Source organism: Geotrypetes seraphini, chromosome 2 (genome assembly GCF_902459505.1).
Source record: "Geotrypetes seraphini chromosome 2, aGeoSer1.1, whole genome shotgun sequence".
Classification (NCBI taxonomy): Eukaryota; Metazoa; Chordata; class Amphibia; order Gymnophiona; family Dermophiidae; genus Geotrypetes; species Geotrypetes seraphini.
This window is the reverse complement of record NC_047085.1, coordinates 325,758,712-326,047,069: the sequence shown is the minus strand read 5'-3', so window position 1 is coordinate 326,047,069 and position 288,358 is coordinate 325,758,712. Positions and strand designations below refer to the sequence as shown.

Sequence of the window (288,358 nt, the reverse complement as noted above, 5' to 3'; positions counted from 1 at the left end):
GAGACCACTGGCATAAAGGCCTTTTGAAGCATTGCAAGGCAGAAAATAATGGCCTGTGTGGGCATTATTGGTACCTAGGGCCAGGAAGAGCAGAGGTAACCTTCTAGTGGGGAACCCTGTTACTGGTAGTTACAAAGCTCTGTGAGGGCTGGTAATCCTGGACCCCAGCAGGAAAACACTCAAGAGACTCCTCTTGATTACTAAGCATAATAAAATGCCACTAGAGGTCCCAGCGAGGGACAAGGTGTTTGGAATGCGATCAGCATTAGGGGCCTTGCAAGGTAGAAGGCTATCTAGGTGTGCCAGTAGAGGAGGATTGCTCTTTAGAGGACAGCAGTCCTCAGAGCACAAGGAAAGCTTCCAGAAGACTGCAGCAAGAAGAGGCCTAGCCAGCCTGGAAGTTTAGTTGCTACCTGTCCAAGAGAACTCCAGAGCAGGGGTGATCTGGAGACTGGGAGAGGGTGGACCAGCAAAGAGATGAGGGATTTAGGTATACAGTCATGCCCACATACTGTCTTAGCTAAGGAGCTGGAAGAAGCTTACAGCTATTACCTTGGCAAACAAAACTGAAAGGGTTTAAAAGGTGCAAAACACTAAGTTTCTGGTTCTAAAGATCTGGGTTATAGACTAATGCCATTTTTCTAAGTGCATAGGTATTGATTAAATTGGATAAGTACAAAGACTATTTGCATTTGTTTATGATAACTAAACATATGAGTAGGCCTATGTTTTGTGGATTATGAGGTGGCACCATCTGGCATGAACAGCAAATAGCAGGGCATAGCAGAGACTTTTCCGTGGACAGAAAGTGTGTGTATATAAGCAAACATGACTAAAAACCTTTAAACGATAGTTAACAAAAGACCAGGAAATTATATAGAGAGAGGGAATAAGAAAATAATAAATATATATAATTGTGTAAGTTGCTGGTTAAGCAGGACTTAGGAAAAAATTAAGTACATAAAAAATCTGTAGAGGTAAAGATTTAAAAGTATAAGAGTTCTTTCTCCTTCTCTTTGTTTAGACCAAACCAAGTTCCTACTTTTTTTCTGTGTTCTTTGTTTAAACTAGGAAGCTCAGAGATTGGTAACAGCAGTCTCTGGAGCCTCTGACCTTTGGTCTAGTTGTGAGGAAGATATGATTTCACATTCCTTAGCGGAAGAAGCCTGTATGTTAAAATCTCTTCTGTGTGCTTTAAAAATTATTGACTATCGGAAACATGAATGTATGAATGAAATTTGGGATCCCAAAAATGAAAGATGACCAATTGTATGAATGTATATGTGAATTTCAACTAAAAACTTATATTTTATAAGGATTAGACTCTGGAAAATCCAGATGAGAACATGTGGAGTTTGACCTTAGCTGACTTTTATCAAGTCCAGGGACTGTTGCCATGGAGACTATCTGTGAAATGTGTGTGAGGGAGGGGGAAAGGGGGGTTGAACTATAGGATTTCTCTTCTTATCTTTGAGGCCTGCTTGTTTTAAACATCTGGATCTCAGACTACCTTCTAATGTAAACACAGCAAGAAATGCAAGTAGCCCTTTGCAGGTGAAAAACTGTTAGTTTTCCAGAGAAAATCTTCAATGGTCAGAGAGAGTTTTTTTGATTATAGAATGACAATGATAAGATATATCCTTTCTTTCTAAAAACAAGTTTTGCATTTCTTTGGTAAATTGTCAGTTTAAGTGGTGCTAAGGAGTTCTTTTAAGAATATATATATCTCATATGATTTTATGTAATCCTAAATACACATTTAGAATATCTTAGAAATTATTGTAACAGAAATATATATTTAAGTTTTTCCTGTTCAGAACCTAAGGAATTTCTATGTCTAAAATAGTTCTGCCTTTTAAGAGAATGTGGTAGCTGAGCATTGGAAGACTGAAGTGACTTGTCACCAGTCACTGTAATAGTATATAAGCATACCCCAGCTTATGATCTAAACTAAACTAAAAGTTAGCTTTATATATCGGGTCATCAACCAGAGGAAGCTCGACTTGGTTAACAATAATTAAGAAAAATATACTAAAAATTGCAAAAAGATTAATTTTCAAAATGTTTAGCAAATAAAAAAGTTTTTAAAGATTTGCGGAAGAATTGGAAAGGACTAGGACATCTCAAAGTTAAAGGGAGTTCATTCCATAATTGAGAAAATTTAAAAGCCAAAGATCTGGGGGAGAAAAAAACATCTCTCTACAAGGACCACTTAGTCCTTGGGAAAGACTCCCCTCCCCCTTCTTACATAGAATGTTTATGGAGTTATGGTTTATGATAATGCATGTAAAGCATATCACTAATTGACATTTTAATTCTAATCTTAACCTCAAGTTTAATTTGATATAAACTGAATAAATATTATTTTTATGAAAATATATGTCTGTGTATGAGTTATTGGCATAAGGTATCCTATGTTGGGCTGCAATGCAATAAGTGTGCTCAATTAGGATTTGATTATCAGACAGAAAGCAAAGGGTAGGGTTAAATGATCATTTTTCTCAATGGAGGAGAGTAAATAGTGGAGTGCCGCAGCAATCTGTTCTGGGATTGGTACTATTTAACTTATTTATAAATGATCTGGAAATTGGAATGACAAGTGAGGTGCTTAAACTTGCAGATGACAATAAACTGGTCAAAGTTGTTAAAACACATGCAGACTGTGAAAAATTGCAGGCAGACCTTAGGAAACTGGAAGACTGGGCATCCAAATGGCAGATGAAATTTAATATGGAAAAATGCAAACTGATGCATATTGGGAAAAATAACCCAAATCATAGTTACCAGATGCTAGGGTCCACCTTGGGGGTTGGCACTCAAGAAAAGATCTGGGTGTCATTGTAGACAATATGATGAAACCTTCCACCCAATGTGCTGTAGCAGTGGCCAAAAAAGCAAACAAGATGCTAGGAATTATTAAAGGGATGATATACAAAACTAAGAATGTTATAATGCCTCTGTATTGCTCCATGCTATAACCTCAACTTGATTATTACATTCAGCTCTGGTTACCTTATCTCAAAAAAGATATAGTAGAACTAGAAAAGGTTCATAGAAGAGTGACCAAAATGATAATGGGGATAGAACTCTTGTATGAGGAAAGACTAAAGAGGTTAGGGCTCTTCAGCTTGGAAAAGAGATGGTTGAGGGGAGATATGATTGAAGTCTACAAAATCCTGAATGGTATAGAATGGTTGCAAGTTGATCGATTCTTTACTCCATCAACAATTACAAAGACTAGGGGACACTCGACGTTACAGGGAAATACTTTTAAAACCAAAAGGAGGAAATATTTTTTCACTCAAAGAATACTTAAGCTCTGGAACACATTGCCAGAGGATATGATAAGAGCAGTTAACATAGATGGTTTAAAAAAAGGTTTGGACAAGTTCCTGGATGAGAGGTCCATAGTCTGCTATTGAGATGGACATGGGGGAAGCCACTACTTGCTCTGGATTGGTAGCATGTAATGTTGCTATTATTTGGATTTTTGCCAGGTACTTGTGACCTGGATTGACCATTGGTCTGATCCAGTAAGATTATTTTTATGTTCTTATTAGCTAGATTTACTCATAGCAATCTTTTTTTTTTAAATTGTTCTGGGGAGAGAAGAGGTATATAAATTTATGTTAAAACTACTCACTAACACTTTCTCAGGTGGAGGCACCAAGTGCCAAATGAATAAAGGACTAATGGAGAGTGCCTTTGGAAGATTCCAGCAAGGTTGGGCCCCAGAACCAGTGATGCCTCAAGGGGGCATTACACATTTATCTTTATCACAGAAAAAGTGAGTGGAGTCAGAGGAGGGATTAGGTCAGGAAAGGCAAAAATGTATGTAGTTTTATATTTTTGAATCTATGCATGTTTTAAATGGAAAAAGTATCCACAAACAAAGCAGGTGCAAATCCATGCTTGTCTTTTCCCCCCAGCATGCATGTATTCTACCTTTTGAAGACAAACAAATCACACAAGTTAATGCACTCTTAAACTTTGCAGCAGCGTGGGTAGATTTGAAAATTGACCCATATTTTTTCAGCAGTGAAACTCGTGTTGCCATATCTTTGAATGTCTCTCATCAGACATACAAACCAGCTCCTTTGCAGCAAATGACACTTATGAATCTGCCAGCATCCATGAAACTTATTAGACTATACTTAACTGGAAGAAACAAAAAGATCCAGTTATGAGTGTCAGGAAAGCAGAGAGCAAGACTAGAAGTATCTGAATAAAAAATACTATTAATAAAATATAGTACTTCATCTATGAATACCATTCCTCACAGATAATTGTGACCTGCTGATTTTTTTAACTAGATGAATTTCTTTTTATAGAAACATATTGTTATTTCTATGTCAATTTATTTCTGAGGCATGTTCATGCATCATTAACTTTCACAGGTTGCAGAACAGCATGACATGAATTACATTTGTGTTTTCCTGACAATATTTTCAAAGGTATAAGTTATAAATCCAAAAGGTTAGAGGCCTAGAGTATAAACTAATTTCAGTTTTAGTGATGCCTTTCATTGAAAAAAAAAAAAACAACCCACACTGAACAATGTAACAAATCATTCATTAAATGATAATGAAATACAACATAAAGGATTCCTTTTATCAAACTGCGGTAGAACTTTTTTACCACAGGCTGGAAAGGTAAATGCTCTGAGCATCGGAGCATTTACCCTGTTGGCCTGCAGTAAAAAGTTCTAATGCTGTTTGATAAAAGGATCTCTAAATATATAAAAGAAAGCAAAAAAAAATTTTTTTTAATATGTACTGCATATATATGTACTAAGGGTGGACAAAGCCAAGGGGCTGGGTGATGTACATCCGAGGGTACAGAAAGAACTTAAGGAAGTTCTAGCAGCTCCACTGGCTGACCTTTTCAATGCTTCTCTACAGTTGGGAGTGGTACCGGAGGACTGGAGAAGAACAGATATGGTCCATCTCCACAAAAGTGGAAGTAAGGAAGAGGTAGGTAATCACAGGCTGGTAAGTGTGACTTCTGTGGTAAGCAAATTAATGGAAACACTTTTAAACAGAGAATAGTTCCATGCAGTTGTCTAATAAATACGTTGAGTGCATTCAGTATGGGCTTCAAATTGACCAACTGAGTCAGGAACTGGTTGAGTGGAAGGCAACAGAGGGTAGTGGTCAATGGAAATCGCTCTGAGGAAAGGGATGCCACCAGTGGCCAGGTTCAGTTCTTGGGCCTGTTCTTTTTAACATTTTTTGTAGGCAATATTGCTGAATGGCTTTCTGGTAAGATTTGCCTCTTTGCAGATGATACCAAATCTGCAATAGACACTCCTGATGGTGTAGATACCATAGGAAAGGATTTAATAAAGATTGAAGAATGGTCTGGAATTTGGCAGCTAAGATTTTTAATGCTAAAAAATGCAAGGTCATGCATTTGGGATGCAAAACCCGAGGTAATGGTACAGGTTTTTTTTTATTTTTTATTTATTTATCATTTTATATATATATATATATATATATAGATACATATACATTACTTGTATAAGAAATAAAGAGAGAACTTCTACAAATTTTAAAGGAGAAAATATATCAGGATAATATCCATTTCATATTTAAACAAAATTCACTCTTAAACAAAAAGCATTCTAGAGGAGAAACAATTCACATTTGTGAGAGATATTTATAAAGGAATAATCCATAATTGTAGAGTACATCTTCTTCTTACTTTACTTTGGGGATAATCCTACATTCCCTTCAGAGATATTTGATGTTGTTATTCCCTTTCCTTTGAGAAAAAATTGTAATTGTGAGGGCTCAAAAAATATATATGAATGTTGATCCAAGAGGATCTTACATTTGCAAAGATATCTCAACTGGTATTTGGCCCCCAGTTGTATTACAAACTGTTTCAATTCGAGGAACCTCTTCCGTCTAGTTTGAGTTGCTTTTGAGACATCTGGAAACATGCTGATCTTACTATCCAGAAAGGTCACTTCTTTCAGCCTGAAAAACAGTCTAAGAAGTGCCTCTTTGTCTTGTTGAAAGACAAACACCACCACAAGAGTAGAACGACAGATTACTTCATCCACTGAAGTTTCAAGGACTTCTGTTAAGTTCAAAGGATTAGGAAATTCAGAAGAAACTTCTGGACCTGAAGTTTTCTGTTTTGGTACTGGCAAATAATATATCCTATGTAGAGGAGGTAGTCCGGTCTCAGGATATTTAAATATTTCTTTTTAGAACTTATAGAACATTTCCTTAGGAGGTGTTGTTAACACCTTAGGAAAATTAAGAATTCTTAAATTCAACATTTTCATATAGTTTTCAAAGTTTTCCATTTTCCTAGTAAACAGTAATCTGTCCTGCAAAATAACAGACTGAGAAGCTTGTAAACTTTGAAATCTCTGATCCAAATTTTGAACTTTTCCTTCCTGATCCTTCAATTCCTCCTGTAATTTGTCCAATCTCCGTTCTTGAACAGTCACCTGAGGTAGGGTTCCTGCACATAATTTGTACAAAGAGTCTAACACCATCCAAATAGACTCTAAAGTGATTTCAGCAGGTCTTACCAGAGGAAGGACTAAAAAAGCATGTCCTTCACTCGCTGAAATCTCAGCCACCTCCTCCAATGAAGTTGTTCCTGCCGAGAGCACTTGAGGATTAGGCAAGCCCTCCAGCTCCATTGGCAACGCCATCCGTCCCTGTGGAACCGCCGCTATTCCCCAGTCTTGCGGTTGCAGAGGAGGTGGAGGTCCCGCGGGGCTGAGTGAGACTTCGCTCCCGAGAGCCAAAATCTCTCTCCGATTCGGCTCAGCTGGTGCGCCCTGTGGCGAAGATGTGAGGAAACGGGTTATTTCCTCCTGTCTCGTTGAAGCAGATCCCGGCTGCCGGGCTGAAGCAGCCGCTCTGCCTCATCTTTTTGGCATGTCGCCAGCGGAGTTAAACCCAAAACCAGGTAGGAAAGTTAAATTTCGTAGGAGAGCACAACTCAGTGTCCTCTCTACAACGCGGCCATCTTGTTTCGGTACAGGTTTTAGGAGATGAAGAACATTTGAACATGAAAGAGGAGCAGGACTTGGGTGTGATAGTATGTGATGATCTTAAGGTGTCCAAGCAGGTTGGAAAGGTGTCGGTGAAGGCTAGAAGGAGGCTAGGGTGCCTAGGAAGAGATATGGCCTGTAAGAAAAAGGAGGTATTAATGCCCCTGTATAGGACTCTGGTGAGATCTCATTTAGAATACTGTGTACAATTCTAGAAACTGCACCTTCAAAAGATATAAACACGATGGAGTTGTCTAGAGGAAGGCTACTAAAATGGTCAATGGTCTTTATCATAAGGTGTATGGGGATAAACTCAAAATCTCAATATGTATACTTTAGAACAGTGGTAGGGAACTCCGGTCCTCAAGAGCCATATTCCAGTCGGGTTTTCAGGATTTCCCCAATGAATATGCATTGAAAGCAGTGCATGCAAATAGATCTCATGCATAGTCATTGAGTAAATCCTGAAAACCCGACTGGAATACGGCTCTCGAGGACTAGAGTTCCCTACCACTGCTTTAGAAGAAAGTTGGGACAAGGGAGATATGATAGAGATGTTTAAATAGTTCAAAAAATACCAAAAATGTTACAAGCCAGCAGTGGGAATGTCATAGGAGAGACACATTAATTATCAATTGTGGAGAAAAACACTCATATCAGTATATATTTTGGCAGCAATCACCTCGTATTTCAAGCTGCACACTTGGTTGTCATAGGCATAAAAAACTCCTCACGTTTAAATGTCAAACTCACACTGGGGCAAAGCCAACCATTGTGCACAGGGAAAAAAAGGGAAGCTTTTACTTAGCTCCAAACTATGGGGTGCACCGACTTCCAGTGTAGTTGTTATAAACCATAAGCAGAGTAACACTCGTGGTCACCATCCAAGAGAGCTGGCATCCTACAAGAGCCTTGTTTTGGCGTTAACCAACTGCCTCAGAGATTTTCAACTGAAGCCTGCTGTGGTAAATGTACTGTATGAACCAACATGCTTGAAGGGACAGTTGTCCAGATTCCGTGCAAAAAGGGAATTGATTTACATGCCTTGTCCACATATGATAATATCATCTGCCTCTGTGGGTTGGCGTATATTGGGCATACAGCCAGGAAGTTTAAAACACGGCTGTTTGAACATCGGTCCAATGATGACTTTAAATGCAGTGTTCTGGATCATATTCCAGCCACAGACAGAAGGAGAGATATAAAACAGATCCTTTATCAGTATGAGCAGAGATTGATTTTTTTCTTGAACACTCTGTGACCGAATGGCTTGAATCAGCATGTAGAATGGAGTGCGTTTTTTTGAAACTGTCAGCTGTTGGTATGTCTGTGTCAGCTGTTGCCTGGACTCCCTGTTGAACAATATCTCTCTCCCTCCTCTCTATTCTTAGTCTAGCATCTCTCCCTCTCCCTCAAGGCCTGTATTTCTCTCAACAGATTGAACACTTCCTGTCTGGTGTGTCTTAACTGTAAAATGGTTGAGAGCCATTGCCTTAGAGCAGTGTCTCTCAAACTTTCTCGAGCCGGGGCACACTAACGGTAGTGACCACGACTTGAGGCACCCAGAAGTGTACGGACATCGATGTGATGACATCACACATTACATTACATTACATTAGTGATTTCTATTTCACCTGTACCTTGCGGTTCTAAGCGGATTACATTAGAAGAAAGCTGGACATTTCCAGGAGAATTACATAACAGTGAAGAAAGCAGGTTTCAGATACAAATAGAGGTTACATATTGAGGTTTCGGACGTTTTGAGACATTGAGGAGTCCTATCAAGCAGGTTACAATACTTTGAAAGAAAGCTGGAAACCGGTTATATATTGAGGATTTAGTTTGGAGACTTGACTAGAAGTTGCCAGAGGGGAGGTATATTCATGAGGAATATTTAGTTGGGATGGGAAAGGGGGAGATTAGGTTGATGGGATGTGTTTTTTGAATAGTAATGTTTTGATTTCTTTTCGAAACGCTTTGAAGTCAGTTGTTTTGGTCAGCAGCTTGGAGATGGCATATGTGTGCCATCATCACGTCGATGTCTGTACATGTGCAGAGGCCCTCCAGATGGGCCCTGAGATGGCAGTAGGGGTGCCAGCAGGGAAGAGGGCCGGAGAGGAGAGGCACTGGCACTAGCTGATTGCCTACAGCAGTGTTTTTCAACCACTTCAAACTAAGTACCCCCTAAGTCTAACAAATATCAATTGAATACTCCAACCACAGACCTTCCTAGGCCCACCCAAGCTCTGCCCCAGATCTCGTCCCCTTTACTAATTATAATGCAATTTTTTACATTTATTTTTCATATACACACAATATACACAACAGATATAAATTCTCAAAACTGACACATTTCAATCACTATATTGAAAATAAAATCATTTTACCTACCAGCGATCCTCTGAAGTCTGCTGTAATTAGCTTTAAAAGTGAGACTGGGAAGCCAGGGGGGAAGCCGGAGGACGCTAGAGAGAAGGGGGAAACATGCAGGCCTTCGGCGAATCAGGCAGCGCTGGCACTGTATCGCGTAGGGAAGTCAGCTGGCAGGTGCCTCTCTTCCTCCTCAGTGTGCCGTGGCATACTTGGAATCTCAGGAGGCATACTAGTGTGCCTTGACACACAGTTTGAGATACAGTGCCTTAGAGCATCCACAGCATATAGAAAGCAAAATATGCAGATCTTTCCAAACTTAGTTATTTTTTTGGGCCGCAAAAATCCAAACACATGGCTCTGCCCCATTCTACCTTCAACTCTGCCCCATTCTGTCCTACCCCACCCTCCCAAACCTCCTCTCTTCTTCCCCGAGAAGCTCCGGCCACATATCGCACAATAAGAGTGTACCTAGGAAAAGGCAGCATCTTAAACACTGCAGTGAGCACTAGAACACCAACACATACATTGTAAAACTAAACAAGTCAGATCCCGTCAATCAATTGATCCTGTAGTCATTGCCAACTGAAAACTATGTCCTTTTCATACACACAGAACAGAGATACATCCTTGCCCAATATGGAATAATCACAAACTAAAAATAGAAATATATAGACAAAAGTTAAACTGAACCGCCAAAAACCAGATTCTGCATACAATGCAACACCACAGCACCACAAAAACAGTGACGCATGTCCCCTACTACTGTGCAAAATATAAAGACAGTAGATGTAAATTTGAAAAAACTGATACATAACAATCACCACTTTACAAATTAACAAATAAAAATAAAACAAATAATGAGAAATAAGAAAACTCCATTTTATTGGACTAATCTATTTTTCAATTAGCTTTCAGTGGCCAAATCTTTCTTCAGAACAGTACAGTATACTGCTGTTATGGTATCCTGTCCTAAGGAAAGGAGTTTAGTCCAAATAAATTCCCTTATTTCCATTTCCTATTTATAAACTTTTATCAATACAGTTATAATACTACTTGATTCTAAGTAAAGCAACAAAAAAATCTTTCTACCTTTTGTCGTTTCTGCTTTAATCATCTTCTCTTTGCTCTCTTCTTTCTATACAGCGTTTGTCCTCTCTCCCTTCCATGCAACATTTGCCCTCTCTTTGCCCCTTCTACCCAGCTTCTGCCCTCTCTCTCTCTACCCCTTCCATCTACTTCCCACACTCTCTCTGCCCCTTCCATCTACTGTCCACCCTCTCTCTCTTCCATATGGCATCTTCCCTCTTTCTATGTCCCTTCAATAAACTGTATATCTGGGGGCCCTTCTCTCCTTTGCACATGATTCATTTAAGCTTCACCCCCTCTCCATTTTTCTGTCTCCACCCCCTCCCCTATGCTTTGGCATCTCTCTCTTTCTCTTCTCCTTTCCTTCCTTCCCACTCCACACCATGGTGTGGTATCTCTATCGCCTTCCCTTCCCTCATGCCATGGCAACTCTTCCTCCCCCTCCATGGTCTGGTATCTCCTTTCCTTTTTTCCTTTCTCTCTCTCCCATGGACTTGGCATCTCTGGTTCCTCTCCCTTGTCTTCCTTCTCCCTCCTTCCCTCTCTCTCCCCAATTGGGTGCTGCAGCAGCAGCATTTCTCTCCCCCCTTCCCTGTGCAGCAGCAGCATTTCTCCCCCCTTGCCTGTGCAGAATTTCTTCCCCCCTTGCCTGTGCAGCAGTAGCATTTCTCTCCCCCTTGCCTGTGCAGCATTTCTCCCCCCTTCCCTGTGCAGCAGCAGCAGCATGTCTCCCCCCTTCCCTGTGCAGTATTTCTACCCTCTCCCCTTCCCTATGCAACAGCAGCATTTCCCCCCCTTTCCTGTGCAGCATTTATATCCTTCCCCCTTCCCTGCCCAGCATTTCTACCCCCTGCCCAGCATGTCTGGCTGGTTCCCCTGCTGAAAGCCGCAGGCGTCTACACCTCACCGATCCGTGGCTGTGTCAGAAGCCTTCTCTCTGACGTCGTGATGTCTGAGAGAACGCTTCTGACACAGCTGCGGATCGCGCGAAGAGCGGACGCCTGTGGGCTTTAGCTGGGGAGCCGTCCAGAAGCTGAGCAATGCCGGTGAGCCTCCGCGGACACCCCTGTTTACTGCCGCTGCTGCTGGTTAAGGAAAGGCAGCAGTGGCAGAATAGGGAGGGTGGCCGGCTGTGCACCCCCTTGGGGCATGCATCCGGGGTGGATTGCCCCCCCGTCCCCCCTTGGTATGCCACTGAAACCAAAGGCTCGCAAAGAAAAAAAAGAAACAAAAGTAAAGTTTTAAAAAAGTAAAAAAAAAAAGGTCGCTGCTCTTAAGCATGTGCAGACCATCCACAGATGGTCTGTGCATGTGTCAGGATCACTAGAGAGCGATCCTGACAGTCGGATTGGGGTGTGATTCCAATCACCCTAATTTGCATGAGGGCGATTCGTGAATCAGCCCCCCAGACATGGATCGGATTGGATCCCTCATGGATTGGATCCAATCCATGCCCTTTGTGAATCTAGCCCTTAGTAGGGCTGAAAACATTTCAGCACCCTTTCGTTGACATGAAAATGCACATCAGTTACATATAGAACTTCCATTATGGAATTTGCACTTTGCGTGCATTATTCTAATGCTTAAAGTTGAGTGCAATTTCTCAGATTTACGGTACTCCTTAGTATGAAACTTTATTGCTCTGTATTAAACAGGCCACTTAGATGTCTTGCCAAATCTCTTTCTTTTCACCATCTCTTTGCATACTAGACTGGGGAATGCAGCTTTAAAAAAGTGTTCTTTTCTTTTTCTTTCATAATGGCCAATAGACACTTATGAGCTCTAAGCAAGATTTACATTCCAACTTATAATGTTAGAAACTCTTCTAGATTTTTGCAAGATTGGTAAGCTCCTGGGCTCGGACTACATGTTTTATTCATTAGGTCCACAAGTAATAAATGAAGAGCTGTGAATTTCATCTTTTCATTTTCAGAGGAACCTCATTTTTGTGAGCCTTATGTATCACCAAACAGATGGCCATTTGGAAACAATAATTTATTTTAGAGAAATCTTAAAATGAGTGATGCAGTTAGTGAAGGGCAATTCAAACCTTACCATCTGGCATGAATCCTATACAGATATGACTTAAGTACTGTGAAAAGTCTAATTAGTCAGTCCAATAGATCGGTTTGGCATTTTCCAAGGTGCAATATTCGTTTTTCCACTGGAAATAAGCCAGAATCATATGGGGCAGTTTAATAAGTGGGGCATCCTTTTAGGTACTTCGGTAATGCATAAAAGGAGCATATTCTATAATGACACCTGGACACCCATAAAATACTATAAAAGTCATTATAAAATACTAGCTTATCCTGGTATTGGCACACCTAACATTTAGATGCCCACAGATATATCAGCCATGGAGCTGGCATAGGTGTGGGTGGATAACCCCGTCTTTTACAAAGGTGCGCTAAGCTTTTTAGTGTGTGCTAGATATTAGTACATGCTAAACATGCGCTAAACACTATCCTATGGGCGCATTAGCGGTTAGCACACGCATTGATTTAGCACGCGCTAAATCCGCTCTAAAACGCTTAGCACGCCTTTGTAAATGTGGCAAAAGAGCATGAAACATAGTAAGTGAAGACAGAAAAAGACCTGAACGGTCCATCCAGTCTGCCCAATCATATTCATTATCAATTCATGATTAAATTGTCTTTCTTTGGCATTTCTAGGACATAGACCTTAGAAGACTTCCCAGCACTGTCCTTAGGTTCCAATTACTGTAATTACCATTGAAACCTCGGCCTTTCCAAACCATCTTGTCGTTTGCAGGACACAGACCATAAAAGTCTGCCTGGCACTATCCTCACTTTCCAAATTACTGGAAGTTTCCGTTGAAGCCCTCTCCAGCCCACCTTAAATCAAACTGCAATACACAGGCTACGGACTGTGCAAATCTGCCCCCCCAGTATCGGCCTTAGTTCTTTAAGACTTATAAAATTGTGTAAGTCGTGTGTTTAAGAAGAAGCCCCGCCCATGTCATGCCCACGTCTGCTCATATGTACGCTTCACTGAAGATATGTACTATGGTACTTTCATATGGCCTTTTAGAATAGCATTCAGGGTGCTTGTGTATGTAAGTGCTAACTTTACCTACATGTATGGATGCAAGTGCTTGGAAATGTAGGTGCCCTAAGAGTGATAGCCTCATATGTACACCCCTCTGCATAGTCAAATGATTCATCCAGATTGCGCACTAATTAAGAGTCAAGAGGCTTAAAACAGGGGTCTCTAGGCTTGTAGGGCCACAAAGTAGATGTGAGAAAGTTCTGGGGCCCTCTCAAAGATTTTAGACTTACACATGTAATTTTAAATACAAAATTTGATTCTATAAGGACATATTTAAAAATAAAAAAAAACAATCTCACAGAAAAAAGTAAAAAAATAAAATCTCAGACAAAAAAGAAGACTGCTGCCTGTGTCCCCCCTACGCAGAGATATACAACAAACAGCTATTAGCATAAAAAGGCCAAAAATGCCAGAGACAAAAAAAAGATTGCTGGCTGTGATCCCCCCCCCCACCCCAGTCTATACAATGAAAAGGCCAAATAAAAATGCCCCAAAAAATAAAAATAAGAGGTCGCCTTTGCTTACCCCCCAACCTCAGCTATAATGTTCAATTTCTCGGCCTTTAAGAAAAATTTACTAGGAGGAGGGGGTCTGCAAAGGACGCACAGCAGGAAGGCAGGCATGCACAGGAGGCATTGGCATTTCAAAGTGAGGAGGGGTACAGTGTTCAGCATGCCTCTTAAAATGCTTTCACTTCTGGCAGAGCATACCAGATGTGAAAGCAGATGAAGAAATTACAGATGGTCTGCGCATGCGTTGACAGTCAGATGGGGGCGTGATTCCCATCGCCCTCATTTGCATGAGGGCGATTCGTGAATCAGCCCCCCAGACACAGATCAGATTGGATCCCTCATGGATCGGATCCGATCCATGCCCTTTGTGAATGGGAGCCTCTGCCATGTATTTTCCTACTTGCATTTAAACGCTATCACGTAAGCGATATGTGCTGTTTTAGAATAGCTTTTAAGCACCATAATGTCACTTTCTTGGGCTCAGTTTACACTCACATGTATAAATGCTAGTATTCTAGACATTTATGCATCCATGGGACATGTAAAGATGGCGCCTGGGGAGAATGTGGTGCAGTGGTTAGAGCTACAGCCTCAGTACCCTGAGGTTGTGGGTACAAATTCCTCACTGCTCCTTGTGACCTTCAGCAAGTCACTAGATAGAGTTTGAGCCCACCAGGACAGATAGGAAAGTACCTGAATGTAAAACCACTTAGGATATAAGTGGTATATAAATAAATAAAATAAAAAATGCACAGAAATCAGTGGTGTGGAGCTATCTTGGAGCATAATTGCATTACTTTTAAGTGATAAGACTGTCCCCAGAGAAGACAGGTGCAACTCCATGTGGGTACCTTTTCATCAACAATTTTCAATTATTCATACGTACTTCCAGAAGTAGCAGCTAATGATTCCTTGTTTACTGGCTAAATAACAAAAAAACACATTCCTAAAAAAAAAAACCAACCACTGTATGGCTATCGTATTGAGGCTAAAAAGCTCTATTTCATGCTGTGGTTGTATACCTCAGACTGCGGAGCAATTTACCCAATTTCAGGGTTCTTTTGTGTAATAATTTACACGCTCCTGTTCAACTCATAGGTTTCCAACCACCCTTGTTTACTGTGCCAGCCTGCAAAAGCTTGTCAAAATCTATCTTAATCCATCTGTATTAGCCTGGAGAACATCCTCGGGAGCTAATTCCAAAGCTTGCTTGACAAAAAAAAAAATCTTTATATTTCTTTTAAATCTTCTCCCAGTCAGTTCTGTGTTGGGTCACCTAGTCCTGGTATTACATGATAGGGTAAACAATTCCTATAATTATCCACTTCACTTCAGTCATTGTCATGAACAGACATCTGAGGAGAAATATAATATTTCTCCTCAGATGTCTGTTCATGACACTGAAATATGATAGCAGATAAAGGCCAAATGGCCCACCTAGTCTGCCCATTTGCAATAACCATTATCTCTTCCTCTCTTCAAGAGTTCCCACGTGCCTATCTCAAGCCTTCTTGAATTCAGACACAGTCTCGGTCTCCACCACTCTTCTGGGAGACTGTTCCACGCATCTACCACCCTTTCTGTAAAAAAGTATTTCCTTAGATTACTCCTAAGCCTATCACCTCTTAACTTCATCCTATGCCCTCTCATTCCAGAGCTTCCTTTCAAATGAAAGAGACTTGACGCATGTGCATTTACATCACGTAGGTATTTAAATGTCTCTATCATATCTCCCCTCTCCCGACTTTCCTCCAAAGTATACAGATTGAGATCTTTAAGTCTGTCCCCATACACCTTATGATGAAGACCACACACCATTTTAGTAGCTTTCCTCAGGATTGACTGAAGAGCCTTAACCTATTCAGTCTTTTTTTCACATGGAAGCCATTCCATTTGCTTTATCATTTTGTTGTTTTCTAAAAATTTTCTATTTCTGCTACATCTTTTTTGAGATAGTGATTAGAATCCAAGATCCAAGATGGCCGCAAAAAAAACATGGATCCAAGATGGCCGCAGGGACGGTTAGCTGAGCGTCCTGGCTGAGACTTCCGGGCGATTAAAAGATTTACCTGCTCCTTTAACGAACCTTTCCTTTGTTTAAAATGCCAAAACGAAGGGGCCGAAGCGCCACTGCAGTCTCGCGGCGTCCAGACCCCATCAGAGTCGGCAGTATCGACGAACTTCTTCGCCGGATGCAGGCAGTATCCGTGGCGTCGTCGGCTCACCCGATGGAGGCACTTGGAGGCGAGCTGCAGGTGATCTCCCCGGGACTAGAGATCTCCCTTAGCCCCGACGCCAGAGCACCTCCCCCACTACCTCGGACAGCCAGCTTCCCACAAGAGGAGGAGTTACTGGAAGGCGGTGAGCTCCCCTCCTGTGAGGCTTCGAAAATCAGAGAGGGGAGCTTGGATTTAGAGCAGGACTCCCGTTTGGAGAGCCCTGTGGTGTCTGAGGATATTATCAACAACAGCGTTCAGGAGGGACACCTACAAGAGGCAAGGTCAGTTGAAGTGTGTAAAACTGTGCCTAAAAAATATACCACAATAGACAAGCCCCAAGAAATAACCCTAGAAGCAATTTGGGATCTAGTGGCAGATCTGGCTAATTCTATTAAGCCTCAACTGTGCCAAGTTGAACAAAAATTAAAAAACCATGATACATATATAACAAATATACAGACTGATATGCAAGAATTAAAAAATTCAAATACGGTCACCAAACAGCTAACAGATAATGCACCTGGGTAAGAGAAACCCGCGTAGAACTTATGTACTAAATGGTGAGACCTTGGTTAGGACCACGGCGTAACGCGACCTAGGGGTGATCATTAGTGAGGACATGAAGGTTGCCAATCAAGTGGAGAAGGCTTCCTCCAGGGCAAGACAAATGATGGGGTGTATCCGCAGAGGTTTTGTCAGCAGGAGACCTGAAGTTATGATGCCGTTGTACAAAGCCATGGTGAGGCCTCACTTGGAGTACTGTGTTCAGTTTTGGAGACCACACTACCGAAAGGACGTGCTGAGGATTGAGTCGGTTCAGCGAACGGCCACCAGGATGGTCTTGGGGCTCAAGGATCTCCCGTATGAAGAAAGATTTAAAAAATTGCGGCTGTACTCACTTGAGGAAAGAAGAGAACGGGGAGATATGATTGAAACATATAAGTACATCATGGGATGCATCGAGTCAGAAGATGATATCTTCTGGCTCATGGGACCCTCGACCACCAGAGGGCATCCGCTGAAAATCAGGGGAGGGAAGTTTCATGGCGACTCCAGGAAGTACTTCTTCACCGAAAGAGTAGTGGATCATTGGAACAGACTCCCACTCCAGGTGATAAAGGCCAGCAGCGTGACGGATTTTAAGAGAAAATGGGATACTCACGTGGGATCTTTAAGGGAGTAAATTCAGGGGAGGGGATACTTGGAATGGGCAGACTTGGTGGGCTATAGCCCTTTTCTGCTGCTTTTTTCTATGTTTCTATGTTTCTAAACATTAATGCGAGACAACACAAACTTGAGAAGGAAATTGGAAGCATTGGATAATATTTCTCGCAATAATAATCTTAGACTAATTAACTTTCCTAGAGTGGCAACAATACCTCCGCGAGATATGTTGAAACGATATATGGTAGAGATATTGGGAATATCAGAAGAACTGCTGCCACCGTTTACCCAGGTCTACTATTTGCCTATACGAAGGGAAGAAGGACAACATTCAAAATTACAGGAATTACCAATGGATCAAAAGTCATTAGACATTTCAAAAATTTTGGAACAGTCGGACAGGGAAACCGTGACACCAGCAACTTTACTTCTCACAGTTGCCTTGGCACCAGATAAACAATGGTTATTAAGACTTTTCTTTAAAAATAAATTAAAAGAATTCTTGGGACATAAAATACAAATGTTTCCTGACCTGGCACGAGAAACCCAAAAACGACGTCGAGAATTTCTGATCTTAAAACCAGGAGTTATTGCGCTTGGAGCTTCTTTCTTTCTAAGACACCCATGTAAATGTGTGATAATATATCAAAAGCAAAAATACGTTTTCTTTGACCCTACACAACTGACTACCTTCTTGTCGGCTGCGCGCCTGAATGCAGGGACATTATGAGAGCTCATTGAATTAATTTGGATATTTTTCAGCTGACTGGATTTCCTGAATTTCCTGGTTTTTCTTTTTTTTTTTTTTTCTTATATTAATGCTCGCTGTTATTACTTCTTGGATCCATGATTTGTGGACTTGAGCTGGAGTTAAGCTATTTTTCTTTTTGATAGTGTTAAATATAACAAAATTTTGTATTTTGTATTCTTTAGATAACTCTATCTTTCTGTACAAGTGGATACTTGATATTTTTTTATGGAAAATGTGATAAATAAATAATAAAAGGCTTCACCCTTTAAAAAAAAAAAAAAAAGAATTGTAAACAACGTTGTCACAGCATGGATTGATACAGAGACCTATTGATATTCTGTTTGATTCCATTCTGATGGCAGCTGCTCACTGAGCTGAAAATTCCAATGATTGTCCACAATTATGTCAAGGACCTTTTCCTGAGTGGCTCATAGCTTTATGTAGAGTGAACGCAGAGCGTGAGTAAGAACACAATAGACACAGGCAGGGTAATTTTCAAAGGTATGGGCAAAAGAGCTATTTAAAGACTGTCTACTCTTTCAGTTGATTTATACTGACCCTTCATTGTGGCTTATTGTTATATCTCACTGTTTACTATTTCCTGTGTACCAACTGCATTGAGTGTGTCTTTATTTCTAATTTTGAAACATGGTGCCAGAAGTTTCTGGACCTGCACTATTTCTCTGCCTAAGATGGACACAGTACCCAAAGCATGGTGGGTTATAGAAATGTGAGTGCACAGCAAGGCTTTCAGTGATATTGATCAGCATAACATTGCACATGCTCTTTTCACGCTTGACCCCCCATTGCTAGGGTTACCTGACGTCCGAATTTGGACAAGTTCCTGGAGGATAAGGCCATAGATATGGGTCGGTAGCATGGAATGCTGCTACTATTTGGATTTTTAGCTAACAAACACACGGATCATTTCCCAAAATATCCAACCCACAAAATTGTCAATCAAGAAGAAAAGGGGGTATGAAGGATAATTAATACAAAAATTATTTTAATAAATTTTTATTTGTATTTTTATTTAGTGCCTGACTTCTTGTTTGAAATGATCTATTATTGCTAATAACCCACACTTATCATATAAAACCTTATTTTAAGCATACACTTTTACCCTGAATGTATAAATAAATTCATCAAATTTAATTTAATTTAAGAGGCTGAAGTATCATAATGAATGCATTGTTCTCAGTAAAGAGATCTCTTATAACCTAGATGTTATTTCAAGTCTTCAGCCTGAATGCATATGGTGTAATCATTTACTTCAAATCTCCTATCTACCTCAAAATTTTTTTTTAATTTTTATATGTATATTTAATCAGTTAATTTAATTAAAAAACTATCAACTAACTGACTAAGGGTGCATAATTTAATTTCTTAACTTAAAATAACTTTATTAAGCATATCAAAATTTTTATTTAGTTTAGAACTTATCTAAAATTCAATTCAATTCATCAAAAATGTATTAAAGTGTATCAAAGAAAAAAGAACAGCAACACTTATCTTAGTGGCTTCCCAGCCAGAACCAACGTTGGTGGGTTATGAACTACCCAATGCTCAAACTATTTTAGAGCGTTTCAGCTATCAACTAGCCTTCATCGGGGGACAATGTAGTTGCTGTGCCACTATGCAGTTTTTCACAACAACAAGTTTGAGAAACTGCATAGTGGCACAGCAACTACATTGTCCCCCGATGAAGGCTAGTTGATAGCTGAAACGCTCTAAAATAAATTTGATGAATTTATTTATACATTCAGGGTAAAAGTGTATGCTTAAAATAAGGTTTTATTTGATAAGTGTGGGTTATTAGCAATAATAGATCGTTTCATAAACAAGAAGTCAGGCACTAAATAAAAAAAAAAAAATTATTAAAATAATTTTTGTATTAATTATCCTTCATACCCCCTGTTCTTCTTGATTGACTATTTGGATTTTTGCCAGGTACTTGTGACTTGGATTTTACTCCGTGAAGACGGGATACTGGGCCAGATGGACCATTGGTCTAACCCAGAAAGTCTATTATGTTCTTTTTTTAAAATTTTATTTTTATTAATTATATCTTTTTCACAAGCATAACAACTTGTTTAAGGAAATACAGAGCCATAATCCAACATGAAAATAAATCTAAGTACAAACCACAAACAGAAGGAAAAGAGGAATCAAAATTACTGAGAGATAAGTTACAGGAAACTATTTAGGAAAAGGCTTAATACGTCAAACCTCCCAGTTACTAATTATTTGAACCAGACACTCCATCTCTGATCAACTCCTTGAGGTCCAAAAAGGATCTTAGCTGATCGGGCGCATAAAATATATATTTTATACCCATATATTTAATAATACACTTGCAGGGGTAGGTTAACATAAAGGTAGCACCCAATTTCTTTGTCTCATCTCTTATCACAAGAAATAACTTGCGCCTTTCTTGGGTTAATTTTGTTACATCATGATGTAGCCAAATTTTTTTACCACAAAATTGTGAAACAGAGCTTTTGAAAAATAATCTCATTATAGAATTAAGATCTTGCTCAAATCTAAAACCAACAATCAGTGTAGCTCTCTCTTTAATATCAGAATACAAGCTTTCCAAAACTGGTGTTAAGTTCTGTAAATCAGTGTCAACAGGTAAACTATCTGACACAGGTAATCCAATTGCAGGTAATTCATTTGTACTATTCTTATGTACTTATGACATGTCCTCTTTTTAGAGAACTGTTCAGGTGTCCGGATGTCTTTTGAAAACCCGGCACTTTGTCCGGGTTTTGAAAAGCTGTTGAAATTGAGGTTGATGTCACATGTACATGCGCATGCAGGAGACGTCATCACATCGCATCTGAGCATGTGCAGATGCACACCAGAGACTCAGCCCAAAGAGATGAGGTTTCCATGGGGCTGGGGTTGGGGGGGGGGGCAGAACAGTGGTGGGGCCAGAGGTAGAATGGGGTGGGCTCAGGGGTGGGCCACGTGTCCTCTTTTTCCAGATGCAAAATCTGATAATCCTACCCATTGCCCTAGGTATATTACACAGATTTTGAGCCTGCTAGGACAGGCAAGGAAAAATGTTTGAGTATCTGAATAAATTCATGTAAACCATTCTAAGCTCCCCTGGGAGAACGGTATAGAAAATTGAAACTGCAAATAGTATTCCACCACCGGAGAGCATGAAGGTCTGTGGTGCCTTTAAGGGCTCCTTTTACGAAGGTGCGCTAGGGTTTTTAGCGCATGCACAAAATTACCGCGCGCTATAGTGCGCGGTAGCTGAAAATCTACCGCCTCCTAAAAAGGAGGTGGTAATGGCTAGTGCGCTCGGGAATTTAACGCGCACTATTGCGCGCGTTAAGGCCCTAGCGCACCTTTGTAAAAGGAGCCCTAAGTGGCAACGGGAACTTTTTCAGAGCAGATCTTGAAGTCTGTTCTCTAGCAACAAGCTTGTGTGAGAATCCAGATGAAGTGCAGGCAGCTACATTAAGAAGGGTGATGGGTGCTGAATGCCACGATATTTATAAGCACAATTTGAGCCTCACAAAGGAGCAGAAGTTATACTGGATGAATTAGAAGCCTATTTCTTCTTCTTCTTCTTTTTCTTTACCTTCATCTTTTTCCTCATTTTATTCTTTTTCTTTCTTCCTTCAATTTCTCTTTCCTCTTATCTTTTCTTTTATTATCTTTTCATGAACAGTCCTAGTACTTTAGATCTTTTAAAACGATTCAATTCTACATTGCACACTGTAACTGAATATTTGTTATACTAAATGTTTTGTTTTATTTTTTGATACCCTGTACTTGAACTGTTTCTTATATTTTTTCAAAAAACTCAATAAAAAATATTGAACTTGAGAAGCCTATTTCAAACTGATCAAAAATGTAATATATGAATGGTTCATGTTTGGCGGCTGTCAACAATAGGAGGATGACTCCACTGACAACTTTGTCACGCGTTTGATAAAGAGAGTGACATGTGAGTATGGGCCACTGAAAGATGAAGTTATTCAGCATAAAATAGCTCTTGGCATTGCTAATGAGTTCACACACTGCCATCTCTTAACAGAACATAACTTGATTTCGAATACAGCCATTGAAATGTATTGTACTGCAGAACTCAGACTTGCACCTGACCCTCTCTTTTACTAAGGTGCGCTATGCTTTTTAGCGCATGTTAAATATGTGCTAAATGCTAACGTGTGCATGTTAACCTATGGACGCATTAGCGTTTAGCGTGCACATAGATTTAGCGCACGCTAAAACGCTTAGCGTACCTTAGTAAAAGAGGACCTGAGAGCCAGATTCTCTAAGTTTGATACTACGGCAAAAAAGTACTGTGTTAGGAGTGATTTTTGTTTTAAGGGCAATTCTCAGCACAAAAGCATGCAAATTATATGCATGCTATGTGTGCGGAAAATCGTGAAAAAAAATGGGGGAGAAACTGTGCCTGGTGCTTGCTCAGAAGAGCAGTCACTAGTACAGTTCCTCCTCCTGCCTACCTGCAAAATACAACAACAAAACCCCCCCGCTCTCCCTTCCTGAACTGGCAAGCAGGGAGAGCATGGGCTGCTTTTTTTAAATTGGCACTGCTGTTGTGTGTGCACAACACACACACACAAGAGCTGCACCTATAACCCCCACCCCAATGTTGGAAGGCTCTTTCCCCCACAAACCTCCAACATCGGGGTCCTTTTTTTCCCCTGAAATATCAGCAGGAGGGATGCCCATTCTAGAACAGCACTGGCATGCAACAGACAAGTGTAAGCGAGTTGTGGATGGCTACAGCAATTGTAAAGCAAATTGTAAAGCAACCCATCTGTAACCAAATCCACAGCATATTAATACTGTGACAATGTACTTAAGTGTGTTAAAAAAAAAAAGAACACACTGTCAAGTAAATGGAAAATATATCAGCTCAAATAATTTTGCAAGCATGTTTCTTTCAACCAGGACACAAAACACAGCAAGTAAACTGCATAAGTTAGAAAAGAAATAAATAAATTACAGCATGTATCTAAAGGTAAATTGTGCCAAATGAATTTGATTGACTTGGTGACCAGAGAATTGGATCAAAGACGTACGCTAGATGTAATTTACTTAGATTTCAGTAAAGCTTTGACACAGTTCCTCTTAGGAGGATCTTAAACAAACTCCGTGGGCTGAAGTTAGGGCCCAAAGTGGTGAACTGGATTAGAAACTGGTTGACGGACAGACGCCAGAGCAGGGGTGCCCACACTTTTCTGGCTTGCGAGCTACTTTTAAAATGACCAAGTCAAAATGATCTACCAACAATAAAATTTAAAAAAAACACAAAGCACACTGTACGCAGAGAAAATGTTAATTATCATTTATATTCAGGTTTTTTCAAAGAGGTCAAGACAGATGACTTTAAAATATGCAATGTCACCTCAGTAGCAACTATTCAAAAATAGACAAATATACCTCCTCCCTTTTTACTAAACTGCGATAGCGGTTTTTAGCACAGGGAGCTGCGCTAAATGCCCCGCACTGCCCTTGACACTCATAGGCTCCTTGCACTAATATCCGCTATTGCGGTTTAGTACAAGGGGGCCATAGTGCAAAATATAGACCGCAGATATAAATTCTCAAAACGGACACATTTTGATCACTAAATTGAAAATAAAATAATTTTTCCTACCTTTGTTGTCTGGTGATTTCATGAGTCTCTGATTGCACTTTCTTCTTCTGACTGTGCATCCAATATTTCTTCTCTTCTTTCTGCCTCCTGCATGCTTCGTCTTCTCCAGATCTCATTCCATTCCCCAACCAACATCTCTGTCCTTCCGTGAGTCCAACTTTTTCTTCCTCTCTCTCCCTGCCCCTCCCCTTTCTTTCTTTCTATCTGTCTCCCTGCCCCTTTCTTTCTTTCTTTTTATCCGTCTGTCTTTCTGTCTCCCTGCCCCTTTCTTACTTTCTTTCTCTCTCTGTCTGTATTTCTGTGTCTCTGCCCCTTTCTTACTTTCTTTCTCTCTCTGTCTTTCTTTCTTTCTCCCTGCCCCCCTTTCTTTCTTTCTGCCTCCCTGTCTTTCTGTCTCCCCTTTCTTTCTCCCCAAGCCACTGCTGGGGCTGTCATCTGGGAACAGGCCCCCAAGCCACCGCAGATGCCTCTGTTGCCGAGTTCTTCATTTTCCGACACTGCAACAGGCCAGCAGCCTTTTCCCTAACGTCAATTCTGACGTTGGAGAGGAAGTTCCGGGCCAGCCAGGCAGTGATTGGCTGGCCCAGAACTTCCTCTCCGATGTTAGAATTGACATCAGGGAGAACGCTTCTGCAGGGAAAGCTTGGGGCGGCAGTGGGGGACATCGGGGAGAGGAAGGCTGATCGGCCCGGTAGATCGTGAAGGCAACACAAGTCTATCACAGAGCCCGGGATGGGCTCTGTGATCGACTCGCGTTGCCTTATAGATCTACCGGTCGATCGCAATTGACGTATTGGGCACCTCTGCGCCAGAGGGTAGTGGTAAATGGAATTCACTCAGAGGAGGGTCAAGTGAATAGTGGAATGCCTCAAGGCTCAGTGCTGGGACCGATTCTGTTCAGTATGTTTGTGAGTGACATTGCTGAAGGGTTAGAAGGTAAGGTTAACCTTTTTGCGGATGATACCAAGATTTGAAATAGAATTGACACCCCAGAGGGAGTGGAAAACATGAAAAAAGATCTGCAAAAGTTTGAAGAATGGTTTAGCGTCTGGCAATTAAAATTCAATGCAAAGAAGTGCAGAGTGATGCATTTGGATGTTAGAAATCTCACGGAACTGTATGTGCTGGGAGGTGAGAGGCTGATAAGCACAGATGGAGAGAGGGACCTTGGGGTGATTGTTTCTGAGGATCCAAAGGCATCTAAACAGTGGGTTAAGGCAGTGGCTGTAGCCATAAGGATGCTAGGCTGTATAGAAAAAGGAAACCAGCAGAAGGGAGGTGTTTATGCCCCTGTATAGGTCTTTGGTGAGGCTGCACTTGGAGTATTGTGTTCAGTTTTTGAGGTCATATCTGACGAAGGATATAAAAGAGACTTGAAGGTGTCCAGAGGAAGATGATGAAAATGATAAGAGGTTTCAACCAAAAGAAGTATGAGAAGAGACTGGAAGACATATATATGTATACTCTGGAGGAGAGGAGGGACAGGGGAGATATGATAAAGACGTTTAAATACTTGAAAGGCATTAATATAAAACCAAATCTTTTCCAGAGAAGAAAAAATGGTAAAACTAGAGGGCATAATTTGAGGTTACAGGGAGGAAGACTTAGGAGCAATGTTAGGAAATTCTTCTTCACGGATAGGGTGGTAGATGCCTGGAATGCCCTCCCGAGGGATGTGGTGGAGAGGAAAACGGTGATGGAATTTAAAAAAGCGTGGGTTAAAAATAGAAGATCTCTTATTAGAAAATGAAGGATGTAAAGTAAAGAACTAAGGCCGGTACTGGTTACATATATGGTGATTCGGTGTAGGATGGGCTGGGGTGGGCATCAATGTGAACACTACAATGGAACAGGAGGATGTTACTGGCCAGACTTTATGGTAGATGTCCTGCAAATAACGAGATGATTGGATAGGCTGAAGTGAGCTTGGAAGGCAACTTCAGCATTTGGAATGTAGGACAATACCAGACTTTACAATCTATGGTCCAGAAATATCAAAGAAGAGACAAGTTAATCTAATGAACCCTCCAGCCAATTTGCTTTTGGGGAGGCGGGGGGGGGGGGGTCAGTATGGCAGGAAGTGGGTATTCCTTCTGCCCTTTCACTGGTGTGAGGAGGCCATCAGCAGCAGGGGAGGGGGTGGGGGCACTGTTCCCTCTAAGCTGTGCGCTTGTGCACGCACACACAACTTTCCAAACCCGCGCACACAAATTAAAATAGCGTACACAAAAAAATAAATTTTTGCCTAAAATGATTTTCACTGCTAAAATGAAATGTTGCAGAAGACCAGCTGTTCCGATTTCCCATTTATCACATTTATTGAAGCTCTATAATATAAATTTTAAGTCATTCATGTGATTCCGTTATCTTTGGCAGTTGAACTTGACATGTCACATGCCCCATAGGATATGAAACACTTCCGATTCTTTGACTTCCTGAAGTTCCGCCATATTGTTTATTTCATGGGATCGTAGTGTGCAGCGTGGTACTGCGGTTGTATAACTGTATTCGTTTATTAAATTGCAACCAGATATAACCCTTAAAATGTCTAAACCACGAATAGTGAAAAGTGTAAAACACAGGAGACTTGCAACAGCTTTTAGGTCTGAATGTCTTGAAGAAATTGTTGAAACAGAGACACCGGAATCTCGAAATACAATGCGTGTTCGACTGTGTGAAATATTTACCTATGACCAAGATGATGGAGTTGTGTGTTGTTATTGTCAAGATGCCAAAGCAATGGAAAATTCTCTACTGGAAAAAATGGGATGATGTTTGGAAACTGGACTTTCTGAAATGCCATCTATCAAGTACATCTCATACCGACAGTATTAGGAAACTCAGAAGTAAAAATCCGAATTTAAGAGGGGGACTGGTTAACATGTTGCTTGAAAGCCCAACCAAAAAAAGAAAACAGGCAAATTAGTAATGAACGGAAGCATTCCAGTCCTGATGAATTGTCGACAGTGTTGTGCTGGCCATTAAGATGAATATCTCAATGCTTTCTGTTCAAGATATCAATGAGCACATGACGAAGTATGTTAGTATACCTGATAGCTGGAGAAGCAAAAACTATGCATTTGAATTTCTTGGAATTATCAATGGCATCGTGCAAGATGATCGTATGGCAGACATTAAATTAGCAACGTATCATACGTTAACTGTTGATGAAAGCACAGCCATTTCTGTCAACAAGTACTTAATACTCTAAGTATCGGCAAGTCAATTCAAATGAGTATAGGACATCATTTGGTGGGATGCTACAGTTGGAAACATGTGATGCTACATCAATAGTAACAGCAATTAGGGAATTCTATAGGAAACATGAACTTGACCTGAATAAAATGATTATGTTCACCTCTGATGGTGCCTCTGTTATGTTGGGCAAAATAGATGGTGTTGAAGCACAGCTGAGAAAAGACATTCCACATTTAATGTAGCAACATTGTGTTGCACATCAGGAAGATTTGGGACTCTCTGATTCATGGAAAGAAGTAAAATTGATGAAAGAAGTAGAAACTGTAATGTCGGTCTTCTACTAAACGATGCAAATTTCAAGAAATAGCAGATGTATATGAATGTGAATCAATTGCTTTCAGACCTCTGAATGAAGTGTGCTGGTTATCTAGACACTTTGCACTTAAAGCAATTATTCGAAATTACGATCCCCTGTTAAAATATTTTGAAGAAGACAAAAATAATGATCCTATTGCAAAGTACTGCTATAAGAAGCTGTACAGTGAACAATTTCATATTACACTTGAAGTTTTGAATGATGTCTTATCAGAACTGGCTTCCTTAACCATGGCATTTCAAAAACATGGTTTGACACCATTGGAAGCTTATCATCTTGCACAGGGTAAACTGAACAAACTTCAAATGCAATACTTAGGCGACAAGGTTAAGTGGAGTGATAAAGTCAACAGTCTTCTTGACAACAGGATGAGGTCTGGAGAAAAAGTTTCAGTGGATACTAATTCCATATTAACCTTCATCAACATCCTATGTTTGCATCTGGGTGAAAGATTTCCTGAAAATGAAGTTGAGGAATGGTCTGCTTTTGACTGTACAGCAATATCACAATGCGACTTTGACTTCGGAAATGGACATATCAGATCTCTTTGTTTAAAGTATAAACAATTTCTTCCGGAGGAAAGTGTTATTATTCAGCAATATGATGAGTTTAAATTCCTTGTTGCAGAAAAAATCAAAAGCAATCTGATAAACAGCTTTCCAGATATGACGAAATTTGCATTTCAGAATGATCAATTTGCAGATTTAGCAAAATTGATGGACATTGGTGCCACATTCTTAGCATCTAGTTCAGATTGTGAGCGTGGTTTTAGTCTAATGAACAATTTGAAGACTAAACAAAGGAATCGTTTACATTTAGAGCATTTGGAAATGATGATGCGTGTTAAGAGTCACCTTCAAGATGGAAGCTCAACAGATCTTGACAGAATTTTATCGGACTGGATAAATATGAAAGATGGCAGGGAAAAACTTTGAAAATTAAATTGCTGTTATTTTCTAAATTCTAAGTATAAAATACAATGATACCTTATATATAGGTAGCGCTCAATGAAACATTACAATGAAACATAATTTATGTTTATTGAAATGAGACTTTATGTTGCATAAAGTGTAACTAACATAAAGTGTAACTAAAATTACATTGTGTTTTCGTTAATTCAGACTAAACTCAAAGACCTGCCCATAAATGCCCATAACTGAACTCCGGGCCCTCTGGCAATTATTTTTATAGCGCACACAAATTTAGTTTTTCTTTAAAATGCGCACAGATGAAATTTTTTGCGCACACAGCCTATAAAAAATTAGAGGGAACATTGGGTGGGGGTGTTTTTGTTTTCCCTAATGGGGCAGATATTGTGCATGGATAACATGCACAGCATCTATGCCCATAAAAAAAAGGTTAGACACTCTTCTTTGGATCGCTAAAAGCGATCACTTTTTTTAATGTATTGGAAAGCTATGTTAGAGCATCAATCACTCTACTAGTTTACATGACATTTTAATATCAATTAGCTTATTTGCATGGTCAGATTGGGGAATGAGCGATTGTGCAGAAAACCAGGTAGAGTGCCATTTTCTGCATCGGGTCAGCAAATGCAATCATTGCTAAAGCTTTTAAAATAGCCTGACCAGAGCTTTGATGTCTGGGAAGAAGCAACAGATCAACCCCTTCTGAAGAATCCTACTTTCGATCCAACTGAATTCTTTCACCGTGGAACAGTCTCCAGTCTCTCTTCTAAAATTGTAGCAAACAGTGCTTTCCTACAACTATCAGATTTCTTAGAAAAAAAATCAATACCTTTCACCTTAGCAGTGGCGTACCTAGGGTATGTGGCACCCGGGGCCCATCATTTTTTGACACCCCCCCCCCCCCCCTCATGTAAAATTTTTTTTTTTTTTTTTTGCAATAACCATGAAATGGAATAAATGGTCAGAATAGAAACAGGCAGTGAAAATTTTCTTTTTTTTTTTTTTTTTTTTTCCAAAGTATTTTTATTGAGAATGGCAAAAGGTCCAGACAAGCAACCATGGTCTGTACAGAAACTTATACATTATCAAAAAGAACACAGAATGAGAGTAACAGCAACAACAAGCATGAACAAGCCTCTCCCAAGAGAAAATTGCCAATGAGAGGCATAGCAATACACAACAAAAGGCCAAAACTTGGGGCAAGCAAACAAATCCCACCCCAGAACCCACAAGAATAATAAGCCGGACTAGACCCTCAGCCATATTTTATAATGAAAAAAACCCCCACAAGCAACAACACCCAGACCGCTCACCAGACACACCAATCCGCACAACAAGCACCCAAGAAACACCCAGCCACCACCCAGACAAAACTACCAGACACACCTACCCCACCAAGCCCAGACCCAACCCCCCCTCCCCAGAGAGTGCAAGCGCAAAGTGGACCGTGAAAAGGGCAGCTGCAGAAGTGGAAAGCCCCAGATAAGTAGGTTAGCTAAAGAAAGCCCACAGATAGAAGAAATCAGGATAACAGAAGTTCCAACAAATGCTCCCACAGAAAATTTTCTTTTATTGAACCTCATTTATGTAACCATTATTCCAAACATAACATAACATAAATTATGTCTGAATTGTCATGACATCAGAAGTACATATGGAGTAGTTGCAGGTGATGCTTGGGACAGTTCTGATTATGTTAGTTTGGTTTTATGTGTTTTTTTTAATAGAAGGGTTTTTATTTCTTTTTTTAAGGTTTTGTAGTTTGTGGTCGAGGTCAATAGGTTGTAGAGTTGGGGGTCAAGTGTTGCAGCTCGAATGGCTAGGAGGTTGTCGAACAGTTTTTTTCTTTTGACGTTTTTGGTTGGAGGGTGTGTGAATGGTGCGTGAGTTCTCCTATGTCTGTTTGAAGTGGATTGAATTATTTAGCTGAAGAAATTAGTTACCCCCCCCATTCCACACACATTAATTCTCTTCCATTTTTGTTCCCATTATAAAAAAACACTGATAAGTTCCCAGGAAAAAAATACATTAAAATAAGAAGTGAAAACAAAGGCCCCTACAGATGAGAACATAACATAAGAATAGCCTAACTGGGTCACACCAATGGTCCATCATGCCCAGTAGCCCATTCTCATGGTAGCCAATAGTGCTGCCCGATTCAGAGAAAAATATTTCATTCGATCCGATTCACCCTGTTGAATCGATTTTTCGATTAGATTCACTGTTAATGACACCGCTTTTTAAGTTTAAACAAAGTATAACAATAAATTTCACAACAACAATAAATTTCACAAAGTACTTAAAAAAAAAAAAAATCACATTTTTCCATTAAAGCAGTTCTGGAGACATTTGCTTGAACAGTCTTTTTTCCCAGTCCATAAGCAAGCAATATGAAAAAGATTTCCTTAATTATCTACTCAAACATTTTTGCTATTTACTTTCATTGTACCTATACTATTATTCAGTAGAAAAAATGGACTTAACTGTGCAGGAAATGAATCTCCTCATACACCCACCATATAGTGCAAAAATGTGCAAAGGTCTGTTTTTTTTCTTTCGATCACTACATAGCCTAATGCCACACAAGCAGCGCTGTTACAAACATATTCTGAAGGTCAATGCTAAGGTTGACAAAGTTTCCTTCCTTGGACCAGAAGGAGATACTGACAAACCACTGGAAGAGATTCTAAAACAACTACCCAGAAATAACACCCAAAGACCCACTCAGTGTGTGAACCAGTTGAGTGGAGTGGACTAACTGGGGGTGGAAATGGGCCCAGAGTTTGCTCAGCAGAATTTCCCAGACTACCTCTTCCTCTCAACACACTGACATGCTACCACCACCACCAACACTAGGAACACCTCACCGGGTATGCCAGCAATGCTTATAAACTTTATAAAACACATTATCATATTTTCTTATAAAGCATATATTTTAACTGAACTCAGCCTTGCCATTCACAAAAATAGAAAAGTTCCCATTTCAAGCTGTCTCATGTACACTTTTCAAATCTAACATATTGTAATCACAAAACAGAAAATAAAATTATTTTTTCTACCTTTTGTTCTCTGATCAATATTCAAATCTTGTTGGTCCCAGGCTCTTGTTGTCTTGCTTGCCAGGGTCTCCTTTCTCCGTGCTAACCATCCGTCTGCCATCTCTGTTCTCCCCTTCCGTTTCCCTTCCCTCTCCCGGAGATCTGGCATCTTTCCTTTTTTTTGTCTCCATCCACAGATTCACCTTTTCTCAACTCCCCACCACCCCAGGATCCACCATCTCTCCCTTTCTGTTCCCAACTATCCTCCTATCCAGTATCTCTATCCCCCCTCCACACCATCCCCTGTTTCCAAGTTCTCTCCCTTTCTGTTCCTTCCCTCCCTAAATCCCATTATGCACCATCTCTCTCCCACTCCTCTGTTTTTAGACCCATTATTTCTAACCCCCAAAGTCTGGCATATGCATGTATCTTTGAACCCCCCCTTCCCTCTCTCCCTCTGTGTACTTTTACACCAGGACCCCCCTCCCCCGAAGGTCTGTCCCCCCTCCGAAGGGCTACACCCCACCCCTGAAGACCTGCACCCCCCGAAGGACTTTACCTCCCACCCGAAGGTCTGTCCCCCTCTGAAGGCCTAAACCCCACCCCTGAAGGACTGCACCCCCCCCGAAGGCCTGCACTCCCTTGAAGGTCTGCACCCCCCCGAAGGCCTGTCCCCCCCTTGAAGGCCTGTCCCACCCCCTTGTAGGCCTGTCCCCCCTTTAAGGCCTGCCTGCCTGCCTTTCCCCCCCTTGAAGGCCTGTCTCCCCCTTGAAGGCCTGCACCCCCCTTGAAGGCCTGCACCCCCCCTTGAAGGCCTGCCCCCCCCCTTGAAGGCCTGTCCCCCCCCTTGTAGGCCTGTCCCCCCCTTGTAGGCCTGTCCCCCCCCTTGTAGGCCTGTCCCCCCCTTGAAGGCCTGCCTGCCTTTCCCCCCTTGAAGGCCTGCACCCCCCTTGAAGGCCTGCACCCCCCCTTGAAGGCCTGCACCCCCCCTTGAAGGCCTGCCTGCCTTTCCCCCCTTGAAGGCCTGCACCCCCTTGAAGGTCTGCACCCCCCCAAAGGCCTACACCCCCCCCCGAAGGTCTGCACCCCCCTGAAGGCCTGCCTGCCCCCCTTGAAGGCCTGCACCCCTTGAATGTCTGCACCCCCCCCCCCCCGAAGGCCTGTCCCCCCTTGAAGGCCTGCCTGCCTGCCTGTCACCCCCTCCCCCTTGAAAGCCTGCTTGCCTGCCCGCCCGCCCCACCCTGAAGGCCTGATGCCCCGACCCACCCCGAAGGACCGCTCGCCCCCCTGGCCTCCCCGTACCACCTATGAACAGCCGCAGCAGGATCGCGAAGTCAGCGTCGGGTACCAGCCCTAAGGGGGTGTTCCCGGCCTTGCCGTTCAGTCCCCCGCCCCCCCCGAAGGACCGCTCGCCCCCCTGGCCTCCCCGCACCACCTATGAACAGCCGCAGCAGGATCGCGAAGTCAGCGTCAGCGATCCCTGCTGCTTCCTGCGCCACGGTCCCGCCCCTCCTCTGACGTCAGAGGAGGGGCGGGATCGCGTCGTAGGAAGCAGCGCAGGGATGCTGACGCTGACTTCGCGATCCTGCTGCGGCTGTTCATAGGTGGTGCGGGGAGGCCAGGGGGGCGAGCGGTCCTTCGGGGGTGGCGGGGGACTGAACGGCAAGGCCGGGAACACCCCCTTAGGGCTGGTACCCGGGGCGGCCCGCCCCCCCCCCGCCCCCCCCTAGGTACGCCACTGCACCTTAGACAATAGTATTGAATCAGCTTTTGTGGCCTTGATAAATGGGATTGTAATTTATCTCGACAAAGGCAGAAAGGATACTTTTGTTGTGGCAAATATGAATGTTGCATCTGATTATTTAGACCACAGGTATCAAAGTCAGTCCTCGAGGGCTGCAATCCAGTCGGGTTTTCAGGATTTCCCCAAAGAATATGCATGAGATCTATTAGCATACAATGAAAGCAGTGCGTGCAAATAGATCTCATGCATATTCATTGGGGAAATCCTGAAAACCCAACTGTATTGCGGCCCTCGAGGAGGGACTTTGACACCTCTGATTTAGACCATAATCTGCTTATCCAACAGTTGCAGTAATTAGGTGTTCAAGAGATAAGGTTGAATTTTAGAATGATACATTTTAAGTTAATTTTTGTGTACTTTATAGATGTCTAAAACTCCAAATAGATGATAAAAGTGGGATATCATTTTTTTTAAAAACAATAAGTAGATGGTTCGGTTTAAGATTGACAATCTGTTCTTATATAGTGCAGTGACAAAATTCTCTGTATAAGTCACTTCCCTAGCATGCGGCGTCTCTCAAGGATTCATTCTGGCCTTTATTATTTAATACTGTATATTCTTTGACCATTAGCTATGTTTATTGAGGGCACAAGTTCTGCAGATGACATAGAGCTTGTGATCTATACTGACTCCAGTTACCGTAGTTTAAAATACCCCCCAAAAAACTGTTTGGATGCTCTCACCTACTGGTTTCCTTCCAACAGGGGGAAATTCTATGATTGGCACTACGTGCAGTTCTATAAATAGCATTCATCCTTGGTACCAATTCCCACACCTGACTCTGGTTGCCAGATTTTTACTTGCTGAAACCCATTGCAAATCCTGGCGTACAAGTTGTGCACAGAGATCCATTATTCTACAACACTGTTCACAACTCTTTGGAACACCCCCTTTTGGATTGCACACTATGGAATTTATATGTCCAGTATTATAGAATGGCAAACAGCCAGTTGTGTGCACAAATCCTAATTAGTACCAGTTCATGTCAGTAATTGGTTATTAGCATCCAATTACTGCTTGTAACTGGGTGCTATACTATATATATATATATATATATATATATATATATATATAGAGAGAGAGAGAGAGAGAGAGAGAGAGAGAGAGAGAGAGAGAGAGAGAGAGAGAGAGAGAGAGAGAGAGAGAGAGAGAGAGAGCACAGGCTAAAACATAATCTTTAAAAGTGAGAAGCTCCCTATGCTTTAGTAACAAACATTTTTTTCCTACCATCATTTCTTCTATTAAGGGAATTTCAATTCCTCATAAAGATAAAATGAACCCTCTGGGGTTCATGGACTCTCACCTTGCCTTCAGAAGGCATATTTGTATCTTAATGAAGAAATCCTCTTTTCTCCATAAAATTTGTATCATATGTCTTTATTTTTTGTTAAAAATGGAGGGCCTTCAATGAACTACAGCAGAGGTAGGCAATTCCGATCCTCGAGAGCCGGAGCCAGATCAGGTTTTCAGGATATCCACAATTAATATGATTTGCATGCACTGCCTCCTTGAGATGCAAATCTAACTCATGCATATTTATTGTGGATATCCTGAAAACCTGACCTGACTCCGGCTCTCGAGGACTGGAATTGCATACGTTGTTCAATAACTACCATCACTATAGCATACGTTGTTCAATAACTACCATCACTAGCTTGAATATGGCAATATACATATTTTTCTTTGGCATCTCAAATGTCTCTTTACGGCACAAGTATAGAGTAACTCTGTCAAAATGATTTCTTCACCTTGGAAAGTTGATCATTTCACACTACTTTCAGCCACTCATCCCTGGCTCCCAATTAGTTGTAGGATCAAACTCAAGATTCTCATCCATGCCTTCAAGGTCTACCTCATTGGGTAGCCTAAATATTTGTTGGGCCTAATTCCCTATTCTCATTTCAGAAACTTGAGATTATCTATCTATTAGTTCTTCTATCACTGTCCAGAATCCATTTAGAATATGCTTAACCCTCTGTTTTTAATTATCAGGTCTTATTCATAAAGAATTCTATGCTACTTCATCAGAGATCTGAGCACAGTTTCTCAGCCTTGAAGTCTGGGTTAAAAACTTGCCACCCAACATTTAACTGCAACAGCCAACATTTAGATAACAATTAAAACAAAACTTTGGTGTTCAGGTACCTGGATACTGGCTGGTACTGAATATACAGTTTCAGTGAAGACCCGTAGTCAAACTGCTAATCTAGGTAAAGTTAGGATAGCATAAAAATAAGAGTTCCCATACTGAGTCAGACTAAAGGTTCACCTAGCACTGTATTCTGCATCTAAATAGCAGATGAAATTTAATGCACTTTAGGAAAAATAATGCAAATTTTAGCTACATAATGGTGGGTTCCACATTAGGAATCATAGAAAGGGTGGTAGATACATGGAACAGTATCCCAGAATAGGTGGTGGAGACAGAGACTGTCTGAATTCAAAAGGGCCTGGGATAGGCATGTGGGATATCTCGGAGAGAGAAAGAGATAATGGTTACTGCGGATGGTCAGACTAGATGGGCCTTTTGGCGGTTTTAGACCTTTGTTCAGTATTGAGACAGTAATTGCAGCTATCTTAGATAATCTGTGTCTCTTGTTCAGCAAGGCCTTAATGCCCTGATCATGCAATTTGATATGAGCTCTGCCTTTGACCTAATGGACCATGGGAAAATGCTACAATGTCTAGATGCTATTGGTATTAGGAAAGAGATATTGGACTGGTTTTGAGGCTTCCTTATGTCCCTTACCTATCAAGTACATTTCAATTATGATCTCTCCGATACCTGGAGCAATCCATCTGGCATACCGCAAGGGTCACCACAATCCCCATTGCTTTTCAATGTCTACATGTCCTCACTAGGTGTACAATTGACCCAGCCGGGGATAAAATTATTCAGTTACGCAGATGACTTCACGATCATCATCCCATTTGCTAACTCTCTCTCGGAAGTTACTCCCAAGGCATCAGAAGCACTAAATTTGATGGAGCAATGGATGACTGATTTCAAATTGAAACTTAATTCAGAAAAAAACAAAATTTTTTGTAGCTTTGCTACATCCGCTTGACACCAAAACACTACTATGCATCAATAAACTTAGTTATCCTATTCAGACTACTATGAAGGTTTTGGGTGTAACACTAGATCAGTGCCTAACCATGAAAGACCAAGTAGACTCCTTAATCAGAAAGGTTTTTTCACTCTCTGGAAACTTCGATCCATTAGAGCATATTTTGATATGCCAGCATTTAGAATTCTGGTACAATCGCTCATACTGAGTCAACTTGATTACTGTAACATCGCCTATTTAGCAATTTCCCAAGAGAATATTCGACAATTACAATTAATGCAAAATGTAGTGGTCAAACTGATTTTCAGGCTGAAGAAGTTTGATCATGTGACACCTTACTACTGACAACTGCATTGGTTACTGATGGAGGCACGTGTAAAGTTTAAGTTCGCCTGTCTCTGCTTTAAAGTACTATACGGTCTAACCCCTAAATACATAACTGACCTTTTCTCCTTCTCAGACAACAGACATAAGAGAAGTTCACATTTGAACTTCATTCCCTCCCCCAGTTAAAGGATGTAAACTCAAAAGACACCATCAACACCTTTTCTCATATCAAGCAGCATTATGTGGTAAAGATCTAGAACAATTGCTTACGCCTACTACTTATGGAGAATTTAGGAAACGCCTAAAAACATATCTGTTCCTGAAGTATCTAGACAGCTGACCCGTACAACTCTTTCTCTTCAATAACAGTTTCCTTGAGCTGTTAACCACTATCTTTCACTTCTGTTAAGTTCAATCAATTTGTACCATCTTTTAATCTTTGTAAACCGCATAGAACTTCACAGTCCTGCGGTATATAAACTGTTATTATTATTATTGTGTTTCTGTGTTTCAAGAAAAAAGATATAGGCACTGGGCACAATGGGCCTGATTCTATAAACTCCACCTAAATTAGTAGGCGCTGTTTTCAATGACACCTACCATCAGTGAACACTTTTTCCTCCTTTCCTATTTGGGCATTATGAATCCCCTGAGGCAGGTTCGCTTGATTGGTGAGCTTCAGGAGTTTTTCATCAGACTATCGCTGGAGTCCATTTGGATAGAATAAGATAAGCTTTTGTCCACTTTTTGAAGACATTTTTTGAAAATGTAATAGCTGTGGAGTTCATTGAGTAGTGTTTTAAAGGACTTTGTTTAGTGGTTTAAAGAGAATGAAAGAAGGGCAAAGAGTCAGATGATTAGAGACTGTTGACTTGAGATTGACTGTGCATTATAGACTTGATTTTTAAGTCTGATGCCTCTCTCTCTTTATTGCTTAATATTAAAAGTTTGAGTGAGGTTGTGACTTAAGTTTAATGTGGTCCTCAGTGGGTACTTGTAGTGGATTTACTTGTTTTTTTTTTAAATTCATTTGTTCCCCATTTTTCTTCTTTTTTTGTTCTGAGAATCCCACAAAGTAGCAAGATTCCATAACATTCACCCCCAGAGTTAAGCAGTAGTTTTCCCCAGGTCTTCCTTAACAATGATTTATCCACATTACCTTCAGGAATTTGTGCAAATATTTTTTAAACTCAGTTATGCTAACTGCTTTTACCACATTTTATCAGCAGCAAATTCTAGGGCTTAACTATATATTGAGTGAAAAAATATTTTATCCTATTTGTTTTAAAAGTATTACTATGTAACTTCATGCCATGCCCCCTAGCCTTGTGCTTTTTGAAAGAGTATTGGAAACTACAGAATATAAATGAAAGTATTAAATTAAGTATTAAATCAAATTAAACAATTGATTTGCATTTGCCCAGTCTATTCACCTCAAGATTTTTTCATCTCTATTATTTCCTCCCTCAGGTGATTCTTCTCTGAGTTGGAGATCTCTAACCTCTTTAGCCTTTCCTCATACAAGAGTGGTTCCATTTTTTAAATCATTTTGGTTGCCCTTTGTACCTTTTCAAATTCCACTACATCTTTTTTTTAAATTCTGCAATCAAAATTCCACACAGTACTCAACTTGCAGTCTTACCATGGAGTGATATGAAGGTATTACAGTATAATAGGCTTTGTTTTATTTCAATTCCTTTCCTAATGAAACCCCTCCCCACAATGGGGGTGGGTTCCTGAAAACTTGAAAATAAGTGTTTGTAAACTGTATTGAATCTGAAAAGTGAGTGAAGTTTCTGTCTGACATTTGGCTAAGCTGCAGTAGAAATGCAGCAATCCACAAAGGTCACATGCAGTAGTGAAGCGAGGGCGAGAGTCACCAAGAGCAGTGGCGCCCTTCCCCTGCCCTTGTCACCATCTCCCATCTCCAAATGCTCCTTCCCCATTCACGCGCCACTTCCCTTCCCCCATATCTCTGTAACATTCCTGGCACAAGCAGCAACCCCCATGCTGCTGTCGCGTTAGCATCGGCTCTTCCTCTGGTGTCACTTCCTAGGCACGGGTCCAGGAAGTGACATCAGAGGAAGAACTGATGCTGGCATGACAGCAGCTTGGGGTTTGCTTCTTATGCCAGGAATATTACAGAGGTACGGGGAAAGTGAAGTGGCGGGCATGTGCGAAAGTGTGTGGGGGGGGAATGAGCGAGGGGGGAGAGGAACTGCCCCCCATCCCCACCCCCCTCCTTACCGCTTAGATTTTAACTTTGTTTTTATATTTGTGGTATATCAAATAGCTTGAACTCAGTGTGTGCAGAAGGAAGAGGGTAACTCCATATGCAAATCATGCACTGAGGGATGAACACTCAAAACACTTGGGTGAAATGTTATACAATTTAAGAGATTATTTCATGAGTGGGAATAAAGGTTGTGGGCTCAAATGAATGTGGAGATTTGAACTGAGCAGAGCTGAGTCAGAATAGGGAAGTGGAAATCCACTCCTCATGAGTCCAAAGGAGGGAGAATATAGTGGGGAGGCACACCCAGGGAATTAGAAATTGGTTCTGAGAAGCTTAGAATCTATGAACTTGTACTGTATAGTAGTACTGCCTGATTCAGGGAAAATTTTTTTTTTAATTTGATTTGGCCAATTGAATTGATTTTTTGATCTGATTCACTTTTTTTGCCCAGTCAGGCGTTTTTTTTAAATCAAATGTTCTGGAGGGTTTATTTTGTAGTCTCTTCACCCACCCCACCCACCTTTGCCCTCTCCAACCTCACACCTGTGCTGTGGTGTAAACAAAATAAACAAAAAAGACTTTTTTTCTCTCAGGTCCAAGATCACGCTCGCTGTCTAACACCAGCTCTGGCAGGATACATTTCAAATCTGACATATTGTATCAGGATACATTTCAAATCTGACATATTGTAATCACAAAATAGAAAATAAAATTATTTTTTCTACCTTTTGTTGTCTGGTCATTTTATTATTCAAATCATGTTAGTCCCAGGCTCTGGTTTCTGTTTGTCTTCTGTTAACTCGTTTACCAGGGTCTCCTGCCCATTTGACGTTTTCTTCTTTCTCTGTGCTCACCATCCATCTTCCATCTCTGTGCCTTCCCTTCCACTGCTATAACCAAAATTTCCCACTGTCTACTATCTCTCTCTCTTTCCCTGCCTTATGCCCTGGGTCAAACCTCTCTATTCCCTTCCATACAGCATCCCTCTCTTCCTCCTCTCCATTATCATATGTAACATTTATTTCTCCCCCTATGCACCATCTCTCCCTGCCCTCAACCCTATGTCCAACATTTATCCCTCTCTCTTCTCCATATATGTCTCCCTCCCTTCCACCATATGCAGGATTTCTCCCTCACCCCTTTCTACCTCTTTGATGCATCTCTCCCTTCCTCTCCTTACCCCATGTCTAACAATTCTTCCTCTCTCCCCATGCACTGCAGCTTTTTATCCATCCTTTCCCCCTGTGTAGCAGCTTCCATCCCTCCCACCCATTCCCCTGTGCAGTAGCTTTCCATCCCTCCCATCCCCCTGTACAGCAGTTTTCCTTCCCTCCTATGCACCTGTGCAGTACCTCCCATCCGACTCCCTCCACCATGAGATCTGACATACAGATCTCCCAAAGCAGCAGCAGTTGTGGCAGTGGCGGGCAGGAAGAGGCAGTGTTCTGAACAGGCTGATCCTGGTCTGCCCCACCAGGGCTTTCTCTGTCATGTCATCAGTGACATCATCAGTGACATGGCAGAGGGAAGGCCTTGGCAGAGTAGCCCAGGAGCAGCTTTTTCCAAGCATTGCTTCTTCTTGCTGGCCACCATCACCACTGTTGCTTCTTTAGGAAGGGTACTAGGGGGATGGGTCAATGGGTGGGTGGGGAGGGAGGGAGGGGGAGAGAGAGAGAAATGTGGGAGATCCCTATCAGTTCAGCTAATCCTGGCAGAGGAATTCCCAATCAGCTAAGCCAGCACGACTCTCTGAAGCCACAGTTTGGGGGAGTCCTGCAGGCTCAGCTGATCTGGGATCTGCCTGATCAGCTGGTGGCAGGCTGTGGAGGGGATCCCCCAGCAAAGATAGGTGACAGAAATGTAGGCCAGAATTTTCTGGGCCTACAATTCTGGCACTTGTCCTTGTGAGAATCACACCTACGTGGGTACTTTAGGCGTAATTCTCTAAACAGTGCTGTCACGTGGTTGACATTAGATCAGTGACTGCCGACATGAGCGCCTGTTAAACAATCCGGGGCTTAGAGTTTATGTTAGGGTTTCAAAGAAACAGTGGCATTGGGGGGGGGAGTGGGGTGAACCTCCCTGGGCTCCGTCTTGATGGGGTTACTGACACCTCTCCACCCCGCCACACCATACCATACTCACTCTATCCCTCCTCCCTACCCCTACCTCTATAGATCTTCGCCAGTGTAAGCAACTTCTCCTGCCTGCTACTCGTGCTGGCCTGGTTCCCCTCTGAACATAAAAACAGCCTTACTGGGTCAGACCAATGGTCCATCAAGCCCAGGAACCCATTCTCATGGTGGCCGATCCAGGTCACTAGTACCTGACCAAAACCCAAGGAGTAGCAATATTCCATGCTACTGATCCAGGGCAAGCAGTGGCTTCCCCCATGTCTTTATCAATAACAGACTATGGACTTTTCCTCCAGGAACGTGTCCAAACCTTTCTTAAAATCAGCTATGCTATCCACTCTTACCACAACCTCTGGCAATGTGTTCCAGAGCTTAACTATTTTTTGACTGAAAAAAAAATTTCCTCCTATTGGTTTAAAAAGTATTTCCCTGTAACTTCATTGAGTGTCCCCTAGTCTTTGTAGTTTTTGACAGAGTGAAAAATCAATCCAATGGTACCCGTTCTACTCCACACAGGATTTTGTAGACTTCAATCATATCTCCCCTCAGCTGTCTCTTTTTCAAGCTGAAGAGCCCTAATCATTTTAGTCTTTCCTCATATAAGAGGAGTTCCATTCCCTTTATCATCTTGGTTGCTCTTCTTTGAACCTTTTCTAGTGCCACTATGGGCTCCTTTTATCAAGGTGCGCTAGCGGGGTTAGCGCGTCGGATATTTCATCGTGTGCTAACCCCCGCGGCAAGCCAAAAATCTAACGCCTCGTCAATGGAGGCATTAGCGACTAGCGTGGTAGGCGGTATTTCGCACGTTAAACCCCTACCGCACCTTGATAAAAGGAGCCCTATATTTTTCTTGAGATAAGGAGACCAGAATTGAATGCAATACTCCAGATGAGGTCGCACCATGGAGCGATACAGGGGCATTATAACATTCTTAGTCTTGCTAACCATCCCTTTTTTAATAATTCTTAGCATCCTGTTTGCTTTTTTGGCCACCACCGCACATTGGGCGGAAGGTTTCATTGTATTGTCTATGATGATACTCAGATCCTTTTCTTGGTGCTAATCCCCAAGGTGGACCTTAGTATTCGGTAACTGTGATTTGGGTTATTCTTCCTAATGTGCATCACTTTGAATTTGTCCACATTACATTTTATCTGTCATTTGGACGCCCAGTCTTCCAATTTCCTAAGGTCCACCTGCAATTTTTCACAATCCACATGCGTTTTTAACAACTTTGAAAAGTTTAGTGTCACAGGAAATTTAATCATCTTACTCATCGTTCCAGTTTTCTAGTTCAGACTCCTGCGGCACTCCACTGTTTACTCACCTCCATTGAGAAAAATGGCCATTTAAATCCTACCCTTTGATTTTCATCTGATAACCAATTCCTAATCCACAACTGAACTTTCGCAGGAGCTTTCTGAAAATCTAGATACACTATATCAACCAGCTCACCTTTATCCACATGTTTATTCATACCTTCAAAGAATTCAAGCAAATTTGTGAGGCAGGATCTCCTTCGACTTCACTGAACCCATGCTGACTCCGTCTCTTTAAATCATGTTTGTCTATGTATTCCACAATTTTATTTTTTATAATTGTTTCTACCATTTTGCCCGGCACTGAAGTGAGGCTTACCGGTCTATAATTTCCCGTATCTCCCCTGGAGCCCTTTTTAAAAAATCAGCGTAACATTGGCCACCATCCAATCTTCAGGTACTACAGACGATTTTAGTGACTGGTTACAGATCACTAACAGCAGGTCAGCAATTTCATGTTTGAGTTCATTTAGTACCCTGGGATGTATCACATCTTCAAGATTCACCCGGTCACTGGGCCAGGAAGTGACATCAGAGGGAAACCCAACGCTGATGTGAGCAGCATGCTGGAGAAGCCACTCGTGCTGGCAAAGATTTACAGAGGTACGTGGGGGGAAGGGAGAGTGCAAGTGTGGAGTAGGGGACAAGAAAGAGCGGGGCGGTACGGAAGGAACAGTGAAGGGCAAGGAGGGTGTGGGGAGAGAGGGGAGGGGGTACCACCGCCCTGGATGTCTCCTACCCTTACTATGCTACTGCATAAAAAATCTGGTTAGAGCAGTATTTTTCAACCTTTTTTGGGCAAAGGCACACTTGTTTCATGAAAAAAATCATGAGGCACACCACCATTAGAAAATGTTAAAAAATTTAACTCTGTGCCTATATTGACTATATATAAAGTAATTCTCTTGAATAGGAATCAAATAAACACAAAGAAAGTATTTTATAATTACTTTATTATGAAATATTAAGTAAACAGAATAGTGAAAAATTATAAAATACTTTATTCAGTGCGAAACCTGGGCCTGTTTGGCTGAACACAAAGCTGATATTCTGGCTGGAATTGAAGAAAGACGCACACGTAGCTCTTCGTCAACAGCCGTTCCCTTCACCGCCCCATCACCGTCACCGCCATCCCTTTCACTGCCCCTGCCATCCCATTCACCGCCCAGTCACCGTCCCCGCTGCATCCATATAAGCCTTAGTACTGTAATATTTAGCTTATTCCTTTCTTATAAATCAAAGTTCCTGCTGCTGAACTAGAGAAAGAGATGTTCAGCTGGCAGGGCTTTGTTTATAAATTTTTATCAACACAACTAATATACTATTTTATCCTAAAGCAAAAAATAAATAAATAAATATAATTTTTTTTTTCTACCTTTGTTGTCTGGTTTCTGCTTTCCACATCTTCTCATTCAATTCCTTCCATCCACTGTGTGTCTTCTCTCTACGTCTTCCATTTGCAGTTACTGTGCCTCTCCCTTCACCCCCCCCCAATTGGTCTAGCACCCATCTTCTTCCCTCCGCTCCCCCATAGTCTGGCATCTGTCTTCTTCCCACTCTGTCTTCCACATTTCCCTTCGGGGTCTGTTCCTCTCCACCCTCCTTCAATGTCTGTCCTATTCCTTTCCACCACCACCCTTCCCTCCCTCCTTTACCATCTGTTCCTTTCTACTACCCTTCAGCTCCTCTCACGTGGCTTATCTATCTACCTTCCTCCCTCTTATTTTCATGGCACGTTACAATGTAATTTGTGCAAGCCACTGGAGCATGCGAGCTCGGTCCCTGTCCCATCCCCACAAACCATCTCGCTTCTGTGCTCCTATTTTCTCCATTTCTAATATCTCCCCTATGTATCTGTCATTGCCCCCCCCTGTGTCCATATACCATCCCCATGGCATGTCCCCTTTATGTCTCTGTCCCTATGCCCCATGCACATAATTTCCCCTCTTTCTGTTACCTTCCTGTGTCCAGATTTCCCCTATCTTCCTTTTCCATACCAGTGTGTCTCTTCTTTTCAACCCCATCTAGCTTTTTTCCCTCTTTCTTCCCCCCCCCCCTGCTTCTAGCATCTGGCTCACCTGCCTGTCCTTCCCATTCTTTCCTGCTGTGGGTTTTTCTTTCCGTCTTCATCCCCTTGGCCCAGAATCCTTTTCCCTTTCACTCCCTCCTTCCAATTTGAGCCGGGAACACGAGCGATCGCACGGTCCCCGCAGCCACCACTCGCCTGCCCAATCGATCCTACTGTTTAGCCAGCTCTCTCCCTTCGCCTCACCTTAGTTTGTAGGTTTTGTTTTTCGGCGACATGCACGCTTTCCCAAAGAGCCGCGCGGCTGCTCAGTGTTCAATCTTCTGCTCTGCTGCAACTTCCTGTTTCCGGTTGCGTCAGAGCAGAAGATCGAAACTGAACAGCAGCGGGGACCGGGGGAGTCTCATGGGAGCACGTGCGGGACCCGGCCTGAGGCCTAATCAGTGTCTGCACCGTACGGCACACCAGGCAACATCTCGCGGCACACTAGTGTGCTGCGGATCAGCGGTTGAAAAACACTGGGTTAGAGTATAGTTTTTGTTTTTTTTTAAATTTAAGGTTACTGTTTAGAATTTACCATACCACAGCTAGAAACTAAAGAAAGCCTCTCTTTATTGTTTAATTCCCTCCGCCCAACCCCTCAGCTACTGCCCACTCCAAGGCTGATCTTTGATTTATAAGTTTTTCAGCTAATTAGGATAATATTACATATTGAGGCAATTTTCTTCTGTCTTTTTTACATGGAAGGAAGAAAAATAAACTATATCATCTCTACTAAAACTAGAAAAATATAAAGGAATGGTTAACAGCATTATAAAATTACAATTTAAACCCCCTTTTTTATAATAATGCTTGCTTGCTCTATAGATTTCTTTTTTTACCTCCATTTCAAAGGGAGATGTGATCTAATTAAACTCTTTGAAATCCAAGCACATCTGAGAGTTAGATCATACACAAAAAAAGCTAGCTGTTTCTTTTGACATACAGGACAGCTGTCTAGATGTAAAGAGTGATCCAAGATGAGGGACTGGTTCCATGTGTGAGATGTTTGCAGTTTGAATTGTTCATCAAAGAAGTGGAAGAACTAAGAGAAGAGGAGTTAAGGTTGAGAAGCATCCGTGACAGCAAGAAAAACATTGATAAAATGTTTAAACTCTCCAGCAGCATACACACACACTGTGTGTATGTGTGTGTATATCTATATATCTATATCTATATATATAATAATGGAAAAGTAGAAAGACCATCAACAACACAGAATAATTTTGTCCTATTTAAATTGGTATACTTTTATCACCAGATTCTGAAGCAGATGATCAAAAAAGGACTCTGGGATTAAGGAGATTTGCAATAAGGAAATATTGAAGCAATCCAATTCTTGGTTTTATATACCGATTCATCTCTCCAATAGGGCTCGACTCAGTTAAAAAATATTCACAGAACATGGAAAGAGTTAGATAAGACTTCAACCTCTATAATCATTAGTTTGAAGTAGAGGGATCAGTCAGAAATTTCTGAAATAGAAAGGTTTTCAGCACGTTATGAAAGGTTGATAGATGAGAAAGAATTCTAACTTCTAAAGGGAGCTCATTCTCAATTTTTGTGAACAAGAAAATAAAAGAGCTGTGAAAATTGCCCATAGTTTTGATTCCCATAACAGTGGGAAAGGCAAGTTTGTATTTCTGGATAGTCCTAAATTTAGAAGGGTCATGAGAATTAAAGGAGATAGGAACAAAGGGGGAAAAAGTCCCATACAATATTTTAAATATTACACTAGCACATTTAGATTGGATTCTCCAATGGACTGGGAGCCAATGAAGTGTTTTCACAGTCGTATTTACATTTACTACATATCAATTTGGCTGATATGTTTTGGATAAGCTGTAGCCTTTTCAAGTTACATATACTTAAGCAAACATAAAGGGAATTGACGCAATCTAATTGAGATAGAATAATAGCCTGGACCAAAACAATAAAGTGTTGTTGATAAAAGAAGTGACAAACTCGTCTAAGCATTTTGAGACAAAAGAAACATTTTTTGATACATTATTAATCTGAGAAGACAGAAAGAGTGTAGAATCCAAAAAAAGCCTAGGATTTTTGATGAAAATTCAATTTTCAGAGCTTTACCCAAGATTAATGATAGTGAAGATGGCAACAGTTCTATTTTAGAGCCAAACCACAGAAGTTTTGTTTTAATTTGCACTGTGGAGGCCCAGTCCTGGATTCTTAAGATGCATGAGTTAATATCCGCTGCTAAATTACTTAAAGTAGGGTCAACTTCAAGCAAGATGAATATGTCATCTACATAAGTAAAAATAGATTCTGTTGAAAATAGTTTCAAATGCTTTAATGTAGTCATATATATATTAAACAAAATGGGGGGCGATGGTGAACTTTGTGGTACTCCCAGAAACAGAAGTCCAGGTGAAAAATGATTTGCCCTCATTATGCACCTGATACGATCTTAGTGTCAAAAAGCCTTTAAACCAATTTAGTACATTTGATCAAGACCGATATTGGTCAACAGTTGAATTAGAATGTCATGATTAACAACATCAAAGGCTGTGGATAAATCAAATTGCAATAAAATTACAAATCATCCTTGAGTCAGAAGACTTTGTATTTTTGCTACCAGCGAGATCAATAATGTTTTGGTGCTAAAATTTAGATGAAATCCATGCTGAAATGGGAGCAAAATTGAGAATTCTTCCAAATATTCTGAAAGCTGTTTTGAAACAATAGATTCAATCAGTTTACTTAATATAGGTATATTCACTATGGGGCGATAATGAGCAGCGATGGTTGGATCTAAGTCTGAATTTTTCAGTAACGGAGTGAGTACAATAGGACCCATGTCCATTGAAAAATGGCCATTGTTAAGTAAATAGTTTATTAAAGCTGTTATCCATGAATCCGTATAAGAAGGAATACTGCAAAAAATGTAAGTTGGAAAAGGATAGAATAAATATTTTTTTAAACCAAATTTTACACAAAGCTTCGTTATTTTGCATTCAGCTGAATGCATAGTTGTGTTGAAGGCATCATCATGAATATTTTGACTTCCAGGACCATGAGATCATTTCCCAAGGGTTGGTATGCACAGATGTTGTCCATCTATCAAAATAGTGGAGATGTGTCTTTAGCAGCAGTCCTTAAATTAGAATCACTGGTGTGTGATAACCAAAGACACTAGGCAAGTATGAGCCCTCAGTTCAGTGAAACATTAAATAAATCAATAGAAATAGGGAAAAAAGGGGCAACATCTAGAATGCAGTGTATACTAATGCCCATAGTATGGGAAATAAGGTTCTGGATTCAGAGCCTGTGATGAAAGAGGATGACTTGGATATTTTTGTTGTTATGGAAATATGGTTCATGGAGAACTACGATTAGCATGTGGCTGTACCAAACTATAATCTGTTCAGGAAGGATAAGATAGGAAGAAAGAGAGGAGAAATGGCGATATATGTTAAAGATAATATTAAAGTACAGAATTGCAGGACTTAAAGGATAAATTAGAGGCATTATATGTTAATCTGGAAAAAGGAAATGAAAATTCTATTTACCGTATTTTTTGCTCCATAAGACGCACTTTTTCCACCCAAAAAGGGTGCGAATACCCCAATCCCCCCTTTACCTTATTTAGGCTGCCGCCACTGCTCGCCCCTTACCTGCCGCCGCTGCTGCTGGTTGCTCACTGCAGCCAAAAGTAGAAGAAGAGAAAGGCCAGGCGGGTGCAGCGATTCCACGCTGCTGGCCCAGAAGCCTTACTCCCGACATCAAGGTCCGAGCCAGCCAATGATGTCGGGAGTAAGGCTTCTGGGCCGGCAGCATGCAATCGCAGCACCCGCCTGGCCCTTCCTAGCAACTTCTTCTGTTCCTGGTGCTGCGCTGAGCCAGGAGTCCCACCCCACCCACCACTGCCGCTGCTGCTTCTTCATCGACGTCGGAGGTAAGGCTTCTGTGCCAGCGGTGCTCAATCGCTGCACCCACCTGGCCCTTCCCAGCAATTTTTCTTACTCCCATTCTCGGGCCGCTATCGGTGGTTTAGACAGGAGTTCCGTCCCGCCCCTCCACTACTGCTGCTTCATGGATGTGTTCTCACAGCGGCAGCAGCGGGAGGCAACTAAAACCAGCACTCAGGCGGGCGGGCAGGCTTGGGGGGGGGGGTGCGGAAGAGGACAGGCTGGAAGGCAGTGAAGGGAACATAGGAGGGAGGGAGGAAGGGACAATTGTGGGCCTGAATTTGGGGGGGGGGGAAATATGACCAAGGCAGTGAGGGGAACATAGGATGGAGGAAGGATGGGACAATTGGACCTGAGTTGGGGGGGGGAAGATGACAAATACAGTGAGGGGAACATAGGAAGGAGGGAGGGACAATTGTTGGGCCTGAGTTTGGGGGGGGGGGGGGAAGATGACCAAGGCAATGAGGGAAACATAGGAGGGAGAGAAGGAGAGAAGAAGGGACAATTGTTGGGCCTAAGGAAAGAAAAGAAATCACCAGACAACAAAGGTAGGAAAAATGATTTTATTTTCAATTTAGTGATCAAAATGTGTCAGTTTGGAGAATTTATTTATGCTGTCTATATTTTGCCCTATATTTGTCTATTTTTTTATAGTTGTTACTGAGGTGATATTGCATATTTTAAAAAGTCATCTGCTTTGACATCTATGCCCTGTCCCTGCTCTCCCTGTGCCCTGTCCCTGCCCTCCCTGTGCCCTGTCCCAACCTACCACTAGACCACCAGAGGGGGGACAGGGTGCAGAGCCTGGCAGGGAGGGGAGACAGGTTACAGAGCCTGGCAATGAGTGTGGGTTTGGGTGCCGAGTCTGGCAGGGAGAATTTGGTTCAGAATGTTTTTTTTCTTGTTTTCCTCCTCTAAATTTAAGGTGCGTTTTATAGTCAGATGCGACTTATGGAGCAAAATATACGGTACCTAGTGTGGCATACAGGCTTCCTTCATAGGTAGAAGAAGGGACAGATATTTACTGTAATTAAAAACATTCATTATATAGCCATGAAAGGGGTGGTGATTTATATATGATGACTGAGGTATCTCTTTTGCAGTCATCTAGAAGTAGGACAATCCTGGATTCTTTACAGGGAGAACTATTCAATCAATTCGTAATGGAATCATGCAGGATGGGTAGAGTTACCATATGGTTCCAGAAAAAGGAGGACGGAATGAGACATCCGACTTTTACTTCCACTGCTTTCAATGGAAGTAAAACCCAGATGTCTCAATCTGTTCTCCTTTTTCTGGAGCCTTATGGTAATCCTGAGGATGGGGCCATACTAAAATTAGTGCTTATGAATGGGGAGAGTATTTCTGATATTATAGTGGATGATCATCTGACATCCTGTGATCACTGGATGATATGGTTCAATATTAAGATAGGTGTGGAGAGGATTCATTCAAAAGTAAAGGATCTAGACTTTTACAAAGCCGCGGCAGTGATGCTGCCGTGGTAAATGCACCGAAGCCCTTTCAATTCCTATGGGCTGCGGTGCATTTATGGTGGCAGCATCACTACTGTGGCTTTGTAAAAGGGGCCCTAAATTTGTTGAGATGGGGGAATACCTCAAGGAATTGTTAGCTGTATGGGAACATCTGGAAGAAGTAGGAAAGCGGTGGACAAAACTGAAAGGAGCTATTTTAAGGATATCAAACCTTTTTGCAAGAATAAAAGAAGGCTGCTTTGGTTCTAAAAAGTAGTAGCTAAAAGATAAGGAAAAAGAGGATGACCTTTCTTAACTATATATGAAGAGATTTTAAGCTTTAAAATAAACCTAATAGTCAAAGGGGATCATCATGACTGAAAATTTAAAATGACTGAAGTGACTAAAAAAATTAATGGTGATTACTTTTTTTCAAATAAAGATTACAAAACTGGATGTTCTGATTAGCTCAGTGGTACCTAGCTGCTGACTAAAGGACTCTCTGAGTTATAAATCAGCATCAGTATAATTCCCATAGGCATTACTTCAATAGAACTGAACTCTTCCCAGGTAGAATGATTCAGGGTTGTTATGGGTTTTGATGGGCACTTTAAAAATCACACTTACAGCTGATTTACACCCAAGCTGGAAAACTGACAGTGAACTGGCAAGCACTGCTTAAGTGCCTCTTTTTTTCAGGGTTAGTATTCGTATGACAGCATTTTTCTGACCTTCATTTCCAGTTCATAGAACAAAAGCTACTGTTAGAATTTCAGCTTTGGCAAAGCAGCATAAGAAGTCCACCATGTCTGAAAAATCCTGTCCTTCCCCCCCCCCCCCACCCCTACCCATCTAAACCCTTGCTATAACATAGAGAATGACAAAGGGACAAAATTTTCCCTGTCCCAATTGGAATTCAATTTCCCCATCCCGTCCCTGCGAGTTTTATCGCTGTCCCTATCCCTGCTTCATTCCTGTAAGCTCTGCCTTAACTGCACAAACCTTGAACACTAAGGCCCAGATTCTGAAAACTTTAACGCCGTCGCTAAACTGTTTTCCGGTGCAGTTTAGCGGTGGATTATCATAATGGATTATCTCTGTCTTTAGCAAGGTTTCTAGAAGTCTCTGACACTGACATGCAAATGGTCTCTTCAACATTGAAATGAGCCCTCTAGTGGTTTCTTAAAAAATGCCGAGCCATTTTCAAAATTCAGTATTGGCTTTTGGCGAACAAAAATAAGCGATTAGTCCAGGGATGCCGGTCAGTGTCGGAGACTGCTAGAAAGCCCCTGTATTGTGATGCAGCCGAAGAGATGCCCATTTTCTCTGCTGCATCACGACACCCCTTTCCTGTAGCAGCGGTGAACACAACACCTAACCCCAGAACAGCGGCGATATCCCCCCTGCAGCAGGAGATATGCCTACATTCTCCCGCTGTCCTAAAATCCCCGCTGTGACCCGCCCTGCAGCAACCTGACTCTCCCCGCAGTGGGAGAGATGCCCACTCTTCCCCACTTTCAAGTGCCCCCCCCATCTCCGCTGCCTTTCCACCTACCTCAAAATAGATGACCCAGAGGGATCTGGATTCCCTCCTCCCAGCTGCCTGCATCATCTAAAATGGGCCTTCCTCTCCCCAGTGCATCTTGGGAGGGGCCTTAAACAACTTGGGCCAATCAGAACCTCATGCCTCTCTCCAGATGCCCCTCTCCTGGACACCTAAGGCCCTTCCTATGGGGTGTCCAGGTCAATCAGAGCCTTAGGCCCCTTCCCGGTGCATTTGGGGAGGAGCATGAGGTTCTGATTTGCCCAAGTTGTTTAAGGCCCCTCCCATAGGAGGGGTCTTATACAGCCTGGGCCAATCAGAGCCTCAGGCCCCTCCCCGGTGCATCCCAAGATGCACCAGGAAGGGGAAGGCCCATTTTAGATGATGCAGGCAGCTGGGAGGAGGGGGTCCACGTCCCTACAGGTCATCTATTTAGAGGTAAGGGGGAGGAGAGCGGTGGAGACAGGGGAGGGGGGGGTCACCTGAAAGCGGGGAGAGTAGGCATCTTTCCTACTGCAGGTGGGTGGGTCACGGCGGGGTAATTATGGTGGGGATTTTAGGGCAGTGGGAGAGTATGGGCATCTCTCCTGCTGCATGGGGTGGTTGCGGCGGGGATTTTAAGTCACTGGAAGAGTGTGAGCATCTCTCCCGATGCAGGGGGTGGCTGCGGCGGGGATTTTAGGGCAGTGGGAGAGTATGGGTATCTCTCCTGCTGCAGGAGTTGTGCATGGTTGGGATTTTAAGGCAGTGAGAGAGTGTGGGCATCTCTCCCGCTGTTGTGTTTTTGTTTTTACTTGACAGTGTTTTTTCTGCACATTTGCCCATCGCTGTCACCAGCGATGGGCACATGGAAATTTAGCGAATCTTCCCTGCTGTCCACCAACCTCATTTGCATGCATGATTTTTTGAGAATGTCTCAGTTTTTTAGATTCGCTATCAAATTGGCTGCGTTAGCAGACCGTCGCTTTTTAACGTGGGTTTTTGGGAATCCTGGCCTTAATGATTTTAAAGTGTTTGAGGCTTGTGCAGATGAGGACAGAACTTGCAGGAATGGGGCAGGGACAGGAAAAGAACTTGACGGAACGGGAAAACAAGTTCCCGCGGGATGGGGAAAAATTTGTCCCTGGGTCATTCTGTACTATAGAGTACAACTATGATAAGACTTCTATGCAAAGCAGTGACACACTAATTTCTTCCTTTTAAGGAGAATTCAAATCACTCTCATTTGTGACCTTTTTGAAATGAATACTGTCCATTCTGCCCAAGCTTTCTGTTAGTCAAATTCAAGATCAATCTAAAGACTTTCTTATTTCGAGATGCTTTTAATCAAACCTAAAAGCATCTTTTCTCTCTTCTTTCGGCCAGCAAGCTTCCATTATTTTAATGTTCCCCTCCCTTTTGTTCAATCCTCCCCCCCACTCTCTCCTTCTCATCTATACAATGTAACTTTTTCCCTTCCACACTTACTGCCCTCACATTCTAGTACGTCAAGTCTTTGTCATTTATGTTTAACTTTAGACATCTTTTTGCACATACTACTACACTTAATTCTTTTTTTAAATTTTATTGTTAACCGGCCAGACAATTGTTTGATGGTCGGGATATTAAAAACCAATAAACTTGGAAACTTGGAAACTAGAAGCTACTATAGTAAACATTTCTTTCATAAGGGCTAATTTTTCCCCATACTTAAGGAACAAAACAAAACCTTGGTAAATCTTGGCTTGATATCATAGGTTTTTCCTACAGAAATAAACCACAGGACATAACTTGCATTGCTCATGCAGTAAAAATATTGATAGAGACAGGTGGCACTTTATACACTAAACAGTTTATTGAGCTTTTGAGGGCCACAGCCTGCTTCGTCAGATAGCATATCATGTTTTTATTCCTGTTAATCTATGTTGATCTTTCCCCCAAACAATTGGGATGAGTTTCTTCAAAATGAAAACAATATCATGCAGCTCCAGTATTATAGTCAGCTACTTTGGCCCAGAGATAGCTAGGCATTATTAATTAAGTTTCAAGTTTATTTAAGATTTCATATACTGCCCAATCAGCCTTCTAGGCGGTGTACAATGTCATAAAAACATGTATTGACTAAAAAACATATTTAAGATAACAGCACATCATTAAAAACAATAATAGCTATTAAAAACATTTAAAAATAAAAACAAACAGTAACAAAAGGGAAAAGGGCTAGAACTACAATGAGCAAGTAGGGAAGAAAACAAAAGGAAGGGTGGCAAAAAATAAAATAAAACTATGTAGCCCTGAAAAGGACATTTAGGGGCTCCTTTTATCAAACCGCGCTAGCAGGGTTAACGTGCGCAACTTTTCATCACGCGTTAACCCCCACGCTGGCCAAAAACTACCGCCTGCTCAAAAGGAGGCGGCAGCGGCTAGCGCATCCGGCAGTTTAGCGGGCACTATTCCGCGCATTAAACCGCTAGCGCGGCTTAGGAAAAGGAGCCCTAGGTCTTGAAAGCGTCAAGGAAAAGAAATGTTTTTAACTTTCATCTTAAAATGGTGAAGAATTGATTCTTCCCGTAAATGGGCTGGAAGATTATTCCAAAGAGATGGAGCGCTGACAGAGAAAATGGTAGACCTCATTGTGTTGACATACTTCGGAGACGGGACAGATAGAAGATTTTTGGCAGACGATCTTAGAGTCTTAGATATGGGATACGAAGATTATTAATAAATTTGGGTTGGCTATTTGGTCTAGTTTTAAAAGTTAGTAATAGAATTTTGTAAGTGATTCTGCAACATGTTAAATGGGTAAAGGAGTCAGTGAGTGAACCAGTATAATGTTAAGGAGTCATTTTATTAAGCTGCAGGAAGTGCTAGCTCACGCTAACAGAATTCATGTGCACTACATGCTAAGAAACCTATTTTATACCTATGAGCTTCTTAGCATGTAGTGCGCATGAATTCTGTTAACACGTACTAGTAATTTACTATTTTAGAGTTGTTGACTGACTCCAAATTTTCAAGACAGGCTGATTTGGTCCTGGGTGTTTTCCCCATGGCATATAGAGACTTGTAGTCTTGATTTTCTTATTCAATAAAAAAGATCTGTAAGTCCCTTCAAGCAGTAGGCACAAGTAGTACTAAAACAACCTTTCTTGAGAGTTTGAAGCTAGCTTGCAACCCTAAATATATATTCACATTGTCACACCTGCCCAGCTCCTGTTCACGGCAGCGAGCTGGAACACTGTGACCTTTAGGCCTTCTTAGGCGTCTGCCTAAGGTATAATATCAGATTCCCTGACATTACCAAAAGAAAAACAGGCAAGGGAAAAGAAACTCACACACCTCAAAATCCAGTATAGTAGAATAATCAAACAAAGGTTTTATTATGTTCACTGGTTGCATTGAACAAAAGGAAAAATGCTTCAGCTTAGCAGAACTCAAAACAAGCACTCAAAACTATGAGGCAAAACACAAGCTGTTCAAACAGAGCAAAACTTTCAAAGAAATCCAGTGTCCAGGTTTTTGGGTGTGTCTCATTTTAACCTATCGTTCCACAGCCTCTGGACTTTGTTAGCACATCTATAAACAGTCCTGTTCACCAGAGTAGTTTGGATTTAGTAACTTTCCCTAAGCTGCTTCAGCTCTGTAAACCGTATTCTCTTCTTTAGCACAGAATTCACAAGGTTCGTGCAGGCTCTCAGCACAGCTCCCTGCTGTGCCTTTCAAGTAATTAATTATGCACAACTGTGAGGAAGAACGCTCTCGGCTCAGCTTGGCTGCTAGCAGAGAGAACAAAAAAAAAATGCCAAAACATTTGCTTTCAAGCAGCAATTAACAGGTCATTATCAGCAGGGAGAGAACTACACCTCCCCTTTAAACTATCACTGGCATAATGGGTAGCTTCACTACTGTGGACACAGGCAATACACATCCCCTTACTGCTTATCAATGTCCATGGACACCTCCTCCGGTCCTACCAGACTCTCCTGGATTTCCATGGGTTCCCCTGGGGTTCCTTCCTCATTCCCTGGGTCAGCAGTAAGCTCTTCTGTGTCCACCATTTGCCAGTCTCCAGCCTCCTCGGGCTGTGGATGAATCTCTCCCGTTTGCCTCCAGGCTGCTTCCCCCCGGAAGCCTCCTCGGCTCCTCCTCCCCTGACTCTCTCTCAGCTGCTCTGTTTTAACCCCCTCTAATTCGCCCCTCCCTGCTCTGAAGAGGGGGAAGGGAGAGAAATTTCTCTGCAGCTGTGCCTGTCTCAGTGACAGCTTCCTGTGCTGAGACTGGCCTTCTGGGAGCTGTAGTTTCTTAGCTCCTGGGTTAGTCACAGTGAAGTCAGTGCTTATAACATTAGCAGGGCCAACCTGATCTGCTCTCCTGCAACGTGGTTTCCTGCTCTTCTTCCCTAATCCTGTGTCGAAGCTAGTAAGAGAGCTAGATTTGTCACAATTCCCCACCCTTAAACGCTGACTCTCACTTGACCCTTGTGGAGTCCCTGTGTTCTCAGTAATTCGAGACAATATGTCAACATTTGTGTTCAGTTTCCCTGGCCGATGGATTACTTGGAACCTGAACACTTGGAGGGCAAAATACCAGCGCGTAAGCCTAGCATTATTGTTACGCATAGTATTTAACCATTTCAAAGCAGCATGGTCCGTAACTAATGTGAATTCCCTGTCCTGTAAATAATGGTCAAGTGTTTGTACTGCCCACTTTACGGCCAAGCATTCTTGTTCCACGGTTGCATATTTCTGTTCATTCGGGTGAAGTTTCCTACTTAGATAAAGTACCGGATGCTCTACCCCTTTATATTCCTGACTCAACACAGCCCCCAACCCCGTACCTGATGCATCTGTCTGAAGAATCAGAGGTTGAGTAAAGTCAATGGCTCTTAACACCGGCTGTGTACACAAATTCTCCTTGAGAGCTTCAAACGCCTGACTAGCAAGGACCCCCCAACTTAACGTGTCTGGGCTACCCTTCTTTAACATATCTGTCAGGGGTCCCGCCCGTGAAGAGAAATGAGGGATGAACCTCCTATAGTACCCAATCAACCCCAAAAAGGCTCTTAGCTGCTTTTTGTTATTGGGCCGTGGATACACTTTGATACACTGTACCTTATCCACTACGGGCCTTATTTGCCCCTTCCCCACAATGTACCCCAAGTATCTGACCTCACGTTGGCCGATGAAACATTTCTTTGGATTGATCGTGAGCCCTGCTTCCCTCAAGGACCTTAGAACTGCTGCTAAATGCTCTAGATGTTGCTCCCAAGAGACAGAATGTATCACAATGTCATCAATGTAAGCATCCGCATAGCTATGATGGTCTCTGAGTACCTCGCGGACTAAGCGTTAACAAGTAACTGCCGCGCCATGTAATCCAAAAGGCATACACCTAAACTGGAACAAACTCCGTGGGGTACTAAATGCCGTTTTAGGTCTGGCTGTCTCTGTGAGTGGAATTTGCCAGTACCCTTTTGTCAGATCTAGAGTTGTCAGAAACTGGGCCTGTCCCAACCTGTCCAAGAGCTCATCCACCCTAGGCATCGGAAAGGCATCAAATTGGGACACCTCGTTCACCTGCCGAAAATCAATACAGAAACGGGGTGTCCCATCTGCCTTAGGGACAATGACAATGGGACTACACCATGGACTCTGGGATTGTTCTATTACGCCTAATGACAACATTTCCTGAACCAAGTCCTCCACAAGCCTTTTTTTTTCTTCGGACAGCCTGTACGGACGTACCCGTACTACTTTCCCCGGAGTGGTTACTATATCATGGGACACTAACCCTGTTTTCCCAGGTAGAGTGGAGAATACGTCACCAAACTGTTGTATCAACTCTTGTACTTGTTGAACTTGCTCCTGCGAAAGAGACGTCCCTACATTAACTTCCTCCTGCATATGAAACTCCGCCACCTGGGGACCCAGCTCATCATCTTGCCATCGTTGTGCCAGCAATGTTAACGTTTCCCGATCTCTCCAGGGTTTCAATAAATTAATGTGATATGTCTGTATACGACCTTTATCATCCTTGACCTTGTAATCTACTTCCCCTACCTTTTCTGTAATAGTGTGAGGGCCCTTCCACTGGGCTAAAAACTTGTGTGGGTCATTCGGGACTAGTACCAGCACCTGATCTCCCTCCTGTAACTGGCGAGATTTGGCCTTTTTGTCATAATACCTTTTTTGACGTTGCTGGCTCCATTCTAAATTTTCTTCCCAGCTCCAAGGCACGCTGCAACCCCTCCTTAAGTTGGGCTAAATAGGAAATGAAACTGCTCTCTGCCTCCTCTGGAAATTCCCACTTATCCTTTAGCATATCTAACACCCCTCTAGGTGGGCGCCCAAACAACATTTCGTAGGGACTGATACCTAACGAATCTTGTACCTTCTCTCTAGCCACAAAGAGAGCAAAGGGTACAAACAGATCCCAATTGGTTGGTTCCCCCTCAATACCTTTTTTAAGTATTTGTTTGAGCGTCTGATTGAATCGCTCCACCATCCCGTTGACTTGAGGGTGGTAGGCAGACGTCTTAATGTGGCGAATGCCAAAACCTTCCCAGAACATTCTCATTTCTGAAGACATGAAGTTACTCCCCTAATCAGTCAACATTTCCCGGGGAAACCCCACTAAACAGAATAGACCCAGTAACTCCTTCATAATATTAGCAGATGTAGTCTTTTTCAATGGAAATGCCCAGGGAAATCGGGTCGCTACATCCATCACTACCAATATGAAACTATTTCCCCTTGGAGTTCTCTCCAAAGGTCCCACTATATCCATTGCCAAGCGTCTCAGAGGTTCCTCTATCACTGGTATAGGTATAAGAGGTGCTCTTGCTGGTTTCGCTAATGAAAGTTTTTGGCACGTAGGGCAGGATTGACAAAACTCGGTCACTTCCTTCCGTACTCCTGGCCAAAAAAATCGGCGACCTACCTGTCTAAAGGTGGATTCTGCTCCTTTATGCCCTGATAGGGGATGATCATGAGCTATCCTAAGGACAAGCTTTCTAAACCCCTGGGGAACTACTAATTGTTGCTCCCTTTTCCCTGATGTGTTGCCCGGAATCTGTCTGTACAGCAGTCCCTGCTTTATTATCCATTGAATATCGCCTTCCTGTCTGCCATTCGCTCGCTGCCATTCTTCACCCAAGGTAGGGTCAGCTTTTTGCTCTGCCCTGAACGTGGGAAAGGTCTCCATCACCTCCTTAGGCAACCAGGGTACCTCTTTGGCCCCAACAGCCTGCGCCATGGCTCGACCCCTTCCCTGCTGCTGTCTCCTATTTTGGGCTCTTGTTTTACATTTCTGACTTTGCCCTGCTTCTCTAAAGGCTTCCCCCGCAAAGGGAAATATCCTCCCTATACTAGCCTCAGGCTCAGAACTACGAAGTCCTTGTGACCTTGTATTCACTAGACATTGTCTTCCTCAAACCCTTGCCAGTCCCGGCCTAGTATGACCTCAAAAGATGCCTCAGGAACTACTGCCAGGGGTGTATTGTATACTTTTTCTTTGTACCTAATAGTGGTAGGTCTCAGTGGATACTGTTTGCTGTCCCCATGAATGCATCTAATTTTAACGGAACCAAGGGACTGCCCTCTCCCTTCTTTAGGAAAAACTTTCTCCCAGAATCGACGATCCATCATAGACTGATCAGCTCCCGTATCAAGTAGAGCTTCTAGAAAATCGGTAGAAAATATTCTCCTTCTACCGGTTCTTTCCCTCTCCTCATGCCATACGCTACTGTGCAACCCCCTTCTTCCTTACAATCCCGCAGCTGATGTCTTTTTCTCCCACACCTAAAACCATAGATAGGGGCAGAAGTAAAGGGTTTTTTGGTGCGTGTGCCTGATGTACTTGGGGTGGGGCTAGGATTAAGTCCAGGGCCCTGATAAGTAGGAGCCCTCTATCTGGTGGTCCTGGTCCCCCTTTCTCTACAGGGTCCTGGGCATCAAGATAAGCCTCTGCCACTGTCAATGATTGGTTTAATTCTTGGCAACCCTGCCTCTGGATCCAATTTTTCACATTCAGGGGCATAGCTTCCAAGAATTGTTCTCTCAAAATTTCTGTTAATAAAGCCCTAGGGTCTCCCACGAATGGTTGCAACCACCTCTCCACTAACTTGGTGAGGCGCTGCAACAGAGCCTTAGGCCTTTCCCTGTCCTGTAACTGGGTTGACCTGAATGCCTGTCTATAGTGTTCTCTAGTGTATCCTAGAAAGTCCAGAATATGCGCCTTAATGGATGGGTAATTATTGGCATGTTCTGGTGCAATCGTTTGAAAGGCTGCAAGAGACTTTCCAGCTAAACAAGGTAACAGGCGTACCGCCCACTGTTCTGCTGGCCAACCTGCTGCAGTCGTGATCCTCTCAAAGGAACTTAAAAAGTCATCTGGGGCATCCTCAGCAGTGATCTTACTTAAGTTCAACACATTTAAGGTATTTTGTCCTACCATAGGTAGAGCTGATATCACCCCAGGACCTGCAGCCACAGCACGACTCCCAGTTGTAGCTTGGACCAGTTGTGCCATAACCTTGCTTTGCTCTCCCATAGCCGATAACAGTTCTCCATGCTGCCGCTGAGTAGCCTCCTGGCTAGCGTTCCACCTCTCTTGGCTGGTCTCCAAGATTTTCAACAGTTCCTCATTCTGACGCTGACGCTCGCCCGCCAACATCGCCACCACCTGAGGATCCATCTCCGACCTGAAACAAGAATAAAAGAGAAAGCAAGACCCAAGTGCGATACCTTACAGGTCTATTCTCCCCAATACCTCCCTCACCAGCCCCTTTGCCTGGTGTGCTTACCCGGGCACTGGTGAGTCTGCGCCGTCGTGCTCTTTCAGGGTGCACCGCCCTTCTTCTTGGACCACCGGTCCTCCCTGCTTGACTCCTCCGGTCCTGGCTCTGTGCTGAACTTTTCCTGGGCCGCTCTCCTCCGACTTGCCACGGCGGTATCCTCTGCGTTTTCTCGCTGTAGGTCTCCGCTGGCTCTGGAAGTGCAGTGCTTACAGGAAAAATGTTAGCTTACTCCACAGGCCACTGGAGTCATACTACCTTCTTGGCAGAATACAAAAAAAAAATTTCAGGGGTGTGCAAGACAAAAAAAAAAAAAAATTTCCCACTTGCCACTACTTTCTATGCCTGAAGGAGGTACTAATCGCACTCCTGATACCACTTTGTCACACCTGCCCAGCTCCTGTTCACGGCAGCGAGCTGGAACACTGTGACTGTTCCTGTCCATACGTGTACCCTTTAACCAGGGTACCCTTCAGGCCTTCTTAGGTGTCTGCCTAAGGTATAATATCAGATTCCCTGACATTACCAAAAGAAAAACAGGCAAGGGAAAAGAAACTCACACACCTCAAAATCCAGTATAGTAGAATAATCAAACAAAGGTTTTATTATGTTCACTGGTTGCATTGAACAAAAGGAAAAATGCTTCAGCTTAGCAGACCTCAAAACAAGCACTCAAAACTATGAGGCAAAACACAAGCTGTTCAAACAGAGCAAAACTTTCAAAGAAATCCAGTGTCCAGGTTTTTGGGTGTGTCTCATCTTAACCTATCGTTCCACAGCCTCTGGACTTTGTTAGCACATCTATAAACAGTCCTGTTCACCAGAGTAGTTTGGATTTAGTAACTTTCCCTAAGCTGCTTCAGCTCTGTAAACCGTATTCTCTTCTTTAGCACAGAATTCACAAGGTCCGTGCAGGCTCTCAGCACAGCTCCCTGCTGTGCCTTTCAAGTAATTAATTATGCACAGCTGTGAGGAAGAACGTTCTGGGCTCAGCTTGGCTGCTAGCAGAGAGAACAAAAAAAAAATGGCAAAACATTTGCTTTCAAGCAGCAATTAACAGTTCATTATCATCAGGGAGAGAACTACAACTCCCCTTTAAACTATCACTGGCATAACGGATAGCTTCACTACTATGGACACAGGCAATACACATCCCTTACTGCTTATCAATGTCCATGGACACCTCCTCCGGTCCTACCAGACTCTCCTGGATTTCCATGGGTTCCCCTGGGGTTCCTTCCTCATTCCCTGGGTCAGCAGTAAGCTCTTCTGTGTCCACCATTTGCCAGTCTCCAGCCTCCTCGGGCTGTGGATGAATCTCTCCCGTTTGCCTCCAGGCTGCTTCCCCCCGGAAGCCTCCTCGGCTCCTCCTCCCCTGACTCTCTCTCAGCTGCTCTGTTTTAACCCCCTCTAATTTGCCCCTCCCTGCTCTGAAGAGGGGGAAGGGAGAGAAATCTCTCTGCAGCTGTGCCTGTCTCAGTGACAGCTTCCTGTGCTGAGACTGGCCTTCTGGGAGCTGTAGTTTCTTAGCTCCTGGGTTAGTCACAGTGAAGTCAGCGCTTATAACATCAGCAGGGCCAACCTGATCTGCTCTCCTGCAACGGGGTTTCCTGCTCTTCTTCTCTAATCCTGTGTCGAAGCTAGTAAGAGAGCTAGATTTGTCACAACGTATAGAGGCCAATGTACCAGTGCTTGTCTAATGAGTAATGTTTATAACATACTTTACCTAGAGATTATTGCAAAAATACTCCCCAGGTGTGATTAATTTTCTTGCAATAATGAATTTGCAAAGCAGTTAGGGGTCAATTTCATTTCAGGATACTTTGTTTTAGGTAGGGTTACCATATTTTTTTCAGCAAAATTCTGGATGCCTGGCCCTGCCTCATTCTGCCCCTGGCCATGCCCTAGTACACCCCATTCTGCCTTCAGCCCGCCCCAGTATACCCAAGCACCTCCCCATTCTGTCTTCAGCTCCACCCCATTCTACCCCCAAGCCCGCCTCTGAAAGCCTCATCTCTTTATTCCTGATCTCCAGGCCATGTCCGGGGGCCTTTGAGCATGTGCGTGACATCATTCTCGCATGCTCAGAGGTCCTCCGTACATGGCCAACACTTTCCAAAACCCAGACAACTGCTGTGTTTTGGAAAGTTCATCCGGGCACCTGGACAGTCCTCTAAAAATAGGGCATCTCCGGGTTTTCCTGGATGTCTGGTAACCCTATCTTTAGGTGCTTCAATGCAGGAAGCACCTGCTCAATAATGGTATCTGGCACCCTGGGGCTGTTATTCAAACCACAGGAGGCAGGTCTAGAGCTAGCACAATGAGTCCAACGACCAGCGCCATGCAAAGTGCATAACTTACGTTATTCTAAAAGTTGTACAAATGAGTTGGAGATATGCCCATGCTAGTGATAGAGCTGCTACCTCAGCACCCTGAGGTTGTGGGATGAAATCCCAGCCCTGCTCCTTTGTCACCCTGGCAAGTCACTTAATCCTCCATTGTCCCAAGTACAAAATAAGTACCTGTATGTAAGTAAACCACTTTGAATGTGCAACCACTAAAAGCAGTATACAAATCTCATTCCCTTTCACCCCTCTGTTCATGTGTATGTCCTCAGGTATAACACTTATGTGTTATTCTATTCTATATGTACAGGATCACATAACTGCTCCTTCATGCCCAGTTATAGAACTACATTGTATTTTGTCATTGTGCTAATTGGTAACAAGGCATTTTACATAATTTGTCACCTTATTAACTCATTAGCATAGGTCTTGCATGTCAGCTCTCAAGAGCTAAAGTGCACCCATTAATAAAATTGTTGGCATGCCTATATCTTCTGCTACTACTACTGCTATCATTATTTCTATAGCACTGAAAGGCATACGCAGTGCTGTACATTTGACATCTAACGTACAGTAGGTGTGCTAACAGCATTGCATATTTGTGTTTGAGAATGTAAGCACACTTTAGCACATCGGCCTTCTGGAAAAAGAAATGATTCAAAAGAATTTCTATGTTCACTAGCGGCAGGGTAGATAAGTCATCCTACACTGCGTGCATCCTAAGGTGGAAGTGGTTTATACATGATTTGGCCGATATTCAGGCACTGGCGGTTCAGTGTTTTTCTGTCTGCTACTGGCTGTATTCCTGGATATTAAACACCTTGCAACGTCCAGGCACTGCCATTGACTATCCGGCTATAGGTTGGTCATTAAAGCTTATGCAGTTAAGTGTAGTATGAGGACATGATTTGATATACAGTACTCTTCTCTGTGGTTACCATCAAAGGTAGAAAAGGTTCAAAGAAGAGCGACGAAGATGGTAAAGGGGATAGAACTCCTCTCGTATCAGGAAAGACTGAAATGGTTAGGGCTCTTCAGCTTTGAAAAGAGACGGCTGAGGGGAGATATGATTGAAGTCTACAAAATCCTGAGTGGAGTAGAACGGGTAGAAGTGGATCGATTTTTCACTCTGTCAAAAATTACAAAGACTAGGGGACCCTCGATGAAGTTACAGGGAAATACGTTTAAAACCAATAGAAGGAAATATGTTTACACTCAGAGAATAGTTAAGCTTTGGAACGCATTGCCATAGGATGTGGTAACAGCAATTAATGTAGCTGGTTTTTTAAAAAAAGGGTTGGACAAGTTCCTGGAAGAAAAGTCCATAGTCTGCTATTGAGACAGACATGGGATCAATCAGCTGAATAAACACTCTCCTGGTTACGTCTGGAGTAAATGATCATGCCTATCCTTTATGTGGTTAGACTGGTATTTTATAATGAACAAAAGTGCCTTACCAGGTACTCTCCAGCCCGGTTCCTTCTAAGCTGAGCAGGAACCCTCTGTCTACAGTCCTGCCAGTAGAGGGTGATGTTTCACTACCACATTTTCAACGTAAGGGACAAGCAAACTTTGCAGGACTCCAGGGAACCTGCCTGTCCCTAGTTATAGAAAACACAAAAGTGAAGCACCCCCTCCCCCCCTAATCCCCCCCCACACACTGGCAGCAATACAATTGGAAGTCTCCTGCATAGTTTAGAGGGAACAGTGCTCTCTGGGCATTTAATTATATGTGCCTAATTATAGAATTGTCCTCTTCAAATGTGTAAGTGCCACAATTGAAAGCACACATATAAATTTATACTAATAATTTATGTAAAGTTATACTTGCTGTTTGGTCTCACCAGTTGTTTAGTTTAAAGCTGTAGACAGAGAAAGAGAGCATCATAGCTTCATGTTTTCCACTAAGCCCATCTTACTTAGAATAGACAATTGTTGGCCATATTAGGGCATGTATACCAAAGAACATTAAGTTTTTGCACTTAACATGAGTTAATAGCCATAATTAATGTACTTTAAGTGCAATAGCTGTGCTAATTCCACAAAGACATGCTCCCTAACACGCCTTACTTTCAGGCACTATAAATGCCCATATACCCAACACCAGCTATTGAGGCTGTGTTACATGAATCAATGTGAACTGAAGATTTGTTAGCGTGTACTACCTGCTGGGCATGGACTGCAATGTACAGACCATGCACAGTCTCTGCCCAGCACCCTCCTCATCCCACCCTAAGCAATGAGATAGATGACAGAAGCCTATGGGAGACTTTTACAGGTTGTGAGTCCTATTCCTGCATTTTGCTGCAATTGCTGAAGTCATGGGCTTTTACAAACTGGTTTCAGTTCAGATGCTGAGATGCTAATGTGTGGCATGTGAGTGTGTAGATTTCTTGCTGTAAAATTTCTCAAGGGCACCAACCAGTGCTGGAAAGACAATGAGCTATATGACAGTGCTGAAAGCAAATGCAAGTCAGCAAGACACTCCATCCGGGAACCTAAGAACTGATAAAGTGATGCCAGGCTAATGCACTGATACTGATGTACCCATGTGAAGAATGGAAACTTCAAGGAGAAGAAAGTTCCAGAAGCTATGCCTGTCCAGGGTCCCCCAGGGAAGAATGGAGGCATGGACTAGGAGAGGGTTAGATAGGCAATTGATCTGCTCCAATAGGGTGATACATATTCACAGCCAGGGGAATGGTCTAAGACCAGTGGCGTACGTAGCATATGTGACACCCGGGGCCCATCATTTTTTGACATCCCCCATCTATATGAAAAATATGATTTTTAGTAACAATCCACATATCACACAACAAGATTGTACCTAGGAAAAGGCAGCATCTTAAACACTGCAGTGAGCACTAGAACACCAACACATACATTGTAAAACTAAACAAGCCAGATCCCGCACAGTCAATTGATCCTGCAGTCAATGCCAACTGAAAACTATGTTCTTTTCATACATACAGAACAGAGATACACCCTCGCCCAATATGGAATAATCACAAACTAAAAATAGAAATATGTAGACAAAAGTTAAATTGAACCACCAGAAACCAGACTCTGCATACAATGCAACCCCACAAAAACAGTAACACATGTCCTCTAATACTATGCAAAATATAAAGACAGTAGATGTAAATTTGAAAAAACTGATACATAACAATCACCACTTTACAAATTAACAAATAAAAATAAAACAAATAATGAGAAATAAGAAAATACCATTTTATTGGACTAATCCATTTTTCAATTAGCTTTCAGAGGCCAAATCTTTCTTCAGAACAGTACTGTTATGGTATCCTGTCCTAACCTGAGGAAAAGAGGGTTTAGTCCAAAAAATTGCCTTATTTCCATTTCCTATTTATAAAATTTTATCAATACAGTTACAATACTACTTGATTCTAAGTAGGCATGGTTAGGGTCAGATTCAGGGTGGATTTGGGGCATGGTTTGATTTTGGCTCCAGTAGGTGCCTAACTTAGGCACACTCAAGTTAGGCCAAGAAATCCCTGGCCTAAATGGCAGTGCGCCTAAGTATTCAACGCCTGACTGCTTAGGCGCTGCTAATTGTGATTCTGTAAAAGGTGCCTAATGGATGATTGACAATCACGCCTAATGGTACTTACAAGTTAGGTATCGTTTATAGAATCAGGACCTTAGCACCAGACTTTTATTTATTTAGATTTTCCTTCACACTTTTTTTAGTAGCTCGAATTGAGTCAAATTCAGGTATACTGTCTGTTTTTATGTGTGTTTCAAGTTTCAAGTTTATTAGTTTTTAATATACCGACCATCAACAAATATCTGGCCGGTTAACAATAAAATTTAAAAGGTAAGAAAGATAAGAAAGTAAAATAATTGGCGTTTTAAAATAAATAGTGCAAACATAAATAATATCAACAAGACAAACTTGAGAGTGAGGGTAAAAGGGGGGGGAAGGGAAAAGTTACATGTTTAAGAAAAAAAGGAGAAAGTGGGAATGGGATAAAACGTATAGGGTAGGGTCGCTTTGTTAAAGCGGTTGGTTGCTTGGAGAGAAAATGGAAGTAAGAAAAAGAAGAGAAAAAGGAGACGAAAAGAAGAAAGGAAAAAAAAAAAAAAAAAGAAGAACAGAAGATAAGTCTAAGCACAGTCAAATGCGTCACAAAATAAAAAAGTCTTTAGGCTTGTTTTGAATTTAGCGTGTGTTAGTGCTAATAAATAGAACATGCTAAAATGCACACTTATACCTTAGTGCACCATAGCAGACACGATGGGAAATATTTGAAAAAAATTACATATAGTATAGTATGCTGCCGACACCCATTGCTGGCCCTTTAAGTCTTACTGTACCTGAATGTAGCGAAATCTAAACAAACAACTGAATAATCATCAGCCGTTCAGTAACGTGAAGGTGAGGGGGGGTCGATATTCAAGGAAAGAAGAGAAGTTGATGGGTGCTATTCATATATATAGCTTTAAAATCTCTACATTTTGTATCTGATTCTGGAGCCAGTTCTTTATTCTGATTTATGATAAAAAGATCTCTGGTTCAGACAAAATGTTAATAACCTTTCTCCATGTCGTTATATAAATGGGCAATAAAGTTCTTTTTGCTTTAGATCAGCTGCAGAGAACAGTGTGAGGTTTCTAATGGCCATGCTGGCAGAAATAATTAATTATTATTAATTACTCAGACCTGCAGTTATCTTTATTAGTCTTCTTGAGAATTAAGATTTCCCCTTGACAAATCTTATGGATCAAAGTATCTCCCTGGTGATGACTCACTTTGTCAACATGAAGTTATTTTCTTGCATATGTGCATAATAATTGCTTTAATAGTTCAGACCAATTTTATTACACCCCTGTTGTGGCAGTGAGAACAACCTAATGAGTTGCATTCTTGGTACCATAAGATTATCAACAAACCTTCTAACTCAACTTGATGTTGTTAACTGTGTAGGAATCTTACATTCAAAACAGGAGTTGATTTGCTTAGCAATGCAGAGGGGACAAATAAGTCACAAGTGCTATAATAGCCTGATAACCCTACAATATGCTCTTATATTGGCAAGCAATTAGGGTCTGATTCATAAGACATCCATTACTAAAAGGGATTTATACATCTGGTAGCCACCTATATATATCCTATATAATAAAATGCTAGCCGCGCATGCACACTCCTATCTGCGTGTTCCGTGATCAGTAGGTCTGTGGCCGCAGGAGTGCGCATGCGCGCCTAGCTGTGACAGTACCCGGCAGAGAATCTGGATGCGGGCCTCCCTGCTCTTCAACTCCTCCTGGCAATGGCAGACCAAACAGGACCGTTCCCCTTTCGCAAACGGCGACCGCTGAGGGAGTCCGCACCACCCGTCGTGGCCTCCCCCGAGGTGAGGCCGAGCTGCCTACTGACCTCTCCGAACTGCAGCGCTGACACGATGAGCAGCAGCATGCCTCTGAAGCACAGGTACAGGCCGTGCCGGTGCGACAGGCACGTGTAGGTCTGTCTCTGCAGCAGCTTCAGCGCCGAGGTCAGCACCATGGCACGCCAGGCATGTCCCTGCCTCCCCCACCGCCGGGCTCGGGCTCCTGGGGGCCGGCAGTGCGAGCCGATCACGGGACCCCGGCCGGTGCTGAGGCCCCGCCTCCCCGCTTCCGCCCGACACGGCGCCGCCAGACCCGGACAGCTTCCCACGAGGAAATAACAAAACGGCCCTACACTCACAGACCCGCGAGCAGGGTTGCCATGGAAACCCAGCCGGCACAACAAAAATGATGCAGTCGCAAGGGTCAGTGAGAGGGGTCAGGAGCAACATGCACAGCAGGGGCTTAGAGGGCAAGAGAGCTGCAGTTGAAGAGACTGAGGAAGGGAATGTTCAGATAAAGAACTGAGACTGAAGAAGGAATAAAAAAAAAAAAAAAAGGAAGAGACACCTACAGGGAAACACAGGATCAGGAGCATACAGAGAAAACAGAAGTTTGCAGGAATCAGGAACATATGGAGAAAGGAGAGCAGAGACCCCTGCAAGAAGAGAAAAAGAGCAAAGATACTGGGGATGAGAAAGAGAGCAGAGATGCTTGCAGGGAGAAAAAGTGAGGCAGTAATGTTACAGCTTGAGAGTGCAGAGTGAGGAAGAAAGCAGAGACAGCACTACACAGAGAAATGGAGGGAGGAAAGAGACAGAAAGAAAAAGACAGACAGACATATATTCTAGAACCCGTTAATGTAACGGGCTTAACGACTAGTATATATATATACATATATATATATATATCTTGTGACCGGGGGTGTAGGCAGGACTGGCAGAGACAAAACATATTTTCAATATCATTGAACATTCTACCTACAAGCTAAGTAGTTTTGACTTTTTTGGCACCATTTTGAAATATTTACTGTCTGCTGTAGGTAGGGGGGGGGGGGGGGAGGTCAAGAGCCGGTGAAGATCTTTTCCCTTTCTAGTGCAGTAATTGACATTATTACGCACGGGGTTCTGAGGCTCTCTCCTCATTCATAATTGATGTGCATGAAACTTTCATAATTGATGTGCATGAAACTATCAATGAAATTGTGGCATAAGTAAATTATTGCTTGAATATAAGTGAGAAAGTTATAGGAGTTACACATTGCCCTGATCCCATTACTGAAAAAAGCTGATCTAGTCCCATCTCCCCTTCTAGCTATCACCCTATAGTAAATATAATTCTCCTGACCAAAATGCTTGAGGCTATTATATCCACTCAGATCTCATCTTACTTAGAGCGATTCTTCATTCTATTACCTTGCCAATATGGCTTCAGACCCAGTTTCAGCACCAAATCCCTACTGGCCTCATTAATCTCAAAGGTTCAACAACTTCAATCTTGCAATAAGTTTGCTATCCTACTCCAATTCGATCTATCTGCGGCCTTTGATGTTGTCCACCACGATATCCTAATTTACCAACTTTCTGAGATAGGCATTGATTCCATAGTCTTAGACTGGTTCTCAAAATTTTTACGATCCCGCTCTTACAATGTTAACATGAATGGCACCATGTCTTCTCCTTGGAGACCGTTATGTGGTGTCCTGCAGGGATCACCTCTGTCCCCTATTCTTTTCAACATCTATATGTCTTCTTTGAAATTCTTCCATCTATCTCGCTTCGAAACACTATATACATATGCAGATAACATTCTTGTCCTTCTTGAGATAGATTCGAACCTCACTAACCTCACAGAAAATATAACAGCTTGCATAACGAAACTCCAATCCTGGGCCCTCACTGTACAAATGAAGCTGAATGAGTCCAAAACAAAACTACTTTGGCTTGGTCCAAAATTAGATCAGCTACCCACGCTCATTTCACTACCTTCTGGTCCCACACTGCAGATTGAATTCTCAAGCAAAGTTTTTGGCATCATTATTGACTATACACTTTCCTTTAAAGACCATCTAAACAATCTGGTAAAAAAACGTTTTTTTAGTCTTCACATGTTGAGAAAAGTGAGATCCTGCTTCCGCCAACAACATTTTGCTGTCCTTGTACAATCAATCATTCTTTCCAGACTGAACTATTGTAACTTCATCTATCTAAGTCTAACCAAGAAAAGTCTTCAAAAGACTTTAGCGGATCCAGAACACTGCGGATAGGTTGATCTTCGCAAAAAGTAAATTCGATCATGTTTCCCCGCTTCTGTCAAAACTTCAAGACCTGACACTACCAGATCCACCCATAAACTTATACTATCTTTCCCCTCGTTAAAAGGCGTCATCTATGCAGGAAAATTAGGGACATCTCTTTTCTTCTAAATCACTGAGCTTTGGAATAACCTTCCTGCCCTGCTGCGAAATCTGGGCTCCTTCCAATTATTCTGAAAGCATCTGAAAACCTGGTTTTCTCTAAAATGTAAAGCTCACTACCCTCTTTATAACCACTAATTCTTATTATGTTTTTCCCTCATTTATTAAAGTACCTGTAAACCGCGCCAAGCTCTATATTTATGAAGAGGATGCAGTATATAAACTTAAGGTTTAGTTTAGTTTAGTTTAGATCCATTTATCAGATCACAACCTTTGGATATATTTGGAAGAGGAGGTGGAGTACGCTCTAAAGGGCTGAGTGATGCCCCTGATAAAGAATCTGCGCTCATAATTTGTCCAGACACACTAGATGGTACAAGGTGTCTGTCCATGGGGCCAACTAATACAGGCGTCGAAACTTTAACCTTCACTTTTCTTTTTCCCATTAAAAAGGGTAAAATGTCACGCTTATCTTAAATATAATGGCTCCCCGTATCTCCTGTGTCTCCAAGGGGCTCTCAAGCCCTGCGGCCACACGCCACAGTGGCGGCTTGCTTATCACCCACTGGTGAAAGTCACCGATGTCATACAGGCATCTGTCTTTGTGGGTGCCTGCAAAGAATCTGCACTCGAAATTGCCTCCTCTGTAGATGTTATGCAGAGTGTCTCTTATCTTCAAAGGACTACTGGATTTAACAATCTACTACTATTGCTATTTATCATTTATATAGTGTACAGCAGCGCTGTACATATTGACATGTAATAGACGGTCCCTGCTCAGAAGAGTTTACAATCTAAGTTGGCCAGACAGATTTGGCATATAGGGTCAAGGATGCAGAACCCAAGGTAAGAAGAGTTAGGAGGTGAAAACAGTCTCAAAGAGATGAGCACAGATAGAAGGGACTTACCAGCTGAGCAGAGCTCATGGTGATGGTGGTGGTGGTGGTAGTGGTGGTGGTGGGGGAACGTAAGGAGAGATAAGTAAAGACAGATAGTGAGGGGCAACTGAGTGAGTGCATTTGTAGGTCAGTAAGAGGCGTTTGAATTGTATTCAGAAGTGTATGGGGAGCAATAAAGTGACTAAGAGAGGGGTAACATAAGTATAACAGCTCTCACGGAATATGAATCGTGCATCTGAATTCTGGATGGATTGGAGGGGAGCAAGATGCCTAAGCAGAAGGTCTGAGAGTAGCGAGTTGCAGTAGTCTAAACATGAGGTGATGAGGCATGGATAAGGGTAACATAACCAAGCTGGCTCCATGTCCTTTCAAACACAGGACTCCACTCAGCCTGTAACAGCTACTTTTCCTAGATAGCACCCAAAAGTTGTAACACCTTTGTAGTACTATGCTCCACTTCCATGGCTGTAAACACAAAAGAAAAAAAATTACCAGGAAAAGGCCACTTGGTTTCTGTTCTTTAGAAAAGGAGCAGCAACCTACCTCCTGTCAGTTCATGGCTCCCTTGCCTTGGCTGCTAGCTCTCTTCTGCTACTATTTTTTCTTTACAGTCCCAACTATCTTCAGCACTGTCATCAAAAATGTTGTTCCTTTCTGGATTCCACTAGCAGGACTTCTCCTCAGGACATCATAATTTTTTGGAAGACTGGTGCTGGGCTGGGTATGCCTTTCAACCTGCCCCTCTCCTTCCTTCACTCATTACAGAGGAGTTTTAGACATCATCAGGATGTTAACCCTCTCCTCTGTCTACACTGCGATTGAACCATTTCCATTCAATGTTCAGGAGGCTGAGGGAGTTTCCTTACAAATGATCCAGAAGCCTGCCTGCCCCCAGGAGCTCTTATCCTAATATTCTCTCCTCAACTTTTTAAAATGGCATACCTTTTAGAGGCATGGTTTTCTTCAGTAGGCCTCCAGTGCTACCCTAGGATTACTTTAAGACAGTCCAGCACAAGGAGGCAGTATGAACATCTTAATAGTTCTTTTCCCCAAAACTTCTACTGTATTAAGGAATTGTGATCTTGTGGCAGGAACCTTAAGAATTCCAAGCTCTCTTCCCTGTCACCATGGCAACTCTAGTAATTGGGGAAACAAGGCCAGTGCTGGGCAGTCTTCTCTGGCCTGTGTCATGATAATGGCATAGATAGGACGAAATGGGCTTCAACAGTAACTCCAGCAGTTGGGCAGTAAGACCAGTTCTAGGCAGACTTCTACAATCTGCGTCCCCAAAATGAAAAAGACAGATCAGGATTAAGTATAGAGGTTTTGTACCACATTCATATCATATGCAGGTGCTGTGTATCTCAGTGGGCTAAGGGAAGATTACATTTTAAAGGATTGAAAATAAAGAGTAAAACATCTTTAGTGAGCAATATTGTCTTTTTTGTTTGTTTTTGTTAATGCCAGTGTTGATTTACAAAGGAATATAGCCTGTACAGGGTAGCAGGTGCAGCTCTGGCTGCTTTATTGGACAGATTGGATGGACCATGCAGGTCTTTATCTGCTATCGTTTACTTTATGCTTATGTAAAGCTAGGCCTTAATGGTGGGTGGCAATACAATCAGAACTATCAATTAATGGGACTATAAGTGGTTGAGGATTTCTGCCAGTACAACAAACATTGGAGGAGGAAAATGAAAGCTAAGCAACTATGTTATATGAAAAACAGCACTGGGAAACTATTGATCAAAATTAATAATGAAGGATTATTTGCAGAAATGTAATAGAAATAGATAAAGCAACAATTCAGAATGAAATTAGAATACTGGAAAACCAAACCACTCCATGGGCATTTTTTTTTTTTTTTTTTAAGATACATATGGAAAAACTGGACAACACCAGAACACAGCAGGGGCTTAAAAATGGTAGATTACAAAAGAAAACAGAAGGATTTATTTTAACTGCCCAGGAACAAGCACCATGCACAAATACCATCCAAGCAAAAAGAGAAAAGGTCAGCAATGACAGTAAATGCCATTTGTGCAGAGACAAAGATGAAACTGCTGATTATATGGTAACTAGATGCAGCAAAATTGCACAGACTGACTGCAAAACTAGACATGACCAAATGGGCAAAATATTACATTGGTTCCCCCCCTACCTGTTGCATCAAAAATTTTAATTGCAGTTAGTCACATTTTTAATTGCCTGAATGGTGCCACTGAATATCCCCTCTGATTGCTATGATGTTATCTGGACAGTGACCTGTATTGTATAGTGTGATATTCAGCCCACTTCCCATTTAGCATCCCCCTCGCAAAGCCCCTCCCCAAGATCTTCTACCTCTCCTGAAGCCCCTCCCCAAGAGCATCAATCCTCTCTCAAAGCCCCCAGAGCAGCTACCCTTTCTTAGAGATCAGACTTCATAGGTGATCCTTGAGGGGAGGAATGCTGTCCTAGTGTCTAACCCTCAGTAAGCCTGGTTCTAAGAGAGAGGTTGTAGAGGCTGAGCATTAAAGATAGTTTTTACAGCAACCTGTGAACTGCACATATAGTTTGTATATATTTGCTTGAGGAGAGAGCTCACATCTTATTCCTAAAAGGATTCTTTGGATCTGTTTAGGACCTTTTTGAGACTTTGGTGAGTAGTAAATGGGAGAAAGGCATGGAAAACTATTAAAGTCAGGCCAAGCGCATTATATTTCATGGGGTGTAAATCTTTCACCCTAACTGAAAAGCACTCCTTCTGGAGAGACCTCTGGCTGGTTTCAGCCTTAGTTTGAGAGTGAACTCTCAGGATTTTCTTAGCGATCAGACTCTACAAGTGACCCTTGAGATGAATTTCCACCCACCCACACCAAGGTGGAGCTTTTTTGGTTCTTTAGCCAACCAGGAACAGGACAGTGCTTTGGTAGGATTTTTCTGTTCTTTCTTTTTTCTTCCAGGTGTAAGTACTTCTGCAGCCACAGTATGGCTGGGAAACATCGTGTCACCAAAGCTGCTGCTCAGGTTACAGCTTCTGTCTCTATGCAGACAAAAAATGTTGCCCAGACACAGGGAGTGGTTCCATGTGCAAGCTGTCTTCAGCTTGAATTTCTCATTAAGCAAGTAAAGGAACTGAGAGAGGAGGTTGCAAGACTGAGAAGCATCCGTGAGAATGAGAGGAACATTGATGAAATGGTTCATGAGGCGTCAAAAATTTCCAGAAGTGGGGAAGAAGAGGTTGTGCTGAGGGAAGACAGCTGAACTCAGATTACGGAACCCTGCAAGATTGGTACTGTGACTCTACCTTCCATTGAATTGAATAACTGGTATGCTGCCCTGGAAGTGGAGGAGCTGAGAGCATCCCAGGGAAAGGAAGGATCAAAGCTTGAAATGGTAAAGGACCTTCTATTATAAGGTCCTATATGGAACAGCTCCTCTTTATTTGGTCAACAGATTTTCTCTAGCTTCATATAAATATGGCAGAAAAGCCCACCTCTTGTTTAATTTTCCTTCTGTTAAGGGTTGCAGAAGAAAGAAATTTCTTAATCACAGTCTAGCATCCCAAGCAGCCTCCCATGACAAAGAATTTTGAGCATTATTGCTAACATCTTATTCCTATAAACATTTTAGAACACAGCTGAAGACCTATCTTTTCTCTAAGTATCTGATTAACTAACCTATTCTATTTTCTGCATTATGTTTACTGTTAATAGTCTTTTGTAAACCGGTTAATAGTCTTTTGGTTACGCAGTTAACAAGTACAATGTAATGTAATGGATGGAACTCCTCTCAAATGAGGAAAGACTAAAACAGTTAGGGCTCTTCAGTTTGGAAAAGAGACGACTGAGGAGAGATATGATTGAAGTCTACAAAATCCTGAGTGGAGTAGAACTGGTAGAAGTGGATTGATTTTTCACTCCATCAAAAATTACAAAGACTAGGGCACACTCAAAGTTACAGGGAAGTGCTCTTAAAACCAATAGGAGGAATTTTTTTTTCCACTCAGAGGATAGTTAAGCTCTGGAACGTGTTGCCAGAGGATGTGGTAAGAGCGGATAGCATAGCTGGTTTTAAGAAAGATTTGGACAAGTTCCTGGAGGAAAAGTCTATAGTCTGTTATTGAGAAAGACATGGGGGAAGCCACTGCTTGCCCTGTATTGGTAAACATTGAACAAGAACACTCTATTGTATATAATGAAAATTGAACAGCGCTTATACAACTGATAGTGAATCAAAAAGTGCTCAGAGATATGGAGGTGATAACAGGGCGAACCCAACACTACCACCTCACCGCCCAATCATCGCTTAATTCAAAGCACCAGCTGTAAAAAGTTATTTAGTATGCACAATTGCTTCGGGTGCACTAAGGTACTGATTTTGTATAAAATAATCAAATGTGAACGATCTGAAACAGCTCAAGATAAGTTTGCTGTTTCAGATCGTTCACATTTGATTATTTTATACAAAATCAGTAGCTTAGTGCACCCGAAGCAATTGTGCATACTAAATAACTTTTTACAGCTGGTGCTTTGAATTAAGCGATGATTGGGCGGTGAGGTGGTAGTGTTGGGTTCGTCCTGTTATCATCTCCATATCTCTGAGCACTTTTTGATTCACTATCAGTTGTATAAGCACTGTTCAATTTTCATTATATACAATAGAGTGTTCTTGTTTAATGTTTGCTATCGCCATTTGATCACTCTACACTCACTTTTTTGAGAGAATTTTGCCCCTATTTTTGTCTATTTGACTGCCCTATATTGGTAGCATGGACTTTTGCTACACCTTGGGTTTTGGCCAGGTACTAGTGACATGGATTGGCCATCATGAGAACGGGCTACTGGGCTTGATGGACCATTGGTCTGACCCAGTAAGGCTATTTTTATGTTCTTATCACTAAAATCTCTGGATCCATGACCACTAGGAGGTGTAATGTAGTGGTGGTTGGCGATTCCCTTATGAGTGGTACAGAAGCATCCATTTGCAGACCAGATATGATGTCCTGGGAGGTATGCTGTCTACCTGGTGCTAAAATCCAAGATGTTACAGAGAGATTATCAAGACTCATCCAGCCTGATGACTATTTACCGATGCTGCTCATCCACATTGGTACTAATGATACTACCAGGTACCCCTGCGAATGTATCAAAAATGACTTTGTGGCTGTGGGAGAGAAGGTGAAGCTGTCAGGTGCGCAGGTGGTATTCTCATCCATCCTCCATGTTGGGGGAAGGGCCAGGTCAGAGAAGCATACGTGGCTACATGGATGGTGTTACTGAGAATGTTTTGGCTTTCTGGGCTATGGGATGATTTTCTAAGGGCTGCTGAGCAGGGATGGTCTATTTCTATCAAAGAAGGTAAGAAGTGGGCTTTGAGCTAGAAGTGATAGGGCAGGGTGATCAAAGCCCTCAGGTAAGTAAATCAGTGAATACCTCCAAATGGACGGGAAAAGGAGGCAATGTCTGGAAAGCAATATATGCTAACGCTCGAAGTATGGGAAACAAGATTCTGGATCTAGAAGCTGTAATGGAAGAAGAGGATTTGGATATAGTGGTGATCACAGAGATGTGGTTAATGGAGAACCATGACTGGGATATAGTTATACTGGGCTATAATCTGTTCAGGAAAGATAGAGTAGGAAGAAAAGGAGGGGGTGTAGCATTATATGTTAAAGATCATATTAAAGCCATAAAATTGCAGGATCTGCAGGGCAAGGAAGAGGCACTGTGGATCAATTTAGAAAGAGAGAATGGTAAATATATTTACATTGGTGTGATATACAGGCCTCCTTCACAGATGGAAGAAGTAGACAGAGATTTAATAGTAGACATTCAGAATATATCTAAAAAAGGGGAAGTTTTACTAATAGGTGATTTTAACATGCTGGATGTTGATTGGGGTATCCCTATTGCAGGGTCTCCTAGAAGTGTCCAAAATTTCTCTCTTTTTCAGTTTCCCAGCAATTCTTTACCTTCCCACTCCCTTTTGTATTTCCCTTCTGTGTACTTTTTCTTTAAATATTGTAGTTCTCCTCCCATTCCCATTGTTTTCTGAGGCTTAAGTATGTCAGTCAGCCCAAGAATGTCCTATTATCAGTCATGTACGTCTAATTGGTCTAAAGGTTTGTCTCCTTGTTATTTTTAAATTTTTTCTGTACAACGCTTTGTACCTTTGGATAAGCGTTTAATCAAAAACCTGAATAAACTTAAACTTAAGTAGGGAAATCCTAGATTCTCTACAAGGAGAACTGTTCCAGCAGTTAGTAATGGAACTCATGTGGGATAGAGTCATACTGGACTTAGTGCTTACAAATGGGAAAAGTGTTTCTGATGTTACAGTACCAGATCATCTGGCATCCAGTGTATGTATTATGTATGTTCAGTTTAATTGATATACCACTTTTCCTTACAATTATTGTCGGATCAAGGCGGTTAACACTAGGTGCTTAAACCTTCCCTATCTGATCACTGCATAGTACGGTTTAATATTTAAGAATGGTATAGAGAGGGCTCATTTGAAAGTAAAGGTTCTAGACTTTAAAAAAACTAACTTTGGATGGGGGATTACGTCAAGGAATTGTTGTCTGGATGGGAAAGTCTGGAAGGAGTAGAAATGCAGTGGGCAAAACTGAAAGGAGTTATTGTAAGGGCAACAAATCTGCTTGTGAGGCAAGTAAGTAAAAGTAAGAAAAGAGGAAAAGAAGGTTGCTTTGGTTCTCAAAAATAGCTGAGAAGGTAAGAAATAAGAAGTTAACTTTCATAAACTACAAAAGATTGCAAAAAGAGGAAGATAGGCAAAAATATCTGGAAAAGTTAAGAGAGGCTGGTTGAGAGGTCAGGAAAGCAAAGATACAAAAGGATGAAAAAATAGCTGACATGGTAAAATGGGGAGACATTTTTTTTAGATATATCAGTGTTAGGAAGAAGTGTAAAAGTGGCATAGTCCATAATCTGTTATTGAGAAAGGCACTTTCCCTAATAGTATTTAATCTTTACATGACTGCTCTTAATACTTTCAAGTTGTCTACTTGCGAAACCTTATTTACTTATGCAGATGACATTTTTATACTGATAGAGATAGATCCGGATACTATCGATTTAGTATCTACAGTTAACCTTTGTGTCTCGAAACTCCAATTATGGGCCCAAACCGTTTGGATGAAACTGAACGCATTTAAAATGAAATTATTATGGCTAGGCCCAAAATTGGATTATTTGCCTAGTTCTGTAACACTAGCTTCTGGTTCCTCCTTACAAATTGAGTTTTCTGCTGAGATTCTGGGAGTCTTTCTTGACTCCTCGCTTTCTTTTAAGGATCAGATTAACTCTGTCATCAGGAAATACTTTTTCAATTTGTGTATGCTGAGGAAAGTAAGACACTTCTTTCATCAACACCACTTCTCTATTTTAGTTCAGTCAATTATTTTATCTCATCTTGACTATTGTAATGTCATTTATCTTAGCATTACAAAAACCTGTCTTTCTAGACTGCAACTGGTCCAGAATACAGCTGCCAGATTGATTTTCGGGAAGTATAAGTTTGATCATCTGACACCACTGCTTCATAGTCTTCATTGGCTTCCTGTGCATTTCAGAATCCAGTTTAAATGTGCTTGTGTTGTTTTCAAAATTCTTCATGGCATTTTCATTCCTCTAGTTCTGCTATCCTAGAATCTTTATAGATTCTCTTTCACAAGAGGTGACCAACAACTCAAATTATCCTGTCCTTCTAGCAGTGGCATACCAAGGGGAGGTGGTCCGCCCTGGGTGCATGCCCCAAGGGGGTGCACAGCTGGACACCCTCCCTATTCTGCTGTTGCTGCTTTCCTTAACCAGCAGCAGAGGCAGTAAACAGGAGGTGTCCGCGGGTGCTCCCTCTGGCGGTTGTTCAACTTCTGGCCAGCTACCCTGCTCAAAGCTGCAAGCGTCAGCTCCTCTCATTATCCGCAGCTGCGTCAGAAGCGTTCTCTCTGATGTCACACGTCAGAGAGAAGGCTTCCAATGCAGCCGTGGATCGTGTGAAGTGTAGATGCCCGTGGCTTTGAGCAGGGGAACTGGCCAGAAATGCTGGGCAGGGAAGAGAACTGTGGTTGCTGCACAGGGAAGTGGAGGGGAAGTGTGTGTGTGTGGGGGGGGGGGTGGCGTAGAAATGTTGCACAGGCAATGGGGGGGGGGTTGAAATGCTGCATAGGCAAGGGGGGGAGACATGCTGCTTCTGCACAGGCAAGGGGGGAGAAATGCTACACAGGCAATGGGGGAGAAATGCTGCTGCTGCACAGGGAAGGGGGATAAAAATGCTGCACAGGCAATGGGGGAGGAGAAATGCTGCACAGGCAAGGGGGGGGGGGAGAAATGCTACACAGGCAAGGGGGGGAGAGAAATGCTGCACAAGCAAGGGGGAAAGAAAGGCTGCTGCTTCACAGGGAAGGGGGGTAGAAATGCTGCATAGGCAAGGGGGTAGAAATGCTGCTGCTGCACAGGGAAGGGAGGAGAAATGCTGCTGCTGTACAGGGAAGGGGGAGAGAAATGCTGCTGCTGCAGCACCCAATTGGGGAGAGAGAGGGAAGGAGGTAGAAGGAAGACAAGGGAGAGAAACCAGAGATGCCAAGCCCATGGGAGGGAGGGAAAAGAAAAAAGGAAAATAGATACCAGACTATGGAGGGGAGGAAGAGATGTCATGGCATGGGGGGAGGGAAGGGAAGGAGATAGAGATACCAGACCATGGTGTGGAGTGGGAAGGAAGGAAGGAAAGAAGAAGAGAAAAAGAGAGATGCCAAAGCATAGGGGAGGGGGTGGAGACAGAAAAATGGAGAGGGGGTGAAGCTGAATTGAATCATGTGCAAAGGAGAGAAGGGACACAGAAAAAGGGAAGATACTATATGGAAGAGAGAGAGGGTGGACAGCGTGCCAGACTTTAAGAATAAATGGGATACCCATGTGGGATCCCTACGAGGGTCAAGATAAGGAAATTGGGTCATTAGGGCATAGACAGGGGGTAGGTAAGCAGAGTGGGCAGACTTGATGGGCTGTAGCCCTTTTCTGCCGTCATCTTCTATGTTTCTATGTTTAGATGGAAGGGGCATAGAGAGTGTGGGCAGTAGATGGAAGGGGTAGAGAGAGAGGGCAGAAGCTGGGTGGAAGGGGCAAAGAGAGGGCAGATGTTGCACTGTATAGAAAGAAGAGAGCAAAGAGAAGATGATTAAAACAGAAAGATTTTTTTGTTGCTTTACTTAGAATCAAGTAGTATTATAACTGTATTGATAAAAAGTTTATAAATAGGAAATGGAAATAAGCAATTTTTGGGACCAAACCCCTTTCCTCAGGTCAGGACAGGATACCATAACAGCAGTATACTGTACTGTTCTGAAGAAAGATTTGGCCTCTGAATGCTAATTGAAAAATGGATTAGTCCAATAAAATGGTATTTTCTTATTTCTCATTATTTGTTTTATTTTTATTTGTTAATTTGTAAAGTGGTGATTGTTATGTATCAGTTTTTTCAAATTTACATCTACTGTCTTTATATTTTGCACAGTATTAGGGGACATGTGTCACTGTTTTTGTGGTGTTGTGGTATTGCATTGTATGCAAAGTCTGGTTTCTTGGCGGTTCAGTTTAACTTTTGTCTACATATTTCTATTTTTAGTTTGTGATTATTCCATATTGGGCGAGGGTATATCTCTGTTCTGTGTGTATGAAAAGGACATAGTTTTCATTTGGCATTGACTGCAGGATTAATTGACTGTGTAGGATCTGGCTTGTTTAGTTTTACAATGTATGTGTTGGTGTTCTAGTGCTCACTGCAGTGTTTAAGATGCTGCCTTTTCCTAGGTACACTCTTGTGCGATATGTGGATTGTTACTAAAAATCATATTTTTCATATAGATGGGGGGGGGGGTCAAAAAATGATGGGCCCCGGGTGTCACTTATGTTAGGTAAGCCACTACCTTCTAGCACAGGTATCAAAGGAACCAAGATCTTTGGCCATTCTTTGACCTTCAAGTTTCCTCAAGTTTGGAACAATCTTCCACTCTTGTTAAGAAGTTCTGTCTCTCTTCCTTTTTTTTGTAAGTCTTTGGAAACTATTCTGTTCACTAAGCACTTTGGTAATTAATTTCCTCTTGGTTTTTTTCTTTCTCTTCAGTCCTTATTGGCCTAAACTAACTACTGTAAACCGAGATGAGTTTTCCTGGATTGAAGTCTCGGTATATAAAGCCAAGCATTAAATTAGATTAGTTTGGCCACCGTAAGAATGGGCTACTGGGCTTGATGGACCATTGGTCTGACCCAGTAAGGCCTTTTCTTATGTTCTAATGGCACTGTGAGACTCAAAAGTGAAGGGGAGGAATATGTAGAAGCTGATTAAAAAAAGGCTGAATTGCTTAAGAAATATTTATGTTCTGTGTTCATGGCTGAAGATCCGAGAGTGGGACCGCAGAAGACAAAAGCAAATAGGGATAATGGAGTGGTAGACCCTGATTGATTTTCAGAGGGCTGTGTTCGTGAGGAGCTAGCTAAATTAAAGGTAGACAAAGCGATGGGGCTAGATGCTGTACATCCAAGGGTGCTGAAGGAACTTAGGGTAGTTCTGGTGGCTTCGCTGACTAACCTTTTCAATGCTTCTCTAGATTCAGGAGTGATACTGTAGGACTGGAGAAGGGTGGATGTGGTCCCTCTACACAAAAGTGGAAGTAAGGAAGAAGTAGGGAATTACAGGCAAGTAAAAAAAAATAAAAAAGTCTGACTTCTGTGGTAAGCAAATTATTGAAAACACTTTTAAAACAGAGAATGGTGAAGTTTCTGTAATCTGGTGAATTACAAGACTAGAGGCAACATGGATTCATTAGAGGTAGGTCTTGTCAGACAAATCTGATCAATTTCCTTGACTGAGTAACCAGAGAATTTGGTAGAGGGAGTGCACTAGATGTGGTGTATTTTGATTTTAGCAAAGTCTTTGACAGTGTTCCACACAGCCATCTAATAAATAAACTGAGTGCTCTTGGTATGGGCCCCAAAGTAACAGCTGGATCTGCAACTGGTTAAGTGGAAGATGACAGAGGGTAGTGGTCAATGGAGATCGCTCTGAGGAAAGGGATGTTACCAGTGGTGTGTCTCAAGGTTCTGTTCTTGGTCCTGTTCTTTTTAACATTTTTATAAGTGATATTGCTGATTGGCTGTCAGGTAAGATTTGCCTCTTTGTGGATGATACCAAAATCTGCAATAGAGTAGATACCCTGGATGGTGTGAATAACATGAAGAAACACCTAGTGAAGTTTGAAGAATGATCTGAAATTTGGCAGCTAAAATTTAATGCTAAGAAATGCAAGGTCATACATTTAGGCTGCAAAAATCTGAAGGAACAGTACAGTTTAGGGGGTGAAGAACTTATGTGCATGACAGAAGAACGGGAATTAGGTGTGATTGTATGTGATGATCTTAAGGTGGTCAAACAGGTTGAAAAGGTGATGGCGAAAGCTGGATGCTTGGGTGCATAGAAATACATATGGTCAGTTGGAAAAAGGAAGCATTGATGCCCCTGTTTATGACTGGTGAGATCTCATTTAGAGTATTGTGTACAATTCTGGAGACCGCACCTTCAAAGAGATATAAACAGGATGGAGTCGGTCCAGAGGAAGGCTACTAAAATGGTGCGTGGTCTTCGTCATATGGTATATGGAGGGAAGGCGAGAGAGGGGAGATATAATAGAGACGCTTAAATACCTATGTGGCATAAATGCGCATGAGTAGAGTCTCATTTGAAAGGAAGCTCTGGAATGAGAGGGCTTAAGATGAAGTTAAGAGGTGATAGGCTCAGGAGTAATCTAAGGAAATACTTTTTTTTACAGAAAGAGTGGTAGATGCGTGGAACAGTCTCCTGGAAGAAGTGGTGGAGACAGAGACTGTGTCTGAATTCAAGAAGGTGTGGGATGGACATATGGAATCTCTCAGAGAGAGGAAAAGATAATAGATACTACATATGGGCAGACTGGATGGGCCATTTGGCCTTTATCTGCCATCAAGTATCTATGTATAGCCTCCCATAACAGCAACTCTTCATGAAGCCCTCCTCTAAGAGTGTTCCCCTCCCCCTAGTCAGAGCATCCACCTCCTTCCTGAAACCCTCACAAGATCATTCTCCTCCTCCTGAAACATCCCTTCCCCTGAAGAGTCAACATGCAGGGCCTGAATATTCATCACACCTATAAGCATAATTTATATGTTTTTATGGCCTTAGAATGCTCTCACCAAGCCTCTTTTGCTCTGCTTAACATTTTGGGGACACTTCTTTAAGGAGGGTGCCAATTTATATGCCAAGAATGCAGGTAAAAAACCTGAATATTAACATTTACTCAAGTATGTGTACATATATATGCAGAAATGCCAATATTTTTGGCTACATATTATTCTGGAAAATTGTGGCTAAATATGATGGGTGGTCCCATAGGTGGAGCTTAGCTGACTCACTTATACCAGCCATAGAATACAGGTAGAGAATGACACGGGGAAAAAATCTGTCCCCGTCACTGCCCCGTTCCCGGCTCACCGTCCCCATCACCACCACCACCCCGTCACCGTCACTGCCATCCCATTCACCGCCCCGTCACCGTCCCTGCAGCATCCATATAAGCTTCAGTACTGTGAAACACCATGAAGACAGAAGAGAGTCCTGCCACTACTACTACTGCACTGAGAATCTGTTTCAGTGCCTCTGCCCTGCAGTAAAAACAGAACATAAAATAAATCAATTGACTTGTCCTCCCTTGCAATGATGTGTCCCCCATGTTCACCTATAGCTCGAATCTGGTCAATTGTGCACACTAAAAATGCCCACCTGAGCACATAATCATGCAGATGCTGCAGTACAATGAGCAACAGGAGGATCTGGAACATGAGTGGTGTAAAATGGGTAAAAGTGAATCGATTTTTTTGCTCTTTCAAAAATTATGAAGACTAGGGGACACTTGATGAAACTGCATGGAAATACCTTTAAAACAAATAGGGGTAAATATATTTTCACTCAAAGAATAGTTAAGCTCTGGAATTTATTGCTGGAGGATATGGTAACAGTGGGTTGCGTAGCTGGGTTTAAAAAAGGCTTGGACAAGTTCCTGGAGGAAATGTCTATAGTCTGTTATTGAGATAGACAAGGGGGAAGCTACTGGTTATTCTGGCATCGGTAGCATGAAATGTTGTTACTATTTGGGTTTCTACCGGGAACTTGTGACCTGGATTTGTCACTGTGGAAACAGGATACTGGGCTAGATCGTCCATTGGTCTGACCCAGTTGGGATGTCTATGTGGCCACTTATCTTCTGTAGGGTCCCAACATGGACTATGTTTGACCAACTGCTGCACCAGGAAATCCAAACTTCATTTGCAAAAAATCAAATGACAGTGGCCCTCCATTAAAATACCTCCAACTTGCCAGTATTCTTTTTATATGTGGTCACCATCACTTTCAAGAGGGATTATTGACATGTGTCTGCAAAAAATGTTACTGTTTACATTCTGTTCCACTCAGGATTTGTACATATGAAATTAAAGACGGTCATGGGACTTTTTGTACATTTTAATTAAGCAAGCTCTAAGACTATTGTTTGCAATGCATATTAGTTATTGGAGAAGCCATTTTTTCAAATGAATGACTTTGTAACTCACTGCTATGCTCACTTGCATTTCTATAACCGAGCGCAGGCAGGCAGTGATACAAAAACAGCAGACACCCGACCGATTGCAGCGTTCCGCCATTTCCCTCCCTCCACCTCACCTTAGATGTAGAGTATGCTGGCTTTCTTTTTCGCCCAGCCGCACGCGCGGCTGCTCATTTGTTCAATATTCTCCTCTGATGCAACTGGAAACAGGAAGTTGCAGGAGAGGAGAAGATTGATCAACTCGAGTAGCCGCGCATGCGCGGCTTTTTGAACGCGTGCGGCTGGGCGAAAAAGAAAGCCAGAAAACTCTACATCTAAGGTGAGGTGGAGGGAGGGAGATGGCGGAATGCTGCGATCGGGCGGGTGGGGACCGTGCGATCATTGATTGCCTCACTGCGGAGACAAGTCCATTCACCGCTCCACGGGGTGGCGAATGGCCTTGTCCCCGTCCCCGCAGAGACCACTATTTTTTCTTCCCCGTTTTGGCGGGTTACCCGCGGCTACTTGCGGCTAGCTGCGGGTAACAACCACCGTGTCATTCTCTAATACAAACCACTGTGTCTCTATGTGATTCTAGCAAAACAAAACAATAAAAAAAGAAGATAGAGTTCACACTGTACCATGACTTGTTTTGAAACCGGGATGAGAGAGATTATGGGGCATTTACTTCTGTTCTACTGCTAAAGCTGCTTTGTATTTGGCAAAGAAACTAACTGAAAAATAAATGGCAGACAGACAGATTTTCTCTGGAGAAATACTTAATAAATCTCCCCCCTCCTGCCAGTTCACTTTACGGGGCACATCTTAGTACAGTGTGAGGAAAGAGTATCCAACGTTTTATAATATTCACTATCAATTTGCTTTCATTGCTTTCCCTTTTATTCAGAGCAATGTGGCTATGCTTGCTGAAAAAGGTGGTTTTTTTTTTTTTTTTTTACCCTTAGATGACTCAGTTTTGAAAGTTTGGTATTCATGAAGACAGGATGATCTGCGTTTTCATTTTGCTACATAGCAGATGAGATTCAATATGGATAAATGTAAAGTAATGCATGTCGGTAAGAAAAATCTCAGGCAAGAGTACAGGTTGTCCGGGGCGGTACTTGGAGAGACCTCCCAGGAAAGGGACTTGGGAGTTCTGATTGACAAGTCAATGAAGCCATCCACACAATGTGCGGCGGCGGCGAAAAGGGCGACCAGAATGCTAGGAATGATTAAGAAGGGGATCACGAACAGGTCGGAGAAGTTATTATGCTGTTGTACCTGGCCATGATGCGCCCTCACCTGGAGTACTATGTCCAGCATTGGTCGCCGTACATGAAGAAGGACAGGGTAATACTCGAAAGGGTCCAGAGAAGAGCAACTAAGATGGTTAAGGGGTTGGAGGAGTTGCCGTACAGTGACAGATTAGAGAAACTGAGCCTCTTCTCCCTCGAACAGAGGAGATTGAGAGGGGACATGAATGAAACATTCAAGATACTGAAGGGGATAGACTTAGTAGATAAGGACAGGTTGTTCACCCTCTCCAAGGTAGGGAGAACGAGAGGGCACTCTCTAAAATTGAAAGGGGATAGATTTCGTACAAACGTAAGGAAGTTCTTCACCCAGAGAGTGGTGGAAAACTGGAATGCTCTCCCGGAGGCTGTCATAGGGGAAAACACCCTCCAGGGATTCAAGACAAAGTTAGACAAGTTCCTACTGAACAAGGACATACGCTGGTAAGGCTAGTCTCAGTTAGGGCACTGGTCTTTGATTAAAAGGGCCGCCACGTGAGCGGACTGCTGGGCGCGATGGACCACTGGTCTGACCCAGCAGCAGCGGCATCTCTTATGTTCTTTATTCAACGTGGAAGTATTTACATCTTTAAAAAAAAAAAAAAAAAATTTCTGCAGGTCCCACACTAATTTTTCCATTAATACACGGGACTTAAAAAAACAATTAACATAGGTGCACTTACTACTTCCTTTTCAGGAGGTGCCAAGTGCTACTGCATTGAATGGCTAGTACTAAGTGGCTAATGCTGAGTTAACACTTCCATGCTTATTCTCCACCCATTCCTTTCCTCCACACACCTTTCCTCCTGGCACGGTTTTTCCGTCGGTGTGACAGTTTTGGATAAGTATTTTTGGATATGTTTTTCACTTTTTGGTATGGTCTTTGATTTTGTTGTGATTTTGTGCGTGCTTTTTGAGGGGGTTTGGCTGGCAGGGTTTGTGTGGGGGTCGCTCAGGTTGCTTGCTTGTGTTGTGTTGAGTTTTATTTACATTACATTACATTACATTAGTGATTTTTATTCCGCTTGTACCTTGCGGTTCAAAGCGGATTACATAAGAAGAGAACTGGACATTTCCAGGAGGGTACATGACAATAGAGAATACAGATTGAGGATAGAGACTTAATAACAGAATGATAGTAAAGACTTAATAACATCGGAAGATGTTTTGGACGGCAGTGTTTTGGTTTCTTGGGGGATGGGGAGAGGGAGGTTAGGTAGATTGTATATGCTTTTTGAACAGCAGTGTTTTGATTTCTTTACGGAATGTCTTGAGGTCTGATGTTGTGGTTAACAATCTGGTGATGGAAGGTTCGAGTTTTGCAGCATGTGTTGCCAGGAGGCTATCATAAAGCTTTTTGCGATGAGTACCCTTGAGTGGTGGGTATGTGAATGATGTCAGTGTTCTTCTTGTTCTGGTTGGAAGGTTACGGTTTAGGCGGTCATTTAGGTAGGTGGGTGCAGTACCGTTAATTACTTTGAAGAGTAGACAGTATAGTTTGAATTGAATTCTGGCTCGAATCGGTAGCCAGTGTGAGTCTAGGTAGGCATTGGTGATGTGGTCAAATTTTCCGAGTGAGTAAATTAGTCTAAGGGCTGTGTTCTGAACAGTTTGAAGTTTTTTGATCATGTTTGTGGGGCATGGTAGATAAAGGATATTGCAGTAGTCCACGAGACCCAGTACCAGGGACTGTACAATGATCCTGTAGTGTTCTTTGTCAAAGAATTTCCTTATTTTTCTTAAGTTGCGCATTGTGAAGAATGCTTTTTGGGTAGTTTTGTTGATTTGGGTCTGCATAGTGCAGCATCTGTCTATCAGCACTCCCAAGATTCTGAGTGAGGTCTGGATTGGGTATTTGGTTGCTTTAATTTCTAGGTCTGTTATGGATGGGTTTTTGTCCGTTTCAAGCATTAGGAATTTGGTTTTGTCCGAGTTTAATTTCAGTTTGTGGTTTGTCATCCATTTTTCTACTTCATCCAGAATTATTTCCAGGTGTCCTGTTGAGGTGTGGTCTTGGATTTCGAAGGGGAGGAGAATAGTTATGTCATCTGCGTAGCTGAATGATGTTACATTTAGGTTGTCTAAAGTGGTGCCGAGGGAGGAGATGAAGAGATTGAATAGAATGGGCGATAGTGGTGACCCCTGCGGGACTCCGCATGGATTTGACCATGGGTTAGATTTCATGTTGTTTGTCTTAACTCTGTACGTTCTTGTTTTAAGGAATCCTTGGAACCAATTGAAAACCACCCCTGAGATCCCGATTGCATCAAGTATCTGGAGTAATATGGTGTGATCGACTAGATCGAAGGCGGCGGAAAGATCTAGTTGGATAATTAGGATCCACTTTGATTGTTGATTGCTTTGATTCTTGCACACACAGGGCGCTCGATGATGGTGTGTGGGTGGAGGCTTATTGCCTTGACCCAGAAGTGACGTGTCGGAGCTGTGCTCCTATCACTGAGGGTTCACACTGAGAGCGCCCTACAACATTATACAGTGTGACATGCTTCTTTGACTTGGTACACTGTATTTGGTTTATAAGTTGTGAGATAAGTTGGCACTGTGGGCTTCCCCCACGCAGACCTTGATGTGACTTGGTTGCCTTCCTTGTTTTTTCTATTCTCCACCCATGACACTATCTCTTCAAAAATATATTTTAAAAATGTGCAGTAGCTTTCAGAAGAGAGGATATTTCCACAAAACGGTTTAATGTGTTTTATGGTAAGCGGTTTCTCACATATTAAGCACAAGCTAAGACTTACCGGTAACACCTTTGCTCTAAGTTTGTGCAAGTTAATCACAAAATATGATTACATGTGTTTAAGATAGTACAATATTAAGTTATTAGGCTTACAAACAAGCCAAATCAAACAACTGGATTAGCATTTTACTTCCTAGTATTCAGCTAGTGGCTGCCATTGGCTGAATTATGCCCTGATATCGGGCACCAGCATCAAATGATGAGGTTACAGGCATCTTCCAGAACTTATCTGGGTACCAGTGCTATTCAGACCAGTACCCTGGGTAATTGTGTTAGAGCACCATGTTGCTGCCCTAACTTTATCCAGGCATTTATTCACTTAGTAGACTGAATACAATACAATATAGTACTTTATTCTGCCATTAAACTGCAATGTCCTGTACCTGGGAATAACTAAAACCAGGTGCAGGGCATTGCGGGTGATCCAGAATGCCAAGGCTAGATTGATAATTGGAATGCCAAGATATGAACATATTACCCCATATTTTCAACAACTGCATTGGCTACCAGTTGTATTTAGAATCCAATACAAAGCAATTATGCTACGTCATCAATTTTCATATAGTTGATAAGAGGGGACCCACTCTTAGCCACGTCCAATGTATTCACACTGCCAATTGAATGAATCCTAGTTATTATATGAATGACCCTCAGATACTCAAACCAATTTCATTGTATCTGGCTTCACGTACCCATTCTTCACCGGGTCCTCCTTGGTAAATAATTTATTTTTAATTTTAAATATTTATAAGTGTTATTTAATTTATCTTAAGAGTAATAAATACTACTAGAATAACTTAGCTCGGTAGTTGTTCATGGTCAGATATTCAGGGATTATTTTGCCGACATGTTTCACCCATCGGGGTTTTTTTCAAGGCTAATAACCCTTAATTTAGCTTTTAGCCATGACTAGCTGACCACCCAGTGTTGTATACCTAGTGTGAATACATTGGAGGTGGCTAAGAGTAGGTCCCCTCTTATCAACTATATCTATAATTTGTTCACACATCAGAATCTTGTTTATATTTAACAATGCAGTGCTATCTAGTAATCAATTTTTATATGGCTCGATTCCCGAATTTTTAAAGAGTTTGATATCTGGTTACCAACCATCAAGATTATTGCGCTCTGAAAACTCAGCACATGTTGAAAACAAAGGCCAATCCCAAGTATGTGGATACGAATGCCATGACCTTTTCATGTGCAGGAGTAAAACTGTGGAATGGCCTTGTTGGTCAAATTTGGAAATGTGGGATAGGAGTTCATTCAGGAAATTGCTGAAAACGCAATTATTTGTTGATGCATTCCTTTGAGCATTTGACCTATTGCAAGGATTGAATCTTTCTGCTTTTGTTTTTATCTGTTCTGACCTGTTTCAATATTTTATGTATGTAATTTTATTGTAAACCATTTTGGAATAAAACAGTATAGAAATTTTTAAAATAAATAAATTAAACCTCTCAACTCTATGCGGATTACAAATTTAATATCCTGAATGACAAGACACATCCAGGAATTACATAAAAATTATTCATATATTTCTACCTTATACTTTCCAAATTAAAATCAGTTTAAATATTCTTCAAAAAATATTGCCTTGGCTATCTTTCTAAATTTGAGATAGTTCGTAATCTGTCTCACTTCCAATGGAAAAAACTATAACTCTACAAGTCTAATTATTCAAATAAAATGTACTAAATACTGTGAGCATACAAAATTGTGAATTAAATTTATAAAGTGCTCAGTCACCAACCAAACAGTGTCATATAAAATACCAGCAATGGTTGTAAAGAGGGACCATCATGGCACTCTGAGAATCCCTCTTACTGCCCTCCGTGAGATAAATAAACAATAAATTACTTGTATGCTTGTGGTTATCGTTACTTATCTGTTTTTAATGAAGTCACTTATGGGGGCAGAAGCTTGGCAATAATGTTGAATAATTATCACTAAAATCCAATTCAAGTGCTGTGAATACTCTAAAACCCCATGTTCACTGAACTACTGGCCTCCCTTCGACTCGAGTTTCGCCCGAAGCGTCGTCAGGAAGGGGGCACTGAAAAAAACCCAAAAAACATGTAAGATATTGAATGGTTCAAACTGTGATTGGTCAGTTTGTTCCTTAGGGGGTGGGTTTAGGTTCTCCCGATGTTTGTATTGGTGGAAATTACTCTACACGTCATTTGTGATGTATTAGTCCCAGCGCTCTTAAATTATCTTATTTACTGACAGCGTTTTTTCCTTTCTGCTGTTGTTCCCCCCACCGAGTTTCAGCGAACTCTCTGGCTGCATTAGTAAGTGGATATTTACTTTATATTTATTTTTGTTGCTTTGATTTATTTCTATTGATATTTGTTTATGATTTTGTATTCAATAGATATTGATTAGATAAAGTCTTCACCAAACAGTTTAGGTTTGGTTTTGATTATACATGCTTTTGATCTTACATGTTTTTTGTTTTTTTCAGTGTCCTCTTCCTGACGACGCTTCGGGCGAAACTCGAGTCGAAAGGAAGCCAGTAGTTCAGTGAACACGGAGCTTTAGAGTATTCACAGCACTTGAATTGGATTTTAGTGATAATTATTCAACATTATTGCCAAGCTTCTGCCCCCATAAGTAACTTCATTAAAAACAGATAAGTAACGATAACCACAAGCATACAAGTAATTTATTGTTTATTTGTCTCACGGAGGGCAGTAAGAGGGATTCTCAGAGTGCTATGATGGTCCTTCTTTACAACCATTGCTGGCATTTTATATGACACTGTTTGGTTGGTGACTGAGCACTTTATAAATTTAATTCACAATTTAGTATGCTCACAGTATTTAGTACATTTTATTTGAATAATTAGACTTGTGGAGTTATAGTTTTTTGCATTAATTATTCTAACACAAGCAATTAATATATTAGCTCCTGGAATTGGTTTAGTATTTTCACTTCCCATGGACCATATAACAATTGATTGATATTGGAAAGTGGAAGTAAACATTCTCTTATATTTCACTCCTTCAACCAAGGCATAATTTAACTTTAGACAATTCCTGCAATTAAAAGATGATTTCTTAAAAGATGAGGCTACTAATTGAATCAATTAGGAAGACGCCCAACCATGATATATCTTAAACATTAAAATACTCACTTAAATCTAATTCTGGCTTCTTCTGGTAGCCAATATAAAGATCTTAGCAACGGAGTAACCTGATCATGGGGTCCTTTTACTAAGGGCTCCTTTTATCAAGGTGCGTTACGGGGGTTAGTGCGTCAGACATTTCATCATGCGCTAACCCCCACGGCACACCAAAAAATTAACGGAGGCATTACCAACTAGCGCGGCAGGTGGTTGAAATCGTGGTATTCTGAGCGTTAACCGCCTACCACAGCTTGATAAAAGGAGCCCTAAGGCTCGCTAGCCATTTTAATGTGCAACTAATATTTAGCGAGCGCTAAATATTCTAGCATGCCTTGGTAAAAGGACCCCCATATTTGCTAGCAGAAAAAATAAGCTTTGCTACAGTATTTTTAATAATATGCATTTTTCTAATCAGGACCTTATTACAGCCAACATATATTGTGTTACAATAAGCCAACTTGGATAAAATCAATGCTTGTACTACCAATTCTAATTTTGCAGGTTCAATACACTTTCTTATTTGCCTCAGTTTTCTCAGTACTGAAAACAATCTCTTAACCACATAAGTAACCTGTTGTAAGTTGATTATCCAAGTAAACCCCCAATACTTTTGGAGAAGTTTCAAACTGGTGTAAATTATCCTCAACTAGGAATGTCTTATCTATCCACAAGAAGAAACTTAGTTTTCTCCCTAATATCTCAGTTAACTGGATAAATCCTGCCCCCCCCCAGACTGCCTCAGTTCTACCTGGATAGTGTCATGGGGTTTACAACAGATTTACAGCAACACTATTCAGTGATGTGCTGTTGAAAATCCAGGGATGGCAACAACAAAATAAATCCCAAACCTCCACTGAATGGATGAGGGTAACCACAAAAACAGGAAAGTGAAGGAGATGAGCTGGATGAACCAAGTTTATTAAAACAGTCACAAAAATAATAGTGATGAAGGTCCAATAAGAACCATAGTACGTTCCAAATATCCTTCCAGAAAATATATACCAATATTGAGTGGTGTTAGTAGAAAGAGTCAAAAAATCCTTGGACTCCTTCTACTGACACCACCCAATATTGACATATATTTTTGCTGTATTACCTGCTGGAAGAACATTCTGGAATTTGCCATTGTACCTTTTAGCCATATCATCTGCTGGAAGGATATTCTGGAATTTGCTATTGTTCCCATTGGACCACCTATGGCCAGATGGCCCTGGGTAGGCCTGTTCTTACTATCAGGAGCTAAGCAGGGTCAGGTCTTGCTAGTAACTGGATGGGGGACCACTGGGGAATACCAGGTACTGTAGGCTGTAGCAACATAGTGGAGCCACTGCCACACACTGTATAGGAGAAAGCAATGGCAAACCACTCCTCTACTCTGCCTTGAAACATCAAAGGGAAGATTCTTCACTGTGCATGCAACCATAGGTCAGTGGTCAACTCAAAGGCATACACACCCATTGGACCATATTTTGGCTTTAGGCATTTCAACTCCTTCTATTGTTATCATTCAACATAGGTGCAGATTTTATTTATTTATTTATGTTATTTAGCTGCATAATTTGCCAGAAGGATATTTTGGAACTTGCTTTGGTACTTATTGGATCTTCATCACTATTATTTTTGTGATTGTTTTAATAAACATGGTTCATCCAACTCATTGCCTCCACTTTCCTGTTTGTTTTTTGCAAAAATCCAGGGATGGCTTGTTCACCGTGATTTAACTGGACAGGAGACGTGTTCTCTATCTATGAAATCATAAAATTGAGGAATCCACTACAAGATGAACCGTCCTTATCCAAAATACCAAATTTACCCCTCCTAGTGTGGCATTGTAAAAAAAAAAAAAGGGGGGGGGGAGGTGTTTAAAGAGGTAAAATAAAAATCAGGATCATGCTTTTAGACAATGTTCCATGACTGAAATGATAATCACATTTTTTAAATATTAACAATCATTACATTACTATTTGTGGAGTTAATATTCCTCATGAGGAGCTGTATGCAATTTACAGAAAGAAGAAACTGGTCATTACATTGTTGCCTTTGATGCATGTGTAAGGGTTACAATCGTAGGTGGGGATTGTAACATCATGATATAGGGGAGCGGGGTACTGTATTGTGTGTTCTTTGGATGGTATGTCATTCCTGAAGATGTAGGTCATCCCAAAATGGACTGTGTTTTGCAGACATCTCCTTGTGAACCTGGCAGGGCTGGGTGAATTAGTGTATTTACAGCTCAAGGGGCAAAGAAGGGGAAAAAGAAGCATTAACCATACAGCCATAACTCTGTGGTCAGCAAACATGCAATATGGAACGCAGCACTGGTGAAATTCATACTCTGCTCACTCAGCTTAGGGAAGATGCTACAGCACAGTGGTCTCCAACGTGTGGGCTCCCCCCAGGGCCACATGAAGCCACTGAAGTCCTCTGTTGTGGCCATTAAACAAATGGCTGAAATGTTCTGCATAGTAACATAGAGAGTAGATGACGGCAGATAAAGACCTGAATGGTCCATCCAATCTGCCCAACCTGATTCAATTTAAATAAGTATGAAAGAATGAACACGGAATATTTGGGATATAGTAACGTATTCAAAATGGTGTGGAGCCCATTGACTGCATTTATTGAGTCACAATGACTGTCATGTACCTTTCCTTTTATTTGACTTCCTTACACATCCAGGGTGGGTGGGTGGGGGGAGGGGAATGTGTTATTGTTTGCTATACTTAATTATCTATATTATTGAAATTAAATATGTACTTCTATTAATTATGGGGAGGAGGGGGGAGAAAATGATTGTTTTTTGAATTATTTGTGTATTTAAAGTGCGTTCTGTGTGGTGTTTATGTTTAAATTCATTGTATGGCACTGTTAACATTTGAAAATTAATAAAGATTTAAAAAAAAAAAAAAAAAATAAATTTCTTCTTAGTTATTTCTAGGCAAGAATCCAAAACTCTATCCTGTACTGTGCTTGAGTTCCAACTGCCAAAATCTCCGTTAAAACCTACTCCATCCCATCTAAACCCTCCCAGCCATTGAAGCCCTCCCCAGCCCATCCTCCCCCAAACGGCCATATACAGACACAGACCGTGCAAGTCTGCCCACTACTGGCCTTAGTTCAATATTTAATATTATTTTCTGATTCTAGATCCTCTGTGTTCATCCCACGCTTTTTTGAACTCTTGTCACCATTTTCATCTCCACCACCTCTCTTGGGAGCGCATTCCAGGCATCCACCACCCTCTCCGTAAAGTAGAATTTCCTAACATTGCTCTTGAATCTACCACCCCTCAACCTCAAATTATGTCCTCTGGTTTTACCATTTTTCTTTCTCTGGAAAAGATTTTGTTCTACGTAAATACCCTTCACGTATTTGAACGTCTGAATCTTCAAGTCCTGCAAATGTGTTAATTTCAATCTTGCTCGTTTGGCTAGTGCATTAATGGGTCCTTTCACAAAGCAGAGCTGCCCGTTCTTTTCCTAATGACAGCTCAGCATTTAGCGTGCAGTGCTTGACAGTGTAGCTTTGTAAAAAGCCTGACAAAGGGGTCCTTTCAACAAGGCACGCTAACCGATTTAGCACTAAATGGCTTCCATTATATTCTAGGGGCGCCTTAGCATTTAGCGTGCACTAAATCAGTTAGCGCACCTTAGTAAAAGTACCATTAAAGTGGTTTAGCATTTAGCGCTCGCTAATCTTTAGCGTATGCTAAATCAATTAGTGCGCTCTATGCCTTACAAAAAGAATTACTGTAGGCTGGGTATGTATGTAAGTTGGCATAGTGCATAGAGGTCCCCTTTTATCAAGCCGTGTTAATGATTTTATCACTGGTCACAGAGGTAAAAGCATCGGCCGGTAATAAAAAAAAAAACCTCTAACACGGCTTGATAAAAGGAGGCCAGAATTTGCTACTGTTGACAAGTCAGAATAAAGTGAATTTTTAAAATAGATCTTTGAAGTGTTGTAGAATCAGTGTTAGTATTCATTTTTTAATGCTTAATACCCAGTCGAGGTGGTTTACAAAATGAGTGGCACGTGTAAGCTTGAAATCTTTTGGTGGCCCCTCAGAGCTTTCTCGTATTTACACTGCGGGCCTTTACATGAAAAAGTTTGGTACGTTTTGATTTATAGAGTGGTGCAGTGGTTAAAGCTACAGACTCAACACCCTGAGGTTGTGGGTTCAATCCCATACTGCTTCTGATGTCCCTGGACAAGTCACTTAATCCTCCCATTGCCCCAGGTACATTAGATAGATTATGAGTCCACCGGGACAAAGAAAATGCTTAAGTACCTGAATGTAAACCACAGGCTGTAAGTGGTATAAAAATACTAAAAATAGATACTTAAAATAAACTCAAGTCCTGGATTTCAAGCATGCTGACTTCAGCGTTCCTGAAGAAAGAACTGATACTGAGGGAACGCAGGTTCTTGTGAGACCTCTTACAGATTTGTTTGGGAGCGGTAACAGTGAAGAAGTGGGAGACTATAGGCTGGTAAGTCTTACTTCAGTGGTTGGAAAGATAATGGAAGCTCTGCTGAAGAAACATAGAAACATAGAAAATGACGGCAGAAAAGGGCCACGGCCCATCCAGTCTGCCCACACCAAAGACCCACCCCTTATCTACCTCCATGAAGAGATCCAACATGCCAACCCCATCTTTTCTTAAGATCTGGCACGCTGCTGGCCTCAATTACCTGTTGTGGAAGATATGCACAGACGGGGAGAGGGACCTTGGGGTGATAGTGTCCGAAGATCTAAAGGCGAAAAAACATGTGACAAGGCAGTGGCTGCTGCCAGAAGGATGCTGGGCTGTATAAAGAGAGGCGTAGTCAGTAGAAGGAAGAAGGTGTTGATGCCCCTGTACAGGTCATTGGTGAGTCCCCACTTGAAGTACTGTGTTCAGTTTTGGAGACCGTATCTGGTGAAAGACGTAGGAAGACTTGAGGTGGTTCAGAGGAGGGCGACGAAAATGATAGGAGGCTTGCGCCAGAAGACGTATGAGGAGAGACTGGAAGCCCTGAATATGTATACCCTAGAGGAAAGGAGAGACAGGGGAGATATGATTCAGACGTTCAAATACTTGAAGGGTATTAACGTAGAACAAAATCTTTTCCAGAGAAAGGAAAATGGTAAAACCAGAGGACATAATTTGAGGTTGAGGGGTGGTAGATTCAGGGGCAATGTTAGGAAATTCTACTTTACGGAGAGGGTAGTGGATGCCTGGAATGCGCTCCCTAGAGAGGTGGTGGAGAGTAAAACTGTGACTGAGTTCAAAGAAGCGTGGGATGAACACAGAAGATTTAGAATCAGAAAATAATATTAAATATTGAACTAAGGCCAGTACTGGGCAGACTTTCACGGTCTGTGTCTGTATATGGCCGTTTGGTGGAGGATGGGCAGGGGAGGGCTTCAATGGCTGGGAGGGTGTAGTTGGGCTGGAGTAAGTCTTAACAGAGATTTCGGCAGTTGGAACCCAAGCACAGTTTATAGACGAAAGCTCAGAAGGCACCGGCAGCTGAGCAGGGTGACCCTTTGGCAAGAGACTGCTGAGAAAAAGAAGCAAATGCAGAAAAAAAGAACAAATAAGTGGTTTATTTTTTCCTATTCTTTTTACTCATGACATTCAGGGTGATGCACCGAGAGAAATGTCTCACATGACTGACCCACCTATGGATCCCATAAATCGGAAACATAATAGCCTATCACATGATATAGTGCACAGAAAAAACAGCCAGGTCCAGGTCTGCTGTAACTGCTTTGCAAATGTATAACCCCGTTAAAACACAGTACTAGCTACCCAAATCGATCCACGTGGTCAATAAATATGTATGTTTCACACAGTTCAAAGTGAAGCTTTTATTTGGTTTTAAATTAAAAAAATAAAAATTTCATTATTAAATAGGGAAAAGTACCCTCCTGACTAATGATTACACATTCTACTCATTTTAGCGTACAGTCAAAGGGAACAATGTGTACTACCCAAAACAACACTCCTCCTTTTTTTTTTTAAGGGCCCCTTTCACGAAGCCGCGTTAGCGGTTTAACGCGCGTAATAGCGTGCGCTAATTTGCTAGCCGCTACCGCCTCCTCTTGAGCAGGCGGTAGTTTTTCGGCTAGCGCGGGGGTTAGCGCACGCTAAAAAGGTGCGTGCGATAAAGACGCCAACGCGGCTTCCGTAAAAGGAGCCCTAAAACTTGCTCAACAGAGGAAAAATTCAGCTAAACTGAAAAAAAAAAAAAAGGCTCAAGTGTTTAAGTTAAAATTAGAACCGACTTCTCTTATGTTCGATGCCCACTAAATCTGTTATTCTTTTCCTCAGCCTCAGTCCTTCATGTCGGGACACTAAACCACAGTGCTAATGTCATCGGTTTCTTCTGGTTTTTTTTGCCTGCTCGGCAGGGATTTCAAGTACTCGAGATGCCTTCTTGCATCCTCTTGATTTTGTCGGACATAATATACCACATAGGATATCACCATGGTGAACCAGCCAAACATGGTGACCAGCATGGCATAATCGGTAGTCTTTTTGGGAAGATTGCAGAGGTCAGCGTCGTTGGCATTCGTATGCAAAACTCTGCCGGCATGCTCATCTAACACCGAGGTCTTGCAGATGACATTGCTCGCTGTATCATGGTTTGAAGCCATGCTCCTCAGAACCTGCTGCAGAGTACAGTCGCAGTGCCAAGGGTTGTTTGCGATTCTGGCCCTAGCTTTTAAGTTGTTGAACGCATTTTTGTGCACGCTTTGTATCTGGTTGTCTGACAAGTCAAGCGTCTGTAAGGTTTCCGCCACCCCTTTGAAGGAATGCTCATCTATAAATTCAATACCGTTTTTAGACAGATTGAGGACTTTCAGTTGATGCAGGTCTTTAAAAATGTCATTTGGGATGGATGTAATCTGATTGGAGTCCAAGTAAAGTAGAACTGTCTCAGGGGGAAGGTCTTTTGGTATTTCCTTAAGATTTGCATTGCTACAGCTGACATTTAAACCTCCAGAATGAGAGCAAAGGCAGCCTTTTGGGCACATGCTGGCAGAGTGAAAGCACAGTATCATGAGGACAAAGCTTTGTAAGAGCAGACACATGGAGAGAGAACGTGTTATCCACAGGTCTACCAAATGCATGCTGGGATGTCAGCATAATCACATGACCACTCTTCATTGACCCAGCTGTGGTAAGAAGCGATGGTATATAATCAAAATTTAGTTCTCTTTTTTCTTCGGATTTCTCTAGATACATAAAATAGAATGTGACTCTCTTCAGGACTGGCCTTCTCTTTTCAAAAGTATATCTAAAAGGAAAAGATATGGAATATCTATTCACTTTAAACTGACACAGATGACACATATTTCATGTTAGACAAACAAAGTTTTGATAATGACATTAGGTTACACATATTGCAAGCAACATCTATTAAAACACCAACAAAAATCTACTGTTTTACCCTATAAACAACTGTGCTGAGAAAAATAATTAAAAAAAACAAATCTGTAATAAATAAATCTGGCATTACGAGAAGAATATTAAGTCCATGAGAAAAGAGGGGGCAATTCTACAAAATGGTACCTAGAGAAGAGCACCATTAATTGACAGGTAGGCATCTAAATGCAGTAGGTGTTACTATATTTGGTAGTGCCTATTTGCCATACTGCCTAACTACAGGGGTGGCAGTATATATATATATATATATATATATATGTATATGGAGCACAGGTGGGCCATGGGTGTGTCTCCCAGGTATACACATAGGTCCGGATTCTCTGTAGGGCGCCAATATCAGCAGCTGCCTAAAAAGTGGCTACCAATCGTGTGTGAATCACGCAATGGCGCCCTATAGAGAATTGCACCCCCGCAAAAGATAGGTGCTAGAAATAAGCTAGGGATTTCTGGGCTTACATCAGCACCTATCTATGCCAGGAATCACGCCTACATAGGTGCTTTACAGTACCTAATGCCACTTATGACATTAGCCATGCCCACAGTGGCATTAAGTGCTGAAAAGTACCTACGTAGGTGCGATTCTGGCATCTTTTATTTAGGAACAAGGACAAAAAAGGAAATGCAGATGAATGTACAAGATGCAGGCAAAGTTTAATGCCGTTGAAATTATATGTGTATTTGGTGGCATGCAAAGCACAGAAAGTTGCTCTATGTAAAAGTACATTTTAAAAAAAAGTGTCACCATTCCAAGTTTTGCAAAATTAAGTGGCACCACTTACTCATATAAGGAGCGATTTGACATCTATACGCGCTTCACCTTCAATAGGAATTAAGCTCTGACACTCAAGCTTTTGCAAACTTAGGGGGTGGAGGTGGGGGTGGGGGGGGGGGGTTAACCCTAGAGAAATATGAGCTAATTCCCCATCAAGCTTGCTTCCCATGCCTAGGGTAAATAAGAGTCAACCCACAGTTGTATGTCTTGAATCAGGGTAAATGCCAGTGGTGACATTTTTCACAATATCTGAAATGCAGAATACAGTACACGTCGTGTCGAGTGTATAGTTATGAGGTAAGAGCACGTTATTAATAACATCTTTAGGCATGTTTTGCAATTTTATTGGTTATTAAAGTTGGTCTTCTGTTGCAGGGATTTTGCCCAGAGGAAACCTTAACGGGGTGAAACATGTTGGCGACTCTGTCCCTCTAGGCTAACCACCCAAGCTAAGTGCATAGTATTTACTATCTAAGCATTTCTACTATTTAAAGTATTTAACTTATTTAATTTATTGGAAAAATATAAAAAATATAAAATATCAGATTTCTAGAACACCAGGTACCCGATGACGATTAGGGGCATAAATCCAATGGTTATGAAAGCTTATTGAACCATTGGTGGCACCGCTGAGGGCCTGGGAAACTTTTTGATAAGACTACGTTGGAATAGGAGGTGTTCAAGGGAGGTTTGAACCATAACAACCCTTAAGTATTGCATACGATTCACCCTTCTATAGAGACTTCACAATTCGAAGGCTTGAACGTGTAAATAAAGTCAACCATTGGCATAAAATAATTCCATACACCATGAAGCATAGAAGAAACACTCACAACTGGGTCACAGGTGCACAAGAGGTAACTTATCTGATACGGTCCTGTAGATCTGGGCTCTCCTCACAAAAATACAGAGCTTTCCTGTACTGCCCATAGATCAGTCCCAATTAGATGAAATGTAAAAAGAAATCTTGATTCACCGGTCAAGCCAGCTGCTTCAGGGGAAACACACTTGCCCCGTGCACTAACCCTCAGGTGCCATTATAGGAGGAATCAGGCAGTAGTCCCAAGAGCCGCGAACCACCTCGCTCCCATCCCTCCTTTGATGCGTCATAAGTGATGCATCAGAGGAAAAGCCCTGCCGGGGCTGGCCATGAACAGCCTGTGCCTCCTGCCTGTGCTTCGGGTAAGAAAGAGAGAGAGAGGGATTTGACAGCTCAAGACCGTCGCCTGTTTCTGCCACTTTGGGGCTTGAGGGAGAGAGGAGGGCTTTGTGGCTCAGGACTGCTGCCATGCTGGTGTTTCAGGGCGGAAGGGAGGGGGGTTTGTAGCTGGGTTTGAGGTTTGAGGGAGGGAGGATTTGCGGCTAATGATGCTGCCGCTGGTGCTTCGGGGGAAATTTATTTTTCCACCGGCAATTTTTTTGCCAGTTGTTTGAGAGTCCCGATTAACCAAGACCCTACTATACTATTCTCTGCATATTTTTTATGCAATTAAGAACAGAACTCTGTGGATGTTCTTTGATATTCTCATACGCAACCTGTAACTGACTAACTTACATATCTCATGTGTTACTCTGCCCCATAGGTTCTTTCTCTCTCTCTCTTTTTTTTTTAATAATATCTTTATTGGAGCAAACAGTTAAGGTCATTTTGAAACATTGGCTGAAGGAAGAGAGTCCTCCCATTGCTGCTTGGACCAAAGGCTCTCTAAAGGAGGGTCTAAAGCAAAAATGAAGGCAAATGGTAGAGGCCTAGTAGTGACTGCCTCAGCTTTCAGTGTGGGTAGTCACCTTTCCAGTTATCTGTCCTACTAAATTTGTGGGCAACACCTGGCTTGGCCTTAGAGCTGTATTTCTAGAATCACATGCAGGATGGCCCTGTTTAATTAGGAAGAGGAAAAGGAGAGGTATTGAGCACACAGAAAACAAAAAAAAGCTTTTACATGTAAGGCTCCTTCTCTAGGGATGGATAAATTGTTAGAATCAAGAGCAGGGCAGTCATAGGATAGTTGTGATAAGGATAGCAGGAAAAGGAGCAGACTGTCATGTTATGAGCTAGGAATGTAAGGCTGAACAAGGTACAAAGGTGTGGCTGAGGACAGGGAGGTCACCAGGGAATGGGCAACATGAAGGTGTCGGTTTTGGAAGCTGGCAGCAAAATCCTTAGTGATAGTAAAAATAGGGTTACCATACATCCAGGAAAACCCAGACATGTCCTCTTTCTAGAGGACTGTCTGAGCGCCTGGAGGGATTTCTAAAACCTGGCAGTTTGTCCAGGTTTTGGAAATCCTGAGCTCAGAGGCCGCGTCTGGAAGCCTTTGCGCATGTATGGCCATTACTGTGATGATGTCATTGTATCGACATCCGCACATGCGCAAAGGCTTCCAAATGCAGCCTTCGAGCTCAGGGAGGTTTGTGTGGGGGTGAGGCTGGGGGAGGAATGAGGTGGAGCAGGGTGGGACTGGGGGCAGAACAGGGCGGGCCAGGCATCCTCTTTTATCAAAGAGGAAATCCGGCAACCCTAAGTGAAAATGGTAAAATGTTTGAGATAAATGGCCTTTGAGAAGTGTCATGTGTGTGTCAGATGCTATAGTCCATGGAGAGAAAAGGAAGAATAGAGTAACCTTCTAGGGAACAGAAGTGTTAGCATACACTTAATGAAGCACTTGGTTGCTATATAAGCCACAGTGCTTTCCGTCTTGAGATAGGCAGTAGAAGGAAGCATAATCCAACGGTGCAATTAGAACGCCAGTCTTGGCCATAAAGGGATCTCAAATCCAAACCTCGAGGTCCACACCCCAGCCTGGATTCAAGACCAAGTTAGACAAGTTCCTAATGAACAAGGATGTACGCTGATAGGGCTAGTCTCAGAGCGCTGGTCTTTGACCAAAAGGGCCGCTGCGTGAGCGGACTGCTGGGCATGATGGACCACTGGTCTGACCCAGCAGCGGCAACTCTTATGTTCTTATGAATATATACATGTATGAGATCTATTTGCATACAATGGGAGCATTGAATGCAAACAGATCTCATGGATATTAATTGTGGAAATCCTGAAAATTAGGCAGCATTGTGGACCTTGAGGAGTGGATTTGAGGACCCCAGCATAAAAAATATGCTAAAGGAGTAATGCATGTTTGTGTCCTGCAGTAGGTGTACTAACCTTTCTTCTGCTCCATTTGGTTCTGCACCTCATGCAGTCAGGCTATGCAATGCAGCCACCGACAGCAGGCCCAGATCATCTGTCTATATAAAGGAGAGAGGGAGAAAGATTTTGCAATCAACAGAGATCCTTTAGACCAGTGGTTCCCAACCCTGTCCTGGAGGACCACCAGGCCAATCGGATTTTCAGGCTAACCCTAATGAATATGCATGAAAGAGATTTGCATATAATGGGAAGTGAGAAGCATGCAAATCAGCTCTATGCATATTCATTAGGACTATCATGAAAACTCGATTGGCCTGGTGGTCCTCCAGGACAGGGTTGGAAACCACTTCTTTAGACCATATAGAGCAGGGGTGCCCACAGTTTTTTGACTCGCGAGCTACTTTTAAAATGACCAAGTCAAAATGATCTACCAACAATAAAATTTTAAAAAAACACAACGCACACTGTAGGCATAGAATTGTTAATTATCATTCCTATTCCGGGGTTTTTTCAAAGAGGTCAAAGCAGATGACTCTATGCACTGTCACCTCAGTAACAACCATACAAAAATAGACAAATACCCACCCCCCTCCCTTTTTACTAAACCACAATAGCATTTTTTAGCGCAGGGAGCTGCGCTGAATGCCCAGCGCTGCTCTCGACGCTCATAGGCTCCCTGCGCTAAAAACCACTTTTGCGGTTTAGTAAAAGGGGACCATATTGTAAAATATAGAGAGCAGATATAAATTCAGACACATTTTGATCACTAAATTTAAAATAAAATAATTTTTCCTACCTTGTCTGGTGATTTCATGAGTCTCTGGTTGCACTTTCTTCTTCTGACTGTGCATCAAATCTTTCTTTCAGCCTGTATGCTTCCTCTCCTCCAAACCTCATTCCCTCCCCCAACTTTTTCTTCCTCTCTCCCTGCCCTTTCTTTCTTTCTCTCTTCATGCCCCCTTTTTTTTCCTGTTTCTCTTCTTTCCTTCTGTCTCCCTGCCTGCGCCCCTTTCTTTCTTTCTCCCTGCCCTTCCCCAAGCCACTGCCACTGCCGCTGCCATTGGGGAACAGGACCCAAATGCCACCAATGGATAACAGGCCCCAAAGCCGCTGCCGCCGCCGCACCATGCTTTCTCTGCTTCGGGCCGATCAATCTTCCTCTCCCCGACGTCAATTCTGCTGTTGGAGAGGAAGTTCCGCCCAGCCAGGCAGTGATTGGCTGGCCTGAACTTCCTCTCCGACAACAGAATTGACGTCAGGGAGAGGAAGATTGATCGGCCCGATAGATCGCCAAGGCAAAGGGAGTCCTGGATGATCGACTCACTTTGCCTTGGCGAGCTACCGGTCGATCGCGATCGACCTATTGGGCACCCCTGATGTAGAGGGTCTTATTCAAATCTTGTCTTTGTCCCCTAGACCTCTGTTGGAATTATGGCATGCCTTCTTGCTGAGTCCACTGGCCATGTCTGCAGTAAGACAAGCCTGAGGACTCCTAGACAGTCTCTTACTGCTTTTTTCCTGTGCACTGAAAGATCCTCACAGGCTATTGTAATCTTATTTCAGCTGTGACCAAGACCAAGAAAGTACCAAAAGCAAAGTGTGCCCACCTGATAGCTGCAGGACAATGGTTTCATCTTGGTCTTTCCAAGTACTGCACTCTACCCAAACTACATAGTTTATGTCTTCCAGTTACCCTCTAAGGCTGTGCTGTGGATCCTAAGTGCACCTCCTACTTCTCTACAGAAGGATGCTCTTCTACTTGAAGCACCCAAGTAGGAATTCCCAAGACTTGGATCTTGGATCTTAGATTGCTGGTGCCTCAGCTGGCCAGACACAAGTAAATGTTTCTACTCCTGGCCCATCATGAACAAGATGTGAAGGCATGTGTCCTAGGAATATGCATTCACTTGAAACAACATGGGAACCTCTTATGCCATTTTAACATGAAATGACAGGAAATATCCCAATATTTTAGCTGCATATTGCTACTATGCAGATCTTGCTTTCTAACTGCCCTTTTTTAAACAGAAAGTATCAGGCCATTTAGTGATCTAATATTTTCTATTTTTGCATAATACATGGATAAGCAACTTATATATTCATCTGCCACCAGTGAGCATTTGACTTGCTTAGATTATTGATCTAATGCAGGGGTCTCAAAGTCCCTCCTTGAGGGCCGCAATCCAGTACGGTTTTCAGGATTTCCCCAAAGAATATGTATGAGATCTATGTGCATGCACTGCTTTCAATGCATATTCAATGGGGAAATCCTGAAAACCCGACTGGATTGTGGCCCTCAAAGAGGGACTTTGAGATCCCCAATCTAATGTATTACTAGATAGATATGCTGAGATTGAAAGAAATCTATATCCTGGAGAGAGTGAGAAAAGGTGTTCACAAATGCATTCACCAGGCAGGTAGATTCTAGTGTTAAGGTTTAAACCCATCTCAGTGAAGAAAGTTACATAGTAACATAGTAAGTGACAGCAGATAAAGACCTGAACGATCCATCCAGTCTGCCCATTAGTTATTCTCATTAAAAATACAATGATTAAATTAACTTGTCTCTTCTTTGATATTTCTGGGCCATAGACTGAAGTCTACCTGGTATTGTCCTAGCTTCCAACTGGTGAAGCTGCCATCTAAGTTCACTCCAGCCTATCCAACCAACTCGTTGTTTGCAGGATATCTACTCTAAAGTCTGGTCAGTAACATCCTCATGTTCCAAGTTAGTGGAGTTCCCACTGATGCCCTCCCCAGCCAAATCACCATGTATGGGACACAAGCCGTACACAAGTCTGTCCAACACTGGCCTTATTTCTTTAATTTATACCATTTGTTTTCTAATTAGAAATCCAGTATTTATTACATGCTTTTTTGAATTCCATCATCGTTTCCCTCTCCACCACCTCCCTAGAGAGGGCATTCCAGGCATCTACCATCCTCTCCATGAGAAAGAATTTCCTAAAGTGTACTGGGACAACCAGCTCACTCTTATCCACATGCTTATTTCAACAATTCTAATAGATTAAGACAGCTTAACGTCCTTTGCTGAATCCATGTTAGCTTTTTCCTATTAAGCACTGTTTATTATTAAGTCCAGTAATATAGTTTTTAACAATAGAGTTCATGATTTTATCCAGCTTGGGCATCAGATTTACTATTACATAATTTCCTGAGACACCCTGGGATCCCTTTTCAAATTTGGCCTTATACTAGGGTTGCCAGATTTGTTGATGCAAAAAAAGAGGACACTTGGTAGTAGAGTTTGGAGCCCAAGGGCTGGTAGAGGGTAGAGTGCCAACCCTAGATGGACAAGCAGAGTAATACACACTAAAGGATTGGACCTAGTGGATTAAAGGCAGTGGAACAGTAGACTCCCCCAACCACCACCCCCAGGAGGAGTGGATAACCCCAACCTTCAGCAGGTAGGTTTTTTTAAAGTCTGGGAGGTGGAAGGGAGGTGGGATGTGTCAGAGTCAATTGGGACAGGAGGCGAGAGAGATCCCTCCTGTCCTGGCCCACTACTGGATAACCAGGCTTACAACAGGCCCGGGGGAGGTCTGCAACAGGTCTGGGAGGGGGCAGGTGAGCACTGACCTGAATATAAACAGATACTCCCATTTTACATGCCAAAAATCTTGGTTTATATTTGAGTATATACAGTAATGGAATAACAAGCTAATTAGCACTGATAATTGTTTTCTTTATAAGCAATTATCAATGTTAATTGGATTTCATATAAATTTATGCATGTAAATTTATGCTCAGGGTCAGTGGAGTATCTGGAGGGGCAGGAACCTGGGGCAGAGCACCCCCTTCTAAAGCTGGAGCACCTCTTTCCTCCAGGTACTAGGATGGTGTGTGGAGTGGCTGTTGGGTCCTGGCCTGCCTGCCTGCATGCAGCTTTTGGCTCAATCAGTCCCTCGCCCCAGAACAGGAAGCTGATGTCAGTGGGGGTTGATGGTGCTGATGGCCATGCACAAGCAGACCACAGCCCCAAGACTACTCTAGCAGCTTCTAACTCCCTGCACCTGAGGCGGACCACCCCTACCACCCTACCCTTACTATGCTACTGCACTGTTTCTCAATTCGGTCCTGGAGTACTCCCTTGCCAGTCATGTTTTTACTCACAATGAATATGCATAAACTTGATTTGCATACACTGCCTCCATTATATGCAAATTTCTTTCTTGCATATTCATTGTGGCTATCCTGAAAACCTAACTGGCAAGAGGGTACTCCAGGGCCAAGTTGATAAACACTGCGCTACTGCACAGGATCTGCAACGCAATTTTACATGCTGCACCAAAAAGAGGGATATGGAAGTGGCTCATGGGCAGATCGGGGGTGTTCCTCATAGAATAAGGAGCATCTGCGCCTAACTTTGCACACATGGATCTGCATCACATTTTCATTGATGCAAATAGCCACGCCTAAAGTTAGGTGGGTTTTTTTGGTGCCATTTTTTTTTTTTTTTAGGTATAATATATGAAATGCAGCCCTGTGTTTAATGCCCTTAAGTAAAAGGGTCCCCTGTGTTTGTTAGCTAGGAAGTATTCCTGGTGGTTTAGACAGTAGAACTGGAAAGACTTGAAACAAATAATCCAGAAGAGCTACTTCTACTCTGGCTGTGTTGCTAGGGATATGTACTCCAGTTGCCAGACACAGAGTGTGATTGCCTGGAAGGCATCTTTCTCTCTGCTGTCATCTACTAGGTTAAGTTTCTGGCTCTCATATTATACCAGACTTCATTCATAATTAAAGGCATCTTTCATTGATTTTTTTTTCCCACTGTGTCTCAGAGAAAATAAGAAATTCTAGTCATGTTCATCAGACATCTCACATAAAATACAAGAGTATGAATGAAGGCTTAAATGTGCATGTATTTCCGTATTAGGAACATCATGAAAGAAGCCTCTACGGTAACATAATATGGTTATTAATGCCTTCATTCAAATATTTTTTTATTTTCATGCTGTCTGGGAAATTGTGATTAGAATTTCATATCTTCTGCAGACTCTAGCTCGCATGGCACCTTCTCAAATTTAAAAACCACTTCAAAGTCAAGCTTTTAATTGGCTTTAAATTAAAAACAATAAACATTTCATCATTAAATTCTAAAAACGGCATCCTGACTGATGACTGCATATTATTCTGCTTGTTTATCCTACAGATATTTTTCTTCCTAGTTCACTTTCTCATCTTCAAGCATTACACATACACCCCTGCTGTTTTCATTGTCTCATGTACTTGTCTAAAAGTCATCGCTAACATCTAGGCTCTGAGAGAAACAAGTGAGGAGGGAATCAACCAAAGGGGGAGCTGCATGCAAAAAGAAAGGACAACAAAATAAGCCCGGCAATGTTGCTCGAGTTTCAGGAAAAAACAAACAAACCTTCAATTCATGTGAGAAAATGTCATGTAAAGAGACAAAAATGCTTATAATCCCAAGTTCTTCTGATTTTGTTTTCTGATGGGGTAAGCAGGGAAGAACATGAACAGACTTTGTTGCAACTGAAAAGGCTTTTAGGCCCTGATTCTATAAAAGATGTCTAAAGTTAGGCGCTTAGATTGGTGTGCATAGGTGATCTAGGTGCCTAACTTAATTATTCAATTTGGCTTAATTGGTGCCATTAATTGAAAATTGTAATTAAAAAGCAATTAAAAACTAACTTCCAGGTAGACACCTAGACCTTTATCAGACAGTAGGCATGTTTAGGGCCGGATAATGGTATGTTTTGCATTTAGGCATTTATTCAATCAATTTTTTAGCCCATCCTCCCCAAGGAGCTCAGAACGGGTTAGAAATCAGGTACTCAAGCATTTCCCCGATCTGTCCCGGTGGACTCACAGTCTATCTAATGTACCTGGGGCAGTAGAGGATTAAGTGACTTGCCCAGGGTTACAAGGAGCAGCATAGGGTTTGAACCCACAATTTCAGGGTGCTGAGGCTGTAGCTTTAACCACTGCATCAAACTGTCTTCCTGAACAGTCCATCCAGTCGGCCCATTAATTACATGCCTTATAGATTCATGATTAAATTTAATTGCCTTTTTTCTATGATATTTCTGGGACATAGACCAGAAAGTCCACCCAGTACTGTCCATAGGTTCCAACTACTGGAGTTGGCATCAAAGAACACTCCAGCCTATCCAACCATCTTGTCGTTTGCGGGATACATACCATAAAGTCTGCTTTTTCTTTGTGAACTTTGGCTGGGCAACAGCCTAGATTTGAACATTATTGAAAATGTGTGAACTGTGATGGAGCAGAAAATGGCCATACACAATCCAACAGCAATGAGTTTGAAGCCATAACCTCAGGGTGCCGAGGCTGTAGCTGTAACCACTATGCTAGTATTTAGGTTAAAAAAAAACAAACAAACCCCTGGCATAAAATAGGGGCAGGTCTAGACACATGCGCAGACGATCTACAGATGGTCTGCGCATGCGTCAGGATTGCACACCAGCAATCCGTGCCGGCAGATGGGGGCGTTCCTCCAATCGCCCCCCATCTGCATATTTGAGTTTCGAGAATCCATCGGACTTGCCCGGATCGGGCACGGGTCGATCCTGATCGGGCAGGTTCGTGAATCTAGCCCATAGTCAGGTATAGCCTGCTGTGCTGTTCAGCTCCTTACAACAAGCCCTCACGCTTCACTGGGTCTGTGGTAATGCCAGTGGCAAAGTCAGTTCTCAGATTAATACCTCACTTGGCTTTGTCCTTAACCACCTTCCATACTGCTGAACAATTTGTCAACACAGTGAAGATGGTTAATGACACAGCCAAGCGAGGTATTAATCTGAGAACTGACTTTGCCACTGGCATCGCCACAAACCCAATGCAGCGTGAGGCCTTGCTGCAAAGAGTTGAGCAGCATCGTAGACTTTATCCCGACTATAAAAAGAAATTGAATGCTTGAGTGTTTGGAACACCATTAATAGATAACTACACCAAAGTATATGTGTTTAGCTATTAATAAAGTATGCTAACTTTCTGTTATTTTCCACAATAAAGTACAGTGGAACCTCAGTTTGCGAGTAACCCAATTTGCGAGTGTTTTGCAAGATGAGCAAAACACTCAGTAAACTTTTGACTCACAAACCGAGCACTGCCCCAATAAACGAGCACTTACAGTCCAGGAAGTGCCGCTTCGGGGGATTCCTCTTCCATCTTCCGGCCAGCTTTCCACGTCGGGTGCCTTCCGCAGGTTGGAGGACCAATGTCTGGTCCTGCGCGGCCGAGTGCCATTCCGCCTGCGCATTGCATGTGACGCGCACAGCGTCAATCATTGGCATTGTGTGTGTCATGCGCGGCGTGCGGGTGGGGCGGCGCTCGGCTGCGTGGGCTCGGGTGGGGGCTCTCCAGCATGCAGGGGGCATCCGACGTGGAGGGCCGGCGGATGGAGGAAGCATCCCTTTGCAGCGGCACTGCGGGGTTCTCCGGCGGCTGGCAGACATTAGAGGCATCCCCCCTGATGCGGCACTGTGGGGTTCTTCTTCGGATGATGGACGGAGGAGGCAGACGGAAGAGATGGCGCTGCAGCACCCGGCACCCTACAGGTACAGACCCCGGGTTCTGGAACGAATCTTCGGTGTTGCCACTATTTTCTATGGAGAACTTTGCTTTGATAAACGAGCATTTTGGATTACGAGCATGCCCCTGGAACGGATTATGCTCGTAATCCAAGGTACCACTGTACAAATATTGAAGGTTCATTTAATAAAATACTGCTAGATTTTTTGCATAGAATGTCTTTTCATCAAAGTATCATTGCTGAGTGTGAAAACATAAACGTTACAGCAATAATACCAAGAAATTTGCTCTATTAAGCAAACATAATGGCAAATTTTAAGAAAATTGGAGCTTTATGTAATCAGTGGCTTTCAATGACCCCAGGATAGGCTTAAAAAATGTTAAAAATTATTTTCTGATCAAGCATAATCAGATTCATGGGAAAACTTCATTTCAAACAGTTTTCTCAGCTTTAGGTTTTTCTGGACAAACTCATTGGGCTCCTTTTACTAAGGTGCGCTAGGGCTTTAATGCCAGCATTGAGTTGGCGTTAGTTCTAGAAGCGTAGCGCGCAGTAATTTCCTGCGTGCGCTAAAAACACTAGTGCACCTTAGTAAAAGGAGCCCATTGTCTCATATTGTCTACTTGCTTCGTTTACTGTTAAGATGTTCCTTATTTGTGGGGGTTTGCTGAAATGTACCAACTTTACACTGTGATGGCATTTATGTATGCGTTTTCTGCCACTATCAATAAAAATTCATTAAAAAAAAAATCTTATATGGTTTAGGATCAGTTTATTTAAATGACCTAACTTCTATTAGAAACAGAGGCCCATTAAACAGAGCTATATCATCATTTTACTCATAATTTTGTATCATTTTAAAATATATCATTAGAGAGGGCTCTTGAAACATATTTTTTTTCTATCAAGCAGTGTTGTTTTGGAATGCTATGTCAATTTATTTTGGCGCTCTCTGAAGACTTTGTGAAATATCTTATATCAGGGTAGCATATTTTTTTTCTTTTTGGATAGAATTTTTACTTAAATTGATATTTGTATGTTTCCCCATCTAGTCTTACTGTAAGCTACTTTGGACCATGACATTGGGATCTAGTGCAATATAAGAGAGTAGATTGAGATCAACGAAACAATCCAAACCTTGGACAGCTCTGATGCTTTTAAAATGGATGCTTCCTCTCCACCTAACTGGCACTGGCACATCTATTCCTACATGTATTTTAAAACAAACTCTACACTGGCAGATCCTGTTTGAAGACACAAGCAAAATTTCACATGTTCTGACCCGGATATCTCAAATTTCTAAAATCTGCCCCCACATTTTTACTTCTTAGCCTTTATGTCTTTAATATACCCCTGCATTATATATAGGTCGTCCAAAGTTGGGTATGCAAATTGTAGTATGGATCCCAGATCCACACACAAACTAATTAGTTAAGAACATAAGAACATATGAATTACCACTGCTGAGTCAGACCAGTGGTCCATCATGCCCAGCAGTCCATTCACGCGGCTGCCCTCTGGTCCAAGACCAGCACCCTAACTGAGACTAGCCCCACCAACGCACATTCCTGTTCAGCAGAAATTTATTTAACTTTGTCTTGAATCCTTGGAGGGTGTTTTCCTCTATAACAGCCTCTGGAAGGGCGTTCCAGCTTTCTACCACTCTCTGGGGTGAAGAAGAACTTCCTTACGTTTGTACGGAATCTATCCCCTTTCAACTTTAGAGAGTGCCCTCTTGTTCTCCCTACCTTGGAGAGGGTGAAGGCACCCGGAAGTGCACGGACATCGACAACAGGGTGAAGGCACCCTGAAGTGCACGGACATCGAATCGATGATGTCACGTGCATGCATGACATCATCATGGTGATGTCTGCATATTCGAGGAGGCCCATCTGCCCGCGACCCGCTTCGGTGGAGGGATCTGGGAGGTGCAGGGAGAGGAGAGACGCCTGCCAGGAGGAGTGTCATCTGCACCAGCTGACTATCTACAGCAGGGGTGCCCAAAAGGTCGATCGTGATCGACCGGTAGATCGCAAAGGCAACGCAAGTCAATCGCGTTGCCTTTGCGTTCTACTTGCTTCCCGACTCAGAAGCACCGAGCCGACCAACTTCCCCCACCTGACATCAATTCTAACGTCGGAGAGGAAGTTCCAGGCTAGCCAATTGCTGCCTGGCTGGCCCGGAACTTCCTCTCCGACTTCAGAAATGACGTTGGCGAGATGAAATCTGATCAGCCTGACGCTTCTGTGTGGGGAAGCAGGAAGAGCTTGCGGCAGTGGTGGTTTGGAGGCCTGTTCCCCGATGGCAGCGGCAGTAGCTTGGGAGCAGGCAGGGAGACAGAAAGAAGGGGGAGCAGGGAGGAAGACAGAAAGAAAGGGGGCATGGAGAGAAAAAGACAGACAGAAAGAAAAGAGGGCAGGGAGACAGAAAGAAAGCAAGACAGAAAGAAAGAAAGGGGAGGGAGGCAGGGAGAGAGGAAGAAAAAGTTGGCGGAGGGAATGAGGTCTGGAAGCATACAGCAGGCTGAAAGAAGGGAAGAAATATTGGATGCACAGTCAGAAGAATAAAGTGCAACCAGAGACTCATGAAATCACCAGACAACAAAGGTAGGAAAAATGATTTTATTATCAATGTAGTGATCAAAATGTGTCCATTTTGAGAATTTATATCTGCTGTCTATATTTTGCACAATGGCCCCCTTTTACTAAACCGCAATAGCGGTTTTTAGCGCAGGAAGCCTATGAGCATCAAGAGCAGCGCAGGGCATTCAGCGCAGCTCCCTGCGCTAAAAACAGCTATCGCGGTTTAGTAAAAAGGGAGGGGGTATATTTGTCTATTTGTGTATAGTTGTTCCTGAGTTGACATTGCATAAAGTCATCTGCCTTGACCTCTTTGAAAACCCGCGGAATATAAATGATAATTAATATTTTCTCAGTGTACAGTGTGCTTTGTGTTTTAAAATTTTTATTGTTGGTAGATCATTTTGACTTGGTCACTTTAAAAGTAGCTCGCAAGCCCAAAAAGTGTGGGCACCCCTGATCTACAGGATATGTCTCTCGCAGTGAGAGGCACATCCTGTAGTCAGTCAGCTGACACAGATGACTCTTCTCCTCGCCAGTGTGTCACGGCACACCTGAAATCTCAGGAGGCACACTGGTGTGCCGCACTGGCTTATAGAATAAGAAACAAAAAATAAGGTTTAGCATGCAGGCTAATATCCTTTAATGCATGCTTAACCTAGTGAGCTACGTAAGAAGCTTTTACCTCAAATTAGAGGTCTGAAAAGATGTTAGAATTGTCTGGGCCTATAAATGATAAATGTCATATGTAAATGAGGGGATTGCTAAGCCCATGCTAAATCACAAGGCATGTTCACATTCCATTTAGAGACTAATTTGGTGTTGAAATTCTGGCATGCAAATATTACTTAGCAAGGACAATCAAAATAGCGTGATCACTGTATTGGGACAGAAATGAAAGCCATGGAGATAAGGCTTCCGCGGCTGGCGTCATGATCGCTGCTGTTGTCTGGGTCAAGCCGCATCTGGGTAGGTAGAACTGGCATTTCAGCCATCATGCTGTGGATTTCTTCAGGGTAAGCCGCAGAATGATAGCTGAAACGTCGGTTCTACCTACTCAGACGTGGCGACACCCGGACAACAGTAACCACCATGGAGATAACGTTGTAGAATTGCCATCTATAGGTCCTTAGGGAGTGGTTATATAATAGTGTATGTTGTGGCGGAGTGCAGGGTCAGCAAAAGGCTGAACCTCAGCACAGGCTGGCCGAGCGGTAACTGGAGTGGCCTTGAATAGGACTACTATCAAGTAAAAAGGCAAAATAATTTCCTTGTGCAAAATAAAGCTTTTATTGTTATCCCCATTCCAGGTGCCTTCCTTGGCATTACAATATGTCCATGCTAACAAAAACATGCAGTTTCTTCACAGTTGCAAAAGTAAAGTTGTAAACACCAAAATATGTGCTATCTTCTCCTGTTTGTTCCCTCACAAGACAGGCACATGATAATTAAGCTCTTTAGCTGAAGTCCTTAGCCAAACATTCTTCTTCTTCTTACCGTTGACTATATCAACAGTTCATTAAAGCATTAGCTTTTATCTGCTCAAGACTTCTGTTCCTCAGGGAACAGCCACTACTGAGGAACGTAATCCTCCTCTCACCTGTGTGCACTCGGTGTATTGCATCCCGTGAAACGCAAGCCGTGTTGGATGATTGAAAGTAATAAGCAATGGCCTTAGAGCAAAAGCTACTAAGCACTTTAAGCTACAAAAAACTGAAAATGAATTGAAGCAGTTTACGGCACGATTGCACTTTTCAATATACACTTCTCCCTCCGTATCCGCAGTTTCCGTATCTGCGGATTCGCTTATTTGCGATTATTCAGCCGCTGACTCCGCCCCCCAAAATTATGTCATCATTAAAGTACTTTTTCCTTTTACTGTACCATACTGAACCGATAAAAAAGTTTATTGCTTACCATTAACTCTGAAAATTGCTGCTTATAAACTTTCTCCCACAAATTTGCTGCTTCCATGCTTCCCAGTGTGCACTGAGAAAAACGCTGCTTCTCAGCATCCATAGAGAGATAGGCTTCTTCCCAGAATGCCTGCCCAGAAATCGCTGCTTGCTTGTCTGCCCAGAAATCTCTATAGAAAAGTTATTCGTGGTTCCAATAATAAAAACGGAAGGCTTTTTCTAAAAAAAACCCGCGAATAACATTAAAAGTTATTCGCAGTTTTTCTGTATTCGTGCCTATGGTCCGCCCGCATCCCCCATGAATATGGAGGGTGAAGTGCAGCACTTAAAAGCACCAGTGCACTTTTTCAAGATAAGTAAAACTTTTTTCTGTTGGTTCTGTGTTCAGCTGTAGGTATTTAGTATGTACTATAGTATGAATTGAGATAATTAATTTAGATGATTACCATTGATTAAAAGAATAATGAATTAAAGTAATAAATTAATTAATTGAATTAAAGGTAGGGAGGATGGGTTCAAGACGGTGATGTAAGCAGGAGTAGGAGAACAGATTTGTCTGTTTCTTTGAGAAAACCTAGAATGGGTAAAACTCTATGATCTGAGGCTTGCTCCCTGAGATAAAATAATAGTGGAAAGGAGAGACAGGGGAGATATGATTCAGACGTTCAAATACTTGAAGGGTATTAACGTAGAACAAAATCTTTTCCAGAGAAAGGAAAATGGTAAAACCAGAGGACATAATTTGAGGTTGAGGGGTGGTAGATTCAGGGGCAATGTTAGGAAATTCTACTTTACGGAGAGGGTAGTGGATGCCTGGAATGTGCTCCCGAGAGAGGTGGTGGAGAGTAAAACTGTGACTGAGTTCAAAGAAGCGTGGGATGAACACAGAAGATTTAGAATCAGAAAATAATATTAAATATTGAACTAGGCCAGTTACTGGGCAGACTTGCACGGTCTGTGTCTGTGTATGGCCGTTTGGTGGAGGATGGGCAGAGGAGGGCTTCAATGGCTGGGAGGGTGTAGATGGGCTGGAGTAAGTCTTAACAGAGATTTTGGCAGTTGGAACCCAAGCACAGTACCGGGTAAAGCTTTGGATTCTTGCCAAGAAATAGCTAAGAAGAAAAATAAAAAAAAATAAAATAAAATAAAAAATTTAAATTGAATCAGGTTGGACAGACTGGATGGACCATTCGGGTCTTTATCTGCCGTCATCTACTATGTTACCTTCAGTGTCATTTTGGCTTATATTGGTGGGTTTTTGTTGTTTGATTTAATTAATAGGTAACCACCAGATTTTTTTGAGTTTATCATTGAGTTAATCAGCCACAAAATTTTCTGCTTTTGCAGACACTGCAAACAGGCACAGGTTTCTAAAACAAATAAATATTATAGGTACTCTGTCTTTGCCCCAGCTTGAGATCCTCTTAGCAAACAGTGAGGTAAACAGAGTTTCAAAACCCCTACAAATTAGGGAAGATTGGCAGTTCTTTCCCTCACATCTAGACTCAGGTCACTGGCTATCTCTGTTTCCATTAAATTATCCTCTGATACAACTTTGCATTTCACATTCAATGTCAGCTTTAGGGTAAAAGCCTTGAGAGCACTTATCTGTGGTGTAGTGAAACCCTTAGTAAGCCTACTGGGCTCAGCTTTCCTTTGCTCTGGTCTCCCATTCCTCTGGTTCCATGTTCCTGTTCTGGATCTCAGCGTCCTTTCTGTGCCTGACCTCCAACTGTTCTGGAACCCTGGCTGTTTAACTGCAGCTGTGACTGAGACTGTGGCTCTGATTGGCTGTCCCTGTAATGATCTGATTGCCCTCAGGGAAACCTGATCTGCAATGTGTGTTTGTGTCCGTTTCTCTCGCCCCACCCCCTTCTTGCCCTCTGCTAGGGATATTGGTTGAGAAATCTACCTCTGGTCTCTGCCTAGCATAATGTTTGTAATCAGGCAAATAAGGCTCAGGGATGTTCCTACATCCTGCAGCCTACTTTTTCACCTCAGTGACAGGGCTTAAACCTATTGGAATCCCAGCTGTTGCAGGGGTTCCTGTCCTCTTCGTATCACAATGTGTAAATAGTACCACCACTTATCAGTTTTTTTTGTGGTCTTGACCCCATTTGTGTAGGCACAGAAAGCACGCAAATCTCACTAGAGGTGAGATCACATAAGAATAGCCTTACTGGGTCAGACCAATTGTCCATCAAGCCCAGTAGCCCGTTCTCACAGTGGCCAATCCAGGTCACTAGTACCTGGCCAAAACCCAAGGTGTAGCAATATTCCATGCTACCGATACAGGGCAAGCAGTGGCTTCCCCCATGTCTTTAATAACAGACTATGGACTTTTCCACCAGGAACTTGTCCAAACCTTTCTTAAAACCAGCTATGCTATCCGCTCTTATCACATCCTCTGGCAACGCATTCCACAGCTTAACTATTCTTTGAGTGAAAAAAGATTTATTCCTATTGGTTTTAAAAGTATTTCCCTGTAACTTCAACGAGTGTCCCCTAGTCTTTGTAATTTTTGACAGAGCAAAAAATCGATCCACTTGTACCCGTTCTACTCCACTTAGGATTTTGTAGACTTCAATCATATCTTCCCCTCAGCCATCTTAGTCTTTCCTCATATGAGAGAAGTTCCATCCCCTTTACCATCTTGGTCACTCTTCTTTGAACCTTTTCTAGTGCCACTATATTTTTCTTGAGATAAGGAGACTAGAATTGAATGCAATACTCCAGATGAGGTCGCATCATGGAGCAATACATGGGCATTATAACATTCTTAGTCTTGTTAACCATCTCTTTTTAAATAATTCCTAGCATCCTGTTTGCTTTTTTGGCTGCCACCGCCACATATTGGGCGTAAGGTTTCATCGTATTGTCTACGATGATACCCAGAACCTTTTCTTGGGCGCTAATCCCCAAGGTGGACCCTAGCATCCGGTAACTGTGATTCAGGTTATTCTTCCCAATGTGTATCACTTTGCACTTATCCACACTAAATTTCATCTGCCATTTGGACGCCTAGTCTTCCAATTTCCTAAGTTCCGCCTACAATTTTTCACAACCCGCCTGCATTTTAACTAAGGAGGACTGTTCAGATCATAAGCCCAAATACAGATTTTGTGACCCGTGACCCCACTTGGTATTTCAAAACACAGTTTGGTAAGCCATATACATGTTTTTCTCTGTGTGAGTATCTGGTGAATTTTTGTAATAAAAGTGTGCATACTCGTATACTTCCATTTGCAAAACATTTGCAAAACATTTGCAAAATTACTACAGGGATTTTATACCTAAGTTTAAACCAGATTTTTTGGCACATACCAATTTTCTAGGTTATATCACATGCATACACATGTACTTTAAAAGTCAGCAATCTGAGATACGCAGATGATACTACTCTGCTGGCAGAGAGTAAGAAAGACCTCAAGAAGTTGATCCTAAAGCTGAAAGAAGAAAGCAAGATGATGGGACTTTGCCTGAACATCAAGAAGACCAAAATCATGACTACTGCCAACAAGAAAGTCCATATAAAGATCAACAATGAAGAAATAGAAGTGGTTGACAGCTTCATTTTCCTTGGGTCCCTCATTGATCACAGCAGAGATCAGGTGCCTATTAGCACTGGGGCGTGCAGCCATAGTGAGTATGGACCAAATATGGAAAGACGTCTCAGTCACCATCAAACAAAGATTGATCACTGCCATTGTGTTCCCAATCGTGACATATGGCTGTAAGACATGGACACTCACAAAAGCAGTAGCAGCTGGATCTGGAAAGGCCCCTCGGTCTCCTACCCCCCTTATTCTGCACCTCCCCCCTCCCCAGTCTCCTACCGTATAAACCCTTAAATAAATCACGCAACAACAATTAGGAAAAATGCAAGTCGCAGCTCTGTTTATTATAATAACAAATAACAAATTATACAACCATCAAGCTACCACACAGTAACAAAAAACAGCTTTTTTTGGCCCTGTGACCCTGCCCCTGTCAGCAATGGTCGGTGGTGGCAGGTGCCGCCCTGCCCCTTCGGCCGGGTCACCAGCCCACCTGGAACCTGCTTCCAAACCAGCTGCCCTTCAGCCGCTCATCTCCAGATGAGCCCTGGCTTTTGGTAGATCTAACCCCGCCTGCGACTCTTGAGCTCCCAACCTGGGAACCAACCACACAGCTCAAAAGAGGGAGTGAGGACAGGAAAAACCACCGCTGAGGACCAGCCGAGACCCGACCTCTGAGGCTCTCCGCTCTACAACAAAAGAAAAACTCCGCCCCGCATGCTGCCCCAACCAATCCCTGACTCCCAAACATGGAGGGGCAGCACTTACCCCAATCCCGAGTCACCCCTATTCGCCTTGCCCCTCTTTCCTGCCCATCAAGAGCCAATCCCGATGGGTCGACGTGAAGGCCTTCCAGCCCCGTGTTACACACACCCATCAAGACTCGCTCTCGGTCTAACTTTTGCACACCTGTCCTGCTAAGCTCTATTCTATAAACATCCGCATGCAAATCTTTTAGGGTGTAACTCAAAAAGGGGCATGACCACGGGAGGGACAATAAACAAATGGTAGACCACGCCACAGAAGTTGAACCAACACCTTTAATAAACAACAGTTGTAGGGCAAAATTTAGCTAAGTCGGGCTTTGTGGGAGTTTTTTTTACCCCTCCTGTAACTATTGTTTATTAGAGATGTTGGATCAACTTCTGTGGCTTGGTCTGCCATTTGTTTATTATTGCTCTGGCTGTTGTGGACCAAATGTTCACTTGTCTTCATGGGAGGGGCATCGGCAGGCCAGAGGCATTCACTAATTGAATACTGGGGATCTGTGCCTAACTTAATTGCCAGGATTTACATCAGGTTTCAATTTGACACAGATTCCGGCACCACAAGCTATTCTATATAGGCTGCTTATTCCAGAGTACACTTTATAGAATAGCACTGAGGGTCAATTTTTTTTTTTTTTTTGCAGGGTCAAATTTGAGTGCCATTTGCTAAATCTAGTTCTTTATGCCATCCTTATGTGGCTTGCTGCCCTCCCCACCCACCCTTTCTGCCATTGGATAACATACTACTGAGGAAATGGTAATTTCCAGATGCCAAATTTAGTTGAAAGGGATTTTACACAATGTTGGGCTGCACATTAGGATTCACCGCTCAGGAAAATGAACCATGCCCTTTGGATGTTGCTTTTGCTGTCAGCTGGAGTTTAGAGACCAGAAGGCTCTGGAGATTATTCTCTCTCCCAGTGGACAAATACTCCCAGTGCTCAGCTCACTCCGAATAGCAGTCCTGGCCAATGTACACAGGAAAAGCCTTTTTAGACGCAACAGAGCTGTAAATTAATATTTATCTCAGTCTGTTCATGTTCTTCCCTGCATACCCCATCACAAAAAATTCTAGAAATGTTTGCATGCATTTACGCACCATGGCCCAGGATTCTATAAATGGCGCCTGAAGTTAGACACCTAGATTGGCATCAAGTTTTATTAAAATTTTGATGTATCGTAATATCATAAATTCAGAGTGATTTACAATTAAAAATGGGGGTCCAAATTATTACAACAAAAACATAGACATTACAGACTTGCACATGAGGGAAGTGGGAAGAACTACAATAAGCATAGTAAAGAGGACATAAAAAGGTGAGAACAATAGGAGGGTAAGAGCTTAAAAAAAAGTAAAAAGAAAACTAAAAGTGCTTTAATTTCTCGAGGCCTGGAATAAAGGAACCAATAATTTATGTAAAGTGAAGAAGTGAGGAAATACCCTGCATGAATTACCGTATTTTCGCGGATATAACGCGCGCATTATATGTGTTTTTACGTACCGCGCATACCCCTCGCGCGTTATATGCCTGAGCGCGGTATACAAAAGTTTTAAAACATAGTTCCCACCCCGCCCGACGCCCGATTCACACCCCCAGCAGGACCGCTCACACCCCCACCCCGAACGACCGCTCGCACGCGCTCCCACCCGCACCCGCATCCACGATCGGAGCAAGAGGGAGCCCAAGCCCTCTTGCCCGGCCGACTCCCCGACGTCCGATACATCCCCCCCCCCCGGCAGGACCACTCGCACCCCCACCCCGAAGGACCGCCGACTTCCCGACAATATCATGCCAGAAGGGAGCCCAAACCCTCCTGGCCACGGCGACCCCCTAACCCCACCCCGCACTACATTACGGGCAGGAGGGATCCCAGGCCCTCCTGCCCTCGACGCAAACCCCCCTCCCCCCCAACGACCGCCCCCCCCAAGAACCTCCGACCGCCCCCCAGCCGACCCGCGATCCCCCTGGCGACCCCCACGACCCCCCCCCCCCCCTTCCCCGTACCTTTGGTAGTTGGCCGGACAGACGGGAGCCAAACCCGCCTGTCCGGCAGGCAGCCAACGAAGGAATGAGGCCGGATTGGCCCATCCGTCCTAAAGGTCCGCCTACTGGTGGGGCCTAAGGCGCGTGGGCCAATCAGAATAGGCCCTGGAGCCTTAGGTCCCACCTGGGGGCGCGGCCTGAGGCACATGGGCCCAACCCGACCATGTGCCTCAGGCCGCGCCCCCAGGTGGGACCTAAGGCTCCAGGGCCTATTCTGATTGGCCCACGCGCCTTAGGCCCCACCAGTAGGCGGAGCTTTAGGATGGATGGGCCAATCCAGCCTCATTCCTTCGTTGGCTGCCTGCCGGACAGGCGGGTTTGGCTCCCGTCTGTCCGGCCAACTATCAAAGGTACGGGGAAGGGGGGTGGGGGGGTCGTGGGGGTCGCCAGGGGGATCGCGGGTCGGCTGGGGGGCGGTCGGAGGTTCTTGGGGGGGGCGGTCGTTGGGGGGGAGGGGGGTTTGCGTCGAGGGCAGGAGGGCCTGGGATCCCTCCTGCCCGTAATGTAGTGCGGGGTGGGGTTAGGGGGTCGCCGTGGCCAGGAGGGTTTGGGCTCCCTTCTGGCCCAACTACCAAAGGTACGGGGTGGGGGGGTCGTGGGGGTCGCCAGGGGGGTCGCGGGTCGGCTGGGGGGGCGGTCGGAGGTTCTTGGGGGGGGGGCGGTCGTTGGGGGGAGGGGGGTTTGCGTCGAGGGCAGGAGGGCCTGGGATCCCTCCTGCCCGTAATGTAGTGCGGGGTGGGGTTAGGGGGTCGCCGTGGCCAGGAGGATTTGGGCTCCCTCCTGGCCCGATATTGTTGGGGAGTCGGCGGTCCTTCGGGGGGAGGGATGTATCGGACGTCGGGGGGGGGCATCAGGCTTTCAGGATGGGGACAGACCTTCAAGGGGGGACAGTGCACGGAAGTCAGGGGGGTAAACGGAGAGTCGGGACAGCGCACAGAAAGTCAGGGCGGGCGAAAGGAGCGTCGGGCAGCATGCGCGGTATACCCGTGAGCGCGGTATACCAAAGTTTTTGTACATAGCATCGTGATTTCTGCGCGCTATACCCGTGTGCGCGTTTTACACGGGTGCGCGTTATATCCGCGAAAATACGGTATGTCATGCCTATCTGATCTAGGCACCTAACTTAATTTTTTAAATTCCACTTCTTCCTCCGTATTTGCGGTGGATGCGTTCTGGCAATAGGCGCGAACATGAAAAAGCCGCAAATAACTTTTTTATAAGTTATTTGCGGTTTTGGGAAAATGACATCGTTTTCACTATTGAAACCGTGAATAATGTATCAACTGTTATTCACGGTTTTTGAATTAAGCTGCCACTATTACTACTATAGACATTCTCAACCAGCAATTTCATGCAAGCTGGGAAGAAGCCTTTCTCTCTAGGGATGCTGGGAAGCAGCGTTTTTCTCAGTGCACATTGGGAAACATGGAAGCAGTGAATTTGTGGGAGAAAGCATGGAAGCTGCGATTTTCAGAGTTACAGTACAGTAATGGGAGGCGATAACATTTTTTATCGGTACTGTACAGTAAAAGGAAAAAACTTTAGTAATGACATTTTTCGGGGGCAGAGTCAGCGGCCAAAAAATCGCGAATAAGCGAAACCATAGATATGGAAACCACAAATACGGAGGAAGAAGTGTAGTTTAATTGGTGCCATTAATAAGGAACAAGGAGCTCATAATTGGCAAAAATTAAAATTAATTGGGTGGCAGGTACCTAACCCTAGGTACCTACTAGAAAGTAGTTGTGGTTAAGGGTGTAATCTTGGACATGCGTTCCATGTAGGCACTTAAAATGGACTTAGGTGCCAGTATTTAGGCCAAAAAACCCCTGGCATAAATAAGGAGGCTGACCAAATGCTCATTTTACTAAGCTGCGTTAGGGCATTAACGTGCGGAATAGTGCGCGCTGAATTGCCGTGCCCGCTAGACCTTACCGCCAGCATTGAGCTGACGTTATTTCTAGCCACGTAGCGCATGGTGTAGCATGCGGTAATATCCAGTGTGCGCTAAAAACACTAGCGCACCTTAGTAAAAGGAGCCCCAAGTCCAAAATATATATAAACCAGGGAATAACCTTCTGACACAAGAAGGGATATAATGAAAATAAGATGATACAATAATCCCTTACTCTAAAGCTCTGATACATAAAAAGTGTGTACTATCTGTGCATAACATATGCTCGGAGACCTGGAGCCCGCCTGGGAATGAAATCCCCAATGAAGGACTCACTACCCAATCATCGCATAAGTAAAAAAGTATTTGCTTCTTGCATTAAAAACAGTCGAAACCAAAAACAAACATCTTCAAAAACCTTGGGAGGGGCACCTCCATTTTAAGCACCGCAAGACACGATGCTATAAACAGTGCCTAGCTGAAGATTGACATGCACTATGTGCCAAGTTCCTTGGGGCCTATCTTTTAGGTGCCATTTATTGTATCAGGCCCCAAACGTGTGCAGAAATGCAGTGTATAGTGCTACTTTTGCATGCAAGTTCTACTACTATTACTATTAATTATTTCTATAGCACTACCAGACGTACGCAGCACGGTACAGAGTGACAAAGAGGACACTCCCTGCTCGAAAGAGTTTACAATCTAAACTGACAAGATAGAAAAACAGGATGTCATGGATACAGTTAAGGGGAATGGTTAATCAGCTGGCTGGGATGGTAGGCAGAGGAGTAGGGTTAAGGATTGAAAGCTATATCAAAAAGGCGGGTTTTCAGTCTGCCTTTAAACAAGGGAAGGGAAGGGGCATGACGGACAAACTCGGATAATTTATTCCAGGCATAGGGGGCAGCTACATGAACAAAGTCTGGAATTGGCAGTGGAGGAGAAGGGTACAGCTAAGAGTGTCTTGTCCACATTTATATAGAAACAGGAACCCAACACAGTCCATGTTTCGATCAACAAATCTTCATCAGGGGTCCGATGTGTTCCTTTTGTGATGAACCATGTGGAGCACGATAGCGTGCAAAAGTTTTTGCGTCTGGCTAAATGCAGCAAGAGAGTACATACTGTATCTTTTTGTATTTTGTAGGCTGTGTTCGTAAGTGGCAGCGCTGCCTGGGCCCTCCCATGATCTACCCTTGTGAATACCCCCTTGCAGGTATGTGCTATGCCATTTACACACATCCTAATAGAATAATGCTCAGTCAGTTTGCTGTCACAGACATGTGCAACTGCCAGTTTTCTGTACATTTATGCATGCAAGTGGTTTGTAACTGAGTGCCCTGTTATAGAACTGCCCTTACAGCTTTGCAAGAACAGCAAAAGAATTCAGGGACTGAATGGCTTGATTTCACTAAGAAAAAAAGGAACACCATGATAAAATAATTACAAACAATACAAAATACAGCCCTAAGACTCATCTACTCACTGAAAAAATATGACCATATCACAGAAGCATACCATGACTCACACTGGCTTCCAATACAAGCAAGAGTACACTTCAAATTCTACTGTCTACTTTTCAAGGCTATTAACGGAGAAAGCCCAACCTACTGGAATAACCAACTAACCCAATCCTCTACAACCAGGCACAGGAGAACCCACTCACTATTCACACACCCATCATCCAAAAATGTCAAACGAAAAAAACTATATGACAACCTAATAGCCTCCAAAGCAGCTAAACTGGACAGACAAATCACCATTCTGTTATCATCGACCACAGACTACAAAACCTTCAAGAAAGACATCAAAACCATACTCTTCAAAAAAATACATAAAACCCATCTAGCATGACCAGTCCCTACCCAAACCCCACCTACCCTATCTATACCCTTAATACACTCTAATTTGCTTCTAACTACCCAACAAAGTCTAAAATGCTTCTAATTACCCAACATTTATTACCTTAAGATCTCGACAACTCTTTGGTACTTCTTAAGTAACTATTATGACATCGCTTATGCTATTCCTGTAAACTTTTATGTAATTCTTGATAACTTTGATGTAATCCGCCTTGAACCGCAAGGCATTGGCAGAATAGAAATCACTAATGTAATGTAATGTAACACCAGTTAAATGCCTCTGTCCCTTCTGCCTTACTGCACCATGTGCTTTGAACAAGCTGCCCAAATCCCTATGGTGGGCTCCATCTCAGGCAGTGTTCAAGGCCCAGTTAAAAATCCACTTCTTTGAGAGGACTCCTAACTCCTCTTACCTTGGGTTCTGTATCCCCAAACTATATGTCATGTCTGTCCGCCCATGTTAGATTGTAAGCTCTTCCAAAAAGGGACCGTCTTTAAATGCCAAAATGTATAGCGCTGCTTACGCCTTTCAGTGCTATATAAGTGATAGGTAGTAGTAGTAGTAGTGGTAATGCCACCACAGAGAGAACACAGTGGGGAATGACGATGGACTTGCACAGATGCCAGAGGAGACCCAACCAATGGTAGACCCAAGTTTATGAGAGATCTCAACAAGGCACCATATCAGTGACCTGACACAGAACTTTTAAGCTCTGTTGACTTATGGTATACCGTGGATGTGATACTCGTTTAATACTGTCAGGCCTTTTAGAGGCACCTCCAAGACTGTATGACCCCCGAGACAGGCTCTCTCTGCTGAAACACGGTCCCAATTTGGTGCCTTGTTGAGATCTACCATTGATTGGGTCTCCTCTAGCATCTGTTGCAAGTCCGTCATCTTGACTCACTTTTTGTTGTGCTATTCATTTTACTGAGAGCCACCTTGTGCTGTAAGAAAATCAAACAGCTGTTATCAGCACTGAGCCTCTGAAGTCAGAGGGAAAGGTATGTACTGAGGAAAAGAATTAGGGAGCCTTACCATGAAGAACACCGTGTATTATTTCGTCTTTCAGTTTCACAAGATTTGCTTCAATTCTTCTGAATAATCACCTTCAGAGATGGTTTCCAGCATGGTATGTTTCTCTTCAATATTCTTCTCAGTAAAGACTGAAGCAAAGAATTAATTTAGTTTTTCTATTTTAACATAACATATGAAATGCAGTTACCCAATGACATAGTTCAGCACTTACACTGGCTTTTACTAAACTGTGGTACAGCTTCTTACCGTAGGCTGGCGAGGTAAATATTCAGACACTCACAGGAATTGAATGAGTGTTGGAGCATTTACCTCTCTGGCCCATGGTATAAAGTAGAGAATGACACGGGGACAAATTTCTCACTGTCCCCACTGGAACTCAATTTCCCTGTCCCGTCCCTGCAAGTTTTGTCGCTTTCCCTGCCCCATTTATGTAAGCTCAGCCTTAACCACACAAGCCTTGAACACTTATGATTTTAAAGTGTTTGAGGCTTGTGCAGGTAAGGATGGAGCTTGAAGGAATGGGGCAGGGACTGGAATAGAACTTGCAGTGATGGGACAGGAAAATAAGTTCTCATGGGGATAGGGAAAAATTTGTCCCCGTGTCATTCTCTAGTATAAAGCTCTACTATGGTTTAGTATAATAAGCCCTTAGTCACAAGAAACTAGTACAAACTAGGAATAACTTAACATATTCTTATTCTATTTCTCTAAGATATTTTGAAAAAAAAAAAGCAAAGTTTTCAGCTTCTTACTAAACTTAAAATAATTCCTTTCTAGACGTACATACAATGGAAAAGGATTCCATTCTAAAGCAGCTTGATAAAGAATTTTCAAAGAATGCATAGATTTAACTTTAACCTGAGAAACTCAAGATTAAATAATTCCTTTGATGAGAATTCCTCTTGATGGCTAACTCTCCCTTTTATCAAGCTACACTAGAGGTTTTTATTGTGGGTCGGCGAGGCAAGTGCTCCGATGCTCACAGGAATTCAGTGAGCATCTGGGGGGGGGGGGCTGATTTGTGAAAATGACTTACAATATAATCACAAATCTTGAAAAACTACTCACTTCTAAATCTTCTGTGGTTATCTTTGGATAACTTCGATATAAATACATATTAATTGTGATTCATATGCTGCTTTTTATGACTTTATAAGAATGAAAAGATGAAAATTTAGCATTTTCATGTTTTAAACAAATTGCAAAATTTGACTATCCTGATTACAAAAGCCAAGTTTTATGGAAATGACAGACATTATCCATACTGTTTTTGCATGAGCAATTGGGAAATTACACTTGCAGCCCAGGAACAAAAAACATGAAACATAGCATTAGCAGACATATTATTCCGATGCACTAAGTGTTCAACTGCTGTTGAATATTTGTTGCCCATTCACTCCGCAGGCTTTAACTGGGTAAGAGATTCTCCTACCCAGGTCTCCTACCCAGTTAAATCCTTTTGAATATTGGGCCCTGGAATTTTATCTACTGCAACATTGAAATCAAGTCTGATAATTCTTTCTACCCTCCTGAACAAAAGGGAAGCTGCAGAAACTCACAAAGAATAAAAGACCAGCTGGTAAATCGGTAAAATAATCCTGAAAAATTCAAGAAAATGGAAAATAAATCTATAAATGTCCTTGATAGATTACATGAAGTCCTTAGACTCCCTACTTCATAACTAGACAGTGAAGTGCATAACGATGTTCAGATACCACGAGACATAAGAATTAAAGACAAAAAATTGGAAAAATTATTAACAAATTACCAAGGCCTGATTATAGAAATGCCAAGAATGTGGGGGGAAAAATCATGTTGGGTCACACCTTGGGTAGAATTATACCAAGCTGGACAAATTCCTACAAAACCTTGAAATTTTGGAATTTGACAACAATGTACTTATAAAAACAGTTTTTCTGGATTCAAGCTATACTTTGCAGTGACACTTGGATAATTCATAAGAGTGGACAGGGAGGGGAAGCTGTATAAAACAGTGTAAAATAACTATGAACACTATAAACATCAATCCCAACTTTTTATATGTGCAAAAATTTCTACGAGTAGCCCTTAGTTGTTGCATCCCAATTATTTTTGCAGCATCCCTGGGAAGTGTAACAGTACAAACAGATAGAATGGCGGGGGGTTGAGTACAAAAGTAACATACTGTAACTTCAAAGGAAGCCAAAGTTTGCCTTTCAGTGTATCATGCTTAGTTCATGGGGAGATATTTAAAATACTAACATAAAACAGCTATAAGTGGTTCAAAAAGTAGTCCAAACTAAAGGCTCCTTTTACTAAGCCGCGTTAGGGCATTAACACCCGGAATAGCGTGTGCTAAATTGCCGGATGCTATTCCTTTGAACTATACAACTCGAGCCCTCAGAAGTGGGGATAAGCCTCAGATCATGGAGCAGTGTCCCCAATTACGGGTTATCTTCTGTAAAAACTTTACATGCTCCTACCATCATGAAATATCCCCTTCCCCCCCCCCCGCACCAGCCAAGCTGCACGAGGGATGCCCACTGTCTCCTGCCGAAGCACCCCCCCCCCTGGTCAGAGCCTCCTTCAATCCAACCGTTCCCCTTCCTCTCCCTGTTAAAAATACTGCTGTCTTGCCCTTAACCCATGCTAATTAGCATGCTACTCACCTAGAGAATGCATTTTTAACAGAGAGAGGCAGCACATTTTCTAATCCCCTGATGAAGATCCGCTGTGGATTGAAACGCCCACATATAAGGGGGCGTCGGGAGTTTTGAGTGTATATCAGCACTGGTTGTGGTCTGATCCACCCAAGAAAAGTGTTGCCTTTCTATGCAGGGATGTTCAAATCCTTTGTGATATAATTGTGTTTTTTTCTCAGCAGGTTTTCAAACATTACAACCTTGTTGCTTGTTAGTAAATGGCACGTTATATTTTTTGTCAATGTGTGAAAATTGTAAGGGAAGGGAAGGAGGAGTGGGCATAAGTGATTAAAAGTAAGGTTGCAAGATGTGGACTTGAAATGACATCCAGGACATAAGAGGTCCTATGATCTGACTTCCTAAGATACTGTATATGATATGCCCACCCTCTATGATAGGGTTTGATGGGAATAGTTTATGAAATATGAAAGGTTGTCAGTGATAAATTGAGTTGAAATCTTTGGGTATGCCAGTATTTTGTCAGCAAGTTGTAGCGATTATAAGGAAGTATTACATTACATTAGAGATTTCTATTCCGCCATTACCTTGCGGTTCAAGGTGGATTACAAAAGAGTTAAAGAAGGTGGGTTACAAAAGAAGAACATTGGTCATTTCTAGTAACGGTAAAGAATAGATCAGGTAGTATCGGTAAGTCGGGAAGAAGATGGGAAGAGGAAAGTATTTGTGGTGTTAAGTATATAGGAATATCACTTATTTTACATTATTCTAGACTTACATTATTATACTTTGTTCCCCTTTCTTTTGTCTTGATCCCTCTTCCCCTCTCTTTCTCTTTATACAAATTGCATTTCTGCTCTTCTCCATCTTGTATCGGTAAGTTAATGTTTGTCAGTGCGTTTGATTGTTCGTTGCATTGTTTGTAATTTGTTTTTAATGTACGTTCTTATTATACTTTGTTTTTATATTATGTAAAACCGCTTTGAATTTTTAATAAGGCGGTATATCAAATTTTTAAATAAACCTGAAGACCATTGTTTATGATAATCTTTTTACCCCCTTTTTCTATAAAGACTGCTTGCTAACTGTTGTGTGTGTTACCATGTAATCCATTCTGAGCTCCTTGGGGAGGACGGGATATAAATTGAATTAAATTAATAAAATAGGGAAGGAAATAGGGAACAGAGCAACGCCCACCATGACAGACACACTACACAGAACTCTAGAAGCAGTGGCAACATGGATGAAAGACCACAAACTAAAACTGAACCCAGACAAAACATGGGATGGAAGGGGATGTACATAGATGGATCAAAAATTGGTTGGCGGGTAGGAAGCAAAGGGTAGGAGTGAAGGACCACTACTCGGACTGGAGAAGGGTCACGAGTGGTGTTCCGCAGGGGTCAGTACTCGGACCGCTTCTGTTCAATGTATTCATAAATAACCTAGAAACAGGGCTGAAGTGCGAAGTTATTAAATTCGCAGATGACACAAAACTTTTTAGTGGGGTTAGGAATAAAGAGGACTGTGATTTACAAAGGGACCTGAACAAACTGGGAGAGTGGGCAAATAAATGGCAGATGAAGTTTAATGTAGAGAAATGTCTTGCATGTAGGAAACAGAAACCCAAAGTACAGCTATACGATGGGGGGGGGGCTAGTAATGGGTGAAAGTAGCCTAGAGAAGGACTTAGGAGTATTGGTGGACAAAACAATGAACCATCGGCACAGTGCGCAGCGGCCTCAAAGAAGGCGAATAGAATGCTAGGTATAATCAAGAAAGGTATTACAACCAGAATGGAAGAAGTTATCCTGCCTTTATATCTGGCGATGGTGCGCCCACATCTGGAGTACTGCATCCAATATTGGTCGCCTTACCTTAAGAAGGATATGGCGATATTCGAGAGGGTTCAGAGGAGAGTGACGCGACTGATAAAGGGTATGGAAAATCTATCACATGCCGAAAGATTAGAGAAGCTGGGCCTCTTTTCCCTGGAGAAGCGGAGGCTTAGAGGGGATATGATAGAGACTTACAAGATCATGAAGGGCATGGAGAAAGTAGAGAGGGACAGATTTTTCAAACTTTCAAAAACTACAAGAACGAGAGGGCATTCAGAAAAATTAAGAGGGGACAGATTCAGAACCAATGCTAGGAAATTCTTCTTCACCCAAAGGGTGGTTGCACCTGGAATGCGCTTCCAGAGGGTGTGATATGACAGAGTACGCTACTGGGTTTCAAGAAGGGATTGGATGATTTCCTGAAGGAAAAGGGGATTGAAGGGTATAGATAGAGGATTGGATGATTTCCTGAAGGAAAAGGGGATTGAAGGGGATTGAACGGTACAGATAGAGGATTACTATGTAGATCCTGGACCTGATGGGCCGCTGCATGAGCGGACTGCTGGGTGTGATGGACCTCTGGTCTGACCCAGTAGAGGTACTGCTTATGTTCTTAAAATTCATACTTCTTGAAAAAAAATAAAACCCCAACCATAACAAACCTAGTAATAAACTCAATCACTTACCCTATTCAACCCACTCTAAAACTTCTGAGAATGACGATAGACAGATGCTGCACCATGCAACCACAAATCAACAAAACAATACAGAAATCATTCGTGGTCATGAGAAACCTAAGGCAAGCAAGTTCAAAAATTCTTCTACAGAAAACAATTCCAGCTCATGGTCCAGTCCCTAGTCCTAGGCATCCTCGACTCCTGCAACATCCTCTATCTCCCCTGCCCCGCAACAATGATAAAACAACTACAAACAGTACAAAACACAGCCCTGAGACTAATCTATTCACTAAGAAAACACGACCACATCACCGAGGCATACCTCGACTCACACTGGCTCCCAATTCAAGCAAGAATACTATTTAAATTCTAATGTCTATTATTTAAATCCATAAATGGTGACAACTCAGCCTATTTGAACAACCACCTAATTCAAACTACCACAACCAGACACAGGAGAACCCAGACATCATTCACATACCCTCCAATCAGAGACATCAAACGGAAAAAAACTGTATGATTGCCTTCTAGCCACCAGGCAGCAAAACTAGACCACCAACTCTCCAATCTACTAATCGTGACCCCAGACTACAAAATTTTCAGAAAAGAAATAAAAACTCTGCTATTCAAGAAATCCATGAAGACTAACTAACACCGTACTAAACTTTTCAATCCTCTGAAGCAACCTGCTGTACTCTGTAACACCTCTGGACATGTCCATAAATCCTCTTCTGTAATCCACCTTGAACCGCAAGGTAATGGCGGAATAAAAATCACTAATGTAATGTAATAATAAGTTGCCACAAATTACCAGTTCAAACACAGGGAATTTAAAATTTTCTTATACAGTATATATTTTCCTTTCTAGCAACCCTAACTTGATCCAGTTTACAGATCTAACAGACAATACAATATCAGATAAGTATTAAAGTTTTCTGATCCATCAGCAATTTTATTTTTCAAGTTTCTTTTCCTTAAAATCTTTTTTTCTAAAAAGGATTGATGCTTTGTAATTCTTTATTTTCAGTCTGGTTGCACAAGGCAGATCAAGGAGCACAAGGTTTAGGTAAGTACTGTATTTTCACGCAGATAACGCGCACCCGTGTAAAACGCGCACACGGGTATAGCGCGCAGAAACCACGATTTTATGTACAAAAACTTTTGTATACCGCGCTCATGGGTATACCGCGCATGCAGCCCGACTGTCCTTTCGCCCGCCCCGATTCTCCGTGCGCTGTCCCGACTATCCGTTCACCCTCCCTGACTTTCTGTGCACTGCCCCGCCTCTCCGTGCGCTGTCCCGACTCTCCGTTCACCCTCCCTGACTTTCCGTGCACTGCCCCGACTCTCCGTGCGCTGTCCCGACTCTCCGTTCACCCTCCCTGACTTTTCGTGCACTGCCCCGCCTCTCCGTGCGCTGTCCCGACTCTCCGTTCACCCGCCCTGACTTTCCGTGCACTGCCCCGACTCTCCGTGCGCTGTCCCGACTCTCCTTTCGCCTCAGGCCGCGCCCCCAGGTGGGACCTAAGGCTCCAGGGCCTATTCTGATTGGCCCACGCGCCTTAGGCCCCACCAGTAGGCGGAGCTTTGGGACGGATGGGCCAATCCGGCCTCATTCCGTCGTTGGCTGCCTGCCGGACAGGCGGGTTTGGCTCCCGTCTGTCCAGCCAACTACCAAAGGTACGGGGAAGGGGGGTAGGAGTGTCGTGGGGGTCGGTCAGGGGGGTCGCGGGTCGGCTGGGGGGGGCGGTCGGAGGTTCTTGGGGGGGGCGCTCGTTGGAGGGAGGGGGGTTTGCGTCGAGGGCAGGAGGGCCTGGGATCCCTCCTGCCCGTAATGTAGTGCGGGGTGGGGGTAGGGGGTCGCCGTGGCCAGGAGGGTTTGGGCTCCCTCCTGGCCTGATATTGTTGGGGAGTTGGGGAGTCGGCCGGGCAAGAGGGCTTGGGCTCCCTCTTGCTCCGATCGTGGATGCGGGTGCGGGTGGGAGCGCGTGCGAGCGGTCGTTCAGGGTGGGGGTGCGAGCGGTCCTGCTGGGGGGGGTGAATCGGGCGTCGGGCGGGGTGGGAACTATGTAAAAAAATTTTTGTATACCGCGCTCACGCGTATAATGCGCGAGGGGTATGCGCGGTAGGTAAAAACGCGTATAACGCGCGCGTTATATGCGTGAAAATACGGTATATAGTTTTTTTTAAATGTCTCCCGAATCTCAATCTTTTTCTCTGTATCTTACTGGTTCCTTGACTTTCCAGATCTTCCAATTTCTTTCGCTGGAGCTCAGGTCTTCTTCTGACATCTTTACTTTCTTGAATCTACTCCATAATCTCAAAGAACGTAAAGGAGAAAAACTTAACTAACTGGAACCCAAATGAAAGAAAAGGTGTCCTCTCACCAAAATAAGATTTTTTTTCCCCAATATCTCTTATAAGTCATAAGCATAGTGATAATGGAAAATTCAACCAGCCCTGTATTCTAATTTACCCCCTCCTTTACAAAGCCACGCTAGCGTTTTTAGCTGGCTGCCAAGGTAACAGCTCCGATGCTCATAAAATTCCTATGAGAAACCGAGTTGGTACCGCCACAGCCGGCGCTAAATATGCTAGCGTGGCTTTGTTAAGGAGGGGGTTACAGCAGTAAAGCCTGTAAAGTCAGGTAATTAGCTTTCTCACTATCCAAAAACCTATATAAAAATATTAATATGTAGAAACCACCCTCTTTTCCCAATGACAATGTTTAAAAACCAGAGAGAAATAGTACTTATTAATAAACCTCAACTTCCTAGTAAAATAAAAATCTTTCTAATAAATATTTTAACCAAAGCTGTGTTAATTCAGTTCACAGATAACATGTTTCTTGCAGCAGGACAAAAAAATTTACAAATTTAGAACATAAGAATTGCCGCTGCTGGGTCAGACCGGTGGTCCATCGTGCCCAGCAGTCTGCTCACGCGGCGGCCCTCTGGTCAAAGACCAGCGCCTTAACTGAGACTAGCCCTACCTGCGTACGTTCCAGTTCAGCAGGAACTTGTCTAACTTTGACTTGAATCCCTGGAGGGTGTTTTCCCCCATGAAAGACTCCAGAAGAGCGTTCCAGGTTTCTACCACTCTCTGGGTGAAGAAGAACTTCCTTATGTTTGTACGTAATTTATCCCCTTTCAATTTTAGAGAGTGCCCTCGTTCTCCCTACCTTGGAGAGGGTGAACAATCTGTCTTTATCTGCTAAGCCTATTCCCTTCAGTAGTCAACCGCAATAACACGCAGTCATCCAAACTCAAAGTCAAAAATTCTGCAGGCTTCACCAACTTAATAAAGCCAATGTTAAACATTCTATCAAGAATCCAAACATGTTAGAATAGCAGCAATGACACCACACAGGTCCTTCACTCACAGAGACACCCACCCAACTGCATAGACAGACAACAGAAGCCACCAGAATGTTTACCCTGGCTACCAGGGCAACCAGTAGGCACATGTATGCTTATGATAATGTGTCTTTCAGAATTGTGCAGCTAATCTCCTCATGAGACAAGAGCCCTCTCAGCCTCAGAAAAATATTTTTAACCCCACAGGGGTTACATTACAGGGAAATCTAAGAAGCTCCCACAGCTAAAACCTGATGCATAAGAACATAAGATTAGCCTTACTGGGTCAGACCAATGGTCCATCTTGCCCAGTATCCCATCTTTGCAGAGGCCAATCCAAGTCACAAGTACCTGGAAAAACCCAAATAGTAGAAGCATTCCATACTACAGTCCCAGTCTTTATTTAACTGACCAGGGGCAGCTTCTGGCTGGTTAAATAGCATATTGGCGTCCAATTAGAGTTAAAATATTTCATGGAGTCCTACCCCCAATTCTGCCCAGTTCTGCCTCAGCCCTACCCCCACACAAACTTCTTCTCCTCTCTTTCCTCAAGCTCGGAGCCACATCTGAAGGGCCTCTGAGCATGCGCAGATGTGACACATTGACATCATGCACATGCGCACAAGACATCATCGCGTCACTTCTGCACATGTTCAGAGATTCCAGATGTGGCCCTAAGCTCAGCGCTCTTCGGAAACCCGGACAATCAGCTGTTTGTTGTTTTTTTTTTTTTAAATCCATCCGGTCACCTGGACAGATCTCCAAAAAGAGGACATATCTGGGTTTTCTCAGATGTCTGATAACCCTAAATCCAATTACAGATATTCAGAAGGAGATAACCAGCTATCTCCCACTGAATATCCTGGTTATCGGCTAGCCACTAAATGACTATATCGGGCATCAAAGCCAGCTGGGCACAGATATTCAACTGCAAATTGGCTATGGTTAGCAGTCCAAATAGGTCGCCTAAATAGCAGGCCTATCTTTGAGCACCAAGCCAGATAGTGCTGAATATCAGCTTAACCAGTTAATTTGCTGCAGACAAAAGTGAAGCCAGATATTCAAAACCCAGCATTGAACATGGGAGGCAGCATGCCTAAGTCCCATGGTCTTAATATCAGCCCCTTAGAATTCATCTGTAGGACACCACAGTATACTAACCCCCCCCCCCCCTCCCATGTTAAGCTTTTTTTATCACTGGCCGCAATGGCATTAGCTCCAACGCTCATAGAATTCCTAAGAGTGACGGAACTAATACCATCACGGCCGGCGATAAAAAAGCCTAATGTGGCTTCATAAAAGGGGGAGGGGGTAAGTTTGCTTGGATTCATTGGGAAATACAGTTATCTGTTGACCATGGAGCAGAACTTGACTTTTAGAAAACTAGAACTTCACAATACCCTTCTTGACAGCCTCAGAATGAAACGTTTCCAACAAAGTGGCACATTTAGACATAACAGCTTGAGCCAGTTCTAAAAAAATGAAAGATATCAAGTTTGCCAGTACAGGAGAATTAATTTGATCTATACCTCCCTCTCGAGAGACCCTAGCTAGGACCTCTAGGTACATAATAAATATTCTCAACTGACAGTGTCCACCTGAAAATACTGCAATACATTTTTTAGATACACATTATTTGGCTCCTATGGAACTTTTGAAAATGTGACAGGAAAGTTCAAAAATCTACTTTTGGCTCGAGAGAGATTTCCATCACTTCCAACTTAACATGAATTAACATACTGCCTTTAATACTTGAGGCAACAGCAGATTGTAATGCAGTCATTGCTCATTCCATCAATTTCTTCCCATGTTCAGTGATCTTCAAAACTATATCCTTAGAGAATCGACACAGATTTAGGAAGTCTTTTGGACAGACTGCTCAATTTGAATAACAACCTGCCATAATTCCTGTAAAGTAATTTATTTATCCAAAGAAATAACTCCTCTCAGTTCCACTGGAGGAGTGGCCTAGTGATCTCAGCACCCTGAGGTTGTGAGTTTGATTCTCACTGCAGCTCCTTGTAACTCTGGACAAGTCACTTAACACTTCTTTGCCCCAGATACAAAATAAGTTGTTGTTGTTAAGTGCCATCGACTCATGTTCAAGTCCTAGGAACTTGATGAATTTCAGATCTAAACAGAAATCAGTTTTGTGCTAGTCTGGTAAGGTCCTCCAGCATCATCCCCATGGTTTGTTTTCAATGTGTCCAGCCATCTGATTGCAGGTCACCTTCTTCATCTGGTTCCTTCGATCTTCCCAAATATAATGTCCTGCCTAAAAAATATGTAAACCGCCTTGATTGTGTAAACCACATAGAAAAAGCGGTACATAAGTCCCATCCTTTTTACTCCAGATGAAGCACTCACAACGGAAATAAAATCCATATAAAGGTTTGCATTCCTTTGAAAAAGGGGCACCCCCTCAACAGTTTTGCTAGGCTGGGGTGGATGGAGTCCATTTGCAAGAGGTTAAGTAAGCAACAACTGGTGATAAATAACTCAGTTCTGGAGGGCACTGGTCCCACAGCAGGCTGAACACGATGGCCCATAGGACCTTTACCAGTGGACCTTTGTCTTTCTCTTCTCCATTCAGAAAAGAAGATTCATTTTTGTTCCTGATTCCAAAGGGGCATAATGTGTCCCTTTGGGCCCACATCCACAGATCACATTACGCAGCACTAGCACCTGTGGGCCACCAAGGACAGGACTCCATGATATCATCCGCTTAGAGCAGAGGTGAGCCCACAGTTCAGTGGCACTGGTAGCTATTAGCGGTGTCGTACAGGATGAGGCTCTGTGATGTCATCTACCAAAATGGTGGTATCCACAGTACTGCCTGTTTGAAGATGTTCCAAGCAGAAGAACAGATAAAAGCAAAGTAGTGATGAGACACCCTCCCCATCCCCATCCCCCTCCATACACACACACACACTGCTGATTCCAAATATGCCCCTGTTGGCCTAAGGTGACCCTCTGGGCTCCATTCACCAGATATGTCCTTGTTGGCATACCCAGGTCTCCTGACTTTGGACCACCAAAATACCCCTGTGGGCCCCTAGGCCTCCTATTTCTCAACCCCAAAAATGATTCTGGTGGTCCATATGGGCCCCCTCAATCCCCATTTTTCTCCCCATGTATCTAAACTCGGAGGCAGGAATGATGCACATTTGCTCCTACTTCCATGCCATATTCCTCCAAAGTGACAGTACCTGACCCCAATCAGTGTATACACATTGGAGCTCATTTTCAAAAAATACAGATGCCCAAAATATGGCATAAACCGGCACTTGGACATCCTAATTGCTAGGACGTCCAAGTGCCGATTTTCAAAAACAATTTTCTGGATGGCTTGCAAAGCATCCCAGCCACTGTGCATCCAAAATTCAAGGAGGACATGTTAGAGGCATGTTATTGGCGGGCTTTGGTCAGTCTTAGATTTGGACATCTTGCAGCGATAATCAAACCTTTCCCAGGCTGACTTGTTTTAGAAGCGTCTAAAGTGTGAAAAAGGTACCCAATCTGACCAAATGATCACTAAAAGGACTAAGTAATGACCTCCATGCACTACCCCAATGATCACTAACCCCCTCCCCCAATAAAATCTGATTGAAACAGTACATACTTGTTTCTAGAACACCAGTATCTGGTATGGGAAATCCTAGTAGAGTGTCTTAAGTAGCCTGGTGAGTGGGCTAATGAGCCATAGAGAGAAGGACCCAGGCCAATAAGCCAATCCATGTCCTACTTGGGCTACTAGAGAAATTTTGGGGGTCAAGGAGTCGAGAATTGGGTGGCTTGCTAGGCTAGGAACATTTTAGGGTTTTTAGGGGGTAGGGGTCTGTGGTTCAGGGACCCAAGGGCCACCAGGGATGTGTTTGTTGGAAGTGTGGGGGGTGGGGTGTCAGGGAGTCAGTTCTGTGCTGGTGTCAACTGGAGTTCTTGCACAAGACCTCCAGTTAACATTAATGCACACATGTGTGTGAATGCATCCATTGGGCTCTCCCATTTTAATGCACATTTTTGCACTGGACTTATTTGCATACTATTTTTTACTGCATTGAGGAGCCAAATTTTTCTTTTAAGCTTGCATTATTAGGAGGCTGTCTTCCATTTTTTCACTGTAATGGCTATAAAACTGGACTGACTTGTTACTCACATTTGTAAGTTAATTGTTTGTAGAGAAGTATATTTCAAGGTACATTAATAGCTATGACATTACCCCCCCCCCCCTTTACAAAACTGTAGTGCAGTTTTTAAAATTCCTATGAGCATCGGAGCTGTTATTATTGCAGCCGGTACTAAAAACCGCGATACAGTTTTGTAAAAGGGGGGTGGGGTGGATAATGAGCAGTAACTTAAAAAGAAAAACCACACAGAATTTCTCAGTTCTCAAGGTTTTTCATGCCTCCATTTTCATAACTTTGACATTTTCAGACTACCATGTGGCAACTGCCAAAATAAGCGAACAGAATGTTAGGGATTATTCAAAAAAGGAGATCAAAACAGAGAATAATATTATGGCCTGTAGCATAGGGTTACCAGATTTGCTTTAGAGAAATCCGGACCCATGGCCACACCCCCAGGACCGCCCAGTTCTACCTCTGCCACGCCCAGTTCCACTTCCTAGCCCTGCTCCCAGATGGCATCCACGTATGTGCGGACATGATGCAATGACATCGCGCACATGCGCGTGACATCACCGTGTTGCATTTGCTCATGCACAGATGCCCGTCCCGACGCAATTTTGTCGGGAAGCTTTTCAAAACCTGGACAAAGTGCTGTGTTTTGAAAAGCTGTCTGGACCCCCGGGAAAAACCAGATGTCTGGTAACCCTACTGTAGCAGGGGCAGACTAACCCCAAGGCAATAAAAGTCATGATAGATTTGTACCAAGGTGGACTGATAGGTAGCAATGGAATTTAGTGGCTGTGTTGTGCATACCCTCATTGTTTGCACTTGCCCACATGATGTTGCATTGTTGGATAGCAGTATGCTTGTAAATCAAAATTAGTGTTTAAAATTACATTTGAAAGCCTAAAATCTATTGGTGGCCCCCTCCCCGAGCTTTTTTGTGTCCACTTTGCGGCTCTTTACATGGAAAAGGTTGGAGACCACTGCCATAGGCGGTCAGTGACTTAGATGTTTGGGGAGACTAAAGTGGGGGTGAGGGTGGTGGTGGAGCACTCTAGGACCAGTTAAAATGCTTGAGAAGGTAGGGTGCCACTTATGTAAGCAATAAATAGAAAGCAGGGAAGAATCCCATCACTGAGTCACTCTGCCTCCTTCCAGCTGCACTAGCTGCCTCCTTCCACCCCCCATACTTCTGTTGCTGATAGTAATTCTATGTGCACGTACAGGTGAGACCTTACATAGCACTAAAATCTTCTCTGATGCAACCGGAAACAGGAAGTGGTGTCAGAGGAGAGGATTCGACTTGGGCAGCGCGTGCGACTTGCTGGGGGAGTGCCGCTGGGAGAGGAGGGGTTGGATTCGCCACATGGGGTGCGGAAAATGGAGGGAGATGGTGGGATGCAGTGATCTGGTGTGTGTGTGTGGGGGGGGCTGCTGGACCGCGCGATCCGTGACCGTGCGTGTTCCCTCACAGTAGGAAGGAGGGAGTACGCAGATAAGGCTAGACTCAATTAGGGCACTGGTCTCTGACCTAAAGGCCGCCGCGGGAGCGGACTGCTGGGCACCATGGACCACTGGTCTGACCCAGCAGCTGCAATTCTTATGTTCTTAACATTATAATACAGAGCCTGGTGAGGTAAAACTCTCCTGCAAGAGCCTATTACACTATATACTGCTGGCAGAATTCTGTGCAAATGCACAATGCAGAATTTCCATAGACTTGCACAGTGTGCCAAATTCCCCTTTCCAGCATAAAATCTCAACCGTGTCAGCATATTTGTGTCATGGTATCAGCAGCAATTCCACATGCTTCTTGCTGCTAACCCGCATATCTCTCCACGGCAGAAGGGAGGCTTCCGGGTTAGCAGCATCATGTGAGAGTTGCTGCTAATACAATCTGAAGAAGCAAGCCTTACAGTACAGGGAAGGAGAGGAAGGAAAGCTGCTGGCACAGGGGAGGGGAGGTGTGAGAGGAAGGAAAGCTGCTGGCACAGGGGGAGGGGAGGGGTGAGAGGAAGGAAAGATGCTAGCACAGGGGGGAGGCTAGGGAGACATGCATGGTGAGGGGAGAGGATGAAATTGCACATAATGGAGGGGAGGAAAGGAGAGATGGTGCATGGATAGGGATAGAGAGATTTAACACAAGGCACAAGGAAGGGAGAGAGAGGTGTTGGACATGGGGGTTGATGAGAGGGAGGGAGAGATACGGACATGGGGATGGATGAGAGGGAGAGATACAAAGGAGGAGGACATTGGATCCAGGAGCAGAATGGAATGATGGAGAGATGCCTGGAAATGGGAGTGAAGGAAGAGAGTGGGAGAAGTGTTTGACCATGGGGAGAGTGCAGCAGGGAAGAGATAGGGAGATGTCAGGCTATGAGGGTGAGATGGGAAGGAAGAGGGAACAGATGCTGGGCTATAAGGGTTGAAGAAGGAAGACGCTGAGAATGGTAGAACCCTGAGGGGGAGGAGAGGGTGGCAAAAAAATGGATGAGATGATAGATATAACAGAAAGTAAAAATATGGTAATGGAGGTACATTATGGGCTTGATTCACTAACCTGCCTGATCGGGCCCGATCTTGGCACAATCCGGGCAGGTCCAATGAATTCACCAACTGGTGACAACTAGATCCAAGCTGCAGTTCCTCAGAGTTTATTTGTTTATTCGGTTTTCTATACCGTCCTCCCCAGGGAGCTCAGAATGGTTTACATGAATTTATTCAGGTATCAAGCATTTTTACCTGTCTGTCCCAGTGGTCTCACAACTTGTTTAATGTACCTGGGGCAATGGGGGAAGGGGGAGATTAATTGATTTGACCGGAGTCACAAGGATCAGTGTGGGTTTTGAACTCACAACCTCAGGGTGCTGAGGCTGTAGCTTTAATCACTGCACCACACACTCCCCCCTTTCATCAGTTCATAAAATCTCTCAGAACACTGCACCACCCTTACATTTCAATAGAGATGGACTCTTCACAGCATGCCAGCCAGCCTACACCTGATGAATATTCAGGTCCCACATTTCAGATCGAATTCTCAAGGAAAGTTCTGGGCATCATTATTGACTCTACACTTTCCTTTAATGATCATCTCAACTCTCTGGTAAAAAAATGTTTTTTTAGTCTTCATATGTTGAGGAAAGTGAGATCCTGCTTTCGCCAACAACATTTTGCTGTCCTTGTACAATCAATCATTCTTTCCAGACTGGACTATTGTAATTCCATCCATCTAAGTCTAACCAAGAAAAATCTTTAAAGACTTCAGCGGATCCAGAACACTGCGGCTAGGTTGATCTTCGCAAAAAGCAAATTCGATCATGTTTCCTCGCTTCTGTCAAAACTTCACTGGCTTTCGGTGATTTCTAGGATTCACTTTAAATGTAGCTGCCTAATTTTCAAGATCCTACATGGCATTCTTCCTCCCCTAATCCCACTATCCTGGAATTCTTTGAGACCTGACACTACCAGATCCGCCCACATACTCAAACTATCTTTCCCCTCGTTAAAAGGTGTCATGTATGCAGGTAAATTAGGGAAATCCCTTTTCTTCAAATTCACTGAGCTTTGGAATAACCTCCCTGCCCCGCTGTGGAACCTAGGCTCATTCCAATTATTCTGAAAGCATCTGAAAACCTGGCTTTTCTCCAAAACGTAAAGCTATCTATTTAAAATGTAATGCTATCTATCCTCTTCTTAACCTCTAATTTCTTATTATGTCCTTCGCTCATTTATTGAATTACCTGTAAACCGTGTCGAGCTCTATTTTTATGGAGATGATGCGGTATACAAACTTAAGGTTTAGTTTAGTTTAATCCCGAGAGAAAGCCACACTGCTTAGCACAGCACCTTCTGCCAGTTACTTCACCAGATCTTTCCAGCATCCGAGGGAGGAAATTGCTTTACTGGCAAGGTTTCAATTCTTGTAGTGCTAAGAACATAAGAATTGCCATCTCCGGATCAGACCCTGTGTCCATCAAGTTTGGTGATCCGCAAACACGGAGGCCCTGCCAGGTGTACCCTGGTATAGTTTTAGTCCCCATATCACTGTATGCTTCTCAAGGGAGATGTGCATCTAATTTACCCTAATCCGTATCACTCTATGCCACTCTTAAGGAGATGTGCATCTAGTTTACCCTTAAATTCTAGAACGGTGGATTCTGCAATTACTTCCTCTGGGAGAGCATTCCAGATGTCCACCACTCGCTGCATGAAACAGAACTTCCTGATATTTGTCCTGGAACTGTCCCCCCTCAGCTTCAGTCTATGTCCTCTTGTCCGTGTCACATTGGACATTGTAAATAACTGCTTTCCCTGCTCCATTTTGTCGAATCCTTTCAGTATTTTGAAAGTCTCGATCAGATCCCCTCGCAGCCTCCTCTTCTCAAGGGAGAACAACCCCAGTCTCCTAAGTCGTTTCTCATAGTCCAGGTTCTCCATACCTTTCACTAGCTTTGTTGCTAATCTCTGCACCCTCTCCAGCAGTTTTATATCCTTCTTTAGGTATGGAGACCAATGCTGGATGCAATATTCCAGGTGCGGTCTGACCATGGCTCTATAGATCGGTATTATAACTTTCTCTGATCTACTCATAATTCCCTTCTTTATCATGCCTAGCATTTTATTTGCTTTTTTCGCCGCCGCCACACATTGCGCCGACGGTTTCAGAGTCCTATCTATCAGTACACCCAGGTCCTTTTCCTGTTCGGTCTTTCCCAGAGTTACACCTGACATACTATATTTGGGGATAATAAGTCCAACAGTTGTGGGCCCAGGGCACTAGGTGAGCATTTTCTCTAACTTTTCCGACAGGTACTCATTGCTTTTCCTTAGGCAATCTAACATCTGTGCATTGTTCTCACATTCCTATTAAGTTATTTGCTGCTAAATAAACAAGTTATTTTACTTTGATAATACCTGAGCCTTCTGTCTATTATTTGTCAATATAATCATGGCTGTGAGCTTGGATTTAGGAATAAAGGGACGTGTAATAATTCCTAAATTCCAGAAGTGCTAATTATAACAGAGTGCCCGTTCTTACCTTTACCATCCTCTAAGAGGCAGTTCAACCCATATGTCCCATGTGCACACTGAATACATCCTATGGAATTAGGTGCCAAAAAAAGAAAAACAATGCTTCAAAATAATATAACTGCAGCAGAGTAATAACTGGCAGACCTAGAGCCTTGAATAACACAGCCACAGAGAGGTCTTAAAAGTGAAATAAACCTCTTTATTTTGAGAACAGGTCTCTCACAGGTCAGGAGGAAATATACACACCAAGCAGTAGTTTTTGCGTTTAAAAGGTTCTCTGCCCTGGCCAGCTCCTGTGGGGGCCACAGCATGTCTTTCAAAAGCAGCAAAACAACTTTTCTCTGGCCTGCAATCCCAGAGTCACAGCTCTGTCTATCCAAAAGGCAGCATAATTGAGAATTAAATTCTGCAAGTGTTATGAATATATTGTCTAGGTTTGCTTTAGGTGATATTAGTTTATGTTGTTCCTGTGTTTTGATGACCTCTTTTCCTAATTGGATCCCCACCATATATTGTGGACTTATAGGGAGTTCAATGCTGTTTTCTTTTGTAATATTAGCATGTAACGTTTTTTCTTAAATGCAAGTTCAATGCTTGTATAATTATAAATGCAATAAAAACAACAACAACAACAAAAAGCTAAACTTGGCCTTTCTGGATAGGACTTTTATGTACCAAGCAAGCAAACAGCAAGCTTGGCTAGACAACTACATAAATGAAGCTAGACTGACCTACGACGCTTTTAGGAAAACCATAAACACTGCCTTATTTGATAGATTTATCACCTAAATAATAACTACACTAAACACTAAAACCAATTCTATTACTGCTAATATGTCCACTCTTGCGTATAATGTTGTATTTTTAGCAAACTACATTGTAATTCACTGTATTTTAAGAACCTGCATATTGTAACTCGCTGATTGTCCAAATCTCTTCAGTATGAACCGCCTAGAAGTCACACGATTATGGCGGTATAGAAAAATAAAGTTATTATTATTATTTTTGGTAGTGAGTAGAGCTTCTGCAACATATGTTATGTATGTCATATTATGTTAATCAGGTTTTTTATTTCGCCTTATCTATTCAGTCCAAGTTCGGATTACATTACAATAGGTTGGGTCAGTTACCCAGGATGTTACAATGGATAGTTTGACATGACAATCAATATGCTAATACAGGTAGATCAGTACAATTAATACAGTTAGATCATAGTTATAAATATATAGTTATAATTTCAAGTAGATCATTATTGGCTCATCATTATGTCCCAGGAGTTGTATTAGACAGTTTTGAAGTGGGCTTTTACAAATTATCATTATAGTTGCTTCCGGGTTGACTCCCTGTCTTGGTACAAAAATGCTTTTAAAAGATTTCTGAACCTGAGATAGTGGTTACAAGATCATAGTGTAAGTAGTAGTTGGTTCCAGCATTTTGCTAATTGATATTGGATGGATAAGGTAATATGCCTGGTACATCTTATATTGTCGCAAGCTGGGAATTTTAAGTGGAAAAGATTTCTGGTGGAATATCTGTTGGAGCCACCCTGGAGTAGGATGGCCAACTCTGTTAAGTAGTCGGAGCAATTCCCTGTTAGGATCTTAAAAGCCAATGGTGCCTAATTTAAACGTGATCCTTATACAGCATTGCTGGGGACACAGGGTACATGATTTCTCTTTTCTCCTCTGGGCCACCTCTTACTGATCTAAGCTGAGAGGTTTTTTTTAAAAATACAAGTACATACAGAAGCAGCACTTATCTTTGAAACTAATATAGTCCACATCAATGAGAGAAAAGAGAAAAAGAAAATTAATACAAATAAAAACAATAATCCAAGCAAAGAATGATCACTGCCTAACACAACTTGATGACAAGATATATTTCCACCTATGCTGGAACTGCTTTTGCTTCCTGTTCTAGCAAAAGTCTTTCTTCTGACCTGATTCAAAGAATACTTATTTAACATATTTCAATGTAATTAAACACTTGGAAGGAATTTTAAGGAGAAAACTACTTCCTAGTGCAAACACTCTAGACCAGACATAGGCAAATACGGCCCGCGGGCCATATCCGGCCCTTTTAGTTTTTTTATCTGGCCCGTCTAGTCACTAGCTGAAATGCCCGATTCCTCCAAGTTTATTTATTTATTTTTGCTTCATCTCCCCTTCCCGAAGTCAGCAATGCCTCCTGTTGCTTTGATACGCCGGAAGAGGGAGGGATTTTATTTTTGTAGGCCTTCTCAATAAAGCGTGCGTTGGCAGTCCCATCCTGGTTTTGACCTTCTCATTGGTTCTCTCCAAGACACTCATTTGCACGAGCTCCTCCAGCTCAGCGTTCGCGCCCCTGCATGCTCTCACGGCCCTGCCTCCTCAATCTCTCCGCTTGACGCTCACGTCCCCGTGCGCTTTCCCGGTCCCACCCCCTCCTCCTTCCTTTCTTGTATATGGTAGGATGGGAAAAAGCCCGCATGGATTTCTTATTCCATTAATTCGGTAGCAGGTAAATACGGCATCGTTTGCAAAGTATTTCTCAGATGTAATAAGTGTGTCCTGTAAAAAAAACCCATATTTTAATACTTCAAAAGTGAAGCTTGTGAAATACTGGTCCAACTAGAAATGGTTAGATATACGTGGTGTGAGTCTGGAATGCTGTTTGCTTCTCTCCATGATTTAATTAATCAGTTAAATGCTGCTCAGATTGCCAAGGGATGTGTGCATGAAACTGTGGGGAGATGATTATTGTAGATGGGTGATTCTGAAGGCTTTCAGTGCAGGCAATCCATTACTGTTCTTAATAGGCATGAGATTTTTGTGAAATATGTGTGCTTTGCTCTTAGATTAGAATCGTCCCTAACTGAAATACCAAATACTGTATATACTGTATATAGAAAGAATAATCATGCAGTTGTGTCAGAAAATGACATGGGGACAGAATTTGTCCCTGCCCCTTAATCATGCAGTTGTGTCAGAGGATGACATGTTTTCTGTTTAGAAAAAAGTGTGGACTACGGAAAATAAAGGAAGAGCTGCTACTGGAGGAAGAGAGGGAGAAGGAGAGATGCTGCTGGGAGGGGAGGAAGGGAAGGGAAGGGAAGAGAGTTACTTGGATAGGGGGAGGAGGAAAAAAGGAAGGAAACAGCTGGCAGGGAGATTAGATGAGGGGGAAGGGGTCAGGGGAGATCAGATGAGGGAAAGGGGAGAGAGAGAGGAATGAGAAAGTAGAGAGATATTGATGCTGGGAAGGGGGTCAGCAGAGAAATAAGGAGAGAAGGACAAAGATGCTAGATCTGGTGTAGGAGAGTTAAAAATGAAGAGAGCAATGAAGCTGGAATGAATCATGTAAAAGGGAGAAAGGGGGTGCAGGCTGGATGGAAAGGGGAGAGGGGCATAGAAAGAAGGCAGATACCATATGGAAGGGGGAGAGGGCAGACAGTGGTTGGAAGGGGCAGATGCTGGATTGAAGAGACAGAGCAGACGGTGGAAGGAAGAGAGTGAAAAGAAGATGAAAGCAGAAACCAGAGACAACAGTCTGACCTTTGGGGGGGATGGAGGTTTCTTTCTGCCTTAGCCCTTTTTCATACCATCATCATTCAGGGGCGCATCAGACCCCCCCCCCCCGGTCGCCCGATGCATCAGACCTCCCCTCCCCCAGGTCGCCTGGCCCCTCTGGCAAATTTTAGAACCCACTGTGGCCCACATGTCTAAAAGTTTGCCCACCCCTGCTCTAGACCTTAATTGAAGAAAATGCTTAAATCTCAGTTGAGTTATTTCGACACATCTGGAAATACAGTACCTGTAACTTCCCTCCACAAAATAAGAAATCTTTTTTTACTAAAGTAATTCTTTAACACATTTATCCCCCCGCTCCCCTTTTATGAAGCTGCGTTAGTGTTTTTTTATCACTGGCCGTGGCAGTAAAAGCTCCTATGAGCATCAAAACTTTTACTGTCACGGCTAGCGATAAAAAACGCTAACACAGCTTCATAAAAGGGAGAGGTTAGTTTATCAAGCTCTGTAGAAAAAGAAACCAGGAGGGTGGAACACAATGATATATCATCCCAAGAAGACTCCATAAAAGCAGTTAAATCCTCCAACATATTAACATTTTCAGGTGCTACATCGGGTGTCACCCCGTTTGCTAACTCCTTCTGAGTTTCATGCAGTAAGTAATTACATTTATAACATATGGATCTGGAATGGCCAAGTTGTCATCTACTCACATCCCCTCTAACTCATCACCAACCCCTTAGCTGAACTCACACACTTATGTCCTCAGCAATAATGTCAACGATAAATAAAACACAGACACTTTATTGATGGTAATAATCAGGCCGCAGCTTTGTTTATTGGGACAACCAATAAGCAATGAACAATTGCTTCACCCAGAGTTATAAGACATTGCAATTTTACAAAACTCACAATTGTATTTCCCTGACCATGTCATATCAGCAAGAGCCTAGGGGGTGGCATGGATCTCCATGCCCCTATTCCGTGCCACGGGCCTCAAGGCATATTTGCTCACTTGAGCTCCCTTCCCCTTAACCGCTCCCTTCCCCTGATGGCCCTGACCCGCCGTATCACCACTCAACTGAGCTCACTGCCACTTCCTTTTGTACTTTTTTATACCCGTGGGTTCTCTGTCCTTTTGGACTTTTTGGTGTTTACCTGGACGGAACTTATACATTTTCAGTTAGACCTATGTTAAAAGTTACCCAAAGTGACCAGATAACTACTGCAGAGATAAAGTAAAGTAAAGACTTCCCCCCATACACACACATACATTTCCCCAGTGCTCACTGACCTCCTCACACCTCATAAAGACCAGAACAGCAGCACCTGGTATAGGAAAGCCTAGTAGACAAGTTCAAGTTTCAAGTCAAGTTGATTAAAATTTGATACATCGCTTAATCAAACTTCTAAGCGATGAACAGAAATAAAAATTACAACATTCAACTGGTACAATATGCCAGACGTACGATAGACCTATAAGACTAACAGTGCCAAAAGGGAAGGAGGGCAGGAAATACAATATTTAATAGTAAAGAGAACACAAAAGGGAAGAACAATAGGATGGGTGAGTAGGAACTAGCAGAAAGAAGACAGGACAGAAAAAAGAACAAAAATAAAGAGATGGAATAAAGGGAGAAAGGAAAAAGCAAGAAATAGTAGTTCTGCAGAGAAAAGGCCTACACACAGGTGTCTTAAGTAGCCTAGTGGGTGGGCTAGTGAATCATAGAGAGGAGTAACAAGTCCTATAAGCTACTCTAACCACTGCATTTATGGTGGAAAGTGTGAGCCCACCAAAACACATCCAAAACCTACTGTACTGCCTTATGGGTGACACCTGCAGCCACAATGGCTATTGGGGTGGTAGAAAGGTGTATACTGAAGGTTTTGGGGGAGTTTTGGAGGGATCACCATATACTAAAAGAAGGGTTCAGTGAAATATGTACCTGGCACCCTTTATGTGCCTCACTGACCTGTTAGGATATTTGCGTGGCTAGTCCATTAAGATGCTGTCTCCTCCCATATCCAATTTGGCTTGATTTAGATGTTTTGAACACGGACATTTTTGTATTTGAAAATGGCCAAAAAAGTTAGATGTCCAAATGTCCAAGATGTCCAAATAGGTCATTCCCCCCCCAAAAAAAAATTGGGCGTTTAGCAGTTTTGAAAATGGATGTTAACCCGCTCTGATATTTAGACATCTTGCGGGATACGTCCAAAGTCCGACTTAGATGCACTATTGAAAATAAACCCTCCACATATCCATATAAAATTGAAACTAGAATTTAAATATATACAGTAAGTTAAAATTGCCATTTATGTCATCCGCTTATACAATTATTTGAATAGCAGCTGAAAATCACTGCTCTCTACATACATTTTTAGTTCCTCCTTATTTTGGTTATTTCAGAATCAATTTATCAAGGGTACTAAAAAATAGGTGGCAAAAGTCTTTGCACTAAACTAGTATTCTGCAACAGCAAAGTTTAACAATTTATGATAAATAAACCCTTTTATATTAGGTCAAATATTCAGCAAGCCAGCAACCAGGAAAATTATATTGATAAAGTTGTCCAGATAAATTTAACAGGATATGGATGAAGCTTTAACACTGAAAACCTTGCATGTATTTTCCCTACCTTGAGATGATCCTACCTCCCATTCTGTCAGAGGTAAAAGTGCCCTTGTTGTGATGAGGTGGGAGGCATTTTTTGTGGGGAAAATGGTTGTGTACCTGCCAGATCAGCTGTGAAAATAAGTCTCCCAATCATTTCTCCATCTTCTTTCTGCATTTTCTTTCGGCAGAGCATAATTGAGGCCTTTTTCAAGGTCACTGCTATTTCATAGGAGATATTTTAAGTGAACATTCCCACTTAGTGAAATTGAACAAAAATGCCTTGTACTGGGACATCCATTTTAGAGTTCTCTAGCCAGCTGTCCTTCTCTGAATACTGATGAAAGAAATAAGCCTGAAGATAAACCTGAATGTCAAATTATCAACTCAGTTCCTAGCTTGGCAATAAGATAAGAGAGTATTGTTTGAAGGATTTAATTCAGATGAAAGGATAATTGCAATTTTTTTTCTGCAGTCAAAATAATAGTTAAATCATTGCGTGTATGTGTATGGCTTAAAGTTGGAAGCTGTTTGTCACCCTGTCTCAGTCAGTGAGAAGTTTACAAACAAACACCCAGTATTGCACTATCAGACATTCTGATGACAAGCCAGGACCCAAGAAAAGAACAGGATCTTGGATATGATAGTATGTGATGATCTTAAGGTATGTCCTCCAAAAAGTCGTGAATCACACAAAAAACCTTAAAGGCTAAATCACAAGTAAGAGAGGATTCTAATAAGAGCTCTGGGAGAGTATAGAAAGGGTCTCAAGCGCTCTCGGTTAAAAGCTCGATATGTCTTACAAGCTGATAACCTTAGGGTGAGCTATCATCGATCTTTATTCACTACTCCAATATATGCTCTATATTATCAGAAACCCGCTATAGATAGTTTTATCTCAAAAAAAAATTTTATATATTTTTTTATTATATCTTTAATTTAATTTTAATAACTCTATGAAATTCTATAATTTATAATTCTAAAATAGAACTGTCGGAGTTTATAACTTCCATGTATCGATCTTAGGCTACTTAGCTTAAATAGCAAAAAGTCATGGTGGCATAGATCTTAAGCCACACAGAAGGAACCCAGCAGGGAGAGAGAAGGGAACTAGACCTTCTCTGCCAGGAAACAGAAGTGTACCAGAGCCTTATACTCCAAAAGAGCAGTGAGAATGTCGGCTTCTTTCCTGATGAAGCTCTCTTCAAATTAATGAGAGCGAAACGGAGATCTTCCGTAGCCACCCTGATATCTCGCTATTAAAGCTAAGTAGCTTAAGATCTATGCCACCATGACTTTTTGCTATTTAAGCTAAGTAGCCTAAGATCGATACATGGAAGTTATAAACTCCGACAGTTCTATTTTAGAATTATAAATTATAGAATTTCATAGAGTTATTAAAATTAAATTAAAGATATAATAAAAAAATATATAAAAATTTTTTTTGAGATAAAACTATCTATAGCGGGTTTCTGATAATATAGAGCATATATTGGAGTAGTGAATAAAGATCGATGATAGCTCACCCTAAGGTTATCAGCTTGTAAGACATATCGAGCTTTTAACCGTGAGCGCTTGAGACCCTTTCTATACTCTCCCAGAGCTCTTATTAGAATCCTCTCTTACTTGTGATTTAGCCTTTAAGGTTTTTTATGATCTTAAGGTAGCCAAACAGATTGAAAAGGCAGCAGTGAAAGTAAGAAGGATGCTTGGGTGTATAGGGAGAGAAATGGCCAGTAGGATAAAGGAGGTATTGGTGTCCCTGTATAATACTCTGGTGAGATCTCATTTAGAATATTGTGTACAATTCTGGAGACTGAACCTTCAAAAAGATAACGGGAAGGAGTCAGTCCAGAGGACAGTTATTAGAAAGGTCGGTTGTCAACATCATAAATTGTTTGGGGACAGACTTAAATATCTCATTATGTATGCTTTGGAGGAAAGGTGGGAGGGGGGAGATATGACAGAGACGTTTAAATACCTATGTTGCATAAATACACACGAGACGAATCTCTTTCAATTGAAAGGAAATTCCAGAGTGAGAGGGCATGGAATGACGTTAAGAGGTGATAGACTCAGGAGTAATCTAAGGAAATACTTTTTTATAGAAAGGGTAGTCGATGCATGGAACAGTCTCCTAGTAGAGGAGGTGGAGACAAATACTATGTCTGAATTCAAGAAAGCATTAGATAGGCTCATGGGATCTCTGAGGGAGAGGAGGAGATAGTAGATGTAAAATATGTGTTGTATCTCTTATGTATGGTCTTGTGCCTAAAACAATAGGCTGGAAATTTTTATCCAAAAATACTGACAAAGTTTTAATATATGCCAAACATATACTTTCTTGGAATTAAATAAGATTGAAGAGTGCATGTTGCAAGATAATTTGAATGCTGAATTAAGCTTCCAGTGAGGATTGATTAAGAAGTTTTGGTGGTGATACTGCTTAAACATTTAGCTGTTCATCAAAGTCCATTACACTGATGGTCCTAGGAAACTACTGAATGAATGTTTGTATGGGATGTAAGATGGTTGTATGAAGATATTGTTTATTAATACATCCCTGAGTTTCAGTTAAATCAGTGCGCTTATTTCTATTGATATATCCATTTCTTCATGTCTTTGTTGAGAACAACAGGAAAAGGCCCAAGATTCCTCATATTGTCATTACTAGAAAGAAGAAAACATTAACTTCATCAGGGGCACACTCTCTATAGCCACTTTGTCATCTCCTTGAGAAATAAGAGGGGGGGGGGGGTAGTTATCAACATGAGCTACTGATAAAATAACACAATTTATGGTAAAATAATCCATTTTCACACAAGGGTTCATTATATAAAATGAGACCCTGGCTAAAAATAGCATAACTTATGGTAAACTAACCCATATTAATAGTGGCCCACATTGATAATGTCCCCCTTAGTTATTAATAAACCAGTTTAACAATAAAATAATATGTTTTTAACATTAGCCCACATTGATAACATCCCCCCTAGGTCACATGTGGTATAAAAAAGTCAATTTTTGAGAAGTCTTCACTAACCTCAAGATGTCCAGAAGAGACCTGCATTGGTTCAACAAAGTAGGCAGTGACACCCTAGGATCAGTCCCTGAATCCAGCAACTAATGTTCCACAGTTGGAATTGGTGAAGGTGAGTGGAGATCAGTATTAGACTTCTTTCGATAACCTTGGATTTCATTGCTGGAGAAGCAGAATCCTGACCTTGGAGGTTTTCTAATCAGTTTTACAAATAAATTTATTGGACATTCCATTGCCCATGCCATAAATAAAAGGGGGGAATTCATCAAAGGGCGCTAAGCGCATTAGCATGCGCTAATGATTATGCATGCTAATCATGCCCATAGGAATATAATGGGCATCTGTAGCATTTCGTGCACGCTAATCATTAGTGCCTTTTGATTAATTCCCTCCAATAAGCTCCATTGGGCTCTGCTTGGGCTCCTTAGAGACTCTAAAGGGGTGTTCCAAATAAGCGGTAGGAGCCAGGCCAATAAGCCACTCTAACCACTACATTTATGGTGGAAACTATGAGCCTTCCAACACCCAACTATATTGGTACATAGATACCACCTGCATCAATAAGGGATATTAGGGTGGTAGACAGATGGGTACAGTAGGTTTGGGGGAGTTTTGGAGGGCTCATCATAAATTATAAGGGGATTATGGTGAGATGTATATCTGGCATCCTTTCAGTGAAGTTCACAGCAGTACCCTCTAAGATGTCCCACTGCTCTGTTAGCACGTCTAGGTGGCCAGTCCATTATAATGCTGGCCTCTCCCATGTCTAAATGGTACCAATTTGGACATTTTTGACTTGGATGGTTTTGTGGTCGAAAATGGGATATAAAGTTAGACGTCTTGTCATCTAGACATTCTGGTGACCAAGACGTCCAAGCAGACAATTTAGAAACATATATATTGTGTATATTTGGATGTCTAGTTTGAAATTGGCCATAATTTTGCCCTTGACTTTGGACATTTTGCTTGAAACGTCCACATTAGGCTTAGACGTTCTGTTTGAAAATGTCCCTCAAAATATCACAACATTCAAAAAGGTTAACTATTATCCGCACAGCAAAAAATTCCAACCAGTTCCAATTTCCTGACCTCGTCTAATTGCATGAGACAATTGTGGGTTCTTTTACTACGCTGCATTGCCGAGCAGTGCACGCTAAAGGCTGAGCCGTCCATTCTATTCCTATGGGTGGCTCAGCAGCACAACTTTATAAAAACCCACCCTGGATTCTTGTAGTGTCCCATTTGAATACCACAAACTCCCACAACCCTTCCACTCCCTCATTCCTTCCCTGCTTGGTGGGCTTGTTCACCACCTCTCTCCAAACTCTAATATGTTCAGGATTAAACTGTGTGGCATAGCAAGGGTAGGAAGCATCTGGGGCGGTGGTGCACTCCCGCACCCTCCTCTCCGCCCCTGCTCCTCCCCCCCCCCACTACACTCACCCTCCCTTAGCAGCAGGGCGGAGAAATTGCTCACACTGGCAAAGATCTGAAGAGGTACGGGTAGAGGGGAAGGGAGGGCAAGAGCGAATGTGGCATGGGGGTTGTAGAGATGCCTGTGCTCCCAGCAAGATGGCACCCAGGGCATCCACCCCCTCCTTACTATGCCACTGATTGTAAATAGGGATTCCAGATCTTTAAATTGTTCCCCATTAATATTGGCTCAATGCTTATTCTGTTTTAATTTGTTACCACGGAATTTTTGTTGCACTTTCTCTGGCAACTTGTTTTTCCACTGTATATTGGAAAATGATAATTTAAAAGAAAAGAAAAGATGTTTCTTACATTTAAGGGAGTAGCGGGCATCCTGTGCTTCCAGAGACAGAAATGTATGGAACTAATTCTTCCAGTGTGAATATTTATATAGGGTCCCCTCTGCTCTATATGCAATATGAATTTTTCTCCCCACCGAATTTGCTTTTCCCAACATCAGTCTAACCCAGTGGTCTCAAACTCGCGGCCCACTAGGTACTATTTTGAGGCCTTCGGTATGTTTATCATAATCACAAAAGTAAAATAAAACAGTTTCTTGATCATATGTCTCTTTAGCTATAAATGACAATATTATTATTAAGACTTGGCCAAAAGGAAAGATTTATAAACTATAAAGAATTCTACCGCATGCAAAATTGTCATTTCTTTAATAAGACATTAACTATTTTTTTTCTGCGGCCCTCCAAGTACCTACAAATCCAAAATGTGGCCCTGCAAGGGTTTGAGTTTGAGACCACTGTTCTAACCCCTCCTCTACTTACTCCCAAAGCCTCTGATTTCCCTAAAAGGAAGTGCAAGGAAGATCTTGAAAACAGGTTGACCCAGTATCCTTCTCATGTATTTAATAATATGACAGAGTACTCTCTGTAGCTACACATGTAAGATGTGCAGGTAATGGCATTGCCTTCCCCCTTCATCACCCTTTGCAGCCTTCCCACTCAGAGGCATTAAGTAAAGTAGGGAAGCAAAGCTGTACAGTATAATCTCATTATAATGGATTTCAAGGGACCTAAAAAAACAGTCCATTATATCAGAGTCCGTTATATCCAGAGTTGCATTTTTTAAAAACTTTATTTAGGTCAACTTGAAACAACGTACAATCGATGAACAACAGTCACTGCACAAGCATATCAACAACATCAAGGACAAAACTAAGCAAAACATTGGTATGTCACGAAATGATTGCAAAACCAGAACACTAAAATATGTTCTAAAGCAGGGGTGTCCAACCTGCGGCCCCGTGAAGTATTTTGTGCAGCCCCGGTCGAGGGCGATGTAGTGTTTTCCTCTGCTGCCCCCGGGTGTTTACCGTCTTGCCGGCTCCTTCCTCTGTCTTGCTGCAGCATTTGTGCGTTTGTGTGGCCCCCAGAAACATTTTTTTCAGCCAATGCGGCCCAGGGAATCCAAAAGGTTGGACACCCCTGTTCTGTACTGGAAAGAAAAATACTGTCATTTTCTTCTGGGCTGCATTTTGATACTATATCACCGGCACGCCACATGCCTTGTAGGCGGAGCCTGCATGTCCTTATAGCCGAACAAAACTACAGCAAAAAGCAGCTCTAGGGACCAAATTGTTTGTCCGTTATATGCGAAAGTCTGTTATATGTGATTCCGCTATATGTAGTGATTTACTGCATGTTCATAAAGGTGCACAGCTGGGACCAGCAGACTTCATCTGCTATAAATGATATTCCATTATAAGCGAATCCGTTATAACGAGATTATACTGTATTATTATTGCAATGTAGGCAAGTTATTGTCCACACTTAGGGGTAATTTTATAAAGCATTTTCACAACTAATTCATGTTTTACATGCAATTGAATAATTATACAAAGCTGCATCATACTATGGGATGTGAATGTAGTATGGCCACACAGGGCACAAATCTGAAAGAGCATGAAAATTGCTCCCAGCCTATTGACTCCTCTCACTGATAGTGCTGAATTTGGCAGGGCATTGTATCAGTATGTGAGTCACACAGAGTGCAACTATAGCTTAGTACAGGAAGTCAGGTGTGCATATGTAGAAATAAATGTTCCAGTGGCATAGCCATGAAAGGGCCTGGGCCCACCCAGTTTGGGCCCAGGTCCACCCAAAATTCTGCCACCTTTGTTGTTATGGCTGGCAAAACCTGAGCATGTGTGGGAGGGGAGAGGCATGTGCAGCAGCAGTGTGAGGAGAGTGCTGCTGCAAGCAGATAGGAGAATGTCCTGTTCTGGCCACCAGAAGACCTCTTCCAGCTGACAGGGCTTGGGGATCATTCCAGCTCAGGTATTTATTTTTGGGGGGTCACTGGTACAGGAGCAGGGGTGATTGTGTGCCCACCCACTTCTGGCTCAGGCCCACCCAAAATGCCAATGGGCGTCAGAGCTGTTACTGCCACGACCAGTGCTACGGTTTTGTAAAATGGAGGACCAATGCAATACACGTTAATGGACATAGTAGATATTACTCAGTATCATGGACACTAATTACAATTATTGGATTTCAGACTTATGATGCAATGATACTATGCTCTGGTTTGAGCTCTGGCTTGAAGTTAGGCGGCAGTAGGCACCCTACTGCCGCTTAACTGAATTGAGTTTAATTGGTTTAATTGACTGCACTGATTGAAAACTAATTAAAACTCAATTAAAAAAAAAAACAAAGGCTCCTAAGGGCGCCTCCAAGAAGACTGTCATTATTTCAAGGAGGTGCCTTACGACGTCTAACGACACTGTAGGTATGGTTAATGCCAGAAATGGCATTAGGCGTCATAAGGCGCCTCTATAGGCACGGTTCTCATAAAAGGTAGACACTGGAAAATGTAGGCCTTTAATGCCTTGGCCTACATTTCTGGCGCCTACCTTTCACATAGCTGTGATGCTGTAAACAGTGCTGTTAGGTGATTGACACGCAATCGGTGTCTGTTTTTAAGGCAGCTGCTGATAACAGTGCCATTTACAGAATCCGGGACAGTGCGTATAAGCAGTGGCATAGGAAATCAGGCTGAGAGTCTCCAATTTAAAATCTCTGGGATCATATTCTGTATTCCATCTTCTGTGTTAATTTGCGCTTCTTATATAGAGAGAGTTTATGAGTGGATGATATTTTAAGAATTGGCACATAAAAACACCATTTAAAAAGATTTCTAGGCACCTGCTATGAAATATATTTGTTATTACTTCATCATTCATGCTTCATGGATTTCCTTCATCCTTTTCTACAGAGTGTTAATGTTACAGGAACAACTCTGCATTCAGAAAAAGAATCAGCAGCCTCATGCATATTGTAATGAAGAAGATAATACAGCCAGAATTCTTACAAACCACATCAGCACGGTTTCTGAGCTCATGACTATAAATACAGTAAAAAAACAGAAGAAGTATAAAATGCATTTTCTCTCTTTTTATTTTTTTTGCTATGATTTTAATGCGCTCACTTTCCCTAATGGATAGGCAAAATGTTTTTCTCAAACACATCCATTGAGTTTTTTTTCTTCTTTAAAATATTTCTCCAGGAAATAATTGCATGAGACATGTCCTTGTTTCCAGAAATTCCTCTGAGGAATGTATCACTGCCAACATGTCACAAATATGTTACAGATCCAAATATACAGACATCTTATATTCTAACGATGATATTTAGAAAACTACCCCCTGTACCTCTTAAGATGTGCAAATATGCATGTTTTCTCTCTTCCACAAATGCGAGCCTAATGTAGCTAAAAATGGAGTACTGCGAGATGTGTTTGTTCAGGTATCCCAGGGTAGCTTCCAAATGTGCATGCACTAACCATGGAGCTAAAACATTTTTCTTTTTTTTTTTCTTTATCATTTTTAATTATTCATACAAGTATACTCAACACACTTGAACACAGAATCACAATTTCCAATAAGAAAATAATCTAAAATATGGGAAGATCCCACCAAAAGGCAAAACAATTATTGTTATTTAGTCCACTAGTAATAGTGTGGAGTCAAAGAATTAGAAATAGAAAACAAAAAGAAAAACAATCTCATTACCTTAGGAGCATTCACAGAGAACACAAGAAGCTGCCAGTTCGCATTACTCTTTTGGAATGGCAACAGAACCAATTATGATTTCACCACCTTCTTTAGCCACAATAAATTCTAACAATTGTTTGGGCTCAAAAAAAAAAAGAAAATTTTTTCCACCATAAGTAGTACAACATTTTGACAGAAATTTCAATACAAACATAGCACCCAGAGAAATGACTCTCGGTCTATAGACCAAAAAGTCCCTTCTCCTCTGCTGTGTTACTTGTGAAATATACATAAGAACATATGAATTGCTGCTGCTGGGTCAGACCAGTGGTCCATCATGCCCAGCAGTCCACTCCCACGACGGCCCCTGGGTCAAAGACCAGTGCTCTAACTGAGAACAGCCCTACCTCCGTACGCTCTGGTTCAGCAGGAACTTGTCTAACTTTGTCTTGAATCCCTGGAGGGTATTTTCCCCTATAACAGCCTCCGGAAGAGCGTTCCAGTTTTCCACCACTCTGGGTGAAGAAGAACTTCCTTACATTTGTACAGAATCTATCCCCTTTTAATAATAATAATAATAATAATAATAATTTTATTCTTATATACTGCCAAAGCCATGGAAGTTCGAGGCAGTTTACAGCAAGAAGCGCTGGACAATCAGCGAAGAGGTTACAAACAAAGTTAACAGTGCAATCTTACATAATGAAAGAATTGGAAAGCTATATAGATCTTAGCAGAGCTGTATAGATTTTTAGTTTATAAATCGATTGAACAAACTCGTTTTTACAAATTTTCTAAAATTGAAGTAGGATGAGGAGAGCGTGATAAAGTTACTAAGCCAATCGTTCCATTTGCCTGCCTGGAAGGCAAGAGTTCTGTCCCAGAATCTTTTGTAGTGGCAGGCTTCCATTGATGGTTAAGTAAACAGATGTATTCTTCGTGTGGGCCTAACAGAACTTGCCAGATTAAAATGGGAAACTAGGTAAGCGGGGGCCAGACCAAATATTGATTTATAACATAGACAAGAGAACTTAAACAGGATTCGCGCCTCCAGGGGCAGCCAATGGAGTTTTTGATAGTAGGTGCTTATGTGTTCCCATTTCTTCAGCCCAAAAATCAGTCGAACTGCCGAATTTTGAATGACTCTGAGTCTTAGAATGGTTTTTTTGAATGATCCCAAGTAAATAATGTTGCAATAATCGAGCAATCTTAGGATGGAATTTTGAACCAGTAAGCGGAAGGATGTAGCATCGAAGTATTTTCTGATGGTTCTGAGTTTCCTTAGTACCGACTCCCAGGATTGTAATGGAGTGGTCAATAGGGAAGTCCTGACCATTCAAGGAGATCAATGTGTCTTTGATTTTGTCATTGGGGCTTGCAAGGAAAAATTTGGTTTTGTCATTGTTGAGCTTCAATTTAAATTCGGTCATCCATAGTTCTATTTGTTTTAGAATGGATGATAGATGAATCTTAGTCCTGGGGGTCAGAGAAGTAAGGGGAATAACAATGGCGATATCGTCAGCATAGATATAAAATTTAACTTTTAAGCTTTGTAGTAAGTTTTCCAATGAGGCAAGGTATATGTTGAACAATATAGGTGAAAGAGGAGAGCCTTGCGGGACTCCGCAAGAGTTTACCTAACTAAAGGATTTTTTATTGTTACTATAGACTTGATATGACCGTTTGCTCAAGAAACCCCAAAACCATTTTAGCACATTACCTGAAAGACCAATTGACTCTAGACAGTCAATCAGAATAGCATGGTCAACCAGATCGAAGGCACTACTTAGGTTTAGTTGCAGAATTAGAGCACTGGTACCCTGACTGAATAAGGTATGGAGGAAGTCCAGTAGTGATGCCATGACAGTTTCAGTGCTGAATCCAGAACAAAAACCAGACTGATTGTTTTGCAGTATGCTAAATTTGTCCAGATACATTACTAGTTCCTGGTTGACCAGTCCTTCCATTAGCTTAATGAACAAGGGAGTGCTAGCAATTGGTTTGTAGTTAGATGACAGTTTGGTAGATTCTCTAGGGTTTTTGATGATTGGGGTGATCAGAATCTAGCCTAAATCCTCAGGGAAGGTGCCAGTTAGTAAGAGAGAGGAGAGCCAGTTGTATAACTTGGCTTTAAATGAGACTGGAGCAACTTTCATAATGTTTGGGGGGCAGCAGTCTAATCTGCAGTAGGAGACGGCATATTTCGTGTAAAATTTGGAGAATTGTTGCCAGGATGGGGTAGTGAAATTATTCCAGGCCATATCTACCCTAGGATCATCTTTGTGTTGGGCGACTGGGTAGTTCAAATGGTTGGTGGAGGAGCCCACTAATTTGGATCTCAAATTTATGATTTTGTTGTTGAAAAATTTCATTAGATCATCTGTAGATGGTGGAGAATCTAGGGTAGAACATGAGAGGGCTTGTATGTCATAGAGATTGTTGACTAATTCAAAGAGATTTCTACTGTTGGTGTTTGGTGATCCAATTTTTTGGGCGTAAAAGTTAGTGCGTTTCTTTATTATTAGTTTTTTGTATTCATTTAATTTTAGTCTCCAATTTGACCTCCCCACACTGTCCCCTGATTTCAACCATTGTCTTTCGTGTTTCCGTAATTCCCGTTTCGTATTTCCTAACTCGGTATCGTACCAGCCATCCAGATTCTTTTTTCTAATTTTCCTTAGTTTAGTAGGGACCATTTTGTTTAATATCTGTGTACTCATGTTAAGTCATAGTGTGACCAGAATACTATTGGGTTCACCATACCTCTGCTAGCTACCATTTTTGGGGGGTCTTTTTGCCACCTTGGGTATGGTTGGGGAACATCTTACTTGCCATTGGAAACTGCATAAATGGTGGTCTGACCATAGAGAGTCAGTCCATATTGCTTGATTCCAGTAAATCTTGGGATTGGTTAGTTCTTTGGTGGAAAAAGTGACTAGATCTAGGTGGTGGCCTTTTTGATGGGTCTTTTCTGGAGGCGGCACAAAGAAATCTAGTGAAGAATTGAAGGATATTAGATCTTTAGAGTCACCCTGCTCTGTCTGCTCTAGGTGAATGTTTAGATCACCTGTCAGTAGGTTGTGTGGGCCTAGTGTAGAGTTTGTAAGGAGGAATACGTAGAAAATGTCTTTGGCGGCGGGCCATTTCTTAGGAGGAATGTAGAATAGGGTAATTATTAGAGCATCTTCTAACTGATCTGTCCAGAGTTTACAAGAAATGATTTCAAGGTCCACTGAGGAATTTGAGGCTAGGATTGTGGACTTGAATGATTCTTTTAAGATGATAGCTAATCCTCCCCCTTTACCTCTGCTTCTAGGAAGAGATAAAATTTTAAACCCATGAGGTAGACAGTCGTGTATAATAATGTCGCTGTCTAATACCAACCAAGTTTCAGTTAGAAGAACAAAATCGGGGTTGGCTTCTTCCAGCCAGTCTTTGACCAGCTGTGACTTGTTCCTAATAGAATGTATATTTAAGTAGAAACCGTGAAGATTTTGATGGTAAGGTTAAGTGGTTAAGTAATAGGTAATCTTTCTCAGTTTCCGCTTTCTTTTACAATATGGTCTGCTAGGTTTTTGTGAGGGGGATACAACCGGGATTTGGAAGGGACCCCATTCTGAACAGTCATAAAGAGAAGGATTATTAACTCTAAGATGTTCTGAGTTAGTTGGGCGAGATTTTATAAGTACTGGGATAGGGATAGTAAAAAATGTAGTAACTGACCTGCTTTTGTAGCAGATCCAATAGACCATAGTTAGTTAAGAGAGCCATCTTATATATAGTGGTCAAAGAGACTGAAAGGCTCAAGAGAAATAAAGCTAGTAGATTAAATCATGCAGAGAAAAAGTAGTAATAGTCCAGAGTAATCATGCAGATACTTTATTTGGAAAAGTCATGCTAATGGTTTTGCTGGAGTAGTCATGCAGATACTTATCAGATTTTTCCAGTCCGTGGGCCTGCGGGGACCTTCCAGGACAGAGGTAGAGATATTTCAAGCATGCACAGGTTGTTGAGCAGAACTTGAGGAGGTGAGTAGAAGTTCTCTGTAGCAGTCCCCGAGTAACTGGAGGGAGGAGGTGGCGGTGGAGTAGTATATTTTGCCTGTTGTTTGGGCGTGCCAGCCTATAGGAGGTGAGGAACTGTAGAGCGAGGGAGCTTGGTTATGCTCCACTCAGTCGCTTCGCAAAGGCATGTGCTAAGGCACGCGCCTTTGCCGTGTGCCTTAGCCAGCGCGCTGAATGGCTAAGCGCCGTTCCCTCCTCTGGATTTGAATGCTCCCGGCTAGACAGGAGGGGCAGAGCAAGCTCGTACACCATAAAGGGGGAAGGGGGCCATAGTAAAGCTACATGCAGGAGCCGGCCCGATCGTCGGTGGATGTGGAGGGGGACCGCAGCAGAGCTCCATGCAGGAGCCGGCCCGATCTTCGGTGGATGTGGAGGGGGGGCCGCAGCAGAGCTCTGTGCAGGAGCCGGCCCAATCATCAGTGGAAACTGTTGAGGAGTCTGTTCCCTCCTCCGGATTTGAATGCTCCCGGCTAGACGGGAGGGGTGGAGCAAGCTCGCACGCCCTGAAAGAGGAAGGGGACTGTAGTAAAGCTCTGTGCAGGAGCCAGCCCGATCGGCGGTGGATGTGGAGGGGGGGGCCGCAGCAGAGCTCCGTGCAGGAGCTGGCCCAATCGTCGGTGGAAACTGTTGAGGAGTCTGTTCCCTCCTCCGGATTTGAATGCTCCCGGCTAGACGGGAGGGGCGGAGCAAGCTCGCACGCCCTGAAAGAGGAAGGGGACTGTAGTAAAGCTCTGTGCAGGAGCCAGCCCGATCGTCGGTGGATGTGGAGGGGGGGCCGCAGCAGAGCTCCGTGCAGGAGCTGGCCCAATCGTCGGTGGAAACTGTTGAGGAGTCTGTTCCCTCCTCCGGATTTGAATGCTCCCGGCTAGACGGGAGGGGCGGAGCAAGCTCGCACGCCCTGAAAGGGGAAAGGGGCCATAGTAAAGCTCCATGCAGGAGCCAGCCAGGAAAACATTTAAAAATAACTTACTATTTTCAAAAGATCTTGAACAGGTTAATCCAGATTCACTATCTTCTAAATGTTCAAAATTTAAAATACCTAGTTTAAATGAGATTGAAGCTACTCTAAAAACTCTGAATATCAAAGGTTCTAAAGCTGATCAAATGCCACCTCTAATTCTTAAACAATATTTTGACATCTTTGGACCTTTGATTCATATATTAGTTACCGAAAGTTTAAACCAACACACTGTGCCCTTGGATTGGAAAAAGTCATACATCCGTCCCATTATTAAAGATAAAAATATTGGTCACGATGATCTATCCAATTATAGACCAATATCTAACATCCCCTTTTTAGCAAAATTAACAGAAAAAATTGTTTTCAACCAAATTTCAGAGTTTGTAGAAAAAACTAACGTGTTACATCCGAATCAAACTGGTTTTAGACAGCACCATAGCACGGAACACTCCCTGGTTGGCATGACAACTTCTATTCAATATTTCTTAGATCATCATCAATCGGTGCTGTTAATCTCTATTGATCTTTCAGCAGCATTTGATACGATTGATCATCAACTTCTTCTTAGCAGACTCCAATCTATTGGGGTTACAGATGAAGTTCTTGCTTGGTTTACATCTTATTTCAGCGATCGTACATCCACAGTTCTTTTCAAGGAATCTTCCTCCAAACCTTCACAGATTGCACATGGGGTCCCCCAAGGATCTATTCTTTCACCCTTACTTTTCAATATTTTTCTTGCACCACTAATGACATTATGCCAATCTGTAGGCTTTCATGTTTTTGCCTATGCTGATGACATTCAGCTACTGCATCCTCTAAATAATAATAATATAATTGAAATCTCGGTTATTAATGAAAAACTTGACCAAATTTATAATTGGCTGGATAAAAACAGATTGGCACTTAATATCAAAAAAACTAATGTCATGCTTTTTCCATGGAAGGATAGTTTCCCTCTTGTTACTCCTATCTCTATTCAAAACGTCCCCCTACAATCAGTCAGTTTTATTTTGAAAATCAATAAACATATTTGAACTATAAAAATATTAAAATTTTAGGGGTAATTTTCGATAACAAACTTAATTTTCACGACCATATTAGTAACATCATGAAAACTACCTTTTACAGGTTACGTAAAATTCGCTCTATTTCTAAATTTCTATGTCCCAAATCACTTAACATCCTGATTCACTCTTTGGTGATGTCTAAAATCGACTATTGCAATTCTCTATTTAAAGGAATTGCTTTACATGAAATAAAACGTCTTCAAATTATACAAAATGCATCAATTAAACTAATAACCAAATCCAGAAAATTTGACCATGTAACACCACTTCTTAAACATGCTCACTGGCTTCCAGTTATTCACAGAATAACTTATAAACTTTGTATAATCATCTTCAAAACCCTATATAATATGACCCCCGCTTTTTTATTTAAGTTATTAATTCCATATTCTGCAAGGAGAATTTTAAGATCTAACGAACAAAACTTATTGTCTATTCCTTCGTTGAAAATTATAAACACAAGACGACAATTTATTTTTTCATGTACTGCACCACAGACTTGGAATGCTCTCCCTATTTCTTTAAGGGAGGAGAAGGAATTTGGAAAATTTAAAAGTAACTTAAAAACTTTTCTTTTTAAAGATGCCTTTGCAAATTAATTTTATTATCTTACTACTCCACTTTACTTTATTATATTTTTTATTTGTTACCCTCTTGTATTTTCCTTTAATGTCTCTTCTTTACTTTAATGAATTGTATTTCATCCCTCCTCATCTAATGTTAAGAATATGTTAAATTGAGTGTAATTTAGTCCTTTTTAAGTATTCGTATGTATTGTATTGTCACCTAACAAATGTAAATTTTAATGTGTACATCGCTTAGAAGTTTGATTAAGCGATTAATCAAGACACCTAATAAACTTGAAACTTGAACTTGATGTGGAGGGGGGCCGCAGCAGAGCTCTGTGCAGGAGCCGGCCCGATCGTCGGTGGAAACTGTTGAGGACTCTGTTCCCTCCTCCGGATTTGAATGCTCCCGGCTAGACGGGAGGGGCGGAACAAGCTCGTACACCCTAAAGGGGGAAGGGGCCGTAGTAAAGCTCCATGCAGAAGCCAGCCCAATCGTCAGTGGATGTGGAGGGGGGCCACAGCAGAGCTCTGTGCAGGAGCCAGCTCGATCGTCGGTGGATGTCGAGGGATGGGAGGGGGGTGGGGGGGGGCGCAGCAGAGCTCCGTGCAGGAGCAGGCCCGATCGTTCTCTCTACCTTGGAGAGGGTGAACAACCTGTCTCTATCTACTAAGTCTATTCCCTTCATTATCTTGAATGTTTCGATCATGTCCCCTCTCAGCCTCCAGTTTTCAAGGGAGAAGAGGCCCAGTTTCTCTAATCTCTGACTGTACGGCAACTCCTCCAGCCCCTTAACCATTTTAGTCGCTCTTCTCTTGACCCTTTTGAGTAGTACCATGTCCTTCTTCATGTACTTCGACCAGTGCTGGATGCAGTATTCCAGGTGGGGGCGTACTATGGCCCGGTACAGTGGCATAATAACCTTCTCCGATCTGTTCGTGATTCCCTTCTTAATCATTCCTAGCATTCTGTTCGCTCTTTTTGCCGCTCCTGCGCATTGCGCGGATGGCTTCATCGACTTGTCAACCAGTACTCCCAAGTCTCTTTCCTAGTGGATCGCTCCAAGTACCGCACCAGACATCCTGTATTCGTGTATAAGATTTTTGTTACCGACATGCATCACCTTATACTTATCAACGTTAAACCTCATTTGCCATATCGCGGCTCATTTCTCGAGCGTGTTTATGTTTCGTTGCAGGTCTTCGCAATCCTTCTGCGTCTTCACTACTCTGAATAGCTTCGTATTATCCGCAAATTTAATCACCTCACTCATCGTACCAATTTCCAGGTCATTTATAAATATGTTGAAGAGCACGGGTCCAAGCACCGAAGCCTGCAGAACTCCACTCGTGACGCTTTTCCAGTCCGAGTATTGTCCATTTACCCCCACTCTCTGTTTCCTACCGCCAACCAGTTTTTTATCCACACGAGTATTTCACCCTTGATTCCATGGCTCACAATTTTTCGAAGTTCAGCACAGCTCCCTGTTCTAATAACCACTATCACACTTTAGTAAAAAAAAAAAAAAGGGGGGGGGGGGGAGGGGAAGTAGAAAAAAAGACCTCAGGAAAAACTGTAGTATTAGTGCCCTGATGTGCCTAACATATTTCATCTAAATCACAGGTCAAAAAACTCCATAAAACTAAAAAAAAACAAACCCAAACGAAACACCCCTTTTCCCAAACAATGGTGCTAATTCTGCCTCTAACAGGAACAGTTCAAGTTGCTAGTACAGATCATTTCAATGCCATAATTATGTTGCAAAATATATCTGGCTACTCTCTCAATGTTCCATAAGCCATTAACTGACAGCAAACTTGACTACCCAACAGCGAATCCCAGTTTTGCTTCAGCTGCTTCAGGGGAATCCACTCTATTCGGTGACTCCAGAAACTTTCACAATGGTGCTGGGCAACCGATATGCCAAGATTTAAAATGTCATCTGTGCCATCCAACTACTTCCCCCATCCCCTTTTATTTATTTAAGAGGAAGGCAATGAAAAATTTTTTTAAAAAATTTTTTAAATGCTGATCATTCCAGGTGAGCATTCACTCCATACAGTTCTATTGAACTGAAGTAATTGATCCATGATTGTTCCTTCTGTTGTAGTATCCTTGAAAAAATTGCCTCAACATTGGGCAAGACTTAGTAGATAAAGACAGGTAGAGAGAACGAGAGGGCACTCTCTAAAGTTAAAAGGGGATAGATTCCGTACAAATGTAAGGAAGTTCTTCTTCACCCAGAGAGTGGTAGAAAACTGGAACGTTCTTCTGGAAAACACCCTCCAGGGATTCAAGACAAAGTTAGACAAGTTCCTGCTGAACCAGAACGTACGCAGGAAAGGCTAGTCTCAGTTAGGGCACTGGTCTTTGACCTAAGGGCCGCCACGGGAGCAGACTGCTGGGCACGATGGACTACTGGTCTGACTCAGCAGCGGCAATTCTTATGTTCTTATGTATCTGCTTCAATACAATATAACATAAAGTAGAGAAATCATGCCGCTTCAGCTTGCAGTGCGCCACCATGAGTGCTTCCATTTTTTTCTGTCTGAATGCAAGACTAGTGCTCAATTAATCTAGGTGCCGATATCAGCGCCTACCTTTAGGCGGACTTTACAGAATACGGGCCTTAAGAACTGACACTTACTGTAGCTCTACGGCTGGCATAATTGCTTGTGCCTCACTTTTGAGAACATATATACCTGGATTGGCTTTATTGATTTTTGATATTCTGCTGATGACATAAGTATTGAGCGGTGTACATCAAATAAACTAAAGTTCATAACGGTTATTAGAAATGGATTGTTGTGATCACAAAATACAATTATACAATCAAAAATAACAAGTTAGGATAATATTCCATAAAGACGTAGGCACCTACTGTACATTCCTTTATAGAATAGGAACCTGCCAGGTGCCCTCTGGGAACCTAATTTTAATCACAGAATTGCCATGAAAGGGTCTGACAGTAGAGGGTTTTGTGTGGTTGCCAGGGTGAAACAAGAATTTATGTTTTGGTTTTGGCAAGCTGTCCTAGCTCTGATAGACTCCAGAACAGGCACAAAATGTCTCAATATTGATAAGACGTACTGGAAAATTGTGGGTATCACATCAGTCCCAGATTTCTAACTAACGAAATAAGTGAAAATTCACATTTTCCTGAGAAAGAAAACTGTAAATAACTGATTTCAATACAAAAGTACATTCTCTTAAGAATAGTGGGGTGGAGATGGAGGTGGGTATGGAGAGGGATAGGGATATGATGTATTCCGGAAAGGCATTTAAGATCATAATAATTACAAGTCAAAGATCTTGATGCTTTTTGGGAGTGTGTTTCTGTTTCTCTTTATGCTTATTTTTATCTCTATTTTGTTTACTTTAATTATTATTTTAATTCTATCTTTAAATTATTTATTCATTACTTGTTGGAATATTTCATTTCTATCTCTACCTCTGTCTTTTTATTTTTCATACTGTTTCTTCAGGTACTTTAGTTAGATTGTGAGCCTTTGGGACAGTTAGGGAATTTCCAAGTACCTATCTTATTTATTTAGTTTTTATTTATTGTATCTTTAATGCATCATTTTTGTAAACCGCTTAGAAATCTCACGGTTATTAGCGGTATATAAGAATTAAATTAAATTAAATAGTTTATATTTCCCTTGCATCATTTTTAACTACAAGTAAAATTAGTTTGTTATTCAGCTGATTGTAATGTTCAGTGCACCATGCACATGAACACAGTCCTTCATGTGCATCAGTAGTTCTCAACTAGTGTGTCAGGACACACTTGTGTGTCACCAAGAACAGAGAAGTGTGTCGCCCACAAGCCCTTGTTTTCCATGCCAAACAAGTGTTCCTGCGGGCTGGTGAGAGCTAGACAGTGACGTGGGGACAAAAACTCAACCCCGTCCCCGCAGAGATGTGCATTTTTCATCTCCGTTGCCGCAGTTTTCATCCCCTTCCCCTCCCCACTCAAAGCAGAAACATGATTTTATGTAATTTTTATGAGCTTAAGGTATTGCAAATAAACATTTCCAAGCCTATATACAGGTATATCTACTGTATAGAGTGTATCTGTATAAACACTTACAGGGAAGTTGGAAAGAATGCCATACTCTGCATGCTTTCTTTATCTATTTGCATGTATTTTATAGCTACTCTGAATAAAATTCAGATACTTGATGTTTAGTGCAGCTTATAAAGAATACTCCTCCCCCCTGTATGAACACCATTTTTAAAAAACTTCTGTTAGTGATTATTTTATACACACTGTATTCACATCAGGGAATTATGTATTAAGCAACAAAATAAAACAATGTACAGAAAAACAACATATTGAACAGAATAATATTTGCAGTATTCTGGAAATATATGGGGGTATTTGTCAGTCCAGTATCTTCCTGTTGGTCATGTAAACAGTGATATTCGGCAGCCCTAACCAAAGATCTTGAGGTTACTAACAACCATAAACCTTAGGGCTCCTTTTATGCTAGTGCACCTTTGTAAAAGGAGCCCATAGTGTTTTTGGTAGGTTGCTAAATGGTCACCAGGCTTCAGCTCTGCTAGCTACTCATGGACACTCAACCATCTATTGAATCAGGTACAAAACTTAAATTGTAAGCCCTCCAGGATGATGAAAATACCTATTGTACCTGAATGAGACTTGCCTTACATTATTACATTACATTGCATTACATTAGTGATTTCTATTCCGCCTGTGCCTTGCGGTTCTAAGCGGATTACAAATTAGAAGAGATCTGGACATTTCCAAGAGAATTACATAACAAAGATTCATGTAGGTTACATGTTACAGTAGAGAGTTACAAGTAGAGGTATCTGAATTTTACTGAGAAAGATGTGATCTAAATCCAAATCCGAAATCCAGTAACAGGCATACTATGAAGTAATATAGAACACTGCAAATGCCACCTAAAGAAATTCTACCATACCATAATAGCAGTAACGTCCATGAGTCACGTAACAAGAACGTACTTAGGAGAACACAGCACCACACACTATGGAGACTTCGGTCTGCATTAGACAGATGAGGTTGGCCTGCTAGACAGAGACATCCTGCAGGAGCTGAGGAGCCTAAGGGAAGAGGTGAAGCACCTGAGAAGCATCCGGGAAGATGAGGCCTTCATCGATGGAGTCATCCAGGAGCTGTCACAAATCACTGAGCAGGCGCAAGACAAGTCCATCCTCGAGACGCCCAAACCGACCAAACCTACAACTTTGAAACCAACGATTGGGGTACAGGAAGAGGCTAGAGACGCTGACTTCTGGCAGCTGGTAACCTCCTCTACAGGCAAACACAGAAGACCTTCCTCTTTTTCTTCTTCTTTTTCTTGCAAACAGGGCAGTTTTACTTCGACACCACAAATCACCTTGAGGAACAGATTCCAGCTTTTACAGGAAGGACCTGCCAATGAAGTACAGGAAGTTGTCCAACAGATGGCTCCGGTTCTGGGGGTAACGGATCAGATCCCCCCGAAGAAGCGCAGAGTGGTAGTTATTGGGGACTCCCTGCTGAGATGCACCGAGGGACCAATTTGCAGACCAGATATGCAATCCAGAGAGGTTTGTTGTCTACCAGGAGCCAGGATCCGGGATGTGACCACCTGCTTAGAATGACTTATCAAGCCCCAAGACCACTTCCCCATGATTCTCATCCATGTTGGAACGAATGACACTGCCAGGAACACCCCGGAGAAAATACCTGAAGATTTTGGAGCCCTGGGTGAGAAGCTGAGGTGGATGGAAGCGCAGGTGGTCTTCTCGATCCTTCCAGTGAGAGGTAAGGGAAGAGCCAGTGAAGATCTTATCCAGAGGGCAAACGAGTGGCTGCACGGATGGTGCAAAGAGATGAACTTTGGATTCCTGAACCATGGAGATGCACTACTAGGACTACAGGGACCAGACGGGCTCCACCTGACCAGAAGGGGTAAGAATGTCTTTGGACACCGACTAGCCCACCTGCTTCATAGGGCTTTAAACTATGTAAGTTGGGGGAGGGTACCCACTCACATACTGGTGTGGTAAGTAACCATCCTGGTGGGGTAAGATGCCACTCCATTTCTGAGTCTGAGGTAAGTACACACATGGCAAACAGAACACTAACTCAGGCAGGAAAATCGCCACGGAGACCAAGCAACATAAAGTATGGAGGTCTATGTACGTTAATGCCCACAGTTTAGGCAATAAAATTCTGAAATTAGAAACAGAAATGAGGAACGCCGACCTAGATGTGGTAGCAATATCCGAGACCTGGTTCACGGATTTCCATGGGTGGCATATGGCGATACCGGGATACAACTTACTTCGTCGAGACAGAGAGGGCAAAACAGGAGGAGGGGTAGCACTATACACTAAAGAGGACATCAAAGTTACCAGGATCGCAGATGTCAAGTACACCGGTGAATCCCTTTGAGTGAACCTGGCCAGGGAGAATGACATATGTCTGTATCTTGGTGTTGTATACAGACCTCCAAGACAACAGGAAAACATAGATATAGAACTAATCGAAGATATAAAGACCATCACTCTGCGTGGAGACACGGTGTTTCGGTAGGTGATAAGTTGGCCTCTAGTGACCACAACATGGTGTGGTTTCACCTCAAGAAAGGATTCACTAGATCTAACACATCCATAAAGGTCCTCAACTTTAAGGGCACTAACTTCAAAAGCATGGGTGATTTTGTCTATCGGGTGCTGCAAAAACAGGCCACAACTGATAATGTAGAGGTAATGTGGTCAGCTCTGAAATCTACCCTACACGAAGCAACCAACCTCTATATAAAAACGGTAAGTAAACGGCGGAGAAACAATAAACCTCAGTGGTTCTCTGCGGAGATCTTGGACCTCGTAAAAAAGAAGAAAATAGCATTTATCTCCTGCAAACAATCTGGGAAATGAGAGACTAAAGAAGACTATCTGGCCAAGTCTAGAGCTGTCAAAACAGCAGTCAGAGAGGCCAAACTCCGGATGGAAGAGTATCTACAAAAGAGCATTAAAAAAAGGGGATAAATCCCTCTTCAGGTTTATTAGTGACAGAAAGAGGAACACAGATAGGATAGTGCGCCTTAGGAAACCAGACGGGAATTATGTAGAATCGGACTCCGATAAAGCCGAACTACTAAATGAATGCTTCTGCTCAGTCTTTACCTGTGAGGCGCCGGGATCCGGTCCACACCTACAGACAAGGGAAAGCTTGGAAGACCCATTTCGAGATTTTGAGTTTACGTCCAGCAGCATCTACTATGAACTTTCAAAGCTCAAAGTGAACAAAGCCATGGGACCAGACAAACTACACCCAGGGTGCTTAGGGAGTTGAGTGATGTCCTGGCGGAACCGTTATCCGTGCTCTTCAATCTTTCCCTAAGTACAGGAAGAGTCCCATTGGACTGGAAAACAGCTCACGTCATTCCACTCCACAAAAAGGGATGCAGGACAGAGGCTGCAAATTACAGACCGGTGAGTCTCACATCGATAGTGAGTAAAATTATGGAAACACTAATCAAACACAAATTAGATACAATCCTGAACGATGAGAATCTACGAGATCCCCATCAACATGGATTTACAAAGGGAAGGTCCTGCCAAGCCAATCTGATCAGCTTCTTTGACTGGGTAACAAAAAAGCTGGATATGGGGGAGTCCCTAGACGTCGTGTACTTGGATTTCAGTAAGGCTTTTGATAGTGTCCCACACTGCAGGTTATTCAACAAGATGAGTTTGATGGGATTAGGAGAAACGTTAACTGCATGGGTAAAAGACTGGCTCAGTGGTAAACTTCAGAGGGTAGTGGTGAACGGTACTCTCTCCGAAACGTCGGAAGTGATCAGTGTAGTGCCGCAGGGCTCGGTCTTGGGTCTGATCCTATTTAATATCTTCGTAAGGGACCTGGCTCAGGGGCTTCGAGGGAAAATTACATTATTCGCTGATGACGCCAAACTATGCAACATAGTAGGCAAAAGCACAGTGCCCGATTGTATGACGCAGGACCTACTCTTTCTGGAACATTGGCCCTCAACTTGGCAACTAAGTTTTAATGCCAAAAAGTGTAAGGTCATGCACCTTGGCAGCAGAAATCCATGCAGAACTTACACCCTAAATGGTGAGACCTTAGCAAGAACTGCAGCAGAACGGGACTTGGGAGTGATCATTAGTGAAGACATGAAGACTGCCAATCAAGTGGAGAAAGCTTCATCCAAGGCTAGACAAACAATGGGTTGTATCCAAAGAAGTTTCATCAGCCGGAAGCCCGAAGTTATAATGCCATTGTACAGATCCATGGTGAGACCTCATCTAGAATATTGTGTACAATTCTGGTGACCACATTATCAAAAAGATGTGCAGAGAATTGAATCGGTTCAGCGAATGGCCACCAGGATGGTCTCAGGACTCAAGGATCTCCCGTATGAGGAACGGCTGGGTAAGTTGCAGCTATACTCACTCGAGGAACGTAGAGAGAGGGGGGACATGATTGAGACGTTCAAATATGTAATGGGCCGTATTGAGGTATTAGAGGATATCTTCTTTCTTAAAGGACCTACGGCGACAAGAGGACATCCGTTGAAACTCAGGGGTGGGAAATTTCATGGTGACACCAGGAAGTATTTCTTCACCGAAAGGGTGGTTAATCATTGGAATAGTCTTCCACTGCAGGTAATTGAGGCCAGCAGCATGCTGGATTTTAAGATAAAATGGGATAAGCATGTGGGATCACTTCAAGGATGAAATTAGGGGGTGGGTCATTAGAGTGGGCAGACTTGTTGGGCCGTGGCCCTTTTCTGCTGTCATCTTCTATGTTTCTATGTTACAACATCAGTAAACCTAGTAGAAAACTAAAGCCAGATCAGTACAGATCCCTCCTGCACAGTTAATGCTAGCAGAAAATGATGTTTCTTTCATTTGTGCAGAACACAGATAGACCCTCACATAGTGTAGAATAACTAACCACAAATTAAAAATAGAAACATAAAAATATAATAAATTGAATCCCCAAGAAGCCTCAATGCAACAACAGAGAAAGAGAAAAAGTGATATCCCCCTGTACTATGCAAAATATAAAGACAGTAGATGTAAATTTCAAAAACTGACATATTACAATTACTACATTGAAAGTTAACACATGTTGTGTATCTCTCCCTCCTTCTCATACACCCCCATGTTCAACATTTCTCTCTCCCTTGCACCCTTGGTCCAACATCTCTCTTCTCCCTTCCCCCATGCAGCATTCTCTCCTTTTCTCTGTCATGTCCCAACATTTCTGCCTCTCTCCAACTATTCACCATTTCTCTCTCCCTCTTTTTGTGTCCTGGGTCAAACATCTCTCCCTTCCTCCCTAATTTTTAACATTTCTTCCTCTCTCCCCATGCACCCTTATTCCCCAACATTTCTCCCACTCTTACCGTTCTCCTTGTGGCATGTTTCCCTCTCCTCTACCATATATGTAAAGTTTTCCCTTTCTGGCCCCTCTCTACCCCCTTTCAGTACCTCTCCCTTCCTCCTGACCAACAATCCTTCTATGTCCTTTCAACTTGGTGTATCATCTTTCCTTCCTATCCCTCCCCTATCTCTCTTGCTGGCTCCTCCACCACTCTCCAGCTTCAGTGGGTCAGAGTCAGCAGCAGCAATCACTACAGGCTGCCTGCCGCTAAACCAGAAGCCTCTCCTCTGCTACGTTCTGCCCTGACAGAAACAGGAAGTTGTAAATGGTAGCAGAGGAGAGACTTCTGAGTTACCAGTAGGCAGCCTCTAGCAGTCCCTGCTGACCCTATAAAGCTGGCCAGCTGAGAATGAAGAGAGAGAGGTGCAGGGACCATGGGATGCAACATGCATCCCCAACACACCTGTGTGTGTGTGGGGAGGAGGGGGGGGGAGGTTTGCGACCAGTGGAAAGTTAAAAGAAGGTGCAGGGACCACGGGACATAACTTGATTAACCAATGCCGGTGTGGAGGGGGGTGGGCATGTGTGTGGCCAGACCCACCCACTCTACACCCTTGCTCCCCTTCCTGTGCCATCCCAATGTGCGGCGGCCAAAAAAGCAAACAGGATGCTAGGAATTATTAAAAAAGGGATGGTTAACAAGACTAAGAATGTTATAATGCCTCTGTAACGCTCCATGGTGCGACCTCACCTGGAGTATTGTGTTCAATTCTGGTCTCCTTATCTCCAGAAAAATATAGTGATGCTAGAAAAGGTTCAAAGAAGAGTGACCAAGATGATAAAGGGGATGGAACTCCTCTTGTATGAGGAAAGACTAAAACATTTAGGGCTCGTCAGCTTGGAAAAGAGATGGCTGAGGTGAGGTATGATTGAAGTCTACAAAATCCTGAGTGGAGTAGAATGGATACAAGTGGATCGATTTTTCACTCTATCAAAAATTACAAAGACTAGGGGACACTCGATGAAGTTACAGGGAAATACTTTTAAAACCAGTAGGAGATAATATTTTTTCACTCAGAGAATAGTTAAGCTCTGGAACGCGTTGCCAGAGGTTATAACTAATAACTTAATTTTTTTCTATACCGCCATAATCTTGTGACTTCTAGGCGGTTATGGTAAGAGCGGATAGCATAGCTGGTTTAAAGAAAGGTTTGGGCTGGGAGGGTGTAGATGGGCTGGAGTAAGTCTTAACAGAGATTTCGGCAGTTGGAACCCAAGCATAGTACCGGGTAAAGCTTTGGATTCTAGCCCAGAAATAGCTAAGAAGAAAAAAAAAAAAAAAAATTTAAATTGAATCAGGTTGGGCAGACTGGATGGACCATTCGGGTCTTTATCTGCCGTCATCTACTATGTTACTATGTTAGGTTTGGACAATTTCCTGAAGGAAAGTCCATAGTCTGTTAGTGAGAAAACAGGGGGGAAGCCTGTGCTTGCCCTGGTTCGATAACATGGAATGTTGCTGACCTGGATTGGCCACCATGAGAACGGGCTACTGGACTTGATTGACCATTGATCTGAGCCAGTAAGGCTATTCTTATTTTCTTTTCTTATGTTCTCCCTCCCTCCCTGCTCTGCCTCCCATCTGTCGGTGTCTCCCCTCCCCTGCCATCTGTCTCTCTCCCCATGGTCCAATGCCGACCCAAAACCCTCTGTGCCCTACCTATTAATGTCCCTAGTGTTCTAGTGACTTTTTCAGGAGCAGGAAAGAGGCCAACTCTTTCTTGCCTCTAACTAGAAACGCCCACCGCTGCCTGTCCGAAGATCCTCAAAATGGGTTTCATGTTATTCTTTGGCCAGATAGCAGTGTTCCTTCTTTGTTCTTCTGGAAGCACTGGAACTAGGAATGTACATTTGTTAACATTCATTTATATGATTAGCACACCTTACATTTAGTACAAATAGATTTAATGCATATTAACCTATGAATTAAAGCATACAATTGATTTCTGTGTATTAACGATTCTAATGCATGTTAAAATGGGTTTTTTAAAAAAACACAAATGTCTACAAAGAACTGAAAAATACTTGAAAAATAAAAAAAGTCTGAAAAATCTAAAATTGAACCAAAAGTATTGTGTTTGTGCACATTCCAAGATGGAACTGTTTACACTCACTATAACAAGAGAGGTTTAGGAAATCCTGAAGGAGACAGTACAGAGCTAAAAGTGACTGTGCAAGAATCCTTTCCCCCCCCCCCCCGAAAGAAAAGTACTTCAGAGATCCTGCATATATTATCAAGACCCAGCTGGAAAAGGATCCTACAGTAAGTGAGCACATCTGTGGAATGCCATCTAAATAAACAGACAGACGTGAAACTCAAAGATAATAATCTCTGGTAATATGTAGTAAAGAATGCAATGCAATGTACTTTCATACCTCTTCCCCATTATCTCTGATGATAATGGATAGGACAATCAATGAATAGAATATCAATGCTGAGAAAAAATATTTGCTAAAGGATTGGAAACGGGATCAAATTGAATAATATAAACATCTAGACAGCTGGACCACAGAAGATGGAAAATGAGTAATGGAAGTAATCAAGAAAATGTAGTGTTCTACGGGAAGGTTGAAGAATAAGAAGATCATGACCTCAAATGAAGGGGTGTGTGACTGATGATGGGAGGTGGAAAAGCCCAGGCATAAGACCTGGGATTTGTTAGTAATGTGCATACAGGTTTTGATGATGAACTAGCTAATTTAGTACTGAAGGACACAGCAGAGGACAAAAGAGATAGAGAAATTCAGACAACAGTCTGGGACAATTATACAACATAAGAACATAAAATTTGCCGCTGCTGGGTCAGACCAGTGGTTCATCGTGCCCAGCAGTCCGCTCACGTGGCGGCCCTTAGGTTAAAGACCATTGCCCTATTTAAGCCTAGCCTTACTTGTGTATGTTTTGTTCCAGTAGGAACTTATCCAACCTTGTCTTGAATCCCTTAAGGGTGCTTTCCCCTAAAACAGCCTCCGGAAGAACGTTTCAGATTTCTACCACTCTCTGGGTAAAGAAGAACTTACGTTTGTATGGAATCTTTTCCCTTCTAACTTTAGCGAGTGCCCTCTCGTTCTCTTCATGGAAACACAGGCAAAAGAGTGGAAGCTGAGCATAGAAAAAACAAGGCATTACAGTTGAAAACTTTTGTATCAAGGATAGCACTTCATGGTGGCGATAGCTTTCTTTTGTACTTGTTGGGCTCTTTTTTTGTAAGGAAATTTCAGAATGATTCAGTCCTGTAATGCAGACGTTTCTGTTCTAAGGTGCACACAGTCTGTGAGATATCAAGCAGGGGTATAGTTAGATCTCTGGTTTTGAGGAGGCCTGAGCCCATGACCTCACAAACCTGAGGTGGCAGAGACCCTAAGCCACAACAGCAGAAGCCCTTCTTCAGCCAAAGCCTGGTGCTTTTCCTAGGCTGCCAATGCCGTGGCGCAAGGCCCCCAGTCCTGTGCACACTTGGTTTTCACAAAACTAAGCACACATGGGAGAACCCCACATGCTGTGCATGTTCATCGGAGGCAGGCCTCTCTCATGCATATTCAGCTTCACAATAAACAAGAATGTGCGCATGGAGAGGGACTGCCGGTGCAACGGTGTCCCGGGAAATGTTCCAGGTTTTGGTTGGAGGAGTCCTTCAGCTAGTAGGGCTTGGGAACCCATGCCAGACAAAGCAGAAGATCACCTCAATTTTGGCTGCCCGCTGGCTCTCAGACTTCACGATGCACTATTTTCTTATTGTTGGTCCCTGAAGAAGGGGTTGTTCACCCTGAAACCCATCTTGGTAGGACCACGATTGGATACAGGATTTATGAATCATCACTGAATGGTGTTGGCGCTTAATCCAGCTAAGTACTATTTTTGATCTTTCATACTGGTTTGCCCTTGGGTCTACGGGTTTGGCAATAGTGGGGCTTTGTATGTCTTATGGAAAGCACTTCTTGCCGCTGCTATTATATATTAAAGTTTATTCACTAGTTTGATTTACTGCACATATTACACACTAGGAACAGTCCCATGATGGTGTATGGCTGATTCCTATCAGGTGTCAGCTTTTGCATTATTCTGAGAATTAGAACCTCTCTAATGAGTAGTTCTTCAGAGCGTACAACCTCACACTGAGGACGCTCCTTCACCACATTTTGATTATTAATTTCATTATATATTGATGAGAGAAATTTAGCGGTGACCACCTTCTGTAGGTCTTACAAATTCCCCAGGAAAGCCTTACTTTTTGTATTGTGACTTTCAAGTATTTTGTTTTTTGGGGCTATTTGCTAATTGAACCTATTTAGGCATAGAGCGACTCACAAATTGTAGATTAGATTAGACTATTCTAAAGTCCCTTTTGCTTTAGAAAAGAAGATTGTTTAAAATCCAAGATAGCCACCGCCAGCAAAATTGCACCAAAAACAATTCTAGAGGACTCCCCTGAAGTACAAAAAATGCAGAAAAAGGGGTTTTAGAGGTGGGGAACATTGACTCTGGCAGCAGAAACCTTAAAATTTCATTTTTTGAGACCCCCCCCTGATTTTTCCCATAGGGTTTCATAGCTTTATTCACTGTGCCACATGACTGCCTGATTCAACTTGAGGGTACAGCTGGGACATATGAAGAAAAAGCTCTGCCTCACAGGTTCGCAGTATGAACTTGGTCTTCAGTCCACTAAGGTCCTCCAGTGTCATCCCTATGGTTGTTTTCAACGTGTCCAGCCATCTGATTGCAGGTCACCCTCTTTGCCTGGTTGCTTCGATCTTCCCAAACATGATGTCCGTCTCCATTGATCTTTCTCTTCTCACAGTGTGACCAAAATAAATAAGACAGCCATAACTTCATCATTTGGGCTTCGAGTGATATAGCCAGGTTGATCTCTTTCAGAATTGATTTATTAGTTCTTCTGGTGGTCTATGACAAAGACTATCTGAATTCAAGAAAGCTTAGGAGAGGCAAGAGGGATCTCTTAAAAGTGGAGGAGATAGTGGATGCCTTAGATGGGCAGACTGATGGGCTATTTGGCATTTATCTGCAGTCATGTTTCTAAGTTAAAACAAAAACAAATGAAGCAATTTTGTTTTCTTACATTGTTCATTTCTTTTTAAAAACAGGTGCACATCCCAGCAATAGAAATGCTCATTAAACATCCAGGCTCCCCAAGCAGTATCTGTCATATTGTTTATCTTTTTCTTGGCTACAATGAAAGTCTTCTCTCTTGTGTATCCAGTCTTTGCATATCGTGTGCTTATTAAGGTTTAAATAATCATTTGTACCTGGAATCTAGACATGCATCCTTTGGCTTTCTCTGTACTTAAAAAAAGTTCACCTTTGGAATTCTCATCTGCCCTCAGTACGTGTTGAACTTACATATTTAAGATTTAGAACTCTATTAAAACCACATCTATTTGAACAGGCTTTCTTTACTCAGCTAGACGGCTCCTATATGGTTAGGGTTTACTAACACTGGAGCCTGCAATTTTATTTTTAATAGTTTTAATTTTATTTAATTATTTTTTCCTTCTGGAATATAGTTATTTTTATTGTATGTTTTATAAATTATGTGAACCACTCTGTTATTGCATTAAGGAAGGGTGGAATATTAAATAAAATAAACCATAAACCATATTTTGGAGGTACAGATATAGTAGGTGCCACTACCCCCCTACCCCACACTCATCTTCCTCTTTCTGCCTTGTGTGTGAGATATCCTGAGGGGAAGCCTTTTTGGTTTTCAGCTACTTCTAAACATTCTGGGCCTGATATTGAAAAAAAACAAAACAAAACAAAAACCCAACAACCCTGAACTCCTAATTTTAGGTTTCTAAATAAAATGCAGAAATGGAATGCCTGACAATGAGAATGAGAAGTGAGCTCTGCCTCCAGCCATCTCTGATGTTCTGTATTCAGGCCCTTGCGACTACTTTTTGCAAAGCTGGGAAACAATGAATAAGAGCCAATTGCTTTTTTTCTAGAGGCATAGCCAGAAGTCCATGGGGGAGGGGCAAAGGTAGACTGAGGGAGTCAGGTATGATCTTCACCTCTCCCCATCTCCACGCTACACCCACTGCCACCCCTGCCACATTAAAAGTATATCTTTGCTGTTGGCTGATGCCAAGCATCATCAATCAAAGAGGTCTCCTGCATGATTCCTGTCTGTGTTGCAGGACCAGTGCTCAAGCAGGCAGTGCACATCATCCGTCAACATTGGCGCTCCTGTGCACGCTCAGTTCAGCCATTGAACTGAGCGTGTGTGCGAGAGATGGCATCGGTAGCCGATGCGTACCTGCAGACTTAAATGCTGCTCAGACAGAATAGGCAGAACTCGTGCAGGAGACTTTTCTGGCTAGTGGGGCTTGGCACTCCCCTATGGCTATGCCACTGGATCAAAAAGACAATGTTACACTGCTGACTGCATCATGACAAATGTGATAAGTTGTAGTTTGAAACACTGACTTTTTGATTATCTCCTAGACCCCAAGGAAGCTCGTGGAGGGCAAAACTGTTTGGAGCTAAACTTGATGGAGAGGTCAAATGAAGATTTGGAATGAACATTTTTATGTTGTTCACTTACATTTGGCAAATGGAATTCAGTGGTTATATTGCTAAGATTTGGATAGAAGATAATCCAAAGAATTTTCTTTTAAACTTATTAATATGTTGTCATGCCCACCTACTTTGGCCTCAGGCTTGCTCAAGATTGGGTGTTTGACTACACCCCTGCATAAAACAACACATTGAGGGCAGCTCTCGCACTAGCAACTGCCTTGTAGAGGTCTCTTAAAAACACTGGGGTTGATATTCAAAGCCAGGGTAAGTGAGCCTCTAGCCTGATTAACAGACTTTGAACAGGCTCCGAGGGAATACAAGTTGGTACTTACCCGAATAGTGCAGCTGAATATCCCACTAAACCTGAAATCGGCTATTGTGAGGGGCATTCCAGGGGCAAAGTTGGCACTTAACTAGATAAAAATCACCCTTAACTGGTTAAGGGCTGAGTGTTAGCACTTATCTGGCAAGTGCCAGCCATTCACACATAAAAACGAGGGCTGCTCTACTTGAAGTATAGCACATATCTGTTTACAGAACATTCTTTGATTTTAATTAGTTTGTGTGGATTTATTTGAGAGTTCACATAATTTGGCTAATAGACCATCTAACTGAAGTTGTTTGGACTCCTGATGCAGGTACTGAAACACACCCTGTGTTGGGTCATTTAATAAAGTGAACTCTACTATCCCAATCTACAAGGCCCTTGGTGTTATCTTTAGTTCACAGCCTTCCACACATAACCAGATATTTAATGGTTCAATTCATAGAAACATAGAACGATGACGGCAGAAAAGGGCTATATCGTGTGATATACTTCTTAAAAGTAAAGTCCAAATAGTTTTTAAGGACAAAATCATAGAAATAGTAATGGGGGATATGGCAGTACAAATACTGACAACAAGGCAGACAAAAAAAAAAGGAAATAATAGGAGACCCCATGTTATCCTATGGACACATTAGCGATTAGTGCACACGATGATTTAGCGCATGCTAAATCCGCACTAAAACGCTTACCGCGCCTTTGTAAAAGAGGGCCTAAGGGAGGATAATACACTTGTCATTCTACAATTGAATGGTAAATCTAGCTGGAGCAAGATGAAATCCAAAAGTGGAAGCTGTCAGTTCTGTGGTTCAGTGTCAAATGCTACAGAAAAATAATATGCTTAAGTGAAGCTTTTTTTGTGAATTGATGGCTCTAGCCACAGACAAAAGAGCATGAGTTGCAAATGGTATCAAGGAGGACATGACAAGAAGATGGAACAGAAAAAAACTTTTTTTTTTTTTTTTTTGAAGAACAAAGTATACAAAAAGGGGACTAGGCTATGAGTTGGTTAGTCAGATGACTGAATCTGATGGCATACTACTAAGATCTTATAAGGAGATAATGCTCAGATAGGAAAAGGAGGATGACATGATCAAAAGTTTTACGAATATACAGTAGAGAAGCTTAATGGCTGTGTCCTGTGCTAATTGAAGACTAAGCAGCTGTTTTTTGGGGAATCCAATCATAAAGGAGTTAACAGTAGTCATAATGACCAAGGCTAAGAGAAAAACATGTGAAGAGGTAGAAAGTCTAGGATAGGATGAAGTGAGCAGATCTGTGTACGTATTAAAAAAAAAAAAAAATCAAGAAGAAACTACTTCAAAATGTGGTGATTGAAGGCTAAATCCTTATCAAGGTATAGAAATTCATTTAATAGAAAGAAAGGATACTATAACCTGGGAAACCCATGGCTACTGTTTTAGAGAAGTTGAGTATCATAGAAACATGATGGCAGATAAAAGCCAAACGGCCCATCAAGTCTGCCTGTCCGCAGTATCCATTATCTCATCCTCTCTCTAAGAGATCCCATGTGCCTATTCCATTTACAAGAAGCCAGTTTGCAACAATGTCAAGTTTTGAGGAAAGCAATGCGGTTCATAGACAATGGCGCGAAAGACAAAAGCGCGCGCTGACAATTGAATGCAGCGCGCGCCGCCGCGCCGCTCTAAATTACAGTTTTTAGGGGCTCCGACGGGGGGTTTTGTTGGGGACCCCCCCAGTTTACTTAATAGACATCGTGCCGGCGTTATGGGGGCTTTGGGGGGTTGTAACCCTCCACATTTTACTGTAAACTGAACTTTTTCCCTAAAAACAGGGAAAAAGTGAAGTTTTCAGTAAAATGTGGGGGTTACAACCCCCCACACCCCCCACAATGCCCCCACAACGCGGCACGATGTCTATTAAGTAAAGTGGGGGGTTTCCCCCCCACGCCCCCCCGTCGGAGCACTAAAAACAGTAATTTAGAGTGGCACGGTGGCGTGCACTGCGCTCAATTGTCTGGGCGCGCCTTTGTCCTGGCGTGCTTTTGACCTGACACCTAATATCCTTTAGATCCCCAACTTTCTTTTCCTAGTGCATTGCTTGGTGTCAGGTCAAAAGCGCGCCGGGACAAAGGTGCGCCCAGACAATTGAGCGCAGCACGCGCCGCCGTGCCGCTCTAAATTACTGTTTTTAGTGCTCCGACGGGGGGGCGTGGGGGGAACCCCCCCACTTTACTTAATAGACATCGCGCCGCATTGTGGGGGCGTTGTGGGGGGTGTGGGGGGTTGTAACCCCCCACATTTTACTGAAAACTTCACTTTTTCCCTGTTTTTAGGGAAAAAGTTCAGTTTACAGTAAAATGTGGAGGATTACAACCCCCCAAACCCCCCATAACGCCGGCGCGATGTCTATTAAGTAAACTGGGGGGGTTCCTCAACAAAACCCCCCGTCAGAGCCCCTAAAAACTGTAATTTTTATGCCGCGGCGGCGTGCGCTGTGCTCAATTGTCGGCGCTTGCTTTTGTCTTTCGCGCCGTTGTCTATGAACCGGATATTAAGAGCTGTATATCATCTGCAAATGTAAAAAATATAAAATCAAGAATGTGGAAAAGCAGTGCGGGGGAGGGGGGGAGGAGAGCAAGAAAAACATTTAGCAAAGATTAGATTTAAAAAAGATTAGGCCAAGTATTGATTCTTGTGAAATGCCTGATGGAAGGGGTCTAGGTGAAGAAGTTGAGCCAACGTGATACCACGTGAAGGCAGTACCACAAATATAAAAATCAAGGAGGACCTAGAGAACTTTTGAAGGCTAACAAGGTCAAAAGCAGCTGATAAGTCAACAGAGAGCAGAAGGACATAGTTTCTCAGAAAATTTGCTCAGTTGAGCGGGAAGGGCAAACGCCAGTCACATGTGGGTGAATGCTGGTACTCGGAAATGGCATGGTTGAATATCCAGGCATAATTTTGGTGGCAGAATGTAGTATTTAGAATAACATTGACTACTGCTTGCTAAATATTTCCCTCACTTGTCAACAGTTTTCTTTCGTTTAACAAACTTCACCTATTTTGTTTCTATCTTGGTCCCTGAACTTCTTGGCAATCTTGATTCTGGGTTTTTCTTTTCATTATTTTGAAATACTTGCAGATTAGAGAATTTATCCCCATCCCCAAGGGATCTATCTCCATCTCTGTCCTGTCCCCATGACTTCTGTCCCTTTCCCTGCTCCATCCCTGCAAGCTCTGTCCTCATCTGCACAAGCCTCAAACGCTTATGATTTTAAAGTGATCGAGGCTTGTGCAGATAAGGCCAGAGCTTGTGGGGATGGGGCAGGGACAGAGACCAGAACTCATGGGGATGGAGATGGGGACAGAACTCACGGGGACGGGACAGGGATGGAGAAAGATCTTGCGGGGACAGGGGCAAATTTGTCCCCGTGTCATTCTCTAAGCAGATGACATGAGATCTTAGCGTCCTCATTACAGTACAAAATACAATTCAGTGCACAATGTAATTTATAGTATTTGTATACAAAGATTCTTCTATTACTCCAGGCATTAAGGACATTTGAGCAATTGAAAGCACTGGAAAGCCTTATACAGATAAATGTATTATGTTATACCCAAGCAGATTAGACCTCCTGAGTCACTGAAAATTAAATCTAGAGAGGAGCAAGACCCCCATCTGATTATCACTAACAATAATTCAAGTCGCTGGGATAATTCTTTGAAATGCAATAGATCATTGTCTGTGGGATTTTTGCATCTATAGTCTAGCTACGCAGTCCACCTAAAACATACTCTCATAAAGTACAATTGGCACTGCCAAGATGCAGTACAAACAGACTTGTGTCCTCACCTTCTGTACTGATTGAAGGACTGTTTTGAGTGGGCGCTGCTAACTCAGCAATGATTTTCTACAATGCTGTTTCTGTACTATAGTGAGAGCAGTTAACTTATTTAAGAGAGCTACTCAACCCACAGCTTTCCAAGACCCTGAGCTAAAGGCTTTTTAAACATTACAAAACCAGCTGTAGCTAACATTTCCATTTTATCCCATGTTTTCAATTGTGCATGTAGGAGGGTAGATTATCAAGATGTAGTAAAAGGTGGGCTTTTATCACACCTTAATTTTTAGCCATTCAGGAGCCTGTCAGCTGAAAATTCATCTTAATTCAGGAACGTACAAGATAGGAGGCAAATATTCAGCTGACAGCAGTCAGTGATTATTTTGCTATGGCTGATTCTGTGCCTGGATATTCAGTAATGGGCCATGTCTGGGAACCAGCATTGAAAATCTGGGTGTGGACAGACAGCTGACACTTAACTGGTTAAGTGCCACTATTAAGGCTTAACTCAGGGGCATTGCTACCATTAAGCAAGGCCAGCAAAATGCCCAGGGTCATTCAGTAGTAGGGGCTTCCTGCAGTTGAACCCTTCCCCTTCCCTCCTCTCTGAATCCAACATCTCTCCCTTCCTCTGCATCCTCCTCCTACCCCCTGGCACAAGTCTGGCACCTGTCTAGCACTTCCACTGCCGGTCTTCCAAATGTATGGTGGTCCTCAGCAGAGGCAGCTGTGAAAACAGGCTGCTTGCAGGCCAGCTGCACCAGGGTCTTTCCTGTACTATACCCTGCCTCTCTGATGTAACATCCTGTGGGTGGACCATGGCACAAGAAAGTCCCTGATGGGAGCAGGCCCGCAGGCAGCCTGTTTTCACAGCAGGAGTTACTATCCTGAAGGTAATCAGGCTCTAGCAGATATTCAGACTGGTGCCTAGTTGCTTTCACGGCATAAAATTAGGACAGCTTTTTTCTGTCCTACCTAGGGTTATCAGATTTTACTATTGTAAAATCCGGACCCAAAGCCCCAGCCCCATGCCTGCCCAGTTCCACCCAAGTCATGCCCTGTTCTGCCCCAGCTTCGCCCCCCCCCCCCCTCAACCTGTTCTTGTGCTCGGAGACGCATCGGGAGGGCACTGGAATCTTTTCAAAACCCAGGCAAAGTGCCAGGTTTTGAAAAGCAGTCCAGATGCCTGGACATGTCCTCTAAAAAGAGGACATATCCGTGTCAATCTAGACGTCTAGTAACTCTAGTCCTACCTTTATGTGGTTGCTCAGCCAGTTAGCAGATTGAAAATCTCTGTTAACCAACAATCTCTGCACCATCCTGTCTCTGCACTACTCGCAAAGTAGTCCATTTTAGTTTTTGTGGTCAGAGGGGATATTCAGATTCAGTGTCAGTGTCAGGTTAAGTTCCACTGAATATCCCTGGTTAGCCCTGGAAAGGTGATTTAAGTGGTCAGGAATGGCTGCTTAAATTGCTTTGAATATGACTTCTTACATTTTAAGCCCTCCAGGGACAGGAAAACACATACTGTCCCTCAAGGTTCCTCACCTTGAGCTAGTGAGAAAAATAAGAGCTAAATTCAAACCCCCACCTCTACCCAAACTAGGTCCTCAAGAATAACTATGCATAAATCATAAGAACTGCCATACTGGGACAGACCAATTGAAGACCCATCAAGCCCAGTATCCTCTTTCCAACAGTTGCCAACCCAGGTCCCAAGTACCTAGCAAGATCTCAAGTAGTAAAACAGATTTTATGCTGCTTATCCTAGGAATATGCAGTGGATTTCCCCAAGCCATCTCAATAATGGCCTATGGACTTCTCTTTTAGGAAATTATCCAAACCTTTTATAAACTCTGCTAAGCTAACTGATTTCATCACCTACTTCAGCAACTGGTAAAACTTCAGTTTTAAAAACTGTTTCTTCTCATCAGCTCAGGTCTTTAACCCACAAGCAGAGACTCTTGAGAATAAAAGTCAATATTTTCTTTAAAAAATAATAATAATTACGTTCAGCAGCTCCATCAGTCTAAACCATAAGAAGCTGCTATTAGTTACAGACTTTTCCCTCTTTTAAAATATTATCAGAATCTCTATGACCTTCCAACATCAAAATTCTCTACAAAATAAATTTTCTTTTACATATAATTTGGATCCCTTTCAAATAGAGATTAGTTTAAAATGTATCATCTACTTGGAATATTATTTCTTCTATCAGGTTTACCTTCAAGCTTCTTTATTTTTGATATACCGTCTATCAAAACAAGTGTCTAAACGGTGTACACTATAAACCTTCAATACACCTTCAGTTTAATTTTCTTTCAGAAATTCTAATAAAGAAAAGAAAACACATCTAACTTGTTTCTTCAATTTCTTCTCACAAACACTCAACAATTTATTTATTTGCACTCTCAAATATCTGAATTTCTCTTACAAATTCTCTCTCACACAGCTTAAACTTCTTCTCTCTTCAGTTGATCTCTCCCAACTGAAACAGGCAACAACATTCCTAACTGATAAGAGCCAATCAACATGGGTTCAGGAAAGGGAAATCATGTTTGACGAACCTACTTCAATTTTTTGAGATAGTGAACAGACAAATTGATGGTGGATATTGTATAATTGGACTTTCAGAAAGTGTTTGACAAGGTTCCACATGTAAGACTTCTCAGGAAATTACAAGGCCATGGAATAGAGGGAGATATACAAAGATGGATAAGCAAATGGCTAGAGAACAGAAAACAGAGAGTGGGCATAAATGGGAAGTTCTCAGAATGGGAAAAAGTGACTAGCGGTGTACCTCAGGGCTCGGTACTTGGACCCATCTTATTTAATATTTTCATAAATGACCTGGAAGAAGGAACATCCAGTGAAATCATCAAGTTTGAAGATGATACAAAGCTATGCCAGACAATCAGATCGCAGAAGGACAGCGAGGAACTCCAGAGTGACTTGAATCAATTGGAGAAGTGGGCAGATAAATGGCAGATGAATTTTTATTTTTATTTGAATTTAATACATTTACAATATCAAAACATAACAAGGAAAAAAAGGTTTCAATACAAATTTTCACTACGACAAGCAATACAAAAAAACAATCCTTTACAAGCCCACTAAATGGGGGAACATATTTACTTATTTACTAAATTAATTTTTTAAGGAAAACAAAGAAATGGGTTGAATTCCAAATGAACCCAAATCATTCCCTACTGTGTTAGGACCCGAACTCCTACCCTAATTTCTCATCAAAGAATGATCTCACTTCTGTTCACGTGCTAATAAAAATTGTTGCAATTGAATGGGATCCCAAAAAATAAATTCTGTATCTTGTAACTTAACCAAACATTTACAAGGAAACTTTAAATAAAAAGATGCCTCAAGTGCCAATACTCTAGTTCTCAATTTCAGAAATTCTTTTCTCCTAAACTGTGTAGCTCTTGAGACATCAGGAAATATGCTAACCAAATCCCCACAGAATTTGGTCAGTCTATTTTTAAAGTAAAGTTTCATTAACAACATTTTATCTGTCTCACTCATACAAGTTAGAATCATTGTGGACCGAGTCTGGATAACATCTTGAGAATCTTCTAAAAATTCTGTCAAGTTAGTGTCATCTGTTACCAGATGGTCCACATCCCGTATAGTTTCCTTTCTCTTCTGAGGAATATGATAACAATTATTTATTGGGAAGTATCCGCATTGGTTAATCCCAGTATTTCTTTGAAATATTTTCTTAGCAATATTTCAGGTAGTAATAAATGAGTCACAGGAAAATTAACCAAGCGGAGATTCTTCCCCCTATGCATATTCTCTAACATTTCCATTTTTAAATGCAATAATGTAGAATATTTTACTGCAGATAGCGAAACAGCTTGCAATGTGTTACTTTGAGTTTCAACCACTCCTAATCTAGTTTCCAAACAATTTAAATTGGTATCCACATTCTCAAACTTTTGAACCACAGACTTTGAGTAATCAGATGTTTGTTTCATTGATTCTCTGAGAAACCCCTCAACTCTAGAAATGCCTAACCACAAATCTTTTAAAGTAATATCTTGTTTTTCCACTGCTTGTGGTTGTTCATCCACGACACTAGTAAACTCAAGTGGTTTTGGAATATCAGTAAAAATCAATTTACTTATTGAAGTGGATGATACCACAGGACTAGTGGAAATAGTGGGAGTTATATTCTCACTAACACCAGATATTGGATGAAGGGGGGTGTCCTTTCTAGAGGACTCATCGATGCTCCGGATATGGGAGAATTCAAATCGGGTAAATTTTGTGCTGGAGTCTCTAAGGAAAAAGTCAAGTGTCTATCCATGGGGCCCAAGACCACTGGTGTTGAACTTTTGGGTTTAACTTTCCTTTTCCCCATAATCGAAACTTATACGACATGATATCCTGCTCCACAGCTCCATGTTGCTCCAAGGGGCTCCCAAGCCCCTTCGGCCATGCCCTTCGGCCACACCCAGCGGCTGCGCGGCTGCAGCCACCTCCGTGGCAGCAGGCTGAAGTTATACAGAGATGTAAAGGCACAGAAGACGGACCCAGTGACGTCAAGGGTCCGTCTTCGTGGAATGCCTGTCCGGTAGAGCTGCAAAGCACTGCTGTTACAGAGGGCTTATTCGGGACAGAGATGTTTCCTCCGGCGTCCTCAGGTACAAAAATATAGCTCCCGTTCTCTCCGCGGCAGCAGGCTGAATTTATAGAGAGATGTAAAGGCACAGAAGACGGACCCAGTGACGTCAGGGGTCCGTCTTCGTGGAATGCCTGTCCGGTAGAACTGCAAAGCACTGCTGTTACAGAGGGCTTATTCGGGACAGAGACGATTCCTCCGGCATCCTCAGGTACAAAAATATAGCTCCCCAGCAGATTAATTTTAATGTGGAAAAATGCAAAGTGATGCATTTAGGCAGAAAAAATAAAGATCACAAGTATAGTATGTCAGGTGTAGCTCTGGGAAAGACTGAACAGGAAAAGGACCTGGGTGTACTGATAGATAGGACCCTGAAACCGTCGGCGCAATGTGCGGCGGCGGCGAAGAAAGCAAATAGAATGCTAGGCATGATAAAGAAGGGAATTACAAGTAGATCAGAGAAAGTTATAATACTGCTCTACAGAGCCATGGTCAGACCGCACCTGGAATACTGCGTCCAGCATTGGTCTCTATACCTAAAGGATATAAAACTGCTGGAGAGGGTGCAGAGATGAGCAACGAAGCTAGTGAAAGGTATGGAAAACCTGGACTACGATGAATGACTTAGGAGACTGGGGTTGTTCTCCCTTGAGAAGAGGAGACTGCGAGGGGATCTGATCGAGACTTTCAAAATACTGAAAGGATTCGACAAAATGGAGCAGGGAAAGCAGTTATTTACAATGTCCAATGTGACACGGACAAGAGGACATAGACTGAAGTTGAGGGGGGACAGGTCCAGGACGGATATCAGAAGTTCTGTTTCACGCAGCGAGTGGTGGACACCTGGATTGCTCTCCCAGAGGAAGTAATTGCAGAATCCACCGTTCTAGGATTTAAGAGTAAACTAGATGCACATCTCCTTAAGAGTGGCATAGAGTGATACGGGTAAGGGTAAATTAGATGCACATCTCCCTTGAGAAGCATACAGTGATATGGGGACTAAAACTATGCCAGGGTACACCTGGTGGGCCTCCGCGTGTGCGGATCACTGGACTTGATGGATGCAAGGTCTGATCCGGAGATGGCAATTCTTATGTTCTAATGTTGTGCAGCCAATCAGAAAGCTCCTTACATAAGCCGAGGAACCTTAATACATTCCAACTGCAATTTTAAATAATTTTTCAACTTAAAAATCTTCGTTGTTTATTTTTAATCACTGCATTGAAATGTGCAAAACATTCAAAATTTCTATTCTATCAAGATATTTTGGGCTCCTTTTAGTAAACCATGAAAAGCTTCTTAGAGGGGGCCAGCAAAGTAAATGCTCCAATGTTCATTCAATTCCTATGAGCATCAGAGCATTTACCTCGCTGCCCGCAGTTTAGTAAAATCTATCATTTATTATTTAACTTGCAGGAATTTTATGTTTACTTCCGAGCAACTTTTACAATTACAGTAATGAAACGTTTCTACAGGGCAACAAAAGCCTAGCTGCTCATAATGGACTCCCAGCACCTTAGTTGGCCACAAGAAACATTTTAACCCTTTAACTGATAGATGGTGAAACGGCTGCTTTAGGTAACTTGATGCTGAATTAGAGCAACAGTTCCAAGTGACAAGCATTTGAAGACGCAGATCTCCCATATCAGCCATAGAAAGCACACGTTGCTTCTGAGCAACAACGATAAATAAAGGGTTACTGTTAATAAAATGTTATCTTTCTCACTTTGTTTAGGAGGTGGTCTCCTTGCCAGTCTCCTTCACTATCGCTGAGCATGCACTAGAAATTGCAATAAAAAAAACACTGTTTTCTGGCTTCCTGTAGCCACTTATCTCCCAGCAACCTTTGGGAAGGTTTTTTTTTTTTTTTAATGCACATTTACACTGCATGTGCAATTGCAATTTAAACACGAATTGCTTCGCCAATGTGGTGCTCACACTGCCACCTTCCAGGGCCTTCCCCAGTTTCCATGTCACCTTTAAACTATAAATCATTGGTGGCAAAATGGTTTATTTTGGCTCCAGGACTCTCCTGGAGCCTTCGGGCTGCTTCCCCCCCCCCATCGTGCATGTGTGCATGACATCATGATGATGTTGCCTCACACGCGCATGACAATGTTTGGAGCCGAGCCCAGGCCTGGGCCTTTTCTATAGGGCTCTGCCGGCTTCCCCCTCAATCCAGTGGCCCAGAATTGTCCGCGAATATCGCTTGATCGATGGCATAGGTTGAGTCACTCTTGGATGGGAAGAGTTTGAGTATGTAAGATGATGCTGTTGCCTAAATTGCTAGACTCTACCAATAGGTATTCCTTGATCACCTTTCCAAAAGTTACAGAAGAATCTATTTGCTTACATATGGAGGAGGAGGTCCCCTCAGGTAGCCAGAACTATACTACTTAGGAAGAGAGACCAAGGGGGGGGGGGGGGGGGGTTAGATGTACCTGATTTAATTCAGTACTATGTAGCAGCAAAGTTGAAGCACATAGGAGACTGGTATGACCCTGTTCCAAAGGTGTGGGCAAGACTACAAAGAAGTTTTTGCTCTTCCTCCAGCTGGTCTAATTTATTATGGGAACCAGAAAATTTTAAGCTAAACATGGGGGAGGTCTCACCTTATTCGATCCATTTCAGAACAATGGTGGTGAGGATGAAAAGACAACTATCGGGGAATAAAAGGTTATCACTAGTATCACCTCAAGCCACCTTATATGCTTTTGCTGCCTCTTGGGAGCCATCCATATTACATACCTGGGAGCTCAAAGGACTTCATTTAGTAGAACATCTATATGAGGGAGGGATCATGGGATCTTTCCAGCAACTTAGATCCTTGTACTCCCTTCTTAATGAAGATTTTTATATCTATTTGCAAGTTTGCTATTTGCTATTCTCTCACCCTATTAGGGATTAGCTCCAGATGCAATATAGACCTCTGGAGGAACTCCTATTAGAAGGACCGAATCAAAGAATTATTAGATATTTGGCTCCTTTTACTAAGCTGCGCTAGCGGTTTTAGTGCACGCTTAAATGCTTAAATGGGAGCAAGATCTCGGTGGTGTATGGTAGTATTTTCAACTTCTTCAAGCCAAGTACCTCCTAAGTCTGACAAATATCAACCGAGTACCCCCGCCCAAGCTCTACCACAGACCCCAACCCCATAATAATAGTTCTAATTGTTATGCAATTTCTTCCATCCATTGTTATGCAAGTTCTTCCATTTTTCATATACACACAATATAATCTTATTAATGCATAATAGTAACCACAAAATTAAAAAAAACCACAAAGCACACTATACGCAGAAAAAATGTTAATTATCATTTATATATATATATATATATATATATATATTTTTTTTTTTTTTTCAAAGAGGTCAAGGCAGATGACTTTAAAATATGCAATGTCACCTCAGTAACAACTATAGAAAAAGACAAACAAGATGGCGGCCGATTAGGTCATCATTTGCACTGTCTCCCTTTTCTCTTTTATTTCTCTTTTTATTTTTGGTCTTCTACTATTTTTTTGTTTGTTTTATTTAGTTGTTTATTTTTTATCTGATCAATTTTTATTAATTTTATTTTATTTATTATATTGGTTTTGGGATTCCACCTGCGAAATTTGATCTGATGGTTTCTGATTTGACCGTTGTATTTGGTCTATCAGTTCGAAAGACCTCTTTCTTACCTGATATTCCTTGCACCTCTGTCGACCCTGAGCTGTGTCTGGCGGCTGACAAGTGAAGCTGATGGGGGAGAATCAAGAGGGGAGCTTTGCCAAAGTAGATGGAGGGTGGCTGAATCGTCGAGAGGCGGCGGCTTTCGAGACCGGAAGCACCATGTTTAAGGTGCTCAGCGTAAACTCTAACTGCCGGCAAGGATGCAGCTCCAGATTTCCTCCTAGCAGAGTGACATTGGCAGGATGGGAGGTCCGGAGAATAATTTTTCATAGTGCCTGGAGTCTCGCCTCGTCCGATATTCCACCACCAACATGGGAGTGGTGTTGTGAGGGGTGATGTCATCAAGTGCGAGGGCTGGCAGAAAAATACATAATCTGGACCAAGGAGCGGAAGAATGGAGTCGGCAGGAACTGTGAGCTGTTAAGTGTAATGGCCAGTAATCCGAAGTTCGAGAGATGTTTCCCATTGCATTGAAGAAGGTGACCTATGGCTGGTGCGCAGAGGTCGATGATGGTGGTTCCCCGGCTGAAACGGCTAATTGCACTAGGGAGGGTAACATTGGTGATTTGACTGAAGTGAAACTAAGTCCTTCCTGACTCTTATACCATCATGCATATTATATCTTTTTTTTTTTTTCTCTACTTATTTGTTTTATTTCTTCATTTTAAATTTCCTTAGAATTCCATTGTTCAACGGTTTTTCATTCTATTCACATTCTCTCTCTTTACCTTTTCCTTACTTCCAAAGTTCATTTCTTTTTTCTTTTTACATTTCTATATCTCATTTAACTTTAAAACATCATAATTTAATTTTAGTTTATCCAATATATTATTGTTTGAGATGTATATTTTGCTTTAAAAGTGCGGCCTTAAAAAGATCTATGTATTCTTGTTAGGATGTTTCTTATCTTATTTTTACCTCTGTCTTTATTTTACTTCTCTACCATTTACTAATTGTTTTTCAGGTACTTTAGTTAGATTGTGAGCCTTCGGGACAGTAAGGGTATTTCTAAGTACCATCTTTACTTATCTTATTTTTATTGTATCCTTAATATATATTTTCTGTAAACCGCTTCAAACCTAACGGATTAGCGGTATATAAGAAATAAAATTACATTACATTACATTACAAATATAGTGCAAAATATAGACAGCAAATATAAAATTTTAAAAACTGATACATTTCGATCACTAAATTGAAAATAAAATCATTTTTCCTACCTTTGTTGTCTGGTGACCCCAACCCCAAATCAAATTATAAATAATAATTTTATTCTTTTATACCGCCATAACCAAAAGTTCTAGGCGGTATAGTCGACCAAGCGTCGATGATTCGGAAAAAGGTATCTTGTGAAGATACTAAGGAGAAAAAAGGCTGGGATGAAACAAGGGACAAATTACAGGAGTTGACTAACAAAGGAGAGGAGATTAGAAAGATCATAATCAAAGAGAAGAATCTAATGACCGAAGCACAGGGAAAGGAAATGAAGGCAACAAAATTCCAGGAGCTAAATTGCATATATACTAATGCAAGGAGCCTAAGAAACAAAATGGGAGAATTAGAAGCCATGGCCATTGCAGAGAACATAGACATCATTGGAATCTCCGAAACATGGTGGAATGAGGAAAGCAGATGGGATACAGCACTGCCGGGGTACAAACTCTATCGCCAAGACAGATTAGGACAGAAAGGCGGTGGAATAGCACTATACATAAAAGAAAGCATACAAGAATGGACACAGCAGAGATGGCCAACAAGCTAGAATCGCTATGGGTTAAAATACCAGGAAGGAAAGGGCCTGAAATAAAGATAGGTCTATACTATCATCCACACGGACAAACCGGAGAAATCGATGAAGAAATGGAAGCCGAGATGAAGCGAGAATGCAAAAGCGGTAACACAGTTATTATGGGAGACTTCAACTACCCTGGGATAGACTGGAGTCTTGGAAGCTCAAGATGCGCTAGGGAGGCAGACTTTCTGGAGGCTGTACAAGATTGCTTCATGGAGCAGCTTGTTAGAGAACCGACGAGAGGAAATGCCACTCTGGATCTAATCCTAAATGGGCTAAGGGGATCTGCAAAGGAAGTGGAAGTAGTGGGACCGTTGGGAAACAGCGATCATAATATGATCAAGTTCAAGGTGGAAATAGGAATACTGAAAGGAAAGAGAACCATAGCGACAACTTTTAACTTCAGGAAGGGAAACTACGAAGCAATGAGAGGAATGGTAAAGAAGAAACTTAGGAACACTTCCAAAAAATGGCATACGGTAGAACATGCCTGGTCCTTTTTCAAGAATACAGTGAGCGAGGCGCAAAATCTGTATATCCCCAAATTCAGAAAAGGGTACAACAAGAGTCGAACAAAAGACCCGGCGTGGATAACTAAAATAGTGAAGGAAGCGATAGGCAATAAGAAAAACTAATTCAGATAATGGAAGAAGGACAAATCTGAGGGAAACTGGAAAGATCACAGAAAGTATCAAAAAGAATGTCACCGTGTGGTTCGAAAAGCCAAAAAAGAGTATGAAGAGAGGCTAGCCAGGGAAGCACGAAATTTCAAGCCGTTCTTTAGATATATTAAAGGGAAACAGCCGGCTAGGGAGGAGGTGGGACCACTGGACGACGGAGACCGGAAGGGAGCGGTGAAGGAAGAGAAAGAGATCGCAGAAAGACTTAACATGTTCTTTTCATCGGTATTTACAAGCAAAGACACAACCAACATACCGGAACCTGAACAAATCTTCAAGGGAAATCAAGCACAAAAGTTAACATCCATGGAAGTGAGCCTTGATGAGGTGCGCAGGCAGATAGAAAAACTAAAAACTGACAAATCGCCGGGTCCGGATGGAATCCATCCAAGGGTTCTGAAGGAACTAAAGGAGGAAATAGCGGAACTACTGCAGCAAATTTGCAACCTATCTCTGAAAACAGGTGTGATTCCGGAGGATTGGAAGATAGCCAACGTTACGCCCATCTTTAAAAAGGATCAAGAGGGGACCCGGGAAACTACAGACCGGTGAGTCTGACCTCGGTTCCGGGGAAAATGGCGGAAGCACTGATAAAAGAAAACATCGATGAACATTTTGAAAGAAACTAACTTCTGAAAACCAGCCAACATGGTTTCTGCAGGGGAAGATCGTGCCTGACTAACTTACTGCACTTCTTCGAAGGAATTAACAAACAAATGGACAGAGGAGACCCCATAGACATCATATACCTAGATTTCCAGAAAGCCTTTGACAAGGTGCCTCATGAACGTCTACTCCTGAAACTGAAGAACCATGGGGTGGACGGAGATGTGCATAGATGGATCAGAAACTGGTTAGAAGGTAGGAAACAGAGGGTAGGGGTGAAGGGCCACTACTCAGACTGGAGAAAGTCACGAGTGGTGTTCCGCAGGGCTCGGTGCTCGGGCCACTGCTTTTTAACATATTCATAAATGATCTAGAAACAGGGATGAAGTGTGAGATAATAAAATTTGCGGACGACACCAAACTATTTAGTAGAGCTCGGACAAAGGAGGACTGCGAAGAATTGCAAAGAGACTTGGACAAACTAGGGGAATGGGCAGAGAGATGGCAAATGAAATTCAATGTTGAGAAGTGTAAAGTATTGCATGTGGGAAGCAAAAACTCGAGGTATAATTATGCGATGGGAGGGATGTTTTTGAATGAGAGTACCCAAGAAAGGGACTTGGGGGTGATGGTGGACATGACAATGAAGCCGACAGCACAGTGCGCAGCTGCCGCTAAGAGAGCGAATAGAATGCTAGATATAATCAAGAAAGGTATTACAACCAGAACGAAAGAAGTTATCCTGCCGCTGTATCGGGCAATGGTGTGTCCACATCTTGAGTACTGCGTCCAGTATTGGTCACCGTACCTTAAGAAGGATATGGCATTACTCGAGAGAGTTCAGAGGAGAGCGACACGACTGATTAAGGGGATGGAAAGCCTTTCATACGCTGAGAGATTGGAAAAACTGGGACTCTTTTCCCTGGAAAAGAGAAGATTAAGAGGGGATATGATAGAGACTTACAAGATTATGAAGGGCATAGAGAGAGTAGAGAGGGACAGATTCTTCAAACTTTCAGAAAATAAAAAAACAAGAGGGCATTCGGAAAAGTTGAAAGGGGGCAAATTCAAAACAAATGCTAGGAAGTTCTTCTTTACACAACATGTGGTGGACACCTGGAATACAATTCCAGAGGAAGTTATAGGGCAGAGTACAGTACTGGGGTTTAAGAAAGGTTTGGACAAATTCCTGCTGGAAAAGGGGATAGAGGGGTATAGATAGAAATTTACTGCACAGGTCCTGGACCTGTTGGGCCGCCGCGTGAGCGGACTGCTGGGCGCGATGGACCTCAGGTCTGACCCAGTGGAGGCATTTCTTATGTTCTTACGTTTACACTAAAAAGAGCTGGACAATTAGCGAAATACAATAATACAGTAAAAAATACAAATATTTGTAAAATAGAATTTCAATAAAAAAACTCACTAAGTAATAAACTTATCGAACAAAGTGATCTTAATTAATTTCTGAAAACTGCAATAGGATAACATAGCTTGCTGAATACATTTACCTAACCAAGATTGTTACCTATCAGCTTGAAATGCTAGGGTCCTATCTAAGAAGGTCTTATATCTACACCCATTAATTTATGGACAAGTAAATAAGTAGAAGTTTCTAGTTTCTCTTGATGGTCTATGGAACACAAAATGAGGAAAAAGGTAAGCTGGAGACAATCCCGATATCAGCTTAAAGCAGATACAGGAAAATTTGAATAATACTGTTGCCTCCAAAGGCAGCCAATGAAGTAAATGATAATATGGACTAATATGGTCATTCTTTTTTAAACCAAAAATCAATTGAACAGCTGTATTCTGAATTATCCTCAATTTCCTTAGAATTTTTTTGGGTGCTCCTAAATAGATGATGTTACAATAGTCTAAAATAGATAAAACTAATGCCTGCACCAATAGTCTGAACGATAACGGATCAAAATATTTGTTATGGTTCTTAATTTCCACAATGTAAAAAAGAATTTTTGTACCACTAAGTTCGTGTGTTCTGCTAGTGTTAAATGTCAGTCTAGTGTAACTTCCAGAATTTTGATGGATTTAATAACCGGGTAGTCATGACCATTAAGATGAAGCAATGAGTTTGTTATTTTGTCGTTTGGACTAGCTAAGAAAAGTTTTACTTAAATAAGCTGACAGCATTGCACCGTAATTACTTAGGTACTTTTCAGAAGAGATGGCAATCTTTTGAGCCATGGTATTTATGGAATAATTTACCCTGAATTAGTTAGCTGTTAATTTTTCTTGCATTATTGGAAATGTATGATTCCCCATGAAGGAAGTATAGGTATATTCAAGCGGAGACTGGATATTGATGCTATTCTGTCCTATACCACTGTATCATCAGCAGAAACATAGAAACATAGAAAAAAGCGGCAGAAAAGGGCTATAGCCCACCAAGTCTGCCCATTCCAAGTATCCCCTCCCCTGAATTCACTCCCTTAAAGATCCCACGTAAGTATCCCATTTTCTCTTAAAATCCGTCACGCTGCTGGCCTCTATCACCTGGAGTTCCAATGATCCACCACGCTGCTGGCCTCTATCTGTTCCAATGATCCACCACAGGTACTGGCAAAGTATCACTAATAGGATCACTGCATTTTTGTATCTTATTTCTTATTTTCTCATTATCATGTTATGTTTTGGGTGGGAGGGGATAGGTACGTGATGTTATTTTGTTATGTAGAATACACTACTGGATAGCTTATGTTTTAACTCTGTTTAACTGGGAATTATTCAGAGTTTTTGTAAAATATTACAAAATGTTCAATAAATATTAAATTACAAAAAAAAAAAGTCATGAGTTGCGGTGTCAGCACCAACACCAGCTAGCAAATTTTCCTCCTATTCCAGTCTTAAGGAGGGAAGAATTTTGGGGGTGGGGGGTGATGATTGTTCACCATTAGTAAGATTCTTGAGTTCATACCAAAGAAAGAGAAAGGCCCAAAGGTACTGTCTACCTCCCTATACTTAACTGCTAGCATGTCAACCTGATCAGTATAATGGCATACTCTCCTAAATTCTGTGGGAAGAACTGATGAGGCCATTAGTCCATATTTAAATAATTAAACACAGCTATGTTAAGTTTCAAGTTTTAATAAAATTTGATGGATCGCTTAATCATAATACAAAGCGATGAACAGGTTTAAAAACATGTAGTACATTTCTCAATACAGGGAAATGACCTCATTAACGTAGACCAACCAACAAACTAAACGGACCCGAAGGGAAAATGAGGGAGGAAATACAATATTTTGACAGTAAAGGAGACGAGTAAGGAAAAAACAATAGGAGGGGAAAGACAACGCTAAAAATCTAGAGAAAATTAATTAAAATGGAGTTCTAAAAAAATAAATAAATAAATAAAAAAAAAAGTTAGCAGTTAAAAGCATCTTTAAAAAAAAAGCATTTCAACTTGCTTTTGAATTTGTATATAAGATGCTCTTCCCTTATATATTGAGAGGGAATTCCACAATTGGGGAGCAATGACAGAGAAAATATATTGCCTCTGGATATTAATAGATTTCAGAGAAGGGATGACCAACAAATGTTGGTTATTAGATCTAAGTGATCGAGCAAGAGTATACGGTATTAAGACACGTTCAATAAAATCCAGGGTTTTATATAAAATTGACTTAAGAATTAAAAGACAGATCTTCTAGGTTATTCGATGTACTACCGGGAGCCAATGAGATTTCTCAAGAAGTTGGGTAACATTATCAAATTTCTTTGCTTTCCATATAAGTTTGATTGAAGCGTTTTGAATGAGCTGTAACCGTCTGATTTCTTTCTGGGGGATTCCTATGAACAAGGCATTGCAGTAATCAATTCTTGATATGACCAAAGAATGAATTAATATATTAAGAGATTTGGGTTCCAACCATTTAGATACCGAACTAATTTGTCTCAGATCTAAAGAATGTGGATTTGACTACACTGCTATTGTGTTCATGAAAGGATAATTTCTGGTCGAAGATGACCCCCCGATATCTTGATAGAAGAAACTGTTTGTAGAGTGGTACCGACTAAAGTGATAGGATCGATGAGGTTAATTCCTTCTTTACAAGGAAAAAGCATTACATTAGTTTTATTGATATTGAGCGCCAACCTATTTATATCGAGCCAGTGATGAATTTGACAGAGTTTTTCATTTATGGAATTGATTTCTGCATGGTTATTGGGATTAAAGGGGTGAAGAAGTTGTATGTCATCTCCATAGGCAAATGCACTGAAGCCTATACACTGGCAGAGGGTCATCAGAGGGACAAGGAAGATATTAATTTGGAGGGTTGAAAGAATTGAACCTTGTGGGACACCAAAATTAGTAGTGAAGCTTTCTGAGATAGTATTGTTGAATGAGACTATAGAAGAGCGGTCGGTAAAATATGAACGAAACCATGCCAAGACTTGATCTGTGATCCCGATCGCTTCAAGTCATCTGAGGAGAAGATCGTGATCTACAGTCATGAATTAAGATTTAACACCTTTTTTTTGCCATAGACCTGTAAATACCATGCTTAATGGTAATTTTTATAAATTTGTCACTAACATTTGTACGCCTAGGGAAGAATTCATAAAGGTCGCCCAAAATTAGATGCCGGGATTTGCTAAGTGCAAATTCTATAAATACAATTTTGCACAATCTTGTTCTTAACTTTGGGTGCAAGCATTTATGTCAGTTTGGCAAAGAAATGCAAACATTCTACAACCACATGCCTAATTCCTGGGAGTGCCCCTGACCTCATACCCCCTTCGGAGCTGTACACAAGATAAGTTAGGCATGGAGGTTATAGAAAAGGGCCTAGACACATCTATGTCTTTTTTTGTCACAAGTTCATTACTCCAATTTTATAATTTTAAATAGGTATAACTGCCTAGAAATTTGATAGGCAGTATATAAAATTTTATTAAAACTTGAAACTTGAACTTGAAACGTAAACTAATTGGCTAAAAAAATGATAAATCAATCATTGGCATTAACAAGTGCTAATTGATAATGATTATTGTTGATAATTAATTATCACCCATTAAGCCAATTATACATAGCTCTGTGACCTGCACCTATAATTGTGCACCCTGTACAGAATCCGAGGACTACTGCACATGTGTATGTTAAGAATACTAGCCATACAAGTTAAATGCCTAACTTAATTATTTTTTTATTGGTTTATTGGTGCTTTTAATTGAACATGCCTTTAAAAACTGATTAAAAAACCCAAATTAGCCGGTAGGCACCTAACTCGGTGGGTGCCTACCACTTGGTGGCATGCATCTACACTGAGGCGCCTAGTGGCACCTACAGGGAAATTAGGTGTGGTTAGGAGTGGAGTTTGGGTGTGGATTGCTTAGGCACTGGTAGGCTTCGCTAGGCGTCGGTATATCAATGTGTCGCGCTATTCAAGAGAAGAAGGAGTTTTAACTTTATGAGCTAAGTGCACTTTATTCCCTTCTCTTGAATTGCTATATGAAATAAGTACGATGATGGAGAATGGTACTGTCTTGTCATTGAATAAGAAAGTGCACAATGAGCTGCGGTGTAACCATTTTCTGAGCACTTTGCACTAAATATTGTAAGAACATAAAAAAATGCTTGCACCGGATCAGACCTGGGGTCCATCTAGTCCGGTGATCCGCACACGCGGAGGCTCAGCCAGGCATACCCTGGCGAATACCTTAGTCACTTGTATCCCTCAATGTGTCCTGCAAGAAGATGTGCGTCCAATTTTTCCTTAAATCCTAGAATGGTGGTTTCCTCCATCATCTCTTCCGGGAGAGAGTTCCAGGCTTTCACCACTCGCTGTGTGAAGCAGAACTTTCTGACATTTGTCCTAGCCGTGTCCCCTCTCAGCTTCAGTCCATGATCTCTGGTCCGAGTCTGAGTCACATTTTCCAATGTGAATAACGCTGTTTCTTTTCCCCTGCTGGTGAGTGAGCTTGCTCCATTTTGTCGATTCCTTTTAGTATTTTAAAAGTTTCTATCAAATCCCCTCTCAGTCTTCTCTTCTCAAGGGTGAATAATTCCAGTTTTCTGAGGCGATCTTTGTAGCTCAAGTTCTCCATACCTTTTACTAGCTTCGTCGCTCGCCTATGCACCCTCTCCAGCAGTGTTATGTCCTTCTTCAGGTATGGAGACCAGTGTTGGACACAGTATTCTAAGTGTGGTCTGACCATTGCTCTATAAAGCGGCATTATGACCTCCCTTGATCTACTTGTGATTCCCTTCTTTATCATGCCTAACATCCTTCTTATATGAATGAGAGAATGTGAATTTAATTAAGTGATATTTTAGTATTCAAAAGTATATGGTATTCTGGGATTAATCAAGAACATTTTAATGTAATGGCACCTAACATTATGAGGTCTACTACCATCTAAAATGATTTAGGCACAATTCTACAAATGGTGTCTAACTGTGATTAACACATGGCAGGTATCGCTTTGCTATGTGCCTACCAAGTTAAGTGCTGTTTATAGAACATAAGAACATAAGAACATAAGAACATAAGAAATGCCTGCACCGGATCAGACCCGGGGTCCATCTAGTCCGGCGTTCCGCACACGCGGAGGCCCAGCCAGGCACACCCTGGCGAATACAATGTCACTCGTATCCTTCAATGTCTTCTGCAAGAAGATGTGCGTCCAATTTTCCCTTAAATCCTAGAACGGTGGTTTCCTCCACCAGCTCTTTCGGGAGAGAGTTCCAGGCCTTAAGTGCCAGCAGGGTGCCTAAGTGCTATTCTGCAAACAGCCAGTGCTTATTTACAAGGGAGCAATGGCATACAATGGGCAAAGGACAGACAAAGGCTCTCACTTAGAGAGTACTATAAGTTCCTTACCCTGCCATATTTAGGTGCCCGCATATACACTTGCTCTAACGCTTGTGCAACTGTGGTTTCCAAAAGACAATCTAGGTGCCTAAACTCCATTATAGAATATGCTCCTGCCATATGGCCTTTGGTACTAGAATTTATATATCGGAATCCTGAATCTATAAATGTGTGGTATGACTAAGGAAAGCCCTTAAAGTCTAAATAGAAAACAAAAGTTGACCGTGTCTTTAAAACGTAGCTTGCTGTTGGCAAAGGTTATAAATCATTTACTGGGACTACATGCTATGCTACTTAATTCCTAACAGTCCAACACGGTAATTCTTCTGGGTAGACGTGGAAAATTGCAATGACTTTGTGAATGTGCCTGTGAAGCAGTTATGCCAGAGTCAACTGAACTGAACTGTTGTTTGCAAAACATCTCTGTTCATATGTTTGCAGATAAACCTCCGATTTAGGGTTGCTGTAAAGATGAGCACACGAAGCAGTTTGCTTCTCTTTCCCACTGCATTTCAAGCTCCTGCTTCCAGCCCATGCAAATCAAATAGAAATCACTCCTTCCTTTAAAGAAGCAAGAGAACACTGAATTGTTGTTCATTGTTCTTTTAGGAGCCCTGGACAAACATGAAAATATCAATGCCTGTGGTGTACCAAGATGTCTTTCCCCACTGAGGTGACAGTAATTGGCCTGCCTGAAGAAACACGATGAATGTTTGCTTCCCATGGATTGACTTGCATTACCCTTTCCAGAAACCACAGGACAGGAAAAAAAAAAAAGAAGAAGAACCATTTGTCTAACAATCTCACCAGGATATCGAGCTGCATAAAGTTCATTTACTAGTCAGTTCTTGTTTCCAAACTGCCACTGCTTCTAACAAAGAAATGAAAGATACTCTTTAGGGGAATGAACCGATTCTCTTGGCTTTAGGACCACATGCAATGGGCCACTGAGCTGAATTCCTAACCTTTGTTCATTGCATCAGGCAAGTAAATAACACAATGAGGAATAAAAATCCACTAAAGGTATATGAGCTGAATAGGTATTTGATTTTCTGGAAGAGGACTGCTTCCTCTGTTTAATGAATGCCTTATATACTTAAATATAAACTGTGATTTTTGTTCCAAAAAAAAGGCCTCAAAATGGGAGTCTGTTTATATTTAGGGCTTTCTCTTCCTCCCACCCTAGCAGAAGCAGAAGTATTTCTCTCCTCCAAGCCTCCCGCCCCTCTCCCCCCCCATCCTGTCACCAGTGTGACTAGAATTTCTTTGTGCATCCCACATTAACTGGGATTTCTTTTTCCACACATCTTCCCTCTTGCCCCCATAATGATCAGAATTTCTTCCTCTACCCACACTGATTAGCATTTCACTTATCCTCCTTTTCAGACAGATCTTAGGAATAAAGTTGTGCGCTGGGCTTTGAGCATTTGTGAATGCTCAAGGCCCAGCGCACAACTTTGTTCTTATGAGTCTACCAAAGAAGAAGGTCAGATAAGAAAAATGTGGGTCACCATAGTGGCAGGGGAATGGGTGTGGGGTAGAGAAATGCTGCTGCTAGAGTAGTTTTTATATAGATTCCCCCTTTATTTGGGAGGGAAGGAAACTGTTCTCAGTTTATATTTGAATGGGTTTATATTCGGAGTATATAAACTAATTTTGATTTTGTTTGCTCATTTCTGTTTTCCTATGTTTCTTATGAAATGTTTTCAATAAAAAATTATATGCTAATGTGCTTTCAAAGGTGTTCCTAATGTTCCAATGTAGAGTTCTTAACAGAAAATACAAACTTCACATTACCTTTACTTCTTTTAGGGAAATTTTCAAATCTGCATGGTTACCTGCAAATTGTGAGTGTGTGTGTTGGCAGGCTATGGTGGCAGCTTCAGAGGATGAGTGTGTATTTACACAGACAGCCTCCCCAGTAGAAGCCACGCTGCAGCCGAATGTTCCCGAGCCATACTTTAAAGGAACTAACATGGGAACCAACATGACCCAAAACAGGGGGGTCAGGGCCCTTTCAAGAAAAATGAACTTCCAGGGAACCCCCCCCCCCCCACCATTGATGCCACCCAGCCAGAGATGATCATCTTCCAAGGCATGAAACTCCCATCCAACCAAAGGTTTCCTAGGTCTACTGTAATGGAATTTTTGATGTCTAGTATCCTGGGCTGGAGCGATGCCCAGTTGCTCTAGTGATCATAATGTGATCAAATTTGAGCTGATACCTGGAGTGATGTCGCAAGAGAAATCTACTGTAGAGGCATTTAATTTTTGAAAGGGCAACTATGATAAAATGAGGAAAATGGTTAAAAAGAAGTTAAAAGGATCAGTTGCAAAAGTTAGGACTATAAACTAGGCATGGATGTCATTTAAAAATACCATCATGGAAGCTCAGACCTGATGTATTCCAAAAGGTATTAACAAATGTATTAACAAAGGTGGAAAGAAGAGGAAATGAGAGCCGGCATGGCTAAAAAGTGAAGTGAAAGAGGCTATTAGAGCCAAAAAAACATCCTTTAAAGAATGGAAAAAGGATCTGAATGAAGAAAATAAGAAGAAACTAAGCACTGGCAAGTTAGATGCAAAGCATTGATAAAGACAGCTTAGAAAGAATATGAAGAGGAACTTGCAAAAGAGGCAAAAAACTCATAACAATTTTTTTAGGTACATCAGAAGCAGAAAACCTGTGAGGGAATCTGTGGGACGGATGATCAAGGAGCAAAAGGAGAGCTCAGGGAGGATAAGGCCATAGCGGAAAGACTGAATGAATTCTTTGCTTCAGTCTTTATGGAAAAAGATGTAAGAGATAATAATATAACATAATACTTTATTTGTAGACCGCACAATGCCTTTCGGTTCTAGGCGATTAGAAAAAGAATACAGTAAAGACAGAATTTAACAAGAAGTGAATACAGAATAGAAAGAATTGTTAGCATTAAAATAGAAATTACATAGATATTCCTAACTTTCATAGACAGGAACACAATCTATACAAATAACATCTGAAATGAATTGTAGGTAATATGTATGTACAATTGATGAAAGAGTATATAGTACTTAAGCACAATAAAGAAAGAAGGAATGAAAGAGAGGAACCGTTAAACAATAGAATTCCAAGAATTCAGATAATAATAAAAAGAATAGGGGTGAAAAATAAAGGAATAAATTTAAAATAATTTATAAACTGGAATAATTGAAAAACAAAAATCAATAAGGGCTCCTTTTACAAAGGTGCACTAAGCGTTTTAGCGCACGCTAAATATTAGTGCGTGCTAACCACACGCTAAATGCTAACACAAGCATGTTAGTCTATGGACGCATTAGTGATTAGCGCTCACTAAAATGCATAGCGTATCTTAGTAAAACAGGGGGGGTAAGTCTGACTGAAGTCCAGTTGTTTTTGTTCCTTAGCCGCCAATTCCCTGAAGCAGCTCTGTTGTCTCAGCATATCTTTAAGGAAACCCAAAGGCCAAAGGACAGCTGGCAGGGATTGAAGGCAGGTCGCAAAGATCCCCGGACACCAAACAAATGCTGGTGATCTCAAGCTGCACAGTTCTCTGGACTCCCAAGGGCAGGAACCGACACAGCGCACCACAACTGACCAGCAGGAGAAACAGCCGTGTCGACATCAGGACCTTGTCATCACCGAAGCCGCACGACATCACAGCCAGGCGCTTCCAACAAGGCTGATCCCTTAAACCACGGCTGCCGCAACAAAAGCAACCACTGCATCAGTCCAAGACCGCAGGGAACCCCAAGGCCAAGCACAATGACCACAAGGGAAGACAGACCCTCACACCTTCATGAAGAACTCGAACCGTGACGGCTGAACTTCTTAGGCCAATGGCTGAAAACAGTCCAGAATCTCCATCCTGAACCAAAACTAATAAGTTGAAAACAAAACAAAACTCAAGAGGAAGAATAAGTGAAAGAAAAAACTAAGGAAGATTGAAAATAAAGCCTAAGAAAACAAAAAAAATGAGAAGAAACTAAAAATGACGTCCTAGTCAGACGCCATCTTGAAAAAAAAAAATCTACCTGAACTGTATATGCTTTTCAAGGGTGATGATGCAGAGGAACTGAAAGAAATCTCGGTGAATCTGGAAGATGTACTAAGCCAAATTGACAAGTTAAAAAGTGATAAATCATCTGGACCGGACTCAAACATGAAATTGCTGACCTGTTGTTAGTGATCTGTAACCTGTTGCTAAAATCATCTGTAGTACCTGAAGATTGGAGGGTGGCCAATGTTACGATTTTTAAAAAGGGTTCCAGGGGAGATCCGGGAAATTACAGACCAGTAAACCTGACTTCAGTGCTAGGCAAAATGGTGGAAACAATTATAACAAACAATAATTCCACCCAAGCTGAATATCAAAAAATATCATAAAGCCACTAAAAAGATATTCATACACAATATCCCCCTACCAGAGATTTCAATAAGGCAGGTATCTGAAATATATGGAGAAAAGACCTCAGTGTTCCAGGAGAAAAACTCAGGGAACTTCTATGGCAATTATAAAATTGTCATAGGAAACACATCCTTGGTCTAAGAAAAACTCTATTCTAAATTATTCTCTTAGAGAAGATCTTTGAAGTAGCAGCTCATTTATTTAACTAAATTCCCCTGATGCAGCATGGTCGCGAAAAGGGCCTGTCGGGAATTTCTTGATAATCTCCAGTGCTATACCAGATTAATTGAAACAGCACTGAGTGATTTTGTTCACTGCACTGCAGTGATTTTGCCCACACCAGAGGACAGAAAGATACTTTTAAAGATAAGTGCAGGTTCTTTATGTTAAAAATTGCTGGAAATATGCTTTGGTGAGAATAATTTAGAACAGAGTTTTTCTTAGACCAAGGATGTGTTTCCTATGACAATTTTATAATTGCCATAGAAGTTCCCTGAGTTTTTCTCCTGGAACACTGAGGTCTTTTCTCCATATATTTCAGATACCTGCCTTATTGAAATCTCTGGTAGGGGGATATAATGTATGAATATATTTTTAGTGGCTTTAGGGAGCAATTATAAAACATAAAATTGTGGAACTTGTAGACAAACATGATTTAATGAGACAGAGTCAGTGTGGGTTCAGCCGAGGGAGATCTTGCCTCACCAATTTGCGTGACTTCTTTGAAGGTATGAATAAACAAGTAGATAAAGGTGAGCTGGTTGATATAGTGTATCTTGATTTTACATTACATTACATTACTGATTTTTATTCCGCCTCAATCTTGCAGTTCTGGGCGGATTACAAAAGAGACATCTGGACATTTCCAGGATGATTACAAAGAGACTTCTGGACTTTTCCAGAAGAGTTACAAGAAGAACATTTCCAGAGGAGTTACAAGAAGAATGGTGTAGTATAGTTTAGGGAATGGGATACGGTAAGGAGGATTGGGCTATTCTAGTGCAGTGGTTCCCAACCCTGTCCTGGAGGAACACCAGGCCAATTGGGTTTTCAGGCTAGCCCTAATGAATATGCATGAAGCAAATTTGCATGCCTATCACTTCCATCATATGCAAATCTCTCTCATGCATATTCATTAGGGCTAGCCTGAAAACCCGATTGGCCTGGTGTTCCTCCAGGACAGGGTTGGGAATCACTGTTCTAGTGGATATACAATTCGGGATGCTGTTCAGATAGGATATACCGTAGTGCAGTTTCAGTATATATGCAGTTAGGGAAGCAGTTGACAAGCTTGGGCTTTGAGGGGAAGGGTAACTGGTGAAAAAGGGAGGATGGGGGAGTCACACTGAGGGGAATCCAGGTTCAGGGGATTTTCAGAAAGCTTTTGGCAAAGTTCCTCATAAGAGGCTCCTGAGAAAATGAAAGAGTCATGGCAAAGTTCAGTTGTGGATTAGGAATTGGTTATCAAATAGAAAACAGAGGGTAGGGTTAAATGGTCATTTTCCTCAATGGAGGAGAGTAAACAGTGGAGTGCTGCAGGAGTCTGTACTGAGTGCTAATTAATTTATTTATAAATGATCTGGAAATTGGAATGATGAGTGAGGTGATTAAGGGGTCCTTTTACTAAGGCACGCTAACCAATTTAGCACGCACTAAATGCTAAGGCACCCGTTATATTCTATGGGTGCCTTAGCATTTAGCGCACACTAATCATTAGCGTGCCTTAGTAAAAGGACCCCTAAATTTGCAGATGACATTAAACTGTTCAAAGTTGTTAAAACGCATACAGATTGTGAAAAATTGCAGGCAGACCTTAGGAAATTGGAAGACTGGGCGTCCAAGTGGCAGATGAAATTTAATGTGGACAAATGCAAAGTGATGCACATTGGGAAGAATAACCCAAATCACAGTTACCGGATGCTAGGGTCCACCTTGGGGGTTAGCGGCCAAGAAAAGATCTGGGTGTCATTGTAGACAATATAGTGAAACCTTCCACCCACATTGCGGCAGAGGCCAAAAAAGTAAACGAGATGCTAGGAATTATTAAAAGAAGGGATGGTTAACAAGACTATGTTATAATGCCTCTGTATCACTTCATGGTGTGGCCTCACCTAGAGAAGTGGTTCCCAACCCTGTCCTGGACGACCACCAGGCCAATCGGGTTTTCAGGCTAGCTCTAATGAATATGCATGAGAGAGATTTGCATATAATGAAAGTGATAGGCATGCAAATCTGCTCCATGCATATTCATTTGGGCTAGCCTAAAAACCCAATTGGCCTGGTGGTCCTCCAGGACAGGGTTAGGAACCACTGACCTAGAGTATTGCGTTTAATTCTGGTCTCCTTATCTCAAGAAAGATATAGCGGCACTAGAAACAGTTCAAAAAAGAGCGACCAAGATGATAAAGGGGGAGGAATTCCTCTCATGAGGAGACAAAAGAGGATATAGCTCTTCAGCTTGGAAAAGAGAAGGCTGAGGGGAGATATGATTGAAGACTACAAAATCCTGAGTAGAGTAGAACGGGTACAAGTGGACCAATTTTTCACTCTAGCAAAAATTACAAGGACTAGGGGGACACTCGATGATGTTACAGGGAAATACTTTTAAAATAGGAGAAATTTTTTTTTTTTTACTCGGAGAATAGTTAAGCTCTGGAACGCATTGCCAAAGGTTGTGGTAAGAGCAGATAGTGTAGCTCATTTTAAGAATGGTTTGGACAATTTCCTGGAGGAAAAGTCCATAATTTGTTATTGAGAAAGACATGGGGGAAGCTACTGCTTGCCCTGGATCGGTAACATGGAATGTTGCTACTCTTTGGGTTTTTGTCAGGTACTAGTGACCTAGATTGGCCACCGTGAGAATGGGCTACTGGGCTGACCCAGTAAGGCTATTCTTATGTTCTCTCACAGGTACCATAATCCAAAAAGGTATTGGCAACCACTAACACAAAACTATGGCTAGAAGTCATGGATTTCCCCTTAAACATGGCTTTATTTATTTTTAATCTACTGGCTAAACTCTGGTTTTGGGTGTGCACCCAGTGCTAGCCACAGTAAAGTATTACCTAGTATGGAGCTGTTTTACATACATTAGCATGTTTTGCATCTTATTACTATATACCCCCACATTGATGATAATGAGTATTTATAGCCCATCAAATCCCCAAATCCCCAGGGTTTACATATCAAGAAACTGATTCATTAATTAGGAAATTTAACAAAATTAAACAGTAATATACCAAAAGATCATTTTAAAAAATATATCATGTACAAGGTTCACAATGAAATTTTAGAAAATAAATGTTTCAAATTATTTTCAGTTTCACAAGATATTGAACACATCCAAATAACATAACAAGCCATTTATACACCGCAAAACCTCTCAGCTCTATGCGGTTAACAAATGCTAATACTGGACATGAACAGAGAATTATAAACTTAAATTACAAAATACTTATCTATAAAATTTAGCAAATAAGTAAGATTTCAGTGTCCTTCTAAAGGTTAGTCATCAAGCTTAGTCATTAAATTGCCAAAATTATTGCCCCAGAGAGCGGCTAGATAGGCTAACGTTCTATTAAAAACCCACTTATAAATGCAGCCCTTTACTGCTGGAAAAGAAAATGGATGGAGTTTATGCAAAGTTGGTTTTCTATCAGAAAAGTTGAAATGATCCACAAGATAGGATGGCATTAACCAGCCCATCTTAAAGAGGATCCTGCTTTCAAATGGAAGCTAGTGCAAAATCTAATAGTAGTTTGTTAAATGGTCAGTTTTTCTCAGATTAAAGATCAATCGGACTGCCGTATTTTGAATGAGATGCAATCTATTTATATTCTTCTTTGGTGAAGTTAGATAGATTAAAACTACACGATGGCCTCCTAGCCACTCAAGCCGCAAGGCTGGACAACCAGATTTCCAAACTTCTGACGACCACCCCAGACTACAAGACATTCAGAAAAGAAATAAAAATTATACTTTTCAAGAAATTCCTGAAGCAGCCATAACATCACGTACTCTTAATAACTCTAAAACTGACAATTGATCTACCCTTTACTTCACTAGTAATAACAACAGAGCTTCCATTGTGACCCCCTTCTTAATTCTTTTGCAAACCGCCTTACCCTTAACAACCCGTGAAATGTTAAAAGATCTACTACTTACCTCTCTAGCTAATCAATAGTTCTCCCATTGTAATCACCGTTTTTATTAATCTTTTGTAATCCGCCTTGAACCGCAAGGTAATAGCGGAATAGAAATCCCTAATGTAATGTAATGTAATGTAATTACAGTATATTACAGTAATCTAGAATACTCAAAATCAAAGACTGTACGAGGAGTCTAAAAGCAGAGAATTCAAAATAAGATCTAATACTGCGAAGTTTCCACAGCATAAAATAACTTTTTAACCATTATATTATATACATTATATCCTACGAACAAGTTAACGCTTAGCGCGCACTAAAATGACTAGCGCATCTTAGTAAAAGTACCCCATATTTAGGGGGGGGGAATAAATGAACAGGCGCTAAGCGATTTAGCACATGCTAGCCACATTAGCACATGCTAAAACACTAAGGGCTTCTTTTACAAAGGTGTGCTAAGTGTTTTAGCACGCTAAATATTAGCACACGCTAGCCACATGCTAAATGCTAATGCATGCATGTTAGTCTATGGATGCGTTAGTGGTTAGCGCACACATATATTTAGAGCGCTCTAGAACGCATAGTGCACCTTAGTAAAATGGGGTAAGACGCCTATTAGCACCCATTGATGAATTCCCTCCTTAATCTGAAATTTCATCACCAAGGCCTAATCTAACATAACGCCAAGTATCCTAGAAGATCTTTCAATAAGAAGTTGAGTTGTATTGTGGCAAATAAAATGAACTAGAATAGTATCAATACTAAGGCTAAACCAGGGAACCTTGATGAAACTTGATTTAATCTGCATTAAGTTTCAAACAAAAGGATTTAGTTCAGGAACGAAATTTTGTTATACAGATATTAATCTTCAGAATTGTAAGATCTCTAACACTACTAGCTGCAATAAGGAGTTGTGATAGGCCAGAGTACATTACAGGGGTTTAAGGAAGGTTTAGATAGGTTCCTAAAGGATAAGGGGATTGAGGGGTACAGATAGAAGTAGAGGTAGGTTATAGAAATGGTCAGGAACCACTTCACAGGCCATAGACCTGATGGGCTGCCGCGGGAGCGGACCACTGGGCGCAATGGACCTCTGGTCTGACCCAGTGGAGGCAACTTCTTATGTTCTTATGTTCTTTCATCTGTTTCCAGGAGTATAATCCCAAGTGAGCTCATATAGATGTTGTAAAGTAAAGTAGTGGAGAAACTTTAGAACCCTGCAGAACTCTACAGGGAGATTTCCAAGAAAAGGTAAACACTATCTTAGAACACCTAATAATGTCTATATTTCAGAAAAGACTCAAACCAATGAAACACTATAGTATTGAAACCAAACTCAGATAATTTAGGGGTCTTTTTACTAAGGTGCGCTTGTGCGACTTAGCACGTGCTAAGTGCTAGTACTTGCTAACGCGTCCATTATATCCTATGGACGCGTTAGGATATAATGGACGTGTCAGCATTTAGCGCATGCTAAGATGCACTAGCACATCTTAGTAAAAAGACCCGTTAGTGAATAACATACATGATGTTATCATTGACTGTGTCAAAAGTGGCTCATATGTCAAATTGAAGCAATTCCATCTTTTTGACCTTTGACAACATATACTGAACTTCTGATGTTAAAGATAGCAAATGCACTTCTTGAACTGCAATAATTTCTAAATCCATATTGACTTAAATAATGTTGAGTTTGGGTAAGATAACATGACTTAAAGAGCACTAACCTAGGTTAAGGGGAAAATATTATTGCCCTAATGAAGCTCAATAACTCACTCCCCCCCCCCCCCCTTATTTACCAAGCTCTATGCTTGTGGAGATGGCGCGGTATACAAACCTAAGGTTTAGTTTAGTTTAGTTTATTTGTTAGAACAAATACCGGTAAATAAATGAGTTTCTTTTGGGATGATGACATAGATCTAATGGGATTAGATAGGAAAACAAGAGAGGGAGTTCTGACTGCAAACCTGTCTGAAGAAACCAGAAGTCATCTTAAAGTGGGAACTTTTATTTTTATACCTGACTGAAAAGCTGAATCTGCATAATGGAGGCAAGTTGAGAGAACTGTGTTATGCCAGGGCAACTCCTAAAGGTTAGCACTGTCTGCTTCCAGTTATTTTGTTTTCTTCACTTTTCCTTGGACTTGGGAAACCCTAACTGTATTTTATAGTCTGTGAGGCAACTGAGAAGAGGAATAAACCTTCTTTTTATGTGCATTTTTCAAATGTGGTTTATCTGTATGATTGGATTCTTTTCTGACAGTTGTACCAAGCTGTTACATTTTGAGGCATCACTGGGAGCTAAGCTACTGTGGAAAAGAGCTGACCCATTACAACTGACCTAGGGCAGACATTAATTTGAAGAAAGGCTAAGGAGAATAGCTCTGCCTCAGACAGGCATGATTTATTTTAGATTTTGTTTTAATTTTGGCCTGCCCAGGCAATAGGGAAATCATGAAAAGATCAGCCTGGAAAAATTATAAGTAGTCCTGGAGGGCCAGTAGGAGTGGGAACAGTTCATGCAAGCACACTTGGTTCAAAAATACCAGCAGCAACAGCAGCTACTGCAAAAGTTAGGAGAACTACCACAAGTTTTACAAGCTCAAGCATCTTTCACTCCTTATCAGACTCTGCCTCAACCCATACTGCCAGCATCAGTGTTGAAGAAGATGAATCCTGAAGATGACCTGAGGTATTTTTAACCAAATTTTGAAAGAGTTGCTAGAATGGTCAGATGGCCTGAAAAGACTTGGATAGCGTATTTGGAGAACCTATTGGAGAGCAACATCCAGATAGTCTTTTAGGACATTAATTCTATAGGGCTAGCAAAATATGCCCAAGTTAAGGAAGCTATTCTGGAGAGGGCTGGTTGTACTCCTGAAGTCTACCACCAGCAATTCAGGAAAGCCTCCTCGCAAGCTAAGGAAAACCCTCAAGTCTTCTAGCTGAAGGAACTTGCCTGGAGATGGCTACTGCCAGAAGGGAAAATGGGACCAGATATAGCAAAAGTAATTCTCCTGGAGCAATTCCTTAAAGGCTTACCTCCCCCCATGAGGCAGTAGGTCTGTAGATACCCTGATTTGACCCTGGAAGGGGCAGTCAAGGCAGTAGAAGCAGTAGAAGCTCAGCCTGAAGTAGAGATCCTGAAAAAGGAGGCAGAGAGCCCCAACCAGAGATGAACAAGAGTATGACCTAGCCAGATAAAAGATGGTTACTTGGAATTGCCCAGACTCTGGTCCCAAGTCAACAATTTCCAGGGAAAAAGGTATAAAAAATACCTCAATTGTGAAAATGAAAAAAATCTTGTGTGATCAAAGAAACGCTGCCCTGGATATGCAATAATAATGATTCTAAACTGTTTGGTTTCCTGAAGCAGGAACACGAAACATGTGCACGTTGAAACCAAGAAACCAAGCTTTAAGTTAAGCAATTTTGATTTTTTAAAAACATTTTTTATTTGTTTATACTGATTTGATATTAATTTGGCACAAATTGGCACTATTTATGCTTCAAAGTATGGAAGATACAGCAATGATTGGGTGGTGAAGTGGTATAAAGGGGGTTTTGCCTTCTGTAAAAGCCCCTCCATGTCTCTGAGATGATCTTTACATATGTATAGCATTGTCAAATCATTATTATTGCATATCCAGGGCAGACTCTGGTCCCGGCATGTCCTTTTAACCCAGGACCAGTGGGATTGTCCAATCTGCCACCCTCAAGGGGATCCCCAGGAACCAAATGAAGTCTTCCTGTTTATTTTGCCTCTGGCATCTGGCCCAAGAGTGTCCAGAAACTACATATGAAGATATGGAAATAAATTTAATCGATTCTCACTCCTGCAGCATGCGCTCTTAGCATTTTATTATAGTAGATAATTGAAGAATAAAGTTACCCAAATGTCACCATCAATATTTATCCCCCCCCCCTTCAAACCCCCCACTCCCCATGGATGTGTTAAGGTAACTGAACAAAAGGAAAGATAAGATAAATACATTATTATAATTTCACAAATTTAGTCAATGGGCTTCAAACTTTATTAAATACACCACTAAGTCCCCTACATTCTGCATTAATTCTTTCATATCTGTACGTAGTGCATACGTTCACCCACCAAAAAGTGTAACTTATTCTATCATGGTTCTTTCAGTTACTTGTGATCAATTGAATGGCTACACCTGTCATGATCATAAATAGGCGACTCTTATATTTATCTAGAGTGGGTTTCACATGTATTATCGTTCCACAAATTATAGCCTCATATGATAATGGAACATTTGAATCCAAAACTAAATTTATTTGTCCCCAGATTGACTTCCAAAATATAAATATAAACGGCAAAAATATAGCAGGTGATCCAAAGTCCCTATATCAATATGACAATGCCAGCATCTATTAGACTTACAACTATCTATTTTATTTAATCGAACTTGGATCCAGAAAATCCTATGTAACAAAAATAACCATATTTGTCTCATAGATGCTGATGCTGTACATTTCAATCTCCAAGTCCAAATTCATGGCCAACGAGACACAGAAATATACTGTTTTATCTCGATGCTCCAGATGTCTCTAAGACTATTTTTTGGCTTTTTATTCAAAAATCCAGAAATCAATTTGTACCACTAAGCAGTCTGATGACCTACTAAATCAGTTTGGTAGGAAAGGATAAAATATGTTTTAAAATTTTTCCATTCAGGGAACCCACTCTGAATAGCCTGCTTCAACTGCAACCACTTATATTGTGGAGACTTTAAAATTCCAAATGACTATTGCAGTTGTGAAAAATCAAGCAGATTTCCATTAGACATAACGTCATCTAATGTCCGAATACCTGCCTGCATACATTTCTTCCAAGCGATCCCAGCACCGCCTATTTGAATCTTGGAGTTTAACCATAAAGACTGCAAAGTAGACTTTATTATGGGAACATCTGTTAATTTATCAATAAATTTAATTGTTTTCCACGTGTCCAATAAAATCGCATTGTCCTTAGCTTAACAAGGTATTTTAATGTTTAATATATGAGACAGTCTCATCGGGGACATGATTTTCCACTCAAGATATAGCCAGTCTGGGTAATGTTCTAAGAGTTCAGGGAGGATCCAATACATACCTTGACACATTATATAGGCTTGATGATACCTATAAAAATTTTATTTTTATCCCTGACTAAAACCGCATAATACAGGCAAGCTGAGAGAAGTGTATTTGGGGAAGGGCAACTCTTAAAGCAAGTTTGCTTCCAATTATTTTGTTTTCTTCTACTTTCCCTTGGACTTGGGAAACTCCAACTGTATTTTATAGACTGTGATGCAAGAAGAGGAATAAACCTTTTTGTGTGTATCTTTCAATTGTGGTTTGTCTATATGATTGGATCCTCTCCTAACAGCTTTACCAAGCTGTCACACATTCTATTTATAGAATAGGCTCCAAATAGGTACCTCTTCATTAGAATTACCCACATGGCAACCCTGGTCACCACTAGATGATTGCTCAGAATACATTTTATCAAATCTACTTTCAAGAAATAGGTCAACAGAGAATAAAGGTTTTTGATGTCCTTGATGCTACTGTAGCCAAAGACCAGTGTAAGGCTGAATTACTGTCTGTCATAAAAGCTCATTTTAGGTGACCAATTATTTTCAGCTTCAGTGCAGGAATTCCTTTCTGTGTGCTTTGAGAATATAAATGGCTCTGCTGTTTAGTTATTGTGGGTCATACATTACTGAATGATCGGAGAGGTAGGAATGCTGAGCCAGAAAAGCTAGAGTGTCCCTGGTCTTCCACTTTGTATTCTCCCTTATGTCCTCCATCATGTTCTCTCTCACTGCTCTTTCAAAATGCTTTGTAACACAAATGGTTCTAAATCAAGGGTGGGCAATCCTTGAGGGTCACAACCCAATCGGGTTTTCAAGAATTCCACAATGAATATGCATGAGATCTAAAAACCAATCTCGTGCATATTACATAGTAACATAGTAGATGACGGCAGATAAAGACCCGAATGGTCCATCCAGTCTGCCCAACCTGATTCAATTTAAATTTTTTTTTTTTTTTTTTTCTTCTTAGCTATTTCTGGGCGAGAATCCAAAGCTTTACCCGGTACTGTGCTTGAGTTCCAACTGCCAAAATCTCTGTTAAGACTTACTCCAGCCCATCTACACCCTCCCAGCCATTGAAGCCCTCCCCAGCCCATCCTCCACCAAACGGCCATATACAGACACAGACTGTGCAAGTCTGCCCAGTAACTGGCCTAGTTCAATATTTAATATTATTTTCTGATTCTAAATCTTCTGTGTTCATCCCATTCATTGTGGAAATCTTGAAAACCCAACAAAGAAAAATGGGGAGACCCAATGATCCACAGTGAAAACAATCCACCGATGAAAACAAAAACAAAAACTGTGGATGCAGATGTTCTGGAGATAATTTATTAAACACTGACATATAAAATCATGAAAATTCAATTAAAAAGTACAATGATAAAAAATACTGTGATAAAAATCCAAACGGACCCTACATGGTCCGTGTTTCGGCGAACACGCCTTCTTGAAAACCCAACTGGATTATGACCCTCAAGGACTATGGTTGTCCACCCCTGTTCTACTGTAAGCACATCATAATTCAGAACTTAAATCCATATAAATAAATGCTAGCTACATATAACTCAACCATTTTCAGTAGTAGATCAAGGGGAGTTACATAGGTATTTTCCTGTTCTTGGGGGATTTACAATAGAGAATGACGCGAGGAAAACATTTGTCCCTCATTCCCGCAAGCTCGGCTCCGTCCCTCACCCCATCCCCACACGCTCAGTCCCTGCCCCTACCCCGTCCTCGTGAGCTCAATCCCTGTCCCTGCCCCATCCCCACAAGCTCAGTCCCCGTCCCATCTCTGCAAACTATCTGATCCCATCCGCACAAGCCTCGAATAATTATGATTTTATATTGAACTTATTTTATTAAAGTATAAAAAGAAACACCTCCCCAAAAATTTGATCCCTGGTGGTCCAGGGGAGCAGTGGGCAGGAGCGAGCTTTCTGCGCTCCTGCCCACTACTAACCCAGTCAGTGGCAGCTGATTTCTTCTGCTGCTGAGCGGCAACTAGCAGGAGCGTGCTTTGGCGCTGCCTGCTTGGCGCAGCTTAGTAAAACAGGAGGTATGGCAATATGGATACAGTGAGGTGTGTCTAGTTCAATTGTTCTGGATTAGCAGACACTTGGACCCTGAAGCATGCATAAGGAGAGAGTCGGTTGAACATCTATTAAGAATACAGTGGTTTAATTACTTATAATGACTGGGGTTGCCATTCAACAAATTACGTATAATTGGAAAAATTGGAGTAGATTAAATTATAATTTCTGGTGGAATTCCTTATGTCATGTTCATAAAATGGAGAGATTTATTGCAATACAGCGGGGGGTTTTCAGGAAATTTCAAGATGTGTGGGAGCCATTTACAAAGTATTGTACTGATTAGATGACATTTTATTTATTTATTTTCCCCTTAAATTTACAAGTTCAATTATGGGGGGGGGGGGGAAGGGTAAATTCATTGTTACATATTGTATAAGGTATTGATTATAGGATAAGAGAGGGTGGGAAGGGTGGGAGATAAGAGCATGTCATTTGTACCATTGATGATTATTAAGTGTTATATTTATTATTAATTTGTTTGGATATATTGTTACACTTATTGTAAATTTGAAAATGAATAAAGAATAAAAAATACAATGGTTTGGCAGTAACAGTCTGAATGCTAGCATGTCCTGAGGAGTCAGGTGAAGAGGTAAGTTTTTATTGTTTTTCTAAAGCTCAAAAGTCCATCAAGGGATTTGATGTTAGGAGGAAGTTGATTCCAGTACTTTGGTAAGAAGTGAGAGTATGACCTTCGTCTGGCACTTTCTAGTTGGAGGCACCAACCAGGGGGTAATTGAAGACGTGTTTCCTCCTGTGAGCGGAGGGGTCTGTTTGGGACATAAAATGGGAGTTGGGCTGATAAGTAGCTGGGTGCCATGCTGTGTAAGGACTTGAACGCAAGTACTAAGCCTTTGAAGATGCAGCATTTGGCTATGGGTAGCCAATGGGTTGACGTTAGTGCTTGGGATACTGAATCGTGGGTGTGAAAGTTCTTCAGTAGTCTGATTGCTACGTTTTGTACACAAACTGATATACTTGCCCACATACAAAATTGTCAGGTTAGATTACGTGCATGCTCACGTACCTTCCAAAGTCTGCACATAATGCTAAACCCTCCCCAGCTCAACAGAAGAGGCTGCCACTCGGTCCAGGTAAATTTATGTGCACTCAGGCTACGGGTGCATAAGCTCAACAGCATATTTCACTTTTAAAAACTGTGCTTTGAAATAGATTGAACATATGAGTCTAGGAATTTCCAGGGTGATTTATTTATTTATTTATTTCATAGACACTCCTCTCTTCTTCTTCTTCCTCTTCCTCTTCTTTTTCTTTACCTTCATCTTTTTCCTCATTTTATTCTTTTTCTTTCTTCCTTCAATTTCTCTTTCCTCTTATCTTTTCTTTTATTATTTTTTCATGAACAGTCCTAGTACTTTAGATCTTTTAAAACGATTCAATTCTACATTGCTCAATGTAACTGAATATTTGTTATTCTAAATGTTTTGTTTTATATTTTGATACCATGTACTTGAACTGTTTCTTATATTTTTTCAAAAAACTCAATAAAAAATATTGAACCGAAAAAAAAAAACCAAAAAAAAAACTGTGCTTTATCTACAGGAAAACTTCGGAAATTTCTGACTCAACTCCATGAAGGGAGTAGATTACAACTTTAGAATAAATACCACATTGATGCTGTAAATCATTCTCTGTGCTTTTTTCAGTGATTAATGTATTAATTAGAAAACAGAAAACTGTTCTTCATTTTTTTGAAAGTAAGTCATTACTCACTAAATTGAAAGCAAAAGAAAAGAATCAAAAGAACAAAAGACCAAGCCGAAAACGGGTATAAACTATCATACTTATAAACCCATTTGGTTTTCTTGTTCTACAGATTGAAACAAGTAAAATGAAACCATTTAATCGCTACATTCTCGTATGCTCCCCAAGTACTGTTTTTCTATTCCAAGAAAGCTAAAGGCAAACTCTACCTGAAATATCTGCTCTATTCTCCGATAGCTACTCATTGCAGCCCAAGATAAAACTGCCTCGAACTACGGCAAGAAAAACAATAAATCATTCAGCAAAACAAAAGCAAACATTTACAGCCTCTTTTACTAAGGTGTGCTAACCAATTAGCGCACGCTAAACGTTAATGCGTCCGTAGACTAACATGCATGCATTAGCGTTTAGCGTGTGCTAAATCAATTAGTGCATCATAGTAAAAGAGGGCCTTACTGTATAATTATACGATGGGAGGGATGTTATTGACTGAGAGTACCCAAGAAAGGGACTTGGGGGTGATGGTGGACATAACAATGAAGCCGACGGCACAGTACACAGCTGCCGCTAAGAGAGCGAATAGAATGCTAGGTATAATCAAGAAGGGTATTACAACCAGAACGAAAGAAGTTATCCTGCCGCTGTATCGGGCAATGGTGCGTCCACATCTTGAGTACTGCATCCAGTATTGGTCACCATACCTTAAGAAGGATATGGCGTTACTCGAGAGAGTTCAGAGGAGAGCGACACGACTGATTAAGGGGATGGAAAGCCATACGCTGAGAGATTGGAAAAACAGGGACTCTTTTCCCTGGAAAAGAGAAGATTAAGAGGGGATATGATAGAGACTTACAAGATCATGAAGGGCATAGAGAGAGTGGAGAGGGACAGATTCTTCAAACTTTCAGAAAATAAAAAAACAAGAGGGCATTCGGAAAAGTTGAAAGGGGACAGATTCAAAACGAATGCTAGGAAGTTCTTCTTTACCCAACGTGTGGTGGACACCTGGAATGCAATTCCAGAGGACGTTATAGGGCAGAATACAGTACTGGGGTTTAAGAAAGGATTGGACAAATTCCTGCTGGAAAAGGGGATAGAGGGGTATAGATAGAAATTTACTGCACAGGTCCTGGACCTGTTGGGCCGCCGTGTGAGCAGACTGCTGGGCGCGATGGACCTCAGGTCTGACCCAGCGGAGGCATTTCTTATGTTCTTATGTTCTTATACTGTTAATAATACAGAATTATACAGGAGAGTGGAAACAGATATATGAAAAGCTAGTTCATTCAAGTTAACTTCTGAAGAAAAAAATGCAAGGCACATACTAAGGGCTCCTTTTACTAAGGTGCGCTAGCGGTTATAGTGCGCGCATAGCATGCGCTACAATACCACATGCGCTCAATGCTAACGCCTCCATAGAGCTTGCGTTAGAATTTTTCATTTAGCGCATGGTTAGCGCACGCTAAAAACTCTAGCGCATCTTATTAAAAGGAGCCCTAAATGAAACACGCTTGCCTAATCCACTATTAGGAGCTGGAAAAAGAATCCAACTCAGTGGAAAACGAAACTAAACATTTTTGCCATCCCCTCCCCCTACAATCAAGAAATGTGTTTTCAGCCACATACTCTTAAGATTTCTACCCAGAAAATTTAAAAAAAAAAAAAAAAATGTCTTGACTGACACAAAGAAATACAACACATATACAGTATATAAGAGCGGTTTGAAAAGTTGAGTAAAAAAGCAAGTTTCCATCAAGGGCTATACACTCGGGGGCCTTTTACTAAAGTGCGCTTTCCGTTTTAGCGCACGCTAAACATTAGCGTGCGTTAAATGCTGATATGTATATAGGGCTCCTTTTACAAAGGCGCGTGGAATAGCGCCCACTAAAATGCCGGGCGCGCCAGCCGCTGCCGCCTCCTCTTGAGCGGGTGGTCATTTTTTGGCTAGCGCGCGCTGTAGCACGCACTAATCTGGTGCGTGCGCTAAAAATGCTAGCGCGCCTTCGTAAAAGGCGCCCGTAGGCTATAATGGAGGTGTTAGTGTTTAGCATGAGCTAAAACGGCTAGCGCACCTTAGTAAAAGAAGGGGTTAGTCCAGCGTGTCCCGGTTTTTCGTAAGCTAGCTTTCCTACCATACGCCTAGAGATGGTGCCTTTTTGGAGGGGGGGGGGTGTGGATCTTCTTTCAGAGGGGACAGGGTTCATCTTGGGGTCTCTGGGAAGTGGGTTGAGAAAACAGGGTTTGTTGGCGAGGGGGGAGAAAGAATTGGGCTGTGGGGATCCGTACTGTACTTTTTTCACCAGCGGCCTTAAAATGGTGCCCAGCAACGACGGGGCCTTGTGTTTGCAGTCCAATGTTCAGAGGAGGAAAATTAACACCAGCTTCAAGCTGGAGTTAACTTTTCAGAAAACACAACTTGCAAAAGGTCACACTACACGCTTCATTAATTGATTTGAGTAATAATGAGGTATTTTGCATGCACTGACCTTCTTTGCATCTCAGTTATGTGCAGTCAGCCTATTGTACAAACTTACACATATAAGTACTGCCAATTAAGTAGAGATGGCACATTTTATATATTTTATTTGGGAGGTGGAAATAAACAAAGAGGAAGAATTACAAATTACTCCTTTAACCCCCTCATGTAAGAACCTGACAAAAACAAGCACTTTTACTTAATATCTGTTTGCCTGATAAAAAGGTCCCCCTTTAAAGAACTGCCTTCATGCAAAGTGATGCACATGGGAAAGAGGAACCCACTTTAGGAATCATCGCCGCCCAAGAAAAGGATCTAGGTGTCATCATTGAGGATACATTGAAACCCTCACCCCAATGTGCAGTGGTGGCTAAGAAAGCAAATAGAATATTAGGAATGATCAGGAAAGGAATGAAAAACAAAGATGAAAATGTTATAATGCCTTTGTATCACTCTATGGTACAGCCACGCCTTGAATACTGTGTGCAATTCTGATCACTGTATCTCAAAAGAGATTTAGCAGAATTAGAAAAGGCACAGATAAAGATGACAAAAACGATAAAAGGGATGGGATGACTTCCCTATGAAGAAAGGTTAAAGCAACTAGGGCTCTTCAGCTTGGAGAAGAGATGGCTGAAAATACTGAGTAGAGTGGAAAGGGTAGATTTGAATCGCTTGTTTACTTTTTCCAAAAACACTAGGACCAGGGAGCATGCGATCAAGCTATAAAGTTGTAGATTCTTTTTTAAAATGTAAAAATATTTCTTCACTAACCCCCCCCCCACCTTGTACAAAACTGTGCAAGAGGTTTTTAGCGCTGGCCAGTGCATTGAATGCTCTGTGCTGCTCCGATGCTCATAGGAGGTCTATGACCATCGGAGCAGTGCAGTAGCAGTACAAAAAAAAAAGGGGGGGGGGTAAATGTGTAATTAAACTCTGGAATTCATTGCTGGAGAATGTAGTGAAAGCAGTTAGCTTAGCAGGGTTTAATAAAGGTTTGGATAATTTCCTAAAACAGAAGTCCATAAACCATTGTTGAGATGGCTTGGGGAAATCCACTGCTTATTCCTAGGATAAGCAGCATAAAATCTCTTTTACTCCTTCAGATCTTGCCAGGTACTTGTGACCTGTGTTGGCCACTGTTGGAAACAGTAAACTGGGTTTGATGGACCTTTGATCTGTCTCAACATGGCAACTCTTATGTTCTTTTGAATGAACACACACACATTATGGAGGGAATTCAGTAAAATGGTATTCAGAGTTCTGTCCCCCAAAAATTAACACTAAGCATGATTTTATAATGGAATTTCATGCTAGGAATCACACCTAGGCGTGGATCTGCACCTAACTGTTGGGTGTGGGATATATGCCTGCTAAAACAAGCGTAAATGTGGGCACATAACTTAGGCATGGATTAACCTCATTTTGTAATTCAGCAAGCAACTTTTGGGAATGCCTCCGACACACCCCTGGCCATGCCCCTTTTTTCAGATATAAAAGTTATGGATGGATCTTAACATTGGGACTCATACATCAGCCATTTTCACAATACAATTTTATTTCTAATAATAACTCATGACGGCGTTCCGTTGGGCAAATATTGGCCGCAGCTTTATTTCATATTATTTCATATTATATATAAATTTTCAAACTTTTATAAACATAACCAAACTCCACACTTAACCATTTAGGATTTACCTCCAAGAGCTGATCGGTATCGACACTAGCTTCCTTATCCCAAACTTGCCCTTAACTCTCGGTGACTTAAGGTGTCGTCAAGCCACCTCAACTCGTGGCGGTGTCGCCCACGAGGACATATTTACAATTCACCATCATAGGTCTTCCAATTCAATTTGCCTCTAATAAAGGCTCTGCCCTTAGGCCCCTTAACCTCCTAGTTGAGACCGACACTCCCCCTCCCCCCAAATTCCCAAATCCCACCCATCTTTCACCACTTCTCACAGCCGGAGCGGTGGGAGGGAGGGAAACTCAAATCCCTATACTCTCCTCCCTTGCTCTGTTACCCGTGATTCTTTATTTCTTGCCCACCAATTTCTTTCTTTCCTTTTCTATCAACCACTCCACCCCTTTTCTTTCTTCTCCAATCCCAAACTCCTACAATCCTCCAATCAATTCCTCTCCTTGTTACTATCCCCCTCACTCCTTTTCCCTTCCCCCCCTCCATATTCCAATCCTCTTTGCTAATTTAATGTAATAGCTTTGATGTCACCCATTGTTAGGGGCCACTCAGATTAACTGCGTGGCCTTTTTTATAGAATAGCACACAGAGAGATGCGAGTGCAACTGCTAATCAAAGCCAATTAACTACAACTGGTTGTTGGTGCCCAATTACTCGTTAATCAATTCAGTTGTGCACACAACTTTAAACGCAATATATAAAATCCGGGGGTATGTATATAAATGTTTAGAATAATGGCATTTAGGTACATATCTATATATGTTTAATATAATTAATGTTTTTTTAATAGAACTGCAGTGTGCTCACTGTGAAATGTTGGCCATCATCGTGTGAATCTGGAGCATTTAAAGTTAATTTTTTTTAAAAAAATTCTTTATTCATTTTTATTTTATTTTAATTTTTTTTTTTGGGCCTCGATCAGAAGGACTCAGGCCCCCAAGTCCTTCTTTATTCATTTTTAATCTTACATCAAGTGTACAAATAATAAAACATTTGAAATTAAATACATCACTTGAATTTCTTTCTAATATAACATCAAATATATAAATTTATTCACTTCCCACCCCCCCTTTCCTTTAACATTTAATCAAAAATATAGTTGGACCTTGGATTACGAGCATAATCCATTCCAGGAGCATGCTCGTAATCCAAAATGCTCGTTTATCAAAGCGAGTTTCCCCATAGGAAATAATGGAAACTCGCTTTGATACGTTCCCACCCCCCACCTCCCCCCCGAAGCCAGGGCGCTGCTCCCCTCCGCTCGCAAAGTCCCCCCCCCCGCGTAATCTGGCACCCCCCGTGAGAACAGGCACCCCCCCGCCCGACCAACTTTAACTCACCCCTCCCGTCTGGCACCGGCACGAGAACCACTCCCCCCCCGCTCGCAAAGGCCCCCCCCACTCGAATCGGCCCCCCCCACGAGAACAGGAACCCTCCCACCCGACCAACTTTAATTCACCCCCCCCTTTGGCACCTGCACGCAGCCCACAAGTGCCGGTGCCGCTTGAAGATCTTCTTCTTCTCAGTCTCTGCCGGCTTTGAGCATGCATCTGCGCATGCTCAAGCCCTTCTAATTCTCCTTCTCGCCGAAATTCTCAGCGAGAGGGAGAATTAGAAGAGCTTGAGCATGCGCAGATGCATGCTCAAAGCCGGCAGAGACTGGGAAGAAGATCTTCAAGCGGCACCGGCTCTTGTGGGCTGCGTGCCGGTGCCAAAGGGGGGGTGAGTTAAAGTTGGTCGGGCGGGAGGTTCCTGTTCTCGGGGGGGGGGCCTATTCGAGCGGGAGGGGGCCCTTTGCGAGCGGGGGGAGCGATGCCGGTTATCGGGGGGTGCTCGCAAATCGAGTCAACACTCGGTTTGCGAGACACGTTTTGCGAGAATGTTTTGCTCGTCTTGCAAAACACTCGCAAACCGGGTTACTCGCAAACCTTTTTCTTTTGATTAAACCCACAGTAAACTATAAACCACCCTCCTCCCCCCATTAAAAAAAAAAATCTCTAAATTACAACTGAATGAAGAAAGTTTAAATGAAGTGATTTGGGAAGATTTTATGCCGATGATAGAAGAGGTGAAGTACGAAGAGCACTATAATTTTGAGTTTTTCCCTTTCCGAAGAAAAATTTGGATAATGGTATATTAGAGTACGTTTTCTATGCCATCAGCTCAATGAAGTTTGAAATTTGATGTTTTTGTTGAGTATAACATAACAGCTTAAATCTAATCTACTTATATTTGTTTATGTCTAACAGATATTGATGCTAATGAAAGGGTTTTTGTTTTGTGTTTATCTTCTCCAGATATCATGTTCTATAAAATACATGGGATGTGTTGATTTCAAGGGAATGTATGTTTGTATGCATGTTAGTTAGTTATATTTTATAGCTTAATAGTTTATTTAATCTAAATATACTGCTTCTTGCCAAAGCAATTTAAGTGGTTAAACAGCATCAAGCTACAAATTAAACATAAAACCATAAAACATGGAAAAAAACACCATTACTTGATAGAAAAGCACACTGAGCACTCAGGTCATTACAACCAAAATTGACTACAATAAAAACAGTATAAGTGCAATAGGCAAAATAACAGTTGTCAAACAACAGATATAAATGTGGGCTCCTTTTATGAAGGCGCGGTAGTGGTTTAACACACGTAATACCGCGCACTAAATCACCAGCCGTGCTCGCCGCTACCGCCTCCTCGTGAGCAGGCGGTAGCTTTTAGGCCAGCGCGGAGGTTAGCGCGTGATGAAATGTCGCGTGCGTTAAACCCGCTAGCGCGGCTTCATAAAAGGAGCCCTGTGTCTCCCCCTTTGCTGCCTTTCAGGGAGAGAAATCACAAAAGCTTGCTGAAAAAAAAAGTAATCCTTTAGGCCCTGATTCTATAGACAGAGCCTATCTTCTAGGCACCGTTGAATGCAATTGTCAATCATTCGCTAGGAACCATTTACAGAATTGCGCCGGTTGGCATAGAAACCTTAGACACACTCTCATTTAGTTCAGGGATTTCTTGGCCTAAATGAGTGAGCCTAAGTTAGGCGCCTACTGGCACCTATCTAACCACACCCAGAATACAGAACTACCTCAAAGTGGTAAGCACCTACCAGCTAATTAATTTTTTAATCATTTTTTAATTAACTGTTTTTTTAATGGTGCTTTCAATTAACATTGCCAATTGAGCTAATTAAGAAAATTAAGGCCTCCGTTTACTAAGCTGTGGAAGAGGTTTTTACAACGGCCCGGAAGGTTAAATGCTCAATCATAGGAATTCGAGCATCAGAGCATTTAGCACTCCAGGCTGCGATAGAAACCTCTACTATGGCTCAGTAAAAGGAAGGGGGGGGGGAGGGGGTTAGGTGCCTAGATCATCTAGTTGCGCCTAGCTTTAGGCACTATTTATAGAATCTGGGCCTCGATGCTTTTCTGAAATGCACCACTGACCCTTCCCCACAAACTTTTTTTTTTGATAGGGCATTCCAAAGTATTAGTGCCAGACACTAAAACACTCCCCTCTGCACTACCTCCACAAAGGACCACCGAACTGCAGGAACTTGAAGAAAATAACCGCTTCCTGAAAGCAGGTCCTGTCGACGAGTGCAAGAGGTCACTACGGCACTCCTACACTATACCCAGTGATAAACTGGTAACCAATGATGGACTATGTACAAAGGGGCAATATGAGCATTCTCCTTGCCAGCCCGTGGTAGAAAGCTCTACCGCGGATTTGTAAAAGGAGCCCTATGTAATTGTTACAATAGCAGATCCTGGTTAACGGTATCCAAAGTGGGCACCAGATCCAGTGAGGCAACCAACGCCCAGCCACTAGCATCCAAAACCTCTCTTAACTCTCTTACAACCGCTGCCAAAGTAACCTCTGCACTATTTCTTTTCAGAAAGCCATTTGCCTTGGACGTAACAAAACCTTCAAAGTTATAAATCCAGTTAACTGCTCAGTCACTGCTCTCTCGGTCAACTTTACCTTAAAAGGCAGATTAGATATTGGATGATAACGTTCCAGTCGCAAAGACTTCACCCCTATCCATCAGTACATCTATCTGTAGATTCTCACAAAGTTGTTCTCCAAGCAATAGAATCAGAGCAGTTTACAAAGCTGCTTCAAACAGAAAAGCTAAAAGAATATTTGAATCAAAATAACATGATTAAAAAACATTAAACCTTGGAATTTTTCTAATGTTTAAACAGTTGATGGAAAGGTACCCATTATTCTGAAACAGAATTATTGAAAGTTGCCATTTGAGAAAATATATATATATATATAAAAAAAATCCTTGTGATTAGTCATGAGTGAGGTCTCATTCTCTTCATCGCAAAGATCTATGTCTGTATAAAATATCATGTACGCACTGCACGTGTTGGGAACACGGTTTTGATCTTTCTCAGCACTAAAAAAGTGTTCTTCACTCCACCCTACCAGATTCATAGCAACAAGCATAGCAGCGAGAACAGCAGATGTTGGCAGCCACTGACGCCTTTCCACAGTTTAGCACTAAGAGGCTGCACAGATATAACTTCAAATTTTATCAGCAATGTAGCATAAAAATGAAGCAGTGTAGCTAATTTTTACATTCCTAGAAGATTCATTTCACAATCATAAATTGGTAACGTTATTCCATTTGTGTTCTTGATTAGTCAGCCATTCTTCTGGCAATGGCATTTTTATCTTTGTCAGCTCCTGGCACTCTTTGAAGTCTGGAAAAAAACATTTTCAAGGCTGAAATGACATCAAGTAAATGATTTACACTCCCTTTTATTAAACTGCGATAGCAGTTATTAGCGCGGGGAGCCACGCTGAATGCCCTGCGCTGCTTCCGACGCTCATAGAGTAATTAAATGGAATACCTATGATATTACCCCCCCTTCTACAAAACCACGGAGGCGGTTTTTAGTGCAGGTCAGCGCGCTGAATGCTCAGGGATGCTCCTAACGCTCATAGGAACTCTTGAAAGCTTTGTGCACTATAGAGTCAGTAGAATGGAACTATGCACTTGTTTTCATAACATTGATGTTTTTCATATTCTACAGCCCAGCCTAAAAATTGGTGGTACCTAGAGTAGTGTATATGATTTCTGGGGTTACTGTTTTATTGATAAACATTTCTCATTTTTTAAAGATGTAAATAGTTCATACGGTTCATAGACAAAATCACGTGAGACAACGGCGCGCTGACAACTGAGCGCAAGGTTGACGGCGCGCCGAAGAAAAGCACTATTTTAAAGGGTTCCGACGGGGGGTGTTGGTGGGGAACCCCCCTATTTTACTTAACAGACATCGCGCTGGTGTTGTGGGGGGGTTTGGGGGGTTGTAACCCCCCTCATTATACTTGAAACCAAACTTTTTGCCTGTTTTTTAGGGAAAAAGTTCAGTTTTAAGTATAATGTGGGGGGTTACAACCCCCCAAACCCCCCACAATGCCAACACAATGTCTGTTTAGTAAAGTGGAGGTTCCCTCCCCACACCCCCCGTCGGAGCCCTTTAAAATAGTGCTTTTCTTCGGCGCGCCGTCATCCTTGCGCTCAGTTGTCTGCGCTCAGTTGTCGGCGCGCCGTTGTCTCGCGCGATTTAATCCCTTCACCGTTCATACCCGATGCTGAAATTTGGCAGGATTATGCAGCTGATATCACTCCATCTTATGGTATAAATAACTCCTATACTCTACTTTTGCTCTTTTACAGGGAGTAGGTCACATAGTAGAGTCAGGTAGTAACACATGTAACTGCTTCTCTATTCTACAAGTTCTCCATCACAATCCAAAAATAAGAACAGGAAAGGCCCCGTGTGAAGCTCATGGCTCACACCTTTCACTTGATCTCAAACAAAGTGCCAACATTCTTATTTTTAATTCAACCCTGAGCATTCTGGAATACATGTTTTGCTGGCAGTTGTGGCTGGTGAAGATCCAAGTACCTGCCACCTTTTGCTCAAGACAGGCTGAAAATTACAGTGGTGAATCGACCTCATGGCTTTCTAATGATACAGTCTTGTCATAACACATGCCGAGAGGATATCGGTGGAATAAAGCGAATATGTGAATACAAGAAAGATGAAATAAACTTTCAATTTATGCTTTAAATATTCAGTTTATGCAAATTAGGTTTCTGCCACATTTCAAAAATATGACTTGCCACAATGAATATTCCTTATGTACTTTTTGAAGAAATCACAATGGAATACATTATACTAAAAAAAAAAGGGGCCTGCATCTCTTAGTTTCAAGTTTATTAAAAAAAAATTTTTAAACCGCTTAATCAGATTTCTAAGCGGTGTACAATCTAAAATTTACATTAAAACATATTAAAAATCAGGATACTAGATAAAATCTTAAACACTTAATAAGACATATAGACCAACTTCAAACAATAGGAAAAGAGGGGAAGAACTACAATCATAAAAGAAAAATGAAATAAAAAAGGAAAACACAGTGGGTTAGGGTAAAAACTAATAATTTTAAGTTTTTTGTCCTTAAAAGGACAATTGTCGTCCAAAGGCATCCCGGAACAAGAATGTTTTTAATTTTGCTTTGAACTGTTTTATTTCGGATTCACTGCGCAAATAGTTAGGCAGCGAATTCCAGAGAGTAGGAGCAGCGACGGCAAAATTATTGGAACGCAATGTATTGATTAATTTTAAAGAAGGTATGACGAGAAGATTTTGAGACATTGAACGAAGCGATTTTAAAGTATTATAAGGAATTAAAAGTCTGTTAATGAACTCTGGTTGATTATTTAATCTAAAGGATATTTAGCTGGTATTTATGGCGAAAGGATCTTCTTAAACAATTCTTCGGGGCTCCCACATTTATAATTCAAAGTAATGCTCCCTAGATATCCTCCATGATGAAAATACAGAAATTACATTCCAGACATGCTCACTTCTAAATTAGGTCTAGTTCATAAAAACAAAAATGTGCTTGCATTTAGCTTAGAATTTTGTACATGTGCCATAGTTCTGAAACTCAAAATCAAAGTGTGCACCAAAGTAACACAAAATCAATTTGCCACCTAAGCTGAAAAATTTCAACACACAGGTTCCTCAGAATGCCACACTGAATGTTCGTGTGGTAGCCGTCCTCATAGGAACATTTAAGTGTGTGAATTTTTGTTGTTTTGTTATTTTATAACGTTTCCTAAAGTGCAAGTGCTTCAATAAATAATTATCATTTTTGTTATATTTTTAAATCGTTATCATTTTTTGTTATATTTTTAAAGAATTACTGCAAAAGCAATACTTAGCTTTACAAAACTGGGTCTGCCTCAATCCCCGCATTTAGCTTAGGCCTTCCTTTTACAAAAGGTGCGCTAGCGTTTTTAGTGTACGCACCGGATTAGCGCGTGCTACCTGAAAAACAACCGCATGCTCAAGAAGAGGCGGTAGCGGCTAGCGTGTGTGACATTTTAGCTCACGCAATTCCGCGCGTTAAGGCCCTAACGCACCTTTGTAAAAGGAGCCCTTAGTTTTTGGAAAGCTTTGATTTTATCCTCTAGGATATACCGGGAAAGCAAGTAATGTAGCTGTCTTTCAAAGTCAAGTCCCTATAACAAAATCAAAATGTAATTATGTGAACATCACTATGGTCCAGATCAAAGACTTCCAACAGCTGCACCTAGCTGCACAAGGCATAAATAGAAACAGATTCAAATTCTAGACCTTTAAGTGGCTTAAGACAAAGAAAACAAATTAGACAATATTGTGTTCCATTATACAGCATTAAGCTGACAACCTTTCTATCCATGGTTCCATTCTATCATGTTTCTTCTCTGACTGCAACAAATATGAGGTACTGAGCAGCTCAACAGGCCTATTACAGGGAAAGATTATTCTAATTAATTTTAAGTGAAATTTTTGTCTTTGTGCGTGTTTGTGCAACATTGTTCAGTACTTAAAGCTAAAATACTGCGGGGAATAATTTATCCTACTCAGGACCTAGAAAGATTTCCAGCCAAAAAAACAACAGCAATCTTTCAGCAGCTACAGCAAATAAAATGACTGTAGCATGAGCTGGAAATATATTCCCATGTGGTCCTGTACTTCTCAGCAATATTCATTCATCCATCCAATCATTACAACTTGCACGCAAGAAACAGAATCGAAAAGATCTTAAATGGGACACGTAACGCAACATATCCTCGTACATAAGCAAAAACAATATTAAAAGAAATGAGAGCCTGGGTTAACCCTAAAAGGAGGAGAGTGTGGTGTAGTGGTTAGAGCTACAGCCTCAGCACCCTGAGGTTGTGAGATCAAATCTGCGCTGCTTGTTGTGATCCCGGGCAAGTCACTTAATCCTCCACTGCTCCAGATACATTAGATAGATTGTGAGCCCAACAGGGCACATAGGGAAAACACTTGAAGTACCTATTTTTTAATCCGTTCTGCGCTCCCAGGCTAAAAATCAACTAAATAAATAAAAGTTCCTTCAGGGGAAGGGCCATAGACAATAGAGCATATCAGGGCATTAGGCCCCTCCTAGGGTATCCCAGGATGCTCCAGGAAGGGGAAGGCCCACCATTTTTGATAAGAGGCGGGCTTGTCGGCTGAAGGGAATGGGCATCTTTCTTGCTGCTTGGTTTTTTTTTTTTGTTTTTTTTAAGTACTGGCGAGGGGGCAGGGAATTGAATGGCCCTGGGGGGAGATTGGTGGGAAGGAAAGAGGAGTCAGAGGCCTTTTTAAAAAAATTTGTATGCAGGAGGGGATTTTTTTTTGTGGAATTTGAGCTGTCAAGCCTTACTTTCCTGTCAGTGACTGAGCCAATCAATGCTCAGGCACTGACAGAAAAGTAAGGCTACGACAGCTCAGACCCTGCCGGAAACTTTTGCCCATAAAAAGTGGGCAAAAAGTATAGAGAATTGCCTGGAGTGCTCATTTTATTATTAATGACCTTGTTAGACTACCATTTTAATATTAATAACCTCATTGTACCACATTTGCTTAGTACAATCGGAGGCTGCTACGAAGCATGGAAAAGACCACAGGCAAATGCCACAAAATGCTAACAGGCAAAATACAACAAAATGCTTGAACGTATCCTTCAGTAGCCTCTTAGCATGTGCTAACCACATGTTAAGAGTTTAACACCCTTTAGAAAAAGGGCCCCTTGGTATACAGTAGGGCTACCAGACGTCCGAGAAAACCCAGACATGTTCTCTTTTTATAGAGGACATGTCCGGGTGCCCAGATGGACTTTCCAAACCCAGCAGTTTGACCGGGTTTTGGAAAGCCTCGCCACGTCTGGAGGGCTTCTGAACATGCACATATGACATTACGCGCATCAGCGTATGCTCAGAAACATCTCCAGACCCGGCAGGAAAGAAGAGATGAGAGTATGTGGGGGGCAGGGCGGAGGCCTTGCGTCTGGGATTTTACCGTTTCAAATATGGTAACCCTACCTTGGTACTTTTAAAATGTAACATTCAGATTCAGTGGAGCTTACTCATATTGAAATGGAAAAGGGAGTGATGAGTGAGGCTATCGAATGTACATATATGACACATAATATAACACATAATTATTCAGTCTACACACAAACAGATTATGAGAAACTTTAGGAAGTCCTTGTGAATTGGGCATCTAAACAGCAGATGAACGTAATATGCTCAAGTGCAAAGTGCTGCACATGGGAGAAAAACAAACCTAATACAATGGACCTTAGGCCAATATGCATCATGCTAAAATGCTAAAGCAGTGGTAAAAAAAACAAACATAAAATAACCCTAGAATGTTAGGACTTTGATAAGAGAGAAGAATAACCCAAGAATTTATAACTGTGATTAAGGGCCTCTTTTATCAAGCTCGATACATGGGTCGGCGTGGTAAATGCACAAAAGCCCATAGGGATTTAAAGGGCTTCAGTGCATTTACCCTCCTTTTACAAAGGCGTGTTAGATTTTTTATCGCCGGCCACGGAGGTATTAGCTCCGATGCTCATAAGAATTCTGTGAGCGTCAGAACTAATGCTGCTGCAGCCAGCGATAAAAAATCCTGAGGCATACCCCCTCTGATAAGAGCCAGTCAACACAGCTTCAGGAAAGGGAAGTCATGCTTGATGAATTTACTACAATTCTTTGAAACAGTAAACAAATAAATCGATAACGGGGAACCAGTGGACATAATATACTTGGACTTCCAGAAAGCATTCAACAAAGTTCCACACAAAAAACTTCTCAGGAAATTACAAAGCCACGGAATAGAGGGAGACATACTAAGGTGGATAGGCAAATGGCTGGAAAACAGAATGCAGAGGGTGGGCATAAATGGGGAGCTCTCAGACTGGGAGAAAGTGACTAGCGGTGTGCCCCAGGACTCGGTTCTTGGGCCCATCTTATTTAATATTTTCATCAACGACCTAGAAGAAGGAACGTCCAGTGAAATCATCAAGTTTGCAGACGACATTAAGTTATGTCGGGTAATCAGATCACAAAAGGACAGCGAGGAACTACAGAGAGATTTGAGCCAGTTAGAGAAATGGGCAGAGAAATGACAGATGAAGTATAATGTGGAAAAATGTAAGGTAATGCATTTGGGCAGAAAGAACAAGGAGCACGAGTATAGAATGTCAGGTGCAACTCTGGGTAAGAGCGAACAAGGACCTGGGGGTACTGATGGATAGGACCCTGAAACCGTTGGCACAATGCGGGCAGCGGCAAAGAAAGCAAATAGAATGTTGGGCATGATAAAGAAGGGAATCATAAGTAGATCGGAGAGGGTCATAATGCCGCTTTATAGAGCAATGGTCAGACCACACTTTGAATACTGTTTCCAACACTGGTCTCCCTACCTAAAGAAGGATATAAAACTGCTGGAGAGGGTGCAGAGGCGAGCAACAAAGCTAGTTAAAGGTATGGAGAACTTGAACTACAAAGAATGAATTAAAAAAACTGGGACTATTCTCCCTTGAGAAGAGGAGACTGCGAGGGATCTGATTGAGACTTTTAAAATAATAAAAGGAATCAACAAGATAGAGCAGGATAAAAAGTTATTTACAATGTCAAATGTGACCAGGACAAGAGGTCATGGACTGAAGCTGAGGGGGGACAAGCCCAGGACAAATGCCAGGAAGTTCTGCTTCACGCAGTGAGTGGTGGACACCTGGAACGCTCTCCCAGTGGAGGTTGCTGCAGAACTCACTGTTCTAGGATTTAAGGCAAGTTAGATGCACATCTCCTCGAAAGATGCATAGAAGGATACGGGTGACTAAGTTTTCGCCAGGTTACACCTGGCTGGGCCTCCGCGTGAGCGGATCGCCAGATTTGATGGACCTAAGATCTGATCCGGAGATGGCAGTTCTTATGTTCTTATGTTTTACTAAGGTATGCTAACCGATTAACACACGCTAATCAATTTAACGTGCGCTAAACGCAAACATATCCATAGAATATAATGGATGCGTTAGCATTTAGTGTGCGCTAAATTGGTTAGCACACCTTAGTAAAAGAGGGGGTTTGTAAAAGGCGCCCTAAATGATTTCTGTAATTCAGTGCTAATTGTTAATCCACTTTGAGTAAAAAGGTGCAGTGGCCGTGTTAGTCCACTATGCATGGTAATATGTAGAAATAAAACTAAAACATAAAGAAAATAAATGCCTTTTTTATTGGATTAATGTCAAACCCCTGGTGGTGAAAGACGGTACTACAGTTGGTGCACTTAAAATTAATTTTTTAAGTGCACCAACTGTACACGAATGCACGAGTTTTAGGGTTTCCCAGTTAAACTTTCACCAGCTAGCATGTTGTACAATAAAAATATATTTATTTTTATTAGTTATTAGAATTTCAAAATAATACACACACAAAAAAAACTATCATACAAACAATTTCAATTAAAATAAGCTTGCATTTCTCCAACAGTAACTCATTTTACATATTAGCTGAAAAAACTAACACATTTCAAAGAAGCAATTCAGAAATTATTCTCTCAAGTTTCATCAAACCGAAATTTTTTAAAAGTCTGGTAAATGCTCCAACGTTCATATGACATTTATATTAGATTAGAGTATCAGAGCACTTAAGTCACTGGCCCGTGGTAGAAACCTACCACTGTTTAGTAAAACCCAGCGTAAATAAGTAGCAATTTAAAACAAAATTTAAGAAAGCATGTTTTCAGTCAACATACAGGTAAGCTGTGAAATTTGTTACGAGAGGATGCTGTAAAGATGATTAGTGTAGACAGGCTCGTTCCACAGAAATGCAGCATAATCAAGGTTCTGGAAGAATGGTCCATTAACTATTAGCCAGATTTGGGGGATGGGGTGGAGGAGGATCACCATCTCTTCTTTCTTTCTGTGATCACTGGAATTTGCTGAGCAGTGCCGTAGCAAGCTATGTGCAGGCAGTGCAGCCGTACAGGGCGCAAGGGAGGTGGGAGCTCCAAAACTGCATTCTATCGATTGCTTCCCTGCTTGCTGCAATGCAGCAATGCAGTGGGCGGGATAGGAACTCTACAGCAGTGGTTCTCAACCCTGTCCTGGGGTCCCCCCCCCCACCAGCCAGTCGGGTTTTCAAGATATCCCTAATGAATATACATGAGAGAGATTTGCATACCTGTCACTTCCATTATATGTAAATCTCTCTTATGCATATTCATTAGGGATATCTTGAAAACCCGACTGGCCGGGGGGTCCCCAGGACAGGGTTGAGAACCACCGCTCTAGAGGGTGTTTCGCACAGGGTGAATTTCCATCTTGTGACAGTGTTGCTGCTATTTCCAGATGATCTAGACCAGTGGTTCCCAACCCTGTCCTGGAGGACCACCAGGCCAATCGGGTTTTCAGGCTAGCCCTAATGAATATGCATGAGAGAGATTTGCATATAATGGAAGTGAGAGGCATGCAAATCTGCTCCATGCATATTCATTAGAGCTAGCCTGAAAACCCGATTGGCCTGGTGGTCCTCCAGGACAGGGTTGGGAACCACTGATCTAGACTACCGTATTTTCGCGGATATAACGCACACCCGTGTAAAACGCGCACACGGGTATAGCGCGCAGAAATCACGATGATATGTACAAAAACTTTTGTATACCGCGCTCACGGGTATACCGCGCATGATGCCCGACGCTCCTTTCGCCCGCCCTGACTTTCCGTGCGCTGTCCCGACTCTCCGTTCACCCCCCCTGACTTCCGTGCACTGCCCTGACTTTCCGTTCACCCCCCCTGACTTTCCGTGCACTGTCCCCCCTTGAAGTCCTGTCCCCCCTTGAAGGTCTGTCCCCATCCTGAAAGCCTGATGCCCCCCCCCGACGTCCGATACATCCCCCCCCCCGGCAGGACCACTCGCACCCCCACCCCGAAGGACCGCCGACTCCCCAACAATATCGGGCCAGGAGGGAGCCCAAACCCTCCTGGCCACGGCGACCCCCTAACCCCACCCCGCACTACATTACGGGCAGGAGGGATCCCAGGCCCTCCTGCCCTCGACGCAAACCCCCTCCCCCCAACGACCGCCCCCCCCCCAAGAACCTCCGCCCGTCCCCCAGCCGACCCGCGACCCCCCTGGCCGACCCCCACGACACCCCCACCCGCCTTCCCCGTACCTTTGTGTAGTTGGGCCAGAAGGGAGCCCAAACCCTCCTGGCCACGGCGACCCCCTAACCCCACCCCGCACTACATTACGGGCAGGAGGGATCCCAGGCCCTCCTGCCCTCGACGCAAACCCCCCTCCCCCCCCAACGACCGCCCCCCCCAAGAACCTCCGACCGCCCCCCCAGCCGACCCGCGACCCCCCTGGCTGACCCTCACGACCCCCCCACCCACCTTCCCCGTACCTTTGGTAGTTGGCCGGACAGACGGGAGCCAAACCCGCCTGTCCGGCAGGCAGCCAACGAAGGAATGAGGCCGGATTGGCCCATCCGTCCTAAAGCTCCGCCTACTGGTGGGGCCTAAGGCGCGTGGGCCAATCAGAATAGGCCCTGGAGCCTTAGGTCCCACCTGGGGGCGTGGCCTGAGGCACATGGGCCCAACCCGACCATGTGCCTCAGGCCGCGCCCCCAGGTGGGACCTAAGGCTCCAGGGCCTATTCTGATTGGCCCACGCGCCTTAGGCCCCACCAGTAGGCGGAGCTTTAGGACGGATGGGCCAATCCGGCCTCATTCCTTCGTTGGCTGCCTGCCGGACAGGCGGGTTTGGCTCCCGTCTGTCCGGCCAACTACCAAAGGTACGGGAAGGGGGGTGGGGGGGTCGTGGGGGTCGGCCAGGGGGGTCGCGGGTCGGCTGGGGGGGCGGTCGGAGGTTCTTGGGGGGGGCGGTCGTTGGGGGGGGAGGGGGGTTTGCGCCGAGGGCAGGAGGGCCTGGGATCCCTCCTGCCCGTAATGTAGTGCGGGGTGGGGTTAGGGGGTCGCCGTGGCCAGGAGGATTTGGGCTCCCTTCTGGCCCGATATTGTCGGGAAGTCGGCGGTCCTTCGGGGTGGGGGTGCGAGTGGTCCTGCCGGGGGGGGATGTATCGGACGTCGGGGAGTCGGCCGGGCAAGAGGGCTTGGGCTCCCTCTTGCTCCGATCGTGGATGCGGGTGCGGGTGGGAGCGCGTGCGAGCGGTCGTTCGGGGTGGGGGTGCGAGCGGTCCTGCTGGGGGGGTGAATCGGGCGTCGGGCGGGGTGGGAACTATGTTTAAAAACTTTTGTATACCGCGCTCAGGCATATAACGCACGAGGGGTATGCGCGGTAGGTAAAAACGCGTATAACGCGCGCGTTATATCCGCGAAAATACGGTAACCATTGTCAAAAAGAGAATGCTGGACTTAACGAACCATTGGTCCAACTCAGTACAGCATGTAATATTTTTATGTAACTCTACTAGGAACCTGCATGAGCAAAACCATTTGCAGGTATTTTGTTGGGTTATTGGTGTTGTTGTTTTAGCTCATTTGGATATTTATCCCCAATTTTGGGTATTATATTTCTCAGTTCACTGCATACTTTCTTTTTAACAACTTTGTTATTACATATGCAAATATACTGTACACTCCTTAATTCATAGGTTAATATGCATACAATTGATTTTGTGCACACTAACCCCCACCTCCCTCTTTTACTAAACCGTAGTGTGGTTTTTAGCGCAGTTCGTGGCAATAACAGTTCTGATGCTCACAGAATTCCTATGAGCGTCGGAACTGTTACCACTGCGGCCAATGCTAAAACCATGCTACAGTTTTGTAAAAGGTGGGGTGGCGTAAAACTTTTAAGGTACTCAAATAAACTGAAGATAATATTGTTCTCCCTCTGTGAAAGACTCTGATGGGCAGGTGCTCTGGGCCTTTCACTGGCACTAGAGCCAATTAGCGCTGGACTAGCTTCGGCTTTAATCTGTTCAGATTGATCAGAGGGCCGCAGCGCAGGAAAGAGCATGCACACCAAATATTAAAGCAAATTGTATTTGCATGTAATCAAATGGATGTAAATGAGGTCACTTGTTATTCCCTCCCAACCCTCAGAGAACAGCACACATACAAACCCTGCCCTTACTGCTGGAAACCTAACATCAGCTCAAAGCGGTTCATAGTCTAAAGCGCGCGAGGACAAAGGCGCGCCAACAACCGAGTGTGGACAACTGAACGCAGGACTTCATTGCGCCAAAGAAAAACCATATTTTAAAGGGCTCCGATGGGGGGTGTTGGTGGGGAAACCCCCCCCCCCACTTTACTTAATAGAGACCGCGCTGACGTTGTGGGGGGTTTGGGGGGTTGTAACCCCCCTCATTATAATGGAAACTTAACTTTTTCCCTGTTTTTTAGGGAAAAAGTTAAGTTTTCAGTATAATGTGGGGGGTTACACCCCCCCCCCACATACCCCCAACATGGCAGCGTGAGGCAGCACAATCCCTATTAAGTAGAGTGGGGGGATTCCCCTCCATACCCCCCATCGGAGCCCTTTAAAATACGGTTTTTCTTCGGCACGATTAAGCCCTGCGCTCAGTTGTCCGCACGCCTTTGTCCTCGTGTGCTTTTGACCCGTCACCGCTCAAAGCTGGTGTTGAAGTGTTTGAAGAGAAGATTTCTAATTTTTTATTTTTCAGATTTATTTCAGAAGTGGAAGGAAGCCTCTAAGTGCTAGGAGTGAAAAACAAATATGCATGGGTCCAAGCAAACCCAAAAGTGTAAGCACACATTGGCATCTGTTTTCTATACTATAAATATAAGATCTTGAAGAAAAAAAAATCGAAACACATATTTAAAGGTACAGAAAAACAGCGTCAATGTGCGCTTCACTTCCTGGTTTGCCTAGGCATGTGCACAAGACTTAAACTTACTGAAAAATTCTTTGCCCACATGCCAGGCACATTCCTATCCCCTTATTTTTGGTCTCAAAGTGTACATACTATTTGCATACCATTAGCGTTGAGTATTGGGGTGTTACGTTTTTCCCATTGTTCCCTTAGTGTTGGAGTTCTGATTTCTTAAACCAGTGTCTTCACTAATTAGGTCAGCCACTTTGGATTCTAATGGGCTGAAAAAGAGCTGCCATGTAGTGCCACAATACCAATTAGAGAATGACACGGTGACAAAATTCATTACTGTTCCTGTCCCTGTGGATAACTGCGGGAAACCATCCTGTGTCATTCTTTAGTGTCTATCTCAGTGTTCCCAAACCTGTCCTGGGGGACCCCCAGCCAGTCAGGTTTTCAAGATATCCCTAATGAATATGCATGAGAGAGATTTGCATACCTGTCACTTCCATTATATGCAAATCTCTCTCATGCATATTCATTAGGGATATCTTGAAAACCTGACTGGCTGGGGGTCCTCCAGGACAGGTTTGGGAACCACTGGTCTATCTCAACCTCAGTCCTTCTACACCAGCATTCTTCAATGCAAGGCTTGAGGGTCAGTGGCTGTACCCATTGATTCTTCCCTCTCTCCTTAAAGAATGACATGGGGCTGGTTTTCCTCAGTTAATCTTAGGGATGGGGACAACTGTCCCTGTGTCATTCTCTATGGCAAGTCTTATATCCTTATGTAAGCCAAGTATAGAACAATCAAGCCATTGTGAGATCACGGATGAGGTTGGCTCTTAGGCATCAATGGAATGAAGCATTATGACATCACAATATCAGCTCTGGAATGTTGCTACTATTTGGGATTGGCCAGGTACTTGTGAACTGGGTTGGCCACTGTTGGAAACAGAATGCTGGGCCTGATGTACCTTTGGCTTTTCCCAGTACTGTGGGAAACCATCCCATGTCATTCATTAGTGTCTATCTCAACCTCAGTCCTTCTCCACCAGCATTCTTTAAAGCAAGGCTTGAGGGTGAGTGGTTGTGCCCATGCATACTCTGATTCTTCCCTCGCTCTTTAAAAAATGACACGGGGATGGTTTCCCACAGTTATCTGTCACCATGTCATTCTCTAATACCGTATTTCCCCATATATAGGCCATGGCCTATATATGGGTTTTTCAAGCTGGCCCAGTGGGTGCGGTTTGCATATCTGGGGCGGCCTCTACAGCATTTTAAAATCATCTCCCGCCCTCCCTTACCTCCCTCGTTGGCAGCGGCTCCTCAAAACGTGCCGCCAGCGTTGCAGAGCAGGAGCAATCTTTGCATCTGCAGGCCGGCCCCATGCTGCTTCCTGTATGGCTTTGCTGTCAGTTCTCGCGGACTTTGCAGACCTGCCAGATCGCTCCTGCTCTGCAATGTTGATGGCGCGATTCGAGAAGGCTGCCACCAGCGAGGGAGGTAAAGGGGGGGAGGAAGGGCGGGAGGATGATTTTAAAATGCTGTATAGGCCGCCCAGTTACTGGTAGATAAGCCACAGCTACATAAATGGGGCGACTTATCTACCAGTTTTTAAACTCGTATAGGAATTTTTTGCGGCCTATACAGGGGGTGGGGTGGCCTCTATGTGGGGAAATACGGTACTAATGATCAGTGTATGTTAATGATATCCATTCCCACCAACCCAAACTCCAATTTTTCATGGGGAGGGTCAGTATCCTTAATGAGGTGTGCATTTCCAAATACATTTTCTTCTATAGCGAATTACCTTGTCCTTCAAATATGTGCTCAACCCCCAATCCTGTCCCCACTTCTGTCTTGAGCTTGGATAGAGAGGCAGAGAGTAGCAGTTCTCCAGGGACTGCCTTTAGCCCATTGCCTTTCTGGTGACGATAGCAACGGAGAGAGCTGTTGCCATCGAGGTTCCCATGAAAAGGCTTTGAAATCCGTCCCGCCCCTGATCAAGAATCACAACAGGGTGCTCTGTCGGAAAGTAATGTTTTTTGTTGTTTTTTTAATACCAGACTGAGTTAAGTAGAGTTTGGTTTATATGGCTATATGAAGTTTGAAAGACTGGCATTAGTTTTTCCGCGTAGCACAGGGGTTAGCATATGCTAATCTTCAGCGTGTGCTAAAAATGCTACCGCAGCTTAGGAAAAGGAGCCCTTAGTTCATTGGGACTGTTTGCAATTCTTATGTGGATTGACTCTTTCTGCTTTTTATTATTACATTGCATTTTAGAAATTACACATTATATTGATAAGGTTGCTATAGTCTAATAGTGAATAGTTGGCAAAAAAAACATGAGAGGTGAATGATGTAAGGAGTGGACTTATGGTAAACCCTGTTTGAGATAACCTATATAAGGTAATAGTACAGGTCCCCCCTCTCTATAAATAACATATACAGTGTTCCCCTATAAATTTGCAGATCACGAATCACGGACTCGCTCATTCGCGGTCTGCTCCAACCGCCTCTTCCTTTAGTAAAGTCGGGCTACACCAATCAGGAGCTGCGAGACAATCTAGCTCCTGATTGGTGTATCTCGACTTTACTGCAGGAAGAGGTGGTCGGAGCAGACTGCATGCGATTTTCTTCCCCGCCGGTGCTCCAGCTGCCTTCCCCTGCCTTTTGAATGAAAACCCCCATGAATTTCGGGGGAGTACTGTACAGTGAATAAAAGGAGGCTATAGTGAAAGATATTAGGCATTGCAGATTGTGCTTTTAGCAGTTATTAGGGTGGGTTTTTCAATTTCTTGAACTACAATATTATCCAACCACCTCCTCTACCCCCCTCCCTCCCCCCAATATTTTTAACTTCTGACTTATGACCTGGATTGGACTCTCTTGGAAACAAGATACTGCACTTGATGGACCTTCAGTCTGTCTCAGAATGTCAATGCTTATAATTCTCATGTTCAGTTCAAGAGTGTGCTATGTTTTGTAGAGGGTCCTCCTCATTCTAAGGGGGTAATTATATAATGTGGCACCTAAATGTAGGCATAAAAAAGCATTGTGGTGCCAATTCTATATCAGCGTTAAGGTGCGCCTAACCCATTATAGAATAGAAGCCCCAAAATTAGGCACTATAACTTACACCAGGTCAATGATAGGCATAAGCTGGTGCTTATTTGATGCTATTCTATAAGGTCTCCTTCCCTGCCTTTGCTCCTTCCCTCTCCCCCCCCCCCCAGTCTGCCACGTGTGCACGCCACTTCCCTTCCCCCCATACCTCTGTAACATTCCTGGTGCGAGTAGCAACCCCCAAGCTGCTGCTGCGCCAGTATCGGCTCTTACTACTACTGTTAATTATTTCTATAGCGCTACCAGACATACACAGTGCTGTACAGAGTCACAAAGAAGACAGTCCTTGCTCGAAAGAGCTTATAATCTAAACAGACAAGACAAACTACACCTAGGAAATGGCGTCAGAGGAAGAGCCGACACTGGCACGACAGCAGCTTGGGGGATATTGCTCGCACCAGGAACATTACAGAGGTATGGGGGGGGGGGGAGGGTGAAGAAGTGGCGTGTGCATGGCAGGAGGGGGGCGGCAAAGGAGCGTGTGGAGGTAGGGGGCAGAAAAAAGGGTGGGGGAGGGGTGCGCCTGCCCCGGGTGCCTCTCACCCTCTCCATGCCCCTGTTGAGAAGTCCACTTTCTGCCCACCAGTACGGCCCGTTTGCTGTTATAGACCACAAACTAGATTCAGTAAAAGGCACCCAAATTTGGGTGCTGAGAAAATGAACACCGAAGGCCTAATTCTATATATGGCACCTAAAAATTAGCACGATTCTATGAAAATTAGGCGGCGCTAAACGTGATTCTATAAAGTGCGCTTAAGTGGCCTTAGGCATTGCCAGGCATCCTAACTTTGAGGCACACCATATTTATGCCAGAGTTTTCTTGGCCTAAATACTGTACCTGCGTCTAAGTTAGGTACCTACATATAAAACACGCCTACTTTGCGGTAGGCACCGTTAGACTAGGCGTCTGCCACAAAGTGCTAGTCATCTACCAAGTTAAGGGCCTAACATCCAATAAAGTATAATTTATGTTAATTATGAGATGCTAATTGTCCATTATCGGCAGCAATTAAGTCTATTAAACAATTAAGTTAAGCACCCACATCACAATGGGGGTTAGCACCCAAGAAAAGGATCCGAGTGTCATCGTAGACCTTACCTCATAGACTTTACACCGTAAACCTTCCGCCCAATATGCAGTGGCGGCCAAAAAAGCAAACAGGATGCTAGGAATTATTTTAAAAAGAGATGGTTAACAAGACTAAGAATGTTATAATGTCCCTGTATTGCTGCATGGTGCAACCTCGTCTGGAGTACTGCATTCAGTTCTAGTCTCCTTATCTCAAGAAAGATATAGCGGCACTAGAAAAGGTTCATAGTGCGACCAAGATGATAAAGGGGATGGAATCCTCGTATGAGGAAAGATCTAAATGGTTAGGGCTCTTCAGCTTGGAGAAGAGACGGCTGAGGGAAGACATGATTGAAGTCTACAAAATCTTGAGTGGAGTAGAAGAGAGAGTACTAATTTCTCCTCAGTAGGTTATGGTGCTTTGCCAGATGCTGCTTTCTTCCCAGCTAGTTTAACCCTCTTATTTATCACTCTCACTTTTGCAAGCTTATCTCACTGTCATGTTCTTTTTATTTCATTTATTTAATTCAATTTTCTATACTGTTCTCCCAAGGGAGCCCAGAATAGTTCACATGAATTTATTCAGGTAATAAAGCATTTTTCCCTGTCTGTCCTAGTGGGCTCACTAATCCATCTAATGTACCTAGGGCAGGGGTGTCCAATGTCGGTCCTCGAGGGTCGCAATCCAGTCGGGTTTTCAGGATTTCCTCAATGAATATGCATGAGATCTATGTGCATGCACTGCTTTCAATGCATATTCATTGGGGAAATCCTGAAAACCCGACTGGATTGCGGCCCTCGAGGACCGACATTGGACACCCCTGACCTAGGGCAATGGGGGGATTAAGTGACTTGCCCAGGGTCAAAAGGAGCAGTGTGGGTTTGAACCCACAACCTCAGGGTGCTGAGGCTGTAGCTTTGACCACTGTGCCACACTCTCCCTCTTTGTCACATCAATGCTCTCCCTCTATCACAGTGGACATATTCATACATATTTTCATTTGGAAAGGGAGGGAATACCCCCTCCTCCCCATTTTATGAGCATGGGATGAAGAAGCAATAAAATGTTGCCTTGGCTGTTGGATAAATTCAGCAGTGGGGATTTGGAGTATGCATAATGTTGTTGGCCCTGTGACCCTGCCTACCTTTGCTTGCAGGCTTTCTGTGGCCAAATCGAAGTGTGTGGATAGGAGGAGGAAAGGGGGAATAGAATCAGCAGAACATCCTATGCTGCCAGCTGCATGGACGAAAGGAAGAGAGTGGCAAGAAGTTGGTGGGAAATATGAGGGGAGATGGATGCCAAGTGAAAGTTTCCATACATTTTTCTGTTTCTCTTAGCTTCTCTATTTATGCCATGAGAGAGAAAGAAGAGAGAGGAAGAGAGAGAAAAGAGTAAGAGAAAGAGAGAAAGAGAAAGAGAAGAGAGTGAAAAGAGAAAGAGAGAGAGAAGTGGCAAATTTGTTCCAGCACATTATGATGGAAGTCATGTAGCTGGAGTAAGGAACTTTTTGGAGACAATTGTAAATGGGTTCAGGTTTTTGGTTCAGAGAGATGAATAAAAAGGATTTAATGATCACAGGCTAGTCCATGAGTAGAGCAGTGGATGTTAATAGTTCATCTATGGTTCCTCTGCCCCCCCCCCCCCTGTACACTCCTTTTCTAGGTATGTTTAACAATAAGCGATACTGCCTACCATGGAGGATGCATCCATCTGTACACATAGCTTTATGGAGATTTCAATCATAGGACAGCAGGAGTCCCTGGTTCATATTTAAGAGCCAGTGGCAGGAAAGAATCCCTTGCCCCCGCTAGCTAGAAAAGGAGCAGGATCCACAGCAACCTAACTTAGGTAGCAGCCAGGTGAGGGGCGGAAAGGACCTGGTTAGATTTGAGAGGGAGGGCATGAAGGAAGTGAAGAGATAGGAATAAAATGGAAGAAGATGGGAGAGGCTGTATTTCACAGAGATACACACACACACTTTTATTCACTTCCCCGTCACATAATCCTCCCCACCCCCATCTACCATGTACATTCACCAGTAAATAAAAACCCCATCCGCTCAGTGTCCTCACCAACCAATCATAATCCTCCATCTGCTCACTCACTGTGGCCCCTACTACTCGTTACACCTCCATCTGCTTACTTTCTCAGCCCTCTTGCGAGTTTTCACCCATCAACCCACTCACACTCAGCCCCACATTCATTCATGTACTCAGCTCAGTTGCCACTCATCACTTCCATCCACTCAATGACACACACATACTGTACAGCTGATAAACATGCCTCTGTGCCATGGTTAGCACATGCACTTTAAGGGGTTTTAGCTATCCTGAATAATGTTTTGAACACCATGCATAGTTCCTGAATGCACTTTGCAAAAAAAAAAAAAAAAATAAAAAATAATAATAATAATAAAAAATAAAAGTAAATAATAATAATAATAAAAAATACAGAGATAGTCACTTTCTGGATCCCAAACACTATGTGTGTGTGTGGGAGGGGGGGAGAATAGGCCACCATCTAAGTGTCTTTCTTGTTTTTCCTTATTACATACATTAGATAATACTGCCATTAACTGCTCTTTTCCATTCTTTAACATTTATTTATACCATCTTACATATTTTTCAGAAGCTGAGATAAGGTTATGCATCACAGCTCCCCCCCCCCCCCATTTCCTTCTCTTAGAGAAACCTCAAGTAAGGCAAATCTATTATTGATATGTGCACTGATTCATGTCATGAAAAGCAAACCCAACATTCATGCCGTCATCTTCTATGTTTCTATGTTTCTATTCCTTTCCTTCGAATTCCTTCAGAACTAAACACGCATGCCATCACACGACGCTCCGCAACGCCTCTGGCGCTTTATGCAAAGCGCAACAGGGCAGAGTTTTGCTGAAAATTAAAACGTCCAGCGCTTTTTTTTTTTTTTTTTTGCCAGAAATCTCTATGCAAATGACCACGGCGCACGGCACGCGCCTGTAATCCTAATAGACTTCCAGTGACCGTGAGCACAGCACAGCATTGTCAAGTCCCTAAAAAGATCTTTTTGTTTGTTTGTTTGATTGTTTTTTTCCAGCTCCCTACGCTTCGGGGATTTTGATTAATCATTCCGTCCTCGAGAGATCGCAGTTTTTGCAGAGCAACCTTCAGAAAGGATTATACCCCCCCCCCCCCCGACAAAATCATGGAGATCAGCTGCACCTTCGGAACGATTTCACGCTCTAACGCTCCACCAGCAACCGCAGGAGATCGCCTCATCGAGCGCCGGCTCCTATGGGCAGCTGTGGAGAGCGGTCCTCGCGCCAGACGCCTCGCGCGCTTACACCAGAGGCATCACCCGCGCGCCAGGCCATTGGTTGCACCGCACCCCCAACAGGGCAAGCCCGGAGAGAACGGATGGCAAATGGAGACGATTTAGCCGACCGTGAGATTCACAGAAAGGGCCGTCCCCGTGGCCCATCTTAGCGTGCAAGTTTCAAATGCGGGCAGAAACCCAACTAATGCCCCCCCCCCAAAAAAAAAAATAAAAAATAAAAAAATGAACAACCCAAACCCAAACAGCTCCCTCCCCCGTCTGTTAAGCACGGCGCATCTATTTTTTTCCCGGAGGGGATCTCAGCTTAGTTCCTTGTCTCCTCAATGCCGGGCTTAAGTTTTAAATGCTACTGAAAAAGTAAGCAAAGATGACGACCTTTCAAATTGAATAGGACCCTCTTTCGTTGTTCCCTTTCCCCCAAATTATTGACGATCATGACGATGATTGTCACTTGGCGTAGCCAATTTGTTTCTTTTGACAAGGAAGGCTATTTTCACTGACACTGATTTGATTTAACAAGCTGGGGGGGGGGGGAACCACCGCCCATTCATTCATCCATTCACCCACCTGTCCACACGCCATCCATTACCATATTCGACATTCCCAAGGGTATTTTTGTTGTTGTTGTTTCTACCAACTAATCAAACTAATCAACCTTTTCCAATAATCAGCCTGCTGGACTGACCCATATCTATCAACCTAGTAATGAGTAAAATGCACCGAGGGTAAAGCAGGCATCTCTCCACATCTGTAAACAACAGCGAGGGTGATCCTCCCTCCCCCCCCCCCCCCCCCACACACACTTAAATTTCCATTTTATGAATCTGCAAATATGATGTTCCTGCACTTGCATAAATTACAAAGGACACACATACGTGTCGGCAACGTGCACCAGGACGTCTTACAAAGGTCGGGAAGCAGAGAAATGTCAGTGGCCTTAAGAGTGCAGAGCAGATCTGACATTTATTTCCTAACAGCATCCACCACGGAAAAATAAATAATAGAAGCACAATCCCGAGGAACCATGAAAGCCTCACAAGTTGATGGTTTGTAGGGGGAGATCCCTGTTAAGCAACAACTGTAGCTCTCATTCTCACTCTCTATACGATTTAACCAGTCAGGGAGGAGGAGGAGGAGGACCCCTCCCCCCCCTCCCAAGCAAAACAAACTAATTCGTTAAATGCAGAAAAAGACAGAAAAAAAATGCTTCCCTCCTCCCTACCTCGTTGAAGCAGTGTGCAGAATGCATCTCCCCCAACATCATCAGCTTCTGTAGCTCAGTCCTTCTGGTTTGGTTTCACCGCAGCTCACTGCGACTTCCCCAACAACGAGCAGACGAGCAAGAGTTGTAGATGGCTGTGAGCAATTTATGCACGGCTAACTCCTGACTTCTGCTCTCTGTCGCTGTTCCATCCTGGTACCCGGTCTGCAGCCTTTCTCCCTCCTTCCCCTTCTAAAACTGGACTGCTGAATTTTTAAAGGAACAGATTTGCTGAAACTTAAAGGGGCAGGGTGCAGATTTCACTGTGCATGGTTACTAAACAAAAGTGAGACTCTCTAATCCCTCCCACAAATAATCCTGCGCTTTGCATGTCTTGTCTTCTCGGCTCAGAACTGTTTTGGCTCTACATGCGTGAAATCAAGTGAAACTCGCATTTTCCTGCAAGTGTTTCATAAGTCGCTGACCTTTGTCTGTCTAGGAGCCCTGGGAAGCTGACAGGTCTAGCAGTTTGAACAAATTCATGATGTCCTTTACTCCACCAATGGCAGAGTTACCAAGGAGCCTGTCTGATTATTTTTTTTTTCAGAGATTTTATTTATTTCTTTTATTTTAGGTATTTATATACCGCCTATCAAAATTATCTAAGCTGTTAACAATCAGGCACTCAAGCAATACCTCTATCTCAGTGGTCTCAAACTCAAACCCTTTGCAGGGCCACATGTTGGATTTGTAGGTACTTGGAGGGCCTCAGAAAAAATAGTTATTGTCTTATTAAAGAAATTTTGCATGAGGTAAAACTCTTTATAGTTTATAAATCTTTCCTTTTGGCTAAGTCTTAATAATAATAATAATAATAATATTGTAATTTATAGCTAAAGAGACATATGATCATGAAACTATTTTATTTTACTTTTGTGATTATGATAAACATACCAAGGACCTCAAAATAGTACCTGGCGAACTGCATGTGGTCCCCGGGCCGCGAGTTTGAGACCACTGCTCTATCTGGCACTGTGGGCTCACAATCTATCTAAAGTACCAGGATCATTGTTTATTTATTTATTTAAACATTCATATCCCTCATAACGAAAAACCTATGTAGGCTACAAAAGAAAACACAAGTGAACAAACACCCCCCGATCTTAAAATGCTAACATGCAATTCTTAAACTTCCCCCAAATATACAATCATACAAGTCATTAAAAAAAAAAAAAAAATCTAATTTTTCAAAACATGTAGATAATAAAACAATGTCAAATTCTGATAACATCATAACCCATCACAGATTTAAAAAGCCTTCTGAAAGAAGTAAGCCTTCAAACATTTAAGAAAAATTTAAAAAATTAAGAAATTTGACAAACATTTTCTGGAAAGGCTTTCCATAACCGAGGATCCGCCACCGCAAACACCCTGGAATGAATAGTTGATTTAACGATAGTCCATAGACAGAACAACCAGCAATTGCTTAGATTGTGAACACAAACACTGAGATGGCTCATAAGGCAAGAGAAGTTGCCATTACTTTGGGCAAAGCTTGATGCAAGACCCTTATATACTAACATCCAATATACACAACTGGGTAAATTTCAAAAAAAGGAGATTTGTTCCCAAATGACCATAAACAGGCAAAAAACTAGTAAAGGAACAAGCTACTTTAAATACCTTTTTAAACGAGAGTGGCGCTCAGAATCCAAGATGGAGTAAAAAACTTCAAATTGGGGTGCAAACCCCTAAAATGCGTTTTTTATAGAATCAATCATTGCACCATTTTGAGTGAAAAGGTAATAGAAAGTGCTTATTGAAAAACACTCTTGCTTTAAATGTCCAATAAATGTCCAATAAAGTGAAAATGTTCCAACTATTATATAAGTCCAACTACATGGGTTCAAATCAGAACTTATCTTAATGGTTCAGATAGCGTTGACCCGGCGAGGTTCTGACGCGTTTCGCCAATCCTGGCTGCCTCAGAGAACCTACTGCACTGCTAGTGAACTACTGCTTAGTTTAAAGGTGCTTCTTGATAACGCTATCTGAACCATTAAGATAAGTTCTGATTTGAACCCATGTAGTTGGACTTATATAATAGTTGGAACATTTTCACTTTATTGGACATTTATTGGACATTTAAAGCAAGAGTGTTTTTCAATAAGCACTTTCTATTACCTTTTCACTCAAAATGGTGCAATGATTGATTCTATAAAAAACGCATTTTAGGGGTTTGCACCCCAATTTGAAGTTTTTTACTCCATCTTGGATTCTGAGCGCCACTCTCGTTTAAAAAGGTATTTAAAGTAGCTTGTTCCTTTACTAGTTTTTTGCCTTATATACTAACACCATAAGTTTTAAGGGCATGCCCCCAGTCCCTCCCTCTACCCAGCCCCATTCAGCAGCACCCACCTTCTGACTTCACCCCTCACCCACCTCAGTTTGGCGACCCCAGTATCAATAAGCCACCATCCCTTCCAGCAGCAGGAGGCACCTTAATAAAACATCATCTCCTGCTGCTGCAGGACCAGTCTTTGATAAGAGCTTTGAGATCTTACAGATCTTTTAAAACTAGTCCCACAGCAGCAAGACACATCTGCTGGATGGTAATCCTTGACTCCACAGTGGGAGATGACCTGCGAAAGAAGGAGTCTCCCGCTGGATGCAGACTTGGCAAGTCTACAATGGAGTAACATCCTCTGGCTGACCTCTATAGATGCACTTTCTGACTTTCCAGACTGGGCCGAAAATGTCAGGAAGGTAGTAGAAGAAAAAGAGTATCCAGTATAATCAGTGGGAAGATCTGGTGGCAGCAGAATCCTCCCCTCCCCCTCCCTCCCCCCAACTATAAAACAGAGACTCCACAGTGATTTTATGTTTTAGGTTCCAGCTTTTCCTGGACCTCCAACCTTTAAAAAGCAAATTGGAAGCCTTACAGCCAATCCTGAGCTAATATAGTACCTGCTACTGTTTCTCCCAGAGCACTTATTTTTAGGCAAATGGACATCAGATTGAAAAGTACAGGTGTTAAATCCAGGTGAGGAGAAGGCTAATTCTGGGCTGTGTTTATGAATCATCAGTGACAATAAACTCGGAAGATAAAAGGCCTAGATCAGCAGTGTATGCAAATAGATCTCATGCATATTCATTGGGGAAATCCTGAAAACCCGATTGGATTCCGGCCCTCTAGGACCGGAGTTGCCCATGTCTGGCCTAGATGCACTAAACGCTCCGATCATGTACCGATGTTCAAAATGGCTCACAAAATGGTTTTCTATGCGTTCATACATTCTTCGACCCTGGCATGGAAATGACCACATTACTATTAAAATGAAGTCATTAATATTAAAACGAGGCATCTAATCAATGGCCTAACGTTGCAGACCTATAAGCAGCCTGCTAATACCAACTTGAAAAAAACAACAGGTCTAGACTGCATTACAACAGGTCTGCTATGTTTTTTTCCCCCCTTTGGGCACAGATGTTGTAACACACGCACAATATAAGAACTTAAGAATAGCTTTATTGGGTCAGACCAAAGGTCCATCTAACCCAGTATTCCGTCTTAATGGAGGCCAATTCAAGTCACAAGTACCTGGCAAAAACCCAAATAGAAAAGGTGGGTAACAAGATGTTGAAAACTTTTATTTTGTAACAAATTTCTAAAGTCTCCTGAGCGGAAAAGCCTGCTATTGAGTAAATTTTAAATCAAACTGTCAAGACACCTTTCACTTATCAATTATAAATAGGATTTCCATTAAACACATCACTTGATATGGAAGGTGTGCACATCATAACGTACTAGGAGATCATATCATAGGTCCTCTTATGATTTAGATATCATTTCAACTCCACATCCTGTACTTTTTGTCATAATCATTCATGCTCAATCCTCCCTTCCTTCCCTTGATGAATAATCCATAAATACTATCTAAATAATAACTGAAATTTCACATGATGCTACATTGTTGCATAATCCCATTTCAAAAACTTAATAAAAGGAAACTGTTTCAGTTTCTGTACCCTTGCCCATAAAATGTCAATGTTTCCAAGCAAAAGATTCAATGTTTCCAAGCAAAAGGTAACACTTATCTTTAGTGGCCCCAGCTACAACCAGCTACCAAATGGTAGCAGCATGCCATGCCTCCGATCCAGGGTAAGCAGTGGCCTGTCCCAAGTCTCAACAGGAGTGTATGAACTTTTCCTCCAGGAACTTGTCTAAACCCTTCTTAAAACCAGCTACATTAACCACGTTTACCACATCCTCTGGCAACGCGTTCCAGAGCTTAACTATTCTCTGAGTGAAAAAATATTTCCTCCTATTGGTTTTAAAAGTATTACTCTGCAACTTCATTGAGTATCCCCTAGTCTTTGTAAACCTTGATCCAGTAAAAAAAAAAATAAAAAAAAAATAGATCCACTTGTACCCATTCTACACCACTCAAGATTTTGTAGAATTCAATCATATCTCCACTCAGCCATCACTTTTCCAAGCTGAAGAGCCCTAACCTCTTTAGTTTTCCTCATATGAGAGGAGTTCCATCCCTTTAATCATCTTGGGCACTCTTTGAAACTTTTCTAATGCCGCTATATCTTTTTTGAGATAAGGAGGCCAGAACTGAATGCAATGAGGTCGCACCATTGTGCGATACAGAGGCATTATAACATTTAGGGGTCCTTTTACTAAGGCACACTAGTGCAACGTGGCAACACGACCATAAGATATAATCAAGTTTCAAGTTTTATTTTAGTTTGATAAATTGCTTATTTAGTTTTAACTAAGCGAGATACAACATTAATAATAAACAAAAATATGATCATATATTTAGACATACCATTAGAATAGTGGGTTAGACAAATAGACTTACAGACCAATAAATACACAAGGTAAAAAGGAACAGAACTACAATTCAATGCTTTAAAGTACAGAGGAGAACCATAAATGGAAAGAACATTAGGGAGGGAAGAGTGGAAACCAAGAAGAAAATTAATATACAATTTGAGCATAATTTAAAGATTAAAAGCATCTTTAAAAAGGAAACTCTTTAAGTTACTTTTAAAATGACTCAAATAATTTTCCTCTCTTACATGCTGATCAAGGTGTTCCAAAGTTGCGGAGCCATCACTGAAAACATATCATGTAGTTGTTACGATAGCATTGAGTGTGTGCTAATATTTAGCGCACGCTAAGACGCACCAGTGCGCCTTAGTAAAAGGACCCCCTAGTCTTGTTTACCATCCCTTTTCTAATAATTTCTAGCACTTTGTTTGCTTTCTCGGCTGCCGTCGCACATTGAGTAGAAAGTTTCAGCGTATTGTCCATAAAGACACCCAGATCTTTTTCTTGAGGGGTTGACCCTCAAGATGGACCCTAGCATATGGTAATTATGATTTGAATTATTCTTCCCAATGCGCATCACTTTGCATTTGTCCACATTAAATTTCATCTTCCATTTGGACACCCAGTCTTCCAATTTCCAAAGGTCTTCCTACAGTTTTTCACAGTCCGCATGTGTTTTAACTCATCGTTCTAATTTGCAGATCATTTATAAATAAATTAAATAGCACCGGTCCCAGTACAGATCCCTGCACACACTTCTATTTACTCTTCTCCATTGAGAAAAACAACCATTATCCTTACCCTTTGTTTTCTGTCTGATAACCAATTTTTAATCCACAATTGAACATTGCCTCCTGTCCCATGATTCTTTAACTTTCTCAAAAACGTTCTGGAAATCTAGTTACACTACATCAACCAGCTCACCTTTATCTACATGTTTATTCATACCTTAAAAGAAGTCAAGCAAATTGTTAAGGCAAGACTTCCCTTGGCTGAACCCATGTTGATTGTCTCATTAACCCCTCCTTTTACAAAATCATGAAAGTGATTTTTAGCACTGAATGCTTTGCGCTGCTCCAATGCTCATAGGAACTCTATGAGTGTTGGAGGAGCACTTATGTGGTTTTGTAAAAGGTGTGTGTGTGTGTGGGGGGGGGGATCATGTTTGTCTACATATTCCACAATTTTGTTTTTTTTATTATTGTTTCCACTATTTTACTCGGCACTGAGGTTAGGCTTACCAGTCTGTAATCCTCCAGATCTTCCCTGGAACCCTTTTTAAAAAAATCGACATAACATTGGCCACCCTCCAATCTTTAGGTACTACAGACAATTTTAGCAACAGGTTACAGATCACTAACAACAGATCAGAAATTTCACGTTTGAGTTTTTTCCGTACCCTGGGATGTATACCATGTGGTCCAGGTGATTTATCACTCTTTAACTTGTCAATTTGGCTTAGTAGGTCTTCCAGGTTCACCAATATTTCTTTCAATTCCTCCATCACATCATCCTTGAAAACCATTTCTGGTTTTGGAAGATTTCATACCATTAAACAGTATTTTGACTTCCTCTCTTTTTGACTGCTGGTTCAATCTCTGATCTTAAGCGTCTTGGATTACTGCAATATCATATACTTGGGATCCTTTAAGAAAACCATCAAACGATTGAGAATCATTCAGAATGCTGCCGTCCATCTCATTTATGGTCTCAAAAAATTGGATCATGTAAGCCCATATTACAAAAAATTACACTGGCTGCCAGTGGAGGCAAGGGTCATTTTCAAGTTTGCCTGCCTCTGCTTCAAAACCATAACAGATTCATCCTCAATCTACCTGTCACACCATTTTGAATTTCCAGGCACCACTTGCACACGTAGTGCCTACCTGTTTGCTTTTCCATCCTTGAAGGGCTGTATCTACAAGAGATTCCTTGATAGATCATTATCATTCCAAGCAGGCAAATGGAATAAATGCTTAACCAACTTAATTTCAAATGCACCCTCCTACCAAACCTTTAGGAAGTCAATTAAAACCTATCTCTTTGATAAATTTCTCTGACTCCTTTTCTGTCTTGTTGTGTCTTTGAAATGCTTCCGGATAAATCTTGACTAATCTTGACATGCTAATATAATTTGAAATTATTTTTTGTAACATCGCAGTCTGTATACAGTCTCTTCCTCTGTAAACCACTCTGAACTGCTTGTGGTATTGTGGTATACAAAAATAAAGTTGTTATTATTATTATTAAAGACCAAAGCAAAAAATTATTTTAGTCTTTCCGTTATGGCCTTATCCTCCCTGAGTTCACCTTTTACTCCTTGATCATCCAATCCATGGATTCCCTCACAGGATTTCTGTTTCCGATGTACCTAAAAAAAATTATTATGAGGGCAAGTTAGCTTGTTTCAAAGGAAAGCCTGTGCCTTTAAGGCAGCCTCAGTACAGAGAGCAGATGAAAATAAACCACATGCTGGTATTTAGGGAGCTGAGCCCTACCACCCACCCTTCCCAGGAAGGTTTGGGAATGATGATGTGTATCATAAGCAGTCATCCCTGAATCAGCAGAGGAAGCAGGAGAATTGTGTGTTAAAAAGACCACTTGAGGTTTGGCAAGGCAGCAAGGTGGAAATGGCAGAAGAGGGTAAGCAGACCCTGCTTCAACCTGTTGCACCTCAGAAGTGCCTGTGGAATTATTGGAACCAGCGGAAAACATGGAAGTGGGTTCATAGTGCCTTGGAAAAGTGAACCTGTGTCTCCTTGTTTGAGAGGTTTCTTTTGTGAATTCTGAAAGAAAGGGTATTTCAAGTTATTGAGCCAGGTGCTTACCCTCACCGAGAGCTTGTGCCATAAATCAGTGGTGTACCAAGGGGGGGAGGCAGGGGTGGAGGTCCGCCCCGGGTGCACGGCTTGGGGGGGGGGTGCACAGCTGGCCAGGTCCTCCAGTCCTTCCTTTCCCCCAGCCGCGCCGCTACAATCCTACTTCCCCCGCCGACAAGAAGTCTTTCCAATGTCAATTCTGATGTCGGAGAGGACATTCCGGGCCAGCCAGGCAGTGATTGGCTGGCCCGGAACATCCTTTCTGACGTCGGAATAGATGTTGGAAAGACTTCTTGTCGGCGGGTGAAGGTAAGATTGCAGGCGCGGACCGGGAGAAAGTAAGGGGAGAGGAGCTTTTTTTTTTCCACGGTAGGTAGTGCAGGATGTAGGCAGGCAAGCTGGCTGGCTTTAGCGCAGCAGGAAGGGAGGGAGATAGGTAGGCAGACAGGCAGGCTGGCTTTGGGGGTGGAGAAAATCTGGTAGGCAGTGGGGGGGGGGTGGGAGGTACATAAGGAGGCACTGGGGGCACTAAGGACACGGGAAGGAGGCACTAGGGGCACCATGGACAAAGGAAGGAGGCACTGGGAGCACTATGGACACGGGAAGGAGGCTCTGGGGGCACTAAGGACACAAGATGGGGCACTGGGGCACTATGGACACAGGAAGGAGGCACTGGGGGCACCATGGACACAGGAAGGAGGCACTGGGGGTACCATGGATATGGAAAGGAGGCATGGGGGGCACTAAGGACACAAGATGGGGCACTGGGGGCACTATGAGCACATGATGGGGCACTGGGGGCACTATGGACACAGGAAGGAGGCACTGGGGGCTCTATGGACACAGGAAGGAAGCACTGCGGGCACTATGGACACGGGAAGGAGGCACTGGGGGCACTAAGGACACAGGAAGGAGACATTGGGGCACCATGGACACAGGAAGGAGGCACTGGGGATACTATGGACACAGGAAGGAGGCACTAAGGACATGGGAAGGAAGGAGGGAGGGAATAGAAAGGGACAATTGTTGGGCCTGAGTACAGAAAGAAAGAAATGAAAGAAAGGATACACAGTCAATTAAAAGATGTCCTCTTTTGATGAAAAAAATAAATGGTCACATTACCTCTGACTTACTTTTTCTGCAGCAGAGTCAGCAGCTGCGCTGAGGTGCAGGAAGGTCCCGTGAAGACTCATCTGCCGGCTCTGCTCCGGAAGTAAGTTACGTTGGAAGGGGTGGACCCGGCAGACGCCGTCATTGCGGGACTTTGCCACAACTCCCTGCATCTGCTGGGTCCACCCCCTCCAACGTAACTTACTTCTTCCAGAGCAGAGCCAGCAGATGAGTCATCACGGGACCTTCCAGCATGCGGCTGCTGAGTCCACTCCAGAACAAGTACATCGGAGTGGGGTGGACTGGCAGCCGGCAGCTACAGTCATCGTGGGACCTTGCTGAATGAAGGGAGAGAAAGGAGCAAGATTGCTGGAATGGAAGAGTGGTGGAGGGAAAGAGAGGGGGCAGGGTGGTATGGAAGGGTGGTACTGATAGAATTGATGTACAGAGAAAGGGGATAGACATAAGGGGGAAGGATATTGGAGGGAAAGAAAGGGGGCAGATGCTGATTGAAGAGGGGTTGATGGTGAGAGAAAGGGCAGACATTGGATGGTAGTGGGGAGCCTATGCTGGATGGAAGTGCAGATGGGAGAGATAAGGGAGCAAATGCAGGAAGGAAATGGGAGGAGAGAAAGAGGGGAGCAGACGCTGGATGGAAGTGGACAGAGAGAGAAGGTACTAGATGGAAGGGTTGGAGAAAGAGGGTACATGATGGAAGAAGGGGATAAATAAAAGGAGGACATTTGATGGGGAGAAAATGATTGAGTTAGAGAAACACTGGAGGGGTGAGGGAAAGAGGTGGCAAGCTTTAGGTAGACAGTAAAAAAGGACATTGATGAGAGGGTAGTAAGAATGTAATCTAGACCAGTGGTTCCCAACCCTGTCCTGGAGGAACACCAGGCCAATTGGGTTTTCAGGCTAGCCCTAATGAATATGCATGAAGCAAATTTGCATGCCTATCACTTTCATCATATGCAAATCTCTCTCATGCATATTCATTAGGGCTAGCCTGAAAACCCGATTGGCCTGGTGTTCCTCCAGGACAGGGTTGGGAATCACTGATCTAGACAGATGCAGAAAATAAATTGAAAAGGAAAATGAGGGAAAAAAGGGAAAGGGATTGCAGAGGAAAGATGTGGGAGAGGGAAGGAGAGGATAGAGATGCCAGACCAATGGGGGTGAAAGGAGAGATGGAAGGGGGAGGCATACAGTTTCTGGAAGGGAAATAGAGGAGAGAAGATGCCATATAGGGGAAGAGAGATGGCAGACAGTGGATGGAAGGAAGAGAGTTACAAGAAGATGAGGAAAGCAGAAACCACAGAAGACAAAGATAGAAAAAAAATTTCTATTTATTTATTGCTTTAGGAGACGTGTCACTGTTTCTGTGGTGCACTGTATGCAGAGTCCAGCTTTTTATTGGTTCAATTTAACCTTTGTCTATGTATTTCTATTTTAACCCCCCCTTTTATAAAACTGTGGAGCGTTTTTTAGCGCCAGACGTGGTGGTAGCAGCTCTGATGCTCAGAATTCTATGAGCGTCAGAGCTGTTACCACTGTGACTTATATCCACACTACAGTTTTGTAAAAGAGGGAGGGGTGAGTTTGTGATTACTTATTCCATACTAGGCGAAGGTGTTTTCTATGTTCTGTGTGTTCGAAATACATGGTTTTCTGTTAGGATTGACTGCAGGATTGATCTGTACTAGTCTGGCTTGTTTAGTTTTACAATGGGTGTATTGATGTTGTACTGCTCACTGCTTATGTAAGATACTGCCTTTTCCTAGGTACTCATGTGTGACATGTGGCTTGTTTTTCGTACAGATGGGGGGGGGGGGGGGAGGGAGTCAAACAATGATGGGCCCTGGGTGTCACATATGCTAGGTACGCCACTGCCATAAACTGTTGTTTGGAACAGCCAAGAACATTCCATGGAAAAGAAAATTGGACTGTGTTTGTTTGCTTGGATGTTGTCATTGTTATCTTTTTGCCTTTTTTCTTTTCCCCTGGTTTCTTGGATTGTTGTATAGCCATGCTGAACATAAAAATAAACTGTCTACCAGCTAAGCGTGGGCTATGAATGTTTTAAAAGCCAGTTTGGAAAATTACAACTGTGAGTTGCAAAGTTTTGGTTTTTGAATATAATTATGTCTTTTTGGTTTTTCCTTCTTACCTGCTGGACTGAACTTTTTAAAAAAACTGCCACAGTTTTGGTGAAACTGTTTTGCGGGGAAAGAGAACCTGGTTGTTTGATTTAAAAGGGTAGGTTTGTTAAGCAGAGGACTTTTGTTATGTTTAGTAAAGATTTACCAGGTTCCACAGTTTCCCTGGCTGAGGGCTCTGTGACATTCAGGACTGACTGCAGTGCAGGAACCAGAAGAATAGAATTAATTTTGCTGTTGTTGCTTTGTGATGAAAAGTTTTGGCTTTAAAAGTACAGTTAAAGTACACCTTGCCCTGGTGAAGAGGACTTGGACTAGAGTCAGAAAGCCCAGGGGTAAGGGGAGAGTTTAAGCTTGCTTTGAATGAACAGGAGAAGAGTGTTTGATTTTCTTTGTTCTTTTCTCCACTGAGTGCGGGTTTGTTTTACTTTTGAACTGTGCCCATACTGGGGCTACAATAAAAAGTACAGCATTGAAGATTGCAACCAAAATATTTTTTTTTGTTTATTTTGGTAAATAAGTGCAGACTACCTGAAGGGTTCCCTTTTCCTAGGGCAGGGGTCTGCAACCTTTAAGACATAAAGAGCCACTTGGACCCGTTTTCGAAAAGAAAAAAAAACTTGGAGCCGCAAAACCATTATAAAACAAATCTAACACTGCATATATTGTTTCTTATCTTAATGCTATATACAGGATCACTAAATTGAAAATAAAATCATTTTTCCTACCTTTGCTATTTGGTGATTTCTATGAGTCTCTGGTTGCACTTTCTTCTTCTGACTGTGCATCCAATCTTTCTTCCTTTCTTTCAGCCTCCTGTATGTTTCCTCTCCTCCAGACCTCATTCTCTCCCCCAACTTTTTCTTTCTGTCTCCCTGTTCCCCCTTCTTTCTGTCTCCGTGCCATCCCCCAAGCCACTCGGTTTGTTGCCACCGCAATCGGGGAACAGCCCCCAAACCACCGCCGTCCCAAGCTTTCCCTGCAGAAGTGTTGCGCTGACCAGCATTCCGCTCCCTGACGTCAATTCTGACGTAGGAGAGGAAGTTCCGGGCCAACAAGGCATTTCTCCTCATTCCATCCAGCCTGAGCCCCATCTCTCCTTGATCCAGCATTTCCCTTCTGTGTCTGTCAGAATTACCATTCCACCTATTTTCCAGCATCACTCTTCTTTGTGTCCATCTCACTATATCCCTATCTCACCACTTTTTCAGAATCTTCACAGTCTCTGTCCTTGTCTTTCCATGTCTCTCCTTGATCCAGCATTTCCCTTCTGTGTCTGTCAGAATTACCATTCCACCTATTTTCCAGCATCACCCTTCTTTGTGTCCATCTCACCTATATCCCTATCTCACCACTTTTTCAGAATCTTCATTTGTCTCTGTCCTTATCTTTACGCCATGTTCACCATTTGCCCTTTCAATGTCTTTATCTCCCCCCACACACTTTTTCAGCATTACTTCTATGTCTCTATTTCACCTCCTCTTCATGTCCCCTCTGTATCTCTATCCTTATTCAGTAGGTCCTGCTTACCCTTTCTCTTCTTTGTGTCACTATCTCCATTTTCAGCTTTCCCCCCTTTTCCTTTGTTACTGCACCCAGTAGCCAGAATCTTTCCACCCTCCCTCCACTCCGGCCCAGCCCAGTATGAAATATTTCCTTTTGTTTCCCTCCCCTCTCTCTTTCTCTCTCTCTTCTCCTCCCTCACCCACGAGTCCTGCATCTGGCCCTCTCCCTTCTACCTGCACCTGGCAACACCCCCCTGCTCCGCGGCTCTCTTCAGCAACTCGTCAGCAGCGGTGATCAAGACAAGCTGCCGACATCGAGGCCTTCCCTCTACGAGTCCCGCCTTTGTGGAAAAAGGAAGTTGAAACAAGCGGGACTCGCAGAGGGTAGGCCCCGACGTCAGAAGCTGCTGCTGAGTTGCCGAAGAGAGCCGCGGAGCAGGGGATGTGGCCTGAAGCAGGTAGAAGGGAGAGGGAGATAGGAAGGCTGTAGATCTCCGGAGCATGACACCGACCCCGGCCAGGATGATTTCTTTTTCAGGCACCTTACAAGTCCAGCGTCGCGGGGGAAATAGCCATGCTGAGCAGTGAGCTCAGCACTACACAGATGAAAGCCTTGCTTGCTGATTGGTCCGGCGGCACGGCGGGGCGGGGCCGCCGGACCAATCAGCAAGCAAGGCTTTCATCTGTGTGTGCTGAGCTCACTGCTCAGCATGGCTATTTCCCGCCGCGACGCCGGACTTGTAAGTGCCTGCGTGACACACTACCGGAGCCGCAGCAAAGGTGGAAAAGAGCCGCATGCGGCTCTGGAGCCGCAGGTTGCCGACCCCCGTGACTAGGGGAAGCACTCCTAGATCGGAGTCAGTTGCTGCTAGTGCCATCTATTGGCCTACGCAGGGGCGTAGCATGCGACAATATAGAAATGGATAGGGAGCCAATGAGGTGACATAGTGACATTGGCAGAATATAAGTTGTGCAGCAGAATTTTGAATGGGCTGAAGGGGAGAGAGAGGGTTTAGTGGAAGATCTGTGAGAAGCAAGTTACAGTGATCTAGGCAAGAGGTGATAAGAGAGTGTGGATGAGGGTTTTGGTAGGGTGTAGAGAATGACATGGGGAAAAAAATCTGTCCCTGTCACTGCCCCGTCCCCGGCCCACCATCCACTTAACTGCCCCATCACCGTCACTGCCATCCCATTCACCGCCCCGTCACCGTCCCCGCAGTATCCATATAAGCCTCAATACTGCAATATTTAGCTTATTCCTTCCTTATAAATTAAAGTTCTGGCTGCTGAACTAGAGAAAGAGATGTTCAGCTGGCAGGGCTTTGTTTATAAATTTTTATCAACACAACTAATATACTACTTTATCCTAAAGCAAAAAAAAGAAAAGAAATATAATTTTTTTTTCTACCTTTATTGTCTGATTTCTGCTTTCCTCATCTTCTCATTCAATTCCTTCCATCCACTGTGTGTCTTCTCTCTGCGTCTTCCATTTGTTCTGTTACTGTGCCTCTCCCTTCACCCCCCCCCCCAATTGGTCTGGCACCCATCTTCTTCCCTCCGCTCCCCCATAGTCTGCCATCTGTCTTCTTCCCTTCCAGTGTCTTCTCCCCACTCTGTCTTCCACATTTCCCTTCAGGGTCTGTTCCTCTCCACCCTCCTTCAATGTCTGTTCTATTCCTTTCCACCACCACCCTTCCCTCCCTCCTTCACCATCTGTTCCTTTCTACCACCCTTCAGCTCCTCTCGTGCGGCCTATCTATCTATCTCCCTCTTACTTTCGTGGCACGTTACAATGTAATTTGTGCAAGCCGCTGGAGCCTGCGAGCTCGGTCCTCAAACAATCTCGCTTCTGTGTTCCTATTTTCCCCTTTTCTAATATCTCCCATATGTATCTGGCATTGCCCCCCCTCCTGTGTCTATATACCATCCCCATGGCATGTATGTCCCCTTTATGTCTCTGTCCCTATACCCCCATGCACATAATTTCCCCTCTGTTTCTGTTACCTTCCTGTGTCCAGATTTCCCCTCTCTTCCTCTTCCACACCAATGTGTCTCTTCTCTTCAACCCCATCTAGCTTCTTTCCCTCTTTCTTGCCCCCCCCCCCCCTGCTTCCAGCATCTGGCTCACTTGCCTGACCTCCCCTTTCTTTCCTGGTTTCTTTCTCTCCCTCTTCATCCCCTTGGCTCAGAATCTCTTTCCCTTTCACTCCCTCCTTCCTAGTGTGAGCCGGGAACATGCATGATCGCATAGTCCAGCAGCCCCCTCCCGCATGATTGCAGCACTCCGTCAGCTCCCTCCCTCCACCTCACCTTAGATGCCGAGTTTGCCAGCTTTCTTTTTCGCCCAGCCGCATGTATTCAAAAAGCCGCGCACGCACGGCTGCTCAGTTGTTCAATTTGCTCTGACGCAACCGGAAACAGGAAGTTGAGGCAGAGGAGAAGATTGAACAACTTGAGCAGCCATGCGTGTGTAGCTTTTTGAAAGCTTGCAACTGGGCGAAAAAGAAAGCCAGCAAACTCTACATCTAAGGTGAGGTGGAGGGACGGAGATGGCAGAATGCTGCATTCGGGCAGGTGGGGGCTGTTGGACCGCGCGATCCTTGATTGCCTCACTGCGGAGATAAGACATAAGAACATAAGAATTGCCTCTGCCAGGTCAGACCAGGGGTCCATCGTGCCCGGCAGTCCGCTCCCGCGGCGGCCCCCCAGGTCCATGACATGTAAGTGTTCCCTACCTAACCTAAATGTCCATACCCTGTTCGCTTAATGTCCTGTAAGGTAAATCTCTATCTGTATCCTGTTAATTCCTTCACTTCCAGGAAGTCATCCAGTCCCTCTTTGAACCCCAGAATTGTACTCTGTCTTATCACCTCTTCGGGAAGTGCGTTCCAGGTGACTACCACCCGTTGAGTGAAGAAGAACTTCCTTGCATTCATTATGAATCTCTCTTCTCAGTTTTTCTGAATGACCTCTTGTTTTTGTTGTCCCTGCTAGTCTAAAGAATCTGTCCCTCTCCACCTTCTCTATACCTTTCATGATTTTATAAGTCTCTATCATGTCCCCTCTCAGTCTCCGCTTTTCCAGGGTAAAGAGCCCCAGCTTGTCCAACCGTTCGGCATATGAAAGGTTCTCCATGCCCTTTATCATCCTTGTTGCTCTCCTTTGGACCCTCTCGAGTATTGCCATGTCCTTCTTGATGTATGGCGACCAGTAATGGACGCAGTATTCCAGATGTGGGCGCACCATTGCTCAATACAGTGGCAGGATAACTTCCTTCATTCTGGTAGTGATACCTTTTTTGATAATGCCCAACATTCTGTTCGCCTTCTTTGAAGCCGCTGCACATTGCGCCGCCGGCTTCATTGTGTTATCCACCAATACCCCCAGATCTTTTTCTTGGTTGCCTTCCCCCAGTACCCTCCCTCCCATCGTATAGTTGTACATGGAGTTCCCCTTCCCTATGTGCAAGACCTTACATTTCTCCACATTGAAGCTCATCTGCCATCTTTTTGCCCACTCACTCAGTTTGTTCAGGTCGCTCTGCAGTTCTTTGCATTCCTCAACAGTTCAGACCCTGGTGGAGAGTTTTGTGTCATCCGCAAACTTGATAACTTCGCACTTCGTCCCCGTTTCCAGATCATTAATAAATATATTGAACATCAGCGGTCCCAGCACTGACCCCTGCGGAACACCACTGGTGACCCCTATACAGTCAGAGTAGTGCCCCTTTACTCCTACCCTCTGCTTCCACGGGGCAGTGAATGGCCTTGTCCCCCTCCCCGCAGCGACCACTATTTTTTCTTTCCCCGTTTCGGTGGGTTACCCGCAGCTACTCACAGCTAGCCACGAGTAACAACCACCGTGTCATTCTCTAGTAGGGTGTTCAGAAAGGAAATGTCAGATTTTGGAGATATTATAGAGAAAGAAATGACAGGCTTTAGCGGTCTGTTGAATTTTGTGCATAGAAAAAGCGAGAGCTGACGAGACAGGGAGGATGAGAGTGTTATCCACAGAAATAAGAGAATGAGGACGAGGAGATTTAGCGTGTGAGCGCACACTAAATCAGTTAGTGCACCTTAATAAAAGGACCCCTTTGGCCTATTTTTCAGTTGGGTACTTTATCCAAGTTCACAAAAAAAGCAGAGTCAGCATCTTAAAACTTGGGACCCCAAACCATTTCTCATTCATCATTACTTTCTGAAGTTTTTAAGTTTTTGCTGTTGTTGTTAAATAAACCATCCTGAAACCTCAATTATAAGATCCATCCAATTTCCATTTCAGCCTCAGTTACTCATGCATGGGAAGTCTGGCATTAAACTAAGGTCCGGAATTAGCAGTACAGCACTTTTCTTAATCTGCTTTTTTTTTTTTTAGTAACACTTTTGAAAATGAGGGTAATATATGAATGGTTTTATAGCCAAGATGTAACCTTAACAAGGTGAGTGGGAAAATTACAGAGGAGGAACCTCAACAGTCAAGAAAAGGCAATTAATTTACTTTCAAATTAAGACACAGAATATGAGGGTATTAAGAACCATAAGGCCTTTCTATTCTGCCCAATTTAATTTATTTTGCATTGCCATAAGTTGGGGAAGGGGTAAAACATGGACCTGACGGACCTCGCGGATCTAAAACCGTACGTCCTTAAAAATCTGAGGTCCGTGCTACTTGTAGTTAGTTTCTGGCTCTGACAGACCTCGATGACAATTTAGCGCTGATGGATCCGTCTCAGCATAGGGAGGGAAAAGTATTAGGATCCATCAGCGCTAAAATGTCATAGAGGTCTGTCAGAGATGCGAACCTCAGATTTTTAAATTTACTGGGGCTGCAGGAAACCGGTTTAAAGGATTCATTTTAGAGCCGCTCCAGCACTAGTCTCTGGCTCTGACAGACCTCGATGACATTTTAGTGCTGATGGATCCTAATACTTTTCCCTCCCTATGCTGAGACGGATCCGTCAGCGTTAAATTGTCATCGAGGTCTGTCAGAGCCAGAAACTAACTATAAGTGGCACGGACTTCAGATTTTTAAGGACGTGCGGTTTTAGATCCGTGAGGTCCATCAGGTCCGTGAGGTCCACGTTTTATCCCTTCCCCATAAGTTGTAGTTGATCTCTGTCATGTTCTTCTCTCTTTTGTAAATATGGATACGCTGCACTGTTACTCTATTTGCCTTCAAACTCCAAAAACCAGACCAGCAATCTATTCTCCAGACACCTGAAGGGTTTCAGGCTAACTGAACCCCTTATGCCAAATGTTTGTTTGGATATTACAAACAGAGTAGTAAGTGGGAATTCATGTGAAAAGTTTTGTCCGAGTTCACCAGGATTCAATACTGCCAAATGCACAAACGCGCTTGGCAGACATTACCCACTCACATCATTTTAAAACACTCTGTGGGCTAATCTAAGAGTCTATAATTCGTGGTGCAAACAATTTTTTAAAACCGCTTTTTTACTTTTTCTCTTTAAGCTATAAATTAATGCAGAAATTGTTATTAATCTCCCAAAACCCTGGTGTCTAAATAGTGTGGAGAATTAAATTTAAATAGGATTCAAATAAATAAATCAACAATTCAACAACGCTTTTAAATGACATTGGTGAAAACAGTGGTGTACCTAGCATATGTGACTCCCGGGGCCCATCATTTTTTGACAATCCCCTCATCTGTACAAAAAACATGATTTTTAGTAACAAGCTACACGTCACACATGAGTACCTAGGAAAAGGCAGCATCTTACATACTGCAGTGAGCAGTACAACATCAATACACCCATTGTAAAACTAAACAAGCCAGACTAGTAGAGATCAATCCTGCAGTCAATCCTAACAAAAAATCATGTCTTTCGAACGCACAGAACACAGAAAACACCTTCGCCTAGTATGGAATATGTAATCACAAACTAACCGCTCCCTCTTTTACAAAACTATAGTGTGGATTTTAGCCACGGTGGTAACAGCCCTGGCGCTCATAAAATTCTGAGCATCAGAGCTGCTACCACCACAGCTGGCGCTAAAAAACACTCCACAGTTTTGTAAAAGGGGGGATAAAATAGAAATACATAGACAAAGGTTAAATTGAACCAGTAAGAAGCTGGACTCTGCATACAGTGCACCACAGAAACAGTGACACATGTCTCCTAAAACAATAAATAAATTAAAAAAAATTTTTCTACCTTTGTCTTCTGTGGTTTCTGCTTTCCTCATTTTCTTGTAACTCTCTTCCTTCCATCCACTGTCTGCCATCTCTCTTCCCCTATATGGCATCTTCTCTCCTTCTATGCCCCTTCCAGAAACTGTATGCCTCCCCCTTCCGTCTCTCCTTTCACCCCATTGGTCTGGCATCTCTCTCCTCTCCTTCCCTCTCCCACACCTCTCCTCTGCAATCCCTTTCCCTTTTTTCACTCATTTTCCTTTTCAATTTATTTTCTGCATCTGTCTAAATTACATTCTTACTACCCTCTCATCAATGTCCTTTTTTACTGTCTACCTAAAGCTTGCCACCTCTTTCCCTCACCCCTCCAGTGTTTCCCTAACTCAATCCTTTTCTCCCCCTTCCATCATGTACCTTCTTTCTCCAACCCTTCCATCTAGTACCTTCTCCTCTCTCTGTCCACTTCCATCCAGTGTCTGCTCCCCTCTTTCTCTCCTCCCATTTCCTTCCTGCATTTGCTCCCTTATCTCTTCCATCTGCACTTCCATCCAGCATAGGCTCTCCACTACCATCCAATGTCTGCCCTTTCTCTCGCCATCCACCCCTCTTCAATCAGCATCTGCCCCCTTTCTTTCCCTCCAATATCCTTCCCCCTTATGTCTCTTTCTCTGTACATCAATTCCATCAGCACCACCCTTCCATACTACCCTGCCCCCTTTCTTTCCCTCCACCACTCTTCCATTCCAGCAGTCCTGCTCCTTTCTCTCCCTTCATGCAGCAAGGTCCACGATGACTGTAGCTGCCGGCTGCCAGTCTACCCCACTCCGACGTACTTGCTCTGGAGAGGACTCAGCAGCCGCATGCTGGAAGGTCTTGCAATGACTCGTCTGCTGGCTGTGCTCTGGAAGAAGTAAGTTACGTTGGAGGGGGTGGACTCGGCAGACGCAGGGAGTTGTGGCAAAGTCTCGCAATAACTGCGTTTGCCGGGTACACCCCCTCCGACGTAACTTACTTCTTCCAGAGCAGAGCCGGCAGATGAGTCATCGCAGGACCTTCCTGCACTTCAGCACTGCTGCAGACTCTGCTGCAGAGAAAGTAAGTCAGAGGTAACGTGACCATTTATTTTTTTCATCAAAAGGGGACACCTATTAATTGTGTATCCTTTCTTTCATTTCTTTCTTTCTGCACTCAGGCCCAACAATTGTCCCTTTCTATTCCCTCCCTCCTTCCTTCCCATGTCCTTAGTGCCCCTAGTGCCTCCTTTCTGTATCCTTAGTGCCCACAGTGCCTCTGTCCTGTGTCCTTAGTGCTCCTATTGCCTCCTTCCTGTGTCCATAGTGCCCCCAGTGCCCCCATCCTGTTTCCTTAGTGCCCCCATCCTGTGTCCTTAGTGCCCCCAGTGCCTCCTTCCCGTGTCCATGGTGCCCCCAGTACCTCCTTCCTGTGTCCATGATGCCTCCAGTGCCTCCTTCCTGTGTCCATAGTGCCCCTAGTGCCTCCTTCCCATGATCTTAGTGCCCCCAGTGCCTCCGTCCTGTGTCCATGATGCCCCCAGTGCCTCCGTCCTATGTCCATAGTGCCCCCTTCCCGTGTCCTTAGTGCCCCCAGTGCCCTCCTTATGTCCCCCCACTGCCTTCCAGATTTTGTCCACCCCCAAAGCCAGCCAGCCTGCCTGCCTACCTATCTCCCTCCCTCCCTGCCACGCTAAAGTTTGCCTACCTACATCCTTCCCTCCCTGCCGCGGAAAAAAAGCGCCTCTCTCCTTCCTTTCTCCCGGTCTGCGCCGCTGCAATCTTACCTCCCCTCTGCTGCTGCTAATCGCAGACAAGAAGTCTTCTTTCCAACATCAATTTTGACGTTGGACAGGACAATCACTGCCTGGCTGGCCCGAAACGTCCTCTCTGACGTCAGAATTGACGTCGGAAAGAAGACTTCTTGTCGGCGATTAGCAGCAGCAGCAGGGAGGTAAGATTGCAGCGGCGCGGACCGGAGGAAAAGAAGGGCAGGAGGACCCGGACCTGGCAGGTGGGCAGAAGGACCCGGACTTGGCCGGCTGTGCACCCCCCAAGCTGGGCACCTGGGGTGGACCGCCCCCCCCCACTCTCCCTTGGTACGCCACTGGATGAAAAACTTCTGAGAAGTATAAAGCCTGGTGAATTTTAAACCCTTAGTAAAATGTCTGAAAAACAGGAAATTATCTGCAAACCGCTGATTTGTTTTTTCATGTGGGGTGCCAGCTGATTGCCCTGCAGAGCCCCGTTTCATGTCCTTCGTCAGGGGCAACCTCAGGGGCTTTTGATCCGTACTGCTTTGGGAGATGCCCCTGAGGTTGCCCCTGACAAAGGACACGAAACGGGGCTCTGTAGGGAAATCAGCTGGCACCCCACTTGAAAAAAACAAAACAGTCATTTGCAGATAAGTTCCTGTTTTTCAGCCATTTTACTAAGGGTTTAAAATTCACCAGGCTTTATACTTCTCAGGAGCTTTTCACCAATGCCATTTAAAAGCGTTTTTGAATTGTTGATTTATTTATTTGAATCGTATTTAAATTTAATTCTCCACACTATATAGACACCAGGGTTTTGGGCGATTGATAACAATTTTTGCATTAATTTATAGCTTTAAGAGAAAAAGTAAAAAAGCAGTTTTAAAAAAAAATTTTTGCACTACAAATTATAGATTCTTAGATTAGCCCACAGAGTGTTTTAAAATGATGTGAGTGGGTAATGTCTGCCAAGCACATTTGTGCATTTGGCGGTGTTGGACCCTGGTGAACTCGGACAAAACTTTTCACACGAGTTCCCACTTACACTCTCAGTTTGTAATATCCAAACAAACATTTGGCATAAGGGGTTCAGTTAGCCCGAAACCCTTCAAGTGTCTGGAGAATAGAGAGCTGGTCTGGTTTTTGGAGTTTCAAGTCATTTTGACCCCTCTCATTTAGAGTACGGCTCTTATTTCTACTGTATTTGCCTTCACCATCTCTCACTGGATAAGTCATATAAGAAGCATAGCCATGGAGAGGAGAGGGTTTTGGAGGGAGTATAGGCCTCTCTGCTTTTGGCTCAGGCCTCTCCAACACCTCCAGAAAGAATGCTATGGTTGGTGAAGATCCCCATGACCTATTAGCTGAAAACAGCCATTCTGCCCATCAATACCACTTTGTTCCCTTTGATGGCACTGAAACCTCACATGATATGCTGCCCACAAGGTCTGAGCAGACATGACTGCAGGAACCATGAGAAGAAACAGAGCAGTAGGGAATGAAGAGACAGCTTTCTGTGGTTTTCCTAGTATAGATGTCTGCAGAGGAAAAAAGATAGGAGGCATTGGCATAGCCAGGATCCAAGCCAGGGGGGTGCAAGCGATCTTAGACTGAGAGAGCTACACTGGGATTAGACTTGAGCTTGAATACATGGGTGTAAGCTAAGTAAGCAGAATAGGAATGATTAAGAAGGGGATCACGAACAGATCGGAGAAGGTTATCTTGCCACTGTACTGGGCCATGGGACGCCCTCACCTGGAATACTGCGTCCAGCACTGGTCACCGTACATGAAGAAGGACACGGTACTACTCGAAAGGGTCCAGAGAAGAGTGACTAAAATGGTTAAGGGGCTGTAGGAGTTGCCGTACAGCGAGGAGGGAATCACGAACAGATCGGTGAAGGTTATCATGCCGCTGTACCGGGCCAGGGTATGCCCTCACCTAAAATACTTCATCCAGCACTGGCCGCTGTATATGAAGAAGGGCACAGTACTACTCGAAAGGGTCCAGAGACGAGCGACTAAAATGGTTAAGGGGCTGTAGGGGGTTGCCGTACACCAAGAGATCAGAGAAACTGGGCCTCTTCTCCCTTGAAAAGAGGAGACTGAGAGGGGACATGATCAAAATATTCAAAATACTGAAGGGAATAGACTTAGTAGATAAAGACAGATTGTTCACCCTCTCCAAGGTAGGGAGAATGAGAGGGCACACTCTAAAGTTAAAAACCTCTAGCGCAGCTTGATAAAAAGAGCCCTATATCTTGCATTTGGAGGTCTATTTCATAAGAACATAAGAAATGCCTTCACCAGATCAGACCCAAGGTCCATCCTGTCCGGCGACCCGCACACGCGGAGGCCAAGCCAGGTGTTCCCAAATGGACACCTTGATCACCTGTATCCCTCAACGTGATTTGCAAGAAGGTGTGCATCCAACTTGCCCTTGAATCCCAGAATGGTGGTCTCTGTCACAACATCCTCCGGGAGAGCATTCCAAACGTCCACCACTGCTGTGTGAAACAGAACTTCCTGACATTAGTCCTGAGTCTGCCGCCCCTCAGTTTTAGTCCATGACCTCTTGTTCGAGTCACTTTTGACAATGTGAATAACAAAGTTTCTTGCTCTATTTTGTCGAAACCTTTTAGTATTTTAAAAGTCTCTATCATATCCCCTCGCAGCCTTCTCTTCTGGAGGGTGAACAATCCCAGTTTTTCGAGGCGTTCTTTATAGCTCAAATTCTCCATACCTTTTATTAGTTTCGTGGCTCGTCTCTGCACCCTCTCCAGCAGGGTTATATCCTTCTTTAGGTAGGGAGACCAGTGTTGGACACAGTATTCCAAGTGTGGTCTGACCATTGCTCTATAAAGCGGCATTATTTCTGTTCTGCATTTGTGACTGAAGCAAGATTTTCTGATATACCCCTTCCCTTTTACAAAGCCACATTAGGCTTTTTTATCACCAGCCATGATTGTATTAGCTCCGATGCTCATAGGAATTCTATAAGCGCTGGAGCTAATATCACCACGACCGATAAAAAAAAAAAAAAAGCCTAACTTGGCTTTGCAAAAGAAGCCCATAGTTTGTTCAGTTTTTCTCATTAGGGCACAGTGTAATATTTATGATGCTGCCTTTTCATAGGAAGATCATTGTTGATGCTACATATTATAGAATAGTAGATTTGTTCTATAGGTCCTGAGTGACTTTTGTAGGGTTTGTATTCATAACAAGTCTGCTACTGAAGAAGAAACCAGAATCAAGGTTGTTTGCTGTTGTGATTTTTTTTTTTTTTGCTAGAGTGAATGCTACAGGGAAATGTTCTAATTTAGCTCTTCACTCACTATTGCCTGAGGAAGGCTTCTTGAATGCAGAATATAATACAGTATGTTTGCAATTAACATTGTGACAATGAAAAGTCAAGGGTCAGTATTTTTATTTTTTATCTTAGAGTTCCAGGCAACATAATTTAACTCAATCAATTTTTGTTGAGTATAACCAATGCTGGCAAAGGTTTTTTTGTTGTTATTGTTTGTTTTACCTTGAGAATATAAATTGCATTATTTTTGGAAGGGGGCAACTGTCCCACTAATGTTCACAGTCAGAGACCTCCTCATCCTTCTTTTTGATCAGAGTTTCAAGGGGCCCTCTGTTTTAGGAGCCTTGGGAGGGTTGCCACCTCATTCATTGAGCTTCCCCTGGGGGAAAGTGCTATCAGTGGAGGAGGCCCAAGAGGAAAGAAGTTATGCTTTTTTTTTTGGGGGGGGGGGGGAGGGGTGGTAAGTGCTGCCTCTGGGGGGAGGAGAACTAGAAAAAAAATGCTGTCTATGGGGAGGGGTTGGGTTTGGTAGGAACAAGTGCTGCTGGTGGATGGCTCCAGTTAAAAAAATGCTGCCTGTTTGGGGTGGCAGTGGGGGAGGGAGGGACGACACTACTATTTTCTATCCATGTGGCATAGTATGGGAAGGGGGAAGTGCTGGTAAAGAGGGAGATAGGGAAAGAGGAAGGTAGAGTTGGGATTTGGAGAAGGAAAACACGGGGAGAGTGCTGGTGTCAGGCCTAGGTTAAGGGAGAGAGGGAAAGTGCACTCTCCTCTTGCTAATTCATGTGAATGCAAGAGGGGATATAATGGGAGAACTTTCTCATGTTGCTGACACATGTTGGTTAAAATAAATATATTCACTATTTTGAAATACTGGCTTCACATAGTCAGACTTAGGGGAGAAGTTATGAACATAAGTGAGACAAAGGGGGGATTATGAGAGAGACCACTGTGTGGGATGGAGGATGCTGGGCCATGAGAAAGATGGTAGAGGTGGAGGGTCATGAGACGTAATTCCTTTGAAGTTTACCTTCATTTATTATCCACCCAGGGTCACAAATTTGTAATTCGACCCTCTTTCTTCACTGTTAATATTTAGACTAAATGTTCTCCCCTTCTGTGGCTATTAGTCTGTAAACTGCTTAAACATTTTATTGATAGATGGGATATTAAGAACATAAGAGCTAGCATACTAGTCCATCAAGCCCAGTATCCTGTTTCAAACAGTGGTTAACCAAGGTTACAAGTACCTTGCAAGATCCCAAAGACTAAAACATTTTATGCTGCTTATCCTATGAATAAGCAGTGGATTTCCCCAAATCCATTTAATAATGTCTTATGAACTTCTCTTTTAGGAAGTCATCTAAACCTTGGTTTGTTTGTTTTTTTAAACCCTGCTAAGCTAACAGCTTTCACCACATTTTCTGGCAATGAATTCCAAAGTTTAACTATATGTTGAGTGAAGAAATATTTTCTCCTGTTTGTTTTAAATCTACTACTTAATAGCTTCATTTCATGCCCCCTAGTCCTCGTATTTTTGGAAAGAGTAAACAAACTCAGATCTACTAACTATCATATCTCCCCTGAGCTGTCTCTTCCCCAGGCTGAAGAACCCCAGGCACTTTTGCCTTTCCTCATAGGAAAGTTGTCCCATCCCTTTTATAATTTCTGTTGTCCTTCTCTGTACCTTTTCTAATTCTGCTATATCTTTTTTGAGAAGTGGTGATCAGAATTGCATGCAGTATTCGAGGAGTGGCCGTACCATAGAGCGTTAGAAAGGCATTATAACATTTTCATCTTTGTTTTCAATTCCTTTCCTGATAATTCCTAACATTCTATTTGCTTTCTTAGCCAGCATCGCACATTGAGCTGAGGGTTTCAATGTATCCTGAACAATGACACCTTTTCCAGGGTGGTAACTGTTTAACATGGAACCCTGCATCACATAATTATACTGTAGTTTCCTATATGAATCACTTTGCACTTGCTCACGTTAAACATCATCTGCCATTTTGACACCTAGTCTCCCAGTCTCTCAAGGTCCTCTTGCAATTTTTCACAATCCTCTTGCAATTTAACACCTTTGAACAACTTTATGTCAAAAGCAAATTTAATTATCTCACTAGTTATTCCCATCTTTAGATCATTGATAAATATGTTAAAAAGCAGCAGTCCAAACACAGACCCCAATATTTACTCTTCTCCATATTAACCATTTAACTGACTCTTAATACATAATGGGACCTTACCTCCTAGTACCAGCAATTCTAACACTGGCCCTGACTCTTGCTGATACAATACAATTCAATACATGCTTTTTGTTATTAATATTACCATGCACATTAATGAAAATAGCATATAAAACAATAAAGCATCCAGTTCTCCTGAGATGCTCACTCAATAAAAAAAAATCCATGCATCAGTAGTTTTAAATTACTTTGCATGAAGGGGAGAATTCAACTAAGGGTGCTGAGCAAATTAGCACGCGCTAACTGCTAAAGACACTACTACTACTATTAATTATTTCTAAAATGCTACCAGATGCACGCAGCGCTGTACAGAGTCACAATCTAAACAGCCAAGACAAACAAACAGGATGTCATGAATACAGTTAAGGGGAATGGTTAATCAGTTGGCTGGGTTGGAGGGTAGAGGGGAGCACAGGACAATCAAACCATTGTGACATAACTGATGAGGTTGGCTCTTATTGGTGGAATGAGGCATTATGACATCACAATCTCAGCTCTGCTTCCCAAAGACTGAAACTCTTCACACTACTATGAATTATTTCTATAGCGCTACCATACGCACACAGTGTTGTACAGAGTCACAAAGAAGAAAACAGTCCCTGCTCGAAAGAGCTTACAATCTAAACAGGCAAGACAAACAAACAGGATGTCATGGATATAGTTAAGGGGAACGGTTAATCAGCGGACTGGGTTGGAGGACAGAGGAGTAGGGCTAAGGACTGAAAGCTATATCAAAAAGGTAGGTTTTCAATCTGCTTTTAAATAAAGTAAGGAAAGACACTCATATTCCTTTGGCTGTCTTTAGTGGTTAGCGTACGCTAATATGTTTGTACGCACTAATGCAATTGTGTACGCTAATGCATTTAGCACCCTTTCTTGAATTCCCCCTAAGGCCCTGTTTTACTAAGGTGCGCTAACCGATCACAAAAACCCACCTAAACTCACCAGATAAGCACTGCAAACACATAAAACAGACCCCCACACACTACCCCAGTGATCATTGACCCCCACCCCCACCCCCATAAAAATATTAATCACATCTTTAAAATTCAGCCTCCAGACTATCATCATCTGGCAGCCTGGCATAGGAAAGCCTAGTCGTCCAGCACAGAGGCAGCTTAAGTCATCTTGGGGGTGGGTTAGGGACCCATAGAGAGGAGGACCCATGCCCATAAGCCCCTGTAATCACTGCATTGATACTGAAACATGTGCACTTCCCTATACACCCCCAAAACCCTTTTTTACTGGCATATAAGTGGCTCCTGCAGCCATAAGGGCTATTGGGGTGATAGATAAATGGGTCTAGGGGATTCTGGAGGTGGTTTGGGGGACTCACCGTAACCTATAAGGGAGCTGTAGGGAGAAGAAGCCATGGCACCCTTTTTGTGAAGTTCACAGCAGTGCCCTATAAGGTACTCTACTATTTAGGTGCCATGTCTGGGTGTGCAGTCTATCACTTTGCAGACCCCCTCCCATGTCCAACAGGGCTTGTTCTAGGCATTTTGGACTTAGACGAAAAGTTGGACAAAAGTGTGGTATAAAGATGGACGATTTAGCGGCTTGGACGATCAGATCAGCAGGACGTATAATTAGACGATTTTCAAAATGAAAAAAAAGTTGGACGTATTTTTTGAAAATGTGTCTTAAGCTGTTTTTTTATTTTGGACGACTTGCGAGATGGACGTAAATGGACTTAGATGTCCCTTTTGATTATGCCCCTCATATTCATTTTTTTTCCATTTGAAGTTTGCTATGAACAACGTAAAGAGTCTGGAATAACATCAATTGCTGCACATGTTAAGGCTACAAAGGCATGAGGATGCTTAACACAATGACAAACCAAAGGTTCCTGTCCTCTCCAATGGTCAATATTGTAATGGTGTTCAACCATATGAAATTTTAGTTGCTGGGATGTCTGTCTATCATCTACCATCTTACATGAGCATAACTGCACATCACATTGACAGACATAAATGAAGTTAAGTGATTCAAATGTATAGTCATCTGATCAGTTATATTAACTGTCGACCCTTCCAGCATAATACTGCAAACATTGCAAAGTTCACATTTATAATATCCTTTTATCACTGATAGATGTGTAGTTGGGTGCTGAGGGAGAATCAGGAATAAGACTTTCATGAAAATGTAGGTGAAACCCCTATGAGACCCCAAAAGTTATATTTTTAAGAGAGACATTGTGCTTATGAATTCAAGTTTCTGAATAATCATATCTCTCCTTGTCAGCAAGAAACAAGAAGCTTATGTAAGAGGTTCAACTTTGCTCCAGTAACTGGCAATATCTGCTGACTGGATATTTCGGGACTTTCCAAAAGACAAACCCAAAGAAAATCTCCCACCGAAAGTTATCTGAACTGCTGACAAAGGACAATGAAGCTCAGGAATGAGGGGGCCTGCTCTTAGAAATTATTGAACTTAGTATTAAGAATTCATTGTCAGGGAAATAGAGAGGTCAGATTTGACAGTGGGTGATATCATGCTTCAATATGGCTCCGAGATAAGTATGCAGACTATATAATCAATAGATATGTTAGATGTGTCAACTTAATGGAAAGTGAGTATGTAATCTGTAACTAGGTGGTACTTTAGGCTACTGAACTAAAATATAAGTAGCATACCGGTTGGCCTAAGCTCCAGGATGGATCTGTGACAGTAGCCGGCTTCTGTGAATGTTATTTATTTTTCATTCATTTTTTCAATTTTCTATACTATTCTCCCAAGGGAGCTCAGAACGGTTTACATTAATTTATTCAGGTACTCAAGCATTTTTCCCTGTTTGTCCCGGTGGGCTCACAATCTCTCTAATGTACCCGGGCAATGGGGAGATTAAGTGACTTGCCCAGGGCCACAAGGAGCAGTGTGGGTTTGAACTTACAACCTCAGGGTGCTGAGGCTGTAGCTTTAACCACTGCACTACACTCTTTCCATTTTGCTATATTTTGTTGTTCTATGTAAGATGACTTTTGTCTATTACTAATAAACCTATATTATATACAGCAGTTGGGTTGTTGTGCGAGATCAGTATTATGAAAAGGTTCGCAGCACCTTCTCAGTGCATACATCCACACTGCACAACAGATCTCTCAGATTCTGATTTCTGCAATATGACATTAAATAATGTGCTTCCTTAAAGCAGTGATGTACTTCTCAAATCATCCAATATTTCCTGATAATTCTGTTCCCTTTATAAATCTTATCTCCTGAAACAGCCAGGTTGTTTGGCAAAACAGATCTTTGTCAGGAATGTGTTATGAATGCCATTATTTTATGTTGCTGGATATATTGCAGCTAATCGTTTGGAATCGTGTGGATTGGGGAATGTGCAGATAAGTGATTATGTAACCCTGGTGCTTAATCTTCAGTGCTTCTTCTGCTTTTTTTGCCTCTGGCAGGTTTTATTTGACTCTGTTCTGCATTTGCTGTCACTTTTATTTTAAGCTTTTTTCTCCAGCAATGAGGATATGATTTCTAGTAGAGCTCAATGTGACCACTTGTTTTGGCAACATTGATCTGATAAACTGTGTTTCAGACTACTGATCTATGATGTTTGCAAGTCCTAAACATATCCACAAGAACAATCCTCATTTGAAAGTCTTTGCACTTCTCAGCATTTTCATCAGTTTTAATGACCTCAAAACAAACTGCTACCTCCAGCCTCTGCAGCACTACTCCTAGTAGCTCAGTCCTGCCCTCCACCACCCTGGGGCTATATTTTTCTTACATGCATAAGGAAAAAAATTAATCCCCCTCCCTATTATTGAAAATAATTTAAATGGGCAGGAGAGGCTATGGGAGCTCTCGGCACTGCATATCAGCTAGGACCCTAGCTAATTTGGTCTAGAAAAGCCCTTCCCCCAAAACCCTTCCCAGCATCCCAAGCAGCCCCCTCCCTCCTATCCCCGTCAGCCTGTGAGAAAGAAAGCTCCTCTCCTTCTCTGGACTGAACCACCCCCAGTTCTCTGAGGTGTAGATAGGCCACTTCAGGTCTACCTGATATTCCTGGACAATGGGGGTCATTGGGGGCAGGAGTAAAGGCCTCTCACTCCTGCCCCTTGCAGTAGACCTCAGCAAATTGCTTGCCACAACCTCTCACAACAGCTAATGGTACTTTGTGTAGTACCGTGAGCTGCCAAGAAAGGTCACTTTAGCCATTTGCAGAGGCTTATCACAAGGGGCAGGAGCAAGGGCATTCACTCCTGCCCCTGACCTTACTCCTGCTCCTACCAACTCCCACTGATCACCAGGAATATCAGATATGCCCAAAAGGCCTACCTATACTTTAAGGGAGGTGTAGGGGCTTTCTTTCTCATGGGCTAGGAGGAGGTAGGAGAGAGGGGAGTGTTTGGTAGACTGGGAAGGGGATCGGGGAGGGGGGGTGTATCCTGGATCAAATTAGCTATGTGGGTCCAGGCCAATATTCGGCCATGGTCTGTGTAACTGTCTTGTGCTGGCCCCCCGGTTGAATATCAGCTGGACCCGCATAAGCTCATTGAATTGTAAAACTTTGAATGTGATGAGCACCTGTTTCTAAGTTATTCTGTGGTTGATAGGAAGCCAATGCGCGTCCTGTAGTAATGGTGTGATGTGGTCAAATTTTCTTTTACCTGTGATGATTTTTATTGCAGTATTTTGTATTAGTTGTGATCTTCTAATTTCCTTTTGTGTGATTCCTTTATAAAGTGAATTACAGTAATCCAGTTTTGAAATGATTAATGAGTTAGCTAAGGATCTAATCATACGCAGCCTATGGAAACAACTTTTAAGAATGGAATTAATTTGATCATGATAGTTTAATTTATTATCTATGAGAACACCGATAATTTTTATCTTGTTGACGTACTGAATTGGAAAGTTATTAATGCAAATTGGTGGTGGACTCTTGAGTCTTTCTTTCCATGGGAAAAAGACAGTTTTAGTTTTTTCTAGATTTAAAGATAACATGTTATCTTGAAGCCATTGCTTTATTTTGGACAATTTTTGATTGATGTTAAATATTTCCTTGTCTGATTCTGAATTAACTGGGTGAAGGATTTGAAAATCAAGGCATAATCGAAGACTGAGAACCCTATGGACTGACATAAGGTTAACAGAGGGGCCGTAAAAATGTTAAATAAGAGAGGAGATAGAACTTAGCCTTGAGGGATTCCGTAGTTGTTAATAGAAATTTTTGAAGTGAAATTATTAAATCTACCTTAGAGATTCTTTCAGAAAAGTACGATTTGAACCATGCCAAAACTGTGTCGCTTATGCCAATTGACTCAAGCCTTTTTAGTAAAAGATGATTGATTGTATCGAATGCGGCTGACAAATCCAGTGAAATAAAAATAGCAGATTGGTAGTGGTCTAGTAAGTAAAGAATTGATGAAGTCATGCCAATCAAAGAGTGTTCGATGAAATGATTTTGGCGGAAACCTGTCTGGTTAGGATGAAGGACTCTAGTTGTTTTGTCAAACTCAGAAATGTGTTTGAACACAACCTTTTCTGTTAATTTTGCAAGAAAAGGAATGTTCGCTATGGGTCTATAATTTGAGCAGTCGCTATGGTTATCTTTTGGTTCTTTTGGGATGGGGTGAATAAGTGATTCCTTCCATGTCTTTGGAAGTAATCCAGATGTAAGACTGTGTGAGATAATTGTTTGGATGATTGGACCGAAGAAAGAGAAGAAATGCTTCAAAATAGAAGGAAGAATTATCTCGGTGCTATTATCTTTGGTGTTGAGACTCTTTAAGAGTCGTTCAAGTTCACTAATTGATGGAATGGAGAAATTGGCACATTTTATAAGGGATATTTAGCTATTTGTTTCTTGTAGCTCATCATTGTACCTGGGTTCGTTAGAAATTTGGTGAAGAATATTGGAGATTTTTTGCGTGAAAAAATCTGCTAACTCTTGAGCTGAAGGCAGAAGATCACCTTCAGGAGTTGATTTTTGTTTGAATTCTGTTAGAGATTTCAGAATTGTGAAAAGAGTGGATGAATTTCTTGTGTTCTTTATTTGCTTTAAATAATAATTTATTTTAGCCATAATGATTTTCTTTTTATACAACGTTTCCTACTCTAAATATTTAGATTGATTTGATGGTGTTTTATTTTGTCGCCATTTTCGTTCTAGTGAACGTAGTTGTTTTTATATTAGGCCTAGTTCAGGGATACACCAGGGGTTTTGAATTTTTCTTGCTGAAATTGTGCGCGTAATTAAAGGTACAAGTTTATCAATGAGCGATTTGGTGGCTATTTCCCGTATGGAACTTAATTCCTCCATGGAGTCATTGGTAAGATCATCTTTGTATAGTTGAAAGGATGAAGAAATTGAAGAGATGTTAAGTTTGCTAAGATCTCTAAAAGAAATAGTCTTAGGGGTAAACTTAGTCAAGATCAGATGATGGTCAGACCAGGAAACTGGACAGATGTGAGGGGGTAAGGAATGGCCAACAATGTCCTGGGAATAATGAGAATATCTAAAGGGCGAGGGATAGAGAGGGATAGGGATAAGAATATATGTAATATACCAATGATTGTTTATAAGTGATGTATTTATTGTTACTGTGATTGAAAATATTAACACTTAATATAATTTGTGAAAATGAATAAAGAATTATATATATATATAAAAAGAGAATATCTAAAGTGTGCACTGCTAGATGAGTAGGCTCTTCAATTATTTGGATCATATTTATGTCGGAGATGAGATTCATTGTTTCTGAGGAAAAAATGTTATTAGCATCGTCAAAATGAATGTTTAGGTCTCTCAGGATTACTGGGTTGGAAGCGTTGGGGCAAAAATCAAATAATATTGAATGCAATAGTAAGAGAAGATCCTTGCTGATCGAAGGAGGGATATAAAGACGTAGTAGGTCAACTGAAATTTAGAATTGATGGATACGCTGTGATAGTTCACCAGAGCTAAAAGTGTTTTCCTCCAAGATGGCCGCGGCAGCCACTTAATGGGAGAGACGCCTAAGAACTTTTCCCATTTACATACTTTTTTTGCTTCCTACGATGCCCAAAAGGAGGGGGAAAGGAGTTGGTGGAGCCTCCCGACATCCCTGGATCCCTTCTAGTGGCTCGATAGATGAGATTCTTCGGCGCCTTACAGGAGATTTGGATCAGTCTGGGAATCGCCTGCTGCCGATGCTGGCAAGTGACGCTGTTGCGGATGACTTGGGGCTTGATGCGACTCTGAGCCCAGACCATAGAGTTCCGCCCCCACAGCCACAGCAGGCAAGCTCTCCATAGGAACTGAGCATGCCCGGAGAGGCAGGGCTCACACCACGAGAGGCTAGTCCATCTAAGGACTTGCTGTTGAAATCAGTGGGGGAACTTGCATCCCTGGAGCTGACTGAGGCCGGAAGACCATCGGAGGAGTTGGTACAAGGGACATAGGAAGCAAAACCAGCAACTGGTAAGACTTTGATGCCTTTGCAAGACTTTTCCTTTTTAGTAAAACCACCAGAAGTTACACTGGAGACCATTTGGGATTTAGTGGTGAATTTAGGAAAAACATTTTCCCCACAAGTTGAGGAAATTGAAAGAAATTTATGTTCAAATCTTTTTTTTATTAATATGAATACCAAACAACAACAAACAACAAAGACAACAATGTGAAAGAAAAGAGCTTCCAACGATACTAAAGGTATTGTGTTGTTATGGTGAAACAAGAGTAGTAACCCCCTGCCCCCCAAACCCCACCCAAGCAGCAAAAACCACCTGTACAAAATCCCCCCCCTCCCCGTGTCCCAGGAAGCAAACGGAAGCCAAGAAACTAAACTCCATAATGCCAAAGGCCCGTGCTCTGGTGGCCCCTGGCAGTCACAAAAGAAAAGCCCTCCCCCCAACAAATAAGGCAACAAAACAAAAGGGGAAAGAAAGAAAAAAAAATTGAAGGAAATTTAAAGATACAGAAAAAATAAATTTTGCAGTTGAAGTAGGAAGTTGAAATAGGGAAAACAGACTCAAAAATTGAACACAGAATTGAAAACAATTAAAAACCTCCAGGAAATGCAAGTTAAAGATAATATTAATATGCGGAGAAAAATGGAATCTCTTGAAAACTACAATCGGGCAAACAACTTACGGATTATAAATTTTCCTAAAATCCCTACGACAACTCCTCGAGATATGTTGAAGAGATATTTTTGGGAGGTCCTGAATGTTCCAGAACAATCATTACCCCCCTTTATTAAAGTTTATTATCTTCCTGATGATAAACGCCAGGAACAATCAGATCAAGATCAAAATTGTCAGGACAAGCCTCTGGATGTTTCTGAATTATTGGAAACTTCTGAGGAAACACTTGTGAAACCAGCAACATTATTAGTAATAGTGGCAATAGCGCCTGATAAGGATTGGATAATGAGGTTATTTTTTAAGAATAAGTCAAAAAAATTTCTGGGACAAAAAATATTAATGTTTCCTGATGTCTCCAAAGATACTCAGAGAAGAAGGAGAGAATTTCTGTTGATGAGACCAGCAGTTACTTCTATTGGTGGTGTTTTTTTTCCTGCGATATCCATGCAAATGCATAATTAGATATAAATCCTATATATATGTTTTCTTTAATCCATCCCAGCTGACTGGGTTTTTGTCTCTAAAATGCCTTGATAGAGAATAAGATATAACAACCCCTAAATGAAGAATTAATCTCCTACCATTATAGGCCACCTTTTTCTTCTTTTTAACATAAGTTTCCTATATTATGTTTAGTCACTTAATGAATCTTGGTATCTCTAGATTTTGAGGACTTGAGAATGATAGAATTATTTGATTTACTGAAATATGATTTGGTGTTTTCCTTAGATTTGTGATTTTATTTCTGTTTCTTTCTGTTCAAGATGTTTATGCTTGGAAAATTGAATAAATAAATTAAAAAAAAGAAATTTAGAATTGACTTTGAGTTGAAGGTATTCTATCTGGGATCTGGCTGGCGATGTGTCTATATCTTTGATCAAATTATTTTTATGGATAATTGCTAGTCCACCTCCCTTTTTTCCAATTCTATGGTTATAATGGTAACCATAGTCTTGAGGGCAAGCAAATTGAGGAAAGGCTTCATTACTGTTAGATAGCCAAGTTTCATCGATACATAGGATGTCTATTGAATTGGAAACTATGGAGTCTTTGATAAGATTGTATTTATTTTTAATAGATCTAGCGTTAATAAGACTTAAGTTTAATGTTTCTGAAGAATCATAGTTATTGTCAACTGCGATTTCTTTTAACGATTTGAGGACACGGTATGAAAGCTGAGGAGAATGGTTCTAGGGCAGGGGTAGGGAACTCCGGTCCTCGAGAGCCATATTCCAGTCAGGTTTTCAGGATTTCCCCAATGAATATGCATTGAAAGCAGTGCATGCAAATAGATTTTATGCATATTCATTGGGGAAATCCTGAAAACCTGACTGGAATACGGCTCTCGAGGACCGGAGTTCCCTACCCCTGTTCTAGGGTGTGTAGGAGGTCTGCTCCACCAATGTACTGGAATATGTGACGTGTGAAGATCAATAAATGGATAGTGGCAAAATAAACAAAGACTAATTAAAACTAGTGAAAAGATGCTCACAATGTTTAGTTTTAGACACTGGATTGGAAGGTGATTAGTAGGGGTTTAATTGCAAGCACTTCGGAGATGCACAAAGAAGCGCATTAAGGAGCATATTATGCTCCTTAAGCGCGCGCCTTTGTGGCGTGCGAAGCAGGAGGGCCAATTAAATAGTTCATGTATCAGAATAAGGAGGTTTGGGATGCCGCTGCTTCACGGTGGCAGAGGAGCAGGCAAGTTAAGATCTAAAATAAAATTTTACAAAATAAGAAAACAAAAAAATAAACGTGAGACTTTAAAACAATAAAAACATCCAAAGCATGAATAAAATAAGTTTAATGTCAGTATGTAGGGGGTGAATATTACTGTTACAAAGTATTGCCTCTTTTTTCTGGAACTCTTCCATTAGTGCTGAGGGAGGAACACGATTATATGAAATTTCCTAAACTTTTAATAACATGGTTATTTACTATGGCACTGATTTTCAAGAGAGAAAATAAAAAGCGTTTCAAAGTGGCAAAAAGCAGCAGATTGACATTTTCCATGGAAAAACGTCTACATCATGATTTTCAAAACTCAGATTTGAGATGGGTTTTTTTTTGCAGTTCATCTAAATTGCAAGGGGGTATGTTGGGGATATGCTTTGGGTGGGACCAGGATTTGGATGTTTTTCAGGGATAAGGGAACAAGATAAAATAAATTTAGAGCAAAAATTGGGACATTTATATCTGGACCTGTTTCAATCATGATTAAGTCACAAAAAAAGTGTCCCAACTGACCAGATCACCACTGGAGGGTCACTGATCCTTCTTATCCACCCCTCCAAAGATATGACAGCGACAGTGCATTCCAGGGTCTATGACAACTTCAGATATTACTTTATTTTCTGTACCTTCCTGTTTATTTATTTCCCTTTCTTTTAGTAATGTTTTGCTGATTCCCTCTGGTCTGCTTGTTAAGAGATCCTAGAGACCTTGATAATGCATAGCCTAAAAAATTATGGCTTACCAGACTGCTCTAAGAGTACTGTTATGTTATTATGGCCATTCCTATTAGATCAGCAAGCTTGTTCCAGGGGAAAGCTATTGGTCAGTGTAGAAGACTCTAGAAAAAGGGACTCAGGCATATAACCCACTCTAAGTAGTACACTTGTGGTAGAATCACAAAATACCACACAATACCAACTGTACCTATAGATGGGAAAGATCTGCAGACTTGAGGGTTTTTGTAGTGGTGCACAGTTAGGTACAGTAGGTTTTTGGGCTGGAGGGCTCACAATACAAAATAAGGGTATTAGGTATTAAGGTGGAATTTGTATCATGTGAAATCCACTGCACTGATCATTAGGCTGCCCATTTGCTCTGCTGGGATGCCTGTGTGGCTAGATTACCAGGAATGGTGTCATATAGTAATGTACCCCTATGGCTTATTTCTGTGTGTGTTTTTTTTTCTCTAGAATCTACTTTGTTTAAATGTTACCTAAAGAAATACATACAGCACAAAAATGCAGGGAAAACTGTGATTTTTAAAACAAAGAAATAGATTTTTTCTGGTTCGAAAATTGCTAAATTCAAGATGAGAATTTAGACGTTTTCAGTAAAACTTCTACAATTAGGGCTCCTTTTACTAAACTGTGCTAGCGGTTTTAGCGCGCGCTTAGCGCATTCTAAATTTCCGTGTGCGCTAGACACTAACGTCTCCATTGAGCAGGTGTTAGTTTCTCCACATAGTGTGGGGCTTAGCGCGCGCTAATCTTCAGCGTGTGCAAAAAACGCTACTGCAGCTTAGTAAAAGGAGCCCTTAGTCTTGGACATCATATCAAAAATGCCACTCTATGTTTGGGTGAAACCTCTTGATTGTTCATTGGTTTTATTGTAATTAATATTGTAACTGTACTCTTATTATAAACCGTGCTGAATTATGGCTTCAGATGGTATATAAATACTAATATGTTCCCTACCAAAGAAAAGGGTATCACCCAACTTCTTTATGACTTTGTCCGCACGGACTACTGCAATGTGCTATTCATCGGACTCATAGCAAAGAATATACAGCATCTTCAATGTGTACAAAACACAGTGATCAGACTTCTCAAGAACATTCATACCCATGACCCTGTCTTCCAAGCCCTATCATCAGCCCACTGGCTACCATAGCCAAGCGTTGCGTCTTCAAGTGCTTGATGCTAGCACACAAATCCTTGCACAACATGTCAACTAAGATTCCTCCATACGTACCAAACAGGCCACTTCGCTCACAGGAGGAAACACGTCTCCAAACACCCCTTGGTCATGCCCTTCAACTACAGAATGCCAGATGACGATCCTACTCCCATTTCATACCAAGCTACTGGAACCAACTGCCCCCATAGATTAAATCCCTCAATGGGCTCCTGAACTTTAGGAAGGCAATAAAAATGTACCACTTCACCTAGTCCCCCTGCCTATTGCCGTATGATTAATAAGAAATGTAAATTGGATCTAGCTCCTCTGTATATGTCTAGTTAGGATGAACACATTGTATTATAATTATGGCAAATTGTAATCCGTTTCACTGTACCATTCTGGGCTCGTTGGGGAGA

At 42.3% G+C, this 288,358-nt stretch overlaps 1 protein-coding gene across 2 annotated transcripts; it reads right to left on the bottom strand.

The window, feature by feature from the left end:
• Positions 1–97,707: 97,707 nt before the first annotated feature.
• Positions 97,708–250,585, bottom strand: LRRC3B (leucine rich repeat containing 3B). 2 transcript variants are annotated; one of them, XM_033933807.1, is made up of 4 exons: positions 250,328–250,585; positions 126,426–126,553; positions 103,242–103,324; positions 97,708–99,160 (listed from the first exon to the last, which is right to left on the bottom strand). In XM_033933807.1, the coding sequence occupies exon 4, from the start codon at positions 98,991–98,993 to the stop codon at positions 98,214–98,216; it is 780 nt and encodes a 259-aa protein (XP_033789698.1). In that variant the 5' UTR covers positions 98,994–99,160; positions 103,242–103,324; positions 126,426–126,553; positions 250,328–250,585; the 3' UTR covers positions 97,708–98,213. The 2 variants fall into 2 exon arrangements, with proteins under 2 accessions (XP_033789698.1, XP_033789699.1); XM_033933808.1 differs by lacking the exon at positions 126,426–126,553.
• Between the last annotated feature and the right edge of the window lie 37,773 nt (positions 250,586–288,358).

What these genes read in the sequence shown, in the direction of transcription:
- LRRC3B (XM_033933807.1), bottom strand. Translation starts at nt 98,993, where the DNA reads ATGCATTTGGTAGACCTGTGGATAACACGTTCTCTCTCCATGTGTCTG.